This window comes from Mesocricetus auratus, unplaced genomic scaffold (genome assembly GCF_017639785.1).
Source record: "Mesocricetus auratus isolate SY011 unplaced genomic scaffold, BCM_Maur_2.0 Super-Scaffold_100004, whole genome shotgun sequence".
NCBI lineage: Eukaryota > Metazoa > Chordata > Mammalia > Rodentia > Cricetidae > Mesocricetus > Mesocricetus auratus.
The window spans coordinates 118300220-118586890 of NW_024429189.1; the positions used below are offsets into that span (position 1 = coordinate 118300220).

A 286671-nucleotide genomic window follows, 5' to 3' on the forward strand; every position below is an offset into this window, starting at 1 on the left:
TGTCTATTTTACCACATTTCCTCACAGCTAGTCTGAATTCTGTAGGCTGAAAACATTCATGTAGTAAAGCGAAGGATTGCAAACTTCAAGTAATAGCATGCCTTAAAACTGGTGTCTTGAAGTGGCTAATGTGATGGGGGTGTTGGTGGGTTAAATGATACACAGAACTTTTCCAGCAAACAAAAGAACGCCAGCTGACAGTCGTGACTAAAAGCGAGCTTTGCCCTGTCCTCAGCTGTGTTCTACAGTGGTCTGTGGAAACCAAGTAGAAGGGCCACACAGGTGGCCATGAAGCTGTCTCTTCCCGGGCAGCCTCTGGTGCTTCTCTTCTCAACATGGATCCGATACTGAAAAGAGCAGATGCTAAAATGTTTTGCTGCCCCCAGAATGCTGCTCCTTTGAGCTCTGAATCGAGCCAAGAGTAGAGGACAGATCAAGCTCACTGAGGGACCAAAGCTTTATGCTGATAGTTATCTAAAATGTTCTGGGATGCTGGAAGGCCCTCTTGCCTGTGGCAGCTGTTGTAGTCGAAAAGCAAGTCTTTAAAGGGATCTAAGAAGAGCATCTGGCAGGTGTTTGAGGCTGCGTATACAATCCTCATCAGACTCTCTTTTCCTCTCATCAGTAGAATGTATCTTGCTTCAAATTACACAATTTCCAGCCCCCTAGATTCAGAATCAGAGGACACAGATCATAGGCATGAAGCACTTTGTTAAGACTGACCTGTGTTGAATTGCTCCTGTCGGATGCCTGCATGCTGCTTGAATTGCTCCACCTACACCTCCATGACCAAGGGTGCCAGAGTGTGGTACAACTCAGACATGGGCCACAGTCTGCCCTTTCTGACTCATTAAATCCTCCCTCGCTGAATGTAGACTCTGCCAAGTTTCTGAGAAGTGTGGATTCCCTGCTAACACAGGCTGTCAGCTCTGCCTCCCTTTTGCCTCTTGAGTTTGAGGAGTACTCTGTGAACACCTTGGACCATCCAGACACCATCCATGGATGAAATGGGCTACTCATGTACTCTGAAATCCATAATGCAAAAAGCTCAGAGGGAACTAGGTAAGGACAGCGTGCTCTACAGTTACCATGTGAGTCTTGGTCTGATACTTTCAGATTCTGGCACCACCATCTCTGCCCATCTCTTTGAATGAAATGCTCCTGAGGTTATTTATGAAAGGATTGATGTGGGCAGGCAGGGGGCGGGGACTTGATGACTCTTTGGGGTTACTATTGATCTTGACCTTCTCTTCGGCTGTCTTTAGACAAATGATATGCCAATACTTGGGACTCTTAAGTTTTACAATTGATATTTATTTGTATTATCTCTTTGTCTAGCGATGTAAAAGTGATTCTAAACTAAGATGTGTAATAAAAGTCAATCAGATTTATTGTATCTACAAAAAGGTGTGCTTGTAAATGCTTAGTGCCTTTTAAAGAGACTTGCCTGTAGCTAATATGCTGTGATTTTCGTTCAGTGTTTAAACTATTACAGTTAGAGGAGAATAGCATTGAGTTATAATACTGACATTCAAAAATATGCAGCAATGAGAGTGACAGAATGAGGACAGGGCTGGGGGTGTGGCTTAGTGGTCGAGCTCTTGCCTAATTTGTGCAAGGCCCTGTCTTTGATCCCCAACATCACCAAAAGGAAAGACAAATAGAAGGAAAGAAAGAGACAAAAATGTGTCATGCTTTGTGGCAGTTCTGACCTGAGGTCCTTGGGCCTGGAAAAGAGGCATGCAATTTTCAACTTTATATTTTGTCTTTTATAGTTCTTTTGAGGGTATTGTAGATTATTCAGTTTATTTTAAAATATACCCATGTATCTTTTAAAAACAAAATGGCATGTTATTTACCATTAAGAAACCAAAATTTCAAAATTGGGCCTCATGTCTTATAGATTCTCATATCCTAAGGCATGCTGGGTGAACCTCAGCAGTTTGTGTACCTTCTCCAGAGAAATGGAGTCAACAGAAGGAACCTTGGATTAGCTGCTTCTGTTGCTATGAGAAATGTCAATGGTCAAACACAACTTATAGAGGAAGGAGTTTATTTTGGCTTATAGTTTCAGAGGGTAGGAGTCCATTGTGGCAGGGAGGCATAGCAGCGAGTAGCAGGAAACTCAGACATCACATCTCAGCCACACACACAGGAAGCAGAGAGGAAGAACTGGAAGTGAGCAGGGCTATAAACTCGTATAGCCCAACCCCAGTGACAGACTTCTTCTAGCAAGGCTCCTCAAAGTTCCTAAAGTTCTATAAGTTCCACAACCCCCTAAAGCTGCCAACTAGGGACTGAGTTTTAAATCCATAAGCCTGGTACCAGATATTAATGATAGTCAATGCTATAGGAAAACAATATATTTGTTTACCAGAGAGAGAGAGAGAGAGAGAGAGAGAGAGAGAGAGAGAGAGAGAGAGAGAGAGAGAGAGAGAGAGAGAGAGAGAGTTGCACAAACCAGGAGTTAGAAGCGTGGCTGGCTTCCAGGAGAAAAAGGGAGGTTCCTTTTTCTTTCACTTCCTTTTATATCTACCTGTGTCAGTTTACATGTCCCCGCCCTCATGGGCGGATAGCTTTGTGGGGTTCACTCCTACAATTCTCATTTAAACCACACAAACCTCAGACTTTGGACGAGAGGGGTTTGAATTCTAGCACTGACTTGGCTTTCTAGCTCTGTGAATATGAGGAATTTAATTTACTTCTCTGGATTTTGGAGCCCCTATCTGTCAGAATAGCCTTGCAGGGCCCTTCTGAAGATTAGCAGTATAGAGAAAGCAACCAGCACAGTGTGTGCCCCAGAGCAACATTCAACAGTGTGGTCATTGCTACATCAAGGCCATTTGTTTAGGAAGATGTGCTGAACAATCAATATCACAGGAAACCAGGGGCCAATACTGAGAAAACCAGCTTTACATCTGATATTAGCCAAAGGCTTAGAAACCATCTTTAGCAGATTCTAAAGGAAAGCAACTCATCATTTAACATCATCAAGTACCCAAAACAATACAGAGAAACCCTGTCTCGTAAAAACCAAAAAAAAAAAAAAAAAAAAAAACATCAAGTACCTACTGTATACCAAGCCACTAGTGAACTAGTGTAACACTAAGATGGTTCCTGGCACATGGAAAAGGGATGGTGTTTGCACTTTAAAGGAGGAAGTGTTAACCAAGACTGTATAAACACAGGCTTCTATCCCAGCACTCAGGAGGCAGAAGAGGGTAGACTTCTGTGAGTTCAAGGCCAGCCTGGTCTACAGAGCAGGTTCCAGGACAACCAGGGCTGAGAAACAAACCCTGTCTTGAAACAGGCAAAAAACATCAAAACCCACATAATCTTCATAAATCCCACAAAGTAGCATGACAGTATAAAGAACAGTTAAATGAAGGATGGGCTTTTGAAGAAATAGACTGGTGGTGAGGTCTAGAGTACAGGAGTGAGCTGGACAAGGAGGATGGAAAGCATTGGTGACCAGGTGGGAACAGCACTTGGGAAGGCCTTGTAGGAGAGAGGACCGGTGCGCTGCTGGTGTGCTGAGGCTCAGGCGCAGTCCTTGCACATGCTGAGCAAGCACCCTTCCGCTGAGCTGCTACCTCCAATCCCCTGCAGCCCTATATCCTCCCCGGAGGGAAGTAGCAGAACTTCTACAGAAAGGCTATGTAGCATAGAACTCTCAAAATACCAACAAAAAATTCACACATGAGCTGGAGAGATGGCTCAACAATCGAGGTCAACACTGTTGCTCTTCCAAAGGACCTGGGTTTGATTCCCACCCCTTAAATGGTGGCTCAGAACTGTAACTCTAGTTCTGGGGGATCCACTGCCCTCTTCTGGCCTCCACAGGCACTAGGTACAGACATACATGCAGGCAAAATGCCCATTAACATAAAGTGAGTAAAAAATTCACACAGCACTAAGAAAACAACTTGTGTGAATTAGGCAAAGTTTATCTTTCTTCATAAAATATACTATGTGTAGCATGATTTTACTTTCCAACCAATTCCATAAAGGAAACCCAAAGCCTGCCTTGACTTAGTAAGTGCTAGTGGAAAATAGTCAGAATTCATTCAGTAGAAACCATGTATTTGAAGGACAATCTGAATTGTGTGTGTGTATGTGGTTTTTTTTTTTAAACTTTAAAAAAATTTTATTTATTGTGTATACATTGTTCCTACCTGCACACCAGAAGAGGGCACCAGATCTCATTATATATGGTTGTGAGCCACCATGTGGTGCTGGGACTTGAACTCTGGAAGAGCAGCCAGTGCTCTTAACCTTTGAGCCATCTCTTCAGCCCCAAGTTGTGTGTTCTTAAAGCATATTAAACTCTGAGTTGGGTCAGAAACTATCTAAATGAAGATAAACCCAGGACAGGGTATCCAAGTGACTTGGATATCCCTGCCAGTTTAGTTGTATTTTCATCTTAGACATTACTTTTAAAAATTACTTGAGAACCTACTGAATCTTGAAGACTGCTTTGAACTTCACACTCACTGATCATGTAATCTTGGGACCTCTGGTTTTGACAGGCCCTCTTAGACTAGAGTTGCCATCTAATTGAAATTTACTCTGAGAATTTGGTATCCACGCACCATGTGGTGGTCACATCTGCCAGTGGAGTTGTTGGTGACATTTGTCAAGGACGTAACTGAAGCTCTTGCAGCTGCTGTCATTGCAGCCTTGGTTTTTATCACTGGGTTTGTGGTTAACCAGTCCCCGGTTGCTTCAGTTAGGCAAGCCAACTGGGGCCTTGCTGGCAGGGTAGGCGTGTGCAGAGGCAGAGGTCTCTTGCTGCAGCTCTGGGGACCGTGCAGCTGATTGGTACCTGGTGTATACACACTGTATGTTAGGGGTTTTGTTGCCCAGGACACAGGGAGAGCAAGTAAGATGTATTGTGACCCTTCTGAGCAGGTGGCTTTGATTTTGAGGTCCTGGTACATTTGAGTTCTGCCCCTTGCTTCACACTGCCTTCCAGACCTTTGAGGCTAGATGGTACAGCCACCATTTGTCTCTCTTCCTGCTGGCAGTTTCATACATGTGCTCTCTGCCTAAAAGCATTCTTTGTACTCTACATGGATAATTCCTTCTCATCTCTTAGTTATCAGGGTGGGTTTTTCCCCCTAGGAGGAAGGAGTGTCCCTTCCATTTATTTGAGTGTCCATATGTAGCCCAGGCTGCCCTTAACTTGAAATCCTCTTCCCTTGGCCTCTTAAGTGCTGGGATTATATAGTATGTGCAACCATGCCTGGCTCTCAGGAACCATCTTAAGTCACCTCCATAGTCATCTTGATTTCTTCCTATCTCTGCCTGGCTGGAGGGTCTCTTGTACCTTGTTCCCTTCTTTAGCCATTTTTAAACTTTGCATTTGTGTGTATATTGACCAAATTCCCTGAAGGGATGACTTGATGACCTTCTCTGGGTCTGGCATTTACATGGCTTGGTAGGTACTGACACCTGCAACAAGTTGTCATATGTCAGAGGAAGAGTGATGTGCTCCAGGAGTGGACAGAAGTTTTGTAGAGGAGGTGACAAGTACTGAGTAGGTGTTGCCCACTGGGCAAAGAGAGAAGAACATGCCAGACAAAGAGAACATGAACAGATACCTGGAACACTCCAAGTGACTGGGGAGTCCATAAGGCCTAGAGTGTTGAAGGACCAGGAGGAGAACTGCTCAAAAAAACTGCAACTCCACAGTATGTTCTGTAGCTACTGTGTCAATGTGTATACCTCACATGAGGGAAGCACAGCCCTGTTCATACCCCAGCATGCTCTAATTAAGCCTTGAATGCTATTATTTCCCTTTGAGATAACAGAAAGCAATTTTGTTAAGTGCTTAGAGTGAGCTTGTCTGCCATTCACATGGGTTTTCTGGGCATGGTTGGCAAAATCTCCACTAGGAGTTTTCTCTGGCACAGTTCACCATGCAAGGCATTATTCCAAGCACTGTTTCAGCTTGACACCATAGTCTTGGTCCCCTAGGAATTGGTCCAAGCCACTTTCAGAGCAGGGCCTGGGAGGCAGCTCTCTTCCTATGATTGAGAACAGGTCATTTAAACTTCTGCCATTGACTTTGAAATGTACCTTGTATCTAACAAGATTCCATCTGCCATTCATAACTCTCATGGGCTGCAGCCATGGACCATGCCCTTCCCAAAACTGATAGGTGAGTTAGTGGCACTGATATGATTTCAGATTTTCATAAAGGACATACTTTTTGCTTCTTTAGGTTTTCTGACACAAGGCATTGTTATATAGTCCTGCCTGGCCCAGAACTCACGGTGTAGACCAATCTGGTCTTGAACTTACTATGTATCTCATGCCAGTTCTGAAAGTGACCTTCTGCCTCAGTCTCCAAGTTCTGGGATTATAGGCACACACCACCATGCTTAGCTCTAAAGGGATCACACAGTGATTGCTACCTTTGCAAGTTTACCCCAGTAGTAATGAGAGCAGCCAGGATTTGGTGGCAGGTTCATGTGTTCATTTGAACACTATGCACAGTGAATAGTGTTCTATGCTCTTGACATATAGGATGAAGCTTCTGCACAGAGGGATGTCACATCTAGTGGTAAAGCCTAATGGCTAGCAAAGTCAGTTGTAGAACTGTGCCAGGTGGTCAGGAGGTGGATGGAGGGCCCTAGGGCACCTCACAGCCAGGCTCATGAGAGCCAGACTGAAGTACATGGCTGCCAAGTGATGATTTTACTCTGCCAGATGCAATTTGAAGGTGGCAGAGCTGTGTGAAAAGTTGGCAGACAAGATTTCGCAGCATTCTCATTTACATACTACATGGTATGTATGCTTAAATGCAGTATGCTTTAAATGCATAGTCTAAATTTAAGCAGTGCAGTCATACCAAGTGCTGCAAGATGGAGATGTCAGGCCATACTGACAAACAAAGACTCAGTGAAGGGAGTGTGCCACTAGATCAACAGGAAAGGGTGCCATAAACAGGGAGGTTTGAAGCCACAGCTTCTCTCGGGTAGAACAGATCCTGCAAAAGGGATTAAAGCAGCCATCCTTCAGGCACAAAAGAGGAGGCATATATTACTAAATAGCATATGGTACTAATAGTAGTGGTACAGCATTATGGAAAGTTCCTGTGTCATCCAGACCCATGTTCAGATCCGGCTAACATTTTTTACTTATTTTACTTTTGTGTGTGTGTGGGAAGTGGTTTTTTTTTTTTTTTTTTTTTTTTTTTTGGTTTGTTTGTTTTTGTTTTCCAAGACAGAGTTTCTCTGTGTGGTCCTGGCTGTCCTGGAACTCACTTTGTAGACCAGGCTGGCCTTGAATTCACAGAGATCTGCTTACCTCTGTCTCCTGGGTACTGGGATCAAAGGTGTTTGCCTTCACTGCCAGGTTAACTTATTTTTAAATAGATATCAAACATCTGATTGTATTGTGCCAGGATTTAACAGTCTTGCTGGTCTCTGAAGAGGTTTAAACTATTTTATGTGATGCTGTATTAGCAACCTTGGACACAGATTCCTGTTCATTTATACCTACCTACCTACCTACTTACCTACCTACCTATCTATTTCCTGGGGCTAATCCTAGGTATACATCACAGATATCTGTTAGCTGCATCTGTGTTCAAATCCCATTCCCTCAAGACAAGTATGGTTGTTATAGATTGCCAAACTGCCTCCTGAAACAGAAGCTTAGGCACCCATCGATAATTTAGGGTTATCTTCCTATCCTTGGTAAAGCCAATTTCTGCCAGTAATTTTAACCCTTGCCAGTCTGGCCTAACCCATTTGAAATGTTTCTATTAATTTTTAAGAATTATTAAGGCAGGCATGGTGGCACATGCCTTTGATCCCAGCACTCAGGAGGCAGAGACAGATGGATCTCTGTGTGTTTGAGTCCAGTCTGGTCTACACAGTCAATGCCAGGCCAGCCAGGACTGCATAGTAACCCCATCTCAACAGAACAAGAACTCTTTACTAAGATTTTTTTGCTGTTGTTAGGCTGGTGAGATTGCTCTGTGGATAATGTTGCCAAGTCTCATGACCTGAGCTTGACCTCCAGGCCCAAATAGTGGAAGGGGAAGCAAGTTGACCTCTGACCTGTACACATGTGCGGTGGAGAGTGTGCTCCCCACATGCACATATACAAATAAATATAGTGACTTCCGAATTTCTAAAAGAGATTTAAAAAATTCTAGAAGCAAAAGCCAAAGTCTCATGCAGCCTAGGATGGCTTCAAACTATGAACCTTGAACAGGTACTCCTGCTTCCACTTCCCAATGCTAGTGTGTAACACTATGTCTCACTATTAGAAATTTACATTTATCATAAGGGTGGGAGATATTCCCCTCATGTTATCATCTTTACCTTCATGTTGTTACTGCAATAGGATTTAAATTTAGGTAGTCAAATCAATTGACTTATTTGATAGAGCTCTTTTTACTATTCTGGATTCCAGCTCCAGAATAGCAAAGATAGTTTTCTTCCAATACTTTCATTGTCACATGTAAATAAAAATATAAAATGTATGCTGGAATGTATTTAGATTTAATAAGGGAAATGGGATCCCAGCTTGTTTGTTCTTGCTGACATCCACCTTTTCTCCAGCTTATTTTTAAAGGCTTGTTTCTAGGCTTGTGTGTGTGTATGTGTTGCGAATTGTGTGTGGGAGCTTGTGGAGGCCAGGAGAGGCCTTGAGATCCCCTGGAGCTGGAGATGAAGGTGACTGAGAACATAGGTGCTGAGAATATCGCTGCCCTGCAGGAGCAGCAACCACTCTTAACCACTGAGCTCAACTTTTTGCTCCTTCTCCTCAACGTGTCACTCTTCTTTCTGCACTCCAATTCCTTATACACCTGGCACTCTCATCTGTACAATTTAGTAAAATAGTTCTGTCTGTCCTTTGTTGAAATTTCCCCATTGTTGTAGCTGCCTAATATATTTTAATATCTGGTTGAAAAAAAAACCAGATCATTAATCTTGAGGCTTTTCTTGGCAGGAGAGCAGAATGGCTGAGTTCATGGAGCTTGACGCCTGACCTTTGGGACCTTGAGCAAGTTTGTTTTTTTCTCCCTCTGAATCTGTGCTCCCTAATCTGCTTGTTAGTAATGATGGTCCTTAAACCTCAGAGTGGTTGTTGTTGTTTTGTTTATGAAGTTCTCTGATGGGGCCTGACACATGGAAAGTGGTCAGTAAATGGTAGACCTTTTGGTATGAAAATGATGCATCCCAGTTGAATTTTAGGATCATGATGGCAGTAAAACCTCATTGGGGCCTTCACTGGACTGCATTTACTTGGCAGGCAAATTTGGAGATATCAATACTAGAGAATTTTCCATTTGAAGGCTAGTTCCAATTTCCACTGACTCAAGACTGTACTCCTTGGTAGAATTTTTATATTTTTATTTTCTTAGGGCCTTATGTAGCCTAGACTGGTCTCCCACTTTCTCTGTATCCTTGGGTGACCTTGAACTTCTGTTAATTTACTTTTTGACCATAACCTTCCGATCCTCCTCCTTTAATATCCTAAGAGCAGAAATTACACACTTGTGTTGCCATGTCCAGTTTATTAAGTGCTGGTAAAGAGCAGAAATTACACACTTGTGTTGCCATGTCCAGTTTATTAAGTGCTGGTGATCAAACCCAAGGCTTCATTTACACTAGGCAACTACCAACTGAATTACATTTTAAAGAGTTTGTGTCCCTCACTAATTTTTTTTTTTTTTTTTTTTTGGTTTTTACGAGACAGGGTTTCTCTGTGTTGTTTTGGAGGCTATCGGTCCAGCCCGGCCTCGAACTCACAGAGATCCGCCTGCCTCTGCCTCCCAAGTGCTGGGATTAAAGGCGTGCGCCACCACTGCCCGGCCAAATTTCTAAAGTAATTATTAGTACATAAAAAAGTGGTTACTTTTTATTTTGGGTTGGGTCTAAAATGGCCAAGCTGGCCTTAATCTTGAGATTCTCCTGCTTTTGCTTTCCAAGTAGCTGGGATTGTAGGAACACCCTACTTTTGGCTTGGAAATTAATTTTAAATGTTTACTTTGCCCCCAATGTAGCTATAATTGCTAAGTCATGAGATAATTCCTCTCCAGCTCATAGTAGCCATGAGACATTTCTCAACTCCAGCAGCAGTGCAGGTTTCTATAAACTAAGTACTTCGTTAGCTTGCCATCACTGCAGGGATTGTGTCTAAGTGGGCTGCAGGTCCCCAGGGTCAGGAACACAGCTCACATCCTAGTAGGACACGATCACTGCCAGTGAAACAAGTGATCCATGTTGTACTTCTGCTGTTTTCTGGGGTAGGGGAGCCCCTTGCTAGGACAAGGAAATGACTAAGTTTCTGGCTTTATCAGGCTGACTGTCGTCTCATTTGCAGCAGCCCATGAAGTCATAATCAATGTTGAGTAAATTGGGTTTTCCTAATCATATTTTGAATGGAGGCTTTAGAGAACACACAACACAGAGAAAATTCAGCTGGAAGAATATTCCAGGAATCATAGCGGTTGACTCCATAACTTAATCTTGGCTCTTCCTTCCCCACGGCAGACCAGCTTCAGTACCCAGGTCTGGCTCAGTGATCATTCAGCAAAGGCTTCTGAGCACCTGCTGTCAGGCCCTGGGCTATGGGGCTGGTACTGGAGCTCTCCTGTGGATTCCTGCTTGTCATAGGAGGTGGTTTCTGCTTTGCTTGAGCTGCGGTGTAGCTCCGAGGGAGATCATTTGTCTTTCGTTGGATTCCCAGCATCACATAATCACTGCAGCCACACTTTTCCCACTAGATTGCTGGCCCGCCTCCAACAATTGCACTTTCCCATGTACCTGAAGTCACTCCATCATACTCCTGTCCTTGTTCCTGGAATTTCCAAGTCACTCTTTTCTTGAACTTTCAAGACCCAGATAAAAGTACCAGCTCCTCATGAAGGTCCCAAGCATTTGTTGCTCCGCTTTTGTTCTCTAGAGAAATATAATTTTGTTCTGAGATAGAGTTTCTTGTAGTACAGTCATTATGTACCCAAGAGTGACACTGAATTCGCCCCCTGGCTCCATGTCCCAAGTACTGGGCTTATAGGCCTGTGCTACCACAGCTGGCTTTTTGTGATAGTTTTACCTTGTAGCTGAGGGTGGCCTCAAACTCATGGTAATCTTCCTACCTCAGCTGCCAAAGGGCTGGGACTATACTTGTGCCATCATGTGCAGACTACAGTTTCCATCTATTATGATCCCATTAGACCAGGAGGTTCTTGAGAAAGTGACTTTTTTTTGTCTTTTTGAGTTCATAGGAATTACAATGTAGACACATGGTTAAAGTGGCAGGGCATGACAGCGCACACTTTTAATCACAGCACTCTGGAAGGAGGCAGATTTCTTTGAGTTCAGGGCTGCCTGGTCTTTGGAGCAAGTTCCAGGGCAGCCAGGGCTACATAGTATGATCCTGTTTCAGTAACAAGAAATATCCAAGTGGCAGAGAGGAGGAAGGGAGGGGTATAGATTACTCATCTGACAGCAGTGGTTTAGACCTTATAGGTTCATGGAAACAGCGCATGAAGGTAGGCAAACTGGGTTAGTGTGAATCCTGGCTCAGGATTTAATCCAGGACAGAGACAAGTGGGGTATTTATTGTTGCAGCACTAAGGATCAAAGACAGGGCCTTGTGCAGGAAAATGCAAGTAAATGCTTTGCCTCTGAGAGATATTGCTAAACCTGGACATTGCTTTTCCTTCCCTGAATTCCAAGATAAAATACAACACCACCACTGTGGCTATTGCTGTTATCCATGGGAGTTCCCCGGGGGCTGGGAACATCTTGGACTGTTACAGAATTTTGTGTAAGTACTTTTGCCAAGAGGGCAATCACAGCAACAACTACTTAGAAGGGAGGCACTTTCATTATTAGGTATCAGCTGGTGTGTAACAAATTACTTCAATACTTAGGTGACATTGAAAACAATCCATTATCTCCCAAATGACGTTAATTCATTATCTCTGATTCCATGGGCTTCGGATCCAGCTTATTTGGGTAATTCTGCTCTGGGCCTCATGGGTTTGTAGTTAGTATTGTTGGCCAAGGCTGAAATCTTTTGAAATTGTCACGGGTAACTGTCTGTAATTCTAAGGCTGTTGGAATGTTCTTGTGACATGGTAGCTGGCTTCCCAACTGTGCAATCCCATAGGACAAGACAGAGTGGTGATGGCTTTTATCTGTCTTCAAGAGCCACAGTGATCATACCTGGAATCCCAGAGGCTAAGGCAGGGGGACTGCCAAGGCCCGCCTAGGCTAATGAGTGGGATCCTGTCTTCAAAACATAAAATAATAGCCAGGCATGGTGGCACATGCCTTTAATCCAGCGCTCAGGAGGCAGAGGCAGGCAGACCTCTGAGTTTCAGGATAGCCAGGGCTACACAAAGAAACTCTGTCTCAAAAACAACCAAAAAGCAAAATGATTAACATTAACAAACAAAAATCACTTTAAAAATGTTTTTCCCCCATGATTATAGAGGGAAGGGCCTAAATCTAGATCTAAAGGATGATCCATGGTACCTCTGAATGTTTTTTTCTAGCATTAGGAGAGATTAAAAGTTGGAATGAGTCTTTAATGAAGAAATTTCTACTGGAAAACCTTGATGAGCCAGGAAGCTGTCATTTCCCAGTTTTGATAGAACTAGCATCAGTCTCCCTTTGACTATTCTAAGGAGTCAAACAATACTAAATTAAGTGGAAAGAGAGTTCATTATCACAGGTATTCTCCCACTATTGACTGATTGATACTAATAAAAACATTACTTTTCCATCATAAAGGAAGACATACATTCTAGAGACAGAGGATGTAAAGGAGAAACTATTATCATAACTGCCACCTTAATCTAATTGCTCTATTTTGTGTCTGAAATGAATAAAACTTTTTTTTTGAGACAGGGTTTCTCTGGGTAGTCTTGTCTGTCCTGGAACTCATTACATAGACCAGGCTGACCTTGAACTGAGAGATCTACCTGCCTCTGCCTCCTGAGTGCTGGATTAAAGGCATGTGACACCATGCACAATGAAAAAAACTTTTTAAATTAATGTTGAGCTGGGGAGATGGTTCAGCAGTTAGGAGTACTGGCTGTTCTTCCCCAGGACCCAGGTTCAACTCCCAGCACTTACGTGGCAGATCAAAACTTTCTGTAAATCCAATTTCAGGGGAATCCTACATCCTCACACAGACATACATGAAGACAAAACACCAATGCACATAAAATAAAAGTAAATAAAAAATTTAAAAATTAATGTTTTGTAGGGAAAAAGTACTGGTAAACTTCCCGGTCTTACAAAATGTACAGATTACTAATGTAAACACTTTGGTAATTTAATTGCCTTTTCCAGAGTCATGGGAGATGACTGAACAGTAGAATTTAAATGATGATGAATGGCACTTGAGTTATGAATTAAGTCATCCATCACGTGGACAGATTTGGCAACTCAATGAGAATGGAGATGCCATGAAGTCTCTACTTAGTATTTGTAGAGACCTGCTTGGGTAAAATCTCCCCCCCCCAAAAAAAAAGCTGTTATGAAAGCATTCAATAGTAGATCATTCCTCAGAGACTTTCTACAACAAAAGAATTACTGAGATTGGCTCATATACCAACACCAACAGTTTGGCTACCTACTACATACCAAAGACTATGGCTGGCATTTGAGGGTACAGGAAACAAATACAAGCAGATACCAGCATATACGTGTGAAGGGTGGGAAAGCTCCACATTAGCTGATCCTCTGCATTGCTGAAGCTGAATAACTGGGATCTCATTTATTGTTTTGAGATGGGGCCCCCCTGTGTTATGCAGACTGAAACTTTTGGGTTCAAGTGATGCTGTCTCTGCCTCTTAAGTAGGAATGCACCATTCTACTCAGGTCACCCTTTGACTTTGTCGTGTACTCTGCTGTCCAACGACAATGCTGGATGGATGAGGTCTCATAACTGGTTCAAGGGCACACATCTCGAAAAAGGCTTCAGTGTCAAGCCTGGGCCCCACTGGAGTCCAGAACCAATGTGTTGTTTTCAATCTTAAAAAAATATGTATTGATGTTCTGCTTACATATATATCTGTTCATTAAATATGTGAGATAGACAGTTGTGCGCTACCATGTGGGTACTGGGAACTGAACCCAGGTCCTCCAGAACTAGTGTTAATATACCACAGTGAGGACCAGGGATGCTGTGTCCTTTTGTGGGTCTCTGATGTTTGTTGCTTGTATTATTTGTGTGCTTTGTCCTTAAATGAAAACAATGACTCATCCAAACTGGTCAGGGATGGATAGCAGTTCTGTTTATTTTACTCAGCCCACAGCACCTGTGTTAACTTTCAAAGGTAACCTATAATAAAAAGCAGTGATAAAAGCAACATAAAAACACACTTAAAAAGAACATGTATGTGTTTGCTGCTTCTGGCAAGAAAACACATTGATTTTTTTTTTTTTTTTTTTGGTTTTACGAGACAGGGTTTCTCTGTATTGTTTTGGAGGCTGTCGGTTCAGCCCCGCCTCGAACTCACAGAGATCCACCTGCCTCTGCCTCCCCAGTGCTGGGATTAAAGGCGTGCGCCACCATCTCCCGGCCACATTGATTCTTGTTAACTGAAAAAAACAACAAAAAAGTTTCTTAAGGATTAATAACCAAAGCTAATTTTCAAATACCTCTCTCTCTCTCTCTTATAGTGAGTCTCACTGAATATCCTAGGTTGGCTTCAGATTTTTTATAGCCCAGGCTAGCCTTGAACTCAAAATCCTTTCATTTCCAAAATGATGAAATTAAATATGAGTTGCCTCACCCATTTCCAACAGTCCTCTAGAGATACTTTCTTTTCATGCTTAATGATGGCACTATCATTAGGGCAGAGATCTTCAAAAATTCACATGTGGATTTTCCCACAGCCTGACCCATTTGTGAGAACTAGTGTTTGCTGAGATAAACTAAAGGGCCTGTCACATTGCCAGCATTAGTTTTTGTTGGCTATAATAATTTAACATAGTACTTTGAAACACACATTTAAAAGGCCCCCATACTTCTCTGGGCCAGAGTCCAAATACTATGTGGGTGGGTTCCAGGGGTTCCTGCTTCAATCTGAGGCTGAAGTCAAGATGCCTGTTTTCCTTTCTGAAGACTCTTAGTTTTTGAGCTCATCTACACTGCCAGAGCTCAGCTCCACTGGATTGGATGACACGGTCCCTAATTCTTTGCTGCTGCTGGCAGGTGTCTTAGTCCAGAGGCTGCTTACACTCCTTTGCTCTCTGCCACTTCAGAGGCAGCAACAGTGAGTTGAATTGCTTTGTATCTCCACAACACCTATGCTTTCAAGGATCCATGTGCTTATAGTGACCCAGTCACAAAGTCTAGGATGATCTTCTTAAGGGTCTAAATTTGATCTGCAAAGCTCCTTTTACCACTGAATGGAATAAGTTCTGGGTGGGATGGTGTACATGGATACTTTTGGGCTGGAATTGCTTTCCACAGTGCTCATACTCTAAACATGAACATTTTAGTCAGATCTGGTGGCACAGGCCTTTAATCCCAGCTATTCTGGGGAGGTTGAGGCAGAGTGACTGCCTGATCAAGCCAGCCTTTGTGACTTAGTAAAAATCTGAAAATAAAAGGTAAAAAGGGCTTGGAAGGTAGTTTAGTGGTATAGCATTTAACATGCATAAAATCCTGAGCTCAGTACCCAACACCGCAAAACACAAAGCATGCATTTTAGAGTGGCTCTTCCCTACTTAATCCTTCCAGGTGTGTGCCTGCGCTGGAGATGTGAGTGATCTAAAACTTTTGAAATAAGTTACAGTATCCTCTCAGGTGACCGTTCCAGCTGCAGATTGAAAAAATAGAGAATCGTAAATAAAAAACTAAAAGTCAGGCATGGTGAGGCATGTATTTTAAACCTCTCATGTATTAGTAGGAGGCAGAGGCAAGAGAATCGTAGCCAGTTTGAGGCCAGCCTGTCTATTTGATGAGATTTTGCTTCAAAATAACAGTAAAGAGTGCCGAGATATAGCTCAGTGGTTGTGTGAGGCCTCCCGTTCAATCTTTACCACTAACCACCTCCCCTGTAATCCCAGCACTGGAGAAGCAGTAGCAGGTGGCCAACCTGATCTACATAATAAGTTCCAGGCCAGCCAGGGCTACATAGTGAGATGCTATCTCAAAACCAAAACTAAAATGTCAAATAAATAAAATTTACAAATTATCTAACTCACTCCCTGGTGGGATGAAATCAAGTGGGGGATGTAAAAATGTCTAAATTTCGCCTTCTACAGTCTATTCGTTGAATTTTTTGCTTACTGGATTTGAGCCTAGGGTGACCAGAATTAAGAATTGCTGAGCCTCTTAGGTGGTAGGGGTGGGACTGCTCTGATTGCATTGTCTCAGTGCTAGCTGCCTGTGTTCTAACACCAGAGAGTATAGAGCATTTCCTCACCCACAGAAACCGTTTTTTTTTTTTTAACAGTTTTTTTCTTTTAACGGGCCATTAGTGCAGTTATGTACCTGCAGAAATGTTTCTGGACATTGATCCAACAAATGCACAGAGGAAAATACTTTATGTTCTGGGTGCTCCAAACCTCATCCTATTTAACACCTGCAATCAAGGCTCTGAGAGGTTTCATTGCTCACTGTGAGCATGCAATTACTGCTGTCATTTATTCCCATGCCAGAAGCCAAATCGCACGAGTCTAATATTAGGATCCTCCACATTCTCCCCCGACGCCCGATCTTCTAGGTATTTCATGCTAGTTTGTACCCATCAATGTTGGGGGATACTATGCTAACATAGGTCAAACTGAGGCTCAGAGGGGTTAAGAGGAGTCAAGGAGTGACAGGATTTTAAATGTAGATTTGGCTGATACTAGGACTTGACCTCTCTCCAGGGTACTGCCTCTAAAATAACACTCAGGTGCACATTTTGATTTACAAGGCCCTTAAGTCTTTATCTACCACCGGATTACAATTCACCTGACAGTAATTCTACTGTAGACTGCAGGTGCACCCTCGGCAAATTCATAGCGGTATGAAAGCACAAGAGGAAATGGGTAATCGTCTAGGTCAGTCAATCGAGAAATAACCGTTTTACTGATATGAGTGTTTATTACTAAGCGCCAGTTGAGTCATTTAAGGGTGGACCAAAAGGGAAAGTTCTGCTTCTTGTCACCCACTAGAAGTGCAGTTGAGAAGTGTTTATGCAGGGGGAGGCCCAAAGTGGAAGCAGGGTAGTGGATTACCAACTCCGGATCCTTACCCTCACTGGACACCCGCCCCTAGCACCCAAAAGGCTAGGGACGGGTTAAAGGCGGCCAAGGGGGAATCCAGCCACCGCCCCTTCCCAGCAACACCTCCCAGAAACCATCAGGGCACCGCTAGTTCCCGAACCTCGCGAGACCCCGCCCCATCTCTTCCTGACCGACTTCCCGCCCCCTTCTTTACCGAGCTCGGAACGCAGCGGGGTACGGAAGAGAGTGGGCGGAAAACACGTTCCCGGAGCACGCCGGGAAGTGTGGTCCAACCACTTCAGGCAGCCATTTTCTTCCGGAGCGGGGGAGGCCGAGAAGCTAGTAAGGACTACAAATCCCAGCTACCCTTGCGGTTTGTTTTTGTTCAAAAAAAAAAAACCCACACTCCCCCTCCTCACTCTTCCCTCTCACACACGCGGACACACACATACACACACACACACCCACGGCTGACACACACGGATCCAAGCGTCGAAGGGAAAGCTGCGTCTTGTCTTCCAGGCTCACCACTAGTCCGGTCTCGGTTTCCCAGCAGCGCGGGAAAGCGGAGGCCAGAGCCGTGACCTCTGACCCCGTGGTTATGCGGAGCCGCCGCATTCCTTAGCCATCGCGGGGCTGCCGCTGCCACCGTGGGCGACTGACGCAGCGCGGGCGCGTGGAGCCGCCGCCCCTCCCCCACCGCCGCCCTCGCGCCGGGTCTCGCTCCAGCCGGTCCCGGTGCGCCCGCCCTCTCCGGCCGCACCCGAGTCCTCGCACGCGCCGCCGCCACGCGCCCCCCGCCGCTGCCGCCTCCACCCCAGCCCCGCGCCGCCACCGCCCCAACCCGCCCCGCCCGGAGGTCCCGCGTGGAGCCACCACCGCTGCCGCCGCGGAGGAGGAGGATGAAGGACAAACAGAAGAGGAAGAAGGAGCGCACGTGGGCCGAGGCCGCGCGCCTGGTGAGGCGAGCTGCCCGGGGGGCCGCAGCGGGGGTCTGGGGGGTGGGCTCCCGCGCGGCTCCCGGGGCGGGGGAGGGGCGAGGCCCTGCCCACCGCAGCAGGGGGCGGGACCGTCCGGGTGTGGAGCGCCGAAGGTCCCCGGGCCCGGTGGGCTGTGGCGCCTTTTTCTGCACACCCCCCTGAATTCCTTCGGAGGGGCGAGCTGGCCAGCGGCTCCTCCCCTCCGAGCGCCTGGGCTTGTCTCCCCTCCCCCACGTTGGCAGCGGCAGGGGGTCCCGGGAAGCGCCGTTTATTCATCTGCGCGAGTTAGGTTTCCGGGAAGGGTCGGAAGTGCTTCCTGACTACTTCGTGGGCAGTGGAGTGGGTCACTGGACTCCGCGGGGGTGGAAAGCGCCCCTGGTTTCAAGGACATGAGAAGCATTTAGAGCTTTGGCAATTTAAACCAGGTGTGTGTCGGGAAGCAATTGCTGAGGACCAATCTCATCCCTGAGCAGTGGTTCTCAAACTTGAGTGCCCAGTGGGAGTATACCTAGGGACTTTTTTTAAAACGCTGTTTCTAGCACTCATTTTAAGCACAGTGAACCCGAAATTCTGCTTAGAAACAGTACTTTAGTCAGCTGCTTAAGGGATTATTATGCAGGTGGCCCGTGGACATTCTAATCACACTGAATCGCTGTGACTGCACTAGAGGTAGGCACTTTGCAGAGGAATTATGTTCATACAGAGGTTCCTGTTGAGAGTTTAGCAAGAAAAAAAAAGTAAATTATTGATTGAGCTTGAACTAGCGGCCTGCCCAGAGGGTTTGTGAACTCTTGAGACCACTTCTTTTTGGTTATACAAAACCAAAAGACTTGAGGCATGTTCTTATAAAATATTGCTGATGACAATCCTAATGGGTTATATTTCTCCCGGAGATGTCACTTCCTCAGGCGTCACAGTGCAAGGTTATGGGTGCATCCTACTTGTCTGTTGACGCCCTGTATTTTATATGTAATTGTTATAATTCAGTTTTAATGATGGAGTGAAGCTCAGCTTTCTTATTGTCCCTTTTACTGAAAAGTGAGTTCTGCTTCAAAAGTGTCCGAGGTTGATAAAAATCTAGAGTGCAACCTTGTCTTTCTTGGACTCGTGAAAGCCAGTTATTGATTTAACCAGGCTGTTTCAGATACCAGAGAATTTCCACTTGTGTTTCTGATCATTTATCTTCTCTTGTTACCCAGGGAACAGAAACGGGGATTGTTTGTGTGAAGATTGTAGTTCGGTTTATTTTTTTGTCTGGCATATGAAAATTGAAGCTCCTTGGTGGTGGGGTTTTTTTTTAACCCCTTCTTTGATTCAATCAAAAACTAAAACATTTGGCTATTTTTTACCATCTTAGAACTTCAGGATTTCTTCAGCAATGCTTCACCTGGAGACAAATTTAGGCCTGGAGGAGCCTGAAATGAAGCGTGTTTTATATTACCGTGGAGGTTGTTGAGTATTGACTGTTCATTGAAATTCTGAGTTTCTGTGTGCAGGTGTTTATGACTCTGGGCACCCAAAGAAAATTTGCTTGCCAGAACCCTACTTGTAAATTCCTTGTTATTTATGTCCTGGTAATTCTAAAAATTTTCTCATCTCAAAGCTCCTTTGGTTCTTATTAGTTGGACAGCTCTAGAAATTTGGAATCTGCTTTATTTTAAGCCTCTTTAGGTTCTTAAATTTTCTGTGGTTTGAATTCCAAGGTTAAGGCCGCTATTTCTATTTTATCATTGGCTCACCTTCAAGCTCAGTTATCTTAAGTTATTTCTCTTTTTCTTCTTTGGCTCTTCAGTTAAAAATAGTAATCCGAACAGGAATTTCTTTTGCGGTGTAGTTGTACATTTGAAAGAGGGCTTGTGGGAACGTGGTATGCAATTTTGCATATCTTTTATGTAGTTTTGTGTTTTAGAATTTTCTGTGTCTTTGTGGGGGTGGGAGGGAGACTTGAGTCTTCTTCCCATTTAAAAAACGTCCTGTCATACTGTGTGCTGGGAGTTTATTAGCTTCTACTGCTTAGGGGATACCTGGCAGGCAGGGAGTGACAGTGGCAGGGCAGTTCATTCTGTAACAGGATTATTATTCTTAACTACTTTTGGACAGTTGGATTTAGTGTTTGTGTGACCACATGCATTTGTCAGGTGGAAGTTTCTAGTTGCACCTGGCCTCTCTCAGATTGGCAGGAAGATACTAATCTTATAAATTCTGTTTTGGTGTAGGAAAACTGAGAATTCTGGAGAATTCCAGTGGAGTAGCATAACCCTGCAGATTTTTCGTATTTATTTATTTTGCAGTTGTTAGTTTTAAGAAGTGGACATTCTTCTCTCAGATGTCTTACAGTGTGGTGGTGTAGTTAGTTTCTAGCTGGTCTGAAGTAGAGAGAGGAGGGGGGTAAGTTTGCCAGATTGTTAGGAACAGTTTGGGAGAAACAGCCAAGGGGATTTCCTTTTAAATTGTGTACAACTCTTAAATAGATTCCTATCTTGCTCTTATTCATGGGTGACGATTCTTAACATCAAACATTTTTTTTTTCCTTTTAAGTAGAAGAGATACTTTTTTCTTTCCTTCAAAAAGTGTTCATTCTATAGACTGGGAATAGAACACTGCTGGACTGTTCTGAAAACTAGTGATATATGCAATTTTAATGAAAATGAATACTTCGTATTTTTAGATGTAACTTTTCTTTAGAAATGTTCTTTCTTCTGTTTGAAGGTTCTCAAGCTTTTCCTCACTACTATTTAAATAGTTGGTAGATATTCTATCAGAGTCATATTTCTCTAAAAAAATGTGGGAAGATTTGCTTGCTGAGCTAGTTTCAAAGAGATGGTGTCTTGTGACAGTGGATATTAGTAGCGTGTATTGTTTTAAGTCAGCTTTGCCTCTTGGCACCTGGGTAATCTTAGACTATGAAGAGGAGGAGAGGGGCATTCAGAGGTATGAACAGAAGAACTACACATATACGTGTTACTGGAGATGCACAGATTTAAAGTGATATCCTGGTTTTTGCTTCTTGTTTAGGAATAAATATGATTAGTTCCTTGCTTCCCTTAAGTATCCTGGCTTGGAGCCGGGCGTTGGTGGCGCACGCCTTTAATCCCAGCACTTGGGAGGCAGAGGCAGGTGGATCTCTGTGAGTTCGAGACCAGCCTGGACTACCAAGCGAGTTCCAGGACAGCCTCCAAAGCCACAGAGAAACCCTGACTCGAAAAACCAAAAAAAAAAAAAAGAAGTATCCTGGCTTGGGAGATAATTACTTCTACTGTGAGACAGTTGGGAATACCATAAGAGAGATTGGAGTCTGCCTGGCATAGCTCAGGGACTGCTTCCAGAAGAGTACTTTCTGAGCTGGGTTTTGAGGGTTAGTAGAAGGTAGGGAGGCCAATAACAGAGGAGGCTGTACATGCAGGAGCTGATGAAAAGAGAATGGCCGTGGCAGGGGAGAAAAAATAGATAGATGTGACTATATTTGCAAAGAGTGCAACTGGGTGGAACAAAGAGTAATTGGTGGGACACACGTGTGCAGTGCCAGTGAGGTAGTCTTATGGGGAGACAGGCTGATGATTGGGAGCCTTGTGTGCCCAGCCTCTGAGCACCTGCAGCTCCCTACTTATGTTCTCTTTAATCTTACAAGTGACCCTGAGAGGATCTCCAAATACTTGAAGAGTGGAGAGGACCTTTGACTCAGGTTGGGCAGGTACTTGCTTCAGGTTAGAGACAAGAATTGAAATCTTTGCCTATTTGATTGTAAAGCATAGGCTGTATAGTGGGGGGTGGGCTGGGCTCTGGAAACATACTTCTGCTGCATGTGGAGAGACACAGAGTTATTGAAGATGATTTTGAAATAGAAACATGATGAAGGTAGACTATGGATCCCTAGAATCGGGCCTGGCACAAAGCAGGTATTCCCTGTGGTTTTAAGTGAGGGATAACCACGAAAAGGGGTATTTTAGGAAAACAGGGTCTTAACTACATGTTAAAGGGTATTATGGAAGAGGCTGTTAAGTTGCGTCATTGGATGTGATAATGAATCAGGTTGATGAGAGTGAAGGATGCCACATGTGTGTTGCTGAATTAGATTAGAAAGGTGTTTGTGCCAACCAAGGTAAGGAATATGGGGAGAAATGGTAGGGCTGAAGAGAGACTACAGTTGCTGAGACAATTAGAGTAGAACAAATTAAGAATGAACAGCTAGACTGATGAGTCATGCAGAGCTACTTGAATCTGAAGCTTGGGAGAGGTCAGGACTAGAGGGAGATAGGATCAGATTCATGAGAATCAGAAGCAGTGTTAGTAACTGACACGTTATCCAAGAGCAATGTAAAAATTGAGAGAGAGGCTGAGGAAGAATAGTTTTCTTTTCATGCTCACTTCTCCAAACCTTGATTTCCTTTAGTCTTCTGTAACCTTCCTTTGGAACTTTCACTTCGCTTTTTTGTTTTTTTGTTTGTTTTTTATTTGGGGTCTTATGAAGACAGGGAGAGCTTGAGTGTTACACTTGTTTCTTGGAGTGCCCGAAGCAGCTGCACAGGTGTAGAAAGTAAGATTATGATGTCTTTCTTTTCCTTTCTTGGAAGAGGAACATTCTGAAACAGCTCAACTTGTTAGAGTGAGAACTACAGTTACTGAGGAAGTGCTGACTTAGTTACAGATGAACTAACACAAGCAGAACATTTGGTTCCTCACGGTTTTGTTTTGTCAGTCACACATAGAACCATAGCATCGTGTTGTCACAGTGGCAAAATGTACTGGGCCAGTTAACTCCAGGGTTCCCTAGTGTGACAGAAAAGAACTGAAGATGGCCATGGCACACTCTTGTAATCCTAGCACTTCGAGAGGTAGAGACAATGGTGTCTAGAGTTCAGGCCATCCTTGACTGCATGGCAAGTTCAGAGCTACCCTAGCTTTTCTCACAACAAAACTGAACATACAATATAGCCCAGAATGGGGGTGTACACGAATTTAAGACTGGTCTAGTCTACATAGTGAGTTCTGTGCTAGCTAGGGCTGCATAGTAAGACTGTATCAAAAACAAAAACTGTATACACACACACACATAAACACACACACACAAAGAGAGACAGAGAGCAGCTAGTGTGAACAATAACCATCAGACTCCTAGACACTGTTTGACTAAATGAAGAAAAGAAAATGAATGTTATGTAGGGAGAAAATCAAGATGTTCAAAAGGAACTAAGATAGACTCTGATGGTGCTGCATGTGTGTGCGTGGGTGTGTACATGCATGACTGAGTGTGTGTGTGTGTGTGTGTGTGTGTACGCAGCCATATGAGTACTAGTCAAACAAAATTTTTTTTAAAGATAAGGTGTCGTTATGTAGCTTGGCTGGTCTTGACCTCAAGACTAGACTGACCTTGAACTCACAGACTTTGTCTGCTCCTGGGATTAAAGGCATGTGCAACCACACTTGTCCTGAAAGTTCCTTGGGAAAGAAAATTTGAATGAGTTTCCTTTTTTTTTTTTTTTTTTTTTTTTTTTTTTAGGTGGGGATTCTCTGTATAGCTCTGTAGACCAGGCTGGCCTCGAACTCACAGAGATCCACCTGTCTCTGCCTCCCAAGTGCTGGAACTAAAGATGTGCACACCACTGCCTGGCTTGAATTTCCATTTTATCATGTATTTTTCAGCCTTTTTTTTTTTGTTGCTGGTGGTAGTTTTTATTTTTTGAGACGGCCTCACAAGAGATCCACCTGGCCTTATGCGTGTTGGGATTAAAGGTGTGCACCTTAATGCTTGGTTACCAGAGCTGCAGGTCTTGCATACTGGTTATTACACATAGATGTTAAGAAAGCTATCCTTAGAACTGAAGATGAGAATGTTTCACCTAATTATGGTATTTGTAAATAAATGTATTTCACTTTCTATATACTGATAAGAGTGTGATTTCTGAAGTAATTGTTTTAATGCCATGCTGGGGATAGAACCCAGGGCCTTGCACTTCAGCCACTGAGCTACATCCCTAGCACCAAAGTCTTTTTGATTGTGGTAAATCTCATTTGGCACTGGCAGCTCCTCATAGCAGAACTGTCAGCCATGGTACAGACTGAATGTAATGGAAGTTTCACACTGAAGTCAGGATGTTTATGTTTCTTCAGGTGTTAGAAAACTACTCAGATGCTCCAATGACACCAAAACAGATTCTGCAGGTCATAGAGGCAGAAGGACTAAAGGAAATGAGGTTTGTATTGCTCTTGTTGCTTAAATGAGGGCTTCACATGACATGTATCTGATATGCAATATAAGTCCACCTGTTGGTCATCCATGCTTGTGTGTCTGATGGTAGAGTTGTGTGTCCTGAGTGAAGGGTGGGAGTGGAGTGGGTGAACATCCATGTATTTTCATTGGAAATACAGTGTCTTGCACAAGACCTCACCTAGATTTTGAACTACAGCTAGAGTTAGGTTCTTATTTTTCTTTAATAGACTCAGTTCAATTTTTTAAAGATAAGGTCTCACCATCCTGGTTTCTCATACACTATTTTAGTAATAGAGAAGGACCAAGCTCATATATGTTCTTTTCTCTATACTTTGCCACCACTGAAGGGTGGTCTCTGTGGCATAAAACCCTGTGGGTACTCAAAGATTTAGCCACTCTCTCGTTTTCTGAGATAGTCTCTTGTGGCCCAGGGCAGTTTCCAACTTACTACAAAGCTGATACTCATGTTTCTACCTCTTAAGTGCTGGGATTACAGGCACATACTATCAACAACTAGCTGATTTAGTCTTTGGTGATACAAATCTACTAATGATGAGGCTGGAAAGATGGCTCAATGATTAAGAGTACTGAGTGCTCTTCCAGTCAAACCCACATGGCAGCTCATAACTGTAATTCTTAATATCTGACACCCTCACTCAGACATATGTAGGCAAACACCAATGCACATAAAATATAATAAGTTATTTTTTAATGTATTAATGAGTAACCTAGAATTTGTTATAGTGTAGTTTTCCTGGAGAGATAACAAGTGTGAAATACAGAAGTAATTGGAGGCATGAAACCAGGGTTTATCTTTGATTCTCCTCTCTTCTCACCATTTATACCAACCCCTTCCTTTAAAAATCCTCCCTACCTCCCAGACAGGGTTTTTCAATGTAGCTCTGGCTGTCCTGGAACTTATCTATAGACCAGGCTGTTCTCAAACTTGGATTTTCCTGCCTCTGCCTCTTGAGTGCTCGTATTAAGGTGTGTGCCACCACTGCTTAACTAAAAATAATTTTTTAAATTGTTATTTGTGTGTTTTACCCAAGTGCATTGTGTGCATGCAGTGCCCATGGAGGCCAGAAGAGAGCTTTGGAACCACTGGAACTAGAGTTAACATGCAGATGTCAGCTGCCATGTGGGTGCTGGAAATTGAACGCAGATCCTCTAGAAGAGAAGCCAGTGCTCTTAACCACTGAGCCATCCTCCCATCCCCACCTCCCTGCCACTTTTTAATTTAAGTGAGGAAGGAGGAGTCTATATAACAGCAGTCCCATTTGGGTACTCTGAACAAGTAGCATTTTAATAATGGGGGATATTGCATATATGTTTATGTATGTGCAGATGCATGGTGTGTGTAGGCCAGAGGGCAACCTTTGGATGTCATTCTGCCTACCTTTTTGAAAAAAGGGGGTCTCTCACTGGGACCTACTGTTTGCAAATTAGTCTGCGCTGCTTTGCTACCAAGCCTGTATTTGTCTCTACAGCAGTGGGATTTTTAAGTTCCTGGCTACCACACCTGCATTTTTTTTTCTACATTTGGGTTTTGGGATATGAAATCTGATCTAGGTGCTTGCTTGTCAAGTATTTTATTGAATGAGCTTTTCTCCCCAGCCCTAGGCAGTTAGTATATTATGTGGCTAATCAAACTGTAGCCACTTGAAATGATAAAAGTTGTTCACTTTCCTCAAATCATATATTCTCTAATGTTTTGTGGGGAGGGATGCTTAGAGTTGCCTATAGCACCAAGCTATAGTCATCTGTTTGACTTATACTTATGAACTTTGCATTGTGATAATTGTGCTTTATTTTCATTTTCATGGGCTATTTCCCATCATGCTGATGTCTGCCCTGCTGTTGGATCACTATGCCTATAGAAGGTAAATTAGTCCCTTGTTTCTGCTTTTTGCTGTTCTAGGAATTATAGCATTCAGGACGAGTGAGACTCTCTGTCATTGTAGATAGGTATAGTGTGTAGGAGTCACAGAAGGACTTGCCAGCATGTTATGCCCCTTGTAGGAGATGCTAACACAGCCATATGATGTTCAAGATTCTGTACCAGCTTGCTTTTAGTGACTGCTTTTTGTTAAAGGTTATTTTTAGCATTCAGTGTGTTTCTTTTTTTTTAATGGCTTTTTTATACTCAGTTTATTTTTAACACTATGTAAATTAGGGCTGCTAGTTTTGAAAAATAAGGGCTTAAGATTTTTTTTAACATATTGAGGGAGAAAAAAACATACAGGTGAAGCCTAGTATTAACATTCTAGTCACAAATTTAATGGTAATAGGCATTTGTCTATTTTTGATACCTTTTTCTGTTTTACGATTTAGTCCTCTGTCTCATGAATTTGTCATTTTGTAGTGTACTGTTTTGGCAGGGACCGTGGAACTTAATATACTATCTAGTTGGATGTTTAAACATTACTTAACTAAATCTGTTTGATGGCCTTTTACTTTGTAAATGAAGTCTGTAGATGAGACTCATTCACTCTTTCATAACAAAGAAAAATCAAATACTGTGTTTCTTGTGTGCTTTTGTTAGAAAATATTCAAGTACCAAAATAAAGTATGAGCATATTATGGAGATATAGTGCTATTGATCATTTTTTTTTTCTGTTTTTTGAGACAGAGCTTCTCTGTGTAACAGTCCTGGAATTTACTTTGTAGGCTAGGCTGTCCTTGAACTCACTGAGATCCATTTGCCTCTGCTTCCTGAGTGCTGGGATTAGAGCCATGCACCACCACCGCCCAGTGAGTGCTATTTTCATACAGTTAGTGGCAGTATCTGAGTATGATATGTATATTACAGTGTAGATACTGGGAAACTTGTTTTTTATTCAAACAAAATGTTTATTACATTTTACTTTATGTGACTATTGGGAAGAGGTATGTAGAGTAAGAGAACAACCTAAAAGGAGTCGGTTCAGGTCTTTTACCATATAGGTCCTAGGGATAGTGACAGGAGCCTTTACCTGGTGAGCCATCTCCCTGATTAAAGACAGTTGTTGATTGTGTGTGTGCTCATGGAGGCCAAAAAAATAAAATGTCAGCTCTCCTAGAACTGGAGTTACTGACAGCTGATAATGGGTGCTGGAAACTGAACCCCAGTCCTAGGCAAGAACAGTAAGTATTGTTAACTGCGGAACCATCTCTCTGGTCCCAATAACCAAAATATTTACTTTTTTTTTAATTGATGGGGGAGGGTAGCTCTGTAATGTAGCTCTAGCTGCCCTGGAGCTCTGTTATGTAGACCAGGCTACATGCCTCTGCTTTTCATGTGCTGGAAGTAAAGGCATGCACCACTACACCTACCTGAAAACATTTATTTGCAATAGTAAAATTGTATTAAGTTTTATTTGTTTCTGTTTTTGAGCAGATTCTCATAATATTGCCCAGAGTGGTCTGGAATTGAGTATGTGGCCTAGGCTTTGTGGTAGGCCTCCTGTCTCCAATTCCTGAATGCTGGGGTTCAAGAACGAACCAGCATACCTGGATAAGATAAATGTGTTTTAAAATTTGTTAACATACAAGTTGGAAATTTTTCATTTTTAATTTATGTGAGTCTGCATGTATGCATGGCATGTATATGTGGGTATGCTCAGAGACCACTTGTATGTAGGTAGCCCTCAGGCCAGAAATGGGCATAGGATCCCCTGTAGCTAAGTTCTAACAGGTTGTGACCACCCAACATGCATACCTGAACTCTGGTCCACTTCAAAAGCAGTGAGCCTACTCTTTTTTTTTTCCCCCTTCAAAATAGGAGAACAGGTTTCTTTGTTGTGTAGACCAGGCTGGTCTTGAACTCAGAGATCCACCTGCTTCTACCTCCTGAGTGCTAGGATTAAAAAAAAAGTGTGTGCCACCAGGCCTGGCTTGAAGTAAATATTTTTAATTGCTGAACTCTCCAAATTTCTTGAGAATTCAGTTTGTATTGTTAGAAAACACTAAAGATATGCTTGTATGTACTCTTGAGTTACTATCCACTACAGGCTAGACTCTCTGAGTGGGATTTCTATGGGCTTTAGGTGCTTATTTTTTACTGCTTTGGAGTTGTTGGTTCTGCATTGCTTTGCTTCTTGGTTTGAAAATGACTTAATTAGAGGAACTTTGTGTTTGGTAAGTAGAAAATTATTTGTGATCCATTTCCATCCTTTTATGTTTTACAGTGGGACATCCCCTCTTGCGTGCCTCAATGCCATGCTACATTCCAATTCAAGAGGAGGAGAAGGGCTATTTTATAAATTGCCTGGCCGAATCAGCCTTTTCACACTCAAGGTAAAATTACCTTTTGATGCAGTGGTTCTCAAAACATTTTTTGTAATTTTTAAGACATGTTTTCTCTGGGTTAGCCTTGGCTGTCCTGGAACTTGCTCTGTAGACCAGGCTGACTTCAAACTCATAGAGATCTGCCTGCTCCTGCTTTCCCAGTGCTGGGATTAAAAGTGTGCTCTACCAACACCTGGCCGGTTCTTCAAACTTTTAATGTACATAAGAGAAACCTGGTGGGTTTGGAAGGGTGCTCATAGATTGTCTTTCCTACAATCCTTAATGATACTCTGAGATGATGTGGTGTGAATAGATGATTAGGAATCATTAAATTATTTCATCTGTTGTTTCTGTGTTCAGCTTTGCTTGTCTGTACCTTAGTAGGTTATATGCAACTGAAAGATAAGTATGTGTAGTGATAATTGAAAATGTGCCTTAGGGAGGATTTTGTTTGTAATAATATTGTGAAGGATAAATTACTAGGCAACTAATGTAATACCTATTCTATGAAAAGTAGCAATAATGTGAATATCAATATTTACTGAGTGACACTAATTACAAAGGAGGAGGAGTTCATAATAAATCTTAAATAATTGGGCTGAAATGAGCAAGCAATTGTTTTTCTGCCATTTCTGTTACATTTGGCTATCATTTACATTGCAATCTGAAAACTTGTATAAAGTGCTAATAATAGATAATTTAGATTTTTGTTGGCCTATGTCTCTGTCATGACTGTTCAGCTCCACCATAGTAGAAGGAAAGCAATCATGGACCATGCACAAACAAATTGAGGAGTCTATTTTCCAAATATTTATTTCTTTTGTTTTGAGACAGGGCCTTACTATGTAGCCTCATAGAGGTTGCTCGTTTCTGCCTTCCAAGTGCTGGGATTAAAGGTGTGTGTTACCATGCCTTGCAAAGTTCTACTTGTATTTTATGTAGGTTTGTTTGCCCACATATATGTGCATGCACCATGTTTGTCTGGTGCTGGCAGAGACCAGAAGAGGGCACTGGGACTGGAGTTACAGTTGGTGTCACCTGCCATATGGGTACCAGGAACCAAATCCCTGTCCTACAAAAGCTACAAGTGCTCTCAAGTTCTGAGCCATCTTTGCAGCCTATTTTCAGCTTATTTTATACAAAAATCAGGAGGTGGGCCAATTTTATTGTAGTAGACTTAGTTGAGTGACCCTATTTAGACATGAGACCATTTGGTGACTATAGGCAAACTAAAAATTTAATGCTGATCCTTTTAGTGCTCCATAATGGTTTTTTTGTTTTGTTTTGTTTTTTGGTTTTTCGAGACAGGGTTTCTCTGTATTGTTTTGGAGGCTGTCCTGGAATTCGCTATGTAGACCAGGCTGGCCTCGAACTCACAGAGATCCACTTGCCTCTGCCTCGCGAGTGCTGGGATTAAAGACGTGCACCACCAACACCGGGCCCATAATATATTTTAAAATGTATATATACAAACTTTGTTCCTATGAATTTGGTTTACTTGCTAAACAATTAATTAAAACATTTAAATATGTGAATAAATACAAATTATATAACTTGTTATTTCGGTAGGTTTGTATGTGTGAAATATTTGTTGAAGCAAGAGTTTGCTTTGTGCTCTGTCTCAAACTAAGAGTCTCCAAGGATCCTTCTTCAAGAGATCTTCACTGTTCAGCCTCCTAAATAGCCAGGCAGCTTTCTGTTTTGTTAGTTTTATGGGGCTGATGATTGATCCAAGACCTTCTATACTATGGTAGGTAGGCCATACCACTGAAGTGTTTGTCCATCTCCACTATTTTTCAAGTTTATTTTGTTCTGTTTTCTAAGTATTTATTACTAGCACTTTTGACTTTTTTGTCTTGCCTTTGTTTTATTTTTGAGAAAGATATATATATATAGATTTCTACACCTTGCTACTCCTGCCTATACTTTCTGAATGTTAGGATTATGGTCATCTACCATTTTGTTTGACTTGAACTTTTGTCTGTGTTCTGTCTGTTGCTTTGTTTGTTTGTTTTGTTTATGAATGAGTCAGGGTCTCATTATATAGTTCCTGCTGTGCTGGAACTTGATCTATAGACCAGGCTTGTCCCAAACTCATAGAGATCTGCCCATCTCTGCCAATGTTAAAGGCATATATGCTCCCATACAGCACACATGTTGAAGGTCAGAGGACTTTATAAAGTCAGGTTGCCTGGCTTGTGGCAAGCTTTTACCTACTGAGCAACCTTGTGGGTCCCTTGCTTTGATATATTTTTTTTTTTAGGACGGGGTCTGTGAAACCCAGGCCTGCCTTAGACGTGCGGGGACACAACGGTGTCAGCCTCTGATGTGCTGGGATTGCACAGGTGGACTACCATGTCTAGTTTCTTTTTTGCTTTGTGTTTTTGGCTAAGATAGAGGTCTCCCTGTGAATATAATTTAGAGGTATGACACTGGCTTAGTATGCTGAAGTATACAGACCTGTGTGTGCAAAAAAATAAAACTTCCTTTTTCTCTTTTTTTAATTTGAGTCAGTGTCTCAGTGTGTAGTTCTGACTGGCTTAAAACTCACTATGTAGACCAGGCTGGCTTTAAATTCAGAGATTTGTCTACTTCTGCCTCTATACCCAGCTGATCATTATTTTTTAACAAATTTAACTATTTTAGATCTGCCTCGGGCATATAGCTCATATCTTGTGATTTTGATAGAATTTCAGTTTGGATAATTACCTTATAATGTTTTTGACTTACTAAAGCAATACATGTAAATGTAACAGAAAATGCAACAAAGTAGGTAAAATTCTCCTTGTAACACAAACAATTGTTTATATCTATCTAGAAGCAGATGAGCTCCTCATGGTGATATGTGCCTGTAATCCTAGCACAGTGGAGGTTGAGATAGGAACCAGAGTTGGAGGTTATCTTTGACTCCATAGTAAGGCCAATCTGAGTCTGGGTTACATGAGACCCTGTTTCTTGTTAAACTCAGTTAGTAGAGTTTGTTGTTTTGGAGGTACATCTTTTTAAAAGAGTTTATTGTTGTGTTTTCTATTTCATAGAATATTCTTATTTTGAAGACAGTGTCTTTGTAGCCCAGACTGGCCTTGAATTAATTCTATTGCCCAAATTGGCATGGAACATGTGATCCTCCTGCTTTGCCTTACTATGCCCAGCCTTACAATGTTGCAAATAAGGAAAAATTAAGATAGAGAGATGGTTCAGTAATTAAGAACACTGACTGCTCTTGCAGAGGACCATGTTTGATTCTAAGCACCTTTGCAGTCCCTCACAACTTTCTGTAACTCTGGTTCCAGGGTTTCCAGTGCCTGTTTGTGACCTCTGTGGGCACCAAGCTCTCATGTGGTATACAGACATGTAGACAAAGCACACATAAAATGAGTAAATAATAATAAAACATTAAAAAGAAATAGAGGGCTACACTTATGTATACTTACAAAAAGGAACCTCTGGGGATCTGAGAACATAGCTCAGTAGGTAAGAAGAATTATTGTGCCGTCACGAGGCCCTGATTTCAAATCTCCAGCACTCATGTAAAAAGCTAGGTTCTGTGGAATAATCCTATTGTACACTGTCAAGATTTTGTCACTTGGATTGGTTTAATAAAAAGCTGATTGGCTGGTAGCCAGGCAGGAATTATAGATGGGACAACCAAACTAGGAGAATGATGGGAGAAGAAAGGTAGAGTCAGAGGAGACACTAGCCAGCCACTGAGGAAGCAGGTTGTGTAAGAAATGAGGTAACAAGCCATGAGCCATGTGGCAAAGCATAGATAAGAAATGTGGGCTAATTTAAATGTAAGAGTTAGATAGTATAGCCTGAGCTATCAGCCAAGCATTTAAAATTTATATTAACTCTCTGAGTTAGTTATTTGGGAAGCTGCTGCCACTTATTTGGGAACAGGAAAACTCCGCCTACAGCTAGGCATGACTGTGGACATCTGCTCATAACCCTAGCATTTTGTTGGGTTAGAGACAGGAAGATGGCTGGGACTTGTTGGCCTAGCCAGCCTAACTACAAGTTCCAGTGAGAAACTGGATCTCAAGGGAATGAGATGGAGAGTGATAGAGCCGATGTTCTCCTTTAGCCTCCTTGTGGGCACACCAGTGTATGTGCTTAGTGAGAAACTGGATCTCAAGGGAATGAGATGGAGAGTGATAGAGCCGATGTTCTCCTTTAGCCTCCTTGTGGGCACACCAGTGTATGTGCTTAGTGAGAAACTGGATCTCAAGGGAATGAGATGGAGAGTGATAGAGCCGATGTTCTCCTTTAGCCTCCTTGTGGGCACACCAGTGTATGTGCTTAGTGAGAAACTGGATCTCAAGGGAATGAGATGGAGAGTGAGAGAGCCGATGTTCTCCTTTAGCCTCCTTGTGGGCACACCAGTGTATGTGCTTAGTGAGAAACTGGATCTCAAGGGAATGAGATGGAGAGTGAGAGAGCCGATGTTCTCCTTTAGCCTCCTTGTGGGCACACCAGTGTATGTGCTTAGTGAGAAACTGGATCTCAAGGGAATGAGATGGAGAGTGATAGAGCCGATGTTCTCCTTTAGCCTCCTTGTGGGCACACCAGTGTATGTGCTTAGTGAGAAACTGGATCTCAAGGGAATGAGATGGAGAGTGAGAGAGCCGATGTTCTCCTTTAGCCTCCTTGTGGGCACACCAGTGTATGTGCCTAGGTCACACACAAGCATAGAAACAGTTAGCAATTTGGGATGGAGATACAATTCATGGTAGAGTGTTGGCCTAGAATGTATGACACTCAGTCGATCCCTATTAGGGCAAGCACAAGCAAAAGAAACAATTTTTATTAGAGGAAAGGGGGTAAATTAAAGGAGATAATTGATCCATTCTCTTACTGTTTGGTTTTGTTTTTGTTCTTTTAGACAGGGTTTCTCTGTGTAGCTCTGGCTGGTCCCAAGCTCTAGATTAGGTTGGCCTCGAACTCCTGCCTCTGTCTCCCAAGTGGCTGGGATTAAAGGAGTATGCCACCACCATCCAGCTTAATTGTTCCATTCTTGCAATGTTATAACTACAATTGAAATTTATATGCACAGCTCCATACCAGCAGTTCATGATTATCATTGAACACAAAGGAAAGAATGAGAATAGAGTCTAGATTTAGTTAGGATAAAATCATAGTTCATTTTGGGTTTTAGTAGGTATATGACAGGCAGTGGTCTCTTGTAGAATGCAGATTAGATGACATTGCTCTGCTAGTTGGCTCTTGTCTACTCTGTACTGCTCTCCTAAACTTATGCTTAATCAATATCCATCTTTAGACAACTGTACCCTAAATTAGTTTCTGAAGGACCTCAAACCTGTGCCACTGGCTGAAAACTGACATTGAAAGTCAGTCTGGCTTCCCTAGACTGTGGACACAATCTGGTTTCTTTTCATTGCTAAAGAAAGGTTTAACATTAAACCAGCATAGTGGCTTAGCAGGTAAAAGGTGCTTGCCACCTTCCATTACCATGGTGGAAGGAGAAAACTTGTCCTCTGACCTCCACAGAGGTGATTGGGAATAGGTGCTATGGCATGTGTGTGCACACAGCCTCTCCTCCAATAAGTAAAAAAAGTATAATAATAGAGAGCTTAAACATTTTAAGAATTTTTAAAAATATGTTGTTCCTTTGTAGAGTTTGAACTGCAATCACTTTGAGTATTTGGGGAAGAAACTCATTTAAAATACATCAACATATTTAGACATTACCTTTTAAGAAGGCAATCTTTCTAATGCTTAAAACCCTAAAATTTTAATGAAGGAAGTAATGTCAAGTCATCTAGTTATTTTCACTTTACAGGTTGAAAATGGACTCCCAGCAGATGGAATGCTGTATCTGTAATCATCTCTCTGTATGACAGTACATATAGCTGAGTTGGGGACTAGTTGGTGGCTTTTTATTATAAAGAGTTTTTCTTCATGTTTTGCAGCTTTGGTCACTTCACAGTTCTCAAAATGTCAATTTTATTTAAAAGGCAAAGATTTTTCTTAAAGATTTATTTTTATTGTAAGCGTAGAATCGTTTGCCTACGTGTATGTAAGGGCACCGCATGTGTGCCTGGCGCTTACAGAGGTTAGAGGAGGTCAGGATCCCCTAGAACTAAAGTTACAGATGGTTGTGAGCTGTCATGTGGTCTCTGGGATCCAAACTTGGGTCCTGTGTAAAATTGGTAGTGCTCTTAACTACTGAGCCATCTCTTCAGCTCCAGTGAAAATTTATTTTTTATTTTATTTTGCTTGATGTGTATGGGTTTTTGCATACATGGATGTCTGCACCATGTGTGTATCTGATGCAGAGGCCAGAAGGAAGACATTGGATCCCTTAGAACTGGAGTTCAAGACATGTGAGTTAGCTGCTGTGTGAGTACTGGGAATTGAACTGGGGTTCTCCAAGAGCAGCAGTAAGTGCTCGTAACTGCTGAACCATCTCTCCAGCTCCAAGATTGACTTTTAATGTTAGCAGATTCTTTCATAGCATTAGGTAGAACTACTCCAATGGAGGCAAGAAAAAGTATTCTTAGATATTATATTAACTTGCTGAACGAGAACAAAATTAACCTGAAATCTGCACATTCTTTTTATAACAAATAGAAATAAGCAAGAGGGTATATACAAATCAGCTGAATATGGTAGCATTATCGTAACCATTTTCAGATCTTAAGATAGGAACTGGTTTGAGTTTTTAGATTCTCCTTGAATTTTGTTGACATTTCTTACTATTGGCTTCCTTTTGTGTGAGAAGAGTGGTTGATGTACAGCAGTGCCAGAGCTCTGGAAGCAAGCACACTCCTTGTAATCTCACACATAAGGGGTAGAGGTGGCAGGATCAGAAGCTCTCAAGGTCATCCTCAACTACACAGTGAGTTTGAAGCCCTCAAGACCATGTCTTAAAAAGAAAACTAGAGCATTGGGGTAGAAGTCCATCAAGGTCAGAGTTGCAGCAAAGCACTTCTTGGGTTGGTTAAACTTCTGTCTTTTAACACTGCAGAGTTAAAATTGATAGCTCAAAAATATGTAAACCCCCTTTTTTAAATCATAACATGGAACTGTAAAACATAAATGGAGACTTCAATTGCTATGATTGAAACAATAATGAGGCATCTTCTCTTGTATTTTCTATCATTGCCACTTCATGGCTTAAGCTTCTAAGGCATCTTCGTACATGCTAGAAACTCTTTTGAGTACTCTGGGTTAAACACCACTTTGCCATTTTAGCATGTAGGTCATTCTGTGTGAACGGTAAGCTAGCTGTGGGTATTTTTTTTTTCTTTTCTTTGTGATATATTTGGCATTATTGACTATTGATTTCTTCCTTCAGCGGTTTTAATTATTATTTGGTGTGGGGGGTGAGGTATGTGTGTGTCTTTGATATTTGTGGAGGTGAGAGGATAGTTTTGTGGAGTTGGTTTTCTTCTACTTTTACATGTGTTCTGGGAGTCAAACATAGGTGGTTGGTGTCTTAGTTTTCCACTGTGGTGATAAGATGCCATGACCAAAAAAAGAACTTATAGAAGAAAGACTTACCGTTTAGAGGGTTAGATTCTGTGACTATCATTTGCAGCAAGTAGGCAGGCAGGCAAGGTACTGGAGCAGTAGCTGAAAACTTTCATTTTTATTCACAGTGAGGGAAACAGACATTCTAGTAATGACATAAATCTTTTGAAACTCATCCCCAGTGACTCATCTCCAATAAGACAACACCTTCTAATCCTTCCCAAATAGTTCACCAACTATGGAACAAGTATTGAGATATCTGAGCCTATCAGGATCTTCTCACCACAGGTAGGCTTGTATGGCAAACACTCCTATCTTCCTCAACTATCTCACAAGCCCCACTGACACTTCTTATCAGAAACCTACTCTGTGCTATAGGAAGTTTGTTTAGAATGCCAGTTAGTTTGGTACTATTTGCTCTAGTTAGTTGAAGTAGCAGTTTGGATTTGGTGGGGGGTTTTGACCTCTCCTCAGCTGGTAAAACACATTTGAGTATCTACTTTTGAAAGGTGGTATGTACAATTGTCTGAATTCCCAGTCTACTCTAGTAACAAGAGGGAACTTGTTTGTTTTCAGAGTCTTGGTCAGAATCTGTTTTATGCCTGTCTTAGGGTTTCTGTTGCTATGAAAAGACATCATGACCATGGCAACTCTTACAAAGGAAAATATTTAATTGGGGTGGCTCACTTATAATGCAGATGTTTAGTTCAGTATTGTCATGGCCAGAAACAAGGCAGCATTTAAGTAGACACATTACTAGAGAAGGAGCTGGGAGTTCTTACATCTTTACTCACAGGCATCAAAAAGTGAACTGTCTAACTGGGCATGGCTTGAGCATATATGAGACCTCAAAGCTCACCTCCACAGTGACACACTTTCTCCAACAAGATCACACCTCCTAATAGTGCCACTTTGGGGACCATTTTCTTTTGAGACAGGGTTTCTCTTTGTAACCATGGCTGTCCTGGAACTCAGTCTGTAGACCAGGCTGGCCTCAAACTCACAGAGATCCTGAGTGTTGGAATTAAAGGTGTACACCACTACTGCCTGGTTTTGTGTGTGTGTGTGTGTGTGTGTGTGTGTGTGTGTGTGTGTGTGTGTGTGTGTGTGTGTGTGTGTCTGCATATGTCTCATGAATTGAAATGCCTTTGGAGGCCAGAGTTGTGCTTCCTTAGGATTGTGTTTGAGAAAATGTGTAAGTTGTTTTTTTGTTTTTTAAGGTCAGACAGGGTAGAAACTACTCAATGTTTCATTTCTTCAGATCAGACTTCAGGGAGAAGGATTTGCTATTCTGAAAAAAATTGCACTTCTCACTTAGGTAAATCTGGAAGGAAAGATTATGACTGATGTTTGACTCACAACTACAGTTTCATGGACAACCAATCTGAGGAGGTGTAAGTGGCTTAGTCACTTTTCTTTGTTAATTTAGAGATTCATTATAACACACTGTTATAGTTAATTATGTCAACTGGATAGCTTTAAGAAATGCTTAGGAAGTCTCTCAGGTTAGAGCATGAGATCAAGACCAAATAAACAAGCTAAGCTAATCATTTGATCTATCATGTGGGGTGGCATTATTAGGATATGGTCAAAGGTAGTAATTAGGGAAGTATTGGGAAAATCAGTTAATGGGGTACCTCCTTTTGGGGGGCTATATCTTGCCGTGGCTTCTTTGTTTGTTTCCTTGTAGGTGGAATTTTCTGTCTAGACTGCCAATCAGTTCTGTACCGCCAGGTGTTCCACACATAACCACACAGACACTTATTAATTATAAGTGCTTGGCCGATAGCTCATGCTTGTTACTAGCTAACTCTTACATTTCAATTAATTAACCCATATTTCTTATCTACCCCCTGCCACGTGGCGGCACCATGTTTCCAAAACGGCATGTTCATCTTGTTTCTCTCTGGGTTTGTTCACTACTCCTGAGCCTCTCGCCCTTCCTCTTCCAAGCATCTTCTGTGTCTTGCTGTTCAACCTATACCTCCTGCCTGTCAGCTCTTTTATTAAGCCAACAGAAGGCATTTGGCAAAGACACATCTTCACAATTTACAAAGATTATTCCATAACACTTTCTCTCTGACCCTCTGGCATGAAATGAACAGTTTTTTACTATCACATGCTCTCTCAGCACCATAATGCTCTGCCCAAATGCGTGGATAATGCATTGAGCCCTCTGAAACTCTGAACCCAAATCCTTAAGTTGTTTGTGTCAGATATTTTGTTCACAATGTTGAAAAGCTAACTCACATACAAAATTGGTACCAGACAAGTAAGTAAGGTATGATAGTTTCCTAAAAAACAAGCTTCCAGATACATGTGTGAAAGAATATTTAGCATTGGATTTGCTTATGAGGGATTGTGTTAATTGAGTTCATTGAGGTGGGAAGAAGCCCCCAGAAGTGTAGATCCTGCCTTTTCCTGGGTCTGGGTCCTAAACTACATTCTTTGTTCTCTTGTGACTGAACACTTCATACTCCTGCCTTGTATTCTAGTGCCACATGATTATGTGGACTAAAATAAATTTTTGTGGAGGGTGGAGGGGAGAAAGGAAAATGTCACCACATTCATTGCAAATCCTCCACTTATTTCTGGCTTTCACCTTTTTGTGTCCTTTCTTCTCTGATAATCATCCTTTCCATATCTCAGGCCTTTCCTCTCACTTAAAGCATTTTTCTGGTCTGGAAAGGAATATATCTTATGTTTGTTGATGTCCTGAGACCTTGAAGTTGAAATAAAAGTAGTGGTCTAATTAGTTTGACATAGGAATTTTTAATACAATATAATGTTCAGGAATTGGTATGGTTCTTGTTGGCAGTTTTTAGTCAGATTTACAGTGAAAATTAGCAGAAAGCAGAGCAGAAAGATTTTTAGTATGTGTACTTTAGACAGTGTGCATATTTAAATCTGTAGACAAGAAGGGTCTACAATTAGTGCCATTAAAAAGAAGTCAGTGGACAGGGGTGATGGCTTAACATACACACACAATGGAAGGAGAACAAGTCATCCTTACACATGTACTGTGGCATGCAAACATGCCTCACACATAATACACATATAAGCACATGGTAAAATATTTTTTAAAAATCTTTTTAAGAGAAAATCCAAGCAGTTTATATTGAAAAATTGAGGGGAAAAAATGCCTTTGAGGGCAACTCTGGATTTGACTATGTCTCACCTTTGATAAGTTCCAGATTATAGAATTGTAAGTTCATTGGAAAGATTTGTCACTTGAGAAGCATTAGCTCTTGAGGCTCCCTGAGTATGGAAGGCCTCCTAGAGAAGTATTTTCTCAGAATCAACTACCCAGGCATTTGAGAGTCTGCTACTGCATTGTTGTGGTCTGAAGGAACCCAGATGCCAATTGAACTGGCAGTGGACTTTTGCATTTTTCACATGATGCTGGCCTTGTAAATGTGCAGATACAAGAGTGACCAAGTCATAGAGTCTTCCATCAAGATTTCAGAGGGAGGCCTGACAATCAGCATCCGTGCTGGCAGCCCGAGAGAATAATGCATGAAACTGAGCATAAGACCTCGGCTATAGTGGATCCTCTGGGGTGTGAAGTGTGAAGGTCTAGCTGCCATGTCAGTTCTCAAATATTTAAGAGAAGCAAGTTAAAATGTGTGAGAATAATTTCAAATTATTTGGACATCAGTGATAAGTATTGGATCCCCAGTTATTGGGTTCTTCCGCTAATGCAATGAGCCAAAACAAACCGAATTAATAAACCAGATTTAATAAACAGGGCAGCGCAAAGCAGCACTCCCAGGTAACTCTCAGGAAGGCAGGAGAAGAGACCAAGAGAGCACACAAGGTAGGTTTATGGGCTGGGTCTTAAAATAGCCTGTAGGCGGTCTTGAGCAGTTTCAGGGCAAGCACCTGCTAATGGTAGGCTTTCTCAGAGATGGGGTCTGGAATGGGAGGAGTGGGGCTGAGGAGAGCTTCTCAGCAATCACAATTCAGGAGAAGCTTAAGGAACAAAAAGGATATCTTGTTTGGAAAGATGGTCTTGAGAGCTAGTGTGTTAGGATAAAGCTTAAGGGGGTTCTTGCGTAGGGGACCATGGCTGATTCCATGGCAGGTGAGGGTGACTGAGGCAGGGGACAAATGTGCCAAGCAGACAGAGCTTAAGTGAGAAGTTTTATTAGAACGGGGAAGGAGAGGGAAGGAAAGAGAAAAGAGGTAAAGAGACACAGAGGCAGAGAAAACAGAAGAGAAGAGGGAGACAGGAAATGTCCTGTTTGCTACAGGGGAACAGCCAGAAAGAAAACTAGAAAAGAGCAGAAAGAGAAAAGAGCCTGAAAGAGAATGTAAGTAGGCGGGGATCTTAATTTTTTAGGGGTTCTTTGCACCTGCTTGCAGACTAGTACTCATGGAATCCTGGGCTGACTAGAGTACTGCCTGACTGCATTCTGCCAGGTGACAGGGGCAGACCAGCATAATGACTGAATCCTTATACAGTGGCTTTAGTCTTTTCTTTTGAGCTACAGATGATTCTTTTGCTAGTTTTTCTCTGGAAGGTCTGACCTGAGAATTCTGTTTTTTCAAATATAGCCAAATATGATGTTGTATACCTTTAATCTCAGCACATGGGTGGCAGAGGTCATTGCCAGCCTGGTTTGCATAGTGAGTTCTATGCCTGCCAGAGCTATATAGTAGACTGTGTCTCAGAATCAACAAACCAAACAAGAGCAAACAATAACAAAAACTAAAAACAATTTTTTTGGAGGGGGAGCTGGGAGGGTCTCCATGCCCAAGGGTATTACCATGGCTTGTTACCATCCTGTGCTAAATACTAAAATAGCTCCTGTCTAGTCTTCTTCTTTCACTTTGCCCCTTGACAAACAATTGCTTTTCTCCTTTTAAATTCACTTGATAAAGTGATGTTTCTTTCTAAAACATCTTGTGATCATGACATGTTTTTGTTTGACATTTGTCAGTGGTTCTTGTGGCATTGATTAAAGGTCTAAACCCCATTCAATAACCCTTGGCTTTCTTTTAGTTCTTTGGATCTCTCAAAATGTGTAGTTTTAGGCTTTTTCATTTCAAACTCTTCATCTTGCCTGTCTATGTAGTTTAAGAACTGATAATTTATCTTGTTTTTCAGAACCTTCTTAGACCCATAATCAGATTTTATTTTAGGGTCTAAACTACTTGTTTTAAAAGTTAGATTTTTTTCATTTTATTTTATGTGTGACTGTTTTATCTGAATGTGTGTGTGTGTGTGTGTGGTGTGTGTATGTGTGCGCGTGTGCGCGACCATATGCATGCTTGGTGCCCTTGGAGATCAGAAGAAGGGTATCACACTCCCTGAAACTGGAGTTATGAATAGATGAGAACCACCATGGTGGTGCTTGGAATTAGCTCTGGTCCTATGCAAGAGGAACAAGTGGTTTTAATCTGAGTCATCTCTCCAGTCTCCTGGTCTGAAGTTCTTACCACTTAGAAGTATACAGTTTCTGTTTTGTGTAGTTTGAGTGCCTGATAAATCTCTCCTGGTTGGGGGCAGGGGCAGAGATGCTGTATTAAATTGTGTGTTATTTTGCTTTTAACTATATCTCAAGTAGTTGTTATGACAAAAGTTTAATATATGTCTATTCAGATCTGCATGTGGTGGGACACACTTTGAAACCCCAACACTCAGAAAATGGAAGCAGAAAGATCAGCAATTCAAGGCTGTATATAGTTGGTTACCTGGGACTTGACTAACCTCAGCTATGAGATCCTTTCTCAAAAGGAAAAATGTTTGTGGATTAATGTACTTGAAAAATACATGAAGGAAATCAGTTTTACCTTGCTTTTGGAGCTGGGGTGTATAGCTCATTGGTGGAGAATTTGACTAACACAAAACCTAGAGTGATTTCAAAAACCACAGGAAGGAAAAAAATAAAAAGAAAACTGGTTATGTTAGAAATGTTTGTTTTATTTGCTTTTTGAGACATGGTCCCACTGGGTAGCCCAAGATGGACTGGAACTCACTATGTAACACAGGCTGACCTCAATCTTGATCCTTCTTTCTGCCTTAGCCTCTGAAGTGCTGGGAATGTAAGTGTTCAGCAACAAGACCAGTAATATAATAGCAGTTCTCAAATTGGTTCAGGATAGGAATTTTTAGTGTGGAAACTGTAGCAAGAATATCCAGTGTGTATACCCTTTTTTAAACATCAAAAGAAAAATGTCATGTTCATTGTTGCTTTAGAAATGTTAATTACTTTGATTCCTAATCTTTTATATGGTCTTCTTTTCCCTTCTCTTTTATTCTCTGACAAACTTTTAGAATCTTTCCTGTGATTATGTACATTGCTATGGTGGGGTTTTTTGTTGTTGTTTTCCTCTCCCCTTTGCTATTAGGGTTAAGCATTCTCAGGTCTGGCAAATTAGTTGAAGGTATTTTTTTCTGGTGTGTAGCTACCTGTATTTTTGGTTTGATAGAGTGTATAGTGCCATCCCATAGGACTTCCATCCCCCCAGCTCCTAGTGACTGCTGATTCGTGCTCTGCTCCCTGCTCTGCTGCTTTTTCAGAGAATCATATAAATGGAATCAGGCATTCTGTAATCTTGTGATTCCCTGGAACTGGAGTTACAGATGATTGTAAGCCCCCATGTGGGTGCTGGAAGCTGAACCTGAGTTGACACCAAGAATAGCAAGAGCTTTTAACCACTGAACCATCTCTCCAGACTCTTTTAATTTTTTAAAAAATTATGTGAATGCATGTGTGTCTTTGTACACAAGAGTACCAGTGCCTTTGGAGGCCCGAAGTGTTGGATTCCTTTGTAGTTGGAAATAGAGTTGGTTGTGAGTTCCCAAACATGGGTGCTAGGCACAGAACCACAGTTCTCTACGAGAACAGAAAGCTTGCTTTACCACTGAACCATCTCTCCCAACTCCTAAACACTTAACATTTTTTAATTTTTACTTTTATGTGGATGGCCATTTTGCCTGTGTTATGTGCATGCAATGCCTTTGGAGGACAGAAGAGGGTATTGGGATCACCACCCCCACCCCTTAAGCCCCACCCCCAAATTACAAATGGTTTTAAGTTGCAATGTGGTTTCTAGGAATTGAATATGGGTCCTCTGTAAGAGTAACCAGTACTCTTTATTACTGAGCCCTGCTCCTGTACGTTTAAAGTAATTGTTATGTTTGAGTTAAATCTACCTTGGTATCTGTTTCATAGTTAATCTGTTCTTTTGTCACTGTTATCTTATTAATTATAGTTCAACATTTGGTAGAGCTTGCCTGATATTTTATAAACTGTAATGTTATCAAACAAAAAATATACCTTTAAGTATTACATCATTTCATGTAAAATGTAAGATCCTTACAATATTCTTCCATTTACCCCTTTGTGGTTTTTGTGCTAGTCATTTTGTGATACTTCTACATAGTTTTTACATTTCATAGAACATTATGAGGTGGATGAATGAGTGTGGGTGTGTGGTGTGTGTTTATTTGTGTACATGGGCATGCCATGGCTGTCAGTGGACAACTTGCAGGAGGTGGTTCTCTCCTTCCACCATGTGGGTCTTAGGGAATGAACTCAGGTTCACAAGTTTGGTGGCATGCACTTTTATCAGCCAAGTCATCTCTCCAGTCAGGATAGTTCTAAATGTCTTCTAATTTGCATAGTTTCTAATAGAAAGTCTGTGGTGAATATTACTTTTGTTATTACCCCAGTAAGACCTTTTCATCTTTTTATATTTATTATTGCTGTGTATAAGAAAGGAAGGGGTGTGTGTGCCTGCCTGTGCGTGTCTACTCTCGCCATGACACAGACAGCAACTTCATGCATGGAATCAGTTTTCATCTTCCAACTCTCTTTATCTTTTTAATATATGTTAAGGTTTCTTATAACGGTGTGGCTATTTTCTGTGTATTTATCAGCCAAACCATAGGTTTGGTCTCCAGAATCACAAGAAAACAAACTTTTCATAACTCAGTGATAGTACTAGCATGCACCAAGCCCTTGCTTTAGTCTCTACCTTGGGGGGAGAGGGGGTTTGCAATTAGTATTTAAGTACCAATTTTTTGATTTGCCACTGATGTTTGTAATCCATGTGTTCTTTCTGTGTTGACTTTGTTTTGTAATTATTAATATAGATCTCTTCTAGTATCAACTACTTGGTATATCTTTTTTAAAAAATATTTTATTTATTGTGTATACAGTATTCTGCCTGCATGCCAGCAGAGGGCACCAGATCCCATTCAAGGCGGTTGTAAGCCACCATGTGGTTGCTGGGAATTGAACTCAGGACCTCTGGAAGGACAGTCAATGCTCTTAACCCCTGAGCCATCTCTCCAGCCCTTACTTGGTGTATCTTAAGGAAATTTCGAATTAATTTCCCAATGGATAGCTTCTTCCCCTTGATGATATTTCAGTTTGTAGTGATCTGATTTTGGCTATTGTTTCTTAAATGTTTTACTTTTTAAAAATTTTTTTTACTGTTTTTCTTAAATGATTTACTTTATGTGAATGTTTTGCTTGTGTGTTTGTGTACCATGAAGGTGTCAAATTGAGTGGAACTGATCTGGAGTTCAGGAAGGTTTTGAACCAATTGTGGATTCTGGGAATCAGATCCTCCAGAAGAGTAGCCCTTTTAACGCTGAGTGTATTAATTTGTAGTTGACTATTAATTTCTGTCAAGGAAAGATAGTAAGTACTCTGTTTTCTGGCTCCTTTGTTTCTTTTGAAGGTTGTCTAGTTGATACTTAGAGCACTTTTTTTTTTTCCTTTTTGAGACAGGGTCTCACTATATAGCTCTGGCTGTCCTGGAACTCACTGTGTAGACCAGAGTGACTAGGTTGGCCCCAAACTCACAAACTGCCTCCTGAGTGCTAGGAAAAAGGTATGCGCCACCATGCCTGACTTATAGCAATTTTCAGTGATCGCTTTAGACTTTTTTTGGGAGGAGTCTTTACTGCTGTGAGGTTTGTTACAGCTTGTGTTTGAGTAAATAAATTATAGTTGGGAGACTGACACTTTGAATTGTAGGTTTTTCTAAGGATCATGTGTTTCCATGTCAAACCTTCCCATTCTGTCTTCCATACTTCTTGTGATGATGGTTAATCATCATTGTCAACTTAACTAAATTTAGAATCATGTAGCAAACATTCCTGGACTACGTTTCTAGAGTTTAGCTGAAGAGAGAAGATGACCCCAAATGTGATGTGGTGGTATGATGTCTGCAATGAGGCCCTGGACTGAATAAGAGAAGAGAAAAAGCAGTAGAGCATTGTGTTTTCTCTGCTCCCTGGTCTGCCCAAATGCATGCAAACCCTACTGCTGTGCTCCTTCACCAGGGGGCTATGGTCTGAAAACAGGAGCCAGAAAACACTTCTTTCTCCCTATTTCTATTTATGTCTTCTTACCACCTCGTTCTCCCCATCTTCCAAGTTCTGGTACCTAACTCAGTGATGAAGTTGAACTCTTAAGCCTATTACATCACCAGAGCCAGCCTTCTTGTTACTTTTATTTATTTTATTTAATTTTGGTTTTGTGTTTTGAGATAGGGCCTTATATAGCTAAGGCTGGTCTCAAACTTACTGTGTAGTCAAGAATAACCTTGAGCCTCCACTTCTCAAGTGCTGGGATTTACAGGCTGTGTACCAGCGTGCCCAGTTTGTTACCTTTTTGTCTTAAACAGTCTGTGAGATTTCTTTTTTAAAGAATTGTTCATTAGCCAGGTGTTGGTGGCACACACCTTTAATCCCAACACTCGGAAGCATAGGCAGGTGAGTCTCTGTGAGTTCGAGGCCAGACTGGTCTGCAGAGTGAGTTCAAGGCCTGTCTGCTGTATTCAGTGGGTGATCTGTTCAACACTTGTTCACATCATGCAAAACTGGTGTAACTCACTGAAGCAAGAACATTTCTGAGTTATATTAAGCTCATCTGCAATGTGTGCTAGCATCTTATGGAGATTCTTTGTGTAGCAGTTGCTACATCAGTGGTATTTGTCAGATTTCTCTTATTATAGTAAAATACTCAAAGTAATCACCTTATGAAGACAATGCTTATGATAGGACTTAGCAGATGCTTACATATATGAGAAGTCAGGAATTTATTGAAAAGACAGTAATGGCATATGTGCAAACAGTGGTCATGGGAGAGATAGGTATGGTAGTATGCACCTATAAAGTAAGTACTCGGATCAGCCAGCATTGGTTAGTCCCATTCTTTGGACCTGTGATGAGGCACATCTTTGCATTTTGACAGAGCAAAACCTCTTATCTCATTTCTTAGATGCAAAATAAATATAATGTGGCTTCTACAGTCTCCTTCCAGGGCATGCCTGCAGTGGTCTCAAACCTCTTACTAGAACCTATTTTTGTTTCCCTCCCAATAAGCACCAACACTATGGAACAACCCATAGTTAGAGGAAGCCTTATATTCTAAACTATGGTACGTAGCAAAATCTGACTTTTTAGTATCCCATGACAATATCGGAGTTATAAATTTCAGATCAGAATCTGTTTCTAATAGTTCTTTTATATGTGCCTGTCTGCTGTGTCTACTTTGTTCAAACTAAGTATCATTTTATTAACCCACCCCTATTTTTTCTTTTTCAGTTTTTGCTAAGGTTTGTCTTAACTCATGATCCCTCTGCTTCAGCCACCTGAATGCTATGATTACTTTGCCCAAGTTCATCTAAATTTTGGTGAAAATTTCACAAACTGTACTGTTTTTGACTTTTTTAAAAGTTTTATTTAACTGGATGGTAGCTGTACACACTTTAATTCCAGCAGGAAGGTCAAGGTAGGTGAATCTCTTGAGTTTGAGGACAGCCAGGGTTACCCAGAAAAACCCTGTGTGAAGAGGAAAACATAGCTATGTAGATTATTTGTCTCTGAACCTATATCTATAAATTGGTGACTATTACAGCTAACAGTTAACTGAGCTGTTAGCACACTTGAACTCAACTTTCCATGTATCACTTCTTTAAAAGACTTTCAATTTGAAAATATTCTACTTACAGAAAAGTTTACAAAACACAGTCTTAACTGTTAACATTTAGCTATTGCTAGGACTAAAAGTTGAAATTTTTCAGATGCGTGTTTCTGCATTTCCTGAGATACATGATAGTTTTTAAAAATTAGAATATCAACCTCTTTTCCTATGATAATAAAATTCACTTGATCATGATCTCTTTTCCTTTTTGTATATTGTTGGACTTGAGTTGTCAAAATCTGAACAATTTCTGTATCCATCTTCTGAGATATATTGGTCTATAGATCTTGTGGTGTATTTGTCTGATTTTCAGGTACCTTGCTGTTCTTACTGAAGAATTGGGAAGTATTTCCTCCAGTGTTAGGTAGAATTTACTAGTAGAGCCATCTGAGCTTGGAGTGAGCCATTTACCTACCTATCTATCTATATCTATTTAATTAATTTATTTATGAGATAGGATCTCATGTAACCCAAGCTGTCCTGGAACTCACTTTGTAACTGAAGATGACCTTGAATTTCTGGTCCTTCTGTCTGTACTTAGAATTGTTGGCAGTAGGTATCACATGGGGCACAGACATACATGCAGATAAAACACTCATACACATAAAATAATAAAATTTTAAAATGTATGTGTAGTTGGCACTTGCATACCACTTTGCGTGTGTGTAGGTTAGAGACAGCTTGAGGGGTTTGGTTTTCTCCACCATGTGAGTTCCAGGATGGAGCTCAGACTGTTACGTGTGGTGGCGGATGCCTTTTATTGGAGGCTCAGCTATTTCACCCCACCCCACAAGATTTCCTTAAACTGCATTTACAGTCTGATACTGATGCAGCTTAGCATAGTTTGCTTCCAGTTTCTTATGCTAGATTTTGTTTACCTCCTTGGATCGAACTTGATAATTACTCAGTGATTAATTCTTGAGCCAATTTTCTCCTGCTCTATTTGGAGACTTAATTGCATATATGTTGGCTGCTTGAAATTGTCCCACCATTCCTTGGTCTACTGTAACTTAGTTTCAAACTTTTTCTTCTATTTTGGGGTGTTCTTCTGATACTTTTTTACCAGTAATGTTAAATCTGTCAACCCATCCACATTCTATGTTGTGTGTTTGCCCAAAGGTGTGCAGGTATATTTGTGTGCCTGTGGAGGCCACAGAGAAATTTGGGTTATCTTTCTTTGGGTGCCACCAACCCCTCACTCCCAACCCCACCTAGAACTTACCAAGTGTAATTAGCCTGGCTGACCAGTGAGTCCTAGGGATCTACCTCTTTTCACCTCCCCAGAACTGAGATTTCAAATGCATACCACTTTGCCTAGGTTTATTGTTTGTTTGATTTTGCGATAAGGTCTCACTACATAACCTTTGCTGGTCTAGTACCATCCATACAGATCAGGCTGGCCTCTTAACTCACAGAGATCTGCCCACCTCTGCTGAGTTTAAATGTGTGTCTTGGAAGCCTTGTTTTTTTTTTTGTTTGTTTGTTTGTTTTTGTTTTTTAAAACGTGTCCTTGTGATAGAATTCAGTTCCTTTATTCATTGAGCTCTCCCCAAATTCCCAGTTTAAAAAAAAAAGTAAAAACATCTAGAAATTGAGTTTGGGTGGTATTGAGGGGTTCTTTGTATGTTTTTGTTTACCTGTCTCCATTTTAGGTGGGGAGTGGAGAGAGATCTTTGCTGTGGAGTGGGGATAGGCTAGCAGTACTGGAGCTTCCTGTAGTATGCAGTGCCTCTGCAGCAAGGAGGTAGTTACCTGGTTGAGCAGCTCTGCATCAATCTGTTGGTCACATCAGCTCCCAGGAGCAGCAAGATATTTCTCTTACTGAGAGGAATTGCAAAGTCATTACAGAGTGGAAAATTAACACAACTATTCTTATACTCTATTACATATATTGATTGGTTTACAAAAGGGTATTCTGGTGTTTGTTTTCTTTTTGAGACAGGGTTTCTCTGTGTAGCCCTGGCAGTTCTGGAACTTGCTTTGTAGAGCAGGCTGTCATTGAACTCACAGAGATCCATCTGCCTCTGTGTGCTGTGATTGAAGGCATGCATTACCACCTGGCTCATTTTTTACTAGCAGCTCTCTACATTTAGAAAGCAAGCACAGCACTCGGGAGGCAGAGGCAGGCGGATCTCTGTGAGTTCGAGGCCAGGCAGGACCGACAGCCTCCCAAACAGAGAAACCCTGTCTCGTAAAAACAAAAACAAAAACAAAAACAAAAACAAAAAAAAAAGAAAGCAAGCACAAAGGTGAGGGCTGAGGTTGTGATTCAATGGTAGAGCGTGTTCTTTATGTATCCAAGCTCCTAAGTTTGGCCCTCTAGCACCACACACTATTTTTCTTGTTTTCTAGAAATGGAAATGTGTTCATTGCTTTTGCTTTTTTATTACTGTAAAAATAAAACAACACCAAATCTGAAGGCTGGTAGTGTAGTTCAGTTGGTAGAATTCTTGTCTTGCATATGTGAAGTGCTGCTTTTAATTCATTCCTAGCACCACGTAAACTGTCCAAACATGCCTGTAATTCCAGCACTTGGTATGGATACAGCATTTTAGTCACATACTGAATCCATGGCTAGTCTGGGATACATACAGGAGGGGGATCCTACCCACAGCAAAACAGGTGCTCTGAGATAATTAACTAAAAAGTGTTGATAAGTTTGGAGGTTTCTGTCCATGATCATTTAGTTGATCCTGTTGCTCTTGGGACTGTGGTCAGGTGGCAAGGCACACAGTGGCACAAAAGGCAGTTTACCTCCTATCTAGCATTGAAATAGTAGCAGAAGAGTCTTCTGTCCCCTTTAGGGGGTACTACTCCATCCTATAACTAGAAGGCTTCCCACTTGGTCCCACCCTTCACTGTTAACTAGGTCCAAGCTGAGGACTTCTAGCTTATGGGCCTGTGTTGATCAGTGTTCTACCGCTTTGAAGTGACCATGACGATTCTTATAAAAGAAAACATTTAATTGGGACTTGCTTACACTTTCAGATGTTTAGTCCTTTATCATCATTGCTGGGATCATGGCAGCAGGCAGGCCTGGTGCTGGAGAAGTAGCTGAGAGCTATATCTGGATCTACAGGTGGCAGGGGGAGAACCCCTGAGCCTGGCTTGTGCTTTTGAAAACCTCAAAGCCCACTGCCAGTGACACACTTCCTCTAATAAGGCTACACCTCCTGATTCTGTCAAGTAGTACCCCTCTCAGGTGACCCAAGAATTCAAATCTATGAACCTATGGGGACCATTTCCATTCAAACCACCGCAGGGCCTTTGAGGGAGGACACTTCAGATCCAAACTATTGCAACAACAAATGCTTAGAAATTAATACACATTTATGAGACCATGAACTGGAATTGAGCATGGCGGATATGGTCATAGCTTGATTTTTGTTGCTATGATAAATAACATGACCAAAAGCTATTTGGGTTTGTTTGTTTTTATCCTGTCCCCCACACCTCCCCCAACAGGGTTTCTCTGTAGCTTTGGAGCCTGTCCTGGAATTCACTCTGTAGACCAGACTGGCCTCAAACTCACAGAGATCCATCTGCCTCTGCCTGGGATTAAAGACAAGATCTACCACAGCCTGGCTGAGGAAAGGGTTTATTTCAGCTTAGATAAATTATTACAGTCTGTTGTAGAAGGAAACCAGAAACTTGAAACAGTAGTGAAACAGAGACCCTGGAGGGATGCTACTTACTGACTTGTTTCCTCCAGATTGCTCACCTAACTTTTTATATAGCTAGTCTCCCACTTCCCAGGAGTGTGCTACACACACACACACACATACACACACACACACACACACACACACACACACACACACACACACGGAGGGAGGGAGGGAGGGAGGGAGGGAGGGAGGGAGGGAGGGAGGGAGGGAGGGAGGGAGGGGGAGAGAGAGAGAATCAATCAGTTTGCAGTCAAACTTCCTAACAGACAAAATACTTATAGGTCAATCTATCTTATGGAGGTTCTCTCTTTCCAAGGATCAAGTTGATCACTAAGACACCAAGAATAGCCACTACAGATGCTTTTCATGCCTTTAATTCTAAACTTTTTAAGGGTGTAGGAGTCAAACCCAGGATCAAACATACTAGATAAACACTCTTATCATTTAGTCACATCCCTAGCCCTTTTATTATTTATATTAAAATGTAAGGAATAGGCATGGTAGTACATACCTGTAATCTCAGCACTCAGATGGCTAAAGCAGGAGAGTTGGTATGAGTTTCTGGCTAGCCTGTTACATATAGCAAGTTCTAGGCCAGCCAGGGTTATGTAGCAAGACTCTGTCTCAACAAAACAATTTAGAACATCAAGTAGTATATTCAATGTCAAATAATAGTAATGTTTCCCTGTCCTACTGTAATTGCCACTTAGTCAACAAACAGCACACGGTTTTTATCACCCCAGACCTTTTCCTTTTGCTCCTTCACAGTCTGTTCTGTTCTTCACCTCCATCTCCATGCAACTATTGAATTGTTCTCTGTCACTGCCGAAGCTTTCTTGTTTCTGTAGTTCACATAAACATTTTTTTTCTGTGTGTGGAGCATTTTTTTGCTCAGTAAGATTTTAGTAGAATTCTGCTATAATGATTTAATAGGTATTGACCTACTCACTCATGGAAGAACATTTGGGTTTTCCAGCTTTGGACTATTACAAATAAGATTTTTGTGACTATCTCTGTACAAGTCTTTATGTGGAAATATTTTTGTTTTTCCTAGAACAAAGTGTTATTAAATGGTAAACATACATCTAACTTTGTGTGTGTGTGTGTGTACATATGCAAAAAGGTGCAATACTTCTGTGTCTGCACGTGGAACCGAAGGTCTTCTGCAATTGTTCTCTACCTTGGTTTTTGGGACAAGTCCTCTACCCCAATCTGGACCTCACTGACCCAGGTAGACGGACGGGTTGGTTAGTGAGCTCCAGGGATCCACCTGCCTCTGCCTCCCCAGCTGTGAGATTTGGGCCTGCTTTTTGTTTGTTTTGTTTTTACATGAGTGCTGGGAACTCAAACATAGGTACTCAGACCTACAGAAGCAAATATTTACCTACTGAGTCATCTCTCCAGTCCCTCATTTAAAAGACCTTTATTTCTTTGGGGGAATCAGAAAGCAGCATTCCTGTGTATTTTCTACAGAACTCTCCCCAATGTGGCCCAAAGACTGCATGTATCCTGGGATGTAGTTAAACTTTCTTTGGACGGCCTGGTCCTGAATAATGACATGGAGACTTTTTATTAATTAATGAAAGCTTTGCCTTAGCTTAGGCTTGTTCCCAACTAGCTCTTAAAACTGAAATTAACCCATTTATATTAATCTGTGTTCTGCCATGTGGCTTGTTACCTCTCTTCCGTACCGTTTATCCGACTTGCTTGAGTCTTGCTGATTAAATCCTCACCTCAGATTCTTCCCCCAAATTGCTCTGTCTCCCTAGAAGTATCACCTATCCTCTCCTGCCTAGCTATTGGGCATTCAGCTCTTTATTAAACCAATCAGAAGGTGCCTTAGGCAGGCAAGGAAGGACAGAGACATCTTCACACAGTTTGATTTACTAATGTTAGACTTTGCATCTTGTTTCTTACTTACAGTAATACTTTTTGTAATTCATTTGTGGGCTGAGTGTGAAGGTGCACCCTGTAATCCAGTTCTTCAGAGGTTGAAACTAGTCTGGATTACATAGTGAGGCTCACTCTATCTTAACATCAGAACAAATGTATTCCTATTGTTGTGTGAATGATTTTTGTTCCTTAAAATAGATGGTGGGTGGGTAGACTAGAGAGATAGTTAGGAATGCATTGTGTTACTACAGAGTTAGGTCCCCAATACCCATTTCCTGTAAGTACAACTCCAATGCCATTGCCATTTCTAGTCTGTGTGATAGGAGAGTTTTCCTCTGTAGCTCTCTGGCTCTCTCCTGTGTGGTATCCTGTTCTACAGACTTTGGCTATCTGAGTCTGTCAGCCTTCCCTGCTGTCTGTTCCAATCAGGGCGTCCAACAACCTTCTACATAGTGCCTTTGAAATTCTTTGCAGATAATAATTGGCAGGCATGAACTCATGCCAAGCCAAGACCTTTCTAGAAAATAATGCTGATGTGATTAAAGGCATGTGGCATCACACATGGCCAACCCTTTCTTTTTTGAGAATTGTCATAGTCATAGTTTACAAAAAAGTGCAACAGTTGATTAATGCAGCGTAATATCAGTTACATGAACATTCCTAAGGGGTTTTTAAAAACCTGTTGCAGTGTTGTCTTTTTCTTTTATTACATTCGGTATATTGCCTGTAAGTATGATAATGTTATGGTAAAAATAAAAAATGTTAAGGAACTTAATTCACATAAAAAGCTGGGTGTGGCCGGGCAGTGGTGGCACACGCCTTTAATCCCAGCACTCAGGAGGCAGAGGCAGGTGGATCTCTGTGAGTTTGAGACCAGCCTGGTCTACAAGAGCTAGTTCCAGGACAGCCTCCAAAGCCACAGAGAAACCCTGTCTCCAAAAACAAAACAAAACAAAACAAAACAAAAAACCTGGGTGTGGCAATTCCTACTTGTAATTCCAACACTAGGAACCTGAGACTGGTGAGTCCCTGGAGCTTGCTGACCACCTAACCAGCCTAATCCAACTGATGAGCTCCAGATTTGGAGAGTGAGCTATCTTATCTCCAAAAGAAAAAAAGGTGCTAGTGAGATGGCTTAGAGGGGTGTAAAAGCACTTACTGCACGGGCTACACAAACCCGATGACGTAAGATCTATTCCTAGAACCCACATGAGGGCAGAATAAGAGGACTTCCAACTGTCCTATGATTTCTACATGCTTCATGGCTTGCACACACACTTCATGGGGTTCAGGATTGGCTGAGGAGAAGGAAAGGAAAATCACAGTGGAGAGCAACTCTGGTATCCACTTGTGTGTATACATATACACAAACTAATAGAAACAAACAAAACATTAGAATGTACTATTCCAAATCCTACCTCCTCATCCTTCAATGCCCTCTTTAGCCCTTTTGGTCTCCTAAGCTGGGTAGGTACCCCTCTTCTCCCAGGTCAACGTTCAATTTCTGACCTCCACTAAAAGTGACCCCCGTGAAACACTTACTTAGGCATTTCACCCTTCTTGGGCTCTTGCCTTCTGCATGATAACACATTCACACATACCCCTGCTGTGTGTCACCTCGTAAACGTGAACATCAGTTTAAAGAAAATAGCAAGTGTTCTCAATTTTAAAATAAATTTATCTTTTGTGTTTTGTTCGTGGAATTTAAATTTATACACTCACACACCCTGTGATGAGTTGCATTGTGCAACAACACTGTGGCTGGCTCTCAGGAAGAAGTTGTTGAATGGTCTCTTACTCTCTGTGGAACTCTTGAGTCAGGGTCTCACACTGAACTGGGAGCTAGGCTGGAAGCCAGCAAGCTCTAGCCATTCTCTGCCTCTGTCCCAGTGCCTGTATACAGACATGTATGTAGGCTTTGAACTCAGGTCTCCATGCTCACACAAGTGCCCTTGCCCACTGTGCTAGGTAAGGGCAATAGTGTTTCTCCAGCCTAAGGCTATAGTGTTTCTGTTTGCAAAACATTACCTCACCTAAGAGGTGAGGGGTCAGAATGTTTCTCCTAGAGCTCATGAGACTCAGTTTGTTGTAGCTTATGTGTATATTCTTTGTGCAATTCATTTATACAGAGCACATTTGAATTGAGTTGCCTTTTGAGAGACAGGCATGTGGGAGGTAAGTTGAGATCCCATATGTTTTTATGTCTCAGTAGTTTCAAACAGAGGCCTAAGATTTTACCTTTGCTTGTTTTATTTACTTACTTATTTGTTTACTTTGAAGCAGAATTTCTCTTGTATACCACTGGCTGTGTGAGACCTCACCCTGTAGACCAACCTGGCCTTGAACTCACAGAAACCCACTAGTCTCTGCCTTCTTAGTCCTGGGATTAAAGGTGTGTGCCATCACTACGTGACTTACTTATTTTTTAACAAGATGAGTTTTAATTTTAATTATGGATCTGCATGCCAGCAGAAGCCAAAGGCATCAGATCCCTTGGAGCTGAAGTTAGGCCAGTTTGTGCCTCCTTCCTAGTTGAATTCTAGGAGCAGAAAACTCTGGTCATCTGCTAGAGCAGTATGAACTTAACCATTGAGCCTTCTCTCTAGCCTTTATTTTACTCTTATTTCATTCTCTGAAACTGCTTTTGAGAGGTACATGATGTTCTGTCTATGTATGATGTGTTCTCTGTATTTTGAAATTGCATAATATGATATGGGATAGATGTGTTACTCGTTAGAGTGAACCTCTTGCCATAATTATAAAACCTAGAAAGTTAGGTCTTTTCATTTGAGTAGTTTTGGTTTTTTGTTTCTATTATGTTCATGAAAGTCAGATGAAAGTCAGTTTTTCTACCACATGAGCCCCAGAAATTAAACTCAGGACATCAGTCTTGGCAGCAGCCTTTACCCACTAAGCCATCTCACTGGCCCTTGAGTACAATTTTGTGGTCTTTTCTTTCTGGGCCTTCTGTTTAACATGAGGTTGTCTTAACCAAGGCCTGTTGTTCTTACAGTCAATTCTTTTTAATTTCATGTTTTTAGATTTACTAACTTTATGTGAATGACTTTTGCTTACATGTATGTCTGTATCATATGCATCCTGAAACTGGAGTTAAACACAGTTATGAACTGCCATGTGCATGCTAGGGATTGAAACTGTGTCCTCTGCAAGAGTAAGTACCTTAGATCACTGGATCGTCTTTTTAGTTGTTTCTCTAGAGATAGTATATTGTTTCTGATAACCTGCTTTTAGATCCTAACAGCATGTTTGTGTGTTTGCTTATACTTCTTTATGATCTTTTTTTTTAAAGCCCCTTGTGTTTGTTGGGGCTCTTAGAAAATGTTTACTGTGACATTATCTTCTTCTTTCAGTTCCTACTTCTGTTTGTTTAATTTTGGACGTCTTTCATCTAACAGCTGTGCTTAAATATTTGCCAGTCCTTGTTGAGTCCTTCATATTGAGAGAACTGATGGGTTCTCTTCTGTGAGCACTGAGTGGCCAGGTAGAGAGATGAAAACCCACATGGTTTGGGGGACTCCTTAGTTATCTGCTTAAAGGTGTGCTCTGTTAAGTTCACCTTTCAAGAAGAGGAACATTTTGGTATCTGTCCTGATGTTTCTCTCCCTCTTTCTCTGTTTCTGGTACTAGGGATCGTTGGATCCCTACTACTTCAGTCAGCTAACAGCATATGAGGTGATTTGGGGGAATCTCTGGGAACATAGCTATTTTTATGTTGTCTTTGTTCTTATTTAGAGTGTGGCATCTTACTCCTTATCTCCCTTGGTCTATGCCTATTGTCTTTCCTTGCAGATATTATGTTCTAGTTCAGCCTATCTAAAACATAAATGATGCAGTTCTTCCAGAGCTGAGAGTATTGCTTGAATGACAGGGAGGTGACCTGAGGAATCTGCTTGTCTAGAGTAATAAATAGCAAGTTCTCCTGTTGGCAGCCCCATGTTTCACTCTGTCTACCCTGGTTCATGATGCTTCCCCATCCCTGTGCGCTTGGATTTTTGTACTTCTGTCTGGCTTACTAGTGACTTTTATTAGTGACTTTTCCTCTGTAGCATCAGAGTTTGACATTTCTTCCCCTGCTGAGTCACTTACCTTTTCCCCAGCTATCATCTAGATTCTGTTCATATCCTTCACTTTGCTGTCTTGTACCTCTGCTTCTCTTTGTACACTCAAATCTTTATTATTCTTTTGTATTCATTGTTTTGATGTTTCAGGGGATGAAAGAATCATGTTTTTGGTTGCTAGTTAAAGCCTTCCAGCAGAGAAGGTAGGAATGACCTTGACTTACACACCTATTCCTCCTCCTGCCTAACCAGAAAGCTAGGTTTCTTCCAGTATGTGGCCATGGAAAAATATGTACTGCTTTGTTCCTATAACTGTTTTTACTCCTTAACTGTTGTTTAATAGTGAAACATATCGGTCTTAACTTTATTTTATTTCCAGTACAAGTTATTAGGTTTTTCAAGGTGCTTCCAGGTTTTCACGATTAAAAACTGGTTGGGGCTGGCGGCTCAGCAATAAAGAGCACTGGCTGCTTTAGTAGATGACACAAGCAGAGTTCTCAGCACCCACTTGGCAGCTCACCCACATGACCCTTTTCTGGCCTTTGAGGACACTTCAAGCACATGATGTACAGGCATACATACATGGTGTCAAAACACCAATACACATAAGATAAAGATGAATGGTGTATTGGTTTTTAATAATATTTATTTTACTTCATGTGCATTGGTGTTTTGCCTGGATGTATGTTTGTGTAAGGCTATCAGTCAGATCTCCTGGAATTAGAGTTACAGTCATGAGCTGCCACATGGATGCTAGGAATTGAATCCTGGTCCTTTGGAAGTGCTCTTAATCACTGAGATCTCTCTCCAGCCCCTAAAATTTTTAAATATGTATTTTTATAAAAATAATTAACTGTTTTTACACAATTCTTTTTCTTGTGTTCATATGAGTTCCTCTACTGAAATACTGCCTTATTTTTTCCGCATTTTATACTTGATGAGAAAAGGTAATTATAAAACCTCAGTCCTTTAAAACAAATTTGTTATTGTTGTTCATGACGCTGGCATTCTTGATGTAGCTCAGGGTGACCCAGAAGTCACAGTTTTTATCCTCTTGCCTCAGCTTTGCAAGTGCTGGGATTATAGGTATGTGCCACCTTGCCCATCCTCTTTTTCAAATGTTTTATTGAGAAATATCTGTCTGTCCTGTCAGTCTCAGAAGGCAACAACATCCTGGGACTTGAATTTAAGATAATTGAGCTTGGCAGAAATTGCTGAGTAATCTCTCTCTGGCCCTGTTTTTATTTGTTTATTTTGGTTTTTTGAGACAGAGTTTCTTTGTGTATCCTCGGCTGTCCTGGAACTCACTCTGTAGATCAGGCTAGCCTCGTATTTAGAGATCCACCTGCCTCTGCATCCCCAGTGCTGGGATTAAAGGCGTGCACCACCATCACCCAGCTTGGCCCTATTTTTAAAAGCCTGTTTATTTCACTTGGTATGTGTACACACACATTTACTTTAAAAGTATTAAAATGTACTTGATTATTTGGTGCTATGGTGCTAATACGGTACTGATAATTATGTTACCACTCTAAAGTTCAAGAAATCATGCATTCTAGCCGGGCATTGGTGGCGTACGCCTTTAATCCCAGCACTCGGGAGGCAGAGGCAAGTGCATATCTGTGAGTTCAAAGAGCCAGCCTGGTCTACAGAGCAAGTTCCAGGACAGGCTCCAAAGCTACACAGAGAAACCCTATCTCAAAAAACCAAGAAAAAGAAGGAAATTATGCATTCTAAAGACAGAGTTCCCATTGACTATAGACTTTTCTGCAGATGTGGGTGACCAGTCACAGAAGATAATTTTATTTTTGGTTGATGAAAACTCCTTTTTTGTCAAATTCACACAATTTGAATTGACAATGAGAATTCACACAGTTTGTTTCTTTAAACTCTATTATAAGAATGTGCTCACTTTAAATGTGATAGAACCTTCTTTACTTCTTGGACATCTGTAATGTCGAAACGAATTCTAAACTCAATAGAACCATTTTATATCAAATCTAAGAGAAATGACAAAAACTTGGCTAGAGAGATTATAGTCAGTGGTCAAGATCACTGCCTACACTTCTAGAGGACCTGGCTCAATTCCTAGCACCCACATGATTCCAGTTCCAGGGAATCTGATGCTCTCTTCTGACCTCCATGGGCCCTGGGCACAGTTTTGATCACAGATATAACATGCAAACAAAACACCCATGCACATTAAGTAAAAGAAAAGTTCTTTAAAATCAAATAATGAAGTTTGGGGGCTGGTGAGATAGCTCAGTGGTTAAGAACTGAGGACCTGAGTTTGAGTTCCAGCACCTACAAAGCAGTTTATAACTGTCTACAACTCCATTATCAGGGGATCCTATGCCCTCTTTTGAACTCTGTGGTCTACAAACATACATACAGGCACAACATTTATACATAGAATAAAATAAGTCTAAAATAAGGTTAAAAATGAAGTTTTAAACACTCGTGAAATTTTCTTTAATAGTTTGAATTCTTAATGTTTGTATAATAAAATTAAAACATGACTAGATGTTTTAGACCAAGATTTACTGGGTCAAGTTCACACACCATACAATTTTTCCCCTTTAAGTGATCAATTTGGCTCTTTAGTATATTCATAAAGTTATACAACAGTTACCATGGTGTGCTTCTAGGACATTTCCTCAAACTCTTTAGTAGTGTCATTCACTACCCCTCCTTTCAGCCCCTAGCAACTACTCATTTAATCACTGGAGCTTTATTTAAAAGAAGCATCTCCCTGCTGGGCAACTTTAAAATAATGTTTTGAGAGTATAATTACTTCATTTTCCCCATCCCCTTTTCTCTCTCCAAATCCTCCTTGCTCTCTTTCAAATTCATGGCCCTTTTTTGTTATACATATGTATATTCCCAAATACATCATATAACCTGATCAGCCTACATAACATAACATGCATGTAAGTTTTCAGAGCTAACTGTTTTGGTAGCCAGTGAATGTGCTCTTCCCATGGGAAGACTATATCTTGATGGCCTGTAGTCCTTTTGTCTAGGGTTCAAGCCTGCTGAGCTTCCCCTTTCCATTTTAGCTAGTCTCTAGTGTCATGTTTGGGCAGTCAGGTTGATGACACTTCACGCTGTAGCTTCTGTCTTTTCTAAGAAGATACAGTCTTAACAGAAAACTCTATTTCTCTGGCTCTTAGTATTTTGCATTCTCTTTCAAAATGATTCCTGAGCCTTGGGTGTAGGAGTTAGATTTTAGGCTGCACAATTGCGTTTTCATTGTTTGTGGTTTTCTGTAATGGTCTCTGTCTGTTGCAAAGAGAAGTTTCCCTGATGAGTGGTGCACTTTCCTGGCTAGACCCTGGAGAAGGATGGCATTGCCCTTTAATACCAGCAGAGGCTGCTGGATGTGAATTCAATACCAGCCTGGTTTACATAGTCTGTTCCAGACTAGGCAGAGCTGTATAGTGAGACTCGGTCTTACAAGAGTATTTGTCCTTATTCTGTTCTTTGAAAAACACCTTTTATGTTTGAGGCCCTTTACTTTTCTATGTAGGGAGTGCGGGAGGAAGAAGGTGGGTATGGGTGTATTGAGTCCTGAAGACATGGCTCAGAGGTTAAGTCTACTTGCAAAAGACCCTAGTTCAGTTCCTAGCACTCACATAGTAGCTCACAACCATCTCCTAACACAAGTTCCAGAGGATTTGACATCCTCTTCTGTTTGCTTTGGACACCATGCATGCCTGTGGTTTGCATATATATATGCATTCACATAAAATAAACCTTTGAAAAAGTAAAATATGTTGACTTACTGCATTGTAATTTGAGTATACTTTGCGGAAGAATTGACATTTTTCCAATATTGAACTTTCTTAATCAATAATATGGTGTCGAGGCTTTAGCAATGCCTCAGCCAAGTTCGATTTCCAGCACTCACATGGTGGCTCACAACCATCTGTAACTCCAGTTCCAAGAGATCTGATACCCTTTTCTGGCTTCTTCTACAAGAGCATCAGGCATGCATGTGGTTCACAGGTAAATAAAACATCCATACACATAAAATAAGTTAAAAAATAAAAGCAAAACATCATGCAGCCCTCCACTAAGATTTTAAATCTTTCTCATAAATTTGTAATTTTTTCCCTAAGATTGTATTTCTCTTATGGAATTTGTGTCTGGGTTATAGACGGGGTAGATGTTATAGTGGGCCAACCCCAGGCCCAGGATGTGGGTCTGAGTGCTATCTGAGCTGGTCCACAGAACCGATTCCGTCAAGTGAGAGATAGTGAGGGACAGAGCCAGCTGTACTAGGCCTATGCCATCGGAACCAACTCTTCCCACACCATATGAGGGGTATGGCTATCTGTCCAAGCATTGGAGGTAGGGTGGGGCTCTTCTGCTGCAGTGTCGAGTAAGGGACAGGACCAGCTGTCCCAGGGTAGTGAGGGGTGGGGCCGGCTTCAGCATGGCCTTCAGATTTCAACATGCATGGTTCCTATGACCCCCTGTAGCAACATGGACCTGGATTGTCCATGACCCTGGTGGCAGCACAACCCTCAGACACCAACATGGTCTGAAGTGGCTGTCCAGACTCTGGGCATCTGCACAGCCCTTCTTGGTAACAGGAACCAAGGACATTAGCTCATACCCTGACTGCTGCTGGGCCACGGACCCAGACCCCTGACATCAGCATGGCCTTTGACAATATTAGGAGCCATGGACATCAACACAGATCCTGGTCCAGACAATAGTACAGCCCCAGGTGTCAGTGCAGGTCATTCATATTGACATGGCCCCAGGTTATGGCCTGGACCCCTACGCATCCCGTGTGGCCCCTGGTGGCACCACAGGTCACAGACTAAAATAAAACACAGCCCTGGTTGTGGTCAGGTGTTACCATGGCTCCAGGTGGTAGCCCAGACCCCTGACGTCTGCATGGCCTTCAATAGTATGAGAATCATAGGCATCAACACAGACCTTGACTGTGGTAAGGCCATGGACCCAGGCAGGGCCCCCAGCTACAGTGCCAGGATGTTACCATGGCACCTGTGGCAGTGCAGGCCACTCAAATCTGTTTGGCCTTGACTGCAATGTGACCCTCAGACACTAAAATGACCGTAGACCGTGACTTCAGTAGGACCACAGACCCAGACATTACCCTGGGCCCAGGTGGCAAGCAGGCTGCAACACCAGCCCATTCCTCACCACCCTTGCTTCTTCAGAACTGCTTCTTACCACAGCACACACCATTCTGCCTCCCCTTCTTTCCCATTTCTCCACCATCTACTTGTTTATCATAATGGCACCCATCCTGAGGGTGCTGGGATGGCCTATGGATGTGTTTAGGTAGCCTGGGTCGTGAGACCCCAACCTGAGCCACTTTGTGTCTTCTGTTTTAAGGAGAATATTTATGAATGAGGTCTCACACAACTACCTTAGTCTATACTGAGACTCATTTGTAATCAATGACCTTGAATTCCTGGTCCTCCTGCCTCCATCTCCCATGTGTCCAGATTGCAGGGATTCATGGGTGTTAGGCATGTACAGACTGAGTTATAATCCCAGCTTGATTTTTGCATGTGATCTTGATCCTCACAGTATGATACGTTCTTTTCAGTAGATCTGAGTCTCTTAAATCTTGGATGTGGATAAATATGCACTGTTGTGGAAACTTGTGTTGTACTTGTCTCTTCTAATCTTGTTATACATTGGTTAGGAACTGAAGTGTACTGTTGAAGGGTCTTTAGTTTCTTAGAGTTAAATTCTTTGTAGTAAACAGCCTTCAATTAGCTTTCTGAGAATACTTGCTTGTTGAGTGCAGACTTCCTGCCAGCCTGGTTCTAGAGCCCCATCAGTCCCAAATGAACACACAGGAGGCTATATTAATTATGAAGCTGTTGACCATTTGCTTGTTTCTTACTGGCTATCTCTGACTTAAGTATTTACCCCATAATTGTAAATCTAAGTATTTCTCTTACCGGAGAAAGGGTCTGAACCTCTTACTTCTATGGCGGCTACATGATGTCTCCCTCTGTTTTTCCTCCCCAGAGTCCTTCTTGACTCTTAGTCCCACCTATTGGCCAACAGTGCTTTATTCAACAACCAATAAGAGGCAGATTTCAGAATGACATCTCCCATCACTTGCTTCTTGCTGAGCAAAAGTTTATCAGATTCATGAAGAATGGAAAATCCTTCTGAATTTTTATTTTTTAAATATGTGCAGGTGTCCACAGAGGCCACAGGTATCATGGAAATTCAGACACTTGTGAGACATTTGATGTGCTGGGAATTGAACTTGTAAGAGCAGTGCACATACTCTTGACTGCTGAGCTTATCTTTTTTAAACATTGCACTTGGGAGAGAATAGTTATGGTTATTGCTGATGGTTCCTTTTATTTTTTTTTCCCAGTTGACCTTTACTACAGTTATTGGCAGAATCTCATTGTCTGACTTGGACTTGGATATGTAGTTCAGACAGGCTTTGAACCTGCAATCTTTCTACCTTAGTTGATACTTAAACATTTTAAATATCTATGGGGCCTGTTCAAAGGCATCTGTTGCCAAACCTCCTGACCTGAGTTTGACCCCAGGGTCCACATAGTTGAGAGAGCTGACCCTGAATGTTGTCCTTAACCCATGTGTGTGCCCCCATGAAGAAATTAAAACTTAATAGAGTATTTTTTATAAAATAATACTTAGATAATTAATAAGTGAATGTGTGCCCAAAAACCTTTCTTTTAAGATTAAAAAAATAGCACTGTGGGCCTGGAGAGGTAGCTCAGTGGTTAAGAGCACTGGTTATTCTTCACACAGCTCTCTGTATAGTCTGTTATTGTTCTTCATATTAGAATACCCCCCATAAGATTCTTGAGTATGAGTGTTTTAGTTAGGATTTCTATGGTGACTCTTAGAAAGAAAGGAAACATTTAATTGGAGGCTTGCTTGTAGTTTTAGAGGGTTAGTGCATTGTCATCATGGGGGGGGAGTATGGCAGCATGCAGACAGATGTGGTGCTGGAGAGGTAGCTGAGAGTTCTGAATCCAAGGGCAGCAGGCTTGCCTTGAACTTCTAAAACCTCGAAGCCCTCCCCCAGTGACACACCTCTTCCACAAGGCCACATACACTCCAACAAGGCCACGCCTTCTAATAGTGCCACTCCATATGAGCCTATAGGGACCATTTTTCTTCAACCATCACAAATGAGTGATTCCCACTTTTTTCCAGGAACTAATTTATGGTAATTTATAAGGAGGCACTGTCTGTTTAATGAATATATGTTAATGCAAATGTAGACCATTAATTGGTTTGCTTTGGTTTTTTTTTGTTGTTGTTGTTGTTGTTTTTTGTTTTGTTTTGTTTTTTTGAGGCAGGGTTTCTCTAGCTCTGGCTGTCCTGGAGACTATGTGACTTTCTTATTATTTGTGAAAAGAACTTGTTAAGAAAACTCCCAGAAGATAGAAATACCAATACTGGAGTGATGCCTTGTGGTTAAGAGCACTGGCTGCTTTCCCAGAGAACCTGGATTCAATTCCCAGCACCCACATGGCAGTCCACAATGTCTATAACTCCAGTTCTAAGGAATCCAACATGCTCACACATACAGACACAGGTGCAGGTCAAAAGCCAATGCACATAAAATAAAAATAAACAGGCCATTTAAAAAAAGAAACATCAATATTTCAAATCTGGGAAATAGAAAACATGAATAAGTAAGACTGTTTTAGAGCTGAGTGTATGGCTTACCAAGTTAGTAGAGTGCTTGCTAGCACGAATAAAGCCCATTCAGTCCCTAGTATCACATGAAACCAAGTGTAATGGTACACACCTGCAACCCCAACGTTTTGGGAGAGGCAGGAGGATCGGTGTAGTTCAAGTTTGGACTGCTTGAAACTATCTCACAACAAAAAGAAAGTAATATTCTAAATCATGGTGGGCACAGGGGATCAGTGGAACAGTCATGGAAGAGGTTGTAAAACCTTCAAAAACAAGTATTGTGTGCTTGCACTACCTTTTAGTGGTGTTTCTCTGAACTTCAGGAGCCGTTGTTGGTCTGTATAGTGAAATAGCCATAGGATCACACATGGCAGCCCCTCACATGTGGCAGCACCGCAGTCCACCTCACCACCTGTCTCTGTAGAGGTTATTGTAAAGATGATCTAAACATCCATCCTGCTTTGTGTGGTTACACCAACCGCCCTTTTACCACACTGGGGTTGCTCACTGCATCCCAGAGATGGATGCTTCAAGGAGCAATTGGCTTCCTATGATCCACTGTTCAACAGTAATGGAGAAATGTCTGGGTCTTTCTGGCTTTTCTCTTCTGCATCGTATAATGATGGCAAATGTTGGGAGACATCAGTGGAATTGAGCATGAGAATTCTTGTAGCCTCTTGAAAACAGAATCAACCCACTGAATCAGAAATTAAGCTGACTTCAGTGAGCACAACAATGGTTGAAAGGTCAAGGATCCCTAAAACTATTGTAGAACTCATTGTTTGATTTGAGGGCTTTAAAAAAGGGCATGTATTTAGGAATGTGCTGTGCTTTTTGGATTTGTAAAGTTTTGTTACCTGAGTTTTGACTTGCTGTCACAGAAGGATGCTGTGCAGTGGTCTCGAAATGTAGCTGCAGTGGATGGAGAAGAGCCAGAGGACTCTGCTGATGTGGAAAGCTGTGGGTCTAATGAAACCAGCACTGTGAGTGGTGAAAATGACGGTAAGTGCTAGAACAAGAGGTGGGAAGAGACCAAACAGTTCCTAGGGACTAAACCTTTGTTTTCTTGTCTTCCAGTATCTCTGGATGAAACATCATCGAATGCGTCCTGTTCTGCAGAGTCTCAGAGCCGGCCCCTCTCCAATCCCAGGGACAGCCACAGGACTTCCTCACAGGTAATGAGGTGCATTGGTGACAGGATAAGAGAGTGGGTAGGTGAGAGCAGATACATGACAAGATTCTTTCATCTTCAACAGATGGTCGGGAGATGTGTGTGAACAGTGTAGAGAGTAAGATTGATTGTTATAACATTTTATTATTTTTATTTTGAGACAGGGTCTTAACTGTGTGATTCTGGCTAGCCCTTGACCTTGCTATGTAGACCATCCTTGTCTTGAACTCAGAGATAATTTGCTTGCCTCTGCCTCCCCCCACCCCCCACTTGCTGGTAACATTTTTAGAAGCAGGCGTATTAGGCCTGAGAGTAGTGCCTAGGTAATTATGTTGATGGGTTTTTGTTGTTGCTTTTTTTTTTTTTTTTTTTTGAGATGGGTTTCTCTCTATAGCCCTGGCTTTCCTGGAACTTGTTCTGTAAAACTCACCGGCCTCTGCCTCCTAAGTGTTGGGAATTAAGGGGTGCACCATCAGCCCCTGGCTGTAATTATGTTTCTCCTTCTACTATTTCTTTTTTATTTTCCTCACCCCCCCCCCACCCATGTAGCCCAGACTAGCCTAACTTGCTAGCCAAGAATGGCCTTGAGCTCCTGATTCTCCTGTCATTGTCTCCTAGATGCTCCTAAGTGCTTCAATTACAGGTGTGTGCCACCGTTAATTATTTCATTCTGCTAGTTCTTTTTTCCTGTCCTGGAACTCACTCTGTAGATAAGGCTGGCCTCGAACTCACAGAGATCTGCCTGCCTCTGCCTCCTAAAGTGCTGGGATTAAAGGCGTGCGCCACTACTGCCTAGTCAACTGCTAGCTCTTACACCATGTTTATAAATGTACAGGAGGGAGTTACAGTGCATGGAGAGTATGACAACATGAACTTGAGAGGCAGCAGTGTGAAAGGTGACCTTGCCAACTTCCTTTTCTTCTACAGGTCTGGCCTTGTGCAGGTTAGGCAAACACTCTACCACTGGGCTATATCTCTGTCACTTCAGTTGTAACAAGATCCCCATCTATAGGATGGGAACATTGGTGTAGGATTCTTTCCCCCACCCCCATCTGAGGTGGGGGGGTGCTTGGTGCATTCATGATTGGCCCATGCTTATACTAACATTGCCTGGGAAATTTGTGTGCGGGTGAACTCTTTTATTTCTTTTTTATTTTATGCATATGAATGTTTTGTATTCTTGTGTGTGTGCACTGTATATATGGTCTGGAGTAGGGCCTGAAAAAGAATTAGATCCCTTGGAACTGTAGTTACAGATGCTTGTGAGCTGCCATCCATGTGGGATCAGGAATCAAACCCTGGTTCTGCTGAACTGTCTCTCCAGACCCTACATAAACGAGAGAGGGCGGGGGAGGGAGGGGGGAGAGAGAGAGACGACAGGGGGAGAGATGGAGAGAGATGTGTGAGAGTGTATTTCATACTAGCCACAGTTGTGGAGTTCTAAAGATGACTTTGGAGTGTCAGTTCTCTTCTGTTAGCTGTTGGGATTGAACAAAGGCCATCAGGTTGGGCATCAAGTGTCATTAGCCATTGGACCCACATCAGCAACCCTTCACATAATCTAATTCTTAAAAGTGAATGAGTAGAGCCGGGCGTTGGTGGCGCACACCTTTAATCCCAGCACTCGGGAGGCAGAGGCAGGCGGATCTCTGTTAAGTTCGAGACCAGCCTGGACTACCAAGCGAGTTCCAGGACAGCCTCCAAAGCCACAGAGAAACCCTGTCTCGAAAAACCAAAAAAAAAAAAAAAAAAAAAAAAAGTGAACGAGTAGGGCAAAGCCAAAGGAGTGTTGTAGTGGCCCCATGGATGACTCCTTTCTTTTTTAAAATTCCTCCTGGGAACACAGGCAAACAAGCAAAAGAAAAAGACGGGGGTCATGCTGCCTCGTGTTGTCCTGACTCCTCTGAAGGTGAACGGGGCCCACGTGGAATCTGCATCAGGTATGTGTGGCCTCGTTGGTTGTGATGCTTTTCCCTAGGGTCCTGGAGACCTGGCTTTGTCAGCAGCCTTTGACTTAGCATTGTGATGCCAATAGAGTTATTGAGTTCAAGAGCCATGAAAACCCACGAACGCAGTGTACAGTTGTGGTGAGGGCTTTGTGTTGGGTTCTACCATACAACCTCCTCTTGCCTCCATGGTCAGCTGTGAACATCTGATGATGACTTTGCCAGTACTTTGTAGTTTGACATAAAAGCTGTGGTTTGGTGTTCTTTAGTGACATTTTAAAACCATACCATGAGGTAGTGATCTCTGCTAGCCAAGGACTGGGAGCCAGAAGTGTATCAGGGAGGTGGCAGCATACCAGGGAGAGTTGGGAGAACTAAACTTGTCTGAGAGCCATGAGTACAGCCTGTAATGCTTTTGACCAATGGAATGCTGTGCCTTTAGGGTTTTCAAGCCGCCTTGCCGATGGCGAGAGTGGCAGCCCATCCAGCAGCAGCAGCGGCTCTCTGGCCTTGGGTAACACTGCTATTCGAGGCCAGGCTGAGGTCACCCGGGACCATGCCCCACTCTTGAGAGGCTTCCGGAAGCCAGCTACAGGTGAGTGGGTTGGCACGTGTTTCTCTGCCTGAAAAAGAGCCCTCTGCAGGCGGGGCAGTGGCGGCACAGGCTTTTGATCCTAGCACTCTGCTGAGGCAGGCAAATCTCTGTGAGTTCAAGGCCTGTCTGGTCTACAGAGCTGGTTCCAGGACAGCTTAGGGCTTTTACACAGAGAAACCATGTATTGAAAAACAAACACAAGCCGGGCGTTGATGGCGCACGCCTTTAATCCCAGCACTCGGGAGGCAGAGGCAGGTGGATCTCTGTGAGTTCGAGGCCAGGCTGGACCGACAGCCTCCAAAACAGAGAAAGAAAAGAAAAAGAAAAGAAAAACAAACACAAAAAAGAGCCCCCTGCAGGCCTGAAGGTAGAATGATATCTTCTCCAGTTCCTTTGTCAGTTTAATTTTGCTTCTTAGATGATTTGCTGTTGTTTGTTTTTGTTTTTTTTCCCCTTGAATTTTGATTATTTCATGTGAGTAAACTCATAGCAGAAATGGAGTCACATTGTTTCTTGTCTAGCCCATACCTACCTTGATATTGTTTCACAAGTGTTTAAATTACCCTCTTCTTCATGAAGGATCCCCATGTCCATTTTGAGGAGTATAGCATCCTGCTTATACTCAGCATCCATAGTCCATTAGACGCTCCATTGTTTCAGCCTAGGCAGTGTGTTGAGTGGGAACATGTGTTGAATTTGGAGTGTACAAACAAACTCAGTAGGGCTATCTGCAAGGCTAGTATGCTGTTTGCTATTTTCAGGATTGGTGTCTAAAGGCCCATCCTGCTATGGTTGTTTTGTAGTTGGGCTGTGTGAAACCATTATAAGACTAGCTTTGAATTCTGAAAAATCAGAATGTGTTATTCCCAAGTGGAAATGAGCTTTCACTGTCTTGATGCAGTTACAGTTTAGCAGCAGTGCTTAATCCAAGATCTTCAGCTATCTTTGTTTTTTCTTTTTTCTTTTTCAAATAAAAATAACATTTGCATATTTCAAAAAGCTGTGACCCTTCACTTGGCTTTTAATAACCTTTAGTACATGTCTGCCTGGAGAACATACCTCATTCACTAAGCCTTCTGGGTAGGTGTTTCTGTAGTACACTAACTAAATTTGCTTCTCTGGTTTGGCTTTGTGGGGCTTGTTCTCCAGCCTTAGTGGGAAGCTTAGAACCTGTCCTGTCTGGTTTTCTTGGGAAGAATGTCTTCCTCAGGCTTTGATCCCAGGGGAAGCAAGCCTGAATGTTCTCAGGATTTTTTTTTTCCTTAAGTTGAAAATTTGTACCCTTACTTCCAAAACTGCAGGTCAGATGAAGCGCAACAGAGGGGAAGAGGTAGATTTTGAGACACCTGGGTCCATTCTTGTCAACACCAACCTTCGTGCTCTGATAAATTCTCGGACCTTCCACGCCCTGCCGTCACACTTCCAGCAGCAACTGCTCTTCCTCCTGCCTGAAGTGGATAGACAGGTGCCAGTACACAGTCCCTCTTGGTTTCTGTCTAGGCGGCATCCTGTTTTCTCAAGATGCCTTACTTTCTTTTTTATTTTATCCCTTGCCTCTACTAGGTGGGGACAGATGGCCTATTGCGCCTCAGTAGCAGTGCACTCAATAATGAGTTTTTCACCCATGCAGCTCAGAGCTGGCGGGAACGCCTTGCTGATGGTGAGTAGACTTCATTACACATGGCTTGAGATGACTGTTGTGCTCGATATTTTGTAGCTCTGAGGTTAAGAATGTTGCCTGCTGTTGAGTGAATCCCAGCACTTTGAATCCCAGCACTTGGGAGGCAGAGGCAGGCCAGGTGGATCTCTGAGTTTCAGGACAGCCAGGGCTACACAGAGAAATTCTATCTTGGAAAAAAAAAATAAAAATAATAATGTTGCCTTGTCTTCTAGAGAACCCAGGTTCAATTCCCAACACCTACATGGATACTCAGAATTGTCTGTTACTCTACTTCTTGGGGATCTGATGTCTTCTTCTGGCTTCCTTCTAGTGTGCTAGGCATGCACTTGGTATACAGATTTACATGCAAACAAAACATAATGGCATTTGTGTGTATGTATGAGAGAAAGCCCCTCAGATGACATATTCAGTGCCACCATGCTCTTTTAGTCATAGCCACTTAGAGTAAATGCTAACTTCTCTGAATTTAGTTTTCTATAATAGCTTCATGATAAATGTGTGGAAAGGATCTCAAGACTAGCCCTATGTTTCATTATTATTGGCATTTTATGTGCAGAGCTGAGATTTATTACAGCAAAATAATATAAAGTAAAATCAGCAATGGGAGAAGGCACACAGGTAAGATGCCAGCCAACAGCCAGGCACAGGTTTCCAAAGTCCTTTCTGTGGTGGTAAGCACAGTGTGAAAATGTCTACCAAGAAAGTTTAGTAAAGGCTTGGTACCCAGAAATTTTTTGTTTCTTTGTTTATGTATGTATGACTATGTGCACATGAGTCCAGGTGCCTGCAGAGGCCAGAGGTGTTAGATCCCCTGGAACTTGAGTTACAGGAGTTGTAAGCCACCTGATAGATTCTCAGAACCAAACTTAAGCACTGTACCCTGGTACCCAGGATTCCTTTTCTTTTTTCTTTATTTTATTTTATTTTGAATATGCATTGATGTTCTGTTTAATATGCATTGGTGTTCTGTTTTGCCTGTGGAAAGGCATTGGGTTGTAGTTACAGACAGTTGTCAGCTGCCATGTGAGTGCTGGGAGTTGAACCTGGGTCCCCTGTAAGAGTAGCCAGTGCTCTTAACCACTGAGCCATCTCTCCAGCCCCCAGGATTTCTTTTGATTCTGTTGGGAGCCATTGCTAGTCCTAAAAGGAAATCAAGCCCTCATTTTTTCACCATCTTGTTTATCAAGAGGTATTAATATAATACATTGGCTTCTAAAAAGAAAGCAGGTGTCGTTAGCACTAATGACATTATTAGCATCAAGAGCAGTACAGTGAGTCACTCATCTGTTAGTGTGAGTGTTTGAAATCCAAGCTCCTGGAGGCCACCAAATGAGTGGCCGCAAAGATAAATATTCAGGTCTGCAGTAGTAACTTTTTCTACATAAGGAGTAAGAATGGTTCTGCTGTTTGTTCATTGTTTGGATTAGTGTATTGCTTGCTCTGAACTAATTACAGAGGGAGAAATCTTTCTTATAGTAGAAGTGTTACTTCTGTCCTAAGCATGCCCTGAGAGGGCCACTGAGAGACAGGAGTTCTGTTCCTTTTAACTGCCTGGTCGTAGCTTTATGTATGCATGAAGACCTGATTTTAATCCCAGGACCCCCCCCCCACACACACACACACACATACAATCTGTGTGGTAGCCTGCTGCCTCTCAGCAACAGTCATCAACCCCACACTGGGGAGGTGGAGATAGGCTTGCTGGTCAGATAGCCTAGCCTATATGGTGAGTACCAGGCCTGTGAAAATCCTTACTTCAAACGAAATACCTCATCTTTGGGTAGAGATGGCTCAGCAGTTAAGAATATGGTTTGGGGTACCAATGTTGGATGTTGTAGCTCCAGAGGATCTCACAACATCTCCTAGCCTCAGCAGATATCTATATGCACATAAGCCATACATACACTCATAGACATAGAAGTAAAAATGAGTCTTTGAAATAAACAAACCAACTTTGATAGCTCCCAAGGTTTTCCTCTCCCCTCTACATGCATACATAGGCACATAGGTAGGTGCAGATGTGCATGTACACACACAAAAACAGTGCTTCTTATAGAACCAGAAGACTTGGGTGTCTGTAGGACAGGTACATTAGTATCCAGAATTCACTAACTGGAACTCACATTTCTCTTTAGGTGAATTCACTCATGAAATGCAAGTCAGGATAAGACAGGAAATGGAAAAGGAGAAGAAGATGGAGCAGTGGAAGGAAAAGTTCTTTGAAGACTACTATGGACAGAAGTAAGGCGCTGAGTGCTATGAGTTCTGGTGTGGGCATTTAGGGGGACAGAAACAGTTGGCTTCCAAATACAGTTAGCCATTTATATCTGTAGGTTCTATAGGCATAGATTCAACAAACTAGCTCAGATTGTTTAAGGAGGAACTGCAACTTTGTGAGGGTGACTTTATCTGCACACTCTAACAATTGCTTTCGTCACATAATAAAACTGAATCTGCAGATGATTAGGAGACCTAGATACTCAAGGCTGAGATAGACTTAAACCCAAGTGGTCAAGGCAAGCCTGGGCAATATAAAGAGAGCTCATTTTTTAAAAGCCTATGGGGGAAAACCTAAGAGTACTTGTCTTAGCATCACAAAACAAAAAGTGTCCATAAGCTTATAGGTAGGTTATATTATAAACATGCCATTTTGTCTAAGGTACTTAGGCATCATCCTTAGATTTTGGCATCTGCAGGATGTCCTGGATACCAAGGTAGTATGTACATAAAAGCATGGAGATGGCTGTGGCTTGGCTCATTTAAAATACTATCCGCAGTGAAGTTATTGTGTTTTTCTGTGATTAGTGCTATGCACAGTGTAGATTTGTTTCATTCTAGCTAAGTTATCTGAAATGCATATTGTTCATAGAAATAAAGATAGGTGCTCTCTGGCCTATAGTTGATAATGTGAGTTTGATTTGCAGATTGGGTTTGACCAAAGAAGAATCACTGAAGCAGAAAGTGGTCCAGGAGGAGGCCAAAACCAAGAGTGGATTGTGTGTTCCAAGAGAATCATCACGACCTCAGCGTGGGCCCACCACCCGTCAACGAGATGGGCACTTTAAGAAACGTTCTCGGCAAGATCTCCGAACCAGATCCAGAAGGAATCTGTACAAAAAACAGGAGTCAGAACAAGCAGGGGTTGCTAAGGATGCAAATTCTGCACCAGATGTTTTACTCTCCAAAGATAAGGAAGCTAAGACAGACTCAGAAGGGGTGAGCAGTTCCTCTGCAGCATCTGAACAGGAGGGGCCCAAGTGTCCCAGTGAATCTGTGGCTTCGCAGATCCAATCAGAAACAGACAACTTGGCATGTGCCTCTACATCTTCAGACAGAATCCCTAGCTTACCTCAGGACATTGTGGCTCAAGAGACAAAGGATCAGAAGAGGAAATCCTTTGAGCAGTCAGCCTCTGCATCCTTTCCCGAGAAGAAGCCCCGGCTTGAAGATCGTCAGTCCTTTCGTAACACAATTGAAAGTGTTCACACCGAAAAGCCACAGCCCACTAAAGAGGAGCCCAAAGTCCCGCCCATCCGGGTAAGAGGCTTTGGTACCTAGAGCCCCAGCTGCCAGATTTCTTTTGAGGGTCATGAGATTGGGGAGCTTTTTTTGTCAGAGGTAGGGACGAGGGCAAGAACAGAGGTCTTCGGGCCCTGGCATGAATTCCATGGGGTACAGAACTTCCTGTAAGCAGGCTTTTTGTGACCATGTTAGGATGATGCTTTTCTTCACTTCTGTTACAATTTATCTTGAGGTTAAAATCCTCTGAAGTTTTACTGTTTTATTAGGTATTACTTTCTTTGTTTCATTAAATTGGACCCACAAAGGTGCATTTGGTTGCTTACCCATACAGTCCTAACACTTAGAAAGCTAAAGCAATGTGATTACTGCCAGTTCAAAGCCAGCTTGGGTTAACAATATGAAACTTTGTATCAGTGGATAAAGAACTTGCTGCCAAAGCTGATGACCTGAATTTGGGACTCAAGAAGAAAACCTGCAAGTTGTCCTCTGACCTCCATATGTGACTATGGCATGTGTGCGGGCATATACACAATAAATAAAATGTATTAAAAGTATTTTTTTTTCTGACTGGACAGTGGTGGCACACTTTAATCCCTGCACTCAGGAGGCAGAAGCAGGTGGATTTCTGTGCATTCTAGGCCAGTCTGGTCTACAGAGTGAGTTCCAGGGCAGACTCCAAAGCTACAGAGCAAGCCTCTCTAAAACAAAACAACAACAAATTTCAAGGAGGGAAAAGGGTTGGGAGATTTTCATGCAGCATAAATATTTAGTGGAGCCTGCTCAGAATGAAGTTGTGTCATGGGTACCCATTTTACTATGATTATTTTAATAGAGTTAGTTAATTCTATTAAATTAATAGAAAAGCGTTTTCTAAGCCATGACTTCTAAGTGACTTGTGTTTCAGTTTTGCTTTGTAGTTCCTAAGCCAGCACTCAGTTAAGACTGTTTTTTATGCTTTCTTTTCCTACAGATTCAACTTTCACGTATCAAACCACCCTGGGTGGCTAAAGGTCGGCCCACTTACCAGATATGCCCCCGGATCATCCCCATCACGGAGTCCTCCTGCCGGGGTTGGACTGGTGCCAGGACCCTCGCAGACATTAAAGCCCGTGCTTTGCAGGCCCGAGGGGCAAGAGGCCACCACTGCCATAGAGAGGCGGCCACCACTGCCATCGGAGGGGGGGGTGGCCCGGGTGGAGGTGGCAGTGGGGCCATCGATGAGGGAGGTGGCAGAGGCGGCGGCGGTGGTGATGGTGGTGAGGCCTGTGGCCACTCTGAGCCCAGGGGAGCCCCCGGTACCTCTGGAGAGAGTGCGTCAGATCTACAGCGAACACAACTACTGCCGCCTTGTCCTCTGAATGAAGAACACACTCCGACTGAAGCTGTCATGCCCAGAGCCAGAGGAGAGGACTTGGCTTCTCTCAGAAAGGAGGAGAGCTGCCTGTTGCAGAGAGTCCCAGGTGTGCTTACAAGTGGGCTGGAAGATGCCTCCCAACCTCCTATTGCTCCCACTGGAGACCAGCCATGCCAGGCTTTGCCCCCATTGTCCTCCCAAACTCCAGTGACTGAGAAGTTAGCAGAGCAACCTAAGTTGCTTCCAGATGGTAGAACTGAGTGCGAGTCTGGTAGCACTTCCTGGGTTAGAGGTAGAGAGGATCAAGGATCCACTTTCCCTTCAGAGAATGGTTCTGTACAGTCTCCAGTGGGAGATGTATTAGGAGGAGGAATCGACCAGGCCTTTGATAATACTCCCAGTATGAAAGAGCTTGTAAATGTGGCGCCTGCTTTTATATCTGAATTGCCATTGGCTAAGTACCTACAGGATAAACCTGCTGATGATGGATTAGGACTCAGTGACACTGGCCCTCCCATAAGGGAAAGTGATAGACAAGAATCTTGGAAAACTGAGGCTTTTGCATCTGGCAGTGCTACCTCCTGGTTGCCCGTTCTGTCAAATTATGAGGTAGTGAAAGAGTCTGAGCCAGAATCTAGAGAGAACACACCACTTCTGGAGCCCCAGGACGGAGAAGAATGGGAGAGAGCTGTTCCCCTCATTGCTGCCATGCCTGGAGAGTTGACGGCCACAGAAGGTGTGCCCCACACTGAGAATTGCACTTCCCTCTGGACAGCACCTCCTCCGAGAACCATGGACAGCACTGGCCATGATGGTGAGCCAGTAGATCTTGAAAGACTGGAGATGAATGGCATCTCTGAAACACCGAGTCCTCACGGTGAGTCTACAGATACAGCCTCTGACTCTGAAGGCCACCTCACTGAGGACAGCAGTGAGATTGATGATGCAAGTCAAGCCACAGCGGCAAAGGGGTTGTTGGTGCACAGGAGTGGAAAGCCGGACTGGGACCCATCCACCTCACTGTCCAAGGTGAGCAGTAACCTGAGTGTGCTTACAAGGACAGAAGGGATAGTGGCTTCTCAGAGCTGGGTGGCTAGAGTATGTGCAGTCCCACACAAGATGTCAGACTCCCTGCTACTGTCCAGTACTGAGTGCCAGCCCAGGTCTGTGTGCCTGCCCAAGCCTGGTTCTTCAGCAGAGGTTACCAACCCTCTTGTGATGCACCTCCTGCATGGTAACTTGCCTCTAGAGAAGGTTCTTCCTCCAGGTCACAGAGGCAGCAAGCCAGAGTCTCCACAGCTGCCACTTAGAGAGCAGAGCCAGGATAGAGTTGCTGTACAAGATACTGGGGAAGACAATCACCTAGTTGCCAGAAGCAGCCCTGGTTCTGCACTAGCTTTGAAGGAGTCTCTTCTGGCCCAGAGCTATGCAGCAAGCACTGGTCTTGGCAGGGCAAAGGCCTGCCAGGCTCCTGAAATGCCCCAGAAGATTGCCAAGATGGTTCCAAATTTAGACTCTAAGCATCCAGTAACAGAACTGACACCCTCCTCTGGCAACCTGGAAGAAATAGATTCCAAAGAGCATTTCTCTTCCTTCCTTTGTGAAGAGCAGAAAGAAGCCCATTCCCAGTCCCAGGGCAGTGATCCAGGTACTGCCCCAGGCCAGTGTCCAGGAGATCACACTACCTCCGAAGTGCCATGTTTCTCCTCTGCAAATGTGAGCCTCTCCTTTGGTCCTGAGCAGACAGAAAGGACCCTGGGTGGTAAGAACAATGCTGGTGGCCAAGAGAAGAAACTGTTTGGCCCTGGGAATACAGTTACCACCCTTCAGTGCCCCAGGTCTGAAGAGCAGACACCACTACCTACTGAGGGCCCTCCAGTTTTTCCCAGTAGGAAGATAGAACCAAGCAAAAACTCCATATCTGATGGCAAGCAGACTGCAAGGGAAGACTGGACACCAAAGCCACCGCCTGGCCCTGCTGGTGGCCTCAAGACAGAGCAGACATTCTCAAGGGGTCCCCATAAGACAGATGCAGAGAATAGAAAAGCTGCAGGGTATAGTCCTCTGGAACTAGTGGGTCACTTGCAAGGGATGCCTTTTGTTGTTGACCTACCTTTCTGGAAATTACCCAGAGAACCAGGGAAAGGGCTAAGTCAGCCCCTGGAGCCTTCTTCTATCCCCTCCCAACTCAACATCAAGCAGGCTTTGTATGGGAAGTTTTCTCAACTCCAGCTGAGTCCCACCAGCTTTAATTACTCCTCCAGCTCTGCCACCTTTCCCAAAGGCCTTGCTGGCAGTGTGGTGCAGCTGAGCCACAAAGCCAGCTTTGGTGCAGGCCACACTGCATCACTCTCCCTGCAAATGTTCACTGACAGCAGTTCGGTAGAAAGCATCTCTCTCCAGTGTTCATGCAGCCTCAAAGCCATGATCATGTGCCAAGGCTGTGGAGCGTTCTGCCATGATGACTGCATTGGACCCTCAAAGCTCTGTGTATTGTGCCTTGTGGTGAGATAATAAATTATGGCCATTGGAAACATTGTATATTTAGTGTGTGTATTTTAATAATGGTTGATCTTAAATCTGTATACAGAATATCATTGATATATTGAAATCCCTAGGTGAGATAAATCTTGCCTCCCCCCTAAAATTTATAGTGCTGAAGCCCACGGTCACTTGACACCCTTCTGGTCTTGCTGGAAGGGTTTTTGGGGAGGGGGGATGGAGCTGTGGTTGCCCACAACCAGCCAGCCTAAACCCTCTTGTAGTCAGGCAGTATAGTGTGACAGGGCAACCTGTCTGACACCCAAATGGAGTTGTAATTGAAGCAGGAAGGTTGGGTTCTCCATGGATGATGGAACTCACCTACCTGAGCTGAGCAGGAATGTCAGTCTTCCACTACCCCCCCCCCCCCCCATCATCTTCTGCTACTTTGCTTGGGGAATTGATAGTTGCGGAAGCCACACAGGGTTAAAATAACTTCCATCATTGCCCACCAGGGGATCAAACACCTGCTGACCTTGATGTCATATTTCTGTCATTTACCAGTTGATGGAGCCAAGTTGACTTTTGGTTCTGGTGCTTCACCCAGTTTGGACCTTTTATCTGTCTGTAACCCATGGATCCATAGATTCTTTTGGAAGCTTGAATAGCCCTTCTTGGACAGTGGGGTCTGGCAATAGGGCTGTCTGCTATGGAAATGCTATCTGTAGACCTTGAGAGTCAGCTACAGATGTTTGCAGCCCACCCCTCACATTTGACTATGGGAGTGGGCACCCATGCACCTATGTATGTGAAAGTCATTTTACATTTCCAAGCAGTCTGTTTCTTATTTTTATATTTTTAACTATTCTTGGATGTATAAAGTGAACTTTTTGGCTTCTGTAAGTATGCTCTATGCACCTCCGATGTTTTATCCTGTATTTATATGTTGTACACAATACTGGCCAATTCTGTAAATGGATGGATTGTACAGAGAACATGAACGCCTCTTCCTTATTTTACGTCTTCAGCACCCTTGATTAAAATGGTGTTTACTTCTGTGCACCAGTTGTCAGAGCCACTGAGTGCTGTGCTGCCTGATGTGAGAAGGAAGTTACTGACTTGTGACCTATAAGGTTGGCCCTGTGCCTTGTCACCTGTCACCAAGGAATCTACCACAGCTTACAGCGCCACAGACAGCTGCTCACACACCACTGGGCAAACATGTCTTGTTCCTTGTATCTATTCTCTTCCAGCCTTGAGTGGCTGCTCTGCTGCCATATATGACAAATTGCCATCACCAGTGTTAAGTGCTTCTGGATTCATGGATGAGTTCCTTGGGCGGCCCCCAGACAGGCCTTCTGGATCTGGCTCCAGGGTCGTCACCTGTCAAAGCAATATTGGGGATCACTAGGCTCCTTTTGACTTACTTTGGACAGTAGGTTTCAGGGGAACAAAGCCATGTCTGCTGCCTGCCTCTCCTAACGTGTTTCCATCAAGAGACACCCTTAGTATGTGTCTGACCTCGTCCCAGTTCTTACCCTGTTTCTTGTATCAGTTGGGAGTCCTTGTTTGATTTCGCTGTCTCCTTGTGTGAGTGCTTCTGTATGAAGTATAAAACGTTGTGTGCCTTGAGCGAATCTCATTTTCTCTGTAAGCTGCCTCTCTCCCATTCATCTGAGGTGGCTCTTTTTTTGGGGGGGGCGTCCATCAAGTGTGAGTGAGGATGGTAGTGGTGTGATTTAAATTCAGTATTGGCCAAGTTCATGTTGTGTGCTCAAAAAGTCTCTACCAAAGACCAGGAGCAGGAGCCAAGCATGTCCAGTCTTCTTCTAAGACCTTTGGGGTCTCAGAAGTGAAACTTGACAGTGGTCTGGTCCATGGGGCTACTCAGAAAAGCGCTGCTCTTGTATGTCTGATTGGTATTGGAAAAATAAACCTGTACAACCTGCTCTTGTGTCTGTCATCTGTGGCTGACTGTGGGTATGAGAAGGGTGGTTTAAGTACAGAGCTGGACAGCAAGGAGCTGGACAGGTCCTCTTGATGGGCTCCTTTGTGCAATGAATTGGCAGCTCCACTGGTCTTTGAACTTAATTCAGTGACCATTTCCATTGGGGGTGTAGTACAGCTAGAAAGCTAATGGAAGTGATGGAACTTTGCAAATGGAAACTGTAAAAGACTTCCTCCTCCTCCTACGAGAGCATCCATACCACCTGACATGAATTCCCATGGTTGGTGACCTGACAATGACTAGTTCTGGCCTTGTTATGGTGTGAGGCCTAAATGGATGCCTGGTGCTTCAGGAATAACTATTTCAGGAGTGCTTTCAATGCCCAGTTTATGACTGTATCTAAGCATAACTAAGCAAAATTGGCATGATGGAAGGGAAACCTAAACAGAGTACCTGTGAGTGGGAGTCAGAGCAGAAGTTTTGTGGGGCTCCCGCTGAGCATTCCTGTTGGGTGACGTAGCCCCTGCTGGTGAAGATTTCTTCTGCATCTGTGTTACCACATCCGCCTGTCCTTGTGTCTTCAGGAGTTTAGACTCTGCTGGGGATAGTTGTGCCACTTGAATCATATCAGAGGCAGGATGGGGTGGTGGTTAGATCGCAGGCTGCATCCCAGACCACTCCATTGGCTTGGGTGTAGCACTTTGCCTGCCACTGTCTTGTTCAAATGAGGGTGCTGGTTGCAGTGACATGGGGTGATTGGTACATTTGCCACCCAGGAGGTACTTAGGCCAAGGCAGGATTAATAGCTCCTGAAGACTAGAAGTAGCTATTACCACATGTCACTCTTAGAATGAGCTCAGGATCCAGGCCTGTGGGCTGTGCTGAGGTAGTGTCAGGCACCTCTTGGTGTTCAGTCCCACTCTACAGCTATCGGATGCAGTGCTGAAATTAGAAGACCAAGCTCAGAAAAGCAAAAGGTATGCATGATATGTTTGATAACCTAACATGCTCTTGATAAAAAAGGACTTTGTCTGCACAGTGGTGGCTCCTGCCTTTAATCCCAGCACTGGGAAGGCAGAGGCAGGTGGATATCTGTTCAAGACCAGCCTGGTCTACAGAGTTCCAGGACAGCAGAACTACAGAGAAACCCTGTCTTGATAAAACCTAAAAGAAAAGTAGATCTTGTTTGAAAGGGATGGGTCTGTGTACACATTAGAAATACCAGACTCAAGGTGAGTGCATACTAGGTTTTCCTTATGCTACGGTACTATTTATTGTAAGCTGTAGAGAAGATGGGGCTTGTGACCTGGAGATTGCTACTCGTGCCCCAAATTGGGCAGCAGTCATGTTTCTTGTCTCCATTTCGCATCAGTTTGAAAGCCTGGCACACAGCCGGGTGTTGGTGGCGCACGCCTTTAATCCCAGCACTCGGGAGGCAGAGGCAGGCGGATCTCTGTGAGTTCGAGGCCAGCCTGGTCTACAGAGTGAGTTCCAGGACAGCCTCCAAAAACAATACAGAGAAACCCTGTCTCAAAAAACCAAAAAAAAAAAAAAAAAAAAAGCCTGGCACAGTACTATTTGGGTACTGCCTTGCTTCAGTAGGTGGGTGTTCATTTTCAGAACACTCCTGGGGAGTGCACCTGCTGCACAAAGGGTCTAGAGGCAACTAGGCTCTTTATATAAAACCTCCTAGATGGTAAGGGAGATAGACCTTTGAAAAGATTAATGGGGATTTTCTCTAAGTACTAGCCTCTCCCATGTGTTGGTTTTGTTTTATTGGGTTTGGGGGGGTGTTTGGCTTTAAAAAAAAATTTTTTTTAAGATAAGGTCTCAGAGACCTGTATGGCCTGGAATTCACTATATAGACCAGGCTAGCTGTCAACTCAGATCCCCGTGCCTCCAGAGTACTGGGATTAAAGGCATGTACCACCTAGTGGTATTTTATTTTTCACAGGGTCTCATATATCTGTCTCAAGGTTTGATCCTCCCCTACTTCTCAGGTGCTGGGCATGGACCACTGCACCTTGTTACATATGGTACTGGCAACTAAATCCAGAGCTTTGTGCATGCTAGGCAAGCCCTCTGCTAATTGAGGCACAGCCTCAGCTCAGGCCTCTAGGACGTTTCAGATGATTTTGCCAGTATTGTTGAGAGAGCTTGCCACTGCTTTAAGATTAACATTTCCTATTTGATGATATCCTTGTGTCAACTGTTAACAGCAGTGGTCTGAAGAACCACCTAAAGAAACAAGAGGAACGGTCCCGCTGTTTTCTCTACTCCAGCCCCTTCCCCTGGGACTCCCCTGTGCCAAGGAGCAGCAGCCTCACTGGGGAGGTAGGTGTTTGCTGATGGCTGAAAAGCCACTAGAATCTACACCATCTTGTTCTGTGGGTACTTTCAGGGTTGTGGGTTTTTATGGGCCCTTAATGACTCTCATGAACTTTCTTGGCATTACTGAGGATTGCTGGCCCTTGGGCTTCATGCCTGTGGAGGCACAGCTTGTGTTGGGCCATACATAATCCCATCTGCACAGCTCAGGTGCATAGTCAGTGAGGGCTCCAGACCGCTCACACTCAAACTTCAATGTGAGCATTTGGCTGCTTCAAGGAATTTCTGCTTGAGACTTTAATAACTGGTAATGTAGCCAGGTGTGGTGGGCACACTTTTAATCCTAATACTTGAGAGGCAGAGGCAGGTAGATCTCTGTGAGTTCAGGGCAAGCCTGGTCTACATAGTTCCAGGACAACGTAGATACCCTGTTTCAAAAACCAAAAACCTGCTTATATCTGCACGTACAGTTTGGATAGTAAAAATTTTGCTTTTGACTTTTCACATTCAATTCTTTTTTTTTTAAGATTTTATTTATTTATTACATATACACCAGATTGAATTGTAGATGGTTGTCAGCCACCATGTGGTTGCTGGGAATTGAACTCAAGACCTCTGGAAGAGCAGTCAGTGCTCATAACCTCTGAGCCATCTCTCCAGCCCCACATTCAATTCTTTTTTTCAACCTCATAATCAACTTGTTCCCTAAAAGCTTAGCCTAAATGATTGGTAGGATGAAAAACTATGCAAATAAATATTAGGGAAACTGGCCTTTTGTTTTCTTTCAAGGTAGGATTAGGGTTTTGCCTAGAATTGGATGTCAGTTACTGAATGTTCAGGACTAGTTTTCCAAGCTCTTTGAGGTAGTAACTATAGGAACCTAGATTTGGTCAGTTGGCCAGGCACTAGGATAGTAGGAAAAGGTACAGGTTTTGTTGTCACACAACTGCAGCTAAATTATTGCTTGGTTGATGACTGAATTTAGGTAAGGTGTTTGATACACAGTGTGCCTCCACTGCATAGTCCTCTAGTGGGGAATGAGGTGACTGTGAAACTTGACGGCATCACAGGAGACCCTGTCACCAGTGCCGGGCACCTTGGGGGAGTACCTACTGAGTACCTATTAGCACTGAGGATGTCTGTGAGCTGGCTGTTGACTAGGGAAAGGTGAACTCTATTGGTAGGAAGATGTCTCAGTACTAGATTCAGAAGGACTAGAACTGGTTGGCAGTGCTGCTAGAGGTGGGACACAAAGCTTTGGGTTTGTTGTTCAGTGTTTATTAAGTAGATTCAGTCTGGTATATGATATACAGTCTCAAAAGGAAAAGGATTCCACATACTTATGACATCAGTGCATTTAGCAGTAATACCATGGAGATAACCGCTCATTAACAGCTCATTGGTCTTCTGGTAAGTGAGGGAAAGAGGGTGTCGGCCTGTGCTAGTCATTCCACAAACAAAACAGAATTTAGTAGCCGCATCACGTAGAAAGACACATCCTAAGAATTAAAGTATTAAGCCACATTTACTGGGAAACTCTATACAGAACACAAACACTTTATAGAGCATTGAGGAGGAGGTCCTCACCTGCTTAGAAGAGCCACATTAAGTTGCATAGGTGCATATCTGTAAAAATATAATTTAGCGGTGAAACCATTGATTAATAAAGTCACCTTTAAAAGTTGGTGCCATCCACTGCTTGCGGTAAGTGCCTTATGCTTACTGTCTGGAGCCCCTGACCCTCCCCAGAGGTGGTGGGAACCCTGAAGAAGTACTTGTACCATCTGCACAGTCAGTCTCACCTGAATGGAACTCACGCTCTTCCAAAATGTGTCTTGTTATGCCAGCAGATTGATGGCCTTTTGTGTTGTCCCTATATCCTGCCTGGCCTGCTCCCAAAGGCCCATGAGTCCCCTTGACCTTCCTATTGCCTGCTGCCCAAAGAACTTCCTCCCAGAATTGGGCAGTGAAGTCCTGCCTTGCTGTCTCCTCTGTGTGCTATAATCCCCACCCAGCTGGCAGGAGGCGCTAGCTTGATTCCTATGTGAACACATGATAGAGGCACAGGGCGTCTACCAGGCAGGGTGTATTGGCAGATCTGAGTTCCAGGTGGTGTAGGTTTTGTTTTTAGGTGGAAACGGGTACAGAGAGAGGTTTTGCTTTGTGGCTTTGCTAAGCAGATGAGCTAGTGAGGTGCGTCTTCCTCCTCGAGCGCGTCTTGCAGAACACACAGGGATGGGGCATCTGTACATGTAAACAGTACACTTCCACTGAGTCCAAAATTAGGAGCAAAATACAAAGGTTCACATTGGTCTTAGGTAGATACAGGCAAGAGAGGATTGAGCTGTTGAGCTCAGAAACAATAAAACAAAGTTTCTAAAGCACCACTAAATTATATAAAAATCAGACTACGGACAGATTGAAACTGGTATTCTGGTGAAATACTTTACTATCTTGTAAAAAGTTTTACAAAAATTACAAATTAAAAGTATCAACCCTCTGAGTTCAAAGCAGCATTTTGAGAATGAACTGGTAGTTAATCCTATAACCACCCATGGAGTCGTATGTGGCCCTTGAGAATAGGGAGGGACAGATGGGTTCCATCTGTTCCAAGACCTCTAAGACCCTCCTAGCCCTGCCTGCCCCTCCCCAACACCATCCTTGGGAATAAACTGTCCATTTGTTGAGTGGTGAGAGAAAGTCCTTTCATATGGGTCATGGTCACTATCACTGGTCTACTAGGTCATCCCACTTCTCTTGTCAACCTGCAGGGATCTGCCCTGCCAGGACTCGGGGATTGGTGTATTCTATTCTACACTGGCATTTCCATTGTAACTTGAGATCACCAATGATTACTTTGTGCCCTGAACTTTCCATCAGCCTGAAGTGGCGTGGCTGTAGGACAGGGCTTTGGGGAGCGCCCCCTGGGAAAAGGCAGGCCCAAGTCAGGAGGGGAAGGCTTGAAGCTGCATCTTTTAAAACAAAAGCAAACCAGAACAAGTCCCCTGACTGAACAAGTAATGGAATCCTGTGTCCACACTAACTTATTCCTGATATGGCTGTCTCTGACTGAGGCTTTGGGGACAGCTTCCCTGGGAGGAAGTCCAGGTCAGCACGACAGCATCCACTGCCCTGCAGTCCCTCTGGAAGCCATCAGTACTGGCACCGGTTCTGTTTCTCTTGAAAACACAGGGAACCTATGCGCACACCATACTCTGGGAGCAGGCTGCTGGTGGCTGGTCAAGACCGTAGCTACAGTGGCTGGCTGATCAAGACTGCTTGCACGTAGGAAACACCAATTAGATGTTGAGCATGCTCTTTCTTACAGAGGTGTCCCTGTAGTGTACAGGGTAGGGGGAGGAGTCCCTGCCTAGTCTCTTCTCTCTGTCTTCCAAAAATGCAAACCATTTGTGTCTAGCTTGGGTACTGCCTCTGGGAGCAGAAATGACAATGGTAAGCAATTGATACCAGAAATTCTAGGAAGGCGATTGTCTTTGCCAATTTTTAACATTTTCACAAATTGCCGGGGGTAACATTTTGCAAAAGATCTGATTACTTTGTAGTATTCACACACAAAAATAAATATTTACACAAATTCAGACATCCAGGAGTCCTACTGAGCAGGTGGGGAACTGGGCACATGGTCGGCCAGCTGTGGGGAGGCCCTGGGCACTGGCTTGTGCTGTACGAAGGGGGCTCAGGTGTCCTGGCCCAGTCCAGAGGCCTGGTGAGCGGGCACATGAAGGCAGAGGTGGTGTGGCTGGGCAGGCGTTGGAGGCCACATGAAAGACCACATTTAACCCCAGGGTGGAAGTGTGCAGGGTGGGAAGCCCTGCCTTGCAGCCCTGAATCTCCACAGATAGGGAATCTGTCTGTCTGAGGGGTGGTCTGTCAGGCTGCCACAAGCAGTTCCTGCCATAAACCAGTTTGGGAAGGGACGGAGAGCGGCTCTGTGGTTATCCTAGTGTCCACTCGGCCCTGGCTCCCCTGAGGCCTCCTTGCTCTGAGGGAGGAAAGGCAACAGGGCTTCTGCCAGCTCTGGGCAGGGGCAGGCAGCAGAGTGCTGCTGTCATGGCTACGGAGTGTTGAGGGAGAGGCTCCCTGGCCTTCTGAGGTCTGGGTATATCCCTGGTTTTAGCAGCACTGGTAGGTATTGCACAGAGCAAGAGGAAGTGCCTATCAGGAAGGAAGGAAACCAGGTCAGCTTTTTCTTGTCCCTTGTCACACTCCAGGGACTGGCTTTCTTACAGGACAGGCCTTTTCAGAAGAAAGTCTAGTCCTAGGAGAACGCAAGCAGCTTCCCTACCACCAACGATCTGATCCCTTTACTCCCATCATGAGGTGAGGGGCGGAAGCCTTCGTCCACCCTGGGGCACACAGATGCCTGACAAAGGGAGCTGGCCCTGAAGAAGTGGCCCTTCTAGCAGGTTATCTGGGGCCGGGTCCTTGACCAGCTCCCAGCACTCTGTCCTGTCAAGCATCTCTAGGAGCCAGGCAATGGCAAGCTGCTGGTTTTTAAGGGCCAAGCCCCTCTGGGCTCTGGCTCTTGGACACTAGGTCTGATTTACCTCCCAGCAGATAGATACATTGTGTGGGAGTCAGGGAGGCAGCCTTTCAGAACCCACTTGGAGCACGTCCTGGAAAAGCCCACGCTGGAGTGTGAGGTAGAATACAGGTGACCGTGTGACTGGAACTCTGGAGGATGGGGGGTACTTCTGTTTGCAGTGGGTGTGGGTGAGGTCCTCCTGTTTGGCAGTGCCTGGCAGTGTCCCTGTGGCAGCACTGGGATCTGCAACAAGACAGCCTAGTGGAGTGTGGTGGCCTTCCCAAGGGTGTGCTGGGCACTCACACAGCGAGCTGGCGCCTAACTCTGCTGGCCCCCAGCCCATGTCAGTATAGTGATATGGAATGTTAGGTACAGGGTACATCCTTCTGATCAGACAGACACAGACTGGCAATCTGTACAAACACAAAAGAATCCATTTCAGAAAAATAAATTACTAAGGGGAGAGGGAAAAAGGGTCCACGTTTGCTCTTCTCAATAAATATGCAATTCTGCTCACCTAAGACTTCAAAGGTAATTATTGGGATGGGGGTTCTAACATCAGGGTCCATGAAGGTGATTCTAATAGAGCTGCAGCCCCTGTGCCTTGTCAGGGGAGACCCAACTCTCTTAGAGCTGCCCCATTGGCCTCTTTCCAAGCAGGTCAGAGCACCTGTGTGGTGAAATTAAAAAAAAAAAAAAAAAAAAAGTGTCCTTGTGCCCAAAGTCTCAGATGCTCGGAGTGTGGCTAGAAACAGCTCTTTTGGATCCCACCTCTTTCAGAAAACAATGTACCAACTGGTGAGCTGGGTCCAGGCTGGGACAGCCTCCTTCCCTGGTGTCGTGCTCTCTGGGGGCCAGCGGGGTCAGTTCTGCTGTAAAATGAGGTTTTCCAGTTCATCCGCAGAACGCAGCAGGAAGGCTGCAGACTCGCGGTAGCCGGCGATGAGCTGCCGCACAGCGCTGATCTCCGTGGGGCTGAGTTGGGCCGTGGGCATGGTCCTGCTGGTGCTGTTACTGGAAGGAGTGGGGGTGGGAGGGGTGGGGGTGGAGGCCCCACCTTTCATGCTGAGGTCTGTGGGCCCTGTGGAAAGGGAAAGATGGTTTTAGACTCTATACCTTGTAGAGGAAGTGGGAAGCCCCTGCGTGTATCTGGGAAGGACACCCAGCCTTGGGTACTGTACTGGGCATAGTGTTGGGGGCACTGGTCTTGTTTTCCTGATGGCTGTATCCCCAGTATCTAGAATAGGGCTTTTATATGACAAGGGTTCTAGGTTGAACCTCACTGTCAACCGTACGACAGGCAAAAGGGAGGTGGGGAGGTCTGCCCAGGTCCACATGGCTGCTGTCTTAGGGATGGTGGCATGCATCGAGAGTACACGCTTGCATAAGGCACAGCACACTCCAACTCCTCCGCCTTTGCCTTTCGCTGCTGTCTGAGGGCTTCCCACCACACCCACATCCCAGCCAGCTCTGGCCCCCAGAAAAGGAGGAAGCAGCCTTGAGACAAAAGAAGCATCTATGTCATGAGCTCCTGAGCCCTGCCTCTCCTCAGAAGTAATAGTCCCAGGGAGGAACTATGCTCCAGGCACTGTGAGAAAGAGCTGTTGCTGTGTTGGGGGCGGGGTAGCATACGTGCATGTGCCGTTTCTCCAGAAGAAAGTGAGAGGGGAGGTGTGTAACCCACAGTACCATATGCAGTGAGGCCATGGAACAGCCACCATCCCAGCTCCAAGAGGCAGTGAGCACCCCGCCCCTAGAGGGATGGAGGGAGGGGCAAGGTCTGCTGAGTCTCAGCACCTTGGCCGCTCTTCCTCTTCCTCTCCCCGAGTGAGGAAATTGATGCTCCTGGGGCAGGAGCGATAGTAACCACAGTACCCAAGGTTTTCTGGAGACATTGTCTGCTGTCTGCCATCTGCTGGCTGACTGTGGCAGCAAAGGAGCCCAAGCCGGGCTGGAGACATGGCTCAGAGGTTAAGAGCACTGAGTGCTCTTCCAGAGGTCCCGAGTTCAATTCCCAGCACCCACATACAATTCAATCTGGTGTATATGCAATAAATAAATAAATCTTTAAAAAAAAAAAACCTCTGGAGACGGGGACCACAAGCCCACCCCCTTTCCCTCTCCTTAGCAGCCACATGGGTGGGCTGCCAGCACTGGAATTCAGCTGCTGTGTGCTCCAAGCTTCAAATTCCAACGCAAAGCAAGGAGCCTATGGGGAGCAGCAGACAGAGACCAGCAAACAGGCTTTTCAGTCTGTGGAGGACTAGCCGCAGTGCCCACTAGAGACTTCTCAGTAGACCAGGGACTTGGAATAGACTCTCAGTAGACGTGGAAGGGCTTGGAGCTTGAAAGGCCTTGTAGGTGTTTCAAAGAAAGCTAAGGAATGAGAGACCATGCATTTGGTAAGCCTTTTTGCCAGCCTAGGTAGCTCATTTTCCTGGCTGTTGCCCTGAGTCCCCTGTCGTCACCCTCCACCTTGGAGGCTATCTTACTTGGCGCTCTTCTGGGCCATCGGCATGTCTCCACTCCCTCTGGGTTTTGATGGCTAGGCATGCTCACTGCTACATTTACATTGTAAAGATGAACAAACATCTAGACTAGAAAGAACGTCTAGGGATAAATTTTGGAAACAACTGCTACTAAAAGGAAGTTGGTGTAGCTCCTGATTGGGAAAAAAGTTGGCATCTGTGATTTGAACAGTTTGTAAACACAGTTACTCTTCCCCTCTAACAAGAGAATATGGATGATTTGCTTAAAAAGTTTCCTTGCGGCTGGGGATGTGACTCGGTGGTGAAGTACCTACTCTGGGTTCAATTTCTAGCACCACAAAAATAAATAAATATCCGAGAGTGGTGGCGCCTTTAATCCCAGCACTCGGGAGGCAGAGGCAGGCGGATCTCTGTGAGCTCCAGGACAGCCAGGGCTACACAGAGAAACCCTGTCTTGAAAAAAAAACCTAAATAGACAAATGAATAAATAACAGTGCTCTTGGAGTTGAAAAGGCAGAACAGTTAAGTCTGTTATAATCAAATATGGAAAGGAAGAGAAAGGCTGTGTGTTACAGAAACAGAACCAAGCAGGTGACTGGCTTCCTCTGCTAGCTTCTCGATATCCCAAGTGCAGGACCCAGAGGGGATGGGACAGGTTTGACTTCCTCTGTCTCTGATCTAGGCAATCCCAGAGTAATGTCCAAGGTTTCTTTTTCCCCTCTATCCTCAAATCTCAGCTCACTGTTCATGGCTGCTTAGAGTACAGGAGACAGGGATGGGAGGGGTGGGAGAGCTCTTCATCTGATCTGGGTCATCCCTACGCAGGTTCTGGTTACAGCCAGATTCGGGTTGCTAGTGGCCCCTATTGGACTAGTGTGGGCGCACAAGCTGCCTAGCACCCCAGGCCGGAGGAGCAGGGTCTGATTCTATCTAAGCTCATTTCTTTTTTTTTTTTTTTCAAGATTTATTTATTATGTATGCAATGTTACAGAGATGGTTGTGAGCCACCATGTGGTTGCTGGGAATTGAACTCAGGACCTCTGGAAGAACAAGCAGTGTTCTTAACCTCTGAATAATCTCTCCAGCCCATCTAAGCTCATTTCTATCCCCAAGTGACAACAAGAGCAAAATGGGAAGGATGAACTATGTGGCATAGCTGTGGTGGGGTCCAGGCTAAATCAAACAATCACAATCACATGAAAGGCTATGACTGGGAAGGACAATGGGAGGGATGGCTCTGTGACCCAGTAGCTACTGCTTGTTTTCCTCCAGCTGCTGGAGTCACTAGTGCTCACAGGACAAAGCCAGCATGGGGGGAAAACAGCCAGATCTTGGTCCTGCCCACCTCTAAGGAACCGACGGGCATGTTCAGAGATGGGATACACGGGCGGAACAGCTGCCCGCTGATCTCAGTTCTGGCTGCTATTCATGTCTTCCAGGACCCATACCCTCATGAGAGGCCATGGAGCCACCACAGCTGCAGTCCTAAGACAGGCCATGCTGTGTACCAGGGGAAGACTTACCATGTGCTGTCTGGGTGTGACGGGGCACCAGGTCATCCCTGTCTCAGTCACTAACCTCCCTGATCCTGAAACCCACTTCAGATACTCCAGCAAAGGGGCTAGAAGGACAGCGCTCTGGGACAGCTATTCTACCCTGGGTGTGTGCCACTCTGGCCTGGCACTAGGGATTAGGCCAGACAGCCTCTTATTTTAGGTTAAGACGCATAAGAAGGGATGAGAAGCTAAGCCCAGGCAGGGACCTTCCAGACACTAGCACTTCCTTCCAGTTCTGGAGCGGAGCAAGGGTGGGTGGAAATGGCTTGGGCTTTCTACTAGGGCCAGAAACTGGCCCTCTCCCTCGCTACTCAGGGACAGTCAAGGGGTCTCCTAGCCCCAGGGCACCCCTGCTAGCAAGTGCCTTTTCCTCTACCAGCCCTCTTAAGCAGTGATGTGCTTCTTGCTTTCACTTCCTCACCCCCTGGCCCCCGAATAACACACAGAGGCGCGCACTGCCTCTGCCTCCTGCCCCGTCCCTGGAGACATTCTCATCACAGGGTTACACAGAATAGGATGATGGAGGCCAAGCCCCAGCAAAGCCCGGCATCCCCCTAACCATGCTGCTCCTGCTGGAGAAGGGCTTGATACCTGTTCTGCTCCCACAGGAAGTGCAGAAGGTATCTGTTTGTATCCGTCTTACCCCACCCCCAGGTGTAGCATCTGCAACAGAGATTCCTGGGAAGCACTTGCCAAGACGCCCAGTTTAGGCATAGAGCAGAGGAACCCAATGTTTACCCATCACCCAAATCTTAAATCGGGACTCCATGGGTGGAGGGGCTAAGGCTGTGCCAGATCCTGGCTCTCCTGCCAACTCACAGGGGCCTTTCCGAGAGTGGAACCAGAGAGAGGCACTTCCAGTGACTGGCAGAAGAGAAGAGAGCCAAGGTTTCCTGCCCCCATCTACAGACTGGGTGCTAACAGGGGAGCCGGGCCATCACCCCACTCCTCCCAAGGGCTCCTGTGCAGACCAAGCGAGGCTCTATCTGGAGAACAGGCCTGACGCCACTTACCGTTACTGTGATTTCCTGTCTGGAGGGAAGCCGAGGGCTGCAGGTTGCTGCTCAAGGACCCATAGCCACGGTAGCTGTAGTTGAGGCCACCATTGACATACACAGGATCCTGGGAGTAGGCAGAGGCTGGCAGTGAGTAGGTGGAATGGGTGATGGCTGTGGAGTCCCGAGAATGCTGCTTATCCAGAGCTATAGGTTCGTCCTGCAAAGAAGGGAGGGCGGAGCTGGGAACCCGAGGACCAGCAAGCCCAGTCACTGACCCTGACACTGGGGCTCCCAGAACCCAGTGACGTGACCTGACCTAGGGGATGCTGTTGGTTCTCTCTCCTTGGGCACCTTACCCCAGCAGTCCCCGCTGACTACATCTCATCTCTCTGTGGACATGCTTGACTGTCCTTGCCAAGACCCTGTGACCTCCTGCTTCAGTCTTTTGAGTGCTGGAGCTGCAGGGATGCATTTCCACATCCAGTCAGCCAGCCCTCAGTGACTAACTCCTCCAGCACTCGCCACCCACCTCCTGGCACCTGCCTCTCTCCATCCTTTCTGCCCCCACCTCAGACTATGTGATGACCGCCCTCCCGCCTCGCAGTGCAGCCCAGCGGCCGGCCGGTGTGTGGAACGACCAGTGGCCTCTGCCCCTTGGGTGAGACGCCGTGCAGCAGGCAGCATGAGCGCATACTTGTGAGGACTGGTAGATCTCCAGGCGCATCCTTTTAGCTGCTTTTCTCGTCTCACTCTCACAGGCAGCTGCGAGGATGTTTTCTGCCATGGCTGAGGTCAGGTGGGGAGGAGTGGGTCTGGTCTGCAGGCAGAAGGGACACAGAGCTGTTGTTTGGGCTGGAATGGCCCTGGCCAGAGTCATGGTGAGGCAAAGCAGGTATCTGGGCTCCAGCACCTGATTAACAACCTGTTTTCCTCATTCGTGATATAGACCTACTGAGCAGTTGGGGTAAGGGGTCCGGAGGACAGTGATGGTGCCACAGACCAGGGTCGCCAGGAGGAGGCGCTCACCATCTCCATGCCATTCTTCTTCATGCGACGACAGGACTTGAGGTATGTGCGGATGCGCTTGCGGGCCCGCTCCTGGAACTCGGGGAACTGCCGGCTGCATGACTCAATGATGGCCTGGATCTTTTCCTTGGGCTGCTTGGAGATGGGCACCATGCGGTCCAGGTTCTCATCCACAAACAGCCGCACAAACATCTAGAGAGACACAGGCCATGGGAGGGGCTGGCCTTGCCTTAGACCCATCCCTGTCTCGCCAGCCCTGCCTGTACTCACATTGAAGGCCTTGAGCCGTTCAGGGTCCATGCCTTCTGAGTCATTCATCTTGTCATTGTCCTCATGGTCATCATGATCATCATCGTCGTCATCTGCCGTGGGGGCCCGGCCCACTGTCAGGTCCTCAGGACAGCCACTGACTTCAGTCTTGATGGAATCATAGCTCCCAGAGCTGTAGGGGGGAGACTAAGACAGGGCAAGAGACAGAGAGACAGATCAGGTGGCTGCCTACTTGATGTCCCATGGTAAGTTTGGGGACCAGGTTGGTGAGCTCATCCAGCTGCCACAAGTCTTAGCTGCAAGCTCTTCAGCCAGTTAACCCTACCTCCCACTGTGAACCAAGAGAAACAGTTCTGTCCCCAGCGTCCCTGGGCTACCGCCAGGAGGCCTGGCTGGAACTGTGCACCAGGGCCTTTCCTCTTAGAGACAATGAGTGGAGTGGAGTAGCAGCTTCTTTGGTGGCAGTGTCCACATCAGGGCCTGCCATGTTAAGGGAAGGACACAAGAAAAGATTGCCATTAGCCAGCCTCTTCTGTGTGCCACCATCTATTTGGGCTTTCAGGGTTCCTCCTGGATTCCCAAGGGACTGCAACCTTGAGTTGACAAGTGAGCTGTTGCCAGAGCAGCAAATGTGCTGTCTATCGGGAGGAACAGATGGGCTGGGAAAGAGAGCCAGCCAAGGAAGTAGGGCCATGAAGCAGGGAGCAGTCCCCAGCTCCCGGGTGAGGCTGCTTCTGCCTATCTCCTAAGAGATTCCTGTGAGGCTGGCGAAAGCAGGCATCCAAGAGAGAGAGCAGACGGGCCTGCCTGGTATAGCCTGGGGAAGACTTAAGCACTCTGTTCCCACCAACATTCTTCTTTCAACCAGACAACAGGCAAAGGCGGCAGTGTCCATTCCAGGACTGGTCACCTCATGGGAGGGGACAAACACGATCCCGTGAGCCAGCCCCTCTGTGTGCCGGGATTTATCTGGGCTTCTGGGTTCCGTCAGCCTGCACTGACTGCCTGTTTCTCCTTCAACTATGGCTTCTGCGTTCTCTTGCTTCCCAGCCACTAGCTTGCCCCTCATGACTCAGCTCCGCAATATTCCACAGAGCCCTTGCTCTCAGGCTGCTGCCGTCTGCTTTCTAAAGTTGTATCTGTGGCATGCACTGACCCCGTCATCTTTTCCCTGAAGGACGCTGCCGTGCAGTGGGTAAGTTGGGCCCAGGAGGACACACATTTGCAGTCAGTCAGGCTTTGTGATGTGGCCACAGCCTGGCCTAGAAGGACCTGGTGCTCTCTGAGGAACAACTCAACAAAAACACTGGCCCTCAGGCCCCTCTTACTTGAGCACTCAAAGACTTAAGGGGCAGAACTCTAGCCCTCCAGAACAATAGCGGGGGCCAACGCACACACAAGGCACAGGGCTGGCTACCAGCTCACCCTTGGCACCATGGACATGTCAGACCTGCAAGTGATTCTTTAGCCGAATCCTCGGCAGGGCCCGAGCAAATGGGAAAACCGTGAGGGGCCCTCAGTGCCCACCCTTGTGCCATATGGCCATGGTAGCAGAGGCTAACGGGCTCTGCTAAGCCAAACTTGCTTCCGCCATGGAACAGCTGCCCTCTCTGCTCCCTGAACCCACTTCCACCCTGAGCCCACCGGCTGTGCTACACATGTGGCCCTGCTGCAGTGGGCAGGCAGGTTCAGGATGGCAGAATCGAAAGCTGGCACCCACTGTCACAAAAACCTTAATGGCTGGCCCAGGACAGTGTGAGGAATTATGGGCCATGGTTGGGAACCCACCCTGTCCATCTCTCTACCCACATCAGCCTAGTCAAGGGAGGAGTTCCAGAGCCCTCGTCCTGACAACTCGTCCCTTTTCAGCACCATCTGAACAACGGGATAGGCAGGCTGAGTAGCCAGGACGTATGAGGTCTGTGCCACCTTTTTCAGAAGGTTTGCGTGCGTGCGTGCGTGCGCGCGTGAGTGCCAAAGGCTTTCCTAAGTTTTGTTTTCCTCTGAGGTCTCACATGTAACTCAGACTGTCTTGGAACTCACTTTGTAGCCTAGGTTAGCTTCCGACTGCAGCGCCCTCCTGCTTCAGGCAGGTTCTGAGTGCTGGAGTTCCGGCATGGCCGCCATACTCAGCAATGTGCCAAATGTACCACTTGCTCCTATTCTTCACAGCAGACTGTTCCCAGGAAGAAGGGATGAGCCTTGGGGACACATACCACCTGCTGTCACTTCTCAGAGAAGTTAGACTTATTTGGGGCACCTTCAGCAACATTTGTCATTCTAGTGTGTCAAGAGGAAACCATGGCAAAGTGGCCACAGCCACTACCCTGGCTTGATGTCACATATGGGCTAGCTCAGTTCCAACTATACTACAGTATGCATGAGCTCACTCCAACCTCCCAACAACCCAGAGGCATCGAGCCTGCAGCCCCACACACCTCAGGAGTGCTCTTTACCCCATACTTGACGCGGCTCCGAAGCCCATCAGTGCCGCAGCCGTCTGAGGGGTAGGACGGTGTGCCCAGCGCTGTGCCTGGTGGGAGCTTATCACACAGGTTGATGGGCTGATCCTCAGTGGTGGCAGTGAAGTCCATGGGGGCTGCAGCACTGTTGCCATTCATCTCGGGGAAGGCAGGGTCACCCTGTGTGCTGCTTGAAGTGGATGGGTTCAGGGTAGAGGAGCCATTGCCGCTGCCACTCTCAGAAGAGGAGTCATCTGGAATGAGAGCCCTGGGCATGAGACCATGTCCCTGCTCCCACTGTCCCCAGAGGCCCCGTTGGGTGTGGTGGCCTCAGAGTCCCTGTGCCCTGCTCTCCACCCCAGATGCTCTGGGATCTGAACTGAGTCAGGCTTACCACCTGGGCTGAGGCAAGGTCAAGGAAGTGGGGCCGCTAGGAGCTAAGTGGCCGTGGCCAGCACACGCAGAGCACAGAGGTTTCTCTTCTACCTCCAAACCTACAATGCCAGAGACAAGCTCGAGGGAGGCTCCACTTCCGGAGGCCCACCACAGGTCCTTAGACACCTCCAGGGTTGCAGGACTGGCCTTGCTTGGTGCTCAGAACTGCCCCCCCCTCCCACCTGCATGTCCCTCTCTACTGGGGGGTGGTGGGGGTGGGGGTAGGGGGGGGCTTGAATTTCTCCTTCCTCCAGCTCCACTGCCAAAGTCCCTATGCATTCGTGCCTTCCTGTATAGTCTAGTCAGATCTGCAGCCTCTGCCCTCTCTGCCTGGCCAAATGACCTCAGACAGCACAAAGCCAGCTGCTGAGTCTGGGGGCCATATCTCCTCTGTTTCCAGCAGGTCCTCCTGCTTTCTTGAGGCGGGAGCCCCCTGCTGTGAAGAGTGCAGCATTGCAGGATCAGAGAAAAATAAACTTAGCTCCAAGGGAATAGACATTTTGAGATTACATTCCAGGTTTCTCTTCCCTCAGACCCCAGCCTCCTGCTTCATTACCTGGGGCCACAGCAGCTACTCTCGACCTCCTGGAGTCACTGTCAGGTGAACACCCGTGTGGATGCCAATGGTGCTGGGTACCCTGGAGGCTCTGCAGCTAAACCCAGCAAGGGGAGGGTGGCAAAGGGAGCCCTGACCATAACCTGGGTCACCCTCATCCCCAGGCCAGGGTCGAGATGGACCCCACCCCCACAGCCCACAGATTATGAAGATTTCGTCCTTGGTGTTGAGCACTGGACAAGAGTGCCGCCTGAGTGTCCCCATGGCGACTGAGCGGCTCTAGTGCCCCAGCCAATCACTAGCCTTTCAGCTGCCTGAGGGCGGGGCCAGTCTGCCCATCAAGCAGTGAGGGCCCTGAGTAGAGGGGGATGGGGAGTGTGGTGCAGTGACATTCCCCCCTCAGCTCTGCTGCAGCAGGTCGTCTGGGTCAGGCGACTCTGCCCAGGCAACCTTTAGGCAGCACTGCTCCTTTCTCCCTTTTATCCTGTGAGCTTGATCCCAAGCCCCTGGGCCTATCTCTGCCTAAGTCCTCTGTCCTCACAAATGGGCTGGGAGTATCTCAGTTATCTTTTCTCTGGTAATATTTCCAGCTACAAGGATGTAACAAATTACCTGGCAGCAGTTACTAAGTACCTACTGTGTGCTGGCCCTATCCCAAATGCAGGAAGAGTGATGACTACTACTACCAGGGTGCTAGCATGCCTGAGGACCAGCTACATCTTAAGGAAGTTTACCAGTAACTGGGAAATTGAGTTGTGGTGGATGCCACCTACTCAGCACCTGCCAAAAGCCACCCCTGCACCATTGAAGCCCCTTTCACAGCTCAGGCCTTCCTCTGTCATTGTCAGCCCTTCCTAGAGGTTGCTGCCTGACTCCTGAGACGCCCAGGTATCTGAGGTCTGGGGAACAAAGGTGAATACCTACCCCAGTGCCTCTGTCTATTCTTCGCCACTTCCAAGTTATAACTCCTGCCCTACCCCAGGCCCCTTGCTCAACCTAGAAGGGCAATAGATCCCTCCTCTGGAGGGTTAGCTGCTCCTCATCAGGTACCATGCCAACTGTCACTGCACTCACCACAGGCACCAGGCTTAAGGCCAACTATATTACCACACCCTGTATGGGGACAGAGGTGGATTCCCTTGTCTGCCTGCTTTGAGTAAGCAGTATGTCTGTGGCTCTAGAGCTGCCCAGGACATACAGGGCTATCCTAGAGCTCCGACCCTGGGTCAGAATCGGCTGTGATGAGAAGCTGCCAACACTGTCACCTGAGCTCCAGGCCCAGGCTCATTCATGCTGCCTGACTTTCTAAAGAGAACAGGTGCTGGCCTCAATGAGGGTACCATCTCTCTGTTTTCAGAGGCCATCCCCAGATGGAGAGTGGTTGGATAGATGAGGCCCACAAGACACCAGAGCCTGGGAACTGCTGTGGCCACAGAAGAAACTAGAAACTCATACTATTATGTAAATATCCAGATTGACCAGTATATACCATTAGCACCTTGAAAACCCACTAGAAGTGAACAGGCAAAGTGTGACCTAGCCATACAATGGATTAGAAGACTCAGCCTTAAAAAGAATACAATTTAGATACATGCTGCAACATACAGGACCCGTAAGGGCAGTAGGCTATATGCTACGTGAAATAAGACAGACACCAGAGGATAAACAGTGAGTGATCGCACTTAACTGTACAGGCGAGAATGGAGGCTTTCACAGAGGCAGAGAGTGATGTGGGACTCCCCCGAGTCTGAGGAGGGAGAAAAGGTCTAATGCTTAGTGAACTCAGAGCTTCTTTCTGTCTGGCATGATGAAAAGTTTGGGAAATAATAGTGCTGATTGTATTTTGATGTATTGAAGTATACAGCCCAGAGATTTTATATTTACTTTACTACCAGAAATAAAAACCAAAAACAACAACAACAAAACCCTCTAGACAAAAACCCTAAACCTTTGAACAAGCCAGTGGGCCCTTACCCGTGCTACACCTGGACAGGACACAGAGCCCACATCTGAGGGGGAGAACAATTACAAAATCCCACATTCTACACCCCCCAAAAGTCTTGCCCAGTGTAGGCGTCCCACCTGGTTGGCTAGCTTTTTTTTTTTTAAGCAGCCTGGTCGCTGCTGAGTGTTAGCATAATACAAAGGAGCTAAGAATAGGATGGATATCACCCTATGTGATGGACCTCAAAGAGGCTGCCTCTCCTTGTACCTCAGTTTCTCTTTTAAATGGCCCTTGCATCAGTAAAACGGCATTTGTGATGTTACCGACTCTCCCTTGCATGAAGCAGGCCTTCAAAAGTGAAAGTTGCTGCCTTTTACCCACCTGCTTCCTACATTCATGCCCCCAGACTGCAACATGGGCATGTGTGGCCCACACAGTGTCACAGCAGAGGTGGGTATTACGAGTATAAGGGGAGGCTAAAGGGCCTGGGAGGCGTACACCTACCTGGGGGCTGGAAACCAAGAGCCAGGAGAGTCTCTCTCTCTGGTCCATACCCCACACTGCCCTTCCTGCCAAGCTCCCTTGACAATCACCTCCTCAGAGAGCCTCTGAGCCACCCCATCTCATCCTGGCACAAGCTCCGACTGTTGTTCTGCAGAACTTGTTACAAGCAAGGTGGCCCTACAGCTGCGCTGTCCATCAACCCCACCACGGTGGCCTTGGCCTCTCTCTCCTGCCGTGCCCCCTGGCTGTGGCCTCGCCCTTTGCACTGCTTCCCTCTCACTGCTACACTGTCCCTGGCTCTCCAGAGCTTGTTCTTCACTTCCTGTTCCTTCATTTCCTGGGCTTTGCTTAAAGGTCACTGTGCCAGCAAACCCTCCCCTCCCCAGCCCCCACACTGACATGCTAACCTCTTTACCTATTTTCCTACCACACTTAACCTCCTCCTTGCCATACTATTCATTTATTGTGTCTGTAGCCTGCAGTAAGTTGCCCCTGAGCCTTGGCAGAACTCTAGTGAGTAGGCCTGGATCACTCCTGCTTCCATGTAAGCCAAACCCCTTCTTTCTTCTGCAGGGACACCTGGGTCTTCCAGGGTTCCTCAGGGTAAGCATGTACCCCAGGCCTAGCCTGTCAGCATGACCCATCACAACTACTGGTAAAAAGTCGTGTGACCAAGCTAGACCCACCAAAGTCAGACCTGAGGAAGTTCAGAGATAGGCCAACACAACCTTTCCAAAATCCGCCTATGCTTTAAATCAAAGGCAACCCTGGATTATTTGGTTATGAGAGTAGCAACTTCCTTATTGTCAGAGCTAGCTGGAGGCCACTTTGCATCACATGGAGTAAGGTGGGGGGGGCAGCTAGGGGACGGACTTTCTGTTTCCTGCCTATCCTGAGGCTGCTGATACTGACCCAGGGATGCCACAAGCTCACCTCCCAGACCACAGGGTTCAGGGAAAGGGGTCACAGATCCAGTAGCTGGGGTCTGATCCATGGCAAATTCTTCCTCGCTCTCCAAGAAACAAGACTTAATGCTTGGCATATGGTGGGTTGGGCTGGGCAAGTGGTTTCGGCTGGCCTCACGTTCAGCCTGACCTTGGGCACAGCCACCTCCTGGGCTCCTCTTATCTGCAACCCAGGGAGTTGCCGCCGCCGCCCTCCTGGTCTCCAGTGTTTTATGACTCCATGAAAACCAGCTGGCCCCACAGCACGAAGGGCCTAGTGCCCTGGCCCTTTTGACACTAGGCCTCTCCTGTGAGGTAGTCTTCAAGACCCACTGAGACCTGGAGCTGGAAGTGGAAACACAAGGGGTTCAGGTGACCCTCTTGTCCCCACCTGGTCCTCGTCTTGAGGCGCGCACAACAGTGGCGGGCCACAGCTGCCCCACCTGTGACCGTGAACAGCCTAGAGAGGTGCCCTGGAGGCTTTGGGGAAGCAGCAGGAATGTATCCCTTCTGTCCATTTCCACAAAGATGGTCCTCCACAGCTTAGCAGAGGATGACTCCCTAGGCTGGGAGAACCCAGAGCCCACCACCTGTGCCTCGAGAGCCTAGGGCAGGGGAGGCCTGCCATGCCCATCTACTGTAACGGGGTGATGTGCTGCTATTCAAATGGGAGAATTACTGATGAATGGGGGAAATTGTTCCTCCTTCTGTCCCGTCTCCAGAAGGAGACAAAAACTCCTTTTACCTCAGCAAACAATGCCCTTATGTGGGCGCCAGCGCCCTGCAGCCTGCACAGGCCCAGCTCTGTGCAAGCCGCCAATCACCACTCTGGGCTCTGGGGCCACGGCCAGCGGTACCCCTTCCCTGGTGGGCAACCCACACCAGCCCCCCGAGCCAGGCTGGAGAGGTGGCAAGGCCACAAGAACCTACAAGCAAGCTGCCTGCTGCAACAGAAGCGAGGGGCTGAAGGCTGCATGGGCCCCTTGGTGAGGCTCTGGTCAAAGCAGCAGCCAGGCAGGGGAGAGGAGGGGCATCAATAATTCACATACAAAAGCTGGAAGCCAGGAAGGAGGGGGAAGGTGAAGTGCCAGAGTCTGCAGCTCCGCCGCCCCCTCCCCCAGCCGTATATGCCAGGCAGGAGTCACTGAAGGTCTGGAAGGGAGCTCTGCGCTACAGGCTGGCACACTGACTCCTCTGAATTTGGAGCATACACCTCACTAGGGCTCTCCACCTCATCCCTCACCCCTGCCTGCTTTGACAAAGGCCAGTGGGCTGGGTAGTGTTTACATAATGCATAGTTCCAAGGAGCACCAAGCTCCTGGTGCCCATCTGCTCTCTGAAGGCAGGCAGAGGGACCGGGGTCAAATGGGGGCCAAGGGATCCAACTGCCCTAGGTGATAAGGCCACACTGGGCATGCGACCAACCCATATTCTCCACTTGGTCTTTAGGCTCTGCTGCCACCCGGCTTCTCTTGGGGTCCCTGTCTCTTCTCCCTGTGGTAAAGCAGCCGGGTAGGCAAAGGCTTAGGGTCAGAGAGGGACCATGCCCCCTTCCTTCCTGGGCTCCATTTTTCTTTTTAGACAGGGTCTCACAAATCCCAGGCTCTCCTTAAACTAGCTCTGCAGCTGAAGATGACCTTGAACTTCCCATCCTCTTGCCTGCATCTCCCAAGTGGTTGTAGATGTGCACCACCAGGCCCAGTTGATACAACGCTGGAAAAGGAACCTGGGTTTTCATGAACGCTAGGCTATCACTTAGCAACTGAGCCATGTCACTGATGCACTCTATTTCCCAACACATAGTCTATAGATCTGACACCTGGATCCAACAGCACCTGCCTCCACAGTGCACTGGCATTCTGACGTCTCTGTCTTGCTCCTAGGCTCTCAGGAGCAGCATTGTTCATAAACAGTGTGAGCCCAAGTATGGTTCTAATCGTGCAAGTGGTCATATTTTTTAAGTGAAACAGAATTGTAACTAAACTAAGGTGGGGGTCTGTTTGGAGTTTGATGGAGGTTTTTTGTTTGTTTTGTTTTGGAAACAGGGTTTCTCTGTGTAGCTTTAGAGCCTATCCTGGCACTCGCTCTGTGGACCAGGCTAGCCTCGAACTTACATGGATCTACTTGCCTCTGCCTCCCAAGTGCTGGGATTAAAGCCCCACAGTGGTGGCTTTTTGTACAATGCTAGGAATGGAAGCCAGGGCCTCATGTATGCTAGACAAAAACATTAACTTTAACAATGTATTGCAAAGTCAATTGCAGTGATATAATCTTGTTATCCCACTATTATATGAGGCTGAAGCAAGAGAATCGGCTTTGACTACACACAGGAAGTTCAAGTCCAACCAGCATTACAGAGCCAGACCCTGTTTCCAAAAAGGAAACCTGAGTTTCTTTTACCTAATATATCTAACATATCATTTTAATAAGTAATTGGTAACACATATCTGTTTTCATGCTCAGACTACCAAGCCAGGTGTGTTTTCATGAGGGCCACACACCTCTGCACCAACCCTTTCTAAATGCTCAAGCAGCTACTAGTGAAGGAAGTCTCACACAGGGCAGATCTGCAGGTCTGCAGGGACCCCTGGAGATGTTCCAAGCTGTAGATAACACAGTGTTAGAGCAGGTGACCTAGGCGCCGAAACCACTTTGCTGGTGGGAATGAACATGAAGTATACACCAGATCTGTGTGTCAGGCTCTGGGAGTACAAATACCCCTTCAGAGAAGACAGCTCACTGAAGGCTCAGGGGCGTCCAGGGTAGTCACCAGGCTCCCTGAGTGAGCAGCAAGGCCCAGATGGCTTCACAAAGAATGCCTCAGTCTACTCCATCCTGGACACCCCCAATGCACATTGGTAAATTACACCCAGAGGAAATGAAATGCTCCTTTGGTCTGTCCACCCAGGCCCACCACTTTCTATGCTTGTTGTAGGCCAAGCACAAGCAATGAGAAATAAATACCAATTCCAAGTGCAAAGCTCTAAGCTAGACTCACTACGACCTGCTACCCTCAGCCCCCACAAATCATGTGTCCTGAGAGCAAACTGCACCACTTCAGGCTATGTGTGAGCCATTCATGGGGTAGGGCCCTGCCTGGGAACTTGTGTGTGGAGTTGGCAGGCCCCTGGCAACCCTTCCTGTCCTCCCGGAAGCTGGTCTAGGGCTGGTGCATCCCAGTCCTTAGGTCAGTGTGATGACGACAATGTGACCCAGCCACTTCCTGGTTCCTGGGAGAGTCATCCCCGAGACAGCTCAGGCCAAGGTGGTGCCGGCCTGTATGGTCCTCCCGGCCCCTTTTCAGCACAGCAGGGCCGTCCTAGCAGAGGAGGGGCTCTGAGTTCTGCTGCAATGAGGGGAATCTGCAGATAGCAGGGCTGGAATCTGCCAGATGGCCCCACGGCCACGGCTAATCTTCCAGGTCAGGGAGGAAGAGAGGGGGCAGGGTCTCCCCTCCCGTTCACTTAGCAGGTAACCCTCATCCTGTTGGGCCCCAGAACTTGCCCTGCTCTAGTATCCTTACCAGGAATCCTGGGGTCCCAGTAACCTAGACAAGGTCAGGGCAAGATCAAGCCCTGCCTGATTCTGTGATAAAGGAATCCCTCCGAGCTGTCTCCTGACTCCTCTTGCCTTTGCAGGCCAGGTCTGGCCCAGCCTAGCACTGTGCTGTCTGCAGACCCAGCTTGATGGACACTTTCTATGACCCAGATTGCGGTATGGCCCATGACCAATCCCTAGAAGACCTGGAACCCTGAGGTAGGGTAAAAGAGAGTCTCTGTTACTGTGGTCAGATGCTTGGGGCCTCAAATCAGAGCAAACAGGTCTTTACAGGGGAGGAAGAGGGCCCAGGTCTGGCTTCCAGCCTCACAAGACATGATCTGAGACAAACAAGGTCAAAGGGATGGGCAGGACTGAGTCCCACAAGTGTGGGGCAGAGAAGCTCTGTTCAAAAGCCTTTAATCCCAGCACTCGGGAGGCAGAGGCAGGCGGATCTATATGAGTTCTAGGCCAGCCTGGTCTACAGAGCAAGTTCCAGAGAAACCCTGTCACGGAAAAACAAACAAAAGTCCACTGTGCGCAACTAGGGATATACACTGGGTATAAAATGGTGTCTAGCATGCATGAGGTCCTAGGTTCAATCTCCAGTACTGCTGATTTTTTTTTAAATAAAGATGGGGCTGGAGAGATGGCTCAGAGAGCTCTGACTGCTCTTTAGAGGACCTGGGTTCAATGCCCAGCATCCATACAGTGGCTCATGGCCATCTGTACCTCCAGTTCCAAGGGATCCAACACCTTCTTCTGAATTCCATGGGTACCAGATTCACATGTGGCACACAGACATATATATAAGCAAAATACCCATACACATAAAATAATAGAAAGTAATTTAAAAGAAAGAAAGCAAAGAGCCCAGTGTAGAGTTGGGCATGGTAGAACAGGCCTGCAATCCCAACTCTCAGGAGGCCACGAGAAGGACTGGCTGAAGGAACTGCAATAGTGAGACTCCCCACATCAAATAAAGACCCTTTTAGGCCATCCCAGGAGGCTGTAGTAGGTACCACTCCTTCCTCCAGGTGACAGTAACCAGGGCAGTGTCCAATCATGAGGACTGAGTCCACAGTGACCCAGCTGTAGGGACCAGGAGCTCCAAACTTGTGACACAGAACCTGTTGATCCCTGTGAGTAATGAGCCTACTGAAGAGTGGTCATGCTGGAGAAGGCCAGAGGCGGCACAGGACTGGCCCCAGCTCTCACCCACCCCTTTCTCTGCTAGTCATGCAACCACTCGCCTAAATTCTTTCTCTCTTGCTAGGAGCACTGTGGGTGGCAGCACACAGGTGGCGTGCCAGCCCCTGGCTGCTTCTCCCCAGACAGCAACATGACCCTTCAGCTGTCTCCTCAGCACCTGCGAGCCTGGGAGGGGGTAGTGGGCAGAGGCCGTGTATAGGGAGCAGAGGAAGTCCTGAGAGAATGTGCGCTGTTGATAGGGGCACAGCCATGTCAAGGACTCCAAAGTCTCAGACCCACAAGAAAACAGCAAAGCCTTCCTCCAGGTCTGAGTGTGAATGCTGACAGTGTGTGCAGAAAATGTTCACCACCGTTTTCTCTCCCTGGGTATTTACTGCCTGAAGACTGCCCCACCCCCAGAGACTGCTCCTACCAACATTAGCTAACCCTGCCTCCTCGATCAAGCTGTGGACCACAAACTGCCTCCTCCTTCAGCTGCATGCAGTAAAGCCCACCTCTTTGTTCAACTCTATACTATAAACATGCCGAGCTTCTAGGGTGCTGCGGTTTCTCTAGCCCAGAGCTCAGGCCACCCAATTCCAGCTTTCTGTCTGTTATCCATCTGTCTTTTCTTCATTCCCTTGCTTCCCCCATTCAAGTCCAAGTCCCTAGAGCCATGCAAAGATGCAGCAGCCGTGAGTCAATAGGCAGGATCTTCATGGACCTGTGGGGTGGGAATGGGGTAGGGACTCAGGATGCCAGGGAGAGCTGTGAGAGCTTAGACATCAGCCAACATCAGGGTCTCCTTGGCGCAGCTGTTTGGCTTTTAAAACGGGGTCTTTGCTATATAGCTTAAGTTGGCCTCAAACCTGCTATGTAGCCTAGGTCCATAACCAATTCGCCACCCTCCTGCCTCAGCCTCAGCACTGGGGTTATAGGAGTGAACCACCATGCCTGGCTCTGGCTCCCTTTCTGAAGCCCCAAGATCCTAAGGGTTAAGGACACCAACCTACATGTAGGAAGAAGGCTGTGGGCAGAGGCCCATGGGGCCTGAGGAGGCCAAGGAAGCAGGACTGGCCAAGCGGATCTGGTGAAGGGCTCAGAGAATCTGGAGAGGTGGAGGGCCTTTTGGTCCCCAGTGATCACCGACACCCCCCCCAAATCCACCCACATAGGTCTGAAGGTGCCAGTGGGCCAAGAGCCTCACTTCCAGCCTGGCCTATGAGCCTTCCCAACGGCCACACACCACCCAGCCCTCAACAGCCCAGTAAGGTGGGCACAGAGTTATCATCCAACCATTAGAGAGGGAAAACGTCTTACAACCACACAAGCAAGGAGCAGAGGCAGGCTCTGGACCTGTATGAGGCAGGAGAGATAGCACCTGAGTCTTCCCCCACATCTTCCCCGAGCCTAGGGGAGAGGAGAACCTGGGAGGGCAGCACCCTGAGACATGGGTCTGGCTGGGAGAGGAGGGGCTGCACCAGCCTCATTGGACTCCAGCTGCTCAGATGACCACTTAGTATTCCTGGGTAGCAGAAGGCCCACTCAAAAGACACAGGAGCCAGAAGGCCCGAAGCTTTGGTCTTCTGACAGCTTCTAAGGGCTCACACCAAGATTAGTGGTCACAGCCCTCCAGCCACACCAGACAGGTGCTGAGGCTAGCACAAGGTGAGCAACTTGCTTCAGACAGACTGGGGAAGAGAGACCCACAGTAGAGGACAGGACCCACCTACGGGAAGCTGGGTCCAGGCGAGTCCTCAAGCCACAGAGGCGGCCCTGTAGCAGCCTATGCTGCAGTCTGTCTGTGGCTGCCCTGACTTGCCTTTCTTGGCTGCAGCTTGGGATCACAGGAAGGTCCAGGGCATTTGGGACCCTGAGACCCTAATCCCACTCCTGCTTCCTCTGATAGGCTGCTGCCCAGTGCCGCCTCCTAGGAGCCCTTCCTTGGCTCCCATCAGTCCGTGGTCACACAATAGTTATCATTGAGCATCTACACATGGCAGGGGCTGGGACAAATGGCTCTAGCTGGCTGCTTCCTGTGGTCTGGACAAGCCATTTCCCTGTTAGAGCCCTAAGGAACTCAGTACATAGGGCTGGGGCTAGGGTCACAGTGGGCTTGGGTCACTGGGCAGAATGGACAACTTTTACTGCAGCAGAACCAATGACAGGAAAGAGGGGAAGTCATTATGTGAGGAAAAATGTAGCATAATATGATCCTCCCACCAAAGAGAATGAATGACAGACACGCAGTCAGAGAAGGCCGAGGAAAAGTCCCAATACCGGTAGCATTTTGTTTCTTTCTCTTTTCCTTGAGCTCCTGCCCTGAATTCTCTGCAGTGCACAAACTAGAGAAGTGAGGGGAGCCTCAGATCTCTCTGTATAGCCATGGCTGCTGCCCTCAGGAAGGTGGCAGCCCAGGAGGATCCCCGCTTCTCTGTGCCTGGTGCTCTCCTGCCAAAACCAAGATTCTCTGGAGACATGGGAGAGGCTGACAACCTTGTCTGTCACTTGGTCAGACTGCTGAGAACCCCTCCCTGACTCCACCCAGTTTAGTGCTGGGCACCAGGAGGCGGCGGCACTGGCCGGTAGGAAGTAGGAGTCCCAACCTAACTGTGGGAAGCACCCATGTCCAGCAGGTTCCCAAGGACAGGTCACAGGAGTGCCTCATCTGAGAAGGGCACACATTAGCCCTGAAAGGCTCCAGTGCTCGGCATAATTCCTGCCAGGCAACCCCCAGCCTGTGCTGTAGAAGGGCGGAAGCAGGACCCTCCACTGTCCCCTGGTGCGAGCTTCCTGTCTGCCGGTGGAGGTGGGGATGAGTAATGTCCGTTCCCTGCCCCCATGCATCCCTTCTGGAGGCCAGGCCTCAAGTTTTCCATTCAGGAAGGGGCACAGTGAGGGGCCTTGGCAGGGGAATAGGAGGAGGAGCTGCAAACAGGGTTAGGACCCTGGCCCTGCCTGACTGCCCTTCAGGAGACCTGCTAACTTACCTCCTGGGTGTGAGTGCACACTCACACCTCCATCCACTCATTCGCTCACCCATGCTTTCCCAACACTGCCTTGTGCTGGGTCCTGTCTTATGGCCTCTAGGGTGCTAACAGGATGAGGAGGACACACAGGCACTAAACAGATGGGTCATGATAGGATGATGGGCGTTCAGCTCCAAGGCAATACCAGACCTTAAGGGCTCTGCACAATGTCTCAACAGTTCTCTATCTTCGGCAACTCCTAGGCCAGAAGCTTTCCCAAGCCTTCAGAGCACACAGAGCCCTGACAGACTCAAGAGAAAGCTCAAAGCCAAGAGCAGGTCTTGGGCTGTGCAAGGGTAGAAGGAAGAAGGAAACTGTGTCACTCAGTCACTCAGTGTGTGAAGACCCTTGCACCTCATACAAATGCCTGCCAAAGTAGAAGGAGGAGGGAGCCTCTCTTGGTGCTGGCCAGACTTCCTCCACCCTTAATTTCCTCCTCTGTGAGACAGGACAAGATTGATGCCCTGAAACAGGCCTCAAACACGGCCCCACCTGAGAGAGCACTGTGGGATGAGGCTTGCTGCCACCACCCAAGAACAGGTCCTCAGCAAAGGAGGCGGGGAAACTACCCTTGGAAAGCCTGGGGAGAGAGGCTGGGAGATAGCACTGGGACAGGGACAGGAAGACAGGAGACAAGGCTAGCGGTGAAAGCTGGCCTGCTTTCCACTCTCTGAGTTCAATGGTCCCGACCACGGGACCTGCCCTACCAAGGCCCAGCCTTCTTCTGCTTTTGTTAAAATTTAAAGAGAGAAGGCGGAAGTGGTGGCATAGGTCTATGGCCCCAACACTCAGGGCTGAGGGAAGGGGACTCACACTGTTTTGAGGCCAGCCTGGGCCATACAGCATGACCCTGTCTCAAAATCAAACACAAGAATAATTTAAAGGGCCGCCCTAACTGACTAATCCCTAGAGGCATAACCTGTACAAACTGCCTGGCTTCTTGCCATCGCTCTGGCTTGTATCACAGGTAGATGGGGTGGATGTGCCCAGCAGCCCTGCAGCTCTGGCATGCAGGGGTACTGTCTCAGAACAAAGAAGCCAACTTGTTCCTAACAAGGAGGGGGCCCTCTATTTCCCTGTCCACCATGCTCAAGAGCAGTCTCTATAAATGTCAGCTTGCCTTTCCATTTGGGCCACAAACACTCAGCAGAGCCCTGTAATGGGCCAGGCGCGCAGCTGGAAGAACACAGGGCAGAGGGATGGCCAGCGCTAATACAGAGCACAGGGTACCTTACAGAACCAGGGAGGAGGGGACATTCAGACGCCTATCCACCCAATGGGCTCCAGAGGACTAAGAGCCAGGTGGGGGTTTGTGGGGGTGGGGCAGGCGCGTCCAGGGATAGACACACAAGCAGTTAGGGTTGGGGGTGGGATGCATTACTAAAGCCACCTGCTGAGTTTGTTCCCACCCCTAGTCCTTTAAGAACAATAAAAGACATTGGCTCACTCACGGGGGGCGCAGATGTAAAAGATGTCAGCTGACAAAATCTACACTGAGCACACATTGTGAGACACTTCAGGCTGTGCTCATGACCAACCAAAAGCCTGTGGGAAATCCTTTGAGTAGACGCCTTGGTCACCAACAGGCCCCAAAGACATGAGAGGTACCAGACCAGAGAGCAGACCAGACGTCTGAGTGTCCTTAAGGCACATATATATATGTATGTACCCTCTGCACTGGTTCTAGGCTGGCCTCTGGCTAACACACCAGCCCCCAGTCTCCAGAATCAGCCACCGATTCAATAATTAAATTGGTGGCTCATGATCAACATCATCCTCCCTGTCCCTAGCTCTGCTGTTTGCCCTCATGAACACTAGTCCTATCAGCAGGCAGCCTGCCTATGATATGTCCACTGCCCACAGCCAGGCGGGGCCTGAGATGTGTGTGACAGGACAGCTAACCAGCCTCGGCTTCTTCACCGTCCTAGATCGGACGTTACAGGCCCCAGTAGAAACCCCCAGTTGGCTTGCTAACTATCCTGAGGACCTCAATCCACTGAGACGCCAAGGACTGTCCTTGGACAGTGACCATGGTTCCAAAAGGGTGCAGTGAGGAGCAACAGCACAACCAGACCTTTGGGAGATTGGACAGCCTTACTACTCCAGACTTTGAAAAAAAAAAAATCTAGATCTTTCTTGGGAAGAAGGCGTAACCAAGGGTGCTTGCTAAGCACTGCTAGCACAGCTCTTAGTACGCTGCTGGGTGTGGCTCTCAGTCAGCTCAGATGAGGCTGGAGGTCAGCTGCTGGGCTGTCCCAACCCCAGAGCCCCCATGTGGTGGCCCCCACTGCCCCCCCATGGGAATGACATAAGGCAATAGTAGTCTGGAAGCTCACAGCACGAGGGGGTCTTGCTGACCTCACGAGGCATCAAAGCACAAAAAGCCTTTTCTTTCCCAGCAGCCTGGCACCCCACTCTGCACACAGCCACCCCCGGGCTCCCCAGCTCCAGGCCCAGACACTTCCAGCTGCCTGTGTGCTGGACTCCTCCCAGACAAAGCCGGACTCAGGCTGGGAGGGAGGACCAGCGTGTGGGTTCTGCCATGGAGATGAACTTTGACCTAAACTGCTAGGCTCCTACCCCTTATTTACTCTTTAAGGCTCACCCATTTTTTTTTGCAGAGTTAACATTACACCCCTTTTCAACCCTGTACCTCCCTCCCACATTCCAAGTCCTGACCTTTGACCTCTCCTAATTACTAGTCCCTATACCCCAGTTCTCTGAGGCCTAGCTATGGGCTCATCCCTCACTCCTAGTGACCTAGTCCTGGAAATGAGCCCTACGGGGGCCTCTGCCTACAAGTGCTATCCTATCCCACATCCCCAACCTGGTCAGGCCCAGTTGACACAGGGCCCAGAGCCCATTCCCAGGTTTTATATGGAACCATGGGATGGCTATCTGACTTCTGACCCTGACTCTCCAACCCCAAGAAAATCCAGACACAGTAGCACAGTCCATCCTTGTTGGCTACCAACTGCCTGGCCACTGACCAGGCAGCCCTGTCCCAAAGGTCACAAGAACAAAGCTCCAGGTCACACACATCCTTGATCTTCCCAGACCTAAAGCCCATGAGCATAGACAGGAAGAAGCAAATACACAAAAGTGTGTGTGTGTTGTACCCCCGCCCGTCGTCACAACCCCCCCCCCCCCCGTGGCCAGTCAAGGGCCCTGCATATGAGAGCAACCTTTTCTCTCTGGGGCAGTGGGGCTTGCACAGATGCTAACAATACCAACTTTCAAGCACAGCAGGGACGCCCCAGTATCACCTGGGTCCCACCCCAGAGCACATGCAGGCCACTGGCAGGACAATGAGCGGCCTCCCTGCCAGCTTCCAAGGGTCACTCACCGTCCTCTTGGCTATGGAGGTTCTGCGGGCTCCGCATCCTCTCCTCCTGGCTGGGGCTCAGGCTGGAGGCCAGGTGGGGGTCAGCTGACATCCATGTGGAGTCATTCATATCAAAATCTTCACTGCTCACAGAAGTTTCATCCTGAACAGAGACGAAGAAGGAGGTGTTCAACAAGAGCAGGCACACACGAGTCTGGGTGGTCTTTTGGGCAGACTAGAAAGGGTCCCAGAGGGCCCAGGGAGCCCCTGAGACCTTGCAGTGAGGGCTGGATGGCATTCCCCCTGACCTTCTGAAGTGGCTTGGGCTCTGTTCCTAGTGGAAGCCAGGGTTGAGGGCCTGCCTGTGCTGTCTGTAATTGAAGACAATTAAGAGGTCTCATCCTCTGGAGCGGACAGCAGGGCCTGGCTCTTACCCTTGTGAGCCAAGGTTGAAATGAGTGCTGTAAACAGGAGCCACCATTCCCCCACCCAGAGCCTGGGGAAGAGGACTCAGTCTGCACAGTGCCTGCCTGCACTGGGTAGCAGGACATGCTGGGCACCGAGGAGGCCAAGGTGGCAGCCCCCACCAGGCTTGCTGCCAACTCCTGTGGAGCATACATGGAATTCCTTTCTCCCACTCCCCAGCCCAGAGGACATTTCTGTCTTCCTCCCTCCTAACCTTTGCTGTGCTTCAAAGATATGCTCTTGGGCGGCTTCCAGAGTTGAGCAGGCCAAACCCAGAAGTATGGAGAAGGAAGGGGGTAGGGCGGGCCGAGCCAGGGTTCTGATCACACCAAGAAGAGACAGGGAGAGAGGGTGCCAGGGCCTTCCAGACAGCAGATAGTCTACCGGAGAGGACAGCACTGACTCCTTCCTCCTGACTGCTGGCTTCAGTGTGCCCTTGGCGAGTCATCTGGGAAGCCCCGGGATGGGGCCCCTTTAGTCCAGCCTTCCAGCAGGAAGGAACCCCACCTCCTTCTGATCCAGCCCCTTTCAAGAGCAGCAAGCAACTGGGTTGGGTCTCTGGCTGTAATGCACACAGGGAAGATGGCCCAGCAGTGCCACATGTGGAGTCCTGACCTTGTGCCCCAACCCCTAGCAAGATACAATGGCCTCCACAGGCCCATGGCAGAGAGAGCACCCTTGGAGCCATCCCTACAGGGCCCTCTCACAGACATCTCTTTTATGGTGAGCAAACACACTCTGGTTTGAACTTTCCTCGACTGCTGTCCCTGGGGCAGACACATCTGCTCCAAGTGCTAGGGAACCGGAGGTTGAGCCTCCCTCCCTCCCCCAACCATGCCTGCTGGCGGCAGTTTCCTGGAATTCACAGCTTCTATGCAGCAGTGTGGACCCTCTGTGCTGAGTCCAGAGGACAGGAGCTGAGCTACAACAATGCAGGTCCAAAATGTACATACTTGGAAGCCTGGGACAGAGCCCAGTGTATGCTGGTTACATACACTCATCCTCTGTGCTACCTACTACACACACAAGCTTCCTACAGCCGGCCTTCCTGACAACACGTGTGTCACAGCAACAGGGACATGCATGCTCTACAGGCTGTCTACACAGAAAGTACAACAGGGAAGGGTATCTTGGAGGTACACAGCAAGGACACAGCAAGGAGGGGGGGCGGACACAGAGCAGGACAGACTCTCCTGTTCCCCTGCTGGCCTCGTGGATGGGCTCTGAGAGGCAGAAGCAGGGATTCTTCCCTGGGCCTCTCACAGGCAGGAGAACTCAGAAGCAATGTGGTGAGTGTGCGAATTAAGTGACTCTGTTTCCTAGTAGGTTTTTTTGTTTTGTTTTGTTTTGTTTTCCTTTCGAAACAGGAGTTACTTGACCCGGCTGGGTGGCAGCACAGAGGCAGGAGGATCTCTAAGTTCGAGGTTAGACTAGTCTATAGAGTTGAGTTCCCGACAGCAAGGGCTACACAGACAAAACTTGTCTCAAAAGAAAACCAAGAGAAGAGAGAGAAGCCGCCTGTGTAGCCTAGATTGGCCTCCAGTTTGTGGTCCTGTCTCAGCCTCAAGAGTGCTGCAGCCACTGTTCCCAGCCACTCCCTCCCTCCCTATTCCCTGGACACCAACTGTGCACCCAGGGTCTTGCGGAGTGCTGGGAATGCAGCTGGAACAGCCCCTGCTCCTGCCCTTCCTGCTACTCCGCATCGCATCCACGGAGCACAGAGTGGCTTGACACCGGTTGCTGCCCATGCTTCACAGCTCCTCTTGTAAACAACCTGCCTGTCTGCGCCACCAGCCTATGGGGCTCTGTCCTGTCACCCCAGAAGGCTCTTGGGCTTTCCGGTCCTAGGGACCAGGCTGCCTGTTCTCTCAGTTCCTCATGAGGTAGCAAGACTTGTTGAACTGACTGAACTGCCTGACAGGATGTGGTGTTTTAATGAGGATGCTGCATTAATCTGACAATTAAGGGCTCTGGTCCCACTGCGCAGTTCTTGAACAGGGGCCATGTGAAAACCGGGACCCTGGCTGGAGGATCAGAGGCTACATGCTTCTCTGAGGTACAGCTACTAGCCATCCCACAAACAGCATAGGGTTGCTCTGGCTTAGACAGCTGAACTGTTGAGGAAAATGGACTCTACTGCACCCTGCCCAATAGATGAACTGTGTTTCAGATTGACACAGAAAGTACCTGGAAAGAAAAAGCATCCAATACCTGCAAGCTCCAGGCTCCCAGGCTCTGGGACAAGGGTTTCTTAGGATTTCCTCACAATGGCCCCATAAAGGCCCCACGGGGCAGGCCTCTCTCCAGGTCTAGTCACACTGCATCTCAAAGGCTTGCCCCAGAACTAGGGGCAAAGCTGGGGTCTGAACCCAGACAGTCTGCATCCAGAGCCATGAAATGATACTTGCTACCCTTTAATCAAAAATGCCTCAAGAAATACCCAAGGGGTGGGGGGAGGGGGCGCGCTACACATGTTTCTGGCATGTGCACACACACACACACACATGCATGCAGAGTTTGATACATGTTATTGAACATCTATTTTGTGCTGAGTTGCCCTACGGATCTATATGGCTAAGGAGGGGCTTCTACCCTCAGACTGTATCTAGGGAGAGGAGTCAGCTAAAACTTCTGGCCCATTTACAAGTGTGGGAAAGGGCTCTGGGGCCCTTGCACAGTTACTGAACACCACTGGCTCTCTCCCCAGGGACTTTTCCATAGCACCAGGTTTCTGCCATCCTAACTGCCGCTTTTTGGAAGGTGGTTCTGGGAATTTTGAAAACCCAAACGCTGACTGCTATTTTTTTTAAGCCTATTAACCCTAAACTTTTCAGAAAACAAACAGAACTGAGTAAGCTGTAGCTGTGGATGTGGCCAGACTGACACCACCACCTCCAACATGCACACTTGCAGGGCTGACCTGGAGAGAGCCTTCTGTAAGCCCTGCTGCAGCAGAGCCGGGCTGTCAATGGGGCAAGGCCAGCCACTACAGACGAGCAGACTCAAACTCTCTACTCACCTATTCACCCGAGCTGAGGCTGGCAAGGCAGGCTAATTACACAGGCAATTACCAGAGCACACAGTTCAGACCCATCACCCAAGTCCAGAGGGACCTGTGGGGGGAGGGAGGGAGGCAGGGAGGGAGGAAGGGAGGCAACCAACCCAGGTCGGGAGTGAGGAAGGATGCCTGAAGCCTGAGGCCTATCTTAAGACCCCAGGCACTCCCCTGCTCCCCCATGAGGTCACAAGTAGGTCACTTCTTCTTACTCCCTTCTTAAATCTCAGAATATGGGCTACTAATTTCTCCCCGTTAAATAACTTCACCGGGATGCTCATTTGAAATTATGCATGCCACGATTCTAAAATCCCTTTCCTGAGATTCCGTGTGATTGACCAGGTAGCTGTGGCTAGGTTCCCCCAGCCAAGCCTCTGCCCTTGTCCGGGCAATAAAAGTTCATCAGACCATGCACCACAGAGCTTGTGCCATCATGGGCCACAGGGCAGTAGGGCCAACTAACCTTCTGAAAAGGGGTAGTCTTGTGTTGGCCCGGCACCCAGTCGGTCTTTAGGACACACCCCCAACCTGGGAGTCTTCACTCTGGGCAGGAGGGGGGGGAAGGAAGCTGACCAAACCCTTGAGTCTCTTATCTTCAGTCCAAAATTCGGGACCCAGTTCCATTTCTGCCCACCCAGCTAGCCCAGGCCCTTTCTCCTCTGCAGACTTCTGCAGCACCAACCACTGTGCAGTTCAGAAGAGGGGAATTCAGGAGACATATGGAGGAAAGTGGGAGCAGGCCTGTATCCATGGCTCTAACTATGGGCAGGTGCTATCAGTAACCTGATTATTTTACAACTAGGGTCAACTTCTCGGGAACTGGGTTCCTGGAGCCTCTGTAGCTGAGCCATTTGCATCTTCCAGGACTCAGAATTCTGGGGCGTGCCTGCTACAGTATTTTCCAGGCCTTTCCTCAGAGCTGTAACTCTATCTCAGCCACTCACTTGAGAAAGAAAGGGAGGAGGATTTACCGAGAATTCAGTGCTAGCGAGGCCATAAGGTCTGATCTGGAGCTCTGGGTATGCAGTTCAGATCATGGTGGGGGTGGGGGGTGGGGATGTTCAAGGATGCTCCTAGGTCAGGCAGGAAACAGACACTCCCGGCTGCCCCCCCACTACTGCCCCCAGGTTTTTGGACAACTGGAAAGAACACCAGTGTGTGCCATTGCTCCAGCCCCGCTCTCAACCTAGCGTATATACAAGGATGCTGGGCACTGGCTTCTGGGTCACCTGTGAGTGAGCCCAGCCAGGTCAGGGAATGCACAGGCCCCGAGCTGCGTGGGGTGAGCATTATGCACATCACTCAGAATATGCCAAGAAAGTGCTGAACCACATTTGACCCCAGCTTAACTACTTTAGTTCACCAGGCACTTACTAATGGAAACTGAAAAACTCTCAGGATCCAAAGCAAGCAAAGGCTCATGCCATGTTGCGATGGTGTTGCATGAAAGAAACGGGAGGGCGAGCCCAGTCGGCTCCTGGACACTTGGGGCTGTACCCCATCAAAGCCCACCTGGCTACCAGAAGAGCTGGTGAGTCTTTCTGAGACACAGCACACACAATTCCACTTCACTCTGGTAGGGAAAAAGAAGCCAGGATCCTCCCATCCTGCCAATCACCCACCAACCACACTTGGAGTATTCCCCCCCAAACACACACACTCACACTCACTCGCTTACCCCCACACGTGCCTGTCAGCTATATTCATGTGCCCGTGTGTGCTCCACTGCCCTTGCCATAGTGGATGCCTAGATGCTGGAGTTAGTGGTTTCCACACCTTCCCACTAGTGTATGAGCTGTTTTTCCAGCATTCCTTACTATGAGACCTCACTGATACCCCAGCTCCTGCCATCAATGGGGATCTGAGCTTCTTGGGCAACGAGGGTTCTTCCAGCCAAAAGGATGGCCAGAGGGGAAGCACTCTGGGCTAACAACCCTCTCTATCTTTCCAAGAAAAGGACTCAGGCTAGACTAAAAAGTTCTTGAGCAACTCAGGGATGGACCAGCTCCCCATTGCCCCAGGGTGGCTGAGGCCCCAGGAAGAAGTTGCTCCAAGCTAGCCTTCTCAGCAGGGAGGTAGGCTGAGGTGCTGTTTGACTTTGCTGGTTGGTAGGAAGGTGCTGAATGGGGCAGAGAGAGCACAAGGAGGTGCTGGCCGCCTTGAAACTACTCGATAGGACAGCCCAGCAGAGGAGCTTGGATTGCATTCAAAGACACATTTGGGTTCAGATGGCTTTCCAATGAAAGGGTAATTTACAACCTGGGGTTAAGCTACTCACTGGGGCCTGGGCCATCAATGGGCCCTTTCCCCCACACCAACCCACAGCTCAGAAGTAGGCATGTTTCAGGGGTCAAAGGCCTGGCTCCACCATCACAGACTCTGCCCACAGGAGTGAGGAAAGCACCAACACTCTCTCCAGGCCCCAACACTGGCGTGCAGTGGGGGAAGGGGGCTTCCAGCTGATTCTGGGATAAGTAGGGCTTTATCTCAAGGGAGAATCTATTTCAGGCCACAGTCCTCAGAAAGAGGGGGAAATCACAGAGTCCAAACACCATTTCAGGTGAAATCAGGAGGTTATTCATCTCCCCTCAGACCAGACAGAAAGAAAAATCAATGTTTTAGAAGGGGAAAGGGTTCCATTTGAATTAATGGGTTTGTGGCTTCTCCATTGATCTGCGCCTCTTCACACTTTCTTTTTGTGCTTTTGTGCTCTTGAGGGAGAGAGGAGGGAGAAGGGAGTTGCAGGGAGGGGGCTCTCGGTAAGGAAAAGGACAGTCTAACCTTAACCTTTCTCCGGGAATAATGCTAATTAGTGAGGTTTAATGAGAACTTCCCCCAGGAAGCTCGGCCTGGCAGAGGAGGTCGGAATCCCGGCAAACGCAGCTCAGAGTGAGAGTAGGGTCACTTCAGAACCCAAGAGACCGGACTAGGAACGCAATTGCTTTCTCCCCCCACACCCGGCCCCGCTCAGCCAGTGTATCCTGCCTGGGAGCCCTAGGTGAAGGGCAGCGAGCAGCAGGAGGGCGGAGGTGTAAATCCACCTTAACCCTTGCGCGCGCTCTCCGCAGGCCCCTGCGCGGTGTGTCCCTACACTAGCGGTCCCGAAACCCTTGCTTCTGCTCCGAGGGTGCACACGAGAGGGGCTGTCGGTCCCCTGGTGGAGCGACAGGAGCCTGCCAAAGTGGGCTCAACTGTGCAAACCGCGTCTCAACTCCCCGCACCGTGGCAAGGAGCCCCTCCCTGCCACTGTACGCTTCCCGTCCCCACATCCCCAAACATAGTCCACTTCCTTTCTCCCGGAGGCAGCGGCCACCGGAGTCCGGCCCCCGCCCCGCTGCCCGCGAACGTCTTCCTCCCGGGGACGCGGTGCGGAGCCCGCTGCAAACGGCGTGGCCGCGGCACAATACCGCGGCGCGGCGCGGCGCACACAATCACCGCCCCCCAGGACCGGCGGCGCGCACGGCCAGGAGTGGGGTGCGCCCGGCAGCTCCGGGCACTTGAGGCTAGGCGCACCTCTCGGCACCCCGCAGGCCGCGGAGCGCAGCCTCCGCCCCTCCCCGCTCTCGGGCACACTCGCCCGACCCCAGCCCCAGTCCACTCCACCCCGGGCCAGCAGCTCGCCTGGCGCAGGAAGCTCCCCGTGAGTCCCCCTCCTCGGAACCCCCCAGCTCCCCTAACCGCAGCTCAACGGCCAGCGGCAGGGCAAGAAGAGGGGGCGGCGGCCGAGGGCCCAGGATCAGTCCGGTCGCGGGGTCCCCCAGGACTCCGTACCTGGGCCGGCGGCGAGGCGCAGACCGGCGGTCTGGCTCTGGGAGTGAACCGGGCGGGAGGCGGTGACAGCCCCACCGCTCCAGCTGCTGCTGCTGCTGCTACTGCTGCTGCCGCCGCGGCCGCCCGGGGAGAGGGGCTGGCACCGCTGCGGCGCGTCACTGCCCGGCCCGGGGGCGGGGGTGGCCAGGGGGAGGGCCCAGGCGAGCGGCGGCGGCGGCAGCGCCGCGGCCCGGGAGGAAGGGGGAGGGGGACACCGGGCACGGGGAGGCGGGGGAGGGGGCGGGACCGGGCACGGGGCGGGGGCCGGGGGAGGGGAGCGCCGGAGGACGCACTCAGGGGGAGTAGGAGGAGCAGCAGGAGGAGGAGGTGGAGGGGCGGGCGAGAGGGAAGGGTAGGCATGGGGGGGAGGGGGAAGAGAGGAAAAGGAGGCACCCAGGGAAGAGGGGAGAGGAGAAAGGAGAGTGGGGGGGGGGAGAAGAGGAGGAAGGAGGGCTTGCTGGGCCAGGTATGAGGACCAGGGCGCGCTGGACGCGCTGCCGTGCACTACTGGGTAGAGCTCTCTTAAGCGAGAAGAGCCTCGAGGAAGATCCCAGGGGGCGTGCAGCCCAGGAAAGGAGGCGATGGGAGCTGGGCTGGCCCCTGGCTCCCAGAGGCTGCGGACTTCAAGTCTTGGGGCGGGGTGGGGGCGTACCCTGCAAGCTGTCTGCGTTCAGGCCAGGAGAGGGAGACTTGGCCCAAAGAAAGTGACTAAGGCAGGCATCGTCGGGAACTCTTGGTGCCATGGGGCCTCCAGATAGCCTTCGACCTTATGCGTCTCTCAATCCCGGGCGACGCGGGTGCTCGTCGGGTAGGGTTGAGGAACCCAAGGATTCAGCCCTAGTTGGTCTTAGTAGGACCCTGACAAGGAAAAGCCAGGCACGTGGTCGACTCTTGGTCAGGCCCCCGCCCACACCCCAGGGCCCCCTTTTCTCGATCAAGTTCAAGCTTGAGCTCCTCGGCACCCTACCCACGGGCCGCCTCCTCCCCTCCCCTCCCCTCCCCTCGCCTCCTCTCTATTCCGCACCATCTCGCCTCTCACTCTTCCTTTGTCTCTTTCCCACCACTTAGTTTGCACCCGCCTCTGCACCCCTCCTCTCCGCCCCGCCGTCAGCTCCAGTGTCCAGGCTGCGCTCACCTGTTCGACCCAAACATTCCGGCGACCCGGAGCGCCCGCCGCCCGCTCGCTCCCGGCTCCCTCTGAAGGCCCCCGCCCCACTCCGCGGGTCATTGTGCTCCAGCCGACCACACGGTGCCGGCTCCTTACGGCGCTCTGGCTACAGTTGTAAAGTCATCGCATAATATCAAGAATGCTGCCCAGACCTGGGCGCGCACAGTACTCAGGGACTCAGCAGGAAAAGGAAGACGCACGACCCAAGGTGAGATCCTCCACAGGGCAAACAGACCTTCCGCCTCGGCTTCAGGAGAAGATAGAATAGGGCAACGCGAGGTGGCAGAGGGATACCCTGAACCTCCGGGCAACCTCAGCTCTCCTGCGACCTAATAAGCTATCTCCTTACAGCAGAATTAAAACATCGGTAGAGAAAAATGGGTTAGGGGCGAATGCCCCCCAGAACTCCCCACCACCAAGTCCAAAAAGCAGGTTAGGATACATGGGCCTCAAATAAAGCTTTTGCTTTAACAAGGATAGCGAGAGAGACGTTAGTGTAATTCTGTGGGGAGATGCCCCGCCCCCAAAAGAAACCCAATAACGAGCCCACCTCCTGGTTCCTCTGAGGAGGAAGGGCAATTTTTACAGATTCCTTTACAACTCATTAACAGTGGACCCAGCAGAGGATAGCAAACGAGACAGCCACCGCGATTATTTGTAATTTTGAAACAGACTGCCTTTAACCCTCCAACTTTTCTTTAAAAAGCCCCTTTCTTTCTTCCTCTGAAAGCTTTTCATTGTGAACAATCTATGATAGACAAGACTCCCTCTACAGGTTTGATCTGTAATTACAACCACAGGTTCGGAGCTCCCTGTTGACGGATTAGAAAAGATGACAACACTTCAAATTAACAGCACATAGACTTCATTCTGCACACGCTAAAGATTTTACTGTCAATATGAAACTGACGCTTAGAAAAGAGGGATTTAGGCGTGTTGCTCATTAGCGCCTTTTACTCCTGAAATTAAATGTGTTTTCAAATCAATTCACCAATAATTCACTTCTCCTACTTTCTCTGTTAGACCTTTACTTCTCATCCACTGGGGTGTGGGAGTCTGGGGTCACAACTCTATTCAGTCCATCTAGGGCAATGTGGGCGTTTCCAACACAGAAGCTGTCCTTCGTTGCTCTGAATGAGATAATTTGGGCTCAGGATTTCCTGCCTCTTTCCAACACATTTCTTGAAACCTTTGACCTTGCCTGGCCTGAGTCACTATAGCAGTGGTGGACATCTGGTCTTGAAATATAAAGGCAAAGGCAGCTTAAGTTCAAAGGTGGAATTGAACCCAGATAACCCACCTCTCCTCAGACTAATAAAAGAGAACACTGTAGCTCAGGAGGGCAGGCAGGACTGTCTCCTGAAGGCACCAAGTGTACACTCATTTACCAAGCTCTCAATAAAACATCCCAAGCGCCAGGGCCCACAGACTCAAGGAGCCTGCCAGGCTCTTCTGCATGCCAGGAGCCTCCCAAGCTTTGTCCCCCACAGGGGCTTCCCCTCCTTGAGGAACCCTGAGCTGGTGGTTTTCAGTGTCCTTGTCCCTCTGGCTGTAAAGTGGCCACAGTGTGGGTCTCCACAAGGAATTAGGTGACCTACTTTACTGACCAAGAATTCTCCCAGTTCCCAGTGTGGGGAGGGTTCCACAGCAAGAAAAACAACAACAAAACATGGGTCCTTATTCCTGTCCCCCTTCATGTCAGCTCCAGGCTCAGCAGCAGGCACTCTTGGAAACAGATGTTAGAGGCATCTGCTTTGTGGACCACGCCCCCAAAGCAGAGGCCTGGCCAGGGGACGTGAGGAAGGACAGAAGCTTGGCTCAGCCAGAGTGGACACTGTTCAAGCATCTGAAAGCACTGAGAAGTCAATGATCACCACCAATTACTTGTTAATGACAGAAGGAGACTACCTGCCCACTAGGGTGGTGGAGCATTCACCTTGCCAAGCCATCAAGGCAGCTGCCCGCAGAGGGCAGACCTGACTCTGAGCATCTTCTGGAGATGGTAGAAAACAGCACCAGTGTTGCTTATTCTCTGTGCCAGCCCCCTCCCCCAAAAAAGTTTGAATCTAAAGAAATCCAGAAAGAGGGCTCTTCAAGGACAAGTAGTGTTGGACTATTCAAAAAAACAATCATGGGCTGGGCGTTGGTGGCACACACCTTTAATCCCAGCACTCAGGAGGCAGAGGCAAGTGGATCTCTGTGAGTTTGAGGCCAGCTTGGTCTACAGAGCGAGTTCCAGAACAGCCTCCAAAGCCACAGAGAAACCCTGTCTCAAAAAACAAAAACAACAACAACAAAAAAGACCAATCACGAGTGGGGGTGTGGAACATGCCTGTAATGCTAGCTACAGGAAGCAGGGCAGGAGCATTACTCCCAGTTTGAGGCCAGTCTAGTCTGCATGTCCATGTCAAGATGTCAAGATGCTATCCCCAAAACCAAAATAACAGGGCGGTGGTAGTGCATGCCTTTAATGGGGGGTGGGGGAGCTACCAGGGGCAGGAGGATCTCTTGAATTTGGATCTAGTTCTAGTACAGCCTCCGGGATTGTTAACGCAAAGAAATCCTGTCTTACCCCCCCCCAAAAAAACAAAGACCATTTATTGCCGTAAGTCTAACTATTAGAAATGATGAGGCTAAGGAAAAACCCAGCTAAATGTAACATGTGCATTCCAGTTGGACCCTGGGCATAGGGTACAGGTACAGGTAGAGAGAAAGACAAAGTGAGGACAGAGTGAAGGGAGAAGATGGCTGCGAGGAGGGTCAGCTGCTCTCAAGGAGTAACCCAGCACGCTCCCTGACCCTAGTCAGCAGAGACTGGCAGCTGGGTGAAGACCTTGAGGCAGGGCCTTTCAGGCAGATTCAGCAACTGGTATAAAAGTCCCAGGAGCAGTGGGGATGAGTGTTACTTCAGCAAGGGGGACTAAGGGAGGGTGGGAGATGAGCATGGCAGGGTCATGTGGGGTCATAGAGGAGCAAGTGTGCTGAGCCTGTATACAGCTGAGAGGTATGGGATCTCATCTGGCCTGCTGAGGTGATGCATGCTCAGCTAAGTTTCCAGATCAGGGCAGATGGGGGTTAGAGGACACAAAAGGGGCAGCGGGAGGGCAATAGAACACAAGATGTCCAGCCAAGACTGGAGCCCAGATCTTTGGGAGACACTGGCCTAGCAAGTATGAGACTGGGTTCTCATCCCAAATACCTCAAAATAAACTAAAAGAAAGGATTTAGCCCAATGGGACCAATTCAAGCTCTAACACCACATAAATGTTGGCACCAGGCTTCAGTCTCTGTAGGTCTCATTTCCCCAACTACAAAGTGAATCATAAGATAGTATGTTCAGCCCAGTACTTGACAGAAAGTCTTGTGCTTTGACATTAGAAACCCAAAGGCTGTGATATATCTTGGTTGGTAGAGTACTTATCTAGTATATGTAAGGTCTTGAGTTCACTCTCTAGCACTGTATAAACTGGACATGTCCATAACGCAGCACTCAGAAGGTAGAAGCAGGAAGATCAAGAGTTCAAGGTCATTACTGCCTACATGGCGAGGTCAAGGCTAGACTGGACTAGAGACACTCCATAAAGTGTGTGTGTGTGGAGAGGGGAGCTGGCAAGAAGACTCAGTGGGTAAGAGTGTGTGTTTTCAAGCCTGATGACATCCATTCAATCCCCTGAATCTCTGTGTGAAAGGAGAGAACTCACACATTGCCCTCAATCCCCACACACAAGTACTGTGGTATGCACACCCCCCCAAATAAATGTGGTTTTGTTGTTGTTTAAAAAAATAAAAAACGAACTATGGAGATGGCTCAGTGGATAAAAGTACTGTGCCTAATTTTACGTCACCTTAACACAAGCTAGTGAGTCATCTGAGAGGAGTTATTTTAATTGAGAAAATGCCTCTGTAAGATCAAGTCTTAGGCAAGCCTCTGGGGCATTTTCTTAGTTACCGGTGAGGAGAGCCCAGCTCATTGTGGGTGGAGCCATCTTTGGGCTGGTGGTCCTGGATTCTATAAGAAAGTAGGCTTAGTCAAAAGGCAGTGGTAGCGCCGGTCTTTGGTGGCACACACCTTTAATCCCAGTCCTTGGGAGACAGAGGCAGGTGAATCTCTGTGAGTTCGAGACCAGCCTGGTCTACAAGAGCTAGTTCCAGGACAGCCTCCAAAGCCACAGAGAAACCCTGTCTTGAAAAACAAAAAAACAAAAACAAAAAAACAAGACAAAAAAGCCAGGTGGAGCATGCCTTTAATCCCAGCACCCAAGAGACAGAGGCAGGTGGATCTCTGTGAGATAGAGGCCAGCATGATCTACAGATCAAGTTCCAGGACAACCAAGGGAACACAGAGAAACCCTGTCTCAAAAAAAAAAAAAAAAAAAAAAAAAAAAAAAGCAGGCTGCACAAGCTATGTGGTGTAAGACTATAAGCAGTACCCCTCCATGGCCTTTGCATCAGCTTCTGCCTCCAGGTTCCTGCTCTGTTTGAGTTCCTGCCTTGACTTCCTTCAGTGATGGACCTTACCTGGAAGTGTAAGCAGAATAAACCCTTTCTTCCCCAAAATTAGTTTTGATCATGTTTTTTCATTACAGCAATAGTAACCCTAAGACAAGCACTTATATGAGCATGAGGACTTGAGTTTGGCTCTCGAGTACCCACATAAAAAGCCAGACATGGCTGTACATGCATGCCTGTAATCCTAGAACTGGGAGGTAGGAATTGGAGACACCAGCCTGTCCAAAACCAGTGAGACCCTGTCTCAAGGGAACATGGCAGTGAGCAAGGGACACCTCCATGAACACGCCTGTATTCATGTATTCATGCATGCATGCTGGGGGGGGTGTGCCTTACCTTCTGCTGCCTTTTAATTTTTGGTAATTGTGTGTTTGTTCTGTTTTTTGTTTGTTTGTGTTTTTGTTTTGGTTTGGTTTTTTGTGACAGGGTTTCTCTGTATTGTTTTGGAGGTTGTCCTGTAACTTGCTCTGTAGACCAGGCTGGCCTCGAACTCAAAGAGATCCACCTGCCTGTGCCTCCCGAGTGCTGGGATTAAAGGCATGCACCACCAAGGCCCAGCCTGTTCTGTTTTGACATACGGAAATTTTGCAGTCTTCTAATCAGGGTTAGCTGGGTTTTTTCTTCATGACATTAGAGGTGCTTTTATTCCCAAGTTTTCAGTGTTTTATCATAATTCATCTGAATTCTCTTTTTGAACATTCCACACAATTACTGAAATAGAGGTACAATTTTCTGTTTTTGTTTTTGAGATAGGTCTGAACTCAGCATTTAGCTGGAAGGATAACCCCTAAACTTTGGATCCTCCTGCCTTTACCCCCTGGGTGCTGGGGTTATAGTGTTACCATGCCTGCCGGTTTTTCATGCAATGCTAAGGACTGAACCAGGAGCTTTGTGTGAGGTAGGCAAGCACTCCACCAACTGAGATACAAGCCCAAGCCAAATTTCCTTTTGTTTTCTAAATGGTCTCATTCATATCCATCCCCCCCCACCTCCCCAGATTCTCACTGTATAGCCTCAGCCTGCTAAGTGCTGGGTAACCAAGGCCCCTATGTCTGGTCTCCTCCCCTGTCCTTCCCCTCTCCTCTTCCCTGTCCCCTCAATGTTAAGGACTACAGCCAGCACCTCCTGAAAGTGACAGAAAAGTGCTCTGCTAATGAGCTGTAACTCCAACCCTTTAAAACTATCCTAATTTTTTCCTTATTTTTCAATTTTTGACCAGGTCCACAACTGTGTAGCCCAGGCTGGTCTGAAATTTACAGCTTATTCCTCTGACTTCCAGATGCTGAACTAATACTATCTTTGCTAACACTCTGTAGAGTGCTGCTGCTCGGTGTGCATGAGGCCCTGGATTTGCTTCTCTGCACTACTCAATAAACAAAATTTAGCATCTCACCGTTATCCATTGGTTGGAAATGACATTTTAAAAATAAACTAATGTCCTATATGTTTTTTGTTTTTTGTATGGGGTTTTTTGTTGTTGTTTTTGTTTTGTTTCAAGTTTCTCTGTGTAGCTTTGGCTGTCCTGGAACTCACTCTGTAGACCAGGCTGCCTCAAACTCAAAGATCCACCTGCCTCTGCCTCCTGGCTAATAAACATGGCCAGGAGTCATGTCCCATTGGTTTTGATTTTTGGGGTTTTTTTTTGTTGTTGTTGTTTGGTTTGGTTTCTCTGTAGCTATTTCAAAGGCTGTTCTGGAACTTACTCAATAGACCAGGGTGGCCTTGAACTCACAGAGATCTGCCTGTCTCTGCCTCTGGAGTGCTGGGATTAAAGATGCGTGCCGCCACTGCCTGGCGTCTCATTATTTTTTAATTATGTCTGTTCTTTTGTATTCATCTGTCTTAGGGGACTGGAGAGATGGTTCAATGGTCCTGTTCTTACAGAGGTCCCAGGTATGGCTCCCAGCACCCATCTGGTGGCTCACCATCACCTGTAAATCCCATTGCAATTCTTCTTGCCTCCTCAGGCAGCAGACGCACATGGTGTATCTTCACACAAGTACTTACACATACACATAAAATAAAAAGAATAAATTTTTAAAAGGAATCTGTTAATATCTGATGAGGGGGCTGGAAAGATGGCTCAGCAGTTAAGAGCACTGACTGCTCTTCCCAGGTTCAATTCCCAGCAACCACATGACAACTCACAACTGTCTGTAACTCTAGTTTCAAGGAATCTGGCACCTTCACACAGACAGATATGCAGGTAAAATACAATGAACATAAAATAAAAGTAAATAATTAAAAAAAACTTGTTAAAAAATCTGATAAGGCCAGCACGCACCTCAATCCCCATAAATTCTGCCTGCCTCATAGTGGGGAATAAACCAGTATGGAGACCCCCTGGGTACAGCACCATCATGGGAAAGAAGGGAAGAGTCTTCCGAAGGGTGGGGAGAAGGTCCCTGAAAGGGTCTCTTCTCTGAACCAAAAATGGTGAGAAGTGGGAAATGCCTCATTTTACTCTACTTTGGGTTACAACTGGGGTGGAGGAGTAACTAAGTTAATCTATTTGCTCTTCACAGCAGCCAGTTTGGCTGGCTGCAACCTCCCAGCCAGTTCAGGCCCCTTGCTGAAATCTAGGGGCAGCGGTCCAATGTGCCTCCCCACTCTGCTGGCTTTCCCTGTGAACACACTGAGGAAGCCTGATTGGGGGAAACATTCCCCCAATAGCCACAGACAGCTTACACTTCCATTATTCTCCTTTCCAAAGCGCTTTAAAAAAAAAAAGGTTTATTTATGTATTTTATGTCTATGAGTATCTTGCCGGTATGTATGTATGTGCACTGTGTCTGTGCCTGGATCAGGTCAGAAAAGGGTGAATCCCTTAGAAGTGGAGTTACAGATGATTTGGAGCCACCATGCAGTTGCTGGGAACTAAACATAGTACCTCTGCTGAGAACAGTAAGTGCTCTAAACCACTGAGCCTTTTCTCCAACCCCTTAGTGCCTTGCTTTAAAATGCCCTCAAGTGCCCACTGGTCTTGTCACTCTCCTACTATGAAACCTTCTATAGCTCCCAGCTCCTGTTCTGGTGTCCAAGCTTGTGCAGCACTACTGGCCTAATCTTCTGGTCTTTTTTGAGAACTCTGCTGTGACAGCCACCATAAGACACACCCTCTGGTCTCTGATCTTGCATGTTTTCAAGTATGTGCTCCTTCTACAAACATGTCCAGGAATCATGATCAGTGCAGGTCACACAGTAGGGGATGATGGAGATGAGGTCTGTCTTTGGGTACCTGCAGCCCAGCAGGGAGGAGGACATTAAGCAGATGACCATGTGGCCTCTTGATCTGATGCTGTTCGTAGGAGGTGTATCTATCTGAGTCTGACAGTTATGGGGCCACAAGGAAGGAAGTGGTGTGTCCAGGAGGCCTCTGCTGAGGTGACATGTAAGCCGTGTTGACAGATGCCCGGGGTGGAGAGGCGTTGCTAGGTAGGAAGGTGCACAGACTGTCAACAAAGCCCCATCCACTGTCACCAAGCCTGGACCCTGCTGAACTCAAGAGTGCCAAGGTGACAGACTGGCTCTTAGGTGACAACCTGGCTGGAGGCAGATACCTGTCAATTTTGTCATAGAACGTGGAGCTAACAGTTTTCTACATTATACCTCTTGTCCCTGTCAGATAGCAAACTCGGGGACTGGGGCAGGCCCTTCAGCAACAGAGCGCTTGCATCATGGCACACAGCACTCAGACACCATGGCCCTCACTCCAGTGGAGTCTGGCTTGGTGCTGAATGCAGGCCACATGCTGGGACTCTGCGGAGTGAGTGGAGTGCCCAGGCCTCTTCTCCCTACTTCTCTGGCCCCTTGGGAGAGGCTCTACCCAGCTTAGAGCTTCCACTCCTGTGGGTGTACAGAGAGATGGTTCCTGAAAAACATACCTTAGCCAGGCGTGGTGGTAGGCCTTCAATCCTAGTGCTCAGGAGGCAGGAATACATAGTGAGACCCTGTCTCTAAAACAAAACAGAACCACTGCCGCCCTAGAGTACTCCTAGCAGTGCTGTCCCCATCCGAACGTCACCCGACTTCTGACAGCATAACCCGGTAGGAGAATGACAGTAGCCCACTGTTGCTCCATAGTGAAAGGAACAAACCAATGATGGTGTGTATGGTGATGTTCACAAGCCTGTGTGCAGGACACGGGCTGCAGCTGTCTGCAACAGGCAAAACCCAGTGTGTGCTATTTAAAGTCAGGCTAGTGATCACCTTTGCTTGTAGCAGTGACAAGGAGAGATACAAGGGTCTTTGGCGATATAGACAATGTTGTATCTTGAACCAGATACTGGTTATAGGAAGTGGGCAGTGTATGAAACTGTGAGTTGTCTCCTCTATACTCGTTGGCATATGGGTTGGTACTGACAACATGCATCCATTGAAAGCTTGAGAAAGGCAACAAGCCAAGCCAGCTCCCATGTCCTAGTCATCTAGAGCACTTTGGAACCAATTCCTGCCACCCCACAGCTTCCTACTCAGGCTAGTTGCATAGTCAGCAAACAATAAGGGTGGTGATAATAATGTTCCATGTGCAGGAAGGCTGGAGACTCTGAGAGACGAGGTGACTAAAGTCACCCAGCAGTGAGGAAGCTGGTGGGTAGAGCCATGGGGTAAAAATAGTCACAGAACTGGAAGCAAGGGGCATGCTGGGGTGTAGACCAAAGTTTGGGCCTCTAGGATGCATGAGGAGCTCTGTTAAGGTAGGACTCCTAAGCCTCACCAACTGAGTGAGGAGGACTAGTGACAGTAACAGGAGATGCCAGTCACTGGTGACAGTAAGAGTCCAGCAAAAATCAAGACCCTGTAGTATGGCCCACAGTAGGCTCCAGGACCATGGTAGACTGTCAGACCTGGGCCCTGACGACCTCAGCCTGACCATACACTAAGAACCGTTTTCTTTTCTCTGCTCCTCCTCCAACTCCTCCTTAGGATGCAGGGGATGTGCTTTCACTGACCTGACTTCATGCAGATCACTTAGGCGTTCTGAAATGGAGCCTCAGCCTTCTGCAACTGGCTTCTGGTGTCCCTGCTCTTTCCTTGGATCCTGACCCTCCACCCCCACTTTCTTTCCCGCTTCTCTCTTGTCCCAGCCAGAACGGTCTTTCGATCCAAAGGCAATGCCAAATTCAGATGAAGGCACCCAGGCCATGGCAGGTCCGGTGGCAAAGTCTAACTTACCTGGGACCTGCACAGTCCTTCCCAGTTACACAGGATAAAAAAATAAGAGTCCTCTCTTTTGCAGCCTCTTTTCTGAGTATAGAGGCACCAACATGTCTGGAGTTTGGCCTAGAGGGGCCGCAACATGACTCTGCAGCCTTCTGGGGAAGCTTTTGTTTTGCTGAACTAGCCTTGCACCACTCTCCTGTCACCTTGGATGGGATAAAATGTCAAAGCGTAAGGAAAAGTTGAACAGCATTACCCAGACACCACTGGGTCCTGCAGACCTTGCAGCAGGACCTCCATCCCTCTGGCTTCGGGAATGGAAGAATCCCATACTTTGCTACACAGGCTGTTGGTATTCTTGACTGAGACACAGGGCTTCTGTCTGGGGATGGAGCAGACAGCTGCGAAGCCAACCTCATGTGCCTTCTCTCCAGCGAAGGACTAGTAGGAGACAGTATTCAGAGCCAGGCGCCCCTTGCTTGTTCCGTGTTGTGAGGTGGGAGAAACAGTGTACAGTCCCTAAACTTTCAGATACACTGACAAGGAAGACAGCAAGCTTCCTCAGCGTGGTTCTAGCCAGGTGTGGGTGACACTCATAATCATTTTAACTGACCTCAGCCTGGTGAGGCCTGCAGTGTTTCTTGTGCTCTTGAAGAGTCTGAAGTGACTGCATCCTTCTCCCCCCCAACTTAAGACTCTTTGGGTCCTGTTAGTGGGGAAGAGCAGTGGGGCGGGAAATTGGTGGAGATGAGGAGCTGGTGGGGCTCTGGGCCTTGCCTGGATTTGTCAGTGACATGCCTGTCTGGTGGCAGCCAGCAATGCCCCAGACTCCACCACCCCATTTCCTTTGGAAAAGGGGTTCCACAGTGAAAACCAGGCTCTGATATGTGCTGGGACCCAGTCTAGACCTGCTGCTCCTCCTAGAACACAGAAGCTGCAGCCCTCAGAAGGGGAAAGTAAGGGTAGTAATGTTCAACACCAGAACCACTAGATGCCTTCACTTGCTATATCATTCCTGGCCAAGTCCTGCTCTGCTCTGGTAGCAAGCAGCATGTTAGCACACAGCACTTTGTACCCGGCTGACAAACCCTTCAAGAGCTGTCCTTGCAGGCTTCTCCTCCTCTTCTCATTCCCTCCATCCTACCCCAGGGCCTTTGTACCTGCTGTTTTCTCTGCAACAAAGCCCAGAGGGCTGTCTGGTTCTCACCAGTCAGGGCTTGGCTCACATCTCTTCAGAGATCTCCTCCTCAGAAGCATATCACCTTACTCCATTTGAACTCTCTGCCCTGACCGTCTTGCTCTCTCCTGCCTTCTCTTCCTGACTTGTTTGTCATCTCCGGCCTCCAGTGTGGAGGGTGGATAGGTTCTGTGCACTTCACTGCCAGATCCCTGGTGTTCAGTAGCTCCCAGCACTTATTAGGAACAAATGACTTCAGAGTGAATTAAGGAAGTGATTTCCTCAGATGCACACACAACAGTGGCAGTGTCATGGGGGGAGGGGCCTGGGGGCCATTCTCTCCATCTGAATGGGGGTGGCAGAGCTATCAGCCTGCTAAGGGTCTATACTGGTCCCTCTGCATTAAACAAAGCAGCCAGCACAAATCCAACCTCAAAAGAGAGTGATCCTGTTAATGATGTAAACACAGTTAGAACCAGGAAAAAGCTTGGCCTCGGCTTCTCCAGTCCACACAGAGCCATTATCTCTAATTGATCTCCAGACATCAGCTGCCGAGGCGGCTGAAACCCTCCTGTATCCTTCAGGTCTGATTACAAAGCCCTAGGCTTCTGCCCATGGCATGGAGTCAGGCTCATGAGTCCCTGCTTGCTGGGATGACAGGTCTGCCTGGGCCCCACAGGAGTGTGGGAGCCACAGGCACTGTATTCAGTGACGGCATTTAGGCGCCTTTATAGGAAGGTCTTGCCCTCAAAAAAAGATGACAAAAACCAGTTAGGACCTGAAAAAGCCCAGTGCCCCATGGAAGGAAGAGATATCCAAAAATGGGGATGAGAAGTTTTCTTCCACCAGGACAAGGGTGCAAAAACAGTATGCATTAAAATCCAGGCCTGGGGACAAGATCCCAAATTCCCATTGGGTCTCAATGATGGGTCACAAGGTCGGCTTTCAGTTTAGTGACCATCTGGACGGTTTGAGCCGCTTCTTCCTGGCCCAGCTCAGGGAAGATGCCCCCTTCCCTGCTGGAACACTCTGGTCCTTAGGGACAGAGCTGGGCTGAGCTACAGGGCTGCCTTGCAGTGGAGCTCTGGGAGGAGAGCTTCTCGCTTCATCTCTGGGACCCAGCTAGTAGGTCCTAGTCTCCATCTCAGTTTTCCTGCAGACACAGGTGAGGCATGCATGAGCTGGGCCTGCACGTGAGATATCTGATCATGGTCTACGTAGCCATGGTGCCTGTGCTAGGGAATTATGGGTACTGTAAACATTTTTTTCCTGGTTAATGAAGTTAAAAGGCTGCCTTGGAACCCTTGCATCCTGGACAGGGACTTAAAGAGCTGCCAGAGACAGCAGCCCTTTGGGCCCAGGCCATGAAAGAAAGGGGGCAGACGCTGGCTGCTTCTATTATTTTCCACATAGCTTCAGGGGTGTGGCAGGAGAGAAGGGTCAGGCCTCTGTGAACCCAGACTGTCCAAGTAAAAGCACATTCATTCTCTTGGGATATTTGGAAGTCAAAGCAAATTTCTAGAAAACACTTGAGGATATTCCATAGTATATCAATCAGGAAAGTGATGCCTCTCAGATACATTTGACAGTGAGCTTCCCACACTTCTCTCTGTCTTGCGTTGGTGGCGCACGCCTTTAGTCCCAGCACTCAGGAGGCAGAGGCAGGCAGATCTCTGTGAGTTCAAGGCCAGCCTGGTCTACAGATCGAGTTCTAGGACAGCCTCCAAAACAATACAGAGAAACCCTGTCTCGAAAAACCAAAAAAAAAAAAAAAAAAACAAAACAAAACAAAAAAAAGCCAAAAGCCAAAAGCCAAAAGCCAATAGTGGGGCTGGAGAGATGGCTCGGCAGTTAAAAGCACTTGCTTCTCTTACAAAGGACCTGGATTCAGTTCCCAGCACATGAGCACTCACAACCATCTATAATTCCAGCTCTGGGGGAACCCAGTGCCCTTGTCTGGTCTCCGAGGACACTGTACACACAGGGCGCATATACATAAACATGAAGGCAAATACTCACACACCTAAAATAAAAACAAATAAATCTTTAAAAAAACAAAAGAAAATTGCCTGTGGTGCTGAAGCCATTTTCAGGATGGCGGGGGCACTAGCTGATGACTCCAGTCAGTTGCTGAGTGAACAAGTTGCTTGGGGCCAAGTGCATTGCCTAGTTCTCACCCAGTCAAGTCAGGTGTGCCTCCCCCAGCAAGGCGAGGATCCATTAAAGAACCAAATAGCCTCTTTTCAAGCCAGTAAAACCCTGAAAAAGAAAGTCAGCAAGAGAGCATCCATTCCTGTGATTATAAAGCCTTAGTATTTAACACAGCATGGTGCAGGAACAGGCTGGTGGCAAATGCCAGTGGACTGAACGCAGATGCATTCTGACTAGACAAAAACCTGGTAAGGTATAAAGGTAGCTTCAAGGCTGTGAGGAAAATAGGTTCCTCTTCCTCCTCATCCTCATCATTTTGTGGTACTGGGGATGAAACCCAGGGCCTCTCATGTGCTAAGCAAGTGTTCTACCACTGAGATATGCCTCAGCCCTTAAATAGGTAACTTAATACAAAGATATTGAGGCAAAAAGGTTAAGCAAGATTTATATAGTACAGTATTATTAGAGTAAGCTCTAAATGAACAAAGATAATTGTTTTTCTGAGACAGGATTTCTTTGTGCAATAGCCCCAGTTGAGCCACGTGGTGGCGCACGCCTTTAATCCCAGCACTTGTTGGGAGGCAGAGGCAGGCGGATCTCTGAGTTTGAGGCCAGCCTGGTCTATAAAATGAGTTCCAGGACAGCCAGAACTGTAACACAGGGAAACCCTGTCTCCAGAAAAAAAAAAAAAAAAGAGCCCCTGTTGTCCTGGAACTTGCATTGTAGACTAGGCTGTCTTGAACTCACAGAGACAAAGATCAAATATTAAAAAATGAAAAGGTAGAGACACCTTTTCTGGTGACCTGAGTTCAATCCTGAGAACCTACAGTGCAGAGAGAGAACTGACTGGTCCCAAATGTTGTCTTCTGATCTCCATACATGTTGCAGCACATGGATATCCATACACATAAGCACACATGAAATAAATGAATAAATAATGCAATAAAAATTTAAATGAAGCCGGTCTACAAAGCTACACAGAAAAACCCTGTCTCAAAAAAATCAAAAAGAAAATGAAAATGAAAACATGTTTGTCTCTGTCTAAAAGAGAGGACACTCCAACAGCAAGCACATTTAATACCCCAATTTTATTTTTAGTATGACTCTCCAAGAAGAGAAAGCAGGCTCTTGAAAAATGACTGGTTCTGGAGCTGCAGACAGGAAAGATGAATTGAACTGGACTGTTGCAGTGCCAGGGAGTTACGGCAAACCAAGAAATCAAACCAGAGCCCAAACCAAGAGAACCAAAGAAAGCAGACCCAGAGGGGCACACATGGGAAGGGTGCAGGAGCTAGCAGAAAGGGTTCCCAGGGACGCCAACTGGAATAACCTTGACCAACAAGACAGAGGGGCACTGTCAACAGAGTGTGAATTAAGCAGCCAGGTGGCCATATGGAGGGGGACGAGGAAAGGCCAGAAAGGTGCACTGCATGGGAAGCCACGGCTCCATCAGGTCCTTCACTGTCCTCCTCAAGAATGGAACTGGCGACTCTAGGGACAAGATCCACAGACACTGCCTCAGCCAGGTGCCATCAGAGCCAACATCAGATACTGCTGACAGTCAGAAGCCGATACATGACGTGACAAAAGCACAAGTCTGTCTGTGTTCTTCCTCGGAATGACCATAAACATTAATGTTTATGTTGAGAAAGACATCAGAGAAATTCCAAAATCCCACACAGCACATGACCAGCACTCATGACAACTGTCAAGGTTATCACAACCCAAGAAAATCTCAGAAAAATGCCACAGCCCACAGGAGCACTGGACAGCTCAGTGTAATAATGTATCCTGGACAGAAAAGGCCGGTGAAGATTCAGGGAGTGTAAATAAACTTTGACTGCAGTTAACAGTGTATCGGTGTTTCAGGGTTGACTCTGGTTTGGTCATTGTAACATGTTACAAACAGTTGAAACTGCTAGCAGTGTGGAGGGAAACGTGGGAATCCCCTCATCTCAATTTTTCTGTAAATCTCAAACTCTTCTCAAACATAATCTAGCACAAGCATGAAAACATTACTAAAAGGAAACACAGGGCTGATGTGGCTTTCCTTCCTTCCTTCCTTCCTTCCTTTCTTTCTTTCTTTCTTTCTTTTTTTTTTTGAGACTCAAATGTAGAAGGTATTACAGAAAGAAGGAAGACAGCAGAAAAAGAGAGTGAATCTGAGTCCACAAAAAGAAAACAGACAAGTATTCTCAACTCAAGAAAGATCAAAAGATGCATGGCCAAGGTTGAGGGAAAGAGGCAGTGGCCAGCTCTGGGAAATCCAAGGGTAGCCAATGCAATCATGACATGCTAACTGGGTCAGCTACAAGTACTCTTGTACAGTACTAATGTAAACAATGAACAGTGATTTATCTAAACAGAGAGACACAGGTAAACTGAGGGATGGAGAAGAACTAATGAGTGTATTTACAGGAGAGTGTAAGACTTTCAAATTTCATCTCCCATGGCAAGAAATTCTTAAACAATGACAATGAAAGTCCAAATTAAAAAATAAAATAAAACGAGTGCTAGCAGTATAAACCTATTATTTAGAAACAGAAGGAAAATACAGAAGAGATGGTTGAGGGATAGGAAACGAAAAGAGGCCATCTATGTTGAGAATAAAAGCTAAAGTGGACAGGTTGGGACAGGGTCTACTGTCTTCGACAGATTGTTTTAAATGTATTCTCCTGATAAAAGTGAAAATGAAGACAAATAAACAAAAACATAGAAAAGATAAAAGGCCTTCAGAGAAGGCAAGGGCACTTCTGAGGGGCAAGCTGCCCTAGGGTCACAGGTCAGCATAACCCCCACCCCACCAAAGGAAATACTCCAAGGACCACACTTGCCTGGAGAAATCCAGGCACTGACCTTGGCTAAGGCCAGTATTTCAGTTGCTTTTGTTTTTCTTGCTGCAGCTCAAACCCTCCTTCAGAGTCTATGATCTTGAAAATATGACCACTGGTGTTCTGGGCCTCCCAAGGCAGCAAGCCAAGCCCCCTTATACAGGTCAAGGGACAAGAGGGCAATCCCAGAGGCCACAGAGGGCTGTTTTCCAGGAGACCAGGGATGGGGCGAGAGAGGACAGCTAAGTCTGGGAGCAAGTGGCATGTCCCCCACCCCAGTTCAGATGAACCCAGGGAGGAGGACAAGAGTGGCCCAGAGCCTGGCATTGGTGATGCACGCCTTTAATCCCAGCGCTCAGGAGGCAGAGGCAGGCAGATCTCTGTGAGTTCAAGGTCAGCCTGGTCTACAGATCGAGTTCCAGGGCAGCCTCTTAAGCAAAACAGAGAAACCAAAAAAAAAAAAAAAAAAAAAAAAGAAAAGAAAAGAAAAGAAAGTACATTGTTCCTGTTAGATTCAGTGGTGCTTTATGGGGGTCCTAAGGACTGAGCCAGGTCTCTGTAGGCACCAGGCAAGCTCTCTACACAGCTCCTGCTGCAGCCTTGGTCTTCATGCTTCCCAGTTGTGGGAGCTCTTCTTGGTCCCCCACCAACCCACTCTTGGGTGGGCTGAGCAACTTTGATTTCTTTTATTTTCTTCACAGGCTTAGGTTCTAATTCTACTCTCTAGAGATTGCTCTTTAAAGAGACATACTCAGGGAGCTTGAGAGATGGCTCAGGTTAAAAGCATTGGCTGCTCTTACAGAGGACCTGGGTTCAATTCCCAGCACCCACATGGAAGCTCACAATTGTCTGGAACTCCAGTTCCAGGGGGCTCTGACACCCTTATACCAACACACATAAATATTTTTTTTTAAGGGAGACACATACCTCTGAGAGACAGCTTAGTTCTTAAAAGCACTGACTTCACTTAACAGCAACCATATGGTAGCTCATAACCATCTGTAATGAGATCTGGTGCCCTCTTCTGGCCCACAGGCATTCATGCAGACAGAATACTGTATACGTAATAAATAAATCTTAAAAAAAAAGAAAGTGCTTCTGAAGTGCCCAGCCCAGTGCTTGCTGTGTTTCATATCACCTGGCTCCCTTACAAGTGGGGGTGGTAAGATGATTCAGGGGGTAAAGGCAGCTGCTGCCAAGCCTGACTGACATCCAGAGTTCAGTCCAAGGATCCACAGGGTGGAAGGGGAGAACCATGTCCTCAAGTGCCCTATGACCTCCACACTCATGCTGTGGCACACAATGCTCCCTCCACAGGCACACACAAAATAAAGAGAGAAATCTATATATGGGGGGGGCTGAAGAAAGCTCAGTAGTCAAGAACTGCTCTTGCAGAGGACCCAAGTCTGATTCCCAGCTAGTAGTTCACAACCACTTATAACTCTAGTTCCAGGGGGGCTTCCCAGGTACAAGTACACATGTTCACATATCCACAATTAAAAATAATACCTTGGGCTGGAAAGATAGGCCAGTGGTTAAGTGGGTAAGAGCACTGGCTGCTTTTCCAGAGGTCCCAGGTTCAATTCCCAGCACCTACATAGCAGCTCACAACTGCCTGTAACTCCAGTTCTGGGGGATGCCAATGCACATAAAATAAAGTTACATACATTTTTAAAAAATAATATCTTTTGGGGCTGGGTGGTGGTGGCACACATCTTTAATTCCAGCACTTGGGAGTCAGAGACAGGTGGATCTCTGAGTTTGAGTAAGTTCTACAGAGTAAGTTCCAGGACAGCCAGGACTGTTACAGAGAAACCCTGTCTCAACAAAACAAAAACAAAAACAAAAAAAAAAACAAACCAAACAAACAAGCAAAACCTATGAGGAAAGTGTATTCTTTGACTTTCAAGTGACTAATGAACAATGGAGGAGAGAAGGGTGAAGAAGGGGTGGTGGTCTGGAACCCTGCCTGGGAACAATGCCAATAGCAAGGTAGGCCTGCCCTGACCACCCATCCCCAACACTCAGAGAGTGCTCTGCACCAGGCGGATGAAAGAGGCAGGCAAAAGTTAAGGAAGGCAAGATGGTTGCATGAACAATGGAGCTCGCACCACTTCATGCAGCTCTGAGAACAGTCAAACCATTAGGAGATATTAGCACTGCTGGGAAGAGAGACAGGTGCAGATAGTCTCTCTCTGGACAGAACATCTGGGATGAGGAGACTGAGGGCAGAGCAGGGCTCCTCTTCTGCTTCTAGGAAGTGAAGTTCGCATGGGGCGGGGCAAGGTGGCCCTGCTTCCAATTGTGACTTCCATAGTGGGCTCTCCTGTCAAGCACTGCCTCTCAGGAGCAAACAGGACAACAGCGACATTGAAGGTACATGGAACTCTTGTGGAGATAGAAGTGATGTCTATTGGTGCCCCCGCCCTCACTGCTTCCTAATTTTCCTTTTTTGTTTTTTTGAAACAGGGTTTCTCTGTGTAGCTCTGGCTGTCCTGGAACTCACTCTGTAGACCAAGCTGGCCTCAAACTCACAGGGATCCTCCTGTTTCTGCCTCCTGAGTGCTGGATTTAAAGGTGTGCGTGTGTGGCTGGCTCTAATTTCCCTTCTTAAGGCATCCCTTGTTTCCAGGCAAAGCTAGCACGGTGCTCCTGAAGATGGACGGAAGTGGGTGGGGGCCGGGTGGGGATGATGGGCTCTTTATTACTGTCCTCTTGCTCTTGTGCTTTTGGGGGGTGTTTTGTTTTGTCTTATTCTTGCTACTGATTTTTCTACAGAGTCTGTGTGTTATTACAAAAGAATGAAAAAAAGAGAAAAGGTAGATGGGTGATTCTGTGACAAAGAGATATGGTGCAGTTCTCAGTGCCCAGAGCACCCTCAAGAAGGGGACTTGGAAAGGGACAGGTCAGGTGGTTCCTACTGATTGACACAGGCCCACAGTGCAGCCTGCATCCCTTCCTGAGACCTGACCTTCTCCTGGAAAGCTCTCAGCTGTTCCCTGAGAGCTCACAGCTCACCACTTTCCCTACTCTAAGAAGATAAATTTATCATCTGTACAACCAAGTGTGGCTTCAGTTCTGTATGTCTAGAAAAGAGACCCTGATAAGCAAAATCCTCTTGTTTTGAGTTTTTTAACCCAGGCTGGCCTTGAACTTGGAATCTTTCTGCCTCTGCCTTCGAAGTGCCAAGATTACAGGCATGGGCCACTACACCTGGAAGGAAATAAAACTTCTTTTTTTTTTTTCTTTTGTTTTTGTTTTTTCGAGACAGGGTTTCTCTGTGGCTTTGGAGGCTGTACTGGAACTCGCTTGGTAGTCCAGGCTGGTCTCGAACTCAGAGATCTGCCTGCTTCTGCCTCCCGAGTGCTGGGATTAAAGGCGTGCGCCACCAACGCCCGGCTGAAATAAAACTTCTTGTAGGACACTACACCCTACATTTTCAGCTCACTGTGGCCACTTTGATGACAACTCCGGGAGTCATGGTCTTTGGGGAGGTCTCTGTAGAGAGAGTGCCATTCAACTCCATATCATCTTGTATATTGAGTGGACTAAAAATATTTGCTGCACTGAATCAGACCTCAAGAAGAATCTCTTTCCTTTATGTTAATATTATCATTGGAGTTTTCTTTTGTGTGTGTTGAAGGGGGGAGGGTGTGCCAGGTGTCAGCCCCTGGTATTAGGTTTCCATATCTGACATGGAGAAAGACTAAGTTCCCAGCATATTAACTTGAATCAAACAACATGACTGACCAGCTGCAAGAAAAGCCCACGCTGCTCTCCTGTCTGCTCAGAACAAGGTGAGGTGTGCACGCATCACCCTGCCTCCCCATTGTCTCCTGGGCGTGCAATGTTGGAATCCCCGAAAGGAATGATTGGGCAGTTGCTTCTCCCAAGTGTGTGACTACCCTGACATTTTCTATCCAGGCCCCTGGTTATTGGGGACTGATTTTGCGCTCCATGTAGCTTGCATTAGCAGCTTGCAAACACTACAGGTGTCACTCTGTGGTCAGAGTGATGGAGTGAAACTCTGTCTTGGGATGTGGAAAGTGACAAGGCCAAGGTAGGCTTTGGATGAGAGGACATCCCTTGCCCTAAGGAGGATCCTGCTCTGCCTTCACTTTGGAAGGAAAAGGCTACTGATGCAAAGATATATATTTTCAGTTACAACTCAAGCAGGGGCATCAGAGACTTCTGGTCCTTGGCCCATCCCTTGCTGCTGTAGATAAACAATTGGGTAAGCAGAGTGATTTCTTGTTTTCCCTGTGCCAGCCATAAAGCAGGGACAATAGTGCTGCCTGCTGCCTGAAAGACCAAGGCCTTGAAGCTCCTTGCCGTTCCTGGAGGGCAGAGGTGGGGGCACTGGAGATTGACAGGAAGGAGGCCCAAGGAAATGCGGGCTATTGCTATTGCTTCACCTGCCAGTACAGGGGAAACTGGCTATGATGAGTTTTCCCAGCCCCAGCTGCAGCCAGACTCCCAGAATACTTGGGGACAATGACTCTGGCAGTCTTGTTGTGGGAGTAGCTTGAGTCTGGCCAGGACACTCAGTCCATGGGTTTTGGTCCACGAGATACTTGCCCAATGCTCGTGCTGCGAGTTTCCCCTTTTCCATCAGCATTGCAATTTCTCACGTTCTGTCTCACACAGGTCCTGTCCTCTCATGACCCTGGTGCCTTTGCAGAGGTTTTTCCCTATGTCTAGAACTTTGCTTTCTTTCATATCTAACATCTTCTGAGGCATCGTTTGCTATAGCAAGCCTTCCCTGACTCTGGCGCAGACCCTCCGCTGGACACCGAGTACCTATATCCACATATCCTGGAGGACAAGCACCCCTTGTCCCATTTACTAATCCCTAGAGCTTGGCTCACAGGGAGGGCCCCATCTTTATTAATCCCCCCCCATCTACCAACGCAAGGAAAACTATAGTAAGATTTTTAAGAGCAAATAAACCCTGACAGGAGCATGGGAGAGAGGTCACATCTGCACACACCACACTGACCACACTGGCTCCAGCAGTGACCCAGATCCAGCTGCCTGCCCCAGGAGAGGAGAGGCCATGTGCACTGCTCTCAGCTATCTGTGTTTTGTGCCTGGCTTTTCATATGTGAGAAGTGACACTGTGGATGGTTATAGGAAAACAAAGGCCATGATTCCTCCTCAATAGTCACCTGGATCTGTGCAGGAGGGCTGAGATTTCCTGATACTGTCACACCACAGCAGAAACCATACAGGCTCTGCCCTGCCTCTCTCAGCCACCCCCCACCCCCACCCCCACCGCCTTTGACTGCAACCATCTAGCACAGGTACTGCTGGGTGAGAGGGAAGCACAGACACAAGAGGCTGGCCTTCCAGAGCAAAGCTGGCTTCCTTCCTTTAGCCTCTAGAAACTGGGGTTGTGGGGGTTGGGGGCAGCTCTGCAGATCAAGTCAAACAGGCTGAATGCACACAGTGGGCAGCACAGGCCCAGCTGCTCCACAGACTGCCACATGCTGGCCCAGCCATGAGGCTCCCCGCTTTTACCCATCTTACACACACACACACACACACACACACACACACACACACACACACACACACACACACACACACACACGCTCACGCTGTCAAGGAAGCTTGCAGCGCAAGACAGCATGGACCCAGCGCTCTGACCCGGATTCCCCTTCCTTTAGTCAAGCGTCGGGGACTTGATATCAGCAAAGGTGGGGGCACTCCAGACAAGATGAGGAAGGAGTGCCCTGATTTTGGTGGCAGCAGAGGGAGAGGACAGTGCTCACCCAGATATTCTTTGAAAGACAGGCTATTTGCTTTGTTAGCGGGGACACAAGTGAGGGGGGAGTGTTTCAGAGCTTGTGTTCATGGTGCCTGATGTCCCTTGGCAAATGGCATCTGGGAGTCTTGGACAACCAGGGAGCCCCAAGGCCTTATCTAGCCTGGGCCACTGTCCAAGGCCCATCTTCCTGGCCTGTCTAGGACCCAAGAATGACAGAGGCCACAGGCAAGCAGCCAGCGGTGCAACAGACAGAGGGGAGGGCCTGAGAGTCAAGGTCTGTGAGGTCTGCGGCTCTGGAGCAACCTTCCCTTGAAGGTCCTTGGGGAAAGCTCAGCAAGGCTGAGTTTCCAGATTTCAGAAATATTCCCAAGAAGGGTGCACTCCCACCCTCTCTGCTGGCTGTGGGGCCAGATGACCAGATAAGAGTCTCTTTGATTTGTCCCTGTTTGTACAGGCTGCTGTGGGCCCCAGTCCTGGAAAGACTTGGCCACAGCCAGGCAAGGTCAACCAACCAGCCTCCTGGTCTCTGGGGGAGAGAACAGACACCTTACCTGCTCCTGAGAGTTCATCACTCGCAGTTTCATCTGCTTCAAGTAGGTGGAGGTGAGGGGCATGTTGTAGTCAATAATGCCAGACACCAGAGGGGATGGAGGCTCATTCTCTGCAGGAATAACAAAAGGAAACTCCTTTCAGTCTGTGCCAGGGTGGAGGGAGGAGGGACGGGTGGTGTGGGGGTAGGGAGGTGGCTGGGAGGATGCCTCCATGAAGGGCAGGACCAGTGACCATTCACTGGTCAGCTGTCCACCTGTGTGGTGTGCAGCACACAGTGTTGAAAACGCTTGTCAGTTAAGTGCCATTTTTTGAAAAATGTGAGACTTGTCTGTTTCAAAAAGGATGGAAGGCCTGGTCCACACGGGGTTCCTGTGACAGACAACCACGCGACCCGACAGCAGCCACTTCTTACAGGCAGGACATCTGTGCTTTGCCACAGCCCCACGTACCACAGGGCACAGCTTCGCTCACTCAGGCCACCTGCCACGACCCTGAAGGCATTAAGTTTCCAACTCTGGCCAAAGTGGGCTCCTCCTGTAAACACCTGCCTCTGCCTGTCCCACGCTAGCCTTAGCCCTACAGCACGCCCCCCCCCAGCACCCTCCAGGACCAGATGGCTCACAGATCTGAGCCAGGCCCCGGTCTACCCTCCCAAATCCTGGTGCCTCCATAATCGCATGCAGAGGAGGATTTTTCTTCCTCTTATTACTCTGCCATCTCAGGGACCAAAGCTACGGGTGCTCTTTCTGTAGAAAATCTGCAATGTGCAGAACCATGCGAAGAAGAAGAAAATTTAAAAGTGGAATTGCAACAAGCAGCCTGGCATATGCCTCTGTTTATTGTTCACTGTGACTTTTCTTTGCATACTTGATATCATAATGCATGCAGGCAATTATAGTCTGATTTCCTCTCAGAAAAGGTGTTTATTTTAATTAAGTTATTTATTTTGAGATAGGGTCTTGCTTTGTATGTAGTCTAGGCTGGCTGTGAACTCATGATCTTCCTGCTTCAGCCTCCTGAGCACTAGAGGTAATTTTTTTCCCTAAACATTTTGCCATGGGTATTTTCCCATAATTTACCTCAGCCATACCCTTATAATTGGTTAGGTATGGGCTAGTGCAACCAACACTGTGGGGGAACATCTCTGAGAGTAGATTTGGTCTGCATTCTGATCTTTTCCATCATAGAACTAGTCTAAGAGATGAAATTTATGGGTCAGAAAGTGAAGTGGACTCTAGAATCTCTGCCTCTTCTCTAGGCCTCTCCTGTTCACACAGGCCTTAGGGCAGGTTGATTCCCATCAAAGGATCTCCAGTTCATCAAATGGTATGGTCTGAGTCAAGCGAAGTGAGAACAACTTCCCCACCAAGCAAAGGCTGCCCTCCTCCTTCACCACCATAGTCAGGAGATAAGCTACAGCGAAGGCAGATGACAGGGCCAAGGTGCAGAGGCAATCGCAGGGCCATCTGCTCCACTTACCCCTCAGAGCCAGTAGGCAACTAAAGAGACCCCTTCACTGATGCAACCCTGTGCCAAGTGAAGAAGCCACAGGAGAAAACACTTGTGGGAAATGTCTAGGAAGCGTGAACACGGTGAGTCTAGAATGGCTCAGTGAGATATTACTAAGACAGTTAATTTTCTAAGTATTTGACTACAGCGAGAAAAGGAGAAAGAGCCTCTGAAACACACAGCAGGCAAGGTCACCCCAGGAGGGAGCCCTCCTGTATGGCCAGAGTTAAGAAGAACCCTGGAAAAGAACAGCCCCAGACCAGACTGGGCCCAAGACTTTTGTATACCCTTCTTTGTAGTGATAAATGTGTTTTAACGAACCCGGATAACTGATAGAAACATGCATTTCAAAGGCATCAAAAGCACTAAAAACAGGTCCCAGGAAGAAGTTCAATATGTCTCTAAAGCTCTTAAGTCTTACTTGCATACAGAGAATTACATCTAAAAATGTTTGCTGGTCACCTAGGACTCAGGAAAACAATTCCAAACTGGTGACTCTGATTCAAAATGGTAGTTATCAAATTCATGCCAGCCCGTAAGGAAAAAAAAAAAAAGAATGCAGCATTATTGGTGCCAGTGGCTCCCCTGTGAGTCTGTGCTGCTCCTGGCCTGCCTTTATACTACCCAGGCTTCACTTCCAAATTGAGTCCAGACACCTGACACTGCAATGAACGTGCCTGAGCACTGTGCAGATGGTGGGGAGGGCTGGTCTTTATTTCCCACCCTTTCTGGGTGGGGCAAGGAATCCTGTGTACATGGGCCTAGCATATAGGAAAATGGAGCTGGTCTTTTTCCTCAATAGATCACCATCAACCCAGAGTTGACTTCCTTAACCCCAGGGAGCTTTTAGGCCCTGCTCAACCAAGACAGACTGGGTTGGAGGCAACACATTAGGTAAATGATTCCAAGGACACTGAGATGGGGTCACAGACAAGAGCCATGTTCCTGTCTCCAAATCATGGTGTTTCTGGCTGAGAAGTTCGACTTCACTTTAAATTCCTCGGAGTTGTCTGGTATGAAGTTGCTGAACAACATGGAGGTTGTGAAGAGTCACCCAGCCTCCAATGGCCCTAGTCACCCAGGGGCTCTCTGCACTTGGCCATCTACATAGGCAAGATGCCCTGATGTAGCTTACACTGTACCTGGATGCCAGGGCTACTTATCAAGAAGCAGTAATAAAGCAGATGACAGCTTAGCTTAGGGAGAAGAGGAAGAGTGGCCAGGCTGGTGATCCGTAGGCAGAAAGAGTTTTCCCTGGTCTGTGCTCCCCAGAATCTCCACAAGGCAGAAGATGCTTCTGGGACCCAGGAGGAGCCAGGGCTGCTCTGGAAGAGATAGGCAGGACTCCTGTGACAGGCAAGCATGCAAACAGCTATCAGGGAACACCTGCGCTGGGAGAACATGAAACACTTCGTTCCAGGGCAGGGTACATTTCCAGTGCAGCTCCAGGGAGCCGTGGAGTTGGCATGGAGGTCAGAACAGGCTCACCACACCAAGGAGCGAGGCAAAGGCATTAGGGAGTCCCATGAGCTCTGGATATGGTGAGAGGAGAAATAACAGATGCAAAGCTGATTGTGGCCCAGTGTGATGCTCACAGGTGGGAAGGATGCCATTCCAGGCAAGTCAAGGCAGAGTGGAAACAGGAAGAAGGGGATTCCCCTTGGCTCTCTGGACCAGGTGGGCCTCTAGGCCAGGGCTGCTGCAGATAGCTTGATGCCACTGCATCGGACGCTGTTACTATGGAGAGTTAAGAGGTATCACCTACACAGGCTAAGTGATCCAGCATGCTGCTAGGAAGAGAGGCTGAGGAAGTGCCCACAAGCAATGCTTCAGCACCTCCTTGCCAAGGAAAATGGAAACCAGCCCAAGTGCTCAGCCTGATTCTCTGGGGCTTTGGAAAGGATCAACAACTTAGGCTCTGCCCAGGTCAGGCCAGGCCAGGCTAGGCCAAGCCATGTTCAGCTCTACAGTGGATACAAATGGCACCTGTCAATCAACACAGATTCCAAAAGGACTTCACATTCTCCAGGTGCCCATTCTCACAACTGTTTACCTAAAGAACTCCTTTGTCCAGAAATGACAGATGTTTCCAGATACTGGCCAGGGGTCTAAGAGCTCTGTTGGGTATTGAAGGACATGTGCAAGAGGAACAGGGGAGCCATGAAACCAGGCAGCCTTGTGGAGTTCAGACTTGGAAACAAAACAGGGATCCAAGCCTAGGTAGAAGGAAGGCCAGTGGATGGGCGAGCCCCAGGGGCCTGCAGAGTGGGCCTTCTTAAGCATCTGCAGCATCCATCATTCACTTTTACTGCTCATTGCATGAAGGGGAAAAAAGAGGCTGAGAAGTAAGGAGGGGTGGACAGTCGAGGGGAGGGTATATGGGAGTTCATTAGAGCCAAGAGGGGCCTGGAGCAGCTCAAGAAAGCTTTTTGAAGAACAGAGTGGATTACTCAGCCAAGAAGAACTGAGCGCATCCTATGGGCTCCACATAGACCCCAAGCCCCAGGAGATGGTTGGTGCTAGTAGCAATGGCCCTTCTTTAGCAGCTAGGACAACACCACAGAAAGGCTATGAAGCTTCCCACTGTCACACAGACAGCATGAGAATGGGGAGAGAAAAGTTGACAGGGCAAGACAGAAGAGCAATGGACAGGAATGGGACGGGAAAGCACAGGAAGGAGGGATCTAGAAGATCTAGAAGAGCCATCTTGGTCCTGGGAACTGCAGAGAAGTCTGGCTCACTGAGTCACATGCTCCCAAGGAAGCACCAGTACAGCCCATGTTCTCAGCCAGCTCAGGGTTGTCACCATAGAGAAAGCAGGAATGTGCCCTCAGAGGTTCCTCTGCCCAGGAAGTCACGCCAGTCTGAGGATGAGTTCCCACTGGATTGATGGGAGAGGCTGTGGTGTAGAGGCCCTGGAATCTGAGGGTTTCCAGACCCTCCGCAGCTTGCTTTGTTTGTGGAGTGGGGAGCTGGGGACTGTTGGGCCCCACACTCTGCTGGGGACAGGCCACTCACGGGGGCCCCACACTCTGCTTCCTCCTTTTCTTCCTGCATGAGGCAGGAAGCTGGGCAGTCTCCCAGCAGCCCCAAATGAGACTCCATCCTGTCCCTTGGCCCCCTTCCTCCCCACCTTCCTGGGACAGGAATAAGAGGCCTGCCTCTGGGGGAAGGGAGGGCTAGCAGGCAGGGATCTCTACACAGAGGGTAGAGATCTCTCCTGCCAGGGAGAAAGCAGCCAACCAGGATTTAGGGGCTGATACCTCGAGCCATGGAGCAGAGAGGGAGCCTTCCAGACTCCAGAGTTCTCTACTGGTAGTCCAGAAACCAAACCTTCCCTTTGAAGTCTAACACATGGGTGGACCCAGCTATTTTACTCAGGGTGGGGGCTGACATTATCTTTGTGGCCATCGGCTGAGAGTCTAGGGGGAAAGGGAAGCCACCTGGGCCTGAGCACCACAACCTAACAATGGGCTCATGTTCCCAAGGTACCCAAGTACCAGGCCCTGCAGAGTGGGCTCCTTTGTGTAGCTGCACCACTGCGGCCTTCCACTTTGCTGATGAGAAAGGCAGTTTTACTGCTTTCCTCTCTAGGGAGGTGGGTGAGGGAAGCCTGGATGAGTGATTTCACCCAGCACCTCTTTGGGTCTTGATTTCCTTGGCTGTGTGCCAGGACTGACAACTCATGGCATTATGAGCAGGAGATTCTCAGAGAGGTTCCCTAACCTGATGTGGGACACACAGCAGGGGACAGGACTGCACACCAGGTCTCCCTGGCCTGGTGCCCACTCTTCCAATGGGCCGTGCTCTGGCTGATATCCTGTGGTCCTCTCTCTGCTGTGGGAAGGTCAGCTGCCTGGGCCTGAGGATGGCCAGGCACCTGTCCTCTTTCCTGTCAAGATAAGCCCCAGGAGAGAGGCTCAGCACACAGGCCTCAAGCTGCTTTATATTCTGCGCAGTTCCTGGCTGTGGGCAACCTACCCCCCCCTTCTCCTCCTTCCTGGAGCTTGGGGGTGCCTCCTAAAGTGGATCTAAGGCTTGGGGGTAGGAAGGACCCTCCTAAACTGAGACAGACAGTGGAGAGAGGAAGCAAGTTGCTGCTAGGCTCCTCACAGAAAAGCTCGGAGCCTGAGGAGCTTGCAGCCTGTGGGGACCAGCGCCCTCCTCACGGCTAGAAGCAGAGCAGGAGAGCTGGGAGGCCTACAGTCCCCCAGGGCAGCCTTGCCTCTGTTCTTCCAGGCAGCAGTTTTGTGCCTGACTCCTCCAGTTGCTATGGAAACAATTAGGGCAGGAACAGGAGAGGACCAACATTCTTGGATGGGCAGGAGGATCCAGGCAGCTAGCACCAGGGCCCAGACTTTCAGTGTGGGGGAGAGCAGACCTAGGCCCTCCAGGCCCATTCACAGGGCCAATGATTATCTTGGCCCTGGGGCCAGGCCATGTGTGCTAGTGTGGCAAGCACCTCTTAGGGTCCCTGTCCCACACTAGAGCCCTGTGTCAGGCTCACAGACAACCTCTCAAGTCGTATCAGTCCTCCAGTTAGAGACCCTTTCTAGCCAAGCACAGAGCTGAGACCCACACCCACACCCACACAGCCTGGCCTGGGCACCTGCTCTCAGCAATAGAACGGCATTAATGGGTTCTGGACCTTCACACCTTGGAAGCTCTTTAATGTGCCTGACAAGCATCCACTGTCTACAGGCTCCCAGGCAGCAAAGCCTCTAGATTTGGTGAGTCAGCTGGTATCACAAGTTGCTGAAAGGCCTCAGGGGCATTCAGAGGAAAACCCTGCCTGTTGCCTGTGTTCCTGTAACCTGGCTATCATCACATGGCTGTCTTTTCCTCCTGGGTGGGTGGATGCCATTAGAGTTCTACCTGGCTAAGTGGCTTACTCTCCATCCCTACTTTGTTCTCATGGTCAGGCAACTCTCCCCACCCCCTTTACCCTGTTGACCATGGTTCATCATTTGTAGGCCTAGAACTCTGATCAGTGTTCCCTAACCCATGGCACACTAGAGCCATGAAAACTACGGCTAAATGTGCTGGCCTGTGTTACAGTCAAAGAGCATCTGCAGGTAGACAAGCCCTGATGGGCTCTTATGGTTGACAGTGTAGGGAGACATCCAACAGGGACCCTTGATGGTCTCACTGGGCAACTTCAGCTAATCACAGATTCTAATCAGTCCTTGCTATCTACTGATTGACGGTCACATGGGTGTGCACAGGGAGGGAGCAGACTCAGTGAGGGCCCTACACTAGCAGGTGTCAAGGGTCAAAGGTAAGAGGAACATGCCTCATGGGGAGCGTGCCTCTCTTCAGAGACCCAGGTCCATGTGTACATGAGTGGGCAAACAGCTCCGGGCCACGGTCAAGTGGCAAGGATGGCAGAACCCCGAGAACAGGAAGGGTGTTCATTGCTAATCAGAAATTAGGAGGGAGGAAAGAGGCTAGCCTAAGCCTTGAAGGGCAGGATGGATGGGTTGTTGACTTAAGTGAAGCTTAACATTAAAAAAAAAACAAATAAACTGTGTGGTGGTGGACACATACTCTCAGCATGGGAGACGCTGAGCCAGGAGCGCTGAGAGTTCAGAGCCAGCCTGGGCTATACAGTAAGACTCTGTCTCAAAAACAAATAAGTAAACAGTAATTAACTTAAAAGTTAGACGAATGCAGACGGGGCTCTTGGGGCAGTGGGACAGGGCCCCCACCTTTGGGCTCCGGGCCGCTGGAGTTAAAGTGCATCCTCTTCTGGCATTCCGTGCAGCTCATGAGGAACCGAGTCACAGCCTCTCTGGGGAGGAAGGCGTAGGTCTCCGCGATCTGCCGGAAAACAGTTTGCGCGTCATGTGCCACCTTAGAGGCAACTTAGTCACCAGCAACAACAAGGCCAGTGGCCTCCACTCCTTGCTGTAAAATGAGCCACTTGGTTTTTAAGACTTGAATAAAGGAGATTAAAAATTGCAACGGAAAGCATTTAAACCTCTACTGAGCAATATTCTCCCTAAAACATTCCATTTTTCCACTAAAGGGTGAGCTTATGGACATTGCTCTAGAACACAACAACCTCTCCTCTGAGAGATGTATAAACTATGACCCGCTTGTAAATTCACTGGCATATGAACAGAGTCCAAGGCTCAACCACAGATGTCCTGGGCTAACTCACAGGCCAAGAGCCCTCTTAGGAAGAGCTATGGGAGGTTGGTTTAGGGGCATTCAGTTTTCCACACTGTACCACTTGGGGGCCTTGTGCTCCTCCTTGTAAGGATTCAGTTGGGGTCATACAGTTCAAGAGGCAGTGATGCAGGTCACAACCATCCCATACGAAGGGAGGAAAGCGGGTAGGAGGAAGGGACGGTGGAGATGGAATGGAGAAAATGAGAGGGTTGGGTAGGAAGCAGAGAGGGGTGGGTGTGGTCCTGCAGTAAGGGGGTTAACTTTGCTCTAGGTTTTGGGAAACTTTCTGGTTCTGCTCTGGCTGTTCCTGTGATGCCACCTTTCCTCTGGCTGCTGATACCCTACTTGCTGCCTAGAGCCCAGTTCTCCCGCTCCTCTCCACTAGGGGGCAGCATTACCAAGCATTCCTGTTCGTGCCACAGTCCAGCAAGAAAGTTGGGTGAGGGCTTTTGGGGCTACTCTGGACTATACTGGGTCCTTCTCTGCCTGTGGCCAGCACACAGTCTACTTCCATAGGGTCTAGGGACAAGGACTCATGGACATTCTGAATCTCTTCTGCTAGAGGGGAGGAGAGCTGGGGTATGTAGAAGGCTAGGGTGCACCAGATTGCAGAAACCCCCTAAGGACCAGCCTTGAAAGCTCTCAGCCCAGCCACTGGCCTGCTGCTAGTTCCATGGCTACTCCTGCCAGCTGCAAACTGGAGTTAATTTTGGTGACACAGTTGTTACTTCTCAGCTGATTTGATGCTCTGCAGAGCGGGCAGTCTCTTTGATGAGCTATCTCCCTTCTAAATCCCCTGTCTGATTGCCTGGCTCTGGAGGTCAAGGACAAGGGCCAACCCCAGCAACTCTGGCTGTAGCCACAAATGAGAGGGCCATGGGGGAGGAGAAGGACAAGGTTGGCCCACTTGGGGAATGAGGACTGGAAGGAGGGGGGGTTTCTGCTAGGCAAGCAGGCATCTTCATTCTAGCCTAGAGCTCTGGAAGTCCCTTTCAGAGCATGCTGAGTTGGGAATAGTGAGCTTGATTGTAGAAGGGCAAGAGGGAAGCATGAGTTCCAGACAGAGCCAGGGCCAGGGCTGACTGGCCGGCCGAAAGATGAGGTCCTGGATTGCCCCAAGATAATGCTCCCAACATTAGGCCTCAGAAGAGCTGACTGAATGAGTGTGGGAGACAGCTACAGCAAGCTGGAGGGGGATGGGTCCATGCCAGAGGCTGACAAGCTTGCCTGCTCGCTCACCTGCACACTTTTCAAAGGACTCAGAAACAGCTCCCCAGCTAGGCTGCTCTCCTGGGGCTGCACACAGGATGACAAGGGCTACGCTTGCAGCCTGGACTGCATCGTGCACAGGAGTCTGTAACCAACAATATCTCCTGGGCGTGGTTGTGCCATGGGGATACATCTTATGGCCCTTGGTTCCACAGGGGAATGGGATAGGTGAGAAGTCCTTGGAGCTGGGACAGAGTGTAGACGGAAGCCTGGAGAACCAGTTCTGTACTGCCTGAGGGACCCATGGGGACAACACACAGCCCCCCTCCTCTCACCTTCCACAGCATCTTTTGGTTCACCCTTTGGTTGGTCCAGGACCAGAAATGGACAGACAGACAGACAGACAGACAGACAGACAGACAGACACACACACACACACACACACACACACACACACACACACACGAGACTAGAAAGGCAATCCTCACAAGATATCTTGTCAGGATGATGATGGCTTTAAAAGGGCTTCAGTCCCTGTTCTAGAAATAGACACACATGTACAAAACAGAAGCAGAGAGCTGCCTGTTTGTTTCGAAGGAGCTGCTCCGGGGCCTCTGTCCCCAGCAGGCTTTCCTGAGCTACCTACTGTGTTGCTCTCAGAGTCTCCTGCTGGGACTCTGAAACCATGAATGGATTTACTATCTCCCCCCCCCCCCCAGTGTTAAAAACTAAGAGATTTCACAAGCAGGGAGACCAGAAGCTATTTGCAGAGTCACTGACTTGCAAGGCCCATTTTCACTCCCCAACTCAGAGACCAACAGAGCCTGGAGAGGGAGGCAGGCGGGGTGGGGATTTGCACCACTTTACAAGATCCTCCTTCTGCCCTGTGGTGGATTAGCACATGGTGGGCCTGGAACAGCTGTTGACCACATCTGGCCTCAACTCCAAAGTGGCCTGGGTAGCCAGATCTGGGCTCTGGAAGCTGATCTGGCTTCCAGCATCCCTGGAGGGAAGAGGAATGAAAGTGTTCCTCCAACCCTGACTGAGTGAGATCAGGGAAGCATTGGGAGAAAGGGTTCAGGGAACCTGAAGCAATCTGGAACTTTCCCCAGGTTAACACCAGGAGACTCCCGGGACCCTTAGACTTTCAGGCCCCCTGCTTGTTGAGGTTATGGTGGGTTTCTTGCTCCAAAGCAGGCTCTTCCTGCATCATCTGGTGGGAATGTCTCCTGCCCTGACTCTGAAAGCTCCAGGTCTCCCAAGCTCACAGCCCTTCCTCTCTAAGTCATGGCTCTCTAATTCAGTTGCTAGAAAGACTCTTCTAATGAAGAACTGGCCTCCTCTAGTGCCCTGAACAAGACAGGCAGTCTCTCCCATCCCTGTATATCACTTAAGGCTGTAAGAATTTTAAAGTCCTTGTGCCTTATAGATGGAACATCAGACCCAGGCTTCAGTTTTGGCAAAATACACAGTGACAGATCCAAAAACTGCTCATCCGAGGGCTTGATGAAACCCTGCAGTGCCAGGCTGTGCCTCTCTACAGCCATCAGCACGGGGTTTGCTTGGGGGCTCTTTCTGAAGGCCATGGGCGGGGTGGGGGAGCGCCTGAGTGCAGAACAAGGCTGAGTGAGGAGCTAGGCTGGGATAGAGGGAAATGGAAGCAGATGAAGGGGGGGGAGACATCCAGATACTATCTCTGCCCCAGAAACAGGAAGAGGATGCATGAGAAAGGTGGCAGATAGGAAAGAGAGGAGGGTGAGGAGGCAGAGGAGCAGGGGGAGCACTAGCTCCTTGGCCTTGAACCTCTGCAGGAGGGCCCTGGCCTGCTGGGCTCAGCCTTGGCCCTTTGCTGAAATTCCAGCTGTGTGTGCAGCCCAGCCAGCTCCATGCCAGTCATTTGCCAGCTCCAGGTTGGGCAGGGAAATGGGGCACATGGCAGTGTATGGACCTGAAGCCAGGAAGTACAAATGGCTGAAGCCAGGAGCACAAGGGCTGGCAAGACTGGCCCTGCTCCCCCTCAGCCTCTGAAAGTCCCAGAGTCCACAGACCCCACTGAGGACAAGGCTTGTTGCTGGGCACCGAGGAGCCAGGGAAGTCACCAGATCCAGATAGCCAAGCTCACATGCCAGTGACTGGCTTGATGGTTTGCCTCGGAAGACCTATGGCAAGGAAGGACGGACAGTTGCCGGGCTCTGCACCAGCTGGGTAACCTCAAACAGACTGTGGTTCTCACCTTAAAATGGGGCTAGCAGGAGTCCCTGCTTCATGCCTGTAACCTCTACATGGATCTGACTTAGGAGGGGAGGTTGGAAAGGGCTGAGGCCGGAGCCTGGCACAGAGGGAGACCCGGCACTATGGCAGGCTCAATGATGAACAAACACTATCCTCTCAATCCCAAGGGGACCCTGCTAGCTCCAGATCGATGGTCCTCCCTTCTACGGCATCACTTGAGAACACCCTCAGACTGATTTCCCTTCTTGTGGGTACATATACTAGGCAGCAGGAGGGGTGGGAAGTCAGGGTGGCCATCCTGTGGCCCTCAGCTTGGTTTCTTTGTTTTCTGAGGACCCCAGCAGAGGACCCATCCTAAAGAGAGATGGCTCAGTGGTTAAGAGCACTGGCTGCTCTCCATGAAGACATGGGCTTGATTCTCAGCACTCATACAGGAACTTACAACTGTCTGTAGTCCCTAATGCCATCTTCTGGTCTCAAAGGGTACTGTTTTCACATGGTTCATAGACATAGTAAAAAAGCAAGGAGCTAAATACCCATTCAGACAAAGACCATCATCTGAGGACAAGGATATCCGGAATTTCGGATTCTGTGAATCGGGCCGTGTGGGGAAATCATATCCTCTTCACAGGCCGCCTCCACTACAGCCCATGGCTGCCTACACATTGGGCTCGGGACATTCACACCGGGTGGGCAAGCCTGGCCCCAGAAAGATAGAACTATAGGACACTAAAGAGAAAACCAACAAGGGGAACCTGGAAGGTGTCAGCTGACAGCTGCTCAGGTTGTGTGACCTTGGACAGCTGACTCAAGGTTCTGGGTCTGTTCCTGTAACTACGAAATGGACCATAGTCACAGGATGGCCATGAGGACTCAGCTGAGAAGAAAATGTCTGACTTGTGGGCTCAGACCTGGGCACGGCCCATGGGTACAGATTCGGAAGTGGGGCCAACAGGGGAGGGAGGCCTTGCCTAGCAGGGCCCTCCTGAAGGTTGGGGCCACTGCCCTGTTTCCACCTCCCTGGTCTATAATATTTCTCTAGAGAGCCATTCCATTCCTTTCTGCCCTTCTAAAGGTGGTCAGTATACATACTGCCTTCTCCATGAAGTCCCTGAGGCTTAGCACTAAATGTCCAGGCTAGCAGTATCTTTGCTGAGGCCCCCAGATAGGGAGTTCTTGCTCTCTCAAAGCTGGTGTTGGAGGTATTTCTCCTTTTGTGTTTATCTCTTTGCCTTTAGCTTCTCTGACCCAAAATTGTGACCTCCTGAAAGTAGGAAGCAGGTTCTAAGACCCAGAGCCTCTGGGGAACTCACAGGGCTGGCTTACAGTGCATGGTAACCTGGCTAAGCTCACACACAGGACGCATCTAGGGCAGGCTGGCAAGCAGTCCATGCCATGCTGTGGAAGCACTGGGGAAGGAGGGCTTTCTCCCTGCCCTGCCCAGCCCCTCTCCTCCTCTCCCTCCCCTCCCTTCAACCTGATTCTCCTTTGTGCTCTGACCGCAGAGCCCGCCCCTCACCCTATGAGCCATCTCTGGCTGCCATGCCCTTGCCCCATGCCCCCCTGGGTCCCCAAAGGCCGCTTCATCACGCCTCAGCTCCCTGCCCCGCCTCCCGCCCAACATGTGCGGAGCCCATGGCCTCCTGCCAAGGCCTGGGGCTGCCAGCAGAGGCAGAGACAGAAATCTCACCGCTCGGTAGGTTTTCTTCTGCCCAGCGTGCTTGGGGGCTTTGCCTGGCTCTGCGGAGCTCTCCACGTGCATCGAGTAGATGATGTCAAAGAAATCTTCCACCACGGCAACCCGCTTCAGAGAGATGCCCTCGGGCTCCGACAGGCCATCTGCCCCCTGCAACAGGGCGGACAAGCGTGTTAGTGTCAGGGCTGATGGCGGGTGAGAGCTGGCCCTGAGGCCGGGCCACAGGTCAGGGGAGGGGGCAGGGACTTTGCTGCTCCCTGGCCCAGCATGGCCTCCAACAGTCTGGCTTAGGGGCTAGGGAGAAGAGGGAGTCCACTGGATCTGGGGAGAGGGTACCAAAGTCAGGATGGCTGAGGGGGCTACTAAATCTACCAGCAACAATGGGCAAGAAACACAAGTACAAATTAGGAAACCAAGAGGCTCAATGTTCACAATTCAGACAGATTGTGCCAGACTCCCAGAGAGCTCTCAAATCACATGCTGTGCCAAGACCATCCTAGAAGTCTCTGGGGAGGGGGAGTGCTAAATAGATGCAGGCCCCATCAGGAGCTTGCCAATTAGCAGTAACCTTTCACTGTGGCCCTGGTTTGGGGTCCCAGGGGACCAGCTCCCATCACCTGGGTGGCTCCTGCCTTCGGCCAGTCCTTCCTAAAAAGCTTTTCAGCGCTTTCCTCACTCCCCACTCCAGCAGCTGAATGCCAGCCACAGCACCCAGGCTCTTTGTGTGGGGAGACACACAGAAAAACAGGCTGGAGGCCATGCGGACGGCAGGGCTGAGAGCCTGATGGCTACGGGCCCCAAGCCTCTTATCAGGCTAGCCTGAGTGCTGTCAGCTGGCCCAACAAGGTACACCAAGAGAGAGACTGAGTGCCCCCCCCACCAGTTATCACAGGAGGGAAGCCATAGGGAGACTTTAGGGCATGAGTTCTGGGTGAGGCCAGTGTGCCGTAAAGATGTTTCGTGGTCCACAGAATACAAAGCTCATGGATCTGGGACACCTGCTCAGCCACCATCTCCCTCTGGGAAGCTTGGGAAGACCCTGGGGGCTTCAGAAATCAAGAACAAATAGTGTGGAAGGGGTTGGATGATGCACCCAAAGATACCACTCCAAGACAATCCCTCCCCAGAGGATGCAGGCTCGAGGACAACAACCGTGTGGAGGTGTGGAATTCATCTGCTGGCTCACACCAAGGAAAATGCCTGGCACAGGGTAGGTGACTGATAAACAACTGTGGTTAGCAGCAGCAGAGCAGCCTGCTTCTGACAGACTCTGCCCTACCACATTGGTGACGTGTGGTCCTGAGTAGTCAGCTATTTTCTGTCTTTGAGCCTGAGACCCTTCATCTACAAGAGGGAAGAAAGCTCTCCATTGCTTACAAACTTTTTTTTTCTTTTTTGAGACGGGGTTTCTCTGTGTAGCTTTGAAGACCAGGCTGGCTTTGAACTCACAGAGATCCGCCTGCCTCTGCCTCCTGAGTGCTGGGATTAAAGGTGTGCGCCACCAGGGAGGAGGGGAGGGAGAGTGAGCTAGGACTGACATGTGAAGCAACTTGTTTCTAATTTAAATAATAAAAAAAAGGCCTGGATATCTCAGTCGATAGAGCATCAGACTTTTAATCTGAGGGTCCAGGGTTCAAGTCCCTGTTCTGGCGCTACTGTTTTAGCCAGGCATTGGTGGCGCACAGCCTTTAATCCCAGCACTCGGGAGGCAGAGGCAGGCAGATCTCTGTGAGTTCAAGGCCAGCCTGGTCTAGAAACCCTGTCTCGAAAAACCAAAAAAAAAAAAAAAAGTGTACGTCACCACCACCCAGCTGCCTACAAACTTCTATTAGGACAAAATGAGATATGGTGAATTACTTTGTACCAAGCCTGACAGGCAGAACTATTTCCATAAACACTGATATTAAGAGATGCTTTGGTGTGAGTCTGGTGGTGCATGTCTGTGAGTCTACATAGCAAGTTAGACATCCAAGGCTACTTAAGGAAAAGAGACCCTGTACCCAAAAAAAAAAAAAAAGCTATTTTGTGTCTGGTCGAATATGACATGATAGAGCTGAGCACTACAACTCTGGGAGGTTGTGATGGCTGCGACCTGCCTGGGAACAGGACAGGCACAGTGAGCTTAGGCCCTCAGCCTTTGTAGCTGAAGAATACAGACCTTAGCAGCATGCAACAGACAGGCTTCAGTTTTATCCTTTGGTTCTCCAGACAGATATGCAGTGATGGTAGAATGGAAAAGTCTTTTTGCAACGGGCCTGCTTGAGGCATCTGTGGTGTGGTCTGCTGAACCCTAGAACTCCTGTGCAACATCTCTGCATGACGACTTTGGGCTATGACCTCACCTGCCTGACACAGCTCTCTTGCCAGTCAGGACCTATTTCAGCAGAGACTTCTCAAACAGCAGGCATCTGGGTAAGCACATATGTCTGTGTACAATGCATGGGTGCAGGAAAGATACTTGCTGGCCCATCATCACTGCTCTGCAACTGTGGGCAAACTTCCAGCTTCCCTGATGGTCACGAGATGAGCTATGACATTACACATCTTTTCAGGTTCACACTTGCAGAACACACGTTTACCTCCTTCTCAGGGGATCCTAGCCCTCTTCAGTCCTAAACTGTCTTTTACAGGTTCAACAATAGCCAGCTTGTTCATTAGCTGACTGGTAACTACAAGCATTTGGAGGATCTTCAAAAATTACCCTGATAGAGTTAAGACAGGTCAAATTCTGACAGTCAGTTATAAAACACTGATAGTTTTTTGAGAAAAGGTCTTATGTAGCCCAAGCTGGTCTCCTTGTGTAGGTGACACAAGCCCTGAACTTCTGATTTTCTTGTCTCCATTTTTTTCCCTGTTTTTTGAGACAGGGTTTCTGTATAATAACTCTGGCTGTCCTGGAATTCACTCTGTAGACCAGGCTGGCCTCAAACTCAGAGATTTTGTTTTGTTTTGTTTTCCAAGATAGGGTTTCTCTGTGAAATAGTCCTGGCTGTCCGGGAACTCACTCTGTAGAAAGCTGGCCTTGAACTCACAGAGATCCACCTGCCACTGCCTCCCGAGTGCTGGGATTAAAGGTGTGCAGTGCACCATCACTACCCAGCCCAGAGATTTTTAAAAAAGATTTATCTTTATTTTCTGTGTATAGTTTTTTTGTCTGAATGTATATGTGTGCACCACATGTGCGAAGAATGTGCAGATACCTTGGAATTAGAGTTACAGACAGTTGTGAGCTGACACATTTGCTTGGAATTGAACCCACATCCTCTGGAAGGGCAGTTGGTGCTCTTAATCACTGAGTTGTCCCTCTAGCTCCCGTTTCCACTTCTAAAGTTCTAGGGTTACTAGTGTGTGCCCAAGCTCAGTTATAGTGAATGTCTTTAAAAAAACATTTCTGGGTGTGGTGGCACAAGTCTTTAATCCAGCATTCAGACAGCAGAGGTAGGTGGATCTCTGTGATCCCGAGGCTAGCCTGGACTACATAATGAGTCCCAGACCAGGCAGGGCTATACTGTGTGATACCAAGTCTCAAAACAAAAACAAACAAGAATTCCAACAACAGAAAAAAGAATTGCAACATCAGCCCTGGTCTTCCTCATGCACACACCACACACGCACACACACACATGTACAGGTGCATACATACATGAAAAAGAAATGGGGGTAAGAGTTTGTGTGAGGCATTTGGCACATCACACTTGGTAAAGTTCATCTCCTCCCTCTGGGCTCACTGAGCCTGGACTCCTTGTGTTTAGGAATCTGCTTTTGTCACTCTGATCTAGGCACTATGAACTGGATCGCATGAGGTAATATCCATGTTCAGGTGAGATGAGGCATAGTTACTTAATCCCTAAATAATATGCTAAGGCTGTCCTCAAACTTGGACAGCTAAGTTATTCCTGAATACAAAATATAACCAATGGTCGCCAGGTGTGGTGGTGCCACCAGTAATCCTAGCATGTGGAGGAAGAGGCACGTGGATCTCTGTGAATTTTTTTTTAAGATTTGTTTATTTATTTGTATACAGTGTTCTGCCTGCATATGTGCCTGCATGCCAGAAGAGGACACCAGATCTCATTACAGATGGCTGTGAGCCACCATGTAGTTGCTGGGAATTGAACTCAGGACCTCTGGAAGAGCAGCCAGTGCTCTTAACCTCAGAGCTATCTCTCTAGCCTCAGAATCTCTGGGGATTTGAGACCACTTTGGCCTACACATATCAAGTTCCAAGCCAGTCAGTCAGAGCTACAAAAATGAGACCTTGTCTCAAAAAACAAACAAACAAACAGAAAACTTCCAGAATCAATGTCCCTGGCCTCCTCCCTCTATTCTTAGGTACACTTGGGTAAGCAGTGGCTTCGCACCTGGTCCAATATCATCACAAAATTAACCCAGGGAAACTTCAAGGGAGCATTTATCAGTAACTCCCTCCTTAAAAATTGATTGCTCCCCTGGGTGTGGTGGCACACACCTGAAATCCCATACTTGGGAGGCTGAAGAAGTTCAAGGCCAAGTTCAGTCTGGGCCACATAGTGAGTTCCAGACCAGACGGGGGCCATATAGGAAGATCTTGTTTTTTGTTTTTTGTTTTTTAAAAAGGAAACCAAAAAGACTGCTTATTTTCAACCTTGGGTACTGTCTCTGGTGGGGGAAAGCCAAACAGACAGCAACTCACACAAGGTTTGCACCTGGACCTTGTGTGCATAACACCCTAAAGGAAGAATACCAGAATGTCTGTCTGGCCTTCAACGAGAACCCCAGGAAGAGGGTAGCAAAGCGATCTGGCAGCAGTTACAGGCCCGGTGTCAATGAAGGTAATGACCTTTATGGTAAATGCTGCAGGAGGGGCATGCCTTCCTTAGCTGGAAATGCAGACAGGAATATGAGGAGAGAGCTGCTAATTAAGGGAGCACAAAGTGTCTTTCCCCATAGCCTTGGGAACCTTGTCCACCTCCCACCCATGCCCTGTACGGATGATTTTGAGCCCAGGGCTTTGTACAAACCAGGCAAGTGCTCTGCCCTTGCAGGATCCCCAGTCCTCTCCTTAGCCTTGGGATGCCCCTGCTAACTCACTTCTAACACCCAAGTCAGCATCATTTAATCCACTGCTCTAAACAAGCTGCTTGCTGTATTGACAAAGGAACTTCATTTTACTTATAGGATTGGGTCAGACAGGACCTGGACTCCCCTGACTATTCCAGCTTCCAGAAATGCCATGCAGGAAGGATGGAAAGAAACTCTATAGCATTTCATGGGAAAGGACGTGAAAAATACCCAGTCACTGGGAGTTTTTTCTCTGTAGGGAAGAACATTGCCATGGTAACATACTCTAGAACCATCCAACAACTCCAGAACAACCAACCAGAACCAAGCTAACCTAAGTGGACACAGCATTCGTTTTAAAAATTGTACAACTACCAACTTTCTTAGATGTTGCCAACTCCCTTAAAGCCAGCCCATCTGAATTCTGATCCAAATTCTGGGTTGCAAATAACTGAAGCAATCACAAAATGTCTACTTTACATGTAACTGACTTATAAAGTACTTAGAACTCTGGTCCTCCAAGTGTGGGTCCTACATAAGCTAGTTCCAGGACAGCCAAGGCTACACAAAAGGAACCCTGTCTGGAAAAACAAAGACAAACAAACAAAAGTTACAAACGGGGGCGGGGCTAGAGAGATGGCTCAGCAGCATAGGCTGTTCTTCCAGAGAACCCTGGTTCAATTCCCAGCACCCACATGACAGCTCACAACTGTCTGTAACTCCAGTTCCAGGGGATCCAACACCCTCACACAGACATATATGCAAGCAAAACACCAATGCACATAAAATAAAATAAATTATATAAAAGAATCATATAAGAAGTTGTTAAAAATAGGTGTTTGGGGGCTGAGGATGTAGGTAGAGTGCTTGTCTAGTATGATCAGAGAGACCTGGGATTCAATCCCTGGCATCACTTAATTTGTACATGGTAACTTACACCCATGATACCAGCACTTTCAGGCTGCAGGCAGGAGCATCAAAAGTCCAAGTCATTTTTTTTTTACTGTATAGGGAATTTAAGAACAACCTAGGCTACATGAGACTTTGTCTCCAAAAACAAACAAACAAAAATGCTTATTTTCATGGTCTACCTCAGCCTACCAAGTCTTTGTTGTGAGGTTTTAAAAAGTCCATCTCCAAATGACTATAATGCAAAAAGATTTTGAGAAATACTGATTAGAACAGCTCCGTGTCTGAGATATGAAGGTAAGCAGTAGTGAAACTGACATTGACTCATTAAATACAGCCACCACGTTCTGGGTTTCCAGGCCGTGTATGTTAATATTTTCATCTCTAGTGAAGGCTACCTTTCCTAATAGGGTTGGGGAAGAAGACTTTTACTAGGCAATGTTACTATAAATTCAAGGAATCTGCCCAGAGACTTATTGTGGATTATAGGTGCATGATCAGGGACCCCCCCCCAAGCCTGACCCTGCACTTTGAATTCTTAGCAAATTTACTTTAGGAGTGTCTTGGCAGGTGTTTTCTGGATTCCTCAGTTTCTTCAAATGCCCAGAATACTCATCAAGGGGGACTGTTTTATACTGGGCTGAAGACCAATGAGAGGAACCAGTGCATCTTAGCAGGCCATTAGGCTCCTGTCAGGTGGCCTCATGGCAATCCTTGGGAGTGTCCCTTAGGTCAAGTCCCCTGATGGAAACTTGTCCCTTTCCCACAGAAGACAATTAAATGAACCTCTGGCCTTGACAGCAAGTGCAGTACATATACTAATGGGTGACATCATCTCAACAACTTTGAAGTTGCTGGCTGGCAATAAGTTACATACTTATTATCAAGGTGGGAACATTGTTTCAAGACACAGGGCACCTTTTAGTATAGCTTCATCACTCTAATGAGGACTATGTTTTCCCGCCACAAGGAGACCATGGGTGAGAGGAGGTTGCTAAATAGTAGGGACATTTCTCTAGTGGGTTCCTCCTAAGGGAGAGAAAGGAACCATGGAGAAAGTCCTTAAAATATGCACTCTTAGTGCATTCCAGGTCCAACTCTTAACGAAGCATGAAAATCAACGGGATTGCTGCTGCAGGACAGCATCCGTCAGCAGAACCCCCGGGGTGGGGGAGGGGAACCTTTGGCTTCCACTTGTGTGGGAGTTTGGGATTTCAGGGGGTTGATTGTGCAGGCAAACTCAATGATGCTGCTCCATCCCATCTAGGCCAGCCCATAAAGAGGCTGAGAACACAGCAAAAGGCACCGGGCATGCTCCTCTCAGGCACTGACAGGGCCGGTTCCTGGCTTTAATCAATTTATCCAAGACTTGAGTTTGGGAAGCTTCAGGATAAGGTCTTATTCTGGTCCTGAGTAGAGCTAAAAGAACCAGGGGGAGGAGTCACTCCCACCCCAACCCCACCCCAGCCGAGGAACCACAGAGGGGTAAGAAGGAGGTGGAGAGATTGAAAAACCACAGAAAACTGAGAGATGGAAAAGCAGAATGAAGGAGCATCACCCAACCCTCCAAAAGTCTCAGAGAGTCCCAGGAGAAACTGGTGATGATTTGTAAGGGGCAATCAGATGGCCAAGGAAGGCCCTGCTCAGATACAAGTGACAGTATTATTACTTTACAGACTAAATATTACCTAACCGGAAACAAGCGATCCCATCAAAACAAGGCTCACACTGGAATTCTCTGCCTTCCAGCGCCACTGAGCTCTGCAGACCTGGATGGGGCAGTGGGAGGAGCCCCACACCCATAAATAAATGCATAAGCAAGGCACTAAGGACTCAATGTAGCACCTGCCTCCTCTCCACCCTTGAGCTCAATCTCCAACTGTTAGTGCGGAGCACTGCCATCGAGTCGCACCTGCCATCTGGAACAGCCTCACATATTCCAAGACCTCCTTTCTGCTTCGCTGAACCTCTATCTTCTTTCAAATCACGCCGAGGACCGACATGCACACCCGGGGCCACAGAGAAAGTGTCTGGGATGGACCCCGAAACCACAGCGAAGTGCCACATGCTTCAAGCTGCTCTCAGTGGCCTTTTCCTTTTCTGCTCTTCTTTTTCTTCTTTCTTTCTTTTGGCTTTAACTCTGGGGTTCCTGACAGGGTAGGGGAAGGGGAGGGAGTGCGGGCGGCCAAAGCAGCCCTTTTGGGTCCAACCCTTTTGGGAGAGAGAAGGGCTGGGGAATAAGTGACAAGCAGGGATGAAGCCTCCCTTGGAAGGTGCTGCAGGGTCAGGGGCTGGCTGCAGGGTCGGGGGCTGGCTGCAGGGTCGGGGGCTGGCTGCAGGGTCGGGGGCTGGCTGCAGGGTCGGGGGCTGGCTGCAGGGTCAGGGGCTGGCTGCAGGGTCAGGGGCTGGCTGCAGGGCTCTGGCTGATTTGAGCAATAAGAATGCTCCTAGAGGTGAGTCAGAGCCTGAAGACAATCCCGACCTGCCCTCAGACGAGAAGGGGCTGCGCCTCAGTTTCCTCAAGTGTGAAATGACACCGTATGCACCATGGCTTTCACCACCTCACAGGAGGGCTGCAGGAACCCCAAATGAAGCACAAACATGCCTGCCCTCTCGAGACATTCATAAATGACCTCTGTCGTCACCACTGCAGGAGGGGCGCCCTCTGAGACTCTGGGGTCCCGCCTCCCTCGGGAGTCTCAGCCGAGGGCTGGGATTGGGGACCGGACCGCTGAATGGGTTCTAGGCAGCAGGAGGAAGGCAATGAGCCCGACAGGTCCCTCCGGACCTAAGCGGGAGGCCCGGGTGCGCTAACGAGCAGGGGGCCCCAGGTGCGGGCCCCACCCCGGGCTGGGGGGGCCGAGGGGGAGGGGCGCGGCCCGCGCGCGCTAATGACTGTTGACAGCGCGCGCAGGGGCCGGCGGGCCCGCGCGCGCCGCTGACAGCTGCTAGGGCGGGATGAGGGGCAGGGGTGAGACCGCTCGCGCTCCCCACGGCGCACGCGCGTGCGCCCCCGGAGAGAAGGGGCGGGGAGAAGGCGCGCGCGCGCGCGTGCGCGTACCGGCCCGGGTTCCGAGGGCCTGCTGGAGCGGCTCGCACGGCTCCTCCCGGGCAGGCAGGTAATGAGAGTAACCATGGCAACCCACCAGAGGAAGTGTATTCTGCAGGAGACGTTAATCCCCTCTCCCCGGAGCTGGGACAGCCTGACTTTCCATTCTCACACAGTAATTAGATACCAGCTGTCAGTGCAGGGGGGACGGCTCCGCGGCTGCAGCCCGGCTGGGGGGGCACACAAAGGGGTGGGGGGGCGCAGGGAGGGGGGCGTTAAAGACACAGGGACGCTTTGCGGCCGTGCACCCAGAGCACCCGCCTCCTAGCGCGTGCCCGCGCACCTGGAGATCCCGCCCGTTCGAGGGCCCCGCCCATCCCACGCGCACCTGCTGCGCGCGCGCGCCCGTACACCGTCGCCCTCCCTACTCTCGCCCCGCCTCCTCGCTCTCAGCACACCTGCCCCGCTCCGCCCTCCATCCCATCGCTGCCCACCTGTCCTTTGTGCGGGGCGGTACCACTGGATCCTTCAGGGACTGCCCGCTATGTGCCAGGCACTGTGCCAAGCCTAAGCTCGTGCAGTCTTTCCAGACCCTCCAAGGTAAGCGCCTCGCTGCTCCTCTCCTAAGGTTCAGCGGGGTGTGGCTATTTGCCCAGGGTCTTGCAGACTTAAACACCCACCCTGATGGCTTCCATTTGGCCACGGAGCCACAATGCCTTCCCTTCACATTCCATATCTGTTACAGCCCTGGGACCTCCCAGCTGCTGTGGTGGCTGGCATCGTGATGCACCTACTATGTGCCAGACATTCACTGCCTCATTTCACCTTCCTGCAGCCCCGGTAATTTATGGGAGCATCTTACAGGTGAGGAAAGAGATGCGGAAAACTGATGCTGGCCTTCAAACCCAGGCAGCCCTATTCTAGGGTCCATGCCCCACGTACTGGGCTCTATTACCCCACCTCTGGATTTGAGGTGGCTACAATCCAGTTCTTTCCCGTTTCTCCTGGCTCAGCCCTGTCCCCAGCATTGTTACAAGCCACCTCTCTTAGTCACTGAAAAATCCAGCAAGCTTCTAGGCCTGAAGCCACCGTTCCTAATTTATGTCTAGCCTTTCAGAAACCCTAGGTCTCAGCACAGACAGCCACTTGGAAGTCATTCTCCCCCAGTTTCCCAAATAGAAAAACTATGACAAACCAAGACAAGAAGCTGGCCCATGGTGTGATGGAACCTTTGGGAGAGAGGTCAGTACTATTAGACTGCGTTGGACCCAGAGTTTCCCACCCCACAATAAAGAAGGGCATGCCAAGGAAAGGCAGGAAGTGCAGATAAGTAGAGCCAGCTCTTGGGACCCAGTGGAGGCAAATGTCTGGGACAGGAGGACGCTATTTGATCCCTTCCCCACTGCCCTGGCCATGACCCCTCCCTCCCTCCCTCCCTCCCTCCCTCCCTCCCTCCCTCCCTCCCTCCCTCCCTCCCTCCCTCCCTCCCTCCCTCTCTCTCTCTCTCTCTCTCTCTCTCTCTCTCTCTGATCCATGATGGACAAGGCAGCCAGCACCCTGAGCTGTGACGGAGAACCCAGTGTTCCCCAATTGAGCTTCATTCAGTGGAGAAAAGAGGCAGGGGAGGCTAGGCCCAGGGCTTTAGGGACGGGGTACCCTTGGGGCAGCCCCGCCCTATATGGGCCTTGGCTTAGCAGCCTCCATCTCAGGGTTTCCTGCCTCCTCTCTCCCCATCTCTCAATAGCAGAGCAGCCTAAATTTGGCTCAAGGAGGGAATGGGGGAGGTGGCAGCAGGCGGGTGCTGTCAGAGGCCAGGGCGTAGCTCCCGTCTAGTCGGCTGGCATTTTTGCTGTCTGGAGGAGGGCAGGGGGGCCTCCAGCAGGCAGCCCTCTCCCGGAAAGGGAGATGTTCGTACCTTCTGACACACACTGAGTAATGTGCAAACGACATGCAAACTGAGTTTCAAATCAGCATCTCAGCCAGAGAACAGCTTGGTGCTGCTTTGGGATGAGAACAGGGCCAGCAGCCTCCTTGCCAGGGGCTCCAGTAGGGGTCAGGGACACAGCTGGTCTAGGGCTGGGCCTCAGGAGAACTCCACTTCTGGCCAGTCACAGAACCCATTCCAGTGGCTGAGTAGCAGCCCAAGGGCAGGGCCTTGACTTTCTCTGTCTGCATGGTAAAAGTAGCCACCCTGTTCAGGTCTGACTCTAGCTTGCCACTGGACGACTGGGTCAACTCCTCAGCAGGCATCCTTTGCAGATAGCCACTGTGCTTCCCTAGAGGTTAGGCACAGGAAGTGAAAAAGCAAACAAACAAGCAACTGTGCTTTAGAATCAAGCCTACATTCCAGGCTTGGCTCAGCACATGGCAGTCTGGTTCGGAACCTCATTGTCAGCTGGGATGTCCATGGGTTGGCCTTGCACACTGCGGGCACACTACAGGTCTCCAGGACACCCTCATGGCTCTTTGTGCCTCTGTCCCACCAGCTTTGTCCCAGGTGCATCTTTCCTCTGTTCCTCTGCTTGGGTTTTCATATCTTTAGGTAATTGTGAACCTCCTGTTTTGGTAATCTTGGACAAGTCTGTATTTATGAATAGACCAAAAGGGGATAATGGGCGGTGGATAATGGGCTGGCTGGGTCATAGACTCATTAGGAAATTGACTAGGGCAACTCTTCTTTCCATCCCTCCACCATCCCCATCCCAAATGACCAGGAGGGGTGGGCTGGCCCTCAACACTATCGGGCATGGGGAGCTGGGGGCCCCTCTTCTTGGTAACTCTGTTTAACCCCAGATAACTGCTCTCCTGCTCCCTCAGTTGGCTCTGATAGGAGCTGAATCCAACTTCCTGCCACCCAAAAGCCACTTCCTGCCAAACTTGAGCTGATACCAGAAGAACTTGTTTTCTATACACAGAGGAGTCTCTGATGGGGTTGTTTTGCATTGGCCAGTATACCTGGTAGGGCTAGGTCGGGGAGGGTGGGACCTCTGCCCTCCTTACCTACTGCACCCCTCCCCCACCCCCACCCCGTCCTGTCCCAGCATCGCCTCTGTGCTTGCGGGTGTTCCCCTGGGCCCAGACAGACAGTGTTTAGACTATGGCACAGTCTGACCCAGCCACATATAGCCAGTCTGAGAGCACTGTGTGGGGACAAGGCCACCAGAAATGTTAGTGACTATCATCATGATAACAATCATAGTTGCACACATGAACACATGACCTCACAGTCAGACAACCATATGGAGTCATGGGACAGTCTCACACACAATTAAATGCAGTCACACTCTCAGAACCTCTAGCTCCATGCACATGCACTCAAGGTGAGCATGAGTGTGCCCACAAATACTCTTTGAGGTTTGCCTGGGCAGGACCTTGGACTAACGCTGGTAAGAATGGCTGGAATAGTAGCAGCACACATCACAGATGAGTGAACCAAGTCTTCGAGAAGCAGTGCATAGAGGCACCAGGGGCTCACTCTGCTACCCCAGCCAGCCCGACCGCCCCGTCTAGACACACACTGTTCCCTCAGCCTGGAGTACCCTTCGGCATTATGCCTTTAGCACTGTCGACTCACATGCCTCTTCCACAAAACCCAGGCAGTCCCTTCTCATGTCCTCAGAGTCTGGGTCACTCACAAAAGAGCACATCTCCCTTTGACTTTAAGGGACAAAGAGATGCAGCATTTTGTCCTGGCTTCAGCCATGTTCTGTCTGTGGCATAGAACAGGTGCTCAGCAACTGCTTCAGAATTGAGAAGACTATTAAGGGCAGAGTCTGGACTGGAACCCGGGACACCTGAGGCTGGAGCTAATTTCTATGTTACTATGCTTTTCATACTGTCCAAAGACCCATTAGCAACAGTGATGAATGAATGAATGACCCAAGCTCTCAAGATCCTAGACCAGTGATCCCCAAGCTAACCTCCTTCATTTCCTGGCAGTGTAGACATGAGCCAAGCTCCAGGCCCCTTGGATAGTGGCAGGGCTAAAGCCGGCTGTCAGAAGCTCATTTGGCCAGAGCTTCCAGCAGGGGAGACCAGCTGGCAGTGCAGGGTCCATCGGCCCAGGCCTGGAATCTGAGACGCCCTCAGAGGCCCAGCTTCTCTTTGGGCCCCCACAAACTGGCCTTTGTTCCTGGGCTAGCCAAGACAGGCAGCTTGGGCTTTCTCTCTGCCTGCGGCACCCGCGCTGAGCTGGTGAGGTAAATGGGCCAGCCTCCCCTCTGTCCATGCCCAGGACGTTGCTTCAGGACTAAATGGAGATGTAATTTTCTATACAAATCCATGACAATTTAGATGGAGTGATTGTAATTGGCTTTTCAATGGAGGTTTTGTCCAGCGCTGGTGGCTAGAACTGGGTGGCCTGTTTGAGGCAGGCTCCATTTAAATGACAATAAAGCAATAATATTGAGGACTTGCATAGCGCCCAGTGCCCCTCCTGAGCCCTTGGGGAGCCTCATGTTTATGGATCTGCTCCTTCCCTAGGGCTGTCTGGACACCAGGGTGCTGAGGGTCAGAGTGCCTGCACCTTTAGGTGTCAGGAAACAGCTGCAGAATGGCTGGAGCAGGACCCATATCCCCAACTACCTGTCCCCTCATTCACTACACATCCACTAGGCAGTACCTCCCAGTGCTGGAGGCTAGCCCAGGTGTTGGGGTGCTAATAGCCTCCCAGGTAGGTCAGAGGGAGGAGTCTGCCATGCCTGAGTACATCACAGTGAGGCAGGCATGACCAGGCCCCAGAGAGCAGAAGTCAAAGCCTGACCCTATTGTGCCTAGCTCCCTGAGTGCCTGTAACTGAGTTTCCCAGCTCTGGGGTGCGGGGAATGTCCCAGAGAGGATGGAATTTGCGCAGGACTCAGCCCAGTACCTGGCATGTGAAAGGTGCTATATATAGTCATTTCCAGTTCTCACTAACCACTCCTGCTCAGGCAGACTGGCTGGTGACCTCCAGCAGGACACGTGACTAAATCTCTTCAAACTTCTGTTGGCTTCTCTTTAAAATGGGGCTTTTAGGGGAGCTGACCCCATGGGGTTCTGAAGATGAAGGTGAGGGTGTGTTCAAGCACTTAGCACAGGCCAGGCTCCAAGAATGACAGCTCTCCTCACTGCAACACCTGCCTCCAGAAGCTTCTATGAGAACCGCACTGAATGTGGGGACCCACAGCAAGAGGACCAAGCTGACAGGAGCCACCATGGTCCTGTCCCTGCTGCCCGAAGATGCGGTGAGAAGGAATGCTCTCCAGGAAGCTGTGGGAAAGAAGGCTTCACAGAGGAGTGACTTTGGCTGGACCGTTTTGCCAAGAGGAAGGGTACCTCCTACAATATTACCAGGAAGGTTCTACAGCCAGATCACTAGGAGTGATTCTCACCTGTCAGTGAGGTGTGGTGGCCACAAAAACTCTGCTGAAGTGACAGTGTTCAAGTCACTCTAGAAGGCAAGTAGCCTGAGCAAAAGGCCAGTAGGTAGGAAAGCAGCTGCCATCGTAGGTAGCAGTAAGTGAGACAGCATGGAAGCTGTGTCTAGAAGCCCTGTCTTTATGCCTAGTGTCACAGGCAGTGACATCCAAATTCATTTAGTCCAGGCTGGTCTGGAACTTGTAGCAATCTTCCTGCCTCAGCCTCCTGAATGGCAAGTATGAGTCAACAGACTCCTTCTGTCTGCTCATAGAGAATGGGCTATGGAGAAAGGGATAAAAAAGAGAACAAGAAGGCTTTGGAGCTGTGTGTGGATCACTGGGAGAAAGGAAGTGTTAGATCTGAGAAGCTGTGGGGTAGATGAGAAGGCAGGAATGTGAGCTGTGGTATGGGCGCCAGCACCAGGGGACATGTGGCCATCAAGGTGGGAGCAGAGGCTTATGCAGCTAGGACACAAGCAGGGGTAGTGGGAAGGGTGATGGAAGAGAGGCGAAGGCCAGCCCCTCCTGCCCAGCCCACGCCAGACCAGGGCTCTGGGGCTTATTCCTGAAGGCAGTGGGGCATCAGCATCCGTTTTCTCCAGGCAGGAAAAGACCATGCTGAGATTTGTGGGTTTTGAAAGATCATTTTGGTGACAGGGTAGAGGGTGGGAAGTGGCAGGTGGGTGAGGCTGGAAGGAGAGAGGCAGAGAGGGGTGATAGTTAGAGGGCACTCAGAGGCCCTGAAGTACCCAGGACATCTTCTAACTGTAAAAAACTGCTTTCTCAGAGAGGACTAAAATCTGGCCAAGTTCACACAGCAAGCCAGTGGCAGACAAGACCTCACTCCCAGGCCAGCTCAAACACTCTAGTCACTGACAAACGGCATCAAATAGTTTTTAATTTGAACTGTCAGTCCAGAAACCACTATGTCACCAGGAGGTGGCACTGTTATCGTTCCCATTTTCCAGATGAGGAACCGGAAGCTCTTCAGGGCAGTCACTCACTCACACAGGGACCCACAGCTACGACCTGATCCAGGCATTCGGACCCTAAGCAGGAGGCCACAGGCCCAGTGCGGGCTATGGATATGTTTCAGGGACCCGTGGGAGTATATTACAGTTTTTAAGTTATCACTGATATTAAAAAGTTGAAGATTCCATGGAAGAAGAAAGCCTGATATTAAGGCAAGATCACTTTATGAAAGCATCCTCAGGAACCTTGTCTATCTCCTGGTCATCTCAGAGTGACACCAGGTTCACAACAACAGCTTGGGTCTCTTCTCTGCCTTCAGACAGCTCTGAAAGTAAGTACTATCCAGGGACTCTCTAGGAGATGGGGGGGGCATGCACTTGTCTAGCAAGCATTTGGTCCACAGCCCCAAGTGCTCACCACTCAGCCTGCTGCACCAAGGGCCTTCTGCAGCGCCTCCTGCTTAGGGCAGGCACCTGGAGGGATCCTTGACTGTCTTCTCTTACACACCCACTTCCTGCCTGTTTTCATCTTTGAGCTCTATCCAGTATTCAAGAGTATCCTACCACCTGCCAACCCTGGGCACCATAGATAGGAGCTGGGCAGAAGCATGTGCTAAGGGGTTCAGAGCCAGCCTCTACACTCACTCTCTGGTCTCTTCTGTGAAAGGGGCAGGATAGAGCAGGGCATTCCATACCATTATCCTTCCATCCAGACCGTGGAGCTCAGCAAATGCCCAATGATAAGATACTAGGTTAAAATTCTAATTCCTGGCTGGGTGTGGTGGTGCACGCTGATCCCAGCTCTTGGGGGCAAAGTCAGGCAGATCTGTAAGATTAAAGCCAGCCTGGTCTACTGAGTGAGTTATAAGTCAGCTAGAGATATGTAGTGAGACCCTGTCTCAAAAAAATGTTTCTTTTTGAATTCCCAAGTGGAAGGTATGGCTCAGAGACAAAGGCAGGCGGCTAGCAAGTATGATGTCTGGTCCAGGACAAGTGGAAAACAGCAAGCAAGTTTGGGTATCTGAAATGATGAGTTTGACTTTCAGCACCCTGGATCAGGCCAGTTCTGTGAGACGGTCCCACAACGTCTTCTAGGGCCTGGCATAAAGCAAGTGCTCCCAACAACTCATTTGCTGACAGGACTGGTGATGAGCAATGAGCTCCCGAGATTCCCCCAGAGAGCCAGAGCATCCATTCACTCAGAAGGCCTTGACATCCCCAGTCAGAAATAGGACGCAAGCTCTACTGCCACAGCCTTCCTTCTCTGCAGCAGCCACCACATGGAGCACACACCGCGTGCCAAGCATGGGCCTGAGAACCTTATGCTCTTCACTGTGACCCCAGGAAGCAGCAGCAACTACTTTTTATGGCTGAGTAAACTACAGCCAGGAGAGGCTAAGTGACAAAAATGGCCAAGGTCACATAGCTCATAAGTGTCAGAGCTAGAGACTAACCGGAGCTGCCTGACCCCTGACCCCTCATTCTTCAGCATTATTCAGGCTGCTCCTCAAGAAGAATAAGGGTTAGAGAGGGAAGACTGTTCAGGTTGCAAACGGTGCCATGCTGAGCAAGACTGCCAGCGCCGTGGTATGGTCGGACTTTCTTTTCTGCCGCCAGCCCACAAATAATAACACAGAAACTTATTATTCATTATGAAAGCTCAGCCTTGGCCTAGGCTTGTCCCACTAGCTCTTATAACTTAACCTGCTCTTATTAATCTACATTTTATTTTTACCATGAGGCTTTTCACCTCTCTTTTATTCTGTATGTCTGACTCCCTCCACGTCTAGTTGGTGCCTCGATTATCTCCTACTTCCTCTCTCTGCCTGGAAGTCTCACCTGTACCTCCTGCCTTGCCATTGGCTCTTTATTAAACCAATCACAGCAATATACAGTGTACAAATATCCCACAACACCATGGCTCGTCCCTAGCTTCTATCTATGTATCTGATGCTATCCAGGTCTCCAGGCTTTCAAGCTACTCTGGTGGCTCCCTCGACTCCCACCTTGGGATAAGGCAAATCTGATACTCCTGTCACTACCAACACTCTTGACTACGGACCCTGCATGCAGAAACATCAACATTCCAGGCAGGATGTGCCTGCTTGTGCAATAGTGTCTCCACTATTGGGTAAGACCAACAGCCTTCCAATTGGATTGAAGGCCCGTCCCACAAGAGGGAGTTCAAGCCTGGTTCTGTAAACCATAACAAAACCCTGTGGCTGGGGAAGTCATACGTCCCAATAGGAAAGCAATTTTTATATTTTTTTCTAGATGGATGTGATGTGCCTGTGGAACTGCCTTCTAAACATGTGTGTTTATCCCTGTATGTCACTGTTATTATCAGCCTCACTCATAACCACTGGGGAAGCTCCTGAGAACTGACTGTTATTGTGATACCTACAACCACCCCCTCCAAAGCTCAGGGATCACTGCAGAAGAGGAGGCAGAAAGAGTATAAGACCCAGGCAGCAGCCGGGCGGTAGTGATGCACGCCTTTAATCCCAGCACTCGGGAGGCAGAGGCAGGTGGATCTCTGTGAGTTCGAGGCCAGGCCAGACCGACATCCTCGAAAACAATACAGAGAAACCATGTCTCGTAAAAACCAAAAAAAAAAAAAAAAAAAAAAAAGAGCCAGGCAGCTCAACACAGCTTCAGGAAGTCCCTGAAACTGACCAGACCTACAAGGCCTCTCCCTACCAGAGTAACCAGTAAAAGCTGAGGGGTCCTCTCAGACAGAAGGAAGCTGAGCTGCAAAGAAGACTCTGAGACCAGACCAATCGCTGAGAAGAAACAGAAACCAGCCAAGCTGCCTGGAAGAGATGCAGAGCAACTGAGGCACCTGTCACCCAGGCTGGGGTGGGCTTTGGTGATGCCGCTCTGCCTTTGAGTCATTTCTGCTGCTCCAAGTAACCCCAATAAAACTCATGAGTTCACCAAATTGGACTTCAGTGGTGTCTGCACTTTTGGTCTGTTGAAGGTTCCCTATCTGGGGTGAGTAGGGTAGACATGCATGTTGGGTCTCCCCAGGAAACGTTTTGTCACACAACATCCTCCTGCCTGGAGTACCATTGTCTGCTCAAAGCCACCCCTCCATGTTGCATTCAAATGTCCTCCTCCCTGGAAGGACTGACTGACTGACTAAATGACTGACTGACTGACTCTCTCTCCCTCCCTCCTTCTCTCTCTCTCTCTCTCTCTCTCTCTCTCTCTCTCTCTCTCTCTCTCTCACACACACACACACACACACACACACACATATACTGCCACCATATTTTCCCCTTTTATTTCTCACAGTGCTCTTTGTAAGACAGAGGGCCACACTCACATGAGGAAGCGGAGGAAGGGAAATGACTTGCCCAAAGACAATGCCTGAACCCAGTCTTGCCTGACTTGAAGTTAGACTTCTAGGCTGGGCTATGGCTCAGTGGTAGAGCACACTTTTTGTGCCCCCATAAGTGTGATCTCCAACACTCCAGGCACACCTGTCAGTCTCCTCCTGGTAGTTCAGAAGTGGTCAAGGCCTTCTGAAGATCTAGGGACTAAATGTGGGTGGTGGAGAGTCAAGAGTCACACAGACCATGTGACCTCAGATCCCTGTAGGGTATGGATTTTCACTCTGACTTTCACGGCCATTGTTTAGGGACCAAGTACATGTGTGAACATTTGATACATGGCACCCAGAGTGGTCAATGAATGGCCCACATTTTAGATACAGCTGCTGGTAGTGACAGCTGGTGCCCCATGTCAGTGGAGGGAAAAATGGCATCACGTCCAAAAGCAGACACTCCTGGACCCAGCAATGCTACTTCTCACTACATTCACTAGTATGGGTGGGCATCTATATTCACAGATGTTCGCTGAAGTCTTGATAAAGCAAAGTACTGCAAGGATTCTGAATGTCTATCAATGGGAAATGGGGTAAATAAATTATAGTATGTCCATAAAATTGAGTATTATACAGCCATAAAAAAGAATGAGAATGTCCTTTTATGCTCTTACTCGCTCTTGTGCCAAGAGTGTATAGATTTACTGCTTAGGAGAAAAACAACCTGAAGAATGTAGGGACTGAAACTCTTAGAAGAAAACAGAATTGAATCTATGACCTTGGATGTGACACTGAAAGTTTAAGCAACAGGAAACATCAGACAAACTGGGCTTCATCAAAATGTGAAACTCTGCTCCAGTGGACATTGTCAAGAAAATAAAAGGCAGGACTCAGGAGGATGAGGCAGGAGCTCACAAGTTCAAGACTAGCCTAAGTAATGTATAAGACTGCTGAACCATGGTGGCATCACACACCTTTAATCCCAGCACTCAGGAGGCAGAAGCAGGTGGATCTCTGAGCTCAAGGCCAGCTTGTCTATAGAGTGAGTTCCAGGACAGCCTGGGCTACACAGAGAAACCCTGTCTCCAAACAACAAGACTCTCCAGAGGGAGAGAGGGAGAGAGAGAGAGGGAGAGAGAGAGAGAGGGAGAGAGAGAGAGAGAGAGAGAGAGAGAGAGAGAGAGAGAGAGAGAGAGAGAGAGAGAGAGAGAGAGAGAGAGAGAGAGAGAGAGAGAGAGAGAGAGAGGACTGACTGACTTGTCCTGTCTTTGGAATGCAGACCTGCAATGCCAGCTACTCAGGAGTTGGGAGCGAGAGGATCATAAGTCAACACGGACCTGGTGGGGTTGGCAGGATGACTCAGGTGGTAAAGGCACCTGCTTGCCAGACTAATGGCCTGAATAGGATCCCCAGAACCCACATGAGAACCACCTCCCACAAGTTGTCCCCATGTTCCCATTCACACCTACACAAAATCAATGTTAAAACAAAACATTTTAAAAATCTGTTTCAGAAATTTAGTGAGATCTTGTCTTAAAAAAAAGAAAGCCCAGCTGGGAAAGAAGCTCTATATCTCAGTGGTAGAACACTTGCCTAACATGCATGAGACCCCAGTTCAATCCACAGCACTGAAAATAAGAGAAGGGAGGAGGAGGAGGGAGGATGACAACTCACAATCAGAAAATATTCATAAGTAGTACATCTGAGAGGGGACATATCTACCATATATAGGTGCTCTCACAATTCCATAGTAAAATGACATTAACTTTTTAATGAGCAGAAGATGTGAGCAGACCTTTCTCCAAACCAGGCATACAAATGACCGATAGGCTTGTGAAAAGATGGTCAGCATCATCAACTACCGGGACACGACACATCAAAACCACAGAAAGATACCTCACTGCTGCTCGGATGATGGCCTAATCCAAATGGCAGAGTAACAAGTATCGTCAAGGATGCAGAAGATTACAACCCTGGGGGCTGTGATGCTGACAGGAAGGACAATGTCAAGTCTTTGGAAAAGGTGCGGTTCCTTAGATGCTTGAACATGGAGCAGCCATGTGACCTTGGCAAGTCTGTTCTCAAGTATAAGAAAACTGAAAAGTATGTGCACACTAAATGCTGCCCAAGACTGTTCACAGCCACATTATTTGCGATAAGCAAAATATGGAAGTAATTCAAGTGTCCATCAACTGCTGAGTCAAATATGGTATGTGTATAAAATGAAATACTACTTGGCAATAGGAAGGAATGAAAGACTGATACATGCTGCAATGTAAAGAACTCTAAAACATAACTGAAAGAAGTCTGTCACAAAGAACGCCTTTGCCACGACAAGGGGAGTCTACAGGGACAGAGACAGGTCAGTGGCTGACAGCCTCAGGGAGAGAAAGAGAACAGCAAGAGTGTGGCACTGGGAGTATGGGGAGTCTTTCTGAAGTAACAAAACTGTGTTAAAAATTGATTGTGGCAGAATGTAGTAAAATTCACTTCTGTGCCTTTGACATGGGTGAATTGTGCAGTGTGGGGCATATATATGTATGTAACTTAAAAAATGTAGACAACATAATTTGTGTAAAAATAAACCAGGAATTGCAAGACAGCGAGTACAGGTATTTACTACCAAGTCTGAAGACCTGCATTTCAGCCCATGCACCCACATGGTGCAGAGGGAACTGGCTCTCTCAAGTTGTCCTCTGACCACCACATGCATAGCATGGCACACATGTCCACACACATATACACACATGTACTAAGTAAATAAGCATAACTTCTTTTAACTAAAAAAAAAGAAATCAAATTTAGAAATATACTTGCCTATGTACAGATTCATGAATCAATCATCCTGGAGGACCAAGAAGGCCTGGGGAAGAGCAGAAGCAGGACCAGGAGGCAACCTTGTTCGTCACTGTATCTGATGAGTCGGGTGTGTGAGATAATGAAATTCTAGTACACAGGAACATGGTACACTTTGAGAAGAAAAAAATCAGTGGCTTATGACTCACTGGCCCTTGGCTAGAGGATAAGTTGGGTGATTGTAGGTAGTTATGAAGACATAAAGAGCTTGCAGGAGTCCCCCCTTAAAGTTTGCCAAAAGGGCTGACACCACGTTCCCTCTTTCCTCGCAAGGCTCTACTTTCCACCCAAAGCTCCCTTCAGAGAGCCTGGAGACCAACAGCAGAGGCTCAGAGAGGGAAAGTGAGTGGCACAAAGCCACACAGCCAGAAGCGGGTGCATCTGTGACTCTCAGTTCTGGCCTGCTCCCATGCCTCGGGGCCTCAGCCACAGCATCTGCCAACAGAAACGCTCTGAGCCCCAGGGGAAATTACTATTCCTCTTCCATCAGCCCACTCAACAGGTCTGAGCTGAACTGAGGAGTGAGCCTCAGGAATTCACCGCAGGTCAGCAGAGGTCTCAGGGCACAGGGAGCCATGACCCACCAAAGGCCATGCAGCAGGTGTACGGTGAAGCCAGAAATGGAAGGCACGGAACCCAACGCCCCCCACTCCACTCTGCCCCCCATTCTGGAACTCAGGCTGCAGTCCTGATGGAATACACACTGCAGAGTAGGGCGAGAGGCCATAGGACTCAGTAACCCATGTTCTTGGGGAAGGGGCGGCAGCACCTCTCTGGACCAGCTCTGTGGCTGTCACATGGGGTTAACAGCGTCTACCTGGCAGAGACGGGTAAGTGCAGAATGAAACAAGCTGTCTTCTACTCAACATGGAATCACCTCCTAATCCCACTCCAGAGATCAGGCTCGTCCCTTCACCACAGATGGGACTCCTGCCAACTGCCCTGCTGTTCTGGCTGACTCTGGTGTTTGTGGAGGGACTGAGTGCAGAAAAGCCCCAGGTGCCCTAGCACTTTGGATATGACTCTTGGTGGCATCACCGAGGTAGGCCCCTTATTTTATTGATGAAGAAAATGAAGTCTGGAGCTAAAGAGACCAACAAGCCAAGATCACACAGAGCCAGCTCCAAGACACCCCAGCCCATCGTCCTGCACTGCCCATCCCCCACAGCCCAGGTGGTGGCATCCATCTGCACCCAAGCCCTCCATGAACCCTCAAGAAGCCACTTGGGCAGGTGGAGGCTCCAATGGGTCATGGCCCTTCTTTTTTTCAGCCACTAATGCTGGAGGGTCAGCCAGGCTAGGCATGCCAGGCCTCCAAGGCTGCGGTATGGAGTCCAGGCTTTGTCCCAGGAGCCCCTAGAGAGCCACTGAATGGTTTTAGGCTAGGCACTGATGTGGTCTGATTTATGTTCCAGAAGACTGCTCTGGCTGCTGGTGGAGTGGGTAAACGTAGAAGGCTCGGATGCTGGGACTCAGGGCTGGGACCCAGCTTAGAGCCAATGTGCTAATAGCTGGTCAGAGGGCAGGTCAGCTGACCGTAAAGAGAAACTGTTCCTCCTTGGGCAATGAGTCCCTCATCTCCAGACATGTGGGAAGCAAGATGGACCACGTCTCAGGGAACTTAGTGGGTAAGACTGCACTGCCAAGACTGAAGTCTGCCTCCTCAGAGGAGTCTTCCTGCGCCTCCAGGTCAGGTCTCCAGCCATTATGCCTCTCCATCAGGTTATCCTGGTAAGAATTAGGACCCAGATTTTCTCATCCACATGATGTGTAAGCCCACTTGGCTTGGCTCTGGATTCCAGTGTAAAGCCTGGCACACAGTAGGACCTCCTATATTACCTCCTTCCCTCTTCTTTCTTTCTCTCTTTCCTTCCTTCCTTTTTCTTTCTTTGCGGCAGGATCTCACTATAACTCAATCTCTATAGGCCAGGCTGGCTTTGAACTCAGGAACTCATGAGTTCTTCCTTCTGAGTGCTAGGATTACAGGTATGAGCCACTACATCTGACCTCTTCCCTATCTTTTCCTTTTTGCCTCAACACTCCCTGTCCTAGGTCTTTCTTCTGGAATTCTCAATGCCCATCTGGAATGGTAACACACAGTAGGTAGAAGTTTCTTGAGTTGAAGTCTCAGAGAGAGCTGATAGACAGTAGGAACTCAGCCCCACATCAAGGGCAGTCAGAAGCAGTAGCAGTAGCGGGGCATGGAGCTTGCTCTCTCCTAACACCGAGGCAGAGGTAGAACAGTGCTCATATTTACACTGTGGGTGCACACGAGTCTAGAAAGGCAGCAGGCCCACAGCTTTCAAACAGCAGAGCACCAAGTCAGACATGGCAGCACCAGCCTGAAATCTCAGGCAGCTGAGACAAGAAGATTGGGAGTTCAAGATCAGCCTAAGCTACATAGAAAGACCCTGTCTTAAAACAAATCAAGAAGAGGCTGGAGAGATGGCTCAGCAGGTAAGAGCACCAACCGCTCTTCCAGAGGACCCAGGTTCAACTCCTAGCACCACATGGCAGCTCACGACTGTCTGTAACTCCAGGATCCAACTCCAGGATCTATAATACCTTCACACAGACATACATGCAGGCAAAACACCAATGTATATAAAAATAAAAATAAAAAAACAGACCAAGAGAGAAGGGGGTAGTGTGGAAGACAGGAAAGAGAGAAGGGAGGGAAGGAGGAAAATAGAGGGGAGAAGGGGAGAGAGAGAGGAGAGAGAGGACAGAGAGAGAGAGAGAGAGAGAGAGAGAGAGAGAGAGAGAGAGAGAGAGAGAGAGTGTAGTCTGTCAGACTTTGGGACACTGATTGTGTGGCCCGGTTCTAGGGGAGCTGCCCCCACTCTTGGAACAGAGTAGGTACCAACACATGTCTGTAACTGGCCCCGAAGGACAAGGTCACCCCCAAGGTAATTTTAGTCTCCCTTTCTCCAGAGTGGGCCAGGCTCTCCCAGGGGGCTACTGCCAGCCCAGGCCTTGCTGCCCACATGGCCTCCCTGAGCAGCCAGCAGGCTGGCAGCATGGCCCGCCCTGGGGAACCCAGTCTCTCATGACTGCAGGGCCTAGACAAAGACCAGTGGTTTGCCAGGCCCCCCGGCCCTGGGCCACCTCCCTCTCCTCCTCTTTTCTCTCCAGGACACTGGCAGAGGCTATTCCTACAAGGGGGGTGGAGCGAAGGGTGAGAGCTGGGGCTGGGCAGAGGGCAGAGAGTGGAGCAGATACAATGACTGCAGGTTAACGGGTGGGGCAGGGAACAGTGCAGGCCGGTAGAACGCAGTGGCCCAGGCACAAGCTAGGTGGGAGGACTAGCAAGGGCGGCCTGGCAGGTGGTGGGCACCTAGTGTGCAGCAACTGAGGTCGGCTGAATAAGGACCACTTGGGTCCAGAGTGCTGCCGGGGGTGGGGGGCAAGCTGTGCAATCTCATCTGCATGGGCTCCAAATCCACACTGAGGATGGGCCACCAAGGCACCTACGGATCATCTCCCCAGCTGACTCAGGGGAAAACCCAGGCTCTGAGTGACTTGCCTGAGGTCCTACACTTAAAAGCAGGGCACACACTAACTCTGACTGCGATAGATGCTTTGTTTCCCTGCTACCTTACCCTTCCTTCCTCCCTTCCTTCCTTCCTTTCTCCCTTCCTCCCTTCCTTCGTTCCTTCGTTCCTTCCTTCATTCCTTCGTTCGTTCCTTCCTTCCGCCTGCTTGCCTTCCTTCCTTTTCTTCCTTCCTTCCTTTTTCTGAGACAGGGTCTCACTGCATATCCCAGCCTGATCTCAAACTCGTGACCCCATGATCCTCCTGCCTTAGTCTCCCAACCACTGGGATTACAGGTGTGTGCCACCACGCTATCACCTCTCTACAAGCAATTAATAAAGAAGAAACACTCTTTACTAACGGCGCTCACTCTGTGTTGGGCACTGAGCCTAGGGCATTGCCTGTAATTCTAATTCCTACAACAACCCTACAAGGGAAGAACTATCATGTCCACTTCACAGATGAGGAAACTGGGGCCCAGCAGGACTGGGGAGCACACCAGCATGGAAGCGACTGTCCTCTCCCACAGGCTGGCAAGCTGACTGGGAGCTCTGCCCTGTGTGCTGCAGGCCCCGGGCTAGGAATCCAACAGTGCTCAGCTAGCAGTGGCCATGCCACACTGTGCTTCCTAACGCAAGCCCTGACTGGGGGCCTCCCATGCTCAGCAGGGCCGTGCTTGGGGGCCATGGGATGTGTGCCTGGGCTGCAGGGCCAGCAGCCGGAGCTCCCTTGCCAGCAGAGCTACCGCATGACGGATGTGCCCGCCGCCGCGGGGAGCCCAGGGTAGAGCAGTTGCCTGGAAACAGACTGCTCTCGCGGCCCACACTCAGACCTTTGTCACCATCTCAAGGACCTTTTTTTTCACTCCTCCTTTCTCACTGGAGCCAGACCCTGCGTGCAGGTGAGAAACTGTAGCCAATGCCACCAGCAGCCCCTGTCACCAGGGACCTTGAGAACCCAACCCCAGAAGGGGAAGAGAGAGGAGGTTCTGGGTGAGATGGGGGGGCGCTCTGTGGGAGGCCCAGCCTGGCTGTGGAAAATCCTGCTGGGACACTTCTCTCCCTGGCTTTATCGTGCCCTCCATCACCTCCTGGCTGCCCTGAAGAAGCCTGAGTCTTGTCCTTTCTCTTACTGGCAATACTGGAAGCATCTGCCTGAAGGGTGGGGCCCAAGTATTTACCCAGGGCCAGGCCTCCTGGAGCTAGGGGACAGGTGCATTGCCCTAGCATGAAGGCACTAATTGGCTCTTGGGCTGGTGGGCCCTGAAAGGGGATTAACTGGGCCTTGGGGAACAGCCTAGGGACTGGGCCACACCCTAGCCTAGCTTGAGGACAAGACTACTGAAGGGTGAGCAGCAAGGATCTTGGGGTCAGAATAGCCTGCGTTCAAACTGCAGCTGTCTCCTGAGCAAGTCTTTGTGCCTCAGTTTCCTCTTCAGTGAATGCCATAGGGTTTCTGGCTACAGGCATGTCATAGGGATGCTATTCTAACCCCCAAACACTCAGGGAGACAGGAAGCCTGCCCACACCCACTCGTTGGATAAAAACAGAAACTGAGGCCACCTTGGACTGGCTTTACCCAGGTCAGACACTAGGGAGGAGGCGGGTGTGTGTGCCTCTGCTAGCAGGACCTTGGGCCCACCCTGACAGTCAGATGCCAAGGCATGTGCCCTGAGCCTTCTGTGCCTCGACAGTGCCAAGATAAAATACAGACTAATGCCTGGAGATGTGGTTCAATGGCTGAAGATTTGCCTTGCGTGCAGAAGGACCCGGGTTCCACTCCTAGCAGCTGTGAGTGGTGTTTAAGGTCTCTGCACAGCCTGTCATCCCTGCTGGGGACAGTCACTCTCTGCTTAGCTTCTTTATGAGCCTCAAGTCTAAGGCTCACTCTTCCAGAAAGTTTTTCCAGGTCAAGCTGAGGACTCCTTCAACTATGCCTCGTGACCCTCGATGTCTAAGAGCTTCATGAAGCTTCAGGACTAGCAGAGAGAGCCAGTCTGGCCTGGCCTCAGAGGTTGAAGGCAGGTACCATCTCCTGGTCTTGGTCTCACTCATCCTCCACAACTTCCAGGCTGGTACCCTCTGCCCCATGTGCCCAGCCTCACCTGGCTCTGCACACAGCCTATCACCTGCACATCTACTCTTGAGGCACCCCACACCCCCCACAAGGCTGAAGGCCTCCTGTTTCTATCCCACTAAGTACAGATCAGACCCCTCCTAGGCCTTTTCCTGAATCCCCCATGACCTAAAGGGGCCTTGCCACCCACTCTTCCTGAAAGAGTTCAGGTCCTGCTCTCACTCAGTACCAGCCAGATCCTATTCCCGGTACATGGCCACCACATTTCAAGAGGAGTAAAGGAAGGCCTGGGCTTGCAGAAACCAAGCCCCGCTGTTGCCCCAGGGACTGAGGCCTAGGTGGGCTTCTCTTTCTGCCCATGCCACCAACATGGCATGACAGGGCCAAGGGCAGTCACTGGGCTTGCATTCCTTGCGTTCCCTCGCCTGAGTTAAAACAAGCCTGAGGCAGTGGCTGTGGCAACAACGAAATAGCAGTAATGACACCAGCCTCCCAACCTCACATAATCCCAACATCAATGACAGGGGAACTTGTCAGAGAGGCAACATGACTTATCTAAGGTCACACAGCTGTAAAGCCAGAGCGCTGAGACTGAGGCCCCAGGATGGAAAAGCTATACCACCCGGGGGTCCAGGTTGCCTGGTCTCCACCAAGTGAATACCAACTCCCAGGCATTGGTAGCCCCAATTCTGACCGCTAGGCCCCAACCTTGTCTCGGGTGGCCGCCCACTAATTAGCCAGGTGGCTTCTGCAGAGCAATTCTCCCAGGAAAGGCTGAGCTAGGAGCAAGAAAGGTAATTGCTAATTTGCACTAGAGGAGACAAAGGGGACAAAGGCGCCCTTGGTGCAGCTAGCTTCTCATCCACAAGGGCCTGTTGCCAGCCAGGCCCGGCCCCCTGTCCTCTGCCGCATCTGCACACAGCTCCAGTTAGGTCTGGGTCACCTGACCACACCTCAGGAAGAAGAAACCCCTCTAAGGGAGGGACCTAGAAGGGGAACTGAACAGTAGAAACTGCCTCCTACCACGTCCCACGAGTCCTGTCTTGGTGCCTTGCTCCATGGACCTCACCGAAGCTGACTGAGTAGCTGTTGCTCTCAGCCCATGACAGGTGAGAAACTGAAGTAAGGGGAGTTGATACGGTGGGCCAAAGGCCCAGCCAGGAAACCAAGAAACCAGATTAGAATTCAGCCAGCTCACTCTACAGTGTTCACTGTGCTCGGAGAGTCCCCAGCTCATGCCTCCTACTGTGCAGAAAAAAAAAAAAAAGCTGAGTTGTCTCACACCAGTAACCCCAGGACACTGAGGAAGACGATGACAAGTTGGGTGCTGGCATGGACCTAGGAGTCCCAGCTCTGCCTCTTATGTTTCAAGACATAATCCTCACTCTATGGGCTTCAGTTTCTTCATCTATAAAGTAGGTCCAGATAATGAAGTTACTGGTGAGCGGGGAAAGGCTGTCTGTATCTTTCATGGTGTGAACCAAAGTCGCTCCCTGGCCTCTCCTTCACAGGAGCCAGGCAGTCTGCTGTCCTCTACATGGCTAGTGCATAGCTGGGTTAGATCCAGTGGCCAGAAGCCAAATAATTAGAGGGCTGAGGCTACGGTAACCAAGGAGTTGGGACTCCTGGGCTGGATCTTGAATTGGGCTGCAGAGTCAGAAAGGTGGGTCAAGGGAGCTAGGGGTCCTCCCATGCAGGCCCGCTTGCCAGCCCCTGGGGCTTGGGACCAGGAAGGCCTGTGCAGGTTCTGGCTTCTCTGCCCCAGACAGGCATGTCCCTCTCTGAACGTTAGCTTCCTCTGCTGTGATATCCCCTCGTGGGGCCATCCTGCCGTTCAGAGAGGTTGATGGGACGGCTATCTTTGGGGGCACGATGGTGGAACAGTCTGGAGACCCAGTCCTCCTTTCTTTGGATGGACACACAGGCCAAGCAGACAGTCACATGACGCACTCCTTCCTCTTCTCCCAGGCCTGGCCCCATGCCCACTGCCCGTGGCCTGTCTTTTTCCCAGTTCTGGCCTTTCACCAGCATCACCACAGCCCGTCTGACCATGCCTTGCAAAACCTGCTCTGGACCACAAATCTGAGTGGCTGCTACTGTGTGTGGTGGGGGTGGAGGATGTCATGTGCAGCTGGCTTATATGTGCCAAGTGAACCTGTACACTCATGGCCACAGATGAGCGCCCAATAGGTCCCACACTCCATGAAACTCGTGGGGCCAGGAGGCATTGGTCTTCATATCCATCTGTTCTGCTGCTCACTCTGACCATAGGCAACTCACTCGAGCAATCTAGGCCTCAGTTTATCTCTCCTAAGGTGGCCTTTTATTTCTTGCACCCTCTTCCTCGTGGGACTCTTAGAGACCCATGTAACAAGACAAGCTTGCAAAACAGAAGAGTGGTTTGAAGGAATCATGCGAAAGATCAACCTCTAGGTTTTTTGGTTTTTCAGTGTGACCTCAGGCAAATTCTTCTCTGAGCATCAGTGACCTTAATGAGGACAGGATGCCTACAGATCAGAGTGGAGTGGGATTTGCAGAGACTCCTCCACGAAGCCTCGGTCCTAGCAGCAGGGTGTGCTCATTCAATGTTTAAAACTGCAGGCTGGCCAGGTGGTGGTGGTGCACACCTTTAATCCCAGCACTTGGGAGGCAGAGGCAGGTCTGTGAGTTCGGGGCCAGCCTGGTCTACATAGTGAGGTCCAGGACAGCAAAGGCTATATAGTGAGACACTATCTCAAAAATAAGTAAATAAATAAATGGCTAGTCTTTTTTTCTAAATACCGTGTAAATACAAAGGTAGCAGAAGTTAAGGATCACGGCTTCCCCACCCTTCCTTAAACTCACAGACTCCGCCTCAGGGCCCTTGCGCTTACCCTTCCTCACACCCACACAGCTCACTTTTCCCAGCATCCTTCAGGGATCCTTGCTCCACTGTCATCTTGAGAAGCCGTCCCTGATACTCTTTAAAATCTCCTTGGCTCTAACCTCTCTGGCTTTTGCCAGCCCCTGATAAACCAGACTCTATCCTTCTTTATTGTGCAATGTCAGCCCCACCTTGTGACAGTCTCTGATGGCACGAATTTTCTTTTTCGTTTCATTTTTATTACAATCATGTATACACTGGGGGGCACACATGAGGAGGTCAGAGGACAATTTTCAGGAGTCACTTCTCTCCATACACCCCGGGAGTCCCAGAGATCAGGCTCGGGTTGTTGGGTGGGCAGCAAGCATCTTTACCTGATGAGGCATCTTGTCAGCCCCTAGCAACTGTCCTTTGCATTTCCACTGCACAGTGCCTGGGCACAGAGCAGGCACTCTGCAAATGCTTGGACAAGTGAGCATACTGAGGCCCAGAGTGGGAATGGGATGTGACTTGGGACGCCCTGGAAGCATCGAAGCCACCTTTGTGTCCTGGCCTTCTGCCTCTAGACCTGCCCCTTCCTTTCGCCTTCATGGGATCAGCTTGGATTTGTAAGCACAAAGAGCAGAGGACCTGGGTCCCTCCCTCCCTTCTGAGGACAGCATCCCCTGCAGAGGGTCTGTGTAATCAGCAAGGTGGACAGAGTGTGCCCTAGCCTCTGCCAGCCACGCCCACCCCAGGTCCCAGAAGTGGGTGAAAAACAGAATCTTCTCTTTCCTGCCTCCTGAGTTATGATGTGAGATTCCCCTCCTGAGAAGCCGCTGCCTGTGGAAAGGGAAACTCCTCAACTTTCAAGTGGCCCCTCAGAGGATGGCTCTACTCTCTTAGACTAGGTGCTGTGGAGAAGACAAACCAGCATAAACCCTACTTGGGCAAGTCAGGCTCAGGAACTTTCTGCCGGTGCTGGTCCCAGGAAGCAAGAAAGGGACTCGTGGAGACTGAGGAGGTGGCTGTGTGCTTCAACTGGCAAGCAGCCATGGCTGAAGTGGCTGCTGGTCAAGCGGCCTGCCTGAGCTCACATCCGGTTCACAGGGGCCTTGGCAACTTGTATAAGACCTCCATGCAGTATTGGTGCAGAAGCCAATGTGCAAACCATAGGAAGCACTTAGAACAGGCACGCTATGAGCACTCACTGACTTGTGAGCTGACACACTATTATCATCCTGTCATCACCACCATCATCGTTATTATCACCACGACTACTGTTAGGGTTATAACCCACCAGTCCATCATCATCATCATCATCACCCCAGTCACCACAACCACCACCGCCACCATTAAAACTACTACCTCATCACCAGCACCGTCACGTTACCACCTCCATCATCACCATCACCGTCACCACTATCACCGCCAGCAACATCACCATCACCACCACCATCGCCATTAATGTCAGCACCAGCATCCTAACTACCGTGTCACCACTCCATTGTCATCACCACCATCATCCCCATCGTCACCCCACATCAGCACCAACCGCCATTAACACAGTCATCACAACTATGTAGCCTGTATTTACCACAATGTATCGGAACTCTGTCAGGGCAGAAACTATACCTATGGGGCTCAATGCTGCAACCCGGGAGGACCCTGTAAATAGCTAAGTGAATACATGATGAGGAAGGACAGTAGATGCTACCACATGGTGCTAAAAAAGGCCCTTCATCCCGTGCACCGCCCAAGTTCTACTTCCCCAAAAAGGGAGGGTCCAGGAGGCCAAATGGGGCAGCCAGTGGGCACTGGAGATGGTTGGCAGAAGCGGCCAGAGTTCAGCAGAGCTATCACCCAGCCTCTAGCCTCCCATGTTCTTGGAGGCAGGAGGTGAAGTCTGTGCTCTCCTCACTCACATGCTCTGGTGGAATGAATGAGCAGGGCCCGCTGCTTGCTGCTGAGTGAGTGGCCGAGCCCTCCTGAGGTCTGTACTGGATGTTTTGAGAGTTTGTTTTAAGGCAACTGGATGTTTTGAGAGTTTGTTTTAAGGCAACACCATGAAATGTACTCAAGAGTGCCTTGTACCCTCCTCCCAAATATGGGATTCATGGGCGCGGCCACCATGCCCAGCAGCCCTGTGCTCCTCATTGGTGGCTTCCATGTTAGTCTTCACTCTTTGAAATAACTGCAACTGCTGCTGAATGCAGAGCCATGAGGCAGGTCCTGGGCCAGAAGCCCTTGCCTGCATCAGACAGCTGTGCACATAAACGTCTGTTGCTAGACAGAGGAGGAAACAGAGGACGGGATGGGTTCCTAATTTCCCTACAGTTGCCCAGCCACTCAACAGCACTGTGGTGGGGTTCTCCACAGTTCTGGGATCCACAAAAGGCAGCATCATTCCTCCTAAGGGTAGGGGTCTGACAGCCAGGTCTTCCGTGAGCAACCCCAGCCCTCCATCATACCTGAGGCATTGTCTGTGCTCCCCGCAACAACCTGGTGCCACCTCCCCTCACAGGAGTCCAGGGTTGGAGCTTCATGGGTTTTCCAAAAAGTGCAAGGTTAAGGAGGTGCAGTGAAAGCCATGCACCTGTCTGGCCTGGCCACAGCTCTTTCTTTGGCTTTGACCCCTCCTGTACCCATCATTACTCAAATCACCCTGTATAAGGGCAGAGGACCTGGCCATAAGCCTTGGATGAAGCAGTGAGGTCCTGGGGCCCACCAGCGACTAGGGAACCCCTCTACACAGAGGCCTGTTGCAAGATCTAAAGCCATGGCTTCTCCTCCTGACTCTTTTTCAGTTTGGGGCCATAAAAACTGGCTCTGGGACTGAGAGAGGACCTCAGTGAACACGTAAACTTGCACGTGAAGTGTGAACAGCCATGCACGCACAGTAATACGCACAGCAGTTACACCGGCAGCAGCAGTGGCGGTAGTGTTGTGATGGCGGCAGCGGCAGCCGCGAGTCCACCACATGCCCCAACCTGAAGCCCTCTGCTCTCACTGAAGCAGGGCCTGAAATCTATCCCACACTGCTCAGATGTAGAAACTGAAACAGAGAAGTTAGACACGTTGCCCACATCACACAGCAAGTAGATAGTGGGCTCAGGATCCAAACTTGGCAGCCTGGCCCCAGAGTCCAGCAGACAGACAAGGCTATTCCCGCAAGGACTGGAGAGCTTGGGGCAGGGACAGGGGCAGGAGCTGGCCACTGGGGGTTGCTGCTGAGTTACTGTTCCTTTAAACCACGCACACACTTTCCCTGTAAGCAAGCCTGTCCAAGCACCTTTGGCCACAGGGTCCCAGCTCTCCTGAGAGGCCCTGACCCTCTCCTTCCTCAGTTTCAGAATCACTGGCTCACGGCAACTTCCCCCCATCCCTCCCTGACCCCATGGCACCCTCTCCCCACCCTCAGCCCCGATGCCATCTGGACCATATTGGTCTCCTCTCAGAGCTGCAGCAGCACTGTGGCTGGGCTGAAACTGCATCTCCTGACACTGTAAAGGACAGGGCCTCGTCCCTCCAAGCTGGCTCCAGGTTCTCCCACTGGGCTGATGTGGAATAACAGCGTGTCTGCATTTTGCCATATGGAGTCACACCACTCTGCCGATCTTTGCAAGAGCCACTATCCAAGCCTACACAGCACCCCTAGGGTCCCTTGGGTTTCAGTCCAGCTGTCAAAAGGATGGGTGCTGTGGAGAGCCAAACCAGACTTCTTCAAATGGTTCCCAGTCCCTGCCCTGCCTCTTACAATTGTGAAGCCTGGACACAAGGACTTAAGCTCTCCAAGCCTGACGCTTTATCAGCAGTGTAGGGACAGGAAAGGCAGGTGGACAGTCACACAAGGCCCAGCACACCTAAGGTCTCTGGCACACGACCTGGTACTTCCCAGATGCAGAACAAACACAGGCTGTGCCATCACTGTCATTGTTTCACTCTGCAAGTATGCAGGGGGCATTGACCCAGTGTCCCTAATCATTCCCACAACCCCAAGAGAGCTTTAACATCATGCTTCCATCTTGCAGATGTAGAAATGGAGACCTGAAGTTATCTCAAAGGTTTCACAGTCATTAAGGGAACAAGGATTTGAATTCAGAACCCCAGACCTCAGGGAACACATACACACAGCTCTTTCTTGGGGGAAGGGAAGGGTGTTTCCAGACATGATTTCTCTGTGTAGCCCCAGCTGTCCTGGAACTCACTCTGTAGACCAGGCTGGCCTTGCACTCAGAGATCTGCCTGCCTCTGCCTCTCGAGTGCTGGGATTAAATTTGTGAGCCTGTACACCTGGGACACACAGCTCTTAATGGGCAGCCTGGACTCCAAGAAGCTGGCCGGGTTCTTCCTCCTGCCTTCTAAAAGCCACCTTCAATGACTCAGTGACTGAGGACCAGGTACTCGTCAATCCTGGAGTCTGATGTCCTCTTCCTGGAAGCCTCCCCCTGCCATGCCTGTGTCCTTGTACCTGCTCCCCCTTCACTCTCTCCCACCTTGACCCACCGCTTCTTTGACCCTCAATCCCAGAGTCCATTGCAGCTGCTGTTGACGACAGGCCAGGTACAGCAACAAACACCTCTTGATTTCTAGGCTGAGCACTTTGTTGGGAGTCTTCCTACTTCCCACAGCTCGAACACAGGCAAAACCACTGGGCTCACAGAACGGAAAACTGGCTTGAAGGGAGGCAGGGACTTTCTCAAGGTCACTGAGTGGGTGTTGGTTGAGAGCTCAATCAGGAGGCCAGAGCTCAGAGGTCTGCAGGCAACGCTGCTGCTCCTGTGGCTCAAGGGCCATTCATCCCATCAGAGCTCTGGCAGCAGCTCACTGGTGCTGAGGACCAGCACCCTGGGGTAGAAGCTCTGGACAGTGGCCCGGAGCCTACAAGGAGATGAATGGAATTCAGAGCTATTTCTACTCCATTTTATTTCTACTCCTTAAACTCACTTCGTGGTTAGGGCTGAAGAGATGGCTCAGTGCTGGAGAATACTTACTGGTTTTGCAGATGACCTAGGTTCAGTTCTCAGCACCCAAGTGACGTAGCTCACAAACACCTATAACTCCAACTTGGAAGGGTTCTGGTCCCCACAGGCACCTGCACACATAGGGTGCATATAAACGCATGCAGGCACACATGCATACAAATGAATAATCATTGTATGGTGCTGGGATAGAACCTAGGAACTTGTTCATACTAAGTAAGATCACAACCACTGAGCTACACCACCAGTCACATTGTTCCATGTGATAAATGAGGAAACTGGGGGTTGGAAAGGGGTTGTGTTCAAGATTGCAAGGTAGTAAACGGCAGAGCTCCCTGCTCAGACCAGCCCCTGCTCCAATTCCTCACTACTCCCCATACTTGCAGAGAGCCTCAGTGTCAACCTTAAGGGCTTGAGAGTACAACATGCACAGGCGCTAGGTTCTAACATCATCACCAAAACAAAACCACCCATAATCCCCCACTCCCCCAGGACTCTCAACCCAGAGTTTTGAAGAAGCTCCAGGTCCCTAGAGCACTGACGAGCTCTGGGAGCTACTTTCCCCATCCAGCCTTCCTGCACCCCAAAAGGGGATCTCACTGGAGGCTGTCAGTGGCCTGACTCTGAGCTCTTTGAAGAAGCTTCCTCCTCCCCCAGGTGCCTGAGATGGAGCAACAGCCCCTACTCTAACCAACCTACCAAACTGAGTTTCATGCCACCATCCCGCCAAGCCACAAGGCACAGAGCTTATCAGCACAAAGAGCCAGGATCAGAACAGGCAAGCTCAGTGTCACACAGTCACTGATGGGGCTCTAAAGGCAGGTCTGCCATTGGTCCTGTTGCCATCTGGTCTTCTGTGCTCTAGCATAGTCAAGAGTACCGAGTGTCTGCGCCGACCTCGTCACAACCCCACTATGTAATGCATTGAACTCAATTCCTTCCTTAATTTTCCCATCAACCCTGAAGAACTGCCATCAGACCCATTTTTCGAATGAAGAAATAGAAGTTGCTAGTGGCTAGCTAGCTGGATGCCCAGCACAGGCTGTGCCTTGTTTTGCTAACCTGCAGAATGGGGTCATAACAACCTCTCTAGGTGGCCGAGGATCGTGCAAGACTGGGGAAGCTAGGAGCCAGGCCATGGACAGACCCAAGATGAGGCCCTGGGCCTCATGTGTTCTTGTCCACCGGACACCCATTAGGCCTGGCCTGATGAGGGAAGGCTCCATGTCTGCTAGAACATTTGCTCAGTCCTCTGATGCTGAGAAATGCCGAGTCATCCACCCAGGCAGAGGCCTCAGGCCTTCCAGGAGCAGGAGATGACGCCCCAATTCAGCAGGAAAGTTCAGGCAGCCCAGGGTCCCTGTGTACATGGCAGCTCCTGATCTGGTCAACGAGGCCGAGTCACCAGGATTCCCTGTTGGCTTCCCTCAGCCTCCCTAGGGCTTGTGGACACTTCCTAGATTCTACTTACTGGACTCTGCTTAAGACCACCCCACACACTCCCACACCCCAGCCACCCCCACGCCCCAGCCACCCCCACGCCCCTGCCACCCCCTCATACTCCTGCCACCCCCACACCCTGCCACCCCCACACCCTGCCACCCCCACACCCCTGCCACCCCCACACCCCTGCCACCCCTACCCCCTGCTACCCACCACACCCCTGCCACCCCCACACCCATGCTACCCCCACACCCCAGCCACCCCCACACCCCTGCCACCCCCACACCCCTGCTACCCACCATACCCCTGCCACCCCCACACCCCTGCCACCCCCACACCCCTGCCACCCCCACACCCCTGCCACCCCCACACCCCTGCCACCCCTACCCCCTGCTACCCACCATACCCCTGACACCCCCACACCCCTGACACCCCCACACCCCTGCTACCCCCACACCCCTGCCACCCCCACACCCATGCTACCCCCACACCCCAGCCACCCCCACACCCCTGCCACCCCCACACCCCTGCTACCCACCACACCCCTGCCACCCCCATACCCCTGCCACCCCCACCCCCTTGCCACCCCCACACCCCTGCCACCCCCACACCCCTGCCACCCCCACACCCCTGCCACCCCCACACCCCTGCCACCCCCACACCCCTGCCACCCCCACCCTCTGCTACCCCCACACCCCTGGACCACCCCCACCTTTGCCACACCCCACACACTCCGGCCACCCACAGCCTCACCCAGATCAACCAGTGCCTCCACATATCTCCTGGCTTCCCAGATGCCTCTCTTTCCATCTCATCCCCACATGTCACCTATCCCAGCTGCTGCCCCATCTCCTATAAGCAGAGTCCCCAGGCCTGCAGCCTCCCATAGCTGTTTCTCTGACAGAACCCCCTCTTTCTCCTTCTCTAGAGCCCATAACTCATAACCCCAGGACTCCTTCTAAACCAACCTAACCTCAACCCTCGCTCAACTACTCTGCAGGAATAGCACTTTTCCAGATCCTTCTCCTCCCACTGGCCCCACCCGGTTCCCCAGTACAGTCCTCGGGACTCTGAAGTCATTCTGTTCTCAGGAGACTAAATCAGTTGCCCTCCCCAGACATGGGAAAGCCAGCCAGATGCTGCCCTGCAAAGGCCTCATCAACCGCATCCACCTTGCTCCAGATGCTGCCCTGCAAAGGCCCCATCAACCACATCTACCTTGCTTCAGTTACATCCTCTTCGTTTCTACCCCCACTAAAAGATGCTCTGGGCACCCTAAGGCTCAGGTCAAAAGGTCAGTTCTCTGAGGACTTTCCAGGCAGCCATGGGTTGAAGACTGTGTCTGTGCTTGTGGCTCTGGGACTGAACAGAGAGTTCCCAGGGTCCCACCCAGAGGGATGCACCTGTGTAACCCTTCCCTGCAGGGAACCCGGAGAGGCAGGGGCTATTCCAGGCCTCTTGGTTGTAAAGTAAACCGAACAGGCAGAGCCCTGCTGAAGCTGCCGCCTTGAGGGAGAACACTGAAGCAGTGCTGTCTACCAAGTCGTGTAAGGGTGACAGGAAAGGCAGAGAGATAGGGACAGCATCCAAGAGACCTCAGGTAGATTCTCTCTCTCAAGAGGTGAAATTTAGCAAAGATTTCAAGGGGACAGAGCCAGGCAGCCACAGAGGAAACTGGGGTAAAGGGAGATGGTGGGGTAAGCCAGTGTAAGGGCCCTGGGACCTACTGCACTTGCAAAATAGCAGAAGTCCGTAGGGTGTGGCCAGATGGATGAGGCAGAGTAGAAGGTTGCACAGGCAGCAGGCACAAGGGCAGCAGGCAGTTGGCTGGAGCTCACGGGGCTCTGTGTCTTCCACCCTTGCTTCAAGCGAGGTGGGATCTTGCGATGTTTCTGAGCTGAGTCTCACTGTATTGCCCCAGCTGTGTTCAAGCTGTCCTCTACCTGAGCGCTGAGGGTCACATGACAGGTGTGTGCCACTACATCAGGAATCAGGCAAAGTCCTGGGGGGCTCTGGGCAGAAGGACAGAACCTGCCTTGCTTTCTGAAAAGTCTCCTCTGGCTGTCTGGATGAAGAAGGGATTCTCTGGTCAAAGTGGATTTGGGAGCCAGTAGGAAGCTGACGCCCCTCCAGGCTGGCCAGGGCTGGTGCCAGTGGAAGGAGGCACACATGTGGTGAGGCTTGAGATGTTGATGACAAAATCAGGGTTTTCAAATGAGCTGGCTTGGGAAGGAGACAAAGATAAGGGGAGGAGGTAAAACACTAGATGTGGCCCAGAAGGCAGGATGGAGGGACTCATGTGGAGGAGGGCTTGACAGCAAGAAGGGGGCAGGGGCTTGGCTTTTATAACCAGATGTTTGCTCAGTCCTGGGACTCTGCTAGACCTCCAGTGAGCTCCTTCTGCGCTGCCTCACTTTTCCCATCTGTATCATAGGAGTTACATGTCCCAGGGTGGCCAAGAGGAATGGAGACTGAGGAGCTGGTGGCCTTGTCCTCCAGAACCAAGCAGCTTCCTTCCCTCCAGTCTCCCCACCCCCTGGAGTTGCCCAGGCCAGGCCTGCAGCTGCAGCTGATCAGGACCAGGAGGAGGGGAGAGGGAAGGGGGAGGGAGGGAGGGTGGCATCTGCCTCCCCAGGCTGGGCCAGCAGGTGGAAGGGCTGATGGAGGTCTGGGAAGCCTCAGAATGGCCCTCAGGCAAGGGCTCTGTGAGCCTGGGGTGGGCGGAGGCTGAGGACACTCTGCTGCCACCCCTCCTGGAGTGCAGAGGCCAGACAGAGGTCTGGCGCCTGAGCCCAGCTTACTGGGGAACCCAGAAAGGGCTTCTGACCTCTCTAGTCCCACATTCTGGGGGGAACATTAATTAATTGGCACAGGGTAGGGGCCTGGGTAACTGGGAGACTTGCTCAGACCCTGGCCTAATGGATTAGCAGGTGGTGGGTAGGGCGAGCAACAGGGCCCGCCAGGCTGTGATAAGCCCCCTTCCCCCCAGCCTTCCTAGCAGAAAAGGAGTACAGGGTACTGAGGTGTACTCAGTTCCCACCAAGTTCCCCAGTGATGACACAAGCAGCAGAGACGCCTCAGGCACAATCTCAAGGGACCAAATCCTTGCAGCTGCCCACTGAGTCCCAGGGACTGGTCTGGGTCCCATTCAATGTCCAAGACAGTTTTCATTACCATCTGTTTGTGAGATGAGAAGAGCACAACTCAGCAAGCACACGCAGCAGCTAACTTTTCCTAACACTTGCTGTCTGTGGCTCTGTGTGCCTTGGGATGCGAACTTCACCGCAGTCCCGTAAGAGAGGCTAGAACAGGGATGCAAACCCATGGCCCTGTGGCTGGAAAGCCCCTGCCCAAGTCCCACCCCGTATCTAAGAGTAGTCTTTAACATGCCCGCAGCCACAGCAGGCTGCCACCCAGCTTCCTCCCACCCCTTTGCCTGCTCTGGCACTCAAGGGCCAGACCTGGTTTTTACACTAGCAGGGTGACCTTGAACACACTCCTTAACCACCATCCTCAAGGACAACAGTGCCTTCTCCAGGTGGTCCAGGTTCAGCATCCCTTGACTGTTTTCCAGGCAAGGAAACAGGCTTGAAGATGCCAGGCAGGCTACCTGCCACCAAAGTCGAGGTGAGGTCCTGTCCATGGGGCCTGGCCTCACTTCAAGCTCAGAACCTCCTCTCCCAGAAGGATCCAACCTGCCCTAAGGACTTGACTTTGGGCCTGGGCATCAGAGAGGCTGTCAAGGAAATGTTTGAATTTCCAGCATGGGGATTGAAGGCCCCATCTTCCAATCACTTTCTCTAACTTGGCTTTAGCTGGCCAAGAGGGACACCGGAGTCACGGTGGCCACTTGGGCTAGCCTAGTTGTGATGAAGAACACCCCATGAGTAGCACACCAGCCAGCCAGCCAGCCAGGACTTTCTACCAGAGCCTAACACACAGTCACACCACGGTCTGCCAGCACAGCACCCAGGTGCTCCCACGTCTGCCAACACAGATGCCAGCAACCACATGCATTCACCAGCGAGCTGCCTCCCTCCACCCGACACACCGGTGCCCAGGCACACATTCCCACCGCCATTCTCAGCCAACACTCTGATGGCCATCCCTACACGGCTGACATGCATGTACTCTCTGCACATACACTGTGCACATGTGTTTCACCCCATGTTCTCACACTCGTGTAGACTCCATCATCAGTGGTACAACCTCTAAGGTAAGAGCTGGCTTAGAGAAACCAAGGCTTGTCTGACACCATCAACCTTTGTCCCCGGAGAGCCCTAGCCACAGGCTTCCCCGCTCCAACTCTCTCTCACCCACCCACCAGTGATCCCAGTAGCATTTTCAGAGTCTGGCCTTCTAGACAGGAAGGCAGCCCATCTGGGTCACAAAGGCTACTTAGTGAAAGAAGAAGAGTACATGCTGTCCCCACCCCAGCGGAGTGACCCAGAGCCAGAGAGGAGGCCTCAGAAAGTGATGGCCTGACACTCAGTATCCAAACGACACTCAGCTCTAAAATGCCTCCCCAAGGCTCCAGGATCCTGTTACCCAAATTATGGAGGCCTAATTAATGAAAAGGCTTCCTTCCTTCCTTCTGCCACTCCTGAGAAATCTCAATGGGGCCTGGACCAGACACCACTGTCAACTCTCTCCCCAAAGTACTTTGGGATCCAGGACAATAGAGGCCTTCCTCCCCCATGCCCACCTACCCTGTTGTGCACTAGGAGAGCCCCAGACATCTTACATGGCACCAATCTACAGTTCCAGACATCTTGACCAGGGGATCCTTCTAAACAAATTCAGTCTGAAAAGCGAGGGACTGAAACTCTATCGCAAAGGGCTTAGACATCCAAATTGAATTAGGTTTTAGTATACCTCAGAGTCAGAGCAGAAACATGCATGAGGCAGTAGCCAACCTCAAGGCCTGCCCACTCCATAGTGTGGAGAATTTTTTACATTCCCTAAGCCTCAGTTTACCTATCTGAAAGGTAATGATAATAGCAGTGTTGGCCTCTACATGAAATTTCCACATGCTAAAGTGGCATTTCAGGCCAGTGACAGGCATACACGAGTGCTGGCCTTGAATCCCAGCACTTGAGAGGCAAAAGCCGGCAGGCAGATCTCTACGAGTTTTGAGACCAGTGGGGTCTACACAAGCTAGCCAGGGACTACACAATGAGACCCTATCTAAAATTAAAAAAAAAAATTTAAAAAGGAGGAAGAAAAAGGAGAGGGAGGGTAGATAGGTGTTGTGACAGTTTGAAGAAAACCAACACCGACACATCGACACATTGGTGGAGGAAGAAAACCAACGCTAATACTGAGGTTGGTACTGGCTGAAGCTTGTTACTCAGTCAAAGCCTGTTACAGTGTTACACTGCAGCACCAGAGGCCCTTTCCCGCCCAGACCAGTGGCCGCAGGTGCCAAAGGTTTACACAAAAGCTCTGGGGAGGAAGACTTCAGACTGTGAAACCGCTTTCCACTAAATGAACGGCATCTGCAAACTGGGAAAAGACCACCATTAGTCAATTTGGCCAGCGCAACACCTGGGGTCTGGCTCATGTTGACAGTGGCATTGGACAATCACACAGGGGGCCCTGGAGGAATATGGCTCTCACTGTGGGATCCTGAGCCATGCGCCGGGCCCAGGAGAGACCGTGAAGGCACTCAGAGACCTATGCCCCAGCCCTAGCTCTCCACCAATGGAGCTGCCTCCACCAATCGGGCCCCAGCTTGTGTACTGGAAGATGGTACTGTTTCTGAGACCATTTCTCTCCAAAGAGCCGTGGGGTTCTCTTGACGTAGGAATTAGCAACTGGCTCAGGGTCCTGCCCTAACCTGGTCTGTGGTGCTCCCAGGTCCCAGGGACAGCCCCACTCAGAGGCCAGGGGAAAAGGAAAGGAGTGGATTCACTTAGTGGCTAGAACAGAATCAGATGGTCTTCCCTCCAGGGGCTCACTTCCCCTGCTTAGATATACCCAATGTGGCCAAAGCAGGCCACAAGCAAGAAATAAAAAGTCCAGCTAGGCTTTGCCCAGACACAGGCCCTGGCTGCCTCTTATCATAAAAGATCTTATCCCCTGAGCTCCAGTGAAGGACTCCGCCCTCTCTCGGTCTTCTGCCTGCACCTTTGACTTCCTGTGACAACCTGCACACTGAGACCGGCCTGCCTCCCCTAAGCTAGGCTTCCCTCCCCCGCCAAGCCCCACCCCCATGTGGGCCCCAGCTGCAGGAGGCCCTGCTGAGTGTAATTCCCGGCGCCCTCCTCTCTGCCCTGGCCCGTCCGGACAGATTAAGCCTTTGTCACACACACACACACACCCAGAAAAGCTCAGGGCCAGATGGGACAGGACAAGTGTCAGATCATCGACCTGAGGCCGGCATGGGAACTGGGAAAGAGCCTTGACCACAGCTCTTCATAGAACTGTAGTGGGAGGAAGAGAATAGAGAGGACGCCCACGATGGTCACTCCCGGGTCACTGAAGCCACTCGTGGGCTTCTCTGGCTCCTCGAAGCCCTGACATATCCTACCTCCCCCACCCCCCAGTCTCTGCAGACTTTATCACTTTGACAGCCACACCTGTCTTCCTTGCTAGCCGATGTCCCAGGAAAAGTCACTCATCCACTCCAAATGCCTAGTGCTCATCTCAATGACCCAGGGCCTACCCCCAAGGCCTGGAGACACCAAATAAATGTCATAGGCAAAGGTTTACGGCCCAATGACCTTCACAGGAACCCACCCAAGACAAACTAAAGAATCTTCCTCACTGACACAGAAGCAATGACAATTTTAATGTCTATGTGCATGTCTGCACATGTATGTATGCGCATGTATGTGTGTGGATCAGTAAAGGCAGTGGGATGACCTTTACATCTTTCAAAAAAGGTCCCATTCAGTCCCTCCTAGGAAGAGGCCATGATGGCTCAGAATTCACAGCAGGGTTTGCTCCTTAGATCAGGGAAAAGGAAAATGGAAATGGAAAATGATAACGGCACCGTAGGAAGATACTTGGAGATGGGGTGGCAGTACTCTGGACATCTCCGGTGGCTGGCTCTGGTTGGCTAGGCATGTGGCAGGTAACTAACAGGTTCTCTGGGGACAAGCAAGCCACACAAGCAGGCATGGGGGAGCTGGAGGGGCGGGCTGTCACAGGAGGGCATGCCTCCTGTGTTTGTCATCCTCCTTGGCAGCCTGGGCAGGGAGGTCTGGGTCCTGTTTCTCTGCCTCCCAGGCAGGTGGTCCCCTGGGGGAAGGTTTATTATTGGTTGAGAGCCAGGGTGGAGGCTTGTCAGGTCCCTGCTGTAAAAGGCAGGCAAGAGGGACAGAGTGGGCTTCAGGAAAGAGCTGAGGCAGCTAGCCAGCTAGGCTAGGTCAGGCGGGACATGAGCCCAAGCCTAGCACCAGCCTCTGCTAGTGGATGGGAAAGGGTGCTCTGCCGTGACAGCTGTGTAGAATAAAGGGTTGGACAAACGGCCTCATGATTCCCACTCCCTAGGGGAGCGGGTGACCACAGAGAGCCAGTAAACCAGCTGCCAGGTGTGGGAACATCGCCCCTGAACTCCAATAGTGGGTGGACTGGGGATCTCACCTAAAAAGGAGTTGGGGCAAGACTCTGGGCTTCTGGAAAGGGTGGCCAGGAGAAAGATGAGGTGGGGATTGACCTAGGAAGCCCTGGAGGTTGAAGGCAAGGGTCTAACTAACCGTCTAGTGGATGGATGGCTGTCCTGGGAAAAACCACCTGGGGAAGGGAGGGCTTGTTCAGGATGGGAAGAACCAAGTGTAAGTCCCAAACTGGCAGGGTGGGAAGAGCAGACCTAGCGTGCTTGTGGGAGGTGACAGCTCACCTGCCCGGTAAGGGCAATTGGACAGTGATTTGGCTGTGGGAGGATCCTTGGCCCATCAGAGCAGGGGACAATGACCCAGACTCCCTGGGCTTGGGGGCAAGTGCCCATTTACGCTGAGGGCTCTGTGACCCGCGCCGCAGGGACACGGCCCAGTCTCCCGCTCCGGGAAGCCGGTGGGCGCGCCCGTCGGCCCTGCCCCCTGTTCCCCGTCCGGCCGGAGGCGGCAGCGGCGCAGATGGGCTGCTGGCGGCCTCGGCGGCAGCGGCGCGGTTATCAGCGCTCCTCGCAGATGGGCCGCCCGCCCTCCGCGCTCGCGGCTCCCACTCCCCGCGGCCTGCAGCCCCGTCCCCTGGGCGCTGGGGGGGGGGCGGGAGGCGCCTCCGGCTTCGCTCCCTGCCTCCCGCCTCCCTCCCAGGCGGTCCCCTCACCCCACGGGCCCGGCCCGGGCGGCCGCCGGAGGGGAAGGGGGAGGGGACAAGTGCACTTTTCGTAACGACCGAATCAATTGTGTGTGAAGAGCCCGCTCCGGCCGGGGACAGGGCTGAGCGCGGGGCGGGCGCGCCGGACGGGGGAGGAGCGCGGAGGGGGGAGCGGGGGAGCAGGGAGGAGGGAGGCCGGCGCGGGGCGGCCGGGCTCTAGCGCTCCGGCCGGGCGAGGCCAGGGAGGGGCGGCGGGGAGGAAAGCTAGACTGGCCCGGCCGGCCCGGGCCGGGGACAGAACAGACTACCCCAAGGTCTGGGCGACGGAAAGTTCAAAGCTCAGCAGCTCCCCGAGAGCAGCCGCCCCCCCACGGCCCCCACCCTCTGCAGAACAATGAGGTCCCGGCGGGGGGAGCCGCGGGGCCCAAGCCGCACGCCCTCTCCAGGGCGCCCCGGGCCGAAGGGGACGCCCCCGCCCGGCCACCGGCCTCCTTCTTCCCCGGGGCTGCGGTTACCCGCCCCCTCCCCAGCGCCACCCCGGCCGGCCCGAGGGACGGGGGAGGGGAGGGGATGGATAGGTCATGCCGCCCCTGTCCCATGGTGGGGGGAGCGCGGGGCCCGGGGGGCGGCAGGGACGCCCCACCCACCCTTGGGAGGCTGCTCCTGCGCCAGGCTGCGGCTCCGGCTGCCCCTCCCCGGGCCAGCGCCGGGTGGGGTCGGGGCGACAGTGCCAGAGCTGGCCCCCTCCCCTAGTGCGTGGAGGCCCAGCGGACTACCCGTCCCGCCGCTGCCCCTGCCTCGCCACCCCCGCAGCACCACCTTACACACACACACACACACACACACACCACACCACACACACCACACCACACGCACACACCGCCCAGCCGGCCCGGGGGCGGGAGCGCGAGGCGCCCGGGACAGGCGGCCCCCGGGCGGGAGGGGGGAAGCTGGAGCTCTGAAGCAGCCGCCTGCTGGCGGGGGTGGGGGTGGGGGGAGGGGACGGGAGGACAGAACACGCTGGGGTGAACAGCCCGGGACAGCCCGCCCGTCACGGCCACGGCCCGGGTAGCAGCGCAGAGGGGGGCAGGGACACCCCAAACCCGGAGCGCTGCCCAGGCGGGCCAGAAAGGGCTGGTGATCAGGGACGCGCGCTCCCCGGGTGGGCTAAATACACCGACAACCCCAAGAGCACACCATTCGGACACACATCCACACCCCCACCCCGCCCCCGCCCGCCCTGAGCCCTGCCGCGGGACTGGCCCGCGGCCGCCGCGCGCGCACTCACCGAGCCCGTCTTGACCGGTACATACACCACTTGGCCCATCTTGGGTTCCCGGCCGCTGCCCAGGCGGAAGCCCTTGGAGCGCACCCAGAACTGGAACTTGCCTTTCTCGCCGGCCGCCGGGCCGCTGCCCGCGCCGGTCCCGCCGCCGCCCTGCAGGACCTCGGCGATCCGCTGGTATTTGCTGCGTGTCACTGTCTTGGTTTTGGCCGAGTCGCCGTAGGTGCGCAGGCACCAGTCCCGGAACTGGCGGCCCAGCTCCGAGTCCCCGGGGCTGCGCTCGCGCTCCCAGCCCCCGCGCAGCAGCAACGTCGGCTTCGGCATCCTCTCGCTGCGCCCGGCGCCCTCGGGGGCGGGCCGGCCACCGGGCCGCCCGGTGCTGGGACTGGGCTGGGCCGAGCCGGGCTGGGCAGGGGCGCGCCGCAGCCCGGGCTGTCCCGCGGTGTGGCTTCGGCGCGGCTGCTGGATGGGCGCGGGCGGCGGCCGGACGCGCGGGGCTGCGGCGCGCTCTGTCCTGCTCGGGCGGCGGCGGCGGCGGCGTTGGCGGCGGCGGCTCCGGCTCGCCTCCTGCTCCGCCTCCTCCTCCCCCCGGCCGGGATGCAGAAGCGATGGAGGCAGCTCCGGGCCCGGAGGTGCAGAGGGGGCGGGCCGCCCCGCGGGCGGCCAGGGAGGCGGGAGGCGGGGAGCGGCCCCGGGCGCGGGGAGCGAGACCGAGCCTGGGCGCGGGCGGCAGCGGTGGCTGTCAGTTTGCGCGGCTCATCCTGCTCCTGCTCCGGCTCCGGCTCGGGCTCCCGCTGCCGCTGCTCTTCCTCCTCCTCCTCCTCCTCCTCCTCCTTCTCCTCCCGCGCCCGCCTCCACCACGCCGCGGGATCCCACCTGTTAGAGCGGCGCAGCCTGCGCCGCCGCCCGCCCCCCTCCCTCCCGCGCCCGCGCGCCCAGCCCAGCCCCACCCGGCTCGGCCCCTGGGGGCGCGGGGGCCGCCGCACCCGCAGCGGCCGGGAGGGCAGCAGCCGCAGGCGCGCAGTACCCAGCTAGGGACTGGGTTCCATCTGGCTGCCCCGGCCCACAGCCTAGAAGGCCGCGCTCTGCCGGGACGGGCTAGCTGTCCCGCGGGGAGTAGGGCACAGACCCTAGCCCAGCTACCCGCGTCCCCGGCCTCCTGGGTCGGGTCGTCCTAACCGAGGTAGCCCAATCCCGGCGGTATGGGGCTGGCTCTTCTCCCTCCCTCTCTCCCTTCCGGAATTGGCCTGACCTCTCTGGTGTCAGTGTCAGCCGTGTGCCAGTACCGGAGTGTTCCCGCTGGAGAACCCCAAGCCGCCACCCCAAACTTCCTCTCTTTCCGCCTCATCTGAATTACCCAAAGATTGGCCGCCCTTGCTTTAATGGAGGTGGGGGTGGGCAGCCCCGGGCCCTACAGAAGTCACCTTGTCCTGTGGCCTCACTAGTGCCAACCTCACTGCGCCTCTGAAGACCTTGACACACCCAAACCCGTGCAGGGAAGCCTGACCTTCGCGGGTGCACCTTGGCCTAGAATCCCTTGATGAATAAACTTAAGTGACTTCACATCCCCCCACCACACACACACACCTGAGCAGATCTGACCATTGTAGAACTTCTTCCCTCCCCCATGAAATTACAAGCATAAATAAAGGTTTAGGCCAATTCTCTAGGCTTTCTGCCTTCCTTTCTTATTAGGGCATAAGAAATTACCGCACTATCCTTTCTGCTGTCCCCTAGGGGGTTACCCCCATGTACCCAGGCCACTCTTACAGGCATATCATCACTCAAGAGTTGAATCCTGGAACAGGATCATATCATTTTTTTTAACCTAAGAACTACTAGATACCCATACCCGGGTAGTAGGTACTATTGGATGCCAGGCCCTGGCAGCTGTAAATGCACCTCCATTTTCAAGAAGGTTCTGGGGTTTGGAGAGTTGGGCCTGGTCTGCTCAAGGTCATGAGGAAGGAGTGGGGAGTGAATTTCCACTTAGTTCTGGCTGGTACCTGTTACCATTTCACACCCAGACAGACCTTCCTCTCTCAGGTGGGAGCTACAGCTCACTCATCCCTCCTCTCCAATCGGAGGGCTCAGATGCTCAGGGCCCTATCTGACTCATCCCTGAATTCCCCGGCCCTGGCACAGCAGCTGGCACACAGTAGGTGCCAATAGATGCTGGAAGAACCTGAGGGGTCTTCCAAGTTCCAACCTCTCTGCATGTCACATCGATTATTTTTAGATAATTTACATTTCCATGTTACTTTATATACACTAACAACTCCACACTCACTTTTCCTCTTCCTCTTCCCAGGATCTCTTTTTTGGATCTGTGCCGACATACCCACTTTAAAGAGGTAGCCCCTGGGAGCTGGCTGAGGTGGTAAAGGAGACAGATTGAGTTCAAGGACAGTTTCCATGGCATAGTGAGCTTCAAGATGGCTTGGATTTTACTGGGACTCTGAGGAGGAGACGTTCTAGCAAAAGATGACCATCCCTGAGGTTCTGGAGCTTCTGCCTGATTTTCCCAGTATGCAGGCGTTCCTCCAGCTGGCTCCCTTTCTGAGAGCCAAAGTGTTCTGCTTGGCAGTGCTCATGAACACTGAGTTGGGGGGGTCCTTATCTGAACCCACTTGAATAGTCGCTAAGTCAGACCCCCTCTCCACTAGTCTAGGTCTTTGTCGCTTTTCAGACCCTAAATACCCAATTGTCAACCCTGGACTGAGGTCTGGTATGTCTGGTGACCCTTGTGCAGTCAGACAGACTTGGAGTTGAATGCAGTTGGGACTTGCAGTAGCATGCTCCATGCTCTCAGGTTCTGCCCAACAGTTTCCACCTTTGCTGGGTGACCCCAACTTTGTCATCTGCGGGATTGACAGTGTGGCATGTATGAAAATACTCAAGACGATACTAGATGTGAGGATATCTGCTATGTAAAGTGCCCAATAAATGTCCTCTTCTTCAAGGAGTCACAAAGTATTAAAGGTGGGAAATGAGCTTTACTGTTTTGTTTTGTTTTGATGTTCCATTCATTCGGCAAACATTGGTGGGAACATGATCATTGGCTTCTCAAGGCCCCACTCTCCTGAAATTCCTCAATGGGTGAGGTGAATGGCCTTCAAGAAAACCAGCTGTCAGTCACTGCAATTGCAGGAAAGGGGCCATGATGGAAGCGGTTTACTATGGAAGTAAATAATGCAGGAAATAACTGCTATTCTTAGGGGTTAGCCAGGCCCCTTGGAGGAGGTAGGTTTGGAGAGGTGCCTTAAATGGCAGGTGCCCTGGAGCCAGCCATGCTAAGCTCTAAGCAAAGAGCCTTCCAGGAGGAGGGGGCGGTGAAGGTGAAAGCCCTGCAGTGAGGTGGGGCCAGCGGGATGGCTCTGCGGCTGGTAAAGGTGCTCACCACCATCCGGATGACCTGAGTTCCATCCCCAGGACCCACGTGGTCAACAGAGAGAACCAGCTCCTGCAAGTTGTTCTCTGACCTCCACATGGCATGTCTCACTGCCCTGCCTGAAATGGAAATATAAATGTAATTTTAATTTTGTTTAAACCAGACATAGGGAGCCGGAGAAATGGCTCAGCGGTTAAGAGCACTGACTGTTCTTCCAGAGGACCTGAGTTCGATTCCCAGCAACCACATGGTGGCTCACAACCACCTTGAATGAGATCTGGCGTCATCTGCTGGCATGCAGAAGATTGTACAATAAATAAACAAAATATTTAAAAAAACAAAATAAAAGTATAAACCAGACATAGTAACAAATACCTTTAATCCCAGCATTTGGGAGGCAGAGACAGATGTATCTCTGTGAATTAGAAGCCAACCTAAACTACAAAATGAGTTCCAGGACAGCCAGGACTATGAAGAGAGACCCTGTCTTTAAAATTAAAAATTAAAAAAATCAACAAAACGCAGAGTTTCAGGACATCCATGACTACATAGAGAGACCCTGTCTCAAAAACAACCAACCAACCAAAACCCACAACATTTCTCTAAAGCTCTTGACAAGAAAGAAATATCCTCTTTTAGAAGCTGGAATTGATGAGCAGAGAGGGATTGGAAAGCAGTAGTCTTGTTTGTTCTCTGTTTCTTAAGATGGTCTAACTGTACAGTCCTGGCTGGTCTGGAACTTCCTATTAGATCAGGCTGATCTTAAACTCGCAAGGATTCAAGCATCTCTGCTTCTCCCTCTGCCTCCAGAGTGCTGGGATTAAAGGTATGTGCCCCTATGCCCAGAAGGCAGGAGTATTGAGATGGGAGGGGGCGGACTTTGGATTGTATCCTAGATCCATAGGAGCTAGTTGAAGGTACACAGAAAGTGAAGGGAGGAAAGTATTGTGGTAAGAAGCCTGGGCTTCTCCCCAGGACCAGCTCCCCAACACCGGGCACATCCTGCCTCTCAGGTTCTAAGACGAGATGGGAGATGTCTGAGTCCTGGGATGAGGATGGCCTTCTGCCACCCACGCCCATCCCACTGCCGTGGAAACAGATCCCTGTTCTTGTCAGTGGCATCCTGTCCCAGACAGTGAAGGGTTGGGACCTCTCCCCACATCCATGGCCCTGAGGCAACTTCTCCTTTCTTCCTGCCCTTCCAGACACCTGTCAAGACAAAGGAAGTTGCCCATGAGTCAAAGACTAATGAAATGCCCTGTTGTTTTTTAAGGTGAATTTATTTTTATTGTGTGTATATGAGAGGTTTGCCTGTATGTATACATTTGTACCAGGTCCATGTAATGCCTGTAAGAGGCCAGAAGAGGGTACCAGATGCCCTGGAACTGGAGTTACAGAAGACTGTAAGCCCCAGTGTGTGCTGGGAACTGAACCCACATTCTCTGAAAGAGCAGCAAGTGCTCTTAACCTCTGAGCCATCTCTTCAGCCCCTGCCATGGGTTTTTTGCTTGCTTGCTTTCTTGGTTTGTTTAGTTATTGGTCCAGATGTCCAAACCCCAGGCTTACAACTCCTTCCAGGAGTGCCAGCAATGCATGATGTCACTGAGCTCAGTAGACAGATAAACTGAATCTCAAAAAAACAAACAGGCTGCTCCACAGAACACCTGGCTTTGTCTAGCCCGAATCCCCTGCCTTCCATGGAGTTCTGCTGGGTCGAGGACCGCAGGAATATATACAGGCAATGGCCATGTGGCCCAAAAAACTGTCCCAGCCGGGCGGTGGTGGTGCATGCCTTTAATCCCAGCACTCAGGAGGCAGAGGCAGGTGGATCTCTGTGATTCGAGGCTGGGCTGGTCCGACAGCCTCCAAAACAATACAGAGAAACCCTGTCTCGTAAAACCAAAAAAAAAAACAAAACAAAACAAAAAAAAAAAGACTGTCCTGGGAAGCTCCTGGCTTGGGGTATGAGCCGAGTGATTCAGGTCCTGAAAGAGAGCCACGCCTCAGAGGGCTGGAGTAGGTAGCACCAGGCCTGGCACCGCTCCATCGTCACCTCCACCTAGTATCTCCTGCCAATTTGCCCAGCCACCTGGGTTTCTCACCCCTCAGTTGACACAAGTGTTTCTGGTCACTGATGGACCACTGGCCTTTCCCGTCTTGACTATGAACCCACAATTGCAAGTGTAACACCTTTACCTACTAGTACCCAGGATAAGGGTGTGGCTTCATAAATAGTTATTGGATGCAATGCATGCATGAACGAATGAAGTCAGACTGAAATCTACAGTATTTACTACCACACTATTCTTGTCACACCATCAGCATTTCTCATTCTCCTAACACTGCTCTAGGTGACATCAGTCCCTTATCTGTAGGCTCAGTTTTGCATGCCGGTAAAATGGGGGTATTGATGATAGTCCCCAGTTCACAAGACTGTGTGCAAATGAGCAATTGCTCAAGACTAGCTCCTGCTCTTTTTATGTCCACCAGCCCTTCATTTGGACATTTGTTCTAGCATCCTCTGTGCATCAAACAGTCACTGGATGTGGGAAATCGGTAGTAAGTGAACCTTCTTGACACTAAGCTGCTTTTTTTGTTTTGGACACAAGGTCTCAAACTGGCCTCGAACTCACTGTGTATCTGAAGATGACCTTGAATCTATTCCAGGCTCCACTTTCCAAGTGCTGGAATGATAGATGTGAGCCACCAAATCTAGTTTATGGGATGCCAGGGCTCAAACCCAGATCAATCTGCTTGCTAACACTCTACTTACTAAACTACATTCCCAGGCTGAGACTAGTAGATCAAGATTTCAAACTCCAAGGCCATCACTGGGGCAGGAGATCTGGGATGAAAATGCCTGGGAAGGGTTTCCCAGGGCAAGGAACAGAAGAAGGGTGGTTAGGTCTCCACTTCTACAGAGACCTGGATTGGACCCTCTGTAGTTGCCCAGTCAGGTGGGACAAGCTCCACCCACTTTTACAATCCCTTGGGTCCAACAGCTAGCTACCTTTCCAGAAGTGAAAACTTACAGCAATACCAAAACTAACTCATTCAGGGATTTCATTCAGATAGCACTTCCCCGGAGGAACCCCCTCCACCGTTTTGAAAAGTCCTCCCAGGCACTCCATCCCCTGCCCTGCTCGGGCTGCCTGTTTCTTCACTCATAGGCACCTCACCCACTGGGATGAGTGTTCCAAAAGAACAGAGGCTCAGTTCTGTCTACTGTAATCTCTAAGGTTCACAACTGTGAAGGAATGAGTTAAGCCAAGCAGTAGGGTATCAAGCGCTTGCAATCCCAGCACTCGGGAGCCCAAGTAGGACAACCTTGCGCTTGAGGACAGCCTGAGCTACACTGTGAGCATTTTGTCTCAAGCTCCAAAGAAGGAATGAAGCATCAAGGAAACCCTAAATGTGTGTACGTGCACACAGTGCACCTGTCTTGTAATTGAGACTTCAGATGCAATGGAGAAGCGAGGTGGGAGAGTCACTCTCCTTCATGCAGCCTCAGTTTCCTCATCTGTAGGATGGAACCAGTGCTGGCTTGGCAGAAGCTTTCTGAGATGCCATCCCAACGAGGGGCAGATGAGTATGCCATTAAGGTGACAGATGGATCCCTCAATGGGGGAGGCTAAGGAAGGGGGCCCAGAGGCTTCCTATAGGACACAAAGGAAGCTGACACTGGATCTGTCCCGTCACCTGAACTCACCAGTAATTTATTGATGCTGGACTCTGGCACCTAGCAGCATGCCAGGTCAGCTTCACAGGATAGGATAGTGCCCTAGGGCTCCCCTGCCTCGCCCACAAAAGTCTGAGGTGGGGAGCATGGGTCTACTTGGCACAGAAAAACTGCCTGGTGAGCCCCTTCCTCCACGCTCCCTACTGTGTTCCAGGCACAGGAGAGATGGGTCCCTGCTTGCCTATGTCACATCAGGTAGGAGGGGTGTAACTGAGCAACTAGTAAGAGGGGCTGCCTGGAGCTTTGTGTCATATGTGGTTCTGCTTATAATAGGTCAGAAAGTGCCACCTCGGGGACACTAAATGCTGTGAGGAACATCACACAGCCAAGTAGGCTGCAGAATTCAAACCCAGATCTTCCAGGCTCCAAAGCCCAAGTTTATTTGGCATGGCTGGCTGAGAGGGTTGTGCAGCAAATGGCCCCAAAGAAAGAGCTCCAGGCCAGCCTGCTGCTGGCACATCTCACGACCCGGGCTCTCAAGAGGAGTGCCACTAGTTTGAGGCCAGCCTGGGCTTCAGAAAGAGACTGTCCCAGAAAGGGATGGAGGAGAAGGAGGAGGAGGACAAGGAAGGGACAGGGAAAGGGAATGGAGGGGGAGGGGAGAAAAGCCTGTGTGCTCAAAGTAGAGATTGCCCATTCCATGGATGACCTCTCGGTCTCTTGGGGGTGAGTGGAGGGAGCAGGGGCGGGGTGTCTATGACAGGGAAGTAGACAGAGCAATGATGCCATTGAGACAGGCTATGACTTGGAATGGAGTCATGCTCAAGTGGGGGCCATGACTCTTGAATGGGCTGTGGCAGTGGCTCTCAACCTTCCTAAGACTGCAGCCCTTTAGTACAGTGACCCCAACCATAAAGTTATGTTATTGCTACTTCATAACTGTAATTTTGCAACTGTTATGGATTGAAATGTAAATATATGATATGCAAGATATCTGGTACATGACCCCTGTGAAAGGTCCTTTGACCTCAAAGGAGTTGCAAGCCACAGTTTGAGAACCTCTGGCGTATGGGGAGCCATGAGAGGTAGTTGAGCAATGAGCCATTGCTCCAATCTTGGAGACTTGAAGGGAACGTTTAGTAGGTTGTTGGGATGTGACCTTCAATGTGGTCCAGCGTGCAGCTGCAGCTTCACCTCTGTCTACTCTCCTTAATCGTCACGGGCCTGCTGGACTCGCTCTGAGCAGGATGCCTCCGTATTCTCCAAGGTCTCTTTATCCCTGGGCTCACACCATCCTCCCTGGTTTTGTGCCCTTGGTTCAGGCCTTGCTTCCAGGCCTGATTCCTCAAGGAGCCCACTTCAGTTGTGTGTTCAAGGTGAGCTGGGCTAGGACTGTCCTCCAGTCACATGCCAGCACTTCTGTGCATGGTGACCTGTGTCATTTTCCCTCCTGCATCCCATGTCCTTCCTTCTCCATCTTCCCCACAGGTACAGATGAGGCAAGATGGACCTGAGCTTGGCCGTTGAAACTCCTAGTCCCATGTGACCACTGACAGCACCCTGGGCTCAGCCATGCCTGAAGCCCTTTTTATATCCCTCCAGATTATCTCTTAGGGGCTGGGTTTCTTGCCACCTAAAGGGCCCTGCCTCGGAGCCACAGAGCCCAGGGTCCTGTCCTATATGACTAAACAGTTTTCTCTCCACTCCAACCCCCAGAGTCTCTTGGTCAGATACAACCTCTGTGTATTCCAGAGCACCAGGGCTAAGGCCAAACTCCTTGGTTTTCAAGGCCTTCCATTATCCTCACTCCCTGTGTTGGCTACACAGTGAGATGCTCCCTCAGCCAGTGCTCTCTCCTGAAACCCCTCAAGCCTACCCTTCACCCATCAAGATATTGAGAGTGAGGGCTCCGTAGCCAGTCTTCGGCATTCAAGCCCTGCACTACCTCAGATCAACTGCACAGCCATAGCTCAACAGCTAAACCTTAGAGTGGTGAAGGGGAAAGCACTTGGTAGAGTGTCTGACACATAGTAGGCCTTCAACAACGTATGTCAACCTCACTATGACCCTGGCCTTCCCAGGCAGTGCTAAGCACACAGGTTCTTAGTCCCATAGAAGAGTGACAGTCCCTTGAGACAAAGCTGCCAGTGCTAGGTTCAGGATCTTAGAAGTAGCAAGGCCCTGAATTCCAGCTCTAGCATGATTTTTAAAAAGGGAATCTGGTTCAGATGGGCTTCCTCCCTGAGTCTGTGCAGTCCGAGGCAGCACACGGCCTTCTCCCTGATCTGAGGAGGCTCTCTCTGTTGTTTAGTGGCCTCTCCCTTCATTTCACCCCAGCTCTCTGAACCTGGTTTTGTGGACTGGAACATAGAAAGGTGACCACAGGGGAACCGAGGCCTTGGGCTCTCTGCTGGAGCTTGCTGCTGCCAGGCCCCTGGACAGTTGCCTCTCAGGAAGTGTTTGTCCTTGGGCTGTTCAGAAGGACATCGTCTCTGGAGAGCTGCCTTCACCACCCCACTACCTCACACACCCACAACCTCGCTGCAGGCTGGCATTGGGAGGTCTCTCTGAGCCGCCTACCTCGAAATTCACCTCCCAGATGGAGAGTCAGTCACTATGAAGTGCATCACATTGCCTCCCCACATCCCCAGCACGGAAAATGGAAGCTTAGCCGCTTGGCAGATTTCAGTTAGCAGGAAGGACCTCTCACTACCTTGCCAGATGGCTGTAACCTGGATCATGTGTGTCCTAAGAAGAGCCCTACAGTGGGAATCAGGAGGCTGTGACTACATCCGTCACCCCTTCTTGCCTTACTGTACGTCCACGGATGGAGACTGTCATTTCTACTTGTCACAGAAGCTTGGGATGAGACGGTCTGGTAAGGCTGGAGATGGCAACCAAATAACCTCTCTAGGTTTCCCTTGGTCTTGGGCCCAGGGACCCGTCAGTGACATGTGTTCACCCAGGACCCTGGCTCAGGCAGGTACTTTGCTAAGGCCAGCTGTCCCTCTTCTCAGGCCACTCATGGGGCAGAAAGGCCTGGGCAGACAAGAAGCTTCGGAGCCAATCCTGGGTCTTCTCCCGACTTATTCTCAACCTGGCCATATCCCTAGCCCAACAGAGTCTTAGTTTCTCTATCTGTGCCATGAGACATTTGGAAAGTTGCCAGGCTACTTCTCTTGGTCTGGAAACCCCTTTACTGGCTGGCAGGTTAGATCCACTCACGTCTCTATCCCCTATTCAGCTCTGCTCACCTCCCTTGTCTGCCAGGATGTCTCAGCTTCCTCCTATCTTAGGGCTTTTGCACAAGCCATCCCCTCTCCACACCGCAAGTCCATCTGATTGTCTCCCACGCACCCTTGCAGCCCTCAGTTCCATCGCCACCCCCTGCAGAAGCCCCAGTCACTCCCACAGAGCCCCTGGCCCCTGCCACCAGAGCCTTCAAATGACTTCTGGGTTGATGATCCCTTCCTGTGAATTCTGAGAACAAGGGCTGACTCTGCCTGGTCCCAGCCATGTCCCCACTGTCAGCAAGTGGGCAGATGACCATCAAACAGCTGGTGAGTCCATGGATGGATGGCCTCCTGACCTGTGGAGGCCATACAGTGTCACTCTGCTCACTAAGCACTCCCTTTCAGTACCTGTGCAGAGGGTAGAGGGGGCCTGGCCTTGGGGCAAGGGGAGGCTGTCAAGAATCCACTGTGTCCCCACAGTTGAGGGAGAAAAGACAGATGGGCTCCTTCGGAAGGTAGAGCCATGACAGGCAGGCTTTTTGTGTGAAGGCTCCCACCCCTCTACTGTCTCAGAGCTTGCTGGTATGTCTTGGGGCTTGACAGAGTTCCAGAACTGCAGGACACACATACCGACACTGCTTTGGGGTGCACTGGCTGGAAGAAAACCACACAACAGGCTCTAGCAGGGATGTGCAGGGCCTCAGGCGGGGAGGCCAGTTGACAAGGGTGGAAAGGGAGGCACAGAGGGAACAGATGAGCACTGGCAGCCAGGTGTAATTCTTGACTTCTGGGGGCTAAAGGAGAAGATCCTTGCCTTTGACCCAAGGGCCCCGGGCTTCAGATTACATCCCACTGAGGCACTCGCAGGAAATGCCCTAAAGGTCTGGGTAGCAGATGGAGACAGGCTGCTGGTTTGAGCCCCAGCTCTGCCACTCACTATATGTGTGTCCTGCTTGGTCTCTGTTTCCTCATCTGTGAGATAGAAGAAATATGGGCCAGCAAGTCATCAGGACACAACACTGAGAACAGGGAATAGCCAGACTCCACACTCAGGCACTATCCTGGCCACCCAGCCAGAAACAGGAGCAAAGGGCTCCTCGTCCTGCGCCAAGGCCAAGGACTGTCAGCTCTGACCTCACGCCCCTGGGTCCACTAGACAGAAGTTTGATGGGCACTTTAAAGAATCCAGTGCTCCTTGGATGAGGTGGCACATACATACCCAGAGTCCCAGCACTCCAGAGGCTGAGGATCCCAAGTTCAAGGTTATCCTGGGCTGCAGTATGGTTTTTCGAGCCTTCCATGTGTGAACCGGGCCATTTGACTAAGCCAGCTCACCAGCTGTGACTGTCAAAAGAAGATATGGCACCCCAGAGTGGCTTCTATGGTCACCTGGCTCTGAGCGGTCCAGGCACTAAGGAGCACAGAAGTGTTGGCCCAGAGAGAGGGGTGGCTGCCTGCCTGCGAGGCAAATGAGACCCAGGACCCAGAGAGTGCAGGCAGAGCTCCTCTTTCTGCCTGGCCCCAGCTGGTCCTGCTTGTCAGTCACACCATGTGCCTTTTAGAGGCAGGTGCTTGCCAGGCTCTAAGGGGGCCAGACCACCCAACAAACATGAGCTATGGAAACAAGATCAGAGCAGGGGCTCGCCACAGGTCACCCTGGTCTGCTGGAAGCCTTATTCTCCGGGAGCCAGTACAGGGTCCTACATTCTGCATGTCCAGTGGGAAGTGCCTGTGGGAGACCTCTGAAGGCAGGGAGGACTGCAGGGAGGGATATCAGGCACTTTATCCCAAATCCCACCATGTAAGAAAGAAGCAGAGAAGATTAGGTAGCCAGGAACCCCCGAGCCCGAAGCTGGGGAACTTACAGACCTTCTTTTGGAATACAGGGAACTAAGTCCTTCTTGCAGATGGACAGACAACCAAAGTAAAAGAATGTGTTACATCTAGGATCACCGAGTTGGAAACCATTGGCTTGGAAAGGTCTGGACACAGTCTGGCTAGCCCAGTGCCAGTGCATGCCTGCAATCTCAGCACAGGAGGCAGAGATGGGATGGAAGCTTGAGGCCGGTCAGGACTACACAGCAGTATGTGTATGTGGTGTGTGTGTGTGTGTGTGTGTGTGTGTGTGTGTGTGTGTGTGTGTGTGTGCGTGCGTGCATACATACATACATACACACACACACACACACACACACACACAATGAGAGGGGCGCTGTTGGGACTACTGACCCACAGGAAGCTAAGATGGAAGTCCAGAGCCTTGACAAAGGCATGGTCCTCTCCCCTAATTTCCAGACTCAGAGGATATTGGGCATCTTGGTAAGATGTGTTTACACCTGGACCCCTAATCTTACCTAGAGCCTGTTTGACCCAGGCCTTCCCATGTCAGTGAGCACAGCTAAGGCTGCCTGTTCCTTGGCTGAAGCCTCAGTCATGCTTGACCCTGCCTTGACAGCAGATCCACCCACAACGCTTTCCACTCTGTCTTCCCACTCCAATGCTACCTCTGTTTGAAGCCCCGGGACAGTAGCATCTGCCTCTCTTGTCTCTTCTGACCCACGGCTGGCCCCGCAGTGACTCACTCTATCCTGAAGGAGACCACTAAAAACGAATCACACCACCAGCTCCCTGCTCCAAAGTCCCCTGTGTCTTCCCACCTCCCTCAAATAAAGACACCCTCCCCCACCCTGCGCGTCAGTCCTTGGGGTTTTCATGCTCTGGCCTCCTGCCCTCATGGTCTTTGTCCCCCAGCGGCTCACTCTCACAGCCTACATCGCTGCACAGCTATGTGGCCTTCCTGCCTCTAAGCATTTGCACATGGCATCCTCTGCTTGGCATGCGCATCCCTAGGCGGCTGCAAGGTCAGTGCTCTGTCAAACCTGTGTGCCAGCCAGCCACTATCGTCTTCTCAGAGGACCCCCTGGCTTCCTCATTTCAGATGGCAAGCCTGGGGTGGGAGGAGAGGCTCTACAGAATGCACCTGCCTAGAATGCACCAGGCTCTGGGTTCCAACCCCCATGCATCATACAAGTCTTTCTGGAAAATTCCACGTCGCTTTCTAAAATCTTATTTAGTTGACATATTCATTCTGGCTTTCTCAACTCACACACCCCGAAGAATTTTAGCTTCTTGAGAACAAAAGTCATTGAAACACCCAGGCTCAGATCAGCGCCTGCTGCGGTGGATACTGTATTCCTTGCTGCTCAGCTCCACTGAACCCCTGAGGGTTCTTCTGGCAGCTAGAGGAGGACCATTGAGTCTCCTCTCACACAAGGAACCTCCCCGGAGGTTCAGGGGAATTTACATGAAGTCACAAATCCAGGGTACAATGAGGCAGGCCCTGGACCCCAGGCCCAGCCCCCCCCCCAGTCCTGCCTGGCTGAGTGGGTCAGAGCAGCATGTGGTCGGCGCTAAGAGAGGGCTAGCAGCAGGGACCAACACCAATGAGGAGGAGGCAGTGGAGGGTGCAGGCCCACAGTTCTGGGTGGTGCAAGAGGGCATTGGGAAAGGCCAGCTCCATTCTGCTGTCGCCCAGTCCTCAGTGGCAAAGGAAGTCAGCAGGATTGAAAATAAGTCTGCATTTTGGGAAGTGAAAGTGGGTACTGGGGAGGCCCTGTCAGAGGACAGCATGGGCCTCCTAGACACGTGTGTGTGTGTGTGTGTGTGTGTGTGTGTGGACAGCGGTGCCCCCTGGGTCTGGGGATGTTCCTGCTTGGGATGGGGAGAGGCTCTGTCCTGGCCATATCGCTTCAGTTTGCTGAGTCTTTGTTCCCTTATCTGTGAAGTGCCTAATGTGACTGCTGCTCACTGAGGCCCAGGAAAACTCAGAGAGCAGACTCTGAAGTTGAAGCTCCCATATCTGCCTCTGTGCTTCCTTCTCCAGGGAGCCCCCTGGGCAGAGAGAGACGCCCCCTCCTAGGATTCCCAGCTCCTCAAAACTTCCCTTGCTTTCTCTTCATGGGTCTTCCACAGTAGAGCTGAGATCCTTTCTGGGTCTTCATGGTGTCCTTAAGGCTCAGCTTAGGGACCTGACATACAGGAAGTGTCCCACACTGGGCCCCAAAAGGCAATGTGAGGGCAGACAGTGACAGATGTCCCTGCCCCTAGGGGTCAGCCTGGATTTGTGGTAAGCGGAGGGTCTAGGGTAGGGTTCATGTTTCCCTGGCCTAAGGTTGTTTTCAAAATGGAAGCACTTGGAAATGAGATGTACAGCTTCTCTGTCCCAGGTCAATGAGACAAGCATCACACAAAACATCAACCCAGCTCGCCAGAGGGTGTCTGAGGGAGGGGCTGCTTTCTCCATCCCCTGCTGTGATGGGAGCCTACCTTTAGAAGCAGAAAGCTTCTCCGGTGTAGCTGGGGATTCCTCACCTACCAAAGTGAGAAAGCTCTGAGGAAGGTCAATGCCAACCATCCGCAGGGATCCAGATATCATCCAAGCTTCCAAAAGGTTAGGTCACTTGCCTACAACAAATAAGTCCAAGCAGTGGGGGTACCCAGCCTTCTTGACTTCCCATGCCAGGGAACAGACATGCCATCTGCTCTGAGGGAGCTGCTGGTAGCTGGGGTAGGGTGTGTCCTCAGAGCATACATGATACCAGGAACCCCCACACCAACAACAGAGGGCAGTTTCTGATGAGGATGGCCAGGAAAGGGTCTCAGGACACTCTACTCCCTCCCTGGGGCCCCCACCCTTACCGGTTTTTAAGGGCTCCTGGTGTCTCTAGGAAATTTCAAGGCAGGGAACCAACTCGGAGCTGAGGGCCTACATAGTTCTGAGAGCCCCAGGTCTGCCCTCTGGTAGACCCCAGTGCCCTCTGGGAACTCTCGGAGGGAGGGAAGGGTTATCATACACTCACTTGGAAGTTTGCTCTAGTCAGTCTCTCCTCACATATGGGAGAGCCTTTCACCTGACAGAAGAAACTCAACATCTGAAGGCAGCACCTCTATAGGCTCCCAGCCACAGGAGGGAACACGAGGCCTATCATCTCCCTCTGCCTCATCCTTGAAGTTTAACAACTTGGCACTAGCCTGCTCTGTGAACTAGCTAATCTGGCCATCCCTAACAAACAGGCTGCAAGTCCCCCTGTAGATGTAGCAGATGTAGGCGATCTGAGGGGACTCACCCTCATTGCTTGGCTGTGTGACTCTGGGCAGAAGAATTGACATCTCTGGGCTGCGGGTTTGGGTTTATGAAGTAAGGAGGGCCAGCTAGCCAGGCCTTGAGTTTGTAATGCTCCTCTATTTCTTTCTGTGCGCCTTCCCCCTGGCAGCTCAAGTTTCTTGTGTTGCTGCTGACGTCCTGAGCTCCAAAGCCCATTCCTTCAGGCTTCTTGATGCCTCTTCAGCTCTACCACCCTCTCCCTTCTCCACCTGCTGAGTCTCCCTGGGCACTTGCAGGGACATCCCAAGACTTTATTTTACACATAATGTTGGTGGTTAGTCCTTCTTGGGAGCACAGGGGTTTCTGTCCTGTGTTCTGACCCACTATGGGACTTGTGGCCTACTAGCTAGTGCCTAGGGCCAAGGTCTTTCAGCAGAGGTGCAGGTGACAAGCTCTCTGTGTCCCCACCATCCCTCACATCACCTATGGGCCAGCTCCTGGCTCTCTGAAACTTGGCCCAGTCTCCTGCCTTCCACTTGGCCGCCCCGCCCTTTGTGATCCTTGGTGCTGGAGTCCTCGGGATGATGTGCCCGATCCCCCAGTGATATGGAAGCCCTTCCGTCTGGCTGTTTCACCACCTCCGTGAGAAGCCAACAGGTGCTTCGTGCCCAGGCTCAACACAGTGCTGTGTGGGCCCACACCAGGAGCTCCTGGGCCAGCATGAGGCCCTGTGATGACCCCAATTCACAGGACAGCAACCCCAGACTCACTATGTTCAGGGTGCCAAGAATCAAGCAAAGAAAGAAACCTGTGACCTTCTTCCCAGGCAAGCTGGAGGGATGGAGGGAGGGGGAGGGAGGGAGGGAGCTCCTCCCAGGCTTCTGCCCTGCTACAGTTCTGCCTCACTGCCCCTGGCTACCAGCCCCACCCCTCTCTTCCTTGTCTGTCTCCTTCACTAGCACATGCCCTCCAAGAAGGGCAGGCAGGGGCTGTTTGTTCTGTCCTGTGTTCTGTCCCCAGCACCGAGGACAGTGCCAGGCAGAGGAAATCTTGGTTGAAGAGAGGAACAGAATCCTTGCATGCCCAGCAGAGGAGACTCAACAGCAGGCATGGCAGTGTTAGCAGAGTGATCACGGAGCCTCTCCAAGGAGGTGGCATGGCAGAGGCCCAGCGACTTGTTCAAGCGAGGAATGTTCTGGTACAGGAGGCAATCGGTGCAAAGGCCCTGCTGTCTGGCTCAGCCTGGGCTATTCAGAAAGTGGCAGGAGTGGCCGCAGCTGAGCTGGTCTGTGGAGCCCAGAGTGGCCAGAGCAGGGTGGGAAGTGACTTGAGCCTTTTTCCTGCAGAGGAAACTGAGGCTGAGGGAAGCCAAGTGCCGCAAAACAAGGAAGTGTCAGAGGTCAGACCAACCTGGGGCTGCTGGGATGTGGGGCCAGAGACTCAAGACTTCTCACCCCAGGGGGCCCCATGACTTTCCTCATTAATAGCTAACCAGGGTGGGGCCCTGCTGGGCTATGTGTGGGCTGAGCCTGAGCCTTTGGGGCAAAGCCCAGTAACAAGAAGATGGCTTCCTCCCCTTGTGCGGTACCATCTTGTCCTCTGAGCAGGGCCATTGCCATCAGAGGACGTCCAGTTTTATAGTTTTATAGTTGCACAGACTGGTTGAGATATCACCAGTCAAGGACACAGAGACACAGGGTGAGGTGTTGGCCAGTTATGCCACTTAGAACCTTCCCAGAGTTAGGTCACAACTAGAACCCCAGAGTCCTTCCCTCCCCAGCTTCCCCGAAGTCCCTCGGGCCCCTCTACTCACAGCCATGCTTACCCCGTCTCTCCAGGGAGCCTTTATCCTAATCAGCCTCTGTGCCAGAGACTCTTGTCCATTGTCCTCAGGTTTGGGCAGCAGCTCAAAGGTCACCTCCTCAAAGCCTTTCCCTCCCTACCTGTCACACTGGCCTGTCCCGAGGCCTTGCTCTCCATCCCAAGGCCCTTAACAAAAATGAACCCCCTCATGGCTGCTGGCCCACCTGTTTTAGGTGCTCTGACCCCTTTGGGATGTAAGTGCCCCTGGGATCTTGTTCCCTAGCGTCTCCCCAGGGCCTTGCATAGATAAGGAGCAAACATTTGTGGAACCTGAGAGTCTACCCCTCTCTATACAGAGGCAGCAGTTGAAGTTCAGAGAGGATAAGTCACTTGCTTAAGGTCTCACAGCAAATGAGAATGTCAGCCAGGGCCCAGCTCAGCTCACCTGATGGTACTCTTTAGCTGTTTCATTCTCAGGGCTCAGCCAGACCCACACTCAGTATGACCTCTACCCACAAGCTCGATTCTAGAGAGAAGGAAGACAGGAGGAGGAAAGGAGGAGGGGACAGACAGGAGAGTAAGTAAGAGGAATGAATGACTCCTCGGGGCTTCCCTGTTCCCATCTGACAGACCAGCGAAGTTGAGCACGTAGTCTGGGGTCTCTGGGTCTCCAAATCCCCAGTCCTGCATCCTGTCTTGCCTTTGCTGGTCTGAGCTGGAAGGGGTTAAGTTTTGTGCTTGGCTCCTGCCTTGCTGTGGACCGTGGCTGGGACAGAACATCTGTCTGTTGCTATGGTTGCCGTACACTTGAAGGGGATGGCTGGATAATTATGGCAATGCCGCCGAGTGGGGGAGCTGATGCCCGGGATTGGCTCGGACCCTTGCCCACCCAGTGCAGCAGCAGGCATCAGGTCCATACTCTGGGCCATGCAGGAGTCGGATAGAACCGCCTTGGTCTTTGCACAATGAGCAGACCTGGCCCCAGGACCCGGGGAAACTGTGAGCGGGACAGACACTGTGGCCTTGGGCACCAGAGTGTGGGCAGTGAGTCTGCTGTCATGGGGGAGGAGGGCTCTGATAACTGCCCTGCGCATCTGTGTGTCCTCCCCCTGGGGAAAAGTCCTGCATTCAGTTCCTGGTCCCAGAAGTTCCCTGGAGCCTGAGGATATCAGACGCTGCCCACTTCCATCCTGGTTTGCTCAGTTTGCTTACTGGATGACATGCAGAGCCCCCAGGCTCTATGCATAGAGCACCCAGTCCTGTGTGGGACACAGGGCGTGTGGCTCCAGTCTGGCTCCTTGGATAGCCTGCGCACCCCAAGCTGCTGGACATTGGTCTGCATCATGTGATTTGTACTGGGAGTTGGCAGAGGGGTTTGTGAGCCCGAGGTTCACCCCCACAGATGAACTCACAGGCAGGCACTGAGCTTCTGAAGTCTCTGCTGTCCCAGCAGGCCCAGATGTGAGACAAAAACCAGTACAGTCCCCAAGGTCACCCCTAAGCTTCCTGACTCTTCCCCCATGGCACTGCCCACTCCTCCTGGCAACTTCTTCCTACCCTCCCACCTGCCTCCCTCGCAGAACAATCGCCACAGAGCCAGGCACAAGCCTGGAGATCTTTTGTTCATCCTTTCCCTTTAACTGCGAGGAGGAGGCTGTGTTCAGTCTTTCTCACTACTTTGGCACAGAGATTCTAAAGACCCGGGGCAAGGAAGCCATCTTCCTATCTCTCTCTGTTGGCAAGAAATCCAGCCTGGAGGTGCCAAGTGGGGCCACTCTGGACACAAACTCCTTTTCTGATTCCCTGCCCTTAAAGATGACCTCTTTGAAAGCCGAGAGAAATCCTGACTCCTCGGCTCTGTGCAGATGTGTTGATACACCCTCCCCGCACACTCTGCCAGGCGCTGTGTGGAGTGAATCAGTAGAGCCCTGCCCTGAATCTGCCCATCCAGAGGCCCAGGGACATCTGCCACTGCCAGTGCACACAGCCTAAACCAGACAATGTAGGCTCCAGTCCCTTCTAGCTGCCGCACCTCCCTGCACTTCCCACTGGCCTGAGATGGGCAGGGTAGGGCCACGCCCTCGAGTCACAGTTGAGGAAAGAACACTCGGAGATTAGGGGACACTCAAGGTCACATAGCTGTGTCCCGGGAGGAGCAGGCCCTGGTGCCTGAGACTGCTGTACCTCACTCAGAAGGCTGCCTGCCTGGTTTGGGACAGGTTTGGCCTTGATAGATGGCTACAGTTTGTACTCCTCAGGGTCTAGCAAACCCAATGCTGGTCACCCCAGCTCAGGGGCTGCACAGTCAGGTCTTATTGCTTAGTGTGGCACCCAGACACCCCCTCCCCTGCTCTGAGCTTCACTCAGCATGGTGGGGCTCCCAGGCTGCCCTAGTAGGTCGAAGCCTTTCTGTCTACGCCAGGGGACACACCAGGCCTGCCTAGTTCTATTCCTCAGGGACTGTGGCCTAGGCAAGAAGGCCCACGTCCTCTTTAAAGGGGCAAGCTTCAGTCACAGCCCAACTCCACACACTAAACGAGGTGCTGTGAGCATGAATCAGCATCCCGGGGCCCTTGGGACAGCAGATACATGTCCCAGCCAGTCTCTCCTGTAGCTGTGGCATGGGTAGTAGGGACCTGATGGAATATCTTCAAGAAGGGACTTACAGGGTCAGACACTAGTCTCCTCCCAGATGCAGGGCCTCCTTGGGGATCTGCAGGGACTGGGCATAGCTTTTAAGATACTTGCCAAAAGGCCTGCAGTAGGAGGCACAAGGCTCTCTGGTACCAGATAAGATCCTTCTGCTGCTGAGCCTTGAGCTGCCCTGGGTCCTTTGGGACAACGGTCCAGCCTCATTGAGCTGTAAGTGCCAACCCTAATGGATCCTTGCACCCCTGATACCCGCCCCTATTTTAGGTCACTCTCTGATAAAGACTTGGGATATAAATTATGGGGCCAGAAAGATGGCTTAGCTGTTAAGAGCACTGACTGCTCTTACAGAGGACACAGGTTCAGTTCCCAGCACCCACATGGCAGCTCACAACTGCATGTAACTCCAATAACGCCAATATGAGGGGATCCATTGCCTTCTTCTGGCCCCTGTGGGTACTCTACACATTTGGTGCACAGACACACATGCAGACATAGCACCCATACACATAAAACAAATATATTCTTTAAATTAGCCCTCACTCCTGCTGCCTCAGTTTCCTCTGAAACTCCTTCCTTTCATCCAGTCTCTCAAAATAGAGTTCATGAACCTCAGCTACCCCTACCTCCATCTCTTCCAGCTCTGTCACTAATCAACCAGGCCATGCTACACATCTAGAGGCTTGGCACACTATTCTACCACCTAGTCAAGCAAACTCCATAACCAGGCCTCCCTGAGGCGTCCACTCCAAATTCAGGCCAGTAGCCAGTTCCTCAAGGAAATCCTCAGGACCACAGCCTGGACCGGACCCCCACCATGTACACCCTTATGCCACCCACACCTTTACAGCACTCCTGAAACGGCACAGGCATGTGTGGGTGGCTGACACCATCTGTCCCCTTGCTGTGTGGACCTGTACAAGCCCAAGCTCTGTCTGTCTCATTCCTCATTATATCCCTGGAAGCTAATACAAGGGGAGACTCACAGTTAGGCACAGTGTGTATTTGTTGACTGCATGAACAAAGCAATCGATGGAAGGATGGGCGGATGGACGCGGAAGCGGGAACCAGAAGGTTCAGGCTGGGGTGAAATACGTTGTCTCTGGGGGGAAGTAGCATCTGGAAGGAATGCGAAGGCAGGAAAGAGAAACCTGTGGGTGTCCAGGCAGAGGACTTTGGCAGTGGCTACCTGGGCTAGCACACACTTGCTATATTTAAGGACCTAGGAGGAAGCCAGGAGGAGCCTGGAGCCAGAGGCTGGGGAGGTAAGACAGTCGGACTCAGCCTGTGGCTCTTGGAGCTTGTCCCTAGAGAGATGGGAGAACTTTCTCAGGGCTCTGGGCAAAGCAGTGACTCAGACAGGTTTTCTTCTCGAACAGTCTCTGGCTGTTTAGGCTCCCGATGTGCCTACCACACTGGACTATGAGCCATGTTGTGCCTGACCTGCCAGTTCCCCCTAGCAGTCACAGTAACACCTCGGAGCTACATGTCCTTCCTCTACTTAGAACCTTCCTGTGGCTTCAAGAGCCATCATAGAAGGGTCCCAGCCATCAAGGCTATCTCGCAACAGCACCAGGAGCCCTTGATCAGACGATTCCCTGTTGAATAGGTCATCCTCATAATGGGGGACGGCGTAGTGCCCTTGGCCTGTACACAATAGACTCTAGCAGTCTCTGGGGGACAGCATCTTCCTTGTTTCTAGTAGAGGGGAATAAAAACTTCTATCCTGAATCCCCACTGAAGATGCTGTCTCAACATTACCACCCCCCAGTCTTCCTTTCCACACAGCCTCTCCAGCGTCCTGGCCTTGTCGATCAGAGCCTGGTCGAGATTGAGGTTTGCAAGGGTGGGCTCTGGGTTGGGTCTGTTTGTTCCACCCATATACTCTGATGCCCAAGTCTCCCCACAAATGGATGTTTTTCCCTTATAGAGGAGGAAGCCTGGATCAGAGGGGTCGGTGACTGACCCAGGGGCACTTAGCTACATCTGTGTGTACATACCTGTGTATGCAGTACTGCCCAAACTGGAAGCTAATGTTTCTGAATCTAAATTTGAGTTCACTGGACTCTGTCCACGTCCCCAACAGGCTGAAGCCTGGCCCGGTGGGCAGTGGAAGGGCTGGAGTACACGGACACCGAGAAGTGTCTGCACTGGGGCTTACCCCTGGTCTGTTGGACATGAAGTGGATGGGAAATCTTGTCAGGAGGCAGCTCTGGGAAGAAGTGGATTGCCCTGGAACTGGAAAGGGAATCTGCAGCTACTGAATCTCTCCTATCTGACAAGGTTCTAATAAATCCCTAAGAAGCTGGGCAGTTTTGGATATCATGGCTGCATTGTATCCCTGGGGTATGTCCCTCAGTACCCCGTAAGTTTCCCAGATGCTCCTTAAAGATTCAAGTTTCCTGAATTTTCCCAGTCAAACATCTCAGTTGGTGTAGAATGCTTGGCAGGAACACACATTACCAACCCAGAGTATGTGGTTTTCATGAGATTGTACATGTCGGAATAAACTGTCAAGACATACTGCAGGGCCGCTTCATGGTTAATAATTCAGTGTGTTCACCAGGACAATTCAGGATTTTAAAAACATTTCCTTGGGATTGCTGTTCCAAATACTGTTAATGGCCAGGAACCCTCTCAAAGTGCTGGATAGCTATTAACGGGCCAGCCCGGGTGGGGCTTGGGATGGAGGCAGAGACTGGGGACCCACAACACATAATTTGCTGTGGTAGTCGAGTAAAGCCTACCTCTCAAGAAAAATGCCGTGGATGCCATCCTCCACATTTTTGTCATGGTCCCCGTGAAGGGAAGTGAAAATCTCAGAGCCCAAACAGAGCAAGAATCTAGCCGCAGGCTACACACAGCTAGGAACTGGGCATCAAATGAGGTCTCAGGCTGGGGTGCTTAAATGTCTGTGAATGTATGGACAAGGAGTACACACACACACACACACACACACACACACGAATTTCTTCATCTGTAGCATTGTTTATTTGTTTAGAGAACAAATATTTACAGAGTTTTTGTTTAATATCCTGAAGTTGTATGGCTGGGTTATGGCTAAATGGTAGGACATTTATCTAGCATGTGGGAGGCATCCAGTTTGATATCCAGCATCTCTCCACACTCTTACATGTGCACGCATGCGTGTATACACACACACATGCACAGGTGCTGGGTGGAACATTACCAAGACAGTCTGAATGCTTATTGTATGGATCCCTAACAAATACAGCCCATCACAAATGGTAATCAGCATTAACAGGAAAATAAGGAACAATAAAGAGACAGGTGGGAGGGTGGGTATTTGAGCCAAGATAATCACGGGAGCTTGTCTGGGCAGGTGACAGCTGAATGGAGACCTGAGGGGGAGAGAGGTAGTCGGGAGGGTAGAGACGTGCAAAGGCCCTGGGGTGGGCCCGTCCTCATTGCAGGACGGCAACCAGAGGCCAGCAGGGGGTGTGGTGGCCGACTAGAGAGAAGCAGTGAGTGCAAAGTCACAAAGACCTAAGAGTGACGGGAATTACCGGGGGAGACGAGCGCGCGTGCGTGTGTGTGTGTGTGTGTGCAAAGCTGTGTTCTATGGTTGTTGTTTTGTTTTGTTTTTGTTCTTTTGAGACAGGGTTTCTCTACATAGCCCTGGCTGTCTTGGAACTCACTACACAGACCAGGCTGGCCTCCGACTCACAGAGATCTACCTGCCTCTTTTTCCTGAGTGCTGGGATTAATGGTGTATGCCACCAGGATCAACTGGGTTTTTTTTGTTGTTGTTGTTGTGCTGGTGGTGGTGGTTTGTTGTTGGTTTTTTTTTTTTTAAGATTCTTTTAGGCTGAGGATGTAGCTCAGTTGATAGTGTGCTTGCCTACATGCCTGGGACCCTGGGTTCACTTCTCAGCCCCACATCCATGGGTGTGGTGGCATACACCCGGAATCTTAGAACTAAGGAGGTAGAGGCAGGAGGGTCAGAAATTCAAAGTCTCATTTGGCGACATAGGGATCTGGGACCAGCCTGAGCTACACGGGAGCCTGTCTCATTATTAAAGTATAATAAAACAAAAAGGGCCTTTAAAAATGGTTCAATTGTACATGCCTATATAGTGAGCTCTTTTCCTTCCTTTTTTTTGTGGATTGGGGAGGGGTTTGAGACAGGGTTTCTCTATAGCTTTGGAGGCTGTCCTGGAACTAATTCTGTAGACCAGGCTGGCCTCCAACTCACAGAGATCCGCCTGTCTGTGCCTCCCGAGCGCTGGGATTAAAGGCGGCGCTGGGATTAAAGGTGAATGCTACCATTGCCCGGCTTCTTTTTTCTTTCTTTTTACTATAGAGTCTCCTGTAGCCCAGACTGACCTCAAACCTGGTACATAGCCGAGGATGACCTCTGTCTCTGCTTTCCCAGGGCTGGGAGTGCAGCGGTGTACCACCACCCTCAGTGAAAGTGATGCTGGGCATTGAAACCAGGGTTCAAGCATGCCCAGCAAGCACTGCACCATCTGAGCTTCATTCTCAGCCCTGTGGACTTCAGGCTTAAGTCACAGGCTACACAGTGGGTTCAAGCCATCCTGAACAATACACAACCAATAATAAGCCCTCCCTTCTTGAGAAATCTTCCTATGCAGCCCAGGCTCACTGCAGATTGGAGATCCTCCTGTTTCAGCCTCTCATGGCCTAGATTTACAGGTGTATGTCACCACAGCAGGCCTTACGCAAGGGAGGGAGAGAGGAAGGAAGGAAGCAAGCAAGGGAAGAGGAAAAGAGAGAGGCGAAACCATGTGCAGCAACTCAGGTGTGGGTAAGGCTGGCTCCGATGAATGGAAATGGTAGGAACAGTGCCTGCCTACCAGGGACACACACACACGGGCTCACACACACACACACACACCACACATGCTCACACATACCCACTCTCACACACACTCACACTCACTCCCACATTCACACACTTGCTCCCACATTCCTTACAGACTTTCTTCTCTCTGCATTTTGTCTTGCACCTTTTAAATTTTGAGCTATGAGAATCTGCTACCTATACAAAAACCAGCTACTTCTTCAGAAGCAAGTGATTCTTTGCAAGGAAGGGGAGGACCACACACAAGAGGGCATTTGGGTGCCTCCTCATCCAGGAGGACCCTTAGGAACAGGCAACCTGGGAGCCAAGACTGAAGATCAGGGAGCTGCCTGACAGGGGTGCCGGAGGCTGTGGCTGAAGGAGGGACAGTAAGTGCAGATGTTTGAGGTAGTTATGCATAGGCTGCAGCCCTGAGCAACTGCAGGCAGAAAATGGGGAGTTCCGGGACAGCCTGGGCTACATAAGAGAAGTGACTGAACAGGAGAGGCAGATCCCTGGTTCCTATGGGAATGACAGCCAGTCCTAGAGGGTTTTGAGAGATGGTCATATCCAAGAATCCTGGGTTATTCTGGAAAACAATGTAGGTCATGTAGACAGAAGCTGGACTTCATGTCCTGGTTGGGCCACTTCCCGAGTGAGCATGGACTGTCTGTCTGCTTCCTTAGGACAAGGTCACGGGAGGACAGGGCTCCTAAAGCTGGCAGAATATGGTGTCAAGATCAGCAGCCCCACTACTCCTGTTGGAGACAGGCCAGGGCAGCCGAGGCTACAGGAGAAGGCAGGGCCTAGAGGCCAAGAGAACAGGGTTGCCTGGGCTGCCCATGCCTCACAATCCTGACTCTGGCCCCCTGGGCCTCAGCCATCTGGCTTGGCGGGCTGTGCTCTTGGTGCCCATCTGGACGCCGGGCTGATAGTACATTAGGCCTTTCACAGCGGCTGTTCAGACTCACTGACTTCTAGTGGGTTCCATTGGGATCAGTATGGGACACTTCTCTCCCCACTAACAGAGAAGGGAGTGGGGGGTGAACCCTGTCCTTCTCAGCATCTCTGAGCAGGAACCTGCCAGCCTCCACATGCTGCCATGTCAGGGGCAGACAAGATGTGGACAGCTGTGCCTGAGTGCCAACTAACAGAGGCTAGAATTCACACCCATCAAATCCCAGCCCAGCTTCAGATGCCTGCCTACAAGGGTCATGTGGCAGGTCAGGGGTCAACAGAACAATGCCCTTGTCGCAGGTTCAGAGCCAGGGGAGACCAGTGGGCTAACTGGAAGGCCTCCATGGTAATGCAGCTCCCCCTCCCTGTAGGGGTCGCCTCTCCCTGTAGGGGCCCCCTCTCCCTGTAGGGACAGCAATATCCTGGCTCAGGTGACACGCATAGCTCCTGCAGCTCCAGCCTCCACCTGCCTGTCTTGATGATTCCTAACCCTTCGTGGTGCAGCCTGGACTAATGCCTGGATAACTCAGAGTGTGGATGTTGATGCTTGCGTGGTGTGGCCTTGGACGAGCCATCTAACATCTGAGCCTCAATCCCTCATCAATAAAAGTGAACTATGATGGATGCGGGTGACGCAGGCTTGTAATCCCAGCACTTGGGAGGCAGACGCAGAAGGATCATGATTTTGAGTCTAACGGGGCTACACTGGAGAGATGGAGGGGGCAGGTTAGAAGGCACAGGTCTTTGATGCAAAGGGTTACCCTGGAGCATTGGACAGACATGCGGTCAGTGTTCGATAAATTTGCTACTTTATTTGTCACCTTCTTCTACAACATACCCTGCTGGGCTGTTTGCTGTCTCTGTCTACACGAATGGTATGTCCTCCACCTCAGCAGCCTGGTGAACTCCTGTTGATCCTTCAACACCCCACTCAAGCAATGTCCCGACTGGCCTGGCACGTGCTTTCCTTCCTCGGAGCGTGCTTCTACAGGCTTGCCGAGCCTGGATTTTTCCGTTTGCTTCTTGCTTCACCTCCCACTATGGGCTCCCAGGGGTGCTGGCTGATAAATGAACTAGGTGGGCTAAGCTAGTCAGGGAGGGCTAGGGTGGCTGGGAAAGGGTATGAGGAAGGGAGCCAGGAAAGACCAAGGGCATGAGTGCAGGGCCAGGGCAGAAGATGCTCTCCATCATTAAATCACTCATTCGTTCACTCAGTCACTCCAAAATCACATATCGGCCCTGCCTTAGTTAGGGTGACTGTTGCTGTGATGAAACGCCATGACCAGAAGCAGCTAGGGGAGGAAGGGTTATTTCAGGTCACTTGTCCAGATCACAGTCCATCACGAAGTCGGGGGAACAACTAACGGCAGGAACCTGGAGGCAGGAACTGAGCAGAGCCGTGGAGGGTCCCTGCTTACTGGTTTGTTCCCCGTGGCTTTCTTGGCCTGCTTCCCTATACGCCTCAGGACCACAGCCCCGGGATGGCACTACCCACCATCAATCACTAATTAAGAAAATGCCCTTCATGACTGCCTGCAGGCCAGTCTGTGATGGATGGCATTTCCTCAATTGAGCTTCCTCTACCCAGATAATTCTAGCTGCGCCAAGCTGACCAAATAAATAAATAAATAAATTCCAACCAGATATCAGAGCTGTTTAAGAACTCAGATTCTTAAAGACCCAGGAACCCAGCCCAGATTCAGTCTCCTGTGTCCCCAGACCCTGTTCCTCCAGTGACACACTATTTCTCTGTGGCTTTGGAGGCCGTCCTGGAACTAGCTCTTGTAGACCAGGCTGGCCTCGAACTCATGTGACACACTTATTCTAGAATGTTCTTTTGACTTTTCCAGGCCTGGGGGAGGGGGCGAGGCAGAGGTAATCCCTGTGACTGTCAGGGCCCTGCCGCACTCTCCCAGGGCTCCATCTCAGGCCTATTCTCACTCCTTCTACTCTCTCCAGTCTGGTGAGATCCTGGGATCTGGGACTCAAGGGATTAACCTATTAGCACCCACCTCCTCATTGGGCTGTGAGTTCCCATGTCCCAGAGCCTGCCCAGCCCAGCTGGCAAGAGCCCAGAGAAACCTTAGGGGGCCCAAAGAGCCAAAGGAGCCTTGGTAAACACCAAGGTCTGCTGCCTCTCCCTGTTGCAACGACAATACTAAAAGACACCTATTCTAGCTGTAACACTGGCTCGCACTTCCCACGAACCAGGTGCCACACTCTCCGATCTGGTTTCTTCAATCCCTGCTCGGTCTACAGGGACAATCCTGCTGCATCCCCCTTCTTGCAGATAAGAAAGTCTGAGATCAAGACGTTGATTCAGCCACCCAAGGCCAGAGTCTGCTTTTCTAGCTAACCATTGTGCGCCACAGCCAGATAGCTTGGAGGGGCAAACCTGCTCCACAGCACTGGCAAGGCAATAGCAACTAGGCTGGATCAAGACTCCACACATTTTGGTCACACAGGACACACATCTTTCTGGCCTCAATTTTCCTGCCTATAAAATGAGCGTAAACACAATCACTCCATCTAATCCAACTTCCACAGGAGGGAAGGAGGCGGGCCTCCTACAATAGAGTGGGGGAGGTGATTTGATGGTCCCAAGGCCCTCCCTCACAGGCAAACCCCCAAGCAGAGCCAGTTCTGCCAAAAGCAGCTCTGTGCCTGCTATGAGAGGACTGGGTGAGTGAGCCACAAACACCCTTCCCAAGGGAGCACGGCAGCCGCAGGGGGTTGCACTCCTGGAGAGAGATGGCGCTGTGGGTGGTTAGATTAGCTGTCCTGGGTCCATGGCCAGCAGCCGAAGAGGGGGACATACATGGGCCCAGCTGATCTCTAAGTACTGGGACTCTGGACTCACCTGCCCCTCACCCCTGATATCTGCTCTCCCTGCCCCACAGGCCCTGGCAAAGGGAACGGTACTTCTCCTGACACTCCCCTGGGCTGTGCCAGCCTCCCAGCGCTGACAAAGCCTCCTCCCCCGCCCCTGGAGATGGGGGGGCCGGTGAAGGTGCCAACAGAGGGAGCTGGGGGCTGTGCCTAGGGCCACCCTCCCCGACCTTCCCAGGGCACCCATGTCTCCCCCTGCCCCTTGGCCGCTGCTGGGGCGCCAGCCCCGTTGCTATGGCTGCCGCTCTGAGGAAGCTGCAGCTGGGTAATTATTGTGAACATCCATCCTGCCTCCTGCCCGCCCCAGAGCTGGGTAGCTAGCTGGTGGCCAGGACTAGGACAGCCCCTCCTAGGCTCCCCACTGGCCACACCCAGATAGCCTGGCTAGGTGCCCACTGAGGAGGAAGGAGAGAGGACAAGCAGACAGAACAGGAACAGACCAAAGGAGCCCCCAAACTCCTGCCCTCAGTCTGGCCCGCCTCAGAATTGTCCAACCAGACCGGCTCTTATTTTTTTTTTTTCAGCTTCACATGAAGCCAGCCTGAGAGCCTCCAGGGGCGAAGGGAAGCTGTCCCTGCTTTTCCCAGGTAGGGGAGCCTGTGGGAGTGTAATGACTCTGGCCTCTCACACAGCGACTGTCCCACTGCACGAGGAGTCCCCTGGGGCCCCCCCTGCTGCAGGGCTCTGCCACCTCCTCCGCCCCAGAAGCTCGCCCTGGCCCTGGTGTCTAAATATAGCTCAGTCTGGCTGTGCTTGAAGTCACACAGACTCCTAACTGCCCCGGTGGCCATGCGGAGAGTGATGAGGGGTGTCTATTCATTCAGCTGTCCAGCACACATCTAAGGAGTGGCAGAAGATGCCAGGCACCGGCTCAGTGCACCTGGGAAATCCAGGCTCACAGCCCCCTCCTGACCTGCACAGATGTGACTTAAGTTCACTCTCAAAGAGAAAGGAGTCTCCTCGCCCAGTCAGCGGGGGACAGCAGGAAAGAGGGGCCTGAGGAAGGCTTGACAGAGGCAGAAGGACAGGTCAGAGGAGAGGGAGGGACAGAATGGCCTAAGGGAAGAGACCCTGGGATGGTTTCCTGTGATAAGGGCGTGGGGTGTACCACAGCAGCACATGTGCTCTGGGACAGTGGCTGGGTCAGAAGACTGCAGGGCGCAAGGACACTTTTCTCCCTCTCCTTGGCCTCACGGTGTTCTGCACAGGCCGACCTTGGAGGGTACTTGGCAGTGAAGTTGTGCTGGGATCCTGGTATCTAGGGGCGACATGGAGCAGGGGAAGTAGGGAAGAGGCAGGGGAGGGTAGTGGGCCACAAAGGAAGAGGAAGGAGCATGGACAGGATGTGGGGTGAGAGGCTGCACAGTCTCCCCTCCCCCTCCACAGGCACAACGCTGCCTAGTTTTGTGTCAACTTGACACAAGCTGGAGTCATTCGGGAAGAGGGAGCCTCAGTTGAGAAAATGCCCCCTCCAGATTGCCTCGTGGGGCGTTTTCTTGACAGATGACTGATGTGGAAGGCCTGTGAGCAGGCCATCCTTGGTGGTCCTGGGTGTTATAAGAGGGCAGCTTGGGCAAGCCATGAGGAGTAAGCCAGTAAGCAACCCCCTCCGTGCCTTACAGTGGCTTGATCCTCAGCAGAGCTCTGAGCTGGCTGCAGCTGCAGGGAACTATAAGCCGTTTGAATCAAGAGAGGTGTGGCAGGGCACGCCACGAGTCAGCACCAGCCTTTTGTAGGGTTCACTTTCATCCGGGTGGCAACGAGCCTGTGTGCCAGGCAGCGTAACAGACGTGGGGCAGGACGGGCAGCAAAAAATGCCTGACACCAGGCCTGGTGGTACACACCTTAAAAGCCAGCCCTCTGAAGGCAGAGACACATGGATCGCTCTGAGTTTGAGGACAGCCTGGTCTACACAGCAAGTTCCAGGTCAGCCAGGACTACACAGAGAAACCTTGACACCCCTCCCAAAAGAAAACCCCTGATGCTATGTGGGATGGGGTGCAGCTGGAGAGATAGCTCAGTGGTTGAGAGCACCTGCTGTTCAGAGAGCCCAGGTTCAGTTTCCAAGCTCCCATGCATGTCAGATAGCTCACAACCATCTGCAACTCCAGTATCAAGGGATCCGGGCACCTGCATGCATGTGCTACACACATACACTCAGACACATATTTGTAAACACATTAAATAAATAACTGCATTAATTAATTAATTAATTTTAAAAAGGAGTGTCTGGGGGCTGAAGAGATGGTTCAGCAATTAAGAGCATTTGCTGATCTTGCGGAGGACCTGGATTCTGTTACGGAGCACCCACATGGCACCTAACAACTGAAGGTAACGCTAGTTCCAGTGTATCTGACGCCCTCTTCTGGCCTCCACAGGCATTGCAGGCCATGCACATAGGTGAGACGCTCGTACAGGTAAAATGAATAAAATCTAAATAGAAAAAAAAGTGCTCCGAATGCACTAAGGCCTGTGGACACAGCAGCCAGGATCCCCTCTCCCAAAGCTGGGGGCAGAGTGTCATGCATGCTGAAATACATGCTGTAGCACTGAGCCACTCGCAACCCTAAACTCCATCATGGCTGTCCCTCTTCAGGAAGTCTCTGTCCTGAGATTTCTCTCTTCACCCCCAGAGTGACTGTGGGGAAAAGTTCTATCGTCTCAACATAGAGACTGGGAAACTGAGGCTCAGTGTCTTGGTTTCTGTTGCTGTGACAAAACATCCTGAACGGAAGCACTTTATGGGAGGAAGGGTTTAGTGTAGCTTGTGGTTGTCAAAGTAGCCAGAACTAACAGCTAATCCCATCACACCATGGTCCAGAGTCGAGAGAAAAGAGCGCATGCCTGTGCTCAGTTCACTTTCTCCACTCTTACCCAGTTCAGAACCCAAACCCAAGGTATGCTTTCCACTTTTAGGTCTTCCCACATCAGCTAATGTAATCAAGATGAGGCCCCTCGCCGGACGGTGGTGGTGCATGCCTTTAATCCCAGCACTCGGAGACAGAGGCAGGCAGATCTCTGTGAGTTCAAGGCCAGCCTGGTCTACAAGAGCTAGTTGCAGGAAGCCTCCGAAGTCACAAAGAAATCCTGTCTTGAAAAACCAAAAAGAAAAAAAAAAAAGATGAGGCCCCTCCCAAGCAGACACACCCACTGGCCAGCCTGAGCTAGACATCCCTTACTGAGACCCTCTTCCCAGGTGACTCTCACTGTGTCAAGCTGATAATGAGAGCTAACTGTCAGTGAGCTGTGGTGGCCTACACACTTAACCCCAGAACTCCAGAGGCAGAGGCAGGTGGATCTCAGTGAAACTGAGACAGCCTGGGCTACATAGTGAAGCTGTCTCAAAACAGAAGCAAACAAGAAAAAAACAAAACAAAACAAACAGACCAACAACAAGCCATCACACTCAGTAAGTGGCAGAGGTCAAAGCCACAGTCTGTGGCTGCCTTCTCTTCTGACACCCCCAAAGGCCCTCGGTGATCCTCCCTTTCTCCTCCTAGTCTAGGGTCCAAGACCAGCCCAGACTGTCTCTGAAGAAGCCTCCCGTGTTTTTCCATTGCCTGAGGCATAGCTCCTGTAGCCTTTGCCATCTCTGCCCGTTTCTCACTGGCTAGGAGCACACTGGGGTACTCTGGCCCTACTTTCTACCTGGAAGCCTCAAGTCAAGTGCCTCAAAGCACTCCTGACAGTGGCCTGTCCTCTCTGTCCAGCGGTCAGCAGACCTTCATGCTTCTTTGTCCCAAGCATTTGTCCCTTTGTACATTCATCCATCTACCCCTCTATTCATCTCTCTCCATCCATCAACCCCTTTCTTCCCTCCATCCTTCTGTTCCTTCATCCATCTGCTCCCCCAGCATCCCTTTCTCTTCCTACCCCTACCTTCTTGCTTTTCCTGTAGGGTACATCTATTGCTGCTCCAAGCACTCACAGGGAGTCACTAGCCCTGTGCTTGTGCCCATAGAGCCTCAGCCTAGTACCTTTATCACTGGCTGGCTGGAGGTCATGCTGTCCATGTCCTTAGGAGTTTGAAAGTGAGTGATGACAGCTGAGTTAGCACTAAGTTATCACGGACCGCAAATGAAAATAACAATGGGCTCAGCTTTGAGCTACCCTGTGTTGCATTCATGCCGTGGCACAGGCCTGGCCTCTGGTCATCAGCTGTGCCATCACACAGATATAAGGACCAAGCTTCACCATCAGGTGGGGATCACTACCAGTACAGCTTTTCTTCAATCTGTTTCTACTACCTGGGAGATCCTCCCCACAGATCCTGCCCTACTGGGAGTCATGTTCCCACCAACCTTTCTTATGGGGGCGTTCCAGACCTGAGGTGATGTTCCTAGCACACATCGGAGTGCTCGTGGCCACAGCCCTGTGGTAATAGCTGCGGCTGTTTGTGTCTGAATCCTGTGAATGTTGGCGGGAGACAAGTATGGCGTGGATCACTATGTAATGATAGAGCAGGATGCCAGGAGACTAGCCACACACCATGCCAGGCAGGGTTGGTTCATAGCTGAACCTCTTGCTCACCTTGTCCTGTGAGCCCATGCTGTTTCTCAGAGTGAAAAGTTACGGCACCTGCTCTGGGCATGAATTGAGCAGCTCTGAGCTCACTTTGCCCCCCTCCTTCCAAACCTCTCTCTCTGTCCTCCCTCCTTACCGTCAAGCTTTTGTGACAGGAAGTCAGGCATCCAGGTCACTGAGGCACTGAGGACTCCTGGAGGGGGAAACCATCTCCAGCCTCCTTCTTTGTGAAGGAGCCACAAGCAAACGCCATTTAGGTACAGAGACATGAAGTGGGAGGACTTCCTCCCTCTACCACAGAAATCACCCCAGGCAGGAGGTCATAGCCCTTTCTTACGAGGAAGGCAAGCCAAGATGGCTGGAAGTTTATCTGGCTTTTGAAAGTCAAGCCAGGGGGACTGGTGAGATGGCTCAGTGGTTAAGAGCACTAACTGCTCATCCGGAAGACCCAGGTTTGATTCTCAACATCCCCATGATGGCTCACAACCATCTGCAACTTTAGTTCCAGGGGATGTGAAGCCCTCTCCTGGCTTCCAGGCATGCATGTGATATACACATATACATGCAAGCAAAACATTCATGCACATATGAAATAAAATAGAAAAAAGATTTTTTAAGTCAACCCAGACCCAGGAGTGGTGGGTATACCTTTGATCCCAGAACTCCAGAGACAGAGGCAAGCAGATCACACTGAGAGTTTGAGGCCAGCCTGATCTATATAGTGAGTTCCAAGCCAGTCAGAGCCACAAAGTGAGACCCTACCACAAACAAGCAAACACCAAAAAAGTCAACCCAGACCCTGACATGGCTCAACGGGTAAAGTTGCTTGCAACCAAGCCTGATGGTCTGAGCTCATGCCTCAAGATCCACATGGTAGGGGAGAACCAACTTCTGCAAGTTGTCGCCTGACCCCACCTATGTGACAGCTCTTGCGGATGTACACACATAACAACAAATAAATACCATTTAAAAATGTTTGGATGTCAACTCAGCATACCAGCAGCTGTGCCGGTCCAGGCCTTCCATTCCAAGCGACTAGGAAAGCTGAGGCAGGAGAACCACTTCATTCCAGGAGTGGATGGCATAGGGTGGCTGCCACATTTCTGGAGGGCAATTTGCTTTGAGTACCTGTGCATTTTGAGAAGCACCTGTCCTTGAGAAACTCCTTCAGCCTGTAGTGAAACTGCCAGGTTACTTGCAGAGGCTAACCAGTGGAGATGAGTTAAACGGCTACTGACCGCAGACTGGACAGGCTTGGGAGTGCCCCACAGCGGTAGAGCCGTTGTCCAGGGTGCACAGAGGCCTGGGTTCCATCCCCAGGATGGCAAGGAAGAATTAATAAAGTCAGGGTGTGGGCCAAGGAATGAGGGACTAGCTCTTGGTGTGGAATTGTGCACAGGCTCTGTACAGTGGCAGGCACTCAAAATCCCAGCTATTTGGGAGTTTGAGGCAGGAGGATTACTTGAGCCTAGGAATTTGAGACCAGCCTGAGCAACACAGGAGGGACCCTGCCTCAAAGGTTGCATTTCTCATCAATTAACAGTTTGAGGGGATGGAGTTCAGGGAAAGTTGACTGGTCTTTATTGGCTATATTTTATTAATGTTTGAGATTTTTACAATGGGAACATTTTCCTGAAGTATATATAATGCTAAATACTTCAAAAGCAGAGCTGGTGGTGGTGGTGGCACATGCCTTTGATCGCAGCACTCAGGAGGCAGAGGCAGGCAGATCTCTGAGTTCAAGGCCAACCTAGTCTATAGAGCAAGTTCCAGGACAGTCAGGGCTACACAGAGAAACCTATCTCAAAAAAAAAAAAAAAGCAAAAACAAAAGAACTTCAAAAACTGGGTGGTGGTGGTGCACGCCTTTAATCCCAGCACTTGGAAGGCAGAAGCAGGCAGATCTCTGTGAGTTGGAGGCCAGCCTGGTCTACGGAGCGAGTTCCAGCACAGTCAAGGTTACATAGAGAAACCTGTCTTGAAAAACCAAAAACAAACAAACAAAAACAAAAGAACTTAAAAAACGAAGAGCCTGGCCACATGGCTGGGGGCTTGAGACAGGGTGACATTCAAGAGGACATGCGGACCTCAGCATCTTTATGAGCCAGGCAGGCTTGGGTGTCTCAGAGTCCACCAGGTTCTTCTTCCTAAATCAGCTGTGGTAGCAACAGCAGCTTACTTCCTTATAAGTGTGCCCACCTCCATTCGCCCATGCAGGACAGGCCTCTGTGACCTGAGAAGACCTTGGCCTAAGGCTGAGGAGTGAGCTGGTGCCCTGCTCCCCCACCCCCCACCTCCCTAACCCCCACCCCCACCCCTGACTCCCCCACCCCGGCTTCCAGCAGGATGCTGTGTGAAGAATGCAGCTGTAGCCCTCCTCCCAACTTGCACTTGCCCTTGAGTAATCACGTCCTTTGTGTGATGATATATTATTTATAGTTTATTAAAGCTTGTCTGAGGATTCAGAAAGCAAAGCCAGCCTCAAGCTATAGAGATCAGGCAGTGGTGGTACACACCTTTAATCCCAGCAACCAGAAGCTAGGAGGTGGTGGTACATACCTTTAATCCTATGACGCAGAATTAATAGATACACGAATCTCTGTGAGTTCAAGCCATCCAGATCTACCCGAGATTGATCCAGTCCTAAAGAGAAACAGCTCACACAAAGATGATCTCAGCACCTTCGATCTCACGCCTTTAATCCCAGCACTAGAGGGGTGTAAAAGACAGGAGCAGGGTCTTCAGTAGTCAGTATCAGACATTCATTCTTCAGCCACACTGAGTATCAAACCCAAACTCAGGGCTTAGTGCATGCTAGGCACGCACTCTACCAACTAAACTACATTCCTAACCCACAAGGTTGCATAGATTTGGGGGGGGAGTCATGTTCTCATGCAAGCAAAGGGTTAATATAATAGGGACTATGCAAAAGGCAGGGGCTTCTCCAACTTTCTCCTGACACCAATGTCCTGGAGTGTGTGTGTGGGGGGGGGCGTGTGTACTCATGTTCATGTGGTGTACCTGTGTATAGTGTGGCATACCCCAAACAGTGTTTTATATCTTGTTTTTCTTATTGAAAGTACACATCTCCACTTCATCCATGGAGGTGCATGGGAACTGGCTCCTTCTTCTGCCTGGACTGCCATGCCATGCTTGCAAATGCCCTTCGAAGTCAGGGTAACCAGCTGGCCATGGTGCCTGGACTAGATGAGTCAGGAGTTCAAAGCCAGCCTGGATAGCAAGAACCAACTCTAAATAAATAAGCAAACAAAGATTTATATAACAAGGTCCAGAATTCAGTACTGTGGTCTTTCCTGCATGCCTGCCCCCTTGCCAGACAGATGGACACCTGTTACAGACAGATGGAACCTTGTATTAGAGCTAGGGACCTAGGAAAATCACAAAAGTAGGCCCTCCCCCAAAGGACACTGATGTATGGAGAAGACATTCCCCACTACCCTGTGCTTGGCTAGCACAAGCCTAGTGTCTACCTATGGTGACACTTCTGAGGGGACAATGACTACAGCTACTCACTAGCATACACCTCATTTGTTCTCAAACACCCCCAGGAGTGTGACAGGAGAGTACTATGAATAGAGCTGCTTCTGCAAGCCCAGGCTCTAGCTAAGTGCCTGTTGACTATGTCCGTGTAGCCAGCTCCCTCTCATGCTCTCCTGGGCCCATAGCTGAATTCCAACAAGTTCTTGTTAAAGGAATAAAGTGAAGGAAGGATGAATAGCTACTATCCTGGTTTGTGTTTGGTGATTGTGTGTGTGTGTGTGAGCATATGTGCATTTGATGATGGTGGTGGTGTGTGGCATGGTGTGTATGTGTGTATGTATGTATGTGTGTGTGTGAGTGCGCGTGTATAGTGTGATATGGCATTTGTGCTGGAGATAGAACTAGTGTCCTTGTGTGTGCCTGGCAAACGCCACTGCACCATGATGCTATGTCTCAAACCCAGGACAGAGGCTAAGGTACCTATTTAACATATCAAAGTGGACCTGGCAGCCAGATTTTCAGATTTTCACCATCCCTCAGTCCCTATCTGTTGCAGTGTGTGGCTGGCATACCTGCCACCTACCCTAAACTTCTCCTGCCCAAGGACTGGGCCGCTCTTCCCCCAGATGTCCTTCCTATATAATCCAACCTTTTGGTTGCCTGGCCTTTTTTGGTTTCATGTTTCCTCTTAACCCTCCTGGTCTGTTAGCCTGGCTCCCTGCACCACCCCGACAGGTGACTCAGGATCTTGTCCACTCTGGACTCTCCCTGCCTCTGACTATGCTCTCCTTTTTGTCTACAATAAACTTTCTCCTCCGCCATATCTAGGAGCAGTCATGTTCTTCCTTCCTTATTATTTCTCTTTTTCATTCACACATTTTCAACCATATCCTAATTGTGTGTGTGTGTGTGTGTGTGTGTGTGTGTGTGTGTGTAAACATAAGACAGAGACGCTAGACTGTCACAGCTTAATAAGCAGCAGGCAGGATTTGAACTCACTGAGGGACTCCAGAATTTGTGATGCTTTTCCTTCTAAAGTGTGCTTGGTCTTGGTCCCCCCTGGTGCTTTGGTCCTCTGCCACTCCAGGATAGCCTCCATGGTCCCAGTCTGGGCTTCCCCTAAGGACAGTTTGTTTCATTTGCTGGTTTATTTGTCCTGTTCCTCATTCCTCTCTCAGCAAACGTTCATTTGAACTGAATGGAGCCAGTTCTACCATCTTGAACTTGACCTCTGAGGAGACAGAGGGGAGAGGGCATATATATATGAGAGAAAAAGAGACAGCACTTGGATGGAAGGGATCTGGGGAGGCTTCCATGGAAGGTAGTCGTGACTATGACCATGGACATAGATGTTGGCTATGGGGGCAGCTTGAGGCCTTAGCAAAGTCCTGACTGTCCCTTATAGCTAGGCCCAGCCACTCCCTAGGTACCGCAACTCATGGCTCCTGGGAAGCCACCCCTTATCCTTTGGCTACCTTGAGGGCTCTAGGCATAGCAGGGCTACCTGGAACCTCTTGTCCTGGAATTGATTAATAAAGAAACCAACATCTCCAACAACAACAACAAAAACACAAAATAACAATTAGCAGAGTGGTCATAGAGTTACACAGAGGAGGCTGCCTGCTACAATGTTATTATGAAAGACAACAGTGGGAACAACCCCAGGCTCCAGGACCAGAAAAACCACTTACTGCTTCTAGATGGAGCCACTGAAGGAGCTCAGGCCTGGGGTTGGTTTGTAATGTTTTTGTTTGTTTAAGCCAGGAGTGGTGTTGCAGGACTATAATCCCATCTTTTGGGAGATAAAAGCACAAGACTCAGGAGTTCAAGGTCAGCCTAAGCTACATGGTGAGTTTGAGACCAGCTTGAGCTACATGAGAGGTCTCTATAAAACAAACAAATAAATAATAAACAAATAGGACCAGCAAGATGGCTCCACAGGTAAAGGTACTTATCAAGCCTGATGACTTGGATTTGACCCCAAGGGCAAACCGGTGGAAAGAGAGAACTAACTCCTGTAAATTGTCCTCTGACTATCACATGAGCAGGGACCATGACACATGCACTCCCCATGCACAAATTAAAAGTTTTTAATGTTTGGAACAAATAAAGTATAACAATGGGGCCAAAGGGGTGACTCATTGGGGGAAGGTGCCTACCACCAAGTCTGGTAGCCTAAATCCCATTCCCAGGACCCACATGGTAGAAGGGAGAGAACTGACATCCTTAACTTATCTTCTAACCTCCACATCTACTCACAGGCACACAAAAGAAATAAATTAATTTATTAGCTGCAATAAACAAATAAGGAGCTGGAGAGATGACTCAGCAGTTAAGAACACTGGCTGCTCTTCCAGAGGTCCTGAGTTCAATTCCCAGCACCCACATGCTGGTTTACAACCATCTATAATGGGATGTGATGCCTTCTTCTGGTATGCAGGCATACATGTAGATAAAACACTCATATACATAAGACATGTAAACAAATAAACCTTTAAAGATAGATAGACAGACAGGGTTGCTTCTCATTTTGCAGTATCAGAGACTGAATCCAGGGACTTGCACAAATGAGTGTCCTACCACTGAGCTGCACTCCCAGCCCATACTGAAAGCCAGAAGTCTGCCAGCTCTCCTCTTACTCTGATTATTTTCATGTGTGAGGAAGAAGTGATGTGAGCCCTTGGAGTGGTTCTATCTGGTGGGCTGACCTCCAGGTTGTGTTTCCTCTGTTTTTTAATGTTTTAATTAGCATATATTAATTATATATGCTAATAGATTTTCACATGGCATTTTCACAACTGTAGATATTTTTTTATTTTATTCTATGTATATGAGTATTTTGCCTGAATGTATGTCTGTTTACCACATGCATACTGGGGCCTTCAGAGGACACTGAATCCCCTGGAGCAGGAGTTACAGGCAGCCATGTGGGTGCTGGAATTCCAACCTGGGTTTTCTGCAAGAGCAGAAAAGTGCTTAGGATCCTTAAGCCCATAACTGTAATCCCTATACTATGGATTTTGTTTGGTTTTTGAGATACAGTCTCACTGTATATTCCTAGGTGGCCTGGAACTCATTGTGTAAACCAGGCTGGATTGGAGTACAGAGATCCACCTGCCTCTGCCTTGAGTGCTGGCATTAAAGGTTCGTGTCACCACACCTGGCTCGTATACTGTACTTTGATGCCATTCATCCCGCATTACCTTCTCTTGTGTCCTCCCCCCTCCCACTGATCCTTCTTCAACTTGTCTCCTTCCTACTCTGTGTCTTTCTTACCTTTGTAGCCCTGGGAGTTCACTAGAGTTACTTACAGGAGCATGGGTAAGAGGTTATTTACAAGAACATGGGCAGCTTTCCAGTGGCTACACCACTGAAGAAAATCTCTGTCCCCTAGTGGCCCGCTGAGCTTCAGGGGGTTCTCCCTTTCCCCATTATGACTTTCTTTGTTTTTGAGACAGTCTTATGCAGCCCAGGCTGGCCTCTAACTTGCAGAGGAAGGCCTTGAGCTTGAATGGCAGAATTACATGCATGTGCCACCACACTAGGGTTCTGCTATGCTAGGGGTTGAATCCTAGACTTCAGCAAGAAACAGAGAGCGTGGAGCAACTGCAAGCTGGTGCTGAGTGCTTTCTTCACATGTTATCCAGTCCGGGTAGCAGTCACGCCCACAATTAATGCCTAACTAATACAAGGTCTCCCTACATTAGTGACTGTCCTCAAGATAATCCCATAGAGGCACACTCAAGACCCATCTCCCAGGTGATTTTAGATCCTATCACATTGACTGTTAACCATAACCACCACACCTGGCAAACAGAAAGCAGAATTATTTTTTTTCCTTTTAGTGCTGGGACTTGAACCCAGAGTCTTATGCATGCTAGGTAAGTGCCCTACCATTAACCTACATCCCAGATCTTCCTTTAAAAAAAAAAAAAAACCTTAACACATTTCTATAAGATCTATTTATTTTTAGAGGCAGGTGGATCTCTGTGAGTTCAAGGCCGGGCTGGACCAATAGCCTCCGAAACAATACAGAGAAACCCTGTCTCGTAAAAAAAAAATCTATTTATTTTTATTTATATGTATGGGTGTTGTGCCTGCATGTATGTCTGTGTGCCATGTGTGTACAGTACCCAGAGAGGCCAGAAGAGGTGTTGAATACCATGGAACTAGAGCTACATGGTTGTGAGCTGCCATGAAGGTGCTGGGAGCTGAACCCAGGTCCTCTGTAAAACCGGGTAGTTCTCTTTTTTTTTTTTTTTTTTGGTTTTTACGAGACAGGGTTTCTCTGTATTGTTTTGGAGGCTGTCGGTCCCGCCCAGCCTTGAACTCACAGAGATCCGCCTGCCTCTGCCTCCCGAGTGCTGGGATTAAAGGCATGCGCCACCACCACCCGGCCCGGGTAGTTCTCTTAACCACTGAGCCAGCTCTCTAACCCACACCAAACCTTCCTTTTATTGTTGTACTGGGGAATGAACCTAGGTCTCTACCCTCTGAGCTACATCCCAACTCTGTATTTCTTAGAAATAATTTTCCAGAGCTGGCAATGTAGCTCAGTGACAGGGTGGATTCAACTCCATCACTAAAAATAAATGAAAAATAATCATTCGTGTTCTCTATAACCGTGGGGGAGGCACGCTAAGTAAGGAAGTGGTGCTGAGAAGGGGAAGTCCAAGGAGCTAAGAGTCGCCGTCCTAGCATCCTTGCACTGAACCTCCCCCAGCCCATCAGACCCTCCACGGAGCCTCGAAAAACCACCTGCCACCACACCTGGCAGTGCCTGACTCCACTCTTCCTCTGTCTTTCCCCTTCTCGCTCCCCCAGGCCCCAGGCTGCCTCAGCGTTCTTCTCTGAGAACCTTCTGCATGCCTGAGCATCAGCGATGGGCTCACACATCCAGTCCCCCTCTGGACTATGAACTGCTGAGGGGAGGGAGAAGCCTTCCCTCCATCCTCCCTGTAGACCTCACGGGGTCCCAGAATAGAGTTTATTCACATTTCATTTTGAAAATTCCAGAAGATCCAGAAAATGCCCTCGCCAGGGTTCTCCAAGACTTCTTGCTTCAGCTCCAGCTTGCTGATCTGGTGTAGCGTCCTGACACTTGTCAGGGTAGGGTCTCCAGAAGGCACTGGGTCTCTTCCATTCCTTTTCTTTTCTTTCATTTGTTTATGTTTGTCTTTTGTTTTGAGACAGGGTCTCAATGTGTAGCCTTGGCAGGCTTTGAATTCACTGTGTAGACCAGGAAGGTCTCGAACTCACAGTGATCTGCTTGCCTCTGCCTCCAAGTGCTCTGATTAGAAGCGTGCACCTCTTTGTCTAGTTCAAACTCTGCTCTTTTAAAATTGCCAATTCAGGGGCCCGGGTGGTGGTGGCACACGCCTTTAATCCTAGCACTCGGGAGGCAGAGATAGGCAGATCTCTGTGAGTTTGAGACCAACCTGGTCTACCGAGCTAGTTTCAGGAGAGCCTCCAAAGCTACAAAGAAACCCTGTCTAAAAATAATAATAATAATAATAAAACAGTAAAATTGTCAATTCAGAGGAGCTGTACCACTGCATGGAGACAACGACACCTAGTCAATGCCACCTTGGCACCCTTTCTTGTTTCTTCACTTAATTGGGCCCAGAAGACAGGCGTGTTCCCATTCTGGCCTCCACCCTACCCGTGCTGTACAGCCTGGGTCTTAGAGTCTTTGCCCTTCGACTTTGCTCCCAAGGGCACTTGATCTCCCCTCCTAATTCCTCTGTGAAGCTCTGCTGACTTCTCCCCTCAGAACCAAGGGGGACCCACTCACACTGTCTGCCCAGGGCTGTCTCAATGTGGCACTGGAAGTCTTGTTTCCAAAAGCCCTCCATGATCTGCAAGCCAAGAGAATTACTCCCCCTCATCTTTTACTGGGTCTTACGGGTAGGCAGGAGACAGCAGCCTGAGCCCCCAGGATGTGGTGGGCTGCATCTGTTCCTCCCTACCCCTGCCATGGCAAGGCCACAGCACAGGTTCCCAAACCAAAGTGCTGAGCCTGCCTTCCAGAGTGAATGAATGACTGAAGGAAGAAATGGTAACCCCCCCTAGGACTCTGTGCTCAATGCCTCCTTCTCTGAGGGACTTTCTCTGACCACCCTGTCTCAAAAGGCATCTTTGACCGTTACCCCATCTCTCCCTCTGCTCGGTTTCCCTGGCATTTCTCACTAGCTTGCATGCTGTCACTTACCTACTACAGTGCACCCTCTTGTGGGCCTCTCTCCTCTAGAGCAGTGGCTCTCAGCCTTCCTAATGCTGCGACCTTAAATCCAGTTCCTCATGTTGTAGTGACCCCCCAAAATTAGTTCATTGTTTCTTAACTGTAATTTTGCTACTGCTATGAACTGTAATGTAAACATCCGATATGTGACCCCTGTGAAAAGGTCATTTTAACCCTCCAAGGGGTCATGACCCACAGGTTGAGAACCACTGCTCTAGCATATGGACTTCAGAGCATCAGGACCTTTGTTTTCTTACTGCAAACTCCTCAGTGCCTGAAAACATCTGCTGGGTGAGTGAGTGGGTGAATGGGTGAGTGAATGGGTGAGCAGATAACCTTCCTTTTCCCAGCTTTGTGGTCTTCCTCTCATGTGTTTGGTCTTTAATTTGTTCAGTGGATGTCATCAACCCTCTGTGTGTGTGTGTGTGCGCGCAGAGCAGAGACTGGTGGGACAGGAACCTGGACAATCCTCAAGAGGCCAAGGACCGGGTGCTTGGGGAGAGGTCACAGAAACCTATTTTCAAAACAATCCCAAGGCCAGGATCATGACCCCATGGCCCTAACAAACACAGCACTCACCTTTCCTTGTCATCACTCTGAGCATTTCCCCTGCATTACTCAGTTCCTAAATCTCTGATATGCTACTGTGGTCCCCTTGTGCTGAGGAAGACACCAGGCTCGAGAGGCTGAATGACTGGTTCAGTGAGCCAAAGCAAACGTGGAGTACCAGGTCACACTCAAGCTGGCTCTGACCCTGGTGTTGGAAGCTCAGTTTGAGGAGGATGAATGAGGTTCAGAGATGTCCTGCACTGTCATCTACCCAAGGTCAAAGTGCCCAAGGTCACTGTGGTTGCCAGAGGATACACTGGGATTCATGCCAGGGCTCACAGGACTCTGGCATGTGCGGTGCCACTGCTAGGTAGCCATCCTGGAAGAGAGTCTGCATTTGATGAAAGGGAAGAGGTCAGAGGGCAGGAAAGGACGGATGCAAGCCAGGTGGCTGCTGTGCTTACAAGGCACAGAGCAGCTCCCTCCAATGGAGCACAAGGGGACCAGGCCTGAGGGGATGGTGGAGATTCCCTTCCCTCTCTGCCAGTCCCTAGACACAGAGGTCCAGGCTTCTTACCTCCAATGCTCTCCCAAGCACTTGGAGAGCTACCTCCTGGGCTTGGAGAGGAACATGTGGAGTTGGATGGCCAGTGCCTATATTGGTCCACTCCTCCTTGGCTCCCTGCATATGTGAACCTGAGACTCTCAGTCCTGTCCCCAAAGGACAATTGTTCCTATATCAGGCTCTGCTCCCCTATGTGCTGGAGGAAACAGCATGCCTTCTTCACAGGAGTTCTAGGGTAAGGCTTGAGGAGCCCTAATTATAAGGGGGGTACAGTTTAATGGTAAAGTGCTTGCCTATCATGTGAGAGGCCTTGGGTTTGAGCCCCAACCCAGAAAAGGAAAAAGGCTTAATTTATTTAATCCATAACCCACCCAAAACAGGGAGGCAAGTGGAGTACAGATAGTGAGGTACCTCAAGTCCCTAACAGGGGAGCTAGCTAGGTTTTCATGAAGATGCATAGGGGCTGGAGAGATGGCTCAGTGGTGAAGAGCACTGGCTGCTCTTCCAGAGGACCTGAGTTCAGTTCTCAGCACCCATAACAGGATGCTCACAGCTGCCTGCTCCAGGGAATCCAATACCTTATCTGGCCTCTGCAGGTACCTGCACTCATGTGGTACCTATGCAATACACACACACACACACACACACACACACACACACACACACACACACACACACAGGAGGAGGGGAGGAGGAGGGAGAGGTACAGAGAGGCACATATACTCATAAATAAAAATAAATCTTTAAAGCCAGGTGCAGTAGCACACGCACTTGGGAGACAGAAACAGGAGGATCTCTGTGCATTCCAGGTCAGCCAGGCCTACATAGTGAGTCCAAAGCCTATCCTTAAAAATAGCAGCTATAGGGCCGGGTGGTGGTGGCTCACGCCTTTAATCCCAGCACTCGGGAGGCAGAGGCAGGCGGATCTCTGTGAGTTCGAGGCCGGGCTGGACCGATAGCCTCCGAAACAATACAGAGAAACCCTGTCTCATAAAAGCCAAAAAAAAAAAAATAGCAGTTATAAACTTTTAAGAGAAAGCAGAGAAGTCCTACAAGGGCTAGGACTGTATTTTAGTAGCAGAGTGCTACCCTAGCATATCTTGGATTTAAGCCCCCCAACACACCCACAAAAACAAAACAAGCAAACTAAAACTAAAAACCACCAATATCCCAGAGGAGGGCTTGGCCCCCATCAGCAGGCTTAAGCGGGAATAAAAAAATCCCGATTTGAAATCGGTGGAGAGGGTGGAAAGGGTGGAAAGGGGGCAGTAACTCTCCACCCTGTTGGGTTTCCCTTTCCCCAGGTCTGTGGGACATAATGAAGGTCCCTCCAGTAGACAACACAACACTCTTTTGAGTGCGCCTCTTCCTTGGGGCCAAGCAGTAGCAACAACTTGACTTTTAGCCAATGAGCCCTGGAAAACCATGCAGAACTGCGGCCTCCAGGCTGTTTTCTCTTTGGCACAGTGCTATTTCAGCCTGCAGTTGCAACTCTGCAGTTACCAGCCTGCTTCCCTGGCAGCGGCGGGCCACTCAGGTCACAGCCTGGCCAGAAATCTGTTCCTGTAGGCACCAGCCCTGTTGATGTTGCTAAAGGTAACTTTAACTAAATCTCTGTCGTTCTACTTACAAATAAGACTCAAGATTCAAAGGCTGGGGTGGAAACCTGCTAGCTCAGAGAGGTTGAGTAGTAACTAACTAACCTCTCTTTGCTGGTATGTCCCCAAAAGCCCATCTTTCCACTCCACCAAAATAAAACAACTTCTGGTGTGTCTATATCTCCCAGAAGCCCTGTGATGCTCTATGATTACTTTCTGTCAACTAGGTGCTAACTCAGACTTCTGACCCAAGGTTAATTTTATTTAATTAATGTAACTTGGGGGTTCACAGTGTGATCGAATATCCCCTAACACCAGGCCTCAGTTCCTCGGCCATATCACAATGGACGAACCATTCCAGGATGCAAGGGTGTGATGGGAGTCAGTGATGGGCTATGGCAGGTGTGAAGAGACAAAGACTCTCTAAGAATCTCCAAGGCTCTCTCAGGTCTGTCCTTACACTCCAAATTTTAACTTACAGATACTTAAATTATGGTCTCATTGGGACACAAGAATGTTTTGGGCAGGAGCTATGGCCTGGCTAGGATCCACATGGGCACAAATGTAGCCATAGCAGGAAATCTGGTGCCAGATTGTGTTTGAGGCCCTTGTGGGCCTGAAGTCAGCAGGTGTGTGACCATCCCCTTCATCTTCATGACTTTTGAAAACAGGTTCAGCCAGCCCATCTTTATGGTGTAGATATGAAGTGCCCCCCTCAAAGCCTGTGCGTGTGTGGAAGGCCTGGTCACCAGCTGGTGGCTCCACAGAGGAGGGGACTACCCTCAACTCCTCAGTCACCGATCAACCCATGAGTTCCGACCTGAATAGGAGCTAGATGGGCTGCTGGGACATGCTTTGGGGCTGTTTTGTTACCAGCCCCCATCCCATCTCTGACTCTGCTGTTCTGGCTGCCAAGAGGGCAGCGGTTCCACATTGACAGGCCCGGAAACAACAACATCAACTGCGTTGACTAAGCCCTCTGAATTTGGGGACCAAAATCAACTTTTTTTCTCCCACATTGTTTTCTAGAGGAGTTTGTCACATCAACAAAAACCTGACACAGTTACCTCAAAGATGGAGAAGCAGAGGCTCTGAGAGTCCAGGTCATGCTTGGTTATTGTCTCCAGATGACAGAATTCAAGGCCTGGACCAGTGGTGACAGGAGAGCTCAGTAGAGTAAAGATGTTTGTTGTGTAAGCCTGATTAACTGTGTTCAATCCCACAAGAGAAAGAAAGAGCCGACTCCATACAATTGTCCTGACACCCACGAGGGCACTGGAGCATGGGCACACACACAACAATAATGTATAGTTTCAAAATTAAAGGTCTTGGACTGGACGCACACCTTTAATCCCAGCACTCAGGAGGAGAGGCAGGCGGATCTCTGTGAGTTTGAGACCAGCCTGGTCTACCAACAGAGCAGGCTCCAGGTCAGGCTCCAAAGCAATACAAAGAAACCCTGATTCAAAAAAAAAAAAAAGGTCTTGGACAGAAGAGATGGCTCAGATGTTAAGAGCACTGACTGTTCTTCCAGAAGTCCTGAGTTCAATTCCCAGCAACCATATGGTGACTCACAACCATTTGTTTTTTGTTTGTTTTGGTTTTTCGAGACAGGGTTTCTCTGTGGCTTTGGAGGCTGTCCTGGAACTCGCTCTGTAGACCAGGCTGGTCTCAAACTCACAGTGATCCGCCTGCCTCTGCCTCCCGAGTGCTGGGATTAAAGGCGTGCACCACCAACGTCCGGCGCTCACACCATTTGTAATGAGATCTGGTGCCCTCTTCTGACATGCAGGCAGGCAGTCTTATTTTTTTCTTATCTGTATTTCTTTTCTTTTTCTACGATGAGGAGGATGACTGTGGTGCTAAGGAGTCTAATTCAGGCCTTTCATGGGCGTGTTGGCACAGACTGTAATACTAGTCCCTGGGAGGCTGAGTCAGGAAGCTCTCTAGTCCCTGGCTAGCCTGGATTGTTCTGTGAAACCCGCCTCAAAAACAAGCATTTCCTTTTGTTGAGTGAAGTATCCAGACTCAGAAAGACAAATTGGACATGTTTTCTCTTGTGTGTAGAAACTAGGTTAAAATGGGCTAGAAAGATGGCTCAGAGGTTAAGAGCCCTGGCTGCTTTCCCAGAGGTCCTGAGTTCAATTCCCAGCAACCACGTGGTGGCTCACAACCATCTGTAATGAGACTGGGTGTGTGCAAGCATGAATGCAGGCAAAACCCTGTTGTATACATGATGCATAGATCTTTAAAAAAAGAAGCTAGGTTAAAAATCAAAGAAAGAAAAAGAAAGAAAGGAGAAAGGGGGCTATTTAGTCAGAGGAAGACGGAGGAGACACTAGATAGGTAATGGGAAATGAGTGTGATCACAGCACCTGATGTGTGTGTATGAAAACATCACAGGGAAACTCATCTTGTACAATTAGTGTATGGGGAAGGTGCTATTAATGACTGTGGGTTTTTGCATAGAGATCTTTATTGTTGCTTTTCAGATTTTTAAAAAATTTATTTTATTTTTATTTTCTGTGCATTGGTGTTTTTCCTGCATGTATATCTTATGTAAGGGTGTCAAAATCCCAGAACTAGAGTTACCGACAGTTGTGAGCTGCCATGTGGGTGCTGGGAATTGAGCCTGGGTTCTCTGGAAGAATAGCCAGCGCTCCTAACTGCTGCCATCTTTCCAGCCCCAGCTTTTCAGTTTTTTTTTTTTGAGATTTATTTTATGTGTACAAGTGTTTGCCTACATTATGTATATAGCACTACATGAATGTCTGGTGCCCACAGAGGCCAGAAGAGGACATCAGATGCCCTGGAACTGGAGTTACAGGCAGTTGTGAGTCACCATGTGGGTGCTGGGAACTGATCCTGGATCTTACACAACATCAGAGACTGCTCAGAACCACTGACCCACCTACTCAACCCTTACTTTTGCTTTTTATGTGTGTGGGTATTTTGCCTGCATGTATGTGCACCGCATGTGTGCTTGGTGCCCTCAGGGGCCAGAAGAGGCTTTCAGCTCTCCTGGAACTGGAGTTATTGGTGGTTATTAGCCATGTGGGTGCTGGGAACTAAACCTAGGTCCTGGTGGGAGCTGTAAGAGCTTTCAATTGCTGAGCCATCTCTCCAGCCCTTGGATGTGGGGTTTTAATGATGCTGTGTACATCTCTGAGTGTAATTGCTGTGCCATATCAAGTCTCTGTCTTAACCTTTTCAGGGACTGCCTGACTGTCTCTCTGAGCACCTACATCATCTCCTGCTCCCACAGACACGTAAGATGGCTGCAATTCTTTACATCTTTGCCCACCCTGGTTATCATTCTTTCAACTTTTTGTTTGTTTTTTTTTTCAAGACAGGGTTTCTCTGTGGCTTTGGAGGCTGTCCTGGAACTAGCTCTTGTAGACCAGGCTGGCCTCGAACTCACAGAGATCCACCTGCCTCTGCCTACCAAGTGCTGGGATTAAAGGCGTTCACCACCAACGCCTGGCTCCAATTGTTTTTTTGAGACAGGGTCTACTATGTTGTCTGGGCTGACCTGAACTTAAAATTATAATCATGGGATTATATAATCAGACCTGGCTCTTTTTTCTTTCTTTCTTTCTTTTTCCCCTTTGGTTTTTTGAGACAGGATTTCTCTGTGTAGCTTTGAAATCTGTCCTGGGACTTGCTCTGTAGACCAGGCTGGCCTCGAACTCACAGAGATTCACCTGCCTCTGACTCCTGAGTGCTAGGATTAGAGGCATGTGCCACCACTGCCCAGCATTGAATGGTATCTTATGGTTTTGACTTATATTTTTCTCAGGGCTAATAAGGATGAGTAGTCTTTAAGAAGCCATTTATAGCCAAGTGTGGTATGGTGGTACACACTTTTAATCCCAGGAGAGGTAGAGGCAAGTGGATCTCTTTGTAAGTTCAAAGCCAGCCTAGCCCAGTCTACATAGTGAATTCCAAGTCAGGCTACCCTATATAGTGAGGCCCTGTCTCAAATATACAAAAATAAATAAATAAAAAATGGAACCAGGAGATAGCACTTGCCTAGCTATTTGTATGGTACCCTAGGTTCATTTCCCAGGACTGCTGGGGAAGTTTTCTTGATGTGGGGGTCTAACTGTTTTGCTTAGGCTGGCCTCAAGTATTTTAATCTGCCTCAGCCTCCTGAGTGCTGGGACTGTAAGTGTGTGCCAACACCCTGGTTCCCAGGACATCTTCAGACATCTGAATTCCTCCCCTACTCTGAGGTGAGGTCCACACAATTACTAGAAAGCAAGCCTTGCTGGGCCAGGTGGGGTTGACCCTGTAGCAGGTGCTCAGTGAGTGGGCAAACGGAGAGATGGACAGATAGACAGGCAATCTCCAGCTCTCTCTCTGGGACCAAGTGAGCAAAGGGGAAGAAGCAGACGACCCAAACGTCTGCGCCCCAATCAGGAAATGGCCGAGGCACTCACAGCTGCCCAAGCAAGCCTGGCTCGGTTTCCTTTCCACCCCCAAACAGCTGCCTCCAGCTCCCACAGACCAGGCTGCTGCACCACAACGCTGTCAGGACAGATGGCCACATCTGCAACAGCACTCTAGAGAAAGGAGTTGCCAGAAAGAAGCTTCGTGGGGTGAGCCAAACCAGCCTCGGGCGAGAAAGATGTGTTGAAGGATTGACAGCCCTCTGCATCTGCAGAGGAGCCTGTGACCAAGAGTCAATGAGTAGAGGCAGTACCACTTTCAAGCGGCCTCTAACATCTCACAGTCCACATCTGGGCAATTCTAGCATTCAGCAACCAGATGCATCTCCCAGGGGACCTGTAAAATGTATTAATTAGCTAGTCAATGGAGGAGAGTGACATTTATTGAGCAGCTACTGTCCACTACACACTGCGGAAAAAACCCCGTGAGTGGTGAGACTTCGGTTCACCCTGATGATACTTAGGGCTGGGCTTCAGGTTCCAAGGCTAGCTTTCCCTCTCTAGTCCCCATGTTCCTACTCCCACAAAGTGTTCCTTCTGCTGGGATGCAGGAAGGGAATCTGTGACAGGTTGGTGTGCTCTGATCCCAGAGTCTGGTCCCCATTGTAGAAAAAGAAACTAGCTACCTCATGGGTGGTTCATACCTCTAATCCCAGCACTGGAAGAGGCTTGCAAATTTGAAGCCATCTTAGGCTACATGACGAGAAAAAAAAAAAGAAAGGGCTGAGGATGTAGTTCAGTTTGGTTCGGTTGGTAGAACGTTTGCCTGCCATGTGTGAAACCCCGGGTTCGATCCCCAGCCTGGTGCACCCCTGTAAGTCCAGCACTCAGGGAATGGAAAGGAAAAGATCCAGAAGTTTAAGATCACCCTCATCTACACAGTTCAAAGGCTAGCCTGGGTTATAAGACAGCCTGTCTCAAAAGGACGGAGTGGGGGTGGGGAAGCATGAAAAGAAAAACAGAAAAAAAACAAAAACAAACAAAAAACTGACATTGGTTTTGCCAGCCAACACCCTGGAGGATTTGGTTTTGAAGGCTCATGGTCTTTAATGTGGGGTCAGGGGTCAAGCAGATACAGTCAGTATCTGCTCTGAGCATGTTGAGGTATAGTCCATCAGTCCAAGGTCACTCCACCAGTGGGAAACCGTCCTGGAAACCCAGCCTGAACTAACTCAAAGCTCCCAGTCATCCTAGCTGCCTGCTGACAGATTCCACCTGCATTCTGCTCAGGATTCAACAGCATTTTAGAGTCTGGCAAGTTCAAGATCATGCTCTGCCATAGAGGACATTTGGGGCCTGCCTGGACTACGTAAGACCCTGTCTCAAACAAACAAAAATGGGACTGTCCAGCCTGGCTCTAAGGGGAAGCAGGTGACATAGATTCCACACTGGGGACAGGGCACGATGTGGCTAGAAGCCCCTTCTGTTCTTGACAGCCCTACCCCTCATGGTAGGGTAGTGGCCAGTGCTGAGGCCAGGCTCACAGTTTCCAAGGGAGGTGGGCTTCTGTGAGTTAGAGGCCAAGACAGTGAGAGCCTGTCTAAACAAATGAACTAAAACAAAGCCAGGGCTGGACAAGTAGCTCAATTGGAAGAGCACGTGCCTGTCACATACAGAGGCCTGGCTGAGATCCCCAACACTGAATAAGAACTCAATTCTAGCATTTAGGAGGTGGAGGGAGCTGGATCAGAAGTTCAAGGTCATTCTCAGTTACATAGGGAGATCGAGACTAGCCTAGGCTACAGAAAAGGCAGGGTCAGCCATGGTGAAATTGGAGAGAATGGTCCTAGACAGAAGAAGGCAGAGAAAGAGCCCAGGCTGGGGGCGTGGCTCGGGAAGTGAGCACCTGCAAGGCTAGCGTGGGCTCTGGATTCCACACCCACACCGAAGATCAAGGAGATGAAAGGAAGCATCCCAGAAGCCATTTCCAGGGAGGAAAACTCGGGGAGAAGGGGAGAGTAGGGGTATCGTCTGAATTCGGCTGCTCCCAGTACTCCCAGAACAGATGGCCCGACTTGCATAGTGCTGCTCAGGCCTGACCCGAGGCCTCATGCAGACCACTCCCCTGTCTGTTGGCCCATCCCCCTTGTCTTTTTCCTCCGCCCTAGGTCTCCCAGCCAAACCCCAGAACCTGCTGGGGGGCGGGTGGAGTCCCAGAACGAGCCCCCTCCCGTGAGGTGCAGCTTCTCTGCCAGTTTTCTGAGCTTCAGCCTGGGAAAGAGGAAGAGGAAGAAATGTGGGAAGAAGCAAAATGCACGGCTGAAACCTTTGCTCAGCACAGAGCAAGCTGGACAGAGATGCCTCCGTAGCTCCCAAGGGGAAAAGCAGGCTCTAACGGTGGGGCAGCTCGGCTTCAGCCCCATCCAGCTGGAGGTTTGCCCTGGGTTGGTCCCGGGTGTGCCGGGAGGCCGGAGAAGGAAGTCCCTGCGGAGCACCTGGGCCACAACGGGCTGGCCGCAGCCTTCGTCCCTTTGAGGTTTCAGCCAGGAGGCGGTGCCCACCCCACACTCTGGGGAGGGAAATGAGTATGGGAGGGTGACAGGGGACACTTGAGTGGTGGTGGCCACCTCTGTGAGAGAGGCAGCTGCTCAGCCAAGAGCTGGGGGTGGGGGCGCCTCCTGCGGCTAATTAAACTGCTACGGTGATGAATCGGGAGAGGTTGCAGGGTGCTAATTAAAGGCGCTGCATCTTGCCTGGCAAGGATGGAAGGCACCAGAAGCTCTGGAGCCACAACAGGGGCCAGGCCTGCGAGGCCTCCCACTGTGTAGGTTCTGCTTGTCCTTCCCTCCTCCACCCCTCCCCTCAGGGCGGGCCCCCTCCCCACTTCCCTATCTCTCCTGCCCACCTTGGCTGGTCGGCCTCCAACTTCCCCCGCCCCGCCTTCCCACCAACCCAAATCCTCCCCAGATAAAGGCCAGCAGGGCCTGTGGCCCTAGCCTGAACCCCAGTAGTAGATTCTGTGGCCACTGTGCTTGGCCTAGGCGGGGCCTCATTCTAACCCCAACTCCTAATGTGTCACTGCTGGGCCCATGAGTCCAAGCCTAAGAAAGTTTGATTATTAGGGACAAAACCACAAAGACACCTTCTAGAATCTTCATTGTTCTTCATTTTGTTTTGGGTTTGCTCTTATTACATTGAAAGCAATCGAGGGAAAGAGGGAGTTTTCAAACACTACTCTTTTCTGGTTTTCACAACACAGCCAGCCAGGTGTTGGTGGCACATACCTTTAATCCCAGCACTCAGGAGGCAGAGGCAGGCAGATCTCTGTGAGTTTGAGGCCAGCCTGGTCTACAAAGTGAGTTCTAGGACAGGCTCCAAAGCTACAGAGAAACCCTGTCCCAGAAAAACAAACAAAAATCCAAAACAAAACAAAAAGCAATATAGTCCTGTCTGGAGAAGATCAAACAAATGACTTATTGATAGTTGGTTTCCAGAGAGTAGGAAAAAAAAAAAAGGACTCCAAACTGCCCAGCCCTGGCCTGAGTTGGTTCCAAGCAGAGGTGTCACTCGGTGGCTCAGAGACTTGAGTTAGAGTCCAGGCTCCACTCCTGTGCCAATTCTGTTAATTGCCCTGTGCCTTGACGCCTTGTGTCCTCAGGGCTGGAGATGGTAACAATTCCACCTGGAAGACCACTGAGAGGGCATCAAGGAGACAGGTCAGGAGAAGCAGCCATAGTCGGCTCTGACTAGGTGTGAGCCACTGTCACCTGTGAGCACAGGGGACCCCAGATTGGCCTGGCACCAGACCTTCCCCACTTCCAACTCCAAGGAGTGGCAGCTTGTGTCCTAGAGAGGGTGATTAGAAGAGCTGGAGGGTCTGCTCAGTGGTTAGGAGCACTGGCTGCTCTACTAGAGGACCTAGGTTCAGTTCTGAGCACACAACGGTCTGAAACTCCAGTTCCAGGGGGACCCAGTGTTCCTAGTCTGACCCTCACACCGTACATAGTATACAGCCATACATGCAGGAAAAACACCTATATGCATAAAATACAATATTTGTGGAGGGTGTGAATTAAGTTAAATTATTTTTTAGTTAAGAAATATGATTTGCAGGATGTTGGTCGCACACACCTTTAATCCCAACACTTCAGAGACAGAGGCAGGTGGACCCCTGAATTTGAAGTCAGCCTGGTTTACAGAGTGAGTGCCAGGACAGCCAGGGCTACACAGGGAAACCCTGACTGAAAATAAATAAATAAATAAATAAATAAATAAATAAATAAGAGAGTGATTAGAGAGACTGAGTTATATGCAGAATTCAGGATCAGGCCCCACAAAGGGGACCACGATGAATTTATGGCTCATATAGCCTCCAAGGGGACCCAGTCTGGAGTCAGAGGAAAGAACAGTCACAAATCTGGGCAGGTGGCTCAGGGGTGGAGCCCTTCTTAGCATGTAAAGGCCCTAAGTTCATCCCCAGTATCACAGAAGTGAATGATGTTAACTGAAAGGGAAACACAAAAAGGAAAGAAAAACTCCAGCATAGAGATGCATGCATATAATCGCAGCATTTGGGAGGGAGCTGAAGCAGCCTCAGCTGTGTAGTAAGTTGGAGGGCAGACTGAGCTGTAGAGCCCCTGCCTCAGCCCCTACCCCCACCCCTACCCACTGATAAGAATACAGCACCCCGGCCCTTCTCCATGGGGGCTCCAGCATCTCTCTATGCAAGGCCTGAGTGGGAAATGCTGCTTGATTTAGAGCTCTGTTGAAAAAACAAATTGTGACGGCAACTCTCTGATCTCATTGGAAGGGGAACTTCATTCCAGGGTCTTGGAGGGTAGTCCTGAGCATCTCTGTCACTTTGAGAACTTCCCAGGCATCCAGAATGTCAGATGCTGTGGACACAAATCCATCCACGTCTGTGAAGGTCTATGTTATTTCTCTTCATGGTCAGAAATGCTACTAGGATGAGAGCTTTTTGCTGCTAAGTAACTCTGTGGAGGGAGGAATATGGGACCATCATGAGAACCAGACATATGAAACCCTTTGGAGGCTGAGCAACTCAAGGCTGTTTGCCTGGCTATCTGCCTGGGACTTTAGGCCACCAATCAAAGCTGGCAGGGCAGTGGCCTCAGAGTGCAACCCCATCCCTCAGGGCTCACATACAGGGAGGGACAGGCACACAGGTCCTGGGCAGGAGGAGCTACAAGGAAACCTGTGAAAGCAGACAGCAAAAGCTCCTGGAACCTCCTGTTAGCCTAACTCCCCCAGGGCCCCTGGCCCGGAGCTCAGCCAAATGCTGGCCTGTAGTACCCTCTGGTGGCAGTCCTGGGAAGTGGGGAACACAGTAACAGCTGTTTGCTTAAGGTTGGGTGGGGCTGGTCATTATTGGAAGCATGAACTACCCTTCCTCAACACAGAAGAGAAAACAGGCCCAGAGAAGAGCGGTGGCCTCAGGGTCAGTGCTGACCCAAAACTGGAACCAGAGTGCCCCCTGTACAAAGTCGCTTTTCATAGTGGGTCTCCAAACACAGGCTGGGATGTACTCAACTGCCAGAGTGCTTGTCTAGCATGCACTAGGTTCAGCCCCAGAACTGCACAAAACTGGACATGGTTGGTACACACCTGCAGTCCCAGCCTCTGGGAGGCGGGAGTGGAGGTTCTGAACTTCAAGGTCATTGTCTGCCACATCCAGAGGCCAGCCTGGGGACCGGAAGAAAGGGGATTAAATGCTTAGAAATAGAGTTAACAGGCGATCGACATTTATACTCTGAAAACTATAAAATACTGTGTAAAATGCTTATATAACATCACAAAATATCTGTATTCTTGAATTTGAAGACATAATATTATTAATAATGTGGAAGACTCTTCACATTGATCTTCAGATTCAACACAATCCCCATCAACACTGCAGCTTGTTGGTTTTTTTTCCCAAATGGGGTGTGTGTGTGTGTGTGTGTGTGTGTGTGTGTGTGTGTGTGGTGTGTGTATATATATGTGTGGTGTGTATGGTGTGTGTATGTATGTATGTTTGTGGTGTGTGGTGTGTGAATACATATGTGGTGTGTGTATATGTATGTATGTGTGTGGTGTGTGTATGTATGTGTGTGGTGTGTGTATGTGTGTGTGTGGTGTGTGTTTGGTATGTGTGTATGTGGTATGTTTGTGGTGTGTGTGTATATGTATATGTGTGGTGTGTATTGTGTGTGTATGTATGTGTGTATGTGGTGTGTTTGTGGTGTGTGTGTGTGTGGTGTGTGTGTATGTATATGTGTGGTGTGTATGGTGTGTGTATGTATGTGTGTGTGTGTGTGGTGTGTGTGGTATGTTGTGTGTGTGGTGAGTTGTGGTATGTTTGTGTGGTGTGTATGTGTGGTGTGTGTGTATGTATATGTGTGGTGTGTATTGTGTGTGTATGTATGTATGTGTGTGTGGTGTGTGTGTGGTATGTTTGTGTGGTGTGTGTGTGGTGTGTGTGTATGTATATGTGTGGTGTGTGTGTATATGTGTGTGTGGTGTGTATGGTGTGTATATGTATGTATATGTGTGTGTGGTGTGTGTGGTATGTTGTGTGTGTGTGTGGTGTGTGTGTATGTATATGTATGGTGTGTGTGTATGTGTGTGTGGTGTGTATGGTGTGTATATGTATGTATATGTGTGTGTGGTGTGTGTGGTGTGTGTGTATATGTGTGTGTGGTGTGTATATGTATGTATATGTGTGTGTGGTGTGTGTGGTATGTTATGTGTGTGTGGTGTGTGTGTATGTATTTGTGTAGTGTGTATGTGTGGGAGTGTTGCTGAGGGTCACACTCAGGCTCTGTGTATGTTAGGCAAGTGCTTTTAATACTGAGCTTTGTCCCCAGTCTGTAACTTGGTTCCTTATAGACATGAACAAGTTAATTGTAAAATTCACACAGAAACTCAAGAGACATAAAATGATAATCTTTAAAAAGAACAATGTTGCCGGGCATTGGTGGCACACGCCTTTAATCCCAGCACTTGGGAGGCAGAGGCAGGTGGATCTCTGTGAGTTTGAGGCCAGCCTGGTCTACACAGCAAGTTCCAGGACAGCCTCCAAAAACAATACAGAGAAACCCTGCCTCGAAAAACCAAAAGAAAAAAGAACAATGTTGAACAAGACATAGATGCTGCAATCACAAACTCAGAGCAGCTGTGGGTACCTGAACTGGCTCAGTGAAGAGTCTTCCAATGAGGGGTTTCTGCTTGGCCTGTTGATACCATAGGTTTAGGAAGATGGGAGTTATTGCCTTCAGTTGTGAACCCATTAGTGACCATACCAGGCTCCAATGAACAGCTTGGGTTCAATGTTCACAAACTGGTTAAACTAAACAAGTCACAAACCAGAGCCAAGAATCAGGAACCTGGAGAAGGGATAGGTAGGGACATTGCAATTTTTTCTTTCTTTTCTTTTTTTTTTCTTTTTTTTTTTTTTTGAGACGAGGTCTCACTATCGTGACTTGGCTGGCTTGGAGCTTGCTATGTAGATCAGGCTAGGCTGAACTCATATTCTCCTGCCTCCAATGTTTTGGAATTAAAGGCATGTGTCACTACGCCCTGTTGTTGCTATTTTTCGAGACAGGGTTTCTCTGTGTAGCCCTGGACCCAATAATATTTTTGAAAGAATAATTTTGGGTCAGGTATTGTCACGCAGACCTTTAGACCTTTAGACCCATCACTGGGGTGGCAGAGGCAAGTGGGTCTCTGTAAGTTCGAGACCAGAATGCTTTACATAGTGAGTCCCAGACTAGCCAGGACTGCATGGTGAGACTCTGCCAAAAACAAAACAAAAGACAAACAAATGAAAGAAAAAGTCCATTGTGGAGGCACTACACTTCCCTTTCCTATTGCAAGGGCGCTGTGGTCATTGAGAATTGAGAAGAAACATGCAGAGAGATAGGTAGAACATATCTGAGAGACCGGGGGGTAGACCTTCATATCTGAGGTCCTCTGAGCAACAAGGACAGAAGCCACTTCAACAGGGAAAGGACAAGCTTCTCAACAAATGGGACAGCTGGCACTGGCTAGTCATATGGGAAAAAGGATAGAACTCCTACCTCATACTGCACAAAAATTAACTGAAGATGGATCATCACCTAAATGTGAAGCCCAAACCATACAGCTGTTAGAAGAAAACATTCTAAGGATGAGAGCTCATGCATGTAATTCCATCATTTGGGAGGCTGAGGCAGGAAAATCAAGAGTTTGATCACAGCAAGTCCCTGCTTCAAGAAACAAAAAAGAATCAGGAGAAATGAGACACACATTCATACAAACACTTACAAGGCTACCACAGCAGCCTTAAAATGACAAAAGTCCGTCAAGCTGAGAGACAGCTCAGAGGTTAAGAGAGTACTTGTAGGCAGGTGAGGTGGCTTAGGGGTTAAGAGCACTGGCTGCTCTTCCAGAGGTCCTGAGTTCAATTCCCAGCAACCACATGATAGCTCACAAACATTTTTAATGAGATCTGGTGCCTCTTCTGATGTGCAGGCAAATGTGCAAGTAGAACATTGTATACATAATAAATAAATAATTAAAAAAAAGAGGGCTGGAGATATGGCTCAGGGGTTAAGAGTACTGGCTGTTCTTCCAGAGGTCCTGAGTTCAATTCCCAGCAACCACATGATAGCTCACAAACATTTTTAATGAGATCTGGTGCCCTCTTCTGGCCTGCAGACATACATGCAGAAAGAACACTGTATACAAAAATAAATAAATAAATACATCAGGCTGGAGCGATGGCTCACCAGTTATGAGCACGTGACTGCTCTTCCAGAGGTCCTGAGTTCAATTCCCATAAACCACAAGGTGACTCACAACCATCTGTAATGAGGTCTGGTGCCCTCTTCTGGTGTGCGGGTAAACAACATACAGGTAGAACACTGTATACATAATAAATGATAAATCTTTTTTAAAAAATGAATGAATACATCTTAAAGAGAAAGAGAGAGAGAGAGAGGGGGAGAGAGAGAGAGAGAGAGAGAGAGAGAGAGAGAGAGAGAGAGAGAGAGAGAGAATACTTGCTCTTCCAGAGGACCTGGGTTTGATACTCAGTACCTACATGGCAGCTCACAACAAACATAACTCCAGTTCCTCTGACCGCCAAGGGCACCAGGAAAACATATGGTGAACAGACAGACAAACATGCAGGCAAAAGACCCATATACATAACACCCATACAATAAAAACTTAATTTAAAAAATGCCCCTCAAATGAAAGTTGGAGAGATAGTGGATGCTGGAATTGAACTCAGACCCTCTGCAAGAGCAATATGCACTGTTAAGTGCCAAGCCATCTTTCTAGCTCCTCTTTGTATTTTAAGCCTATCCTTTGTGTCAAGAAAGGAAGAGTCCCAGCACTTGGGACTCATATAGGTCAAGTTGGTCCTGACTCCCTGTGTGTTGGAGAATGACCTTGAAATCCTGGTCATTTTGCCTCTGCCTTGTAAGTGCTAGGATTATAGGTATGAGCCACCAGAACCAGGGGCATGTTTGTACATATGTGTGTGTATGTATGTGTGTGTGTGAGAGAGATAGAGAGAATGTGGGTGTGAGTGAATGTATGTAAGAGTAGTGTGTGTGTGTGTGTGTGTGTGTAAAACCTTAGATGTCACCTTCAAAAATACCATTATTTCCTTTGAGGACTAGAGGTTGAGGTGACCAGGCCCCACTCTTTTGGAGACAAGGTCTCTCTATGTAGCCTTGACTGACCTGGAACTCACTATGTAAGCCAGGCTGACTTCAAACTCATAGACATCCACCTGCCTCTACCTGACCAGCACTAGGGTTACAGGCGTGCACCACCACACCTGGCATCTACCTCCTGTGAAATGGAGTCTCTCATTGACCTGGAGGCCACCATAGATGAGATTTTCTGACCAGTGAGTTCCAGAGACCTTCCTGCCTCTACCTCTGTAGCACCGGAATTGCAAGGACTCCCCAACATGTCTAGCATTTTTAACTGGCTTCTGGTGGTTTTTCAAAATTATGTCTGTGTGCTTGTGTTTGTGCCTGCACATGTTTGAGTGTGGAGCCCCACAGAGTCCAGAGAAGGATATTCAGTCCCTCTAACTGGGAACTGAATGCTGAATTTGAGCCTCCTTCAAGAGCAGTATGTACTCCTAATTCCTAAGCTATCTCTCCAGTTCATGCCAATTAAAAAAAAAAAAGCAAACATCATCAAATTCTGAAGTTGCCAAAAACAGACAAAAATTCTATTAACATATGCATAAAACGCCTGAAAGTTTGGGAACTAGAATACTGTTTTGTTGTTGTTTGGCTGGTTGGTTTTGGTTTTTGACAAAATTTTATGTAGTTCAGGCTAGCCTCCAACTTGTTATGCAGCCAGAAATTACCTTAAACCCCTGATCCTCTTTCCTACTTCCTCCAAGCCCTGGACTGCTATGTCTGGCTCTTAACTTTAATTTTGCTGAAATTTTCTCCCTTCAATAAACAAGAACTACTTTTACAGCCAGAAAAGAAGTCATAAGGCATTTTGTGGGCACTCTGTTGCAGCGGGAACAGTGTGAGCAGAAGGCTATGAGACACCAGAGCATCATGGGAGATGGGGCAGGAGGCCAAGGGTCATTGCCTGCCAGATGAGACCCTAGTGCCTAGCCACCGTCCTGAGGCCCAGCCCCCACAGAGGCTTCCTGGGGGCCATCAGGGGAACTGGTGGCAGCTGCTGTACAGACTTCCCACCACACACTGTGCCAAGGACACTGCGATTGCATTTCTAGTTTGAAGAAGGTCACTCTGCCCCTTCTGTTGTCCTAGGAGAAGCCCTGGGCAGGAGGAGAAGCCCTGGGCAGGAGGAGAAGCTCTGCAGGAGGCCTGAGGCAGAGGCAGAGGCAGATCCTTATCGTGGCTTTGCTCCTACCAGCAAAAGAACTCCACATCACCCTGGCCAAGAGAGCAGTCCCTGTGTGTCAGCTCACACCCTGTGAATTTCACAGTCTGTTTCTTTCCTGTTCATCTTCCCCATGACCTGGAGCAACCGGTAGCACAACACTCCACCTTCATTGTGCAGGGGAGTAAACTGAAGCCCAGGGCACCTCACAACTGTTCAGGAACTCGCCATGCTGTGCCTAGAACAACTTCTGTGGGCCCAGCCAGACCCTTGCAAGTGACCTCAGGTGCATTTCCAGCAAATCCAGAGGTAGCTGCTGCCTTAACTTCCCAGGTGACTGGGAGAAGAAAACCACTCACCCACATCCCAGAGTCTGCAGCAGGCCCAGGGACAAAGCCAGCTTGGCTCTGTGCCAGACGCCTCTCCTGTCTGCAAGGCAGTACTGAGTCATTTTGTTGTAAATTTGGGAGTGCAAGTGACAGTGGCCAAGCTGCCGTCTCAAGACAGACTTCATTCCCTCCTCTCAGGGGACTTTATTTCTCTCCTATTTGAAGCCCGAAGGCCAAAGTAAGGAACTGCACACCTGTTAATCCCCGCACAGAAGGTGGAGACAGATTAGAAATCCAAGGCCAGCCTGGGGTCCATGAAAGCCCGTCCTGAAACAGCCAAGTCAATGAAACAAATAACAAATAGTGAATAAATAAAGCCCGAAGGCTGCAGGTGGAGGATACAGCACACACAGGACATGCACAAGGCCTCCATGCGCATCGCCACACAGTCTCTGTCCCAGCCGAGACTGGCAGAGCTGAGCCAGAGGACAGACCGGCGAGTAACTCAGTAGAGGGTCCAGGCTCCTCTCCCAGCTGGGCCCAGGTGCAGCGTGTGCCCTTCCCAGCAGGAGAAGGACATGAGTGACAGAACCAAGGTAAGGTGGCAGGGACAGCTGCCAGCACCTAAGGGGATGTACAACCCTAGTGACCCCAGCTACCCCAGCACAAGACCATCCCATGGCCGTCCATTTGATGTCAGTTGACTCCTGCTGAGGGAGATACACCACAGACAGATGCCAGGCCACTGCCACCAGAGGGGTGGCTGCTGTTTTCCACCAGCCCAAGCTGTGCAAGGTGGCCCTGAGCCTCACAGGTGTTAATCTCTCACATCAGCTCCATTTTCCAGATAAGATAACAGAGGCTCAGGGAAGGCAAGTAGCTTCCATGAAATCGCTTAGCCAGCAAGCTTCAAGGTTCCTGGGAGGCCTCTGAGCTAAGAATGGAAAGAAGGAACTGAGGCTCTCGTCTGACCTACATACAATAAAATCGTTTTTAAAAAGAGAAGACAAGGCCGGGTGGTGGTGGTGCATGCCTTTAATCCCAGCACTCGGGAGGCAGAGGCAGGAGGATCTCTGTGAGTTCGAGGCCAGCCTGGTCTACAGAGTGAGTTCTAGGACAACCTCCAAAACAATACAGAGAAACCCTGTCTCAAAAAACCAAAAGGAAGGAAGGGAGGGAGGAAGTGAGGAAGGAAGGGAGGAAAGAAGGAAAGAGGGGCTGGAGAGGTAGCTCAGAGGTTAAGAGCACTGCCTGCTCTTCCAGAGGTCCTGAGTTCAATTCCCAGCAACCACATGGTGGCTCCCAGTCATCTATAATGAGATCTGGTGCCCTCTTCTGGTATGCAGGGATACATGGAGGCAGAATGCTATACACATAATAAATAAATAAATAAATCTTAAAAAAAAAAACAAAGAGAAGCCAAGGCAAGAAGGCAAGCAGACTTCACCTTATGTCTTAGTCTACTAGTGGGTGGCCTGGAACTGGCTTGGAACTTAAAAAAATAAAATAAAATATTTAGCCAGGTGTTGGTGGCTCATGCCTTTAGTTCCAGCACTTGGGAGGCAGTGAGGCATGTGGATCTCTGTAAGTTCGAAGCCAGCCTGTCTACAGAGTGAGTTCCAAGATAGCAAGAGCTACACAGTGAAACCCTGTCTTGAAAAACAAACAAAACAAAAAATTAAAATATTTAGTGTGTCCAGGTGTTTTCCTGCGTGTATGTCTGTGCACCTCAGACAGGAAGTCACGTCCCTTGGTGCTGGCAGGACACTTGCTGAGCCTGGGTGATGCCATAAGTTTCTGCAATGCTCCTGCCTCCGCCTCCTAAGTGCTTGGATTACGGGCCACCACACTCATTTGGTTTTTTGTTTGCTTGTTTGTTTGTTTATTTGTTTGTTTTTGGTGCTTTCTTTGGGGGTGGGTAGCAGTGCTGGGGAGTGTATTGAGGGCTTTGTGTGTGCTAGTTAAGCACTCTACTACCTGAGCTACATTCCTGACACCTAACTTTTTCAATTAACGGATTCTTTCTTTTTTAATATATGAGTGGGTTTTTTTTTAAATCTATGAGTCTGCATGTATACCTGAAGGTCAGAAGAGGGAATCAGATCCTATTACAGATGGTAGTAAGTCACCATGCGGGTGCTGGGAATTGAACTCAGGACCTCTGGGAAAACAGCCAGTGATCTTAATCACTGAGTCATCTCACCAGCCCCTTAATTAATTTATTGCCAGGTGGTTGTGGTGCCTTTAATCTCAGGAGGCAGAGGCAGGCAGATCTCAGTGAGCTGAAGGCCAGTCTGATCTACTGAAAGAGTTCCAGAACAGCCAGGGCTACACAGAGAAACCCTGTCTTGAAACACATCCCCTTCCAAAAAATTAATTTATTTATTGTGTGCCCACACTCTTTGTTTGTTTAATGTGTACCCATGGAGGACAGAATAAGGCATTGGATGCCCTGGAGCTGGAGTTACAGGCAGTTGTGAGCACCTGGCCTGGGTGCTGGACTCTGGTCCTCCAAAAGATGAGTAAGTGATCTTGACCATTTTGCCTTCTTGACAAACCCTTGTTTTTGGTTTTGAGGTGTTTTTTTTTTACTATTATTATTGTTTTTTGAGTCCATCTTAATAAATCTCCCAAACTGACCTTGACCTTGAGACCTTCCAACCTTAGCCCCTGGAGTGCTCGGATTACAGATGTGTGTGCCAGTGTGCCTGGCTCCTGGATTTATATTTTTAAGTATAATTTTTAAAACTACTGAACTCCTTTGGGGGAGAATTAAAATAGAATGAAGGAAAGGAAATAGGAGAATGGCTAAATAAATTATTAATAGACTATTATAGAATCATTAAATAACTTTAAAGAAAATTGTAATGCTGAGACAAAATGCTCCCAGCCCAGCCAAGAGTGGGAAAGACAGCTATGGTCAGGGTTCCATGGCAGCGCACGCTGCCCTCCAGAGGAAGGCCTGCAGAAAGATGACCCAGCCACTAATCAGACACCACGGCAGCCATTTCTGGCCAGTGGGGTGACACATGGTTTTCACTTTCTCCTTTCTGTAGTTTCCTGATTCTTTAAGGAATGCAACTGCTTTTATGATTGAACATAGAACAATACAGAGAGAGATATATATAGACATATGGATGAGTTGGGATGAGGTTAGATGATCTTCAGGGGCCTGTTCTAAAGCCTCAGGTGGAGCAAGAGGTCCTAGGTTCTATGTTCATGGACCTGGAGACCAAGGGCAGCCTGCACAGAGGGCCAGGCTTCACGCGCTGGGTCCACTATGGAGGACCAGCAACCGGATGCTGCCCTCAAGGAATCCAGAGGCCCTATGGCCTCTGGGGGTTGGTCACTTGTAAGCCATAATTTTCCTGCCAGGACGAGCCTTTCAAGGGCTGGGAACTAGAAGAGTCCTCAGCTATCTTCTGTGTTCCTTGCTTTTCTTTGGGAATTGCTGGGTACAGCAATAAGGCTGAGGAACAGTTGACCCTTGTTACCCTGGGAGACAAACCCCTCCAGGAGCCCGAGCATGCTCTCAGATTTTCATGTGGAAATAGATGCCAGGCCTACCTAATCCCTGGGTGCTTCCAAACCAGATGTCCTTGGATTCTTCTAACTTGGGAGGTGAAATCCAGCCTGAGGGACACCGGTTCCCAGCTTAGAAAAGCCATCTTGGGGAGAGTGCAGACCAGTGCTAGAGCGCTTGCCCAGAACCACAGACAATCCAAACAAAGCATAGGTAAGGACTGGCATGTGAGCCCGTCAGGAAAGTAAGACCAGGAACACTGCATTTGTTGTTGGGGATGTGTGTGTGTGGGGTATCCCTGGATCCCCTTCAGCCCTGCCTGGTGGCACCCCAGGGAGCTTTTCTTCGTAGTAGGGGGGTGCTAGGCTGCAGTACAGATTTCCAGAAAGTGGGCTCCCAGCTAGCCAGAGCCCCACTGAACTGGGAGCACCCTCAGAATTGAGTCCTTGTACTCTTCCCCAAGATAGATGCCCACCTCTCCAGGCCCTGGATACTTCCTTTTTCTTCCCCCCGGGGAGATCATGTGTGTGTGTGTGTGTGTGTGTGTGTGTGTGTGTGTGTGTGTGTGTGTAAGCATGTGTGGGGAATCAGAGGACAACTTTGTGCAGCCGAATCTTCTTCCTGTGTGTGAATTCTAGGGCTTGAACTCAGGTCACCAGGTTTGCCTGCCAAGTGTGGTTACTCACAGTCCTCTCACTTGCTCTTCAGAAGGACAGACTGGACACACTCTCTTTCAGATCTGGCCAAAGGTGGGTCCTCTGAATAAAAAGAGAGCATAGGGTGATGACTCACAGGGTCCTGCCAAGGTTGTTCCCTGTTTAAGTGCCCCTGATGACCAGTGGGCCTACAGATGTGGCGGGGCACAGGCGCTGTGACAATTCAGAAGGCCTGAGGCCTGTGTGTCCCCAAACTGCATCTTATTAGTACTGTCCACACAGCCTGCCTTCTGGTCCTCATCATCCTCAGCTCCCTCCCAAGGGAGCGCCCTCCCAAGGTCACTGCCCTGCCAAGGTCACTGCCCTGCCAAGGTCACTGTACCTATTACAGCCACACCCACGTTGCTGAGGCCCTGGTCCCTGGCCCCAGATGCCAAATAGGTTTTTGTGGTGAAGCCTGGGGGAGGCATCACACTCTTCTAACAACTCACAGAACAAGTTCCAGAAGTCTCTAATCAGGCCCCGCCCCTGTGGCAACTCTTGCTTCAGCTAACCCCTCCCCAGCAGTAGGTGTAGCCTGGGCTAAAGATTTTACCCTTGCCAGCTCCCTGACTCCAGGCTGAACAAAGCAGTGGCTCCCTCCTTCCTTCCTCATGACTGAGGGGAGAAACACCATAAACACAGGGAAGAAAGAGTAACGGTGCCACTGAGTACAGCGACAGGGATTGAAGCGGGACGGTAAAGAGGACTGAGGAAAGTTAGGTGTGGTGGCCATGCTAGCAATCCCGAGCCTGGGAGACTGGGCTAGGCAGCTCCAGGTCAGCGTGCAATACAGAGTGAGACTCTCTCTGTCTCTGTCTCTCTCACACACACATACAGACACCCACAGACACACACACACACATACATACACACACACCCTGAGGAAAGAGACTCACAAGGCTCCTCCATGTGAGGCTGGGAGAACTGAGTGGAAGCCAGTGTATAAATGGCTATGCAATGGAAACAGGACAGCAAGCCATATAAGGAAATTTTAATTTCTAAAAAAAATTATTGCCGGGCACTGGTGGCGCATGCCTTTGATCCCAGCACTCGGGAGGCAGAGGTAGGTGGATCTCTGTAAGTTCGAGACCAGCCTGGTCTACTGAGCGAGTTCCAGGACAAGCTCCAAAACAATACAGAGAAACCCTGCCTCGAAAAAAAACAAAACAAAAAAATTATCAAGACTGGGTGTGGTGACACACACCTTTAATTCCTGTATTTGGGAGGCAGAGGCAAGTGGATCTCTTGGAGTTTGGGCCCAGCATAGTCTACAAAGCAAGTTTTAAGACAGTCAGGGCTACGCAGAGACCCTGACTCAAAAAGAATTGCATTTATTTTCACTTATGTGCATGTATGTATCCCTGGGTACGTTTATATAAATCATGTGCATACAGGAACTGGAATTGCAGGCAGCCATGAGCTACCAGATGGGTGCTGGGAATCAAACCAGCACCTTCTAGAAGAGCAGTAAGTGCTCTTAGCCTCTGAGCCATCTCTCCAAGGAAACTTTGTTTGTATGTTTGTTTGTTTGGTTTTTCGAGACAGGGTTTCTCTGTGTAACCACCCTAGCTGTCCTGAAACTAGCACTGTACACCAGGCTGGTCTGTAACTCACAGAGATCCACCTGCCTCTGCCTCCCAAATGCAGGGATTAAAGGTGTGTGCCACACCACTTGGCCAAAGAGGAAATTTAAAGATTTTTTTTTATGTATACAGTATTCTGCCTGCATTCATATCTGCATGCCAGAAGAGGGCGCCATATCTCATTACAGATGGTTGTGAGCCATCATGCGGTTGCTGGGAATTGAACTCAGGTCCTCTGGAAGAACAGTCAATGCTCTTAACCTCTGAGCCATCTCTCCAGCCCCAAAGAGAAACTTTTAAAAAACCATTTGTACTTTTTTATGCGGGGGGGTTCAAGACAAGTCTCTTTGTGTAGCATTAGGTGTCCTGGAACTCGCTCTGTAGACCAGGCTGGCCTCAAACTCTCAGATATCCGCCTGCATCCTAAGTGATGGAATTAAAGGTGTGCGCCATCACTGTGCTATTTTTTATTATACGCATGTGCAGTGTGGGTATGAGCATGTGAGTACAGGTGCCCGAGAGGACCCGCGGTGTGAGATCTGAAGCTGGAGAAAAGGCGGCTGTGAGCCTCCTGACCTGGTGCTGGCCATAAGTCCTCTGGTACGTTCTCAAGCCCAGAGCCAGAGCTCTAGTCCAGGCCAAAGAAACATTTGAGGTAGTGTGGGGCACATACCTGTAACCCCAGCTCTCCAGCTGTGGAGGTAAGAGGTTAGTGAGTTCAAAGGTAGCCTGAGCTACATTGCAAGACTATTTCAGGGTAACAAAAAGAGCATGAGTCAGACTTGGTATCACACCTACAATCTCAGTACTTGGGAAGTAGAGACAGGAAAATGATCAGGAGTTCCTCAGCTATATAATGGGTTTGGGGCTAACCTAGGCAACATTTTGAGAGGCTTTTCTGCTTCACTATGGAGTCTCCCATGATGATGGAGAAACTGAGAGCAAAGCTTGTCTGCGTGGGGTCAGACCCTGGCGCCATCAGACCTGCAGGCCTCAGCTGATGGAGCCAGGAAAGGACTAAATAGCACTTCATCCACACTGACATCTTTGCCAGGACCTAGTTTCTTATGCAGAGGCTGGGGATGGGCCAGAGGAGTATGGTGTCCCTAAAATGAGGGTGCAGAGGCCAAGGCCATTTTGCCCAAGTAGAAAACTAAGACTTCAACCTGAGTGGTGGATGCACAAAACTGAAGCCATAAAGCTGGCTGAGTGGAAGCCGGGGAGGGGACAGGCTGGGGGGTGCAGGGCATGATGGTAGTGAGAGACCTCCACCCCAAGGAATGCCTTACATCAGCTGGAGGAACTGGAGACTGGCTGCCAGTGGTAAACCAAGCCAAGGGAGCCTCAGGTCTGATAAGCACAAACCCGAGGACTGCCCAGGAGCTCAGCCTACAGAGCCTGCCCCCTGCTGGCCACCAGACGCAGCTGGGAGGTGATGAACTGTGCTGACCAGTTCGGGCCAGTTCTGGCCAGTTCTGGCCAGAACAGTGTGTTCTGTGAGTGCCTGGAGAGTCACATGTGTAAGAGGTTCCAGTTGCTCTTAATCCTGCCCTGTGCCTGGGTAGCCCCCTTGCCAGGCTTGAGGCCTTAGTGGGGAAGGAACAGAACAAAAGGGAACCTCACAGACTGTGAAAAAAGTAAAATTAGCTAAAGAGGAAGGAAATAAGAAAGAAAGGGGGAGAGGGAGGGAGGAGAGGAAAGGAGCTAAGGAAAGGGGAAAAGGGAGAAAAGAGACAGAAGACAAGAAACAGTAAAATGAACTTAATACGTTTTCCATAACAACGTTTCTAAAATATCATTTCAACATGTAATCAATATAATCAGTACTAATAAGACAGCCTTGCAAGATTGCAGCTTTGGGATACAGTATCTCAAATGAGTGGCTCATCCCTGGCTGGACTGGATGCATTTCAAATTCTCAGCCCTGTCGCCGTGGCCACCAGCTTGGACAGCGTGGATTTGGTGTGTAGCAAACGTGGGGTCTCCTTGGATGTCATTCCAAGAGCTTAGGGCGCCATGGGAAAGTACCACCATGCCATCCAATTGTTTTCCTTTGATGCTGCCCAATTGTTGCTTTTCGTGACTCTGATCAGGTGACCCCAACGGCAGGCAGCGGTGCCAGAGGACAGGAGGAGGATGGAGCTTCACCGGACCAGCCTCTGTAGAGCTGCTGGCAATGCTGACGAGCCTGTGGGCAGGCAGGAGAGCGGGAGATGGGCTGGCCACTCTCTCTGGGACCCAAAGCCACCCTTTCCTACAGCTGCATCTTCCCGGGAAGAGATCAGCACACTTCTATTTAATGAAGCCCCAAAGAACTCAACCGGACACATTTTGCCAAAGGTCCAGAATTGAAACGCTGGCCACGTTCTGTCTCTTACAGAATGGGCACGTTGCTGAGCAACAAAAGTGAAATCCTGTGCCTGGGTAGGCTCATGTAGATTAGGTGGGCAGTGGGGCCAGTCTATCTCAACGTGAGTCCCTGGAAGTAGCTTCCTGACTTTGGGTAAGACGCTAAACCCTTCTGGGCTTCTGTGTTCTCAAGTGTGTATCAAAACATTAATAATCCCTACGACTTGTGGCTCTTGGGAGAAGTATCAGAGCTAATGCCTACAGAGGTGCTTAAGCTGGGGCTGGAGAGGTGGCTCAGCAATTTAGAGGGTAGTCTGCTCCTCCAGAGGACCTGGGTTCCTTCCTTGCACCCAGGCAGGTGCACACAACCTCCTGTAACTCCAGTTCCAGGGGGATCTAAAGCCCTCACACAAGTTCACATCCCCAATCCCAAGCACAAATAGGCGCTTTTTTTTTTTTTTTTTTTTTTTTTGAGATGGTTTCTCTGTGTAACAGTGCTGGCTATCCTGGAACTCTGTTCCAACTTACTGAGATCCGCCTGCCTCTGCTTCCCAAGTGCTGGGATTAAAGGCGTGTGCTACCACTGCCTGACTATATGCACTTTCTTTTTTCGAGACAGGGTTTCTCTGTGACTTTGGAGGCTGTCCTGGAACTCACTCTGTAGACCAGGCTGGCCTTGAACTCATGGAGATCCACCTGCCTCTGCCTCCCAAGTGCTGGGATTAAAGGTGTGTGCCACCGCTGCCACCACCACCTGGTTGCACATTTTTAAATAATTTTTTAAAAGATTTATTCAGCTGGGCATTGGTGGCACACGCCTTTAATCCCAGCACTCGGGAGGCAGAGGCAGGCGGATCTCTGTAAGTTCGAGACCAGCCTGGACTACCAAGCGAGTTCCAGGACAGCCTCCAAAGCCACAGAGAAACCCTGTCTCGAAAAACCAAAAAAAAAAAAAAAAAAAAAAGATTTATTCATTCTATGTTATATGGTGCTCTATCTGCATGTATGCCTGCAGGCCAGAAGAGGGCATCAGATCCCATTGTAGATGGTTGAGAGCCAACTTGTGGTTGCTGGGAGTTGAACTCAGAACCTCTGGAAGAGCAGCCAGTGCTGTTAACCCCTCAAGTCATCTCTCCAATCTGCTCAAAATCATTTTTAAAAATTATTTGATGCCGGGTGTTGGTGGCGCATGCCTTTAACCCCAGCACTCCAGAGGCAGAGGCAGGCAGATCTCTGTGAGTTTGAGGCCAGCCTGTTCTACAGAGCAAGTTCCAGGATAGGCTCCAAAGCTACATAAAGAAACCCTGTATCAAAAAACCAAAAAAAAAATTTCCTTGAGCACATAGAAGGCACACTCACTCAAATGTATGAAAATGTCAATTAAACCCAGACTTCCAAAAGTTGACATCTGATCTCCACACAGGTACCCTGGCACATATAACCCCTCACACACACACAAATAAAATGTAACATTATTTTATTTATTTTTTGTTTTTTTGAGACAGGGTTTCTCTGTGTAGCCCTGGCTGTTCTGGAACTTGCTCTGTAACCCAGCTGGCCTCCAACTCACAGAGATCCACCTGCCTCTGCCTCCCGAGTGCTGGGATTAAAGGCGTGCGCCACCACTGCCCTACTTTAAAATACTAACTTTTTAAAGGAAGTATAAGCCACACATTTGTACTGCAATTCCAGATATTCAATAGGCTGAGGAGAAAGAGTTCAAGTTCAAGTTCAAGGCCAGCACAGGCTACAGAACAAACCCAAGGTCAGCAAGGAAACTTAGTAAGTCCCTATTTCAAAGATAAAATAAATAAAACAAAACACATAGGAACAGTCCTAATGAAACTCATTGGGTACCCAAAAGACACCAGAGAATCTGGGGGGACATTAGGAAGGGGAAGGGAGGAATGGGAATGGGCAAAGGAGAGCAATGGGGTGTGTGTGTGTGTGTGTGTGTGAGTGTGTGTGTGTGTGAATGTATATGTGTATGAATATGATTAAAACATGTTATCTAATTTGGGCATGGTGATGCATGTCTTTAGTACCAGCACTTGGGGGTCAGAGGCAGTCAGACCTCTGTGTGTTTGAGGCCAGTCTGGTCTACATAGTGAGACCCTGTCTCAAAGGGAAAAAGAAAAGAAAAGCGTTATGACATGCCTGAATATCTGAATGTCATAACCCATTGTTGTGTATAATTAATATATGTTGACAAAGAATATTAAAACTTAAAAATTACCCAGGCAGTGGTGGCTCATGCCTTTAATCCCAGCACTTGGGAAGCAGAGGCAGGCGGATCTCTGTGAGTCCGAGGCCAGCCTGGTCTACAGAGTGAGCTCCAGGACAGTCAAGGTTACACAGAGAAACCCTGTTTAAGAAAAAAAAAAAGGCATAGCTCAGTCGTACAAACCCTTACCTAACACACAGGAGGCCTTAGATTCAATCCCCCAGGATGGGGTGATGGAGGGAACACACTGTGCCACAGTCTGTAAGACTGCTGCGTGCTCCGCAGTGCATTCATCTGTGTGTCCTACCCTTGGCCATTTGGTTCCATTTGCAATGACACCTTTGTTCAAGTGCCCAGAGCACACTGGCCCTTGCCTACTGTGAGGTCTCAACATGAACGGGAGGCACATGGGGCTGTGCTTGCTGGGAGAGGAAATGCAGCGGGAAGGGCAGGAAGGAGGCTGCCTGCAGTGGGCGTGCCATAGAGGCAGAGGGGCTTAGGGATCACACAAGCTTGGAAAGAAAAGTTCTCTGAGAGGCACTGGCCAAGTGACCCCAGCGGGGCCTCTGCCTGGTCAGCTCTGTCCAGCGTGCCTTCCCTAGGATTTACCAGCTCAGCGGAAAGCATGTCTGGCCACTCTGGAAGAATGAGGTGCTGGCAATGGATGCAGAAAGGCCACAGAGTGCAGAGAAAACAATTCAGTCCCATTGGCCATGCGGCTGCTGTCTCCTCCCCTTCTTCCTCGTATTTATCTTTGTTAGGGTCCTTGCTGTGGCATCTTGGGCTGATCTTGAACTCTCTCCCTACCTCAGACTCCTGAGTGCTGGGATTACAAGTACTATCTCTGTCGTTTGTTTCTTTTCTTCTTTGAGACAGGGTTTCTCTGGTAGCTTTGGAACCTGTCCTGGAACTTGCTCTGTAGACCAGGCTGGGCTCAAACTCAGAGATCTGCCTGCTGGCATTAAAAGTGTGTACCACCACCACCTGGCTACCTCTGTTGTTTCTAATTCAGCCCTTTCATCTCCAGACAGGAGACTGCTGGGGGTCAGGGAACTTAGACTCTCAAGGCTCCCTTCAGCTATATAGAACAGGTGGTTCTATAGGAACCATATCCTGTCGCAAAAATTAAAACCAAAACCAAACAACAAAACAAATCTGAGGCACCTGGGAGAAAGTGGCAGAAGCCATGTGGGCTACGTGGTGAGTTCAGGGGCCAATCAGGGCTTCACAGTGAAACCCTGTCTCAAAAAACAAGAAGCAAACAGATGCAAATGGTTCAGACATCGTTTGAAAGACTCAGATACAATCTACCTACCAGTGTAATGCTTGTGTTAGGGTCCCTGGTGTTGGAAATGCACCGATGATTCCATGTGATAGACTGATGCTCAGGGATAGGGACAGCGAAATACATTGCTTAACTGGGAAAGAGCAAATCCCAAAACATTCAGCATTTTAGACACTGCCACCCAGAGGTGCTATTGGGCCAGGGTCTGGCCAGGTTAGCCCCAAATGCCCTGCCCTGCCCTTCACACTTCTTCCTTCCTCCTCCTCCTCCTCCTCCTTCTTCTTCTTCTTTTAATGTGGGTACTAGGGATCTAAACTCAGGCCCCTGATCTTGTGTAGCAAACACTTTGTTTCCTGGCCCATCTTTTCAGGTCAAACTGGCCATTTTTCCAGGGACTGTCTCTATGGCTTCTGCCTACCTCAGGTCCAGGGCCCACCTTGCAGGCCTCACTTCTTTCTGCATACACACCAGGCTTCACACATGCGTGAGTTCATGTACACACAGCCACCAGGGAGCAGCAGGGAGCTAGGGCAGCAAGGACACACTGATGGTGACCACAGTGGTAGCTCCAGAAAGGCCCATTCTTGTTCTGAGCTGGATGCCCAAGGTACCAGTATGCTCCCTGCTGTCAGCTACCCTTCAAAAGTCCAGGGAAAAGTTGGACATGGTGGCACACACATTTAATTCCAGTACTGGGAAGGTAGAGGCAGTCAGACTTCTATGACCATGAGGCCAGTCTGCTCTACATAGTGAGTTCCAGGCCAACCAAGGCTGCATAACAAGACCCCTTCTTAGTTTTGTTTTGTTTTTTTGTTGTTGGTGGTGGTGGGGGGAGTGTTCTCGAGACAGGGTTTCTCTGTGTATCTTTGGAGTCTGTCGTGGAACTCACTCTGTAGATCAGGCTGGCCTTTTGAACTCACAGAGATCTGCCTGCTTCTGCCTCCCAAGTGTTGGGATTAAAGGTGTGTGCTACCACCACTTGGCAAGACCCCTTCTCATTGATTTAGTAATGAATTACACCTACAGTGGGTAGGACATTGAGTCACAGCTAAAGGACAGTAGAGACCCTCAGGACATTTACCCATTCATTCATCCACCAAATATTTATTCGAGCCAGGCATAGGGAGTTATCCTAGTACTGGGAAACTCAAGCAAGAGTTCTGCCTTGAGTTTGAGGCCAGATAGAGCTATAGAATGAATTCTGGGGCAGTCTGTGCTATAGAGTGAGACACTGACTCCAAAATTGAATCTAAACCCGATGGTGGCAGTGCACCCCTTTAATCCCAGCGCTTGGGAGGCAGAGACTCTGTGAGTTCAAAAGGCCAGCCTGGCCTACAGAGCAAGTTCTAGGACAGCCTGGGCTAAATGGAGAAACTGTGTCTCAACAAAACAAACAAAAAGCAAACCTAAAATGACATGGTGACATATGCCTACAATCTCAGTGTTTGAGATATAGACATGGGAGGATCAGAAGTTCAAGGCCATTCTTTGACTACTGTTTTCCCAGACACCAGGCAACCAGGAGCAACAGGGCTGGACCTCGCAGGACAATCTAACAGAGAAACTGAGGCACAGAACCAGGCTATGACATAACCCTGCTTTCCTAACTGCCAGTTAGGCCAGGCACCCTACTCTTTATTCATATGGCCTGTAAGTCCAGTACAGGTCCAGGGCAGGTATTAGGACAGCCTGGAGGCCCATTGAGCACCATGTGTCACTGATAAGTAGCCTAAGAAGCCTGAATTGGAGCCTAGAGTCTCCCAGTTGCAGGGCACAATGCCCCAAATCCCCAGACAAGTGACAAAGCCAGTAGCACCTGCATCTCTGTCACATCCACTGCCTTTTCTGGTCCTCACTGTTCCATGCTGAGAGCCATGCTGGTATAACCACAGGCCTAGGCAGTATCAAGAGCGTTGTATGCCTCCTAAGAGCCCTGAGCCCGGGGAACTCACAACCTCTGCACAGAAGTGAGGGCCAATTCGTAGCCCTCTTGCTATACAGCCAGCGCAGCTCAGCGTTCCAAGATGCAGGCTTGTAGGGCAGTGTGTCAAATGTCCTTGGCAACCCAGAGGCTGCTACTTGCCAGCCTGCCAGTCTACCTGCCTGCCATACGCCTGCATCCAGCAGCCACATGCCAAGTACCGCCCAGAGTAAGGGACCTTCTACCAAGTCCAGCCAGGAGAGGCGTGGGGCCGGGGAGGGGGAGTGCTGGGCCTCCGGGCTAGGTTTATCAGCTCTCACAGAGGGCAGAAACCACGTGGCCAGGATGTGGCAAGTGTGAGTAGAAGAGGAAGTACAGCCTGTAGCCACCACTCTTCCCCATGCCCTGGTGACATCCCTGCCTCTTGTGTCCAGGGCTTCAGAAGGTGATCATGGCAACCCGACCCTGCCAATGAGAAACAGAGAAGAGCAGAGAGTAATCTTGGGTTCAATCCCTAATATCATAAAAACAGGGGTACAGGGTACCCTCACTTCCCCTTCCCCCACCCTCTGAGTCCATCAGAAGTTCTTTTCACAAGTAATGGGAGTCAGCTGCAGGGTTTGCTACATCAGAACTCCAGGAAACTTAATGTCTAGTTAGGGTGACAGGCATGTTGAAGAATTACATATAGTCAATGAAGTCCCTACCAGAGCCCTATGGGGGAAACAAAAAGATGGTGACCTTCATCTGGAGGTCGGTAACTATCATGATGTAAAAGTACTGAACAAGGTAAAAAGTCCGTGACAACAGCAGCCACGCCCAGCCATGCTGGCTGTCCAGAAGGACAGCTGACTGTGAATACCACCAGGCCTGTGTGTTTCCCCCAATTCACTCCTCCAGAGTAAGGCATTGACCTGCCTGGCTCCCTGTGGTCATCAGTAGGCCAGTACAGTAGGAGAGGCAGGAGGAGTTGGCATACTGACTCAGAGATGGTAAGGCTGGAGGCAGCTTCCAGGCCTGTGTATTCATTTATTTTTGTTTTTTTTTTTTTAAGCCAGTGGACTCTTTTTTTTTTTTAAAGATTTATTTATTACATATACAGTGTTCTGCCTACATGCCAGAAGAGGACATCAGATTGAATTGCAGATGGTTGTGAGCCACCATGTGGTTGCTGGGAATTGAACTCAGGACCCCTGGAAGAGCAGTCAGTGCTCTTAACCTCTGAGCCATCTCTCCAGCCCTTATTTTTGGTTTTTAAAAAAGTATCTATCATCTGTCTACTTATTTATTGAGACAGGGTTTCATGTTGCCCAAGCTGGCCTCAGATTTGCAAAACTGACCTTGAATTTCTGATTTTCTTCTCTATACCTGCCCCCCCCCACACACACAAGGGCCAGGATTACAGTAAGAGCCACCACTGCCACTCATAGAACTTTTAATCTTGTTTTCTGTTCCTTGGCTAGCAGGACAGGGCTTTTTCCAGAGATTTGGCACAAAATTCCAGGGCTTGGCCGACTGACAGGCATGGGAGAAGGAGGCTTGCACCAGAGGCTCCTCAGAACTCGATTGTCTAGGTTCTGATCCTCTCCACTCCACTCTCCACATCGTCTACAAAAAGCTTCCCAGAGTCCATCCTCACAGGTGACCCCAAGAGAGCCTACTGGTCCCCTGCCATGGCAAGTCCCTGGCTGGTGTGCATAATAATCAGCTCAGGAGACCCTGGGGTCTTTGTCTCTTTTCTGGGATCTGTGCAGGGGCAGTAGCAGAGCTGTGTCAGGGATGGACTTTCTGGGCTCATCTGAGAACCCTTTAGTGAGCCAAGCGAGGGCCAGGGAGTGAGAAAAAGGCAGGCAGATGGAGGAAGGTGCTCTTCAGGCCACTCTTCTGGCAAATAGGAAGTGATCTTTTCAAGGCTCTGTGAAGTCTTGCAGATGGGAAGATGCTTTACACTAGCAGGGATCTCCAGAGCCCTGGCTCCTCTAGCCACCTGTCTGTCTCTCTCTTTTCTTGAGACAGGGTCTTATGAAGCCCAGACTGGCCTCTAACTCACTGTAGCTGAGGCTAGCCTTGAACCCCTAATTTTCCTGCACCCTGCCTTCTCTCCTCCCAAGTAGTAGGATAACCGGTGCATGCTACCATGGCTGCCTTGTTTTTAACTTTAGTTTCTGTTTGTTTGTTCTGCTTTGTTGTTGTTTTTGAGACAGGGCTTTACTATGTCTCTCTGACTGGCCTGTAAGTCTCTATGTAGATCAGGCTAGCCCTGAACTCAGACATCCACCTGCCTATGCTTCCCAAGTGCTGGGATTGTGTCAAGTCACTATAGCCAGCTTGTTTCTTGAGATAGGGTCTCATACTATAGTTTCTAGAGCCCTGGGTAGCCTAGAACTCACTATGTAGTCCAGGCTAGCCTTGAACTTGTTATGCTTCTCCTGCCTCTACCTCTTACATGATAGGATGACAGGTGTGAGCCACCATGCTCTGTTCTGCCCAGGCCTTGAGATGATACTGAAAACCCTCTCACAGCAGCTGCAGCACAGGGCTTTTCCCAGGAATGATTTCTCTGAGCCTAGGGAATATTTCAGTACTAGAATATTCTGGGGAGGGAGCTGGGGGCTGGTACACGGGGTAGAGAAGGCAAAATCCCTCATGATCTCCCCTTCTGGGTTCCCAGGAGCTCTGCCCTCATCTTGCTCCCACCCTGCCTTCTGCTTCTAGGCCTGGCTGCAGAGGCTTGTGGGAGCTCAGGGATCCAGTAGAGCAAGAGTGTTACTCCTCCCATGACACCTCTGCTGGATGCTGGGCAGCCTCCAGACAGGCAGTGGAGCTGACAGCTGCTGACAGCAGGCCTCCTAAGGAGGAGGGAGCCTGGAGCCAGAGACAGAGGGGTGAAGCCTGTGGGTCTGCTCCTCCCCCACTGCCACCCTGACAAGCTAAGAAAAACTGGGAGGTGTAAAACTGCCAAAGACCACTGGTGTCCCCCACCTCATCACTGTGAGCTGCAGGCCTTTCCGTCTCTGGAACCAGCTGCCCCTGGGCAGATTAGGCTCCGGAAAAGAGGCCTGCTTCCCAGCCCTTGCAGCCTCTGGCTGAGGCTGAGTCAGTCCTGTCAGGAAATCATTCATAAAAAACTGACACCTTCTCAGGGCTCTATCCTTAGCCATACAGCCACAGGCCCTGATCCCCTGCCTCCTGCTCCCCCAGACCTCTTTCTCCTCCTCTTAGAACTAGACAGTTGAGAGAATGTGAAATAAGGCCAGCTCAACGCAGTAAATCAATGCTGGCGAATCGTCTGCTCTGGGGACAAGGATGGCATAAAGAATGACTTCGCTCACTTGTGAACATACAAGCAAACATCACTGACAGCTTCCAAAAGTTTCCAGTGCCGTATGGTGGCAGGCATTTATTTATTTAGTTTATGTGTGGACATCTAGAGTCTCCCAGGATACTACCTGGGCCCAGCATGGCACATGTAGCTTGGCCAATCCACCTTAAAAGAAAGCAGAGCTGTGGAGGGGAAATGACCAGCACCAGGTCACCTGAGACTTCCGAAGGTAGATAACACACTGGAATCTGGAAGCTAACCCCAAGGGGAAGAATTGAACTCTTAATCTTAGCCCTGTGTACTGTCTCAGCTGACTTCCGTCCACTTACCCTTGTTTTTCCTTTCCGTAGACTGTATCTTTCTCAAAGATACAAAGCATGCACTCACCTCAGGGCCTTTGTAGGTGTCACCTCTGTGCCTCCTTACAGGTCAGGCTTCTTGTCATCCTACAGATCTTCTCTGAACACTTAACTCCCCTCCGTGCTATTCCCACTCCCTTACCTACAGTGGTGCACTCCTGTAATCCCAGCTATTCAGGAGGCCGAGAAATGCCTGACTGGGCAACTCAGTGAGACAATAGCTCAAAATAAAAAAGTAAGTTACTGGGAAGATGGCTCAGTGAGTAAGAACACTTGCATTGCAAGCATGAGGACCTGAGTTCAAATCCCCAGCAACCATGTGAAAAGCTGGGCACGACTACTCTCCCACCTATAACTCTAGCACAGTGCGGGACACAGAGAGGAGGATCAGTAGGGCTTGATGGATGCAAGCCCAGCCAGGTTCAGGGAGAGACTCTGTCTCAAAATAAGATGGAGATGACAGTGCAGAGCACCTGACATCCTCATCTGGCCTCCAGACACTCACACAGGAGAACGTGTACCACATGCATATACACTATTCACATGAACACACACACACACACACACACACACACACAATCCCCCAAATAAAAACCACTGGGTAGAGGGCTTGCATACATCTGTAATCCCAGTCTTGTATGTTGAGATAGGAGCAATCCCCAGAGGCTCACAGACCGGAAAGCAACAGCAAGAGACCCTGTCTCTAACCAAGTGGAAGATGAGGGCTAACCCCTAGGTTTTACTCTGCCCTCCAGCAGAGAATGCTGCTGCCTCTTACTCAGTCACACATATGAAGACACCTACACACTACACACATACACACACACCTACTCATACTTCAGCATCACGCACAGAATAAAGAGTAAAAATAGCCAGGTGGTGGTGGTGCACAGCTTTAATCCCAGCACTAGGGAGGCAGAGACAGGTGGATCTCAGTGAGTTCGAGGTCAGCCTGGTCTGCAGAGCTAGTTCCAGGACAGCCAGGAACGTTACACAGAAAAACCCTATCTCTAACAGCTCCCTCAAAAAGAGTAAAAATAAATGAGGGGCTGGGGGTGTGGATGAGCGGTAGATTGCTGGCTTAGCATGCTAGCATGCATGAGGTCCAAGGTGCTCAAAAAACAGGCCAGTTATAGTTATTATATGCTGTCCACCTTTTCCATGGGTAGAGTAAGTCCACCAAATTGATTTTGTCTACTACAGTGCCCCAAAGGCCTGGCACAACCAGAGTCCCTTAAGTTGGCACTCAAGTCCCTATGTGTTCTTTTGTGTATGTTGACAGGGTCTCACTATATAGACCAGGCTGACCTGGAACTCACAGAGATCTGCCTGTCTCTGCCTCCCAAGCAGTAGAATTGAAGGTGTGTGCTACTATGTTTGGCTGTGTCTTTTGACTGTGTCTTCAAGTTAACTTTTTCAATGACCAGAACATCTCGACTCATAAGGGTATGAAGCCTGGGTTCTATCCCTAAGCATTGCAAAAATCAGACAGAAAGACAGACAACAGGCAGGCAGGCAGGCAGGCAGGCAGGCAGGCAGGCAGGCAGGCAGGCAGGCAGGCAGGCAGGCAAACAGACAAAGTCCCTTATCCCAGCCCACTCCTGTTTCAGGGAGAGCTGATGTACACCACCAACTGAGAATGTCTGGTCTCAGGAACCCCTGATACCAGAGGGCCTGGGCTGGGAACCAGTGCTGTTCCTCAAACTCTCCCTGGGTGGTTCTGTTATGCAGATTAAAAACCACTGGTTTGGCCAGGCGGTGGTGGTGCACGCCTGTAATCCCAGCACTCGGGAGGCAGAGACAGGCGGATCTCTGTGAGTTAGAGGCCAGGCTGGACTGACAGCCTCCAAAACAATACAGAGAAACCCTGTCTCGTAAAACCAAAAAAAAAAAAAAAAAAAAAAAAAAAAAACCCACTGGTTCAAATGTTTGCTTGAGTATATTTTAGCAGACTCAAGTCAAAGACCCAAATTATCTTGCAAGAAGGTAAGATACTTAGGGTCAACACTGCCCAATGCCTGTCAGTAGTATCATCAGTGAACCCTACCTTCCTGGCCCTTGCCCCTCTACTGCTTGCTAGCTGGGAGGCTGCCAGGAGGCAGGCAGAGCCTGAAGACAAGACAGGGCACCTCCCTGTCCCTCGCCTACTGCACAATTTTCTTATCCTAAAGATCTCCTAGAAGGTTCTGGCCCTGAACATCTCCTAGCCTCCATTCCTCTTGCCCAGTGCTGAGCTTGGTTCTCCAGGCCTCCAGGCCATTCTTCTCACCTTTCTGTGAAAGCAGAGATCATTCCCTTCAGCCATTCCTGCCCCTCACCCACTTGTCCCTGTCCTGGTATCTCGTTTCATGGGCATCACACCTCTATTTGGGCCCCTGCACACATCCTCCAGTGGAGTCTGACTGTGCTGTCCTGGAATAGGTGACCAGCTCCTCGGAAGCAAGACTCTGCAATGCCCAGCACCTGACCCAGAGCCTGGCACACAGCTGCTTGGGGAGTGGAAGGAAGCAAGGGGAGCTATCCTGTTTCTTTGATCAGGCTGAGAAGACTTCAGAGAGGTGGAGGAGCATGGGGGTGGGGGATGGACAGACAACTGGACTGAGAGGAGACCCAAGGATCAGAAGGTTGTCACAGGAACAGAAATCCAGGAGTGGACAAGAACTAAAAAGAGATGCTGGACAGTTAGGTTAAAACCAAAAGGCTGGGGCTGAAGGAACATCCAGCTCAGGGACTTGCTTCTCTTCTAGAGGACCTGAGTTTGATTTCCAGCACCCACGTCAGGTAATACATAAGTGTCTGTAACTTCAGGAGTTATGGATACCCTCTTCTGGCCCCCAAGGGCACTTAGTCACATATGACATATCTCCACATAGACATGTACATATCAATAAAAAAAATCAAAACCTTCCAAGCTCTAAATGCTACCAGTTGTGGGCTTCTGGGCAACATATTTAATTTCTGGGAGCCTCAGTTTTTCCATCTGTACAATGGAGGTAGGTGATTATACTCTTGCCTCAGAGGAGAAACATGAAGAAGGCAGTAACATCAGCTCCCAAATATAAAACATTCAGTATAGGCCCAGCATCAAGAATCATCCAATACATTTCCCTAATAAAGCCTGAACAAAGCAAAACAAAAATAAAAACTATCCAGTTATGCTGGCAATCATTTGTACTTAGCATACCGGTGCCTGCTGGATCACACAAGCTGCAGCCTTCTGGAGGGAGCAGATAATTCATTTTGCTGTAGATGAAGGCAAAGGAGGGTGATGGGGACTGTCCATAAAGCATAGAACTTTGAGCCTAGGGAGATAACCAGAGGATCTGAGTTCGGATTCTCAGAACATACATACAATGCTGAGTGTGGTGCAACACATCTTTAGTGTTGGGGAAGCAGAGACAGGAGGCTCCCAAGGGCTTGTGGTCAGTCAATCCAGTTGAATCAGTGAGGTCCAGATTCAGCGAGAGGAATTGTCTCAAACAAACAAAAGTAAAGAAGGAAGGGAGGGAGGGAGGGAGGGAGGGAGGGAGGGAGGGAGAGGGAAAAGGAAGGAAGGAAGGGAGGGAGGGAGGGAGGGAGGGAGGGAGGGAGGGAGGGAGGGAGGGAGGGAGGGAGGGAAAAAGGAAGGAAGGAGGCAGAAACGCGTGGAGGTGTAGGGAGATGGCTCAGTGTTAGAGCAATTGCCTCAAAAGTGGCAAGAATGAGGAACAGTGTTCCGATAACCAGGACCCACAGAAAGCCAGGTGGGTGTGACAGTTTGCCAGTAATTCCAACATTGGGCAAATGCAGTTAGGGGATTCCCGAGGGCAAACCAGCTATCAGTGAATTCAACCAAGACCCTGCCTCAATAAATAAGGTGGAGGGTAATCAATGAAGACATGTCAGCCTCAGTCTGTCCTACACACACGCACATGCACGCACGCACGCACGCACACATGCACGCACCCACACATGCACACATGCATAGAGACAGAGACACAGAGAAACATCATATACACATAAAAAAGGCAGGGGGAAGGTGGATAATGATTAAGAGGGATACCCAATATCAACTTCTGGTCTCTACATGTGCACACACACACACCACCACCACATATGAACACAAACTCATGTACCACCCACACAAAGACTAAAACTTCATTGGATAGCATTTGGGAGTCAGAGGCAGGAGGATCTCTGAGTTTGGGGCCAGTTTGGTCTATACAGTGAGCTCTAGTCCAGCCAGGGATACATAGTGAGACCCTGTCTCAAAACAAACAGATCTTTATGGAAACCTAACAGATGCTTGGTGGTTAAAAGTACTTGCTGTTCTAGTACAGAGGACCTTGGTTGGGCTCTCAGCACCCACATGGTGGCTTACAACAGACTGTAACTCCAGTTTCTGGGGATCTGATGTCCTCTCCTGACGCTTGCTGGTACCAGGTACGCATGCAGTGAGCAAATATATGTGCAGGTTAACACTCATAGGTACAAAATAAAAATAAATAGTTGAATATGATGGTGCTTGCCTTTAAACCTAGCACTTGGAAGGCTGAGGTAGGTGCATGTAAATCTATGAGTTTGAGGCCAGTCTGGTCTACATAGTGCATTCCAGGACAGGTAGGGATACATAGAGAGACCCTGTCTCAACTAAATAAAAATAAATGAATGAATGAATAAGATCTTAATTAATGAAAATATGGAGAGAGGAAGACACTAGAAGTCCACCAAGCCTACTTTTGATCCCCACCCCCCTACACACAACCACTGACCCTACTGTTCAAATGGTGAAATGGTAGAAATCATCTGAGTTAGTTCCTGCTTGCTAGCTTAGTTTTTTTTTTTTAAAGATTTATTGATTTATCATGTATACAGTGTTCTGCCTGCATGTATCCCTGCACACCTTAACGGGCACCAGATTTCACTGTAGATGGTTGTGAGCCACCATGTGGGTGCTGGGAATTGAACTCAGGACCTCTAGAAGAGCAGCCCGTGCTCTTAACCTCTGAGCCATCTCTCCGGCTTGCTAGCTTAGTTTTTGAGATAGAATCAAGTAATCCAGGCTGCTCTTAATTTGATATATAGTCAAGGTTAGTCTTGAATTCCTTCTCTTTTTAATCCCATCTATGTGTTATAATCCCTAGGTTCTATAGTTGAGGAAACTACCCAGGAAAGAGGACTCAAAGGGACAAGGGGTACCTCTATCCAGGACTCATGTAGAATGGGGGAGGGGCCTCCTTCAAGACCGCTCAGGGGAGCTTAATAGAGTTGCAGCTGATGCCTGAGATTTTTAAGAACCTGGAGTCTGACACACTTCCAGCATCTTGGCTGTGTTCCATGCAAAATCGTTGCGCATATTTTGGGATCAGCAAAAACTCACAGTCTCCTGGCTAAGCAAGCACTTGCGCTCTTCTCGCTGAAGCCCAGGGGCATTGTCTAGGAAATGGAGTCCATCTGTTTAGGATTCATTTGCACTTACCTCTCTTCACCAAGCTGCTTTGCAGCAGCTCTTTGAAGTGAAAGCAGCCTTATTCCATAAGCCTCTGTAAGCCCTTAGTCACCAGTAGGTACTGAGCCTCCCAGAGGCCCGGGCAGCTCCCTCTCTCCCTCTATACACCAGTCAGGGCAACTCTGACCCAGCTTGCAGGGCTCAGGCCCCTCCCCCATCATTCATGCCCCCTGCTCCCTGGACCTGGACATCCGGCATCACTCACAGTTTAAATACCAGGATTTATGGTTCCCTGTGTGTTGCTCTAGCTTCTCAAGGTTGATATCAAGTTCTCCAAGGATGGAGCTGGGTTTCTGAAGTCACTGTACTCCAGCACCCCTGGGTACCACCCCTCATACAAAATTATAGAAGCCATTGTTCCACATCCCAAAAACTATAGGAATGATATAAGAATGCTGAACTCCAAAGGGACAAGGTGGCAGGTTGTTTGAATCTGGAATTGCTGCTCACAGAACTGACAGAATTGAGCCTGTCAGACATGAAGGGAAGAATGGCTCTGCCCTGCCTCCTTGGCCCTGCCACCCAGCCCAGAGCACTGTATGCACGTAGCAAAGCTTCCCTGTTCTATACAACAAGATGAGAAACGCTGACCAATTATCCAAGAGAGCAGAGAGAGCACTAAAGGCAAAAGCAGCTGAGTTCTAGTGGCTCTCTGTGAGGGGCTAGGGTATTTTAGAACATAGCTCTAACTTCACATTGACTTTGATGTCAAACTCGTGCACAAGTAATCCTGCTGGAGGCAGGGTCTTTTTATCTTTCATTTAAAAATATTTTATATTTTTCACTATGTGTGTCTGTGAGAAGTTTGCAAATGAGTTTGTACAACCTGAGGAGGTCAAAGGAGGGCATCAGATCCCTTAGAGGAATGGTTCTCAACACTCCTAATTTTTTGTAAACTTTTATTTATTATGTTTTCCGAGACAGGGTTTCTCTGCGTAGTTTTGGAGCCTGTCCAGGAACTTGCTCTGTAGACCAGGCCTTGAACTCACAGAGGCCCGCCGGCCTCCGTCTACTGAGTGCTGGCATTAAAGGTGCTCACCACCACCGCTTGGTTGGTTCTGACCCTTCCTAATGCTTTAATACAGTTCCTCACATCGTGGTGACCCTCAATCATTACATTATTTTCACTGCTACTTCAGAACTGTAGTTTTGCTGCTATGAAACATAATATAAATATGTGTTTTCAGATGGTCTTAGCTAACTCCTGTGAAAGGGTTGTATGACCCCCAAAGGGGTCTTGACCCACAGGGTGAGAAACAGGTTGAGAGTCTGAGTTACTGGTGTTTGTGAGCTGCCCAACAGTGCTGGGAACTGAACCTCTGCAAAAGCAGTACTTTAAAAAAAAATTTTTATTTTATGTGTATGAGTGTTTCACCTGCATGTATATATGTATACTATGTGTACCTTCAGAGGCCAGAGGAGGGTATTAGATTACTTGAAACTGGAGTTACAGTTATTTATGATCAGTCATGTAGATGCTGAGACCTGAACTCAGGTCTTCCTGCAAGAGCAGCAAGTGCTCTAACCACTGTGCCATCTCTCCAGCCCCCTCAGTTAGAATCTTTTTTCTTTTCTTTCTTTCTTTCTTTTTTTTTTTTCGAGACAGGGTTTCCCTGTGGCTTTGGAGGCTGTCCTGGAACTAGCTTTTGTAGACCACGATGGTCTCGAACTCACAGAGATCCGCCTGCCTCTGCCTCCCGAGTGCTGGGATTAAAGGCATGCGCCACCACTGCCTGGCTAGAATCTTAACAAAGTCTTACTTAGTAAGTCATATTCTGCTTTCACTTCCAAGTTCAGCTTTGGTTTTGTATTTTGTTTTCTTTTTGAGATGGTCTTGTAATGTGGTCTAGAATTCATAAACTCACTAGTTTATACAACAAATAAAACTGGAAGCTACAGTTGATGAGCACACAAAATAAAAGGTACAGAGGCTGATGAAATGGAATCAGGTAAAGGTGCTTGCCATCAAGCCTGACAACCTGAGTTTGATCCCTTGGATGCACAAGCTGGAAGGAAAGAGCTTGCCCAAGTTGTCCTCTGACCTCCATGGGCATGCTGTGGAATGTGCCCCCACTATCAAACAAATAAACTTTAAAGGGATAATAATCAGTGTAAAGACAAGATCGTAAAGTAGACTGCTCAGCAGTTGCCTCTGACAGTAGGTTGTTCTTTTCTGTCTCTCTTTTTTTTTTTTTTTTTTTTGGTTTTTCGAGACAGGGTTTCTCTGTGGCTTTGGAGGCTGTCCTGGAACTCACTCTGTAGACCAGGCTGGCCTCGAACTCACAGAGATCCGCCTGCCTCTGCCTCCCGAGTGCTGGGATTAAAGGCGTGCGCCACCAACACCTGGCTCTTTTCTCTTTTTTTTCAGTTCTATAATTTGTTTCAATTTGTTTTCGTACTGTTTATTAGTGTGTGTGTGTGTGTGTATGTGTGTGTATGTGTGTGTGTCCGTCTCAAATAGTCCAGGCTGGGCTTGAACTGGTTATGCAGCCGAGGCTGACTTTGAACTTCTGATCTATTCACTTCCATCTCCTGAATGCTGCAATTACAGGCATGTACCACTGTGTCCGCCCCTCTTCATCTGAGACAAGTCAAGTGTTTTACCAGTGAACTACCCCAGCTGAGATGCCTGCTTTTGGAAAGTATTCCATATATATGAGTGTCATGTGTGTGCCTGGTACCTGTGGAGGTCAGTGTTCTGACTTCACAAGTGCCCAGATATGACTTTGCCCACCGTCCCCCCACACACAAATAAATAAATGTTGAAAACAACAGTAACAACAGAACCTTTATGAGCTGGGGATACAACTGTGTTGGTAAAGTGCTCCCATAACATCCAGGAAGCCCTAGGTTTGATCCCTCATAAAGATCTGACTTGAGGTACACATCCCAGCATTCATTTGGAGGGTTAGGTAGGAGGATTGCCATGAGTTTGAGGCCAGCCTGGGCTATGCATGAATACCAAGCCATCCAGAAATGCATTAACTATATCTTATCTCAACAAAAGCATTCTCTTTTTGGTGACAGCCCTAATCATGAGATTAGATGTAATCCAAAATTGAAATTTTTGAGGCATATTCAAGAAATCAGGTTAAAAACTTATTTTT

General features: G+C 49.0%; 3 protein-coding genes, 1 long non-coding RNA gene and 1 other non-coding gene across 15 annotated transcripts in view; 3 read left to right on the forward strand and 2 right to left on the reverse strand.

Annotated features, from left to right (window-relative positions):
* The first annotated feature begins 17083 nt into the window (after window positions 1–17083).
* On the forward strand, window positions 17084–79132 carry Asxl1 (ASXL transcriptional regulator 1). 5 transcript variants are annotated; one of them, XM_005086071.4, is made up of 13 exons: window positions 18020–18166; window positions 24296–24378; window positions 26276–26278; window positions 28565–28673; window positions 65315–65435; window positions 65511–65608; window positions 67451–67544; window positions 67993–68145; window positions 69447–69610; window positions 69709–69805; window positions 71962–72067; window positions 72751–73363; window positions 74319–79132. In XM_005086071.4, the coding sequence occupies exons 1-13, from the start codon at window positions 18110–18112 to the stop codon at window positions 77214–77216; spliced, it is 4596 nt and encodes a 1531-aa protein (XP_005086128.1). In that variant the 5' UTR covers window positions 18020–18109; the 3' UTR covers window positions 77217–79132. The 5 variants fall into 5 exon arrangements, 4 of the variants coding, with proteins under 4 accessions (XP_040602449.1, XP_005086128.1, XP_012980692.1 ...); XM_013125238.3 differs by lacking the exon at window positions 18020–18166 and adding an exon at window positions 18283–18612; XM_040746514.1 differs by lacking the exon at window positions 18020–18166 and adding an exon at window positions 18644–18856.
* A 3583-nt stretch (window positions 79133–82715) lies between these two features.
* Window positions 82716–200065, reverse strand: Nol4l (nucleolar protein 4 like). Of its 5 annotated transcripts, none has more exons than XM_013125242.3 (11): window positions 199720–200065; window positions 153735–153890; window positions 148138–148249; window positions 140920–141029; window positions 110294–110435; window positions 94801–95060; window positions 92345–92530; window positions 92075–92266; window positions 91743–91865; window positions 91064–91265; window positions 82716–87086 (listed from the first exon to the last, which is right to left on the reverse strand). In XM_013125242.3, the coding sequence occupies exons 1-11, from the start codon at window positions 200038–200040 to the stop codon at window positions 86869–86871; spliced, it is 2022 nt and encodes a 673-aa protein (XP_012980696.1). In that variant the 5' UTR covers window positions 200041–200065; the 3' UTR covers window positions 82716–86868. The 5 variants fall into 5 exon arrangements, with proteins under 5 accessions (XP_012980696.1, XP_005086129.1, XP_040602451.1 ...); XM_005086072.4 differs by having other exon boundaries at window positions 94783–95060; window positions 199720–200062; XM_040746517.1 differs by lacking the exon at window positions 199720–200065 and adding an exon at window positions 161602–162025 and having other exon boundaries at window positions 94783–95060.
* LOC110339296 lies at window positions 117046–124723 on the forward strand. The gene is made up of 4 exons (XR_002381411.2): window positions 117046–117432; window positions 118671–118978; window positions 124033–124177; window positions 124499–124723. It is a non-coding gene; the product is annotated as an uncharacterized LOC110339296 (long non-coding RNA).
* Window positions 155320–155392, forward strand: Trnak-uuu. The gene has a single exon. It is a non-coding gene; the product is annotated as a tRNA-Lys (tRNA).
* Window positions 200066–286650: 86585 nt separating the features above from the next.
* The window catches only part of Commd7 (COMM domain containing 7), a 14829-nt gene continuing 14808 nt past the window's right edge, over window positions 286651–286671 (reverse strand). For all 3 annotated transcript variants that reach the window (XM_040746519.1, XM_040746518.1, XM_040746520.1), the window contains exon 9: window positions 286651–286671. This exon is cut by the window's right edge and continues 1718 nt beyond it. The gene's annotated coding sequence lies outside the window, so the exon portion shown is untranslated.

Excerpts from the sequence above, each read along its gene's own strand:
- Asxl1 (XM_005086071.4), top strand. The coding sequence starts at position 18,110 with ATGAAGGACAAACAGAAGAGGAAGAAGGAGCGCACGTGGGCCGAGGCC. Across the intron at positions 18,167-24,295 it reads GGGCCGAGGCCGCGCGCCTG|GTGTTAGAAAACTACTCAGA; the intron begins GTGAGGCGAGCT and ends ATGTTTCTTCAG. Across the intron at positions 69,806-71,961 it reads GCGGGAACGCCTTGCTGATG|GTGAATTCACTCATGAAATG; the intron begins GTGAGTAGACTT and ends ATTTCTCTTTAG.
- Nol4l (XM_005086072.4), bottom strand. The coding sequence starts at position 200,040 with ATGCCGAAGCCGACGTTGCTGCTGCGCGGGGGCTGGGAGCGCGAGCGC. Across the intron at positions 141,030-148,137 it reads CAGCGGCCCGGAGCCCAAAG|AGAATGAGCCTCCATCCCCT; the intron begins GTGGGGGCCCTG and ends TTATTCCTGCAG. Across the intron at positions 87,087-91,063 it reads GACAGGAAATCACAGTAACG|GGCCCACAGACCTCAGCATG; the intron begins GTAAGTGGCGTC and ends CCCTTTCCACAG.